This window comes from Carcharodon carcharias, chromosome 14, assembly GCF_017639515.1.
Source record: "Carcharodon carcharias isolate sCarCar2 chromosome 14, sCarCar2.pri, whole genome shotgun sequence".
Classification (NCBI taxonomy): domain Eukaryota; kingdom Metazoa; phylum Chordata; class Chondrichthyes; order Lamniformes; family Lamnidae; genus Carcharodon; species Carcharodon carcharias.
In genome coordinates, this window is record NC_054480.1 from 61064896 (window position 1) to 61353253 (window position 288358).

General features: G+C 40.8%; 1 protein-coding gene and 1 non-coding gene across 5 annotated transcripts; both read right to left on the minus strand.

Moving 5' to 3' along the window:
- Window positions 1–19989: 19989 nt before the first annotated feature.
- On the minus strand, window positions 19990–221602 carry ctnnbl1 (catenin, beta like 1). 4 transcript variants are annotated; one of them, XM_041204703.1, is made up of 17 exons: window positions 221465–221602; window positions 192991–193167; window positions 173182–173288; window positions 171038–171177; window positions 170366–170463; window positions 146007–146100; window positions 131006–131097; window positions 127715–127787; window positions 121235–121293; window positions 102465–102613; window positions 96571–96752; window positions 73741–73838; window positions 66974–67054; window positions 64294–64431; window positions 57789–57861; window positions 29385–29514; window positions 19990–21458 (listed from the first exon to the last, which is right to left on the minus strand). In XM_041204703.1, the coding sequence occupies exons 1-17, from the start codon at window positions 221492–221494 to the stop codon at window positions 21449–21451; spliced, it is 1731 nt and encodes a 576-aa protein (XP_041060637.1). In that variant the 5' UTR covers window positions 221495–221602; the 3' UTR covers window positions 19990–21448. The 4 variants fall into 4 exon arrangements, with proteins under 4 accessions (XP_041060637.1, XP_041060638.1, XP_041060640.1 ...); XM_041204704.1 differs by lacking the exon at window positions 29385–29514; XM_041204706.1 differs by lacking the exon at window positions 221465–221602 and having other exon boundaries at window positions 173182–173284; window positions 192991–193118.
- Window positions 221603–235236: 13634 nt separating this feature from the next.
- On the minus strand, window positions 235237–235343 carry LOC121287691. The gene has a single exon (XR_005945223.1). It is a non-coding gene; the product is annotated as a U6 spliceosomal RNA (small nuclear RNA).
- Between the last annotated feature and the right edge of the window lie 53015 nt (window positions 235344–288358).

The window sequence follows — 288358 nt, forward strand, 5'->3', positions numbered from 1 at the left end:
CACAGCAGGTCATTAAACTTTTGCAACACAGGACCCAGGTGCGCCGCACAATGCCATGGCTGCTGACCAGCGCTGCCACCTCCTCCCAAGCTCTTTTTGTGAGATGCGGTGGCTGCCTCCTTCTATCCCTGGAGAAAAGGGTGTCCTTCCTGGCAGCCACCTCCTCCAGGAGGACGGCAAGGCACCCATGTGAAAATCTGGGGGCTGAGTGCCCAAGCAACCTCACTTCCTGCCTGGCATCTGCGTTTGGGGCCATTTCCTTGCAGCAACTCTGTGTCCAAAGCAGGCAGCCTCCCTGGGGTTGCCTGTGGTGTTTTTGAGCTGGCCCCCAGGTCGCCACTGGACCCAACGGCCGACAGGCCCCCATCCCCACCTGCCCCTTCTCGAACATTCAGTAGCCACCGTTCACAATAGGCGGGCCTTGATTGGCCCTCCAGCGTGAAACTGCGGTTGCGGCCTGATCGCGGGTGGCAGACTGTTTCACAGCCAGGCCCGCCTGATGACCGGAAAATCCTAGCCTTAGATTATACTGCCAAAAGCAGAGCTCTAATAGGTACAATTAAACCATGCTTGTATCAGTGACTTACTCTGATTAAACAGAGGCCTCCCAGTTGCACTTTAAGGAAGTGTGCCATGGAATGATTTGTAAAAAGAAATGAGAAAGACAGCTACTTTATCCTGCTTATCATACGAGTCAGACAACAAACTCATGATTGAATTTCAGTATATCTAGGCTGCCAGAAAAATGGTCCAACAGCCAATTTTTGCTGTAGATAAGAGATAAATAAATTATACAACAGCAGTTGGACACAATAGGCTATATATACTGCAATCTGGCAGCTCATGTTGCTGGGAATCTGAAACATATTATTTAAATATCTGTGTGATTTTCATTTTGGAAAACCATACAGACTGGAATCATCCTTTCTTTCTCTCAGTGTTGATCCTCAAAATAAAAAGCACTGAGGAAGGATACCAAGAAGTACATCAGATCCTAACACCTGACTCCAATGATGGAATTTGGGAAGAGAGGAATCCTGGCCTTATCTTCACCTTTCCTCATGCTAACTATTGGGTTGTCATATTCATGGACTGGCATATAAATCCGACTGCTGTACTAAAATCTAATTCTGATACTGGGCTAGCTCATACTATGCTAAAACTTATACCAATCAACCTGGTTTACCATCATTACCTGAGGAGGATGTGGGGTGGCGAGGAGGCTGGGGTGATGTGGAGCCAAGTGCCAGAATTCTCTATATATCACTACCCTGGAAGCCCATAACAAGTTTCCCACATTTTGGCTTTTGATAGAATCATAAAAATATTTATTTATTGACTCAGGACAACTAAGGATGGATAATAAATGTGACCTTGTCAGCATCACCCACATCCAGAGCTAGAAATGAAAAGCTGCTATTGTAATTTATTGCTGCATTCAGTAGTTGACTGGCAGATACTAAATACACTTGTATGATGCTGTTCCATTGTATAGATTTTGTTGAAAATAATCAAATAAATCCATAACTTTTCTTGATGGAAGTTTTCAGTTTACTCTAAGTGACATGCCTTGTTGGCAGTACAACAGAATTAGATTTCACAATGCTTATTTTCAAATCGTTCCCAACTGCTTGGGTTGATTGACTGAGCAGTTTTACTGACAGCCCTACCTTGGTGGAGTGGGTGATGGGAGAGTGGCTGCTTGAGGGTTTGGAAGAATACAATACATTGGTTTTCATGCGGTTTAAAACTTTGTGCTGAACTTTATAACTCAGAGCATTGTCACTGTAACAGAGGATGTGAAAATATATAACTTACCAGTTTAATTGCTGTTAAAATTTAAAGTGGTTAAAAATCTACATTGTAAGGCCTGGTTTAAACAGGGGTATTGAAGATAAATTAATCAACTGGAGAATTAATTTCTTCAGTTGTTTGTATCATGTCACAGATAAATACTATAACTGCTGATGTAACTAAGAACCAAATCTTTGCTGGGTCAAATTTTCATGTCCTAAATTAATGTTTTTCCACTTGTCAGACTGGAATGCTTTTGATACAATACATTTAAAAAAATCCCTAATCTAAATGATTGTTAAACTTAATAAAAAAAAATCAACTCAGATCAAAAATGTGCACTGACATTTCTCCCACTGGTCTTAAACCAACTGGCTTTTGTAGGCAGCCAAAACCCCTTTATATTCATTGGCTGGAACTTGAATTGCCCTGTTTGGGAGAGAATTCCATGATCAAGGCAGGGTCAAAGCTGCCTGCCAAAAGTTAGAATTTTAAATATTTGGAGAACTGAGTTGACAGAAACTCTGCTTTCTGGAAATTTGTCCATTGCAAACAAAATGTTGACACCACACTGGATTTACACTCCATCAAGCTTCACACTAGAGCAATGTGCAATTACATCCTCCTAAGGAATCTCAGTCTGCTTCCTTACAGAATTTAGATAGACTCTGACTCTGGAATTATGCAGCTAAGTTTACCATCAGTACAAATCTAAGTCATTTCACACTGACAGTAAGCAGAGTATATACAACCAAATTTCTCTCATATACTGGAAATTTTCGTAAGGTGTTTTTCACCTTGTAATATAATCACAATATTATGGAAGAATGAAACCATTTACAACACATCAGTCATTAGCATCCATCAGGTCAGTGGAAATCTCAATGTTACAATTTAACATAATTTTTTAAAGTGTATAATATTTTCCATTTTGATTCCAGTTTCTGCTCAGTTGATCACTCTCCCCTCTGAATGTGAAGGTTATGGGTTCAAACCAAGTTCAGGATATAATGCTGGATTATAGGTCAACCCTCCAGAGCAGTACTGAGGGACTGCTATATGTTCGATGTACCTTTATCCAAATGTGATGTTAACAGAAACCCTGTTTAGATGTTCCTCTGGCCCAAGTCGGCATTGAATGTCCCATTTCATCTTTTAAAGAAGAGGTCTCCTGCATTTCTGATTCATGGTTCTCCCTCAGCCTAAGACACTTTCACTGGTCATTCACCTCAAAACAATTTGCGGGATTTTGCTCAAATTGAATGCCATATGCTATGTAACAAAAGTAACTGCATTTCAAAATCATTCACTGCCACGCACCATGAGAGAATGTGATAGAGAACGATATAGATATATCAACTTTTATTCTGCCCTGTAGTTGTTTTCAGTGACGTTTATATTCATATTACAGCATTGCTACTGAAGCCTGAGTTGCCGTTGAGAGCAGTTCTGAAATATAAAGCAGCATTGACCAACAGTATCAAGTACTGTGAAGTCTTTTAGCAATAAAAGCCTTGCCACATAAATCAGCAGCTATTTTCAGGAAAAAAACCACCACCTTGAATTCTGAAGATTTTTTTTATTTCTTCACAGTATGTTAGCGTCATTGGCAAAGGCCAATACTTATTGTCTATCTCTAATAGGAGTTGGTGGTGAGCCACCTTTTTGAACCACTGCAGTCTATCTGGTGCAGATATACCCACAGTGCTGTTAGGGAGGGCGTTCCAGGATTTTGACCCAAGTGACAGTGAAGAAATGGCAACATATTTCCAAGTCAGGATGATGAGTGACTTGGAGGGCAACTTGAAGGTGGTGGTGTTTCCAAGCATCTGCTGCCCTTGCTCTTCTAGGTGGTAAAGGTCACGGGTTTGGAAGGTGCTGTTGAAGAAGCCTTGGTGAATTGCTCCAATGCTTCGTGTAGAAGATACATGCTGCTGCCACTGTGCATCTGTGTTGGCGAGAATGAATGTTTAAGGAGGTGGATGGGTGCCAATTAAGTGGGATGATTTGAACTGGATGGTATCAAGCTTTTTGAGTGCTGTTGGATCTGCACTCATCCAGGCAAGAGGGGAGCATTCCATCACATTCCTGACTTGTGAATTGTAGATAGTGGACAGGCTTTGGTGAATCAGCTGGTAAGTTACTCACCACAGAATTCCTAGGCTCTGACCTGCTCTTGTAGCCACAGTATTTATATGGCTGGTCCAGTTAAATTTCCCGTCAATGGTAACTCCCAAGTTGTTGATAGTGGGAGATTGATTCAGCAATGGTAATGCCTTTGAATATCAAGGAGAGATGGTTAGATATTCTCTTGTTGGAGTGGTCATTGTCTGGTCCTTGTGCAGCACAAATGTTACTTGCCACTTATCAGCCCAAACCTGAACATTGTCCTGGTCTTGTTGCATGTGGGCACAAACTTCTTCAGTGCCTAAGGAATTAAGAATAGTACTGAACATTGTACAATCAGGTGCAGCCAGACTCTTTCTATTCCTCCCACCTTTACTATTATTTCCCCTTCACTCCTATGCATCTTTACCTCTTTGCTTTCCAGTGATTCCCTCCACATTTCACCACCCCCTCATTCAAATCATTTCCCCTATCTCTTCATCTTGGGACTGCTCATGATGCCCTGCATTTTCCCCTTTTTGCCTTATTACATACATCCATTCACTTCTTACACCCTATTGACTCCTTTTAAGGGTGGGAGAGTGGGGACTGGGCAGTAAAAAGTTGCCCTCCTTGCGGACTTTACGCCACTGCTTATGTATCTAATTTCCCTGTTGCCCCCGTGCCATTCACCCACTGTGCTTTGCTGCCCTGTGTCCTCTATCCCCCTCATTGTCCCTCACCATATGTAGTCCCCATCTACTCCTCATAGAAACTCTCATTTCTGACTTGAATATTGTGAATCCAACAGGGAAAAGGCAGAGGTCAAAGTTGGGAGGGAAGGGAAAATGCGTAGAGGGGCAGGAGAAGGAGAGGAAAGGAGGAGGGGCAAGTAGAGGATGAAAAATGTAGGAGCAAGGGAATGGGGAAAAGAGGGAAGAGAAAGAGGAGGAGAGAAGGGAAAAGGAGGAGAAAGGGAAAAAGGATCAAAGAGATGGGAAAGGGAAGGTGGGGAGAGAGGAAGTATGGTAGAAGGATGGAGAAGAGGATGGAAGGGAGATGGATGGGGGGTAGGGATTAAAGCTGGTCAGAACATTATTGCAAGGTCAGGAAGAGACAACCTCCATTTGCCAGGGAGAAGCAACGTGATGAAAATGGAAATAGGGGTGGGGGTGGTAGAGGTGGAGGAAGAGGAGGAGTGGTAACCCTCTGCATCATCAGACATTATAATTACTCCAGTAAGGGTGTGGGGAGAAACTTTGTTTTCCATCAGCCTCCAGTTTTCTTTCCTTTCTGCCTACACAATGGGTCCAGAATTCCTTTAATGGGAATGGGGGGAGGTTGAGAGATTGTTCTAGGACAACATTTACTGAATGAGGGTGGGATGAGGAAGGGTTTGAACCCTAAAAGAGATATTTGTTTTGGGAGTCTATTTCACTGTAGACTATAACTCCGTTACACATTTAAATTGAATTTGTGAAGTGAGGAGCTAATGGTCAGGCAGATTATGTGTTTCATGCTAAAATTGTTTGAACTTCTCTTTTCAGTTTTTACTACCTAACAACTTTGTTTTAAGAAACGTTGGAGTCACTGATTCAATGGTCAAATCAAAATTTGGGTTCTGGGTGGATAGGTTTGCAGTCAGGGTTGGGTTGCTGGCAACTTGAGAATTAAAAAAGAATGGTATAAGTTGACTAAACTTTAACTAGCCTAATAACTCACCTTTATAAGATGGCTACAGGGGAAACCAGGGCCAGAATTTTTCGCTGGTTAGGCGCGCGTGCATCCAACCCGAACGAGCGTAAAATGATGTGCGATGACATTGGACGATATGCTCACGCGATATTTCAGTCAGCGGGCCCACACATGAGTCAGCAGCCGATCCATCGACAATTAACAGGCCTGTCAAGGCCATTAAAGATCTAATTAAATTACATTTTTCACTGCCCATCCAACATTACGGTTGGTGGGCAGGTGGAAAGACTAAGCGGCCTTTGGATTTTTTAGGAAGCCTCATCCATGGGCAGGATGAGGTTTCCAACAGCAAATGAAAATTAAATACAAATTTTAACATTTCATTCATAACATGTCCCTGCTCATATCAGAGAGTCACATGAGGGAGCATGTTTTTTAACATTTTAAAATTCTTTATTTTTAATTTTCATAAATCTTCATCCGAGCTTTTCCTTTGCACACCAGCGCACATGCGCAAACTTACGCACTCGCCCTCCTCCCCAGACCACACACAGGCAGCACTGAACGCTGCAGAACATGTTTCACACTGGGAGTACCTTAATTGACCACCAGCGTGAAATCGCTGTCGTGGCCCAATCGTGGGCGGCAGTCGACTTCCCAACTGCTCCCACTTGCCCCGCCAAACCCGCCTGACAAGGGCAAAATCCTGGCCTAGGAATAGCAGTGCAGAGCCTGCTCACAGAGCCACCCAGTGCCCACAGCATCTAACTGTAGCATCACAGGCTGTCACATAGGTGGGAAGGTAGATTTTAAAACTTGTGGACACAGCATGGAGATACTGTTAACATTGATTGAAAGGAAACATGATGGGCCATGTGATCTTTAGTGTTAGAATCATATTTCTCAAGACTGGATTTTTCTTTTACAAAGTGGCATTATCTGTACATTTGGATGCTAACCTAATATTTAAAAAAAATAAGGGCAGGCCTCTTCCAAGAAATCACCTGACCTTTATGGCACTTGAGGAAGATCTAGTTGTTTGTTTTGAACAGCAATCACTTTAATTGATGGGGAAAAACTGAAAAGCCAAATGTTGATAACTTGCTGGAAACCACATGGGAAAGAAAAATAACTTAAGTTGTGAACCTGCTGGTTTTGAAGGCAGTCTTATTGGGGAACAAGCTGAGGAAGAAAGGCTACCCTAACTAACTCGCTCTCCCTCTACCTTGCCTACAATTGTGCGTGGCTATCAACCTGTAGCCAGAGAACCCTCACTTGAGTGGAACTGGTCTGCATTTGGACCTGCAAAGCTGAAACCAGTTGGTGAGACTTTCCAGAGACCACCAGGACCAGCAGCTCACCTTCACATGAGGGAACTCCAGGTCAACATTGTCAAGGCCTTGTGAACTAAATCCTTTATTTCATAACGTTCATCATCTAAAGCCCATAACTGCAGAGAGATTCTAACTGTTTGTCCTTTGTTTGTCTGTGTGTATGCTGGGGGAATTCCTAAGAAAGGGATAGATAGTTATACTTCCCAATTACAATTGTGTGTTAACCAGTACTTGCAATTTGTTAAAAGAAGATTTGTTTTGTAATAAACAATCATTTTTGAATTTATTGAAAGGAGCCTGGTTGAAGATGATTTTATCCTGGGCACTAGTAGGGGAAATAGATGATTGGCTATTTTGGTGAGAAAAATAAACTTTTAAATTAATGGTACAGCCTGCCGTTTAATGGGACTAGATCATACGTGTACTCCTCCCATCCCGGTTGTAACATTAGCACCATGATGGATAGGTGGAGCTAGTTTCTCTCTGAGGTACATTGAGACAATGGCAAAAACCAACACAAGTTGCAATTTCCTGGGTGACAGGCAGACTGAACACATCATCTGGCTATAGGAATAACAACATGACTTTTCCCAGAACTGGAGAAGGCCCATCATAAGGAACTCCAAGGTTGCAATGTGAACGTTTACACTAGTGTATGGTGTAAGCCTGTGCATGTGGATTTGTTCAGTTGTTGCCAGAAATGCTTCAAATTCCATCCCGTAAACAGGTCAGATTCTAAAGCTCTGGGCACCTATAATATAAAATAGCATTAGTTACAGAAATATAAATATCAGTCAGATTTTAAAAAATTATTGTTCCATAAAAACAGGGTTTTGTTGGTAATTGAAAGTTAATTGTTTATTTATGCAAAACCTAAGTGTTTCACAGCTTAAAGATAACTGGACACTCACTCATTGTTTGATATTGAGGGATAGGTGGCAGAAAGAATTTGAGAACAGTAATGTATTGGGAGAGATCAAACTCATGGCAATTTAGGTACATATGTTGGATGAGGAATAACAGTGCCAAATAATAATAATGAATTACTTAAGAGCTTAAAAACCAATTGGCTGATGTGTCTTAGTAAATTCAAGAATTCAACTGTTTTAGGTGTAAAGGTGAACATATACTGAAACTACAGTAAGATAGCCAGGCCAAATTGCCTTTATTTTGCTTGGCTTCTGTCTCTCTGAATCTTTACCCACCCTCTCAGAAGAGACCTTTGTGCAAAGCTAGGTACAAGCATGCAGAGCTTTCTCTGGACAGTTAGAAATGTAAATGTTTAGAGAGTAGATAAGGTAGATAATGCTCTCAGCATTTAAATTGAGGGCAGCTAGACTTGCAACATACCCAGATAGCACTAAGCATCTTTTGAACCTGTTGTGGGGTCACACTAGATTTAAAGTCCATGTGGTGTCAAACCAAAGCTGTGTGAGGATACTATATCCAAGGTCTCTTGCTACACAGGGCCCTCGAGTCAGGTCAGTTCAGGTCCTGATTCTGGATTTACACTGCCAGATTAGAGGTGTCAAAGAGAAGAATCACTTTACACTAACTCTACACTTAGAGCGTGAATGCATCCTAATAAGTTTAAATCCATAAGAAGATACAAGCTGAAAGAAAACATACATAAATTCATGGATAAAAATGATTAATAGTGCCTTAATGCTGCACAAAGTAATTTGCAAGCAGACAATCTTTGAGCGTGCAGTGGTTTCACAAACCAGAATTAGATTTGAGTCCTTGAGTATTTTATTGATATGTGATCTGTGAGGGTAACTGCAATCAAACAGGGAGGGCGGAGTGGTGTGCTGGTTATAGTGGCCATAATATCCTTACATCATGGGCCATAGATATCCTTCAGTGAAGACATACTGAGAAACTGGAGTTACACTGTAGCCTGCAATTTGGAGTTTGGATTTGAAACCCCCTCACTATGAAATGAACTGCTTCCAGGGTTTAATGATGAATACCTGTAATGACATAGCAGGTGTGAAAAACAATGAGTTATAGGAAATAAATCATTCAAAAGTATATTCTGTAGTTTACTGCCTGAAAATGCAATGTTTCCTAATTTATTATCAGTATTTTATTATCTAATATTATATAACTATCAGTCTTGATGAAGAATATGCCATTTTTGTAGCAATGATTTTTGAACCCCGATTGCTTCCATCTATCATTAGGTGCAGTTTTGTGTGGTAGCAAATATTAGATTCAAAGGCTGAAAAAACGCTTTTAAAAATATGTTGAACTAGGTACATTTTTCACCCCTCCATTGTGTTCTAAACATTTGCAATGTAGCTGCACAACTAATATATTGGGAGCCTGGGGCTAGTGTGAATTTCTGTCTCCTTACAGGAGGCAGGTGAAAGGCATCTGTATTCCAGAATCAAACCCACGTTAGTTGAGTGCACTAAACAGAATGAGACATTGACTGTAATTGAGGACTGCTCCATCCAGTTATAGATTTGGTCCTGATTTTGAAAGAATGAGACCCAGACTTCAATAGGTCATTTTTAAGTAAGGCAGAAAAATGTGAAGTCCTTAATTTCCTGTGAATATTTTCAATGAGGTTTGTGAAATTCATAGCGGTAACACCTTAAAAAACAAAACTATAAAGATATTTCACTTGAATGCCATATTGCCATGGTAACTTTCAAAATCTGTATGCAGGCTGATATTCTGGAAGTGTTGAATAGAGCAGGAAGGAAACATAATGATTCCAAGTAAAATTTCTATACTCAAGCTACTCTACACAAAATCAGAAACAGGAGACTGGTTAGTTTTTATATTACCATTGATTCTCAGCATTCATAAGATTGTAAAACTAAGCATTCATAAATATAGTAAGGAAATGGAGTAGGCAGTATAGATGTGAGCAGGAAAGTTATGGAAATATGGCTAGCTGATGAGGGATTAAAAATTAACTGAGCAGTCAGTCATGTCCATGAGATGATGTATTAACAGAGCTAACAAAATGATATATGACCTGGATATAAAAGGGGATGTTTAATCTTTAGAATGGACACTTTAAAATCAGGTTACATCAAAATAAAGGTTTTTTAACTAAGAAATACTGTAAGACACTAATCTGAAACTATTACTACAGGAAATGGAGTAAAATTATATAAGATCCATAGGGCAGGGAATCTATCTTATTTTACATAAAGCTGTTCTAGAAATACATATTTCTTACTGTTCCTACTTAATGGAGAAAACGTATAAAACTCTTCCTTTAGAATCCCATATGTGGCCTGTTTTTTGTATAGTTTCCAGAGATATTTAAATACCTTCAGAATGAAAACATTGCTACATTTAAAGCAGCTCTCATCAGCTCTTTTCTAGAGAGCTGTTCCTACTCTAAATGTGCACTGCAATTCCTTGGGGGGTGCGCTTTTCTTTGCCCGAGTTGGCACATTGTGACTAATGTGAGCTCCAATCTGGAGGATGAGCAAGTGGAGAACTAAAAAGACAAAGCTTTACTGAAATGCAGAGAATGGAAAACCAATAATAAGCCGTCTTTCTTTCCAAAGCTAATTTACTAAATCCCAACTGCAGCCAGTTCAGTTAAGAAAATGGTTGCTGATTGGTGCCTAAGAAGTGAGTATAAAAAAATCTCCATTCATTCTATTTAACTCATCCATGCAGAGGCTGCTTGGGGAGGTCTTTTATCTTTTTCCTGCCATGATTCCCAGCCTGTATCTGTCTACCCTCTGCGGATTCAAGGTTCTGTCCGATTGTTTTAGAAACTTCAACTGGGTCTGACTCACAACAGTAGGTGGCAGTCTGCCCCATAATTTAACATGAAGAGCAATGTGGTTAAAAATCACCTTATACCTTCGATGCAATTATGTCCGCTAATATTTTTTCTCAGGTCACTGTAGGGAGTTTCCACAAATCCACCCCAGTGATGACCTGTATGATTTTAAAACCTTGTATCATGTTTCACATTGCATGACTACCTCACATCACTTTTTCTATTGAGAGATTATTTAAATCAATTCAAGAGTTAAATCTTTTGTTCTCATTCATTGTGACCACTATGCACGGGTGCAAGAGGCAACTCAATGTCAGAAGAGGAGAAATCGGACCATATGTTAAGGAGACAGGTAAGATGAGTTTCGAACCACTGAGAGAGGAGATGGAAGGAAGGAAGGAAGGTCTGACCTGTTCCTTAAAATTTTACTTAAAGTTTGCTTTCCAACTATCTTCCATCTCATTGATATGCAATATGTTGGTGCCATGTCTAATGTTCTTAATGAAACCCTTTCCACTACTTCTTTTCATCCAAACAGTGGTCAAAGCTGCAAACAAGGCAAAGTATGTAATCTCAGCTGTCTTTTGTTGAGGACGATTACAGCTTTGTACTAATGTAATCTAACAATCTAATGGTTGCTGAACAGCACCTTCAGGTACATGGTGGCATTTGATTTCTTGGTTAACGTGATATCTTTGCTCTGCTCACAGCTATCCTTACTCCAGAGTTCAATAGTTTATAACTTGTACATTGCTGAAATAAAGCAACAAAGCTAAGAAAATGCTTAGAAATACACATTTATAGAAAATAATTTCTTCAGATGTGCATTATGAAACAAACTAGTAATCATTCATAGATTCCTTAAATATCTTGTGCTGCCCTTGCAAGCATAAGTCTACAATGTGTTTATTGTGATCAGGAGATAACTTTTTGATTCTACGATAAGATTAGAACTTGGACTTCATTTAGAAAGCAGTTGATAATAGGGATATGGCACTTGCCAGGATACTGACCCCACCCCCTCACCCCACCTCCACACACCCTGGGCTGATGAGGTTTAATTACAATCTGTCAAGTGGCTCATTCATTGCCAGAATAAATATCAGACACAGACATGGAAGGGGAAAAAGGCATTTGGTAGGAAAGCAAAATTTATGGACATAGGGTGAATATGAATTTTCAATTTTTAGCAGATAAGGAAATGAACTTAAATAAATAAGTTTTTAAAAATGGTCCAGTTTTCAGCTGGATCATTGATAGGGAAAAGTACAGGTGGATATTTCTTGTGAGAGTTGCAGAGACATACCCTCCATTTTAATTGAGGGAGCAGCACCAGCACAGTCTTCTGTACTGAGAAGGAATAAATAGTTTTGTTTGTAGCGGGAGGCAAATATTAGAAAATGCAGAATGTCAGGAGGGAAAGAAACTGCTTGGTGGCTGAGTAATTAGAGCAACACTTCACAGATTTCTGTGGTAAAGAATTTGAGTCCTAAAATGTATGCCATTAAACTCGGCATTTTTAACTTGTCAGGCTCTAAGTTGCTTGTGGATAGTTTCAGGAGAAGGGGAAGGGGGAAGGCAAACAGGTCAATGTTAAAAGACATCAAAGTGCCTTTTTTCCTGTTGTAATTAGTTATGATAGGTTTCATGAAATACATGATACGATTCCACTGTAATTTAAAAAGTCGCTCATAATCAGGCACTGATAACTCGAATATTTTATGTGCACATTTCTCTTGTTCAAATCTCAATCAAATACCCAAATTATCATGCCATAAAGTATAATTGCTCATAGAGAATGTTGCAAACTGAATGCAAATTAACCTTTCTTATGTAAAGTAGGGGAATGAGGCAATAATGTGGTCCACTGATCCCTTTCCTTCTAACAGACAGGCTACAATCTGATATATAATGTACTTAATTTAGTCTATTTGAGAAATTAATAACAACCAAATTTAAAAAATCTCTTAAATTTCTGCTCAACTTCACAAATAATGAAACAAAATTCTCAAGCAGCTAATCGCCCACTTGTATCGTTGTTAGTCAGCTTTGATCAGTTGCATCTCAAATTTGAGAGTTCCCTAGTTCCGACAGTATGGAAGTGGTCATGTTACACAGAGCATTTGATAATTATTTTCTTTACTTAAGAGGTGTTTAGTTCCAGAATCATTCTCCTCACTTCTTTCTGAGCTCTCTTTAATCCTAATTTTTTAAAGGTAGTGTGCCAAAAATTGCACAAAAAGCACCAAATTTTGCTGCAGTAGGGCATTTAGTGGCATTGGCCGTTCATTAGATTTGTCCTTGCACATTTAAGCTTTAAAAATGTTTGTATGGTACACTGTTGAAAGTGCAAGCTGATAACATCACACTGAGAGAAACAGGGTGAACAGGTCAATCACCTGAAGGATTGTGAAATACTAACACAAGGACTGAAAAGGAAGTGCAAGTTCGAATGGGTGAATTCTATGTCAAATCAGGTAAAGAAAGTGAAATAAACAGTGAAAGAAGATTGGATTAAGAAAGAGAGTGAAGAGAAAAATTTTAAAAGAGTTTTGATTTAAAATTTTACATTTCTAAAATCTCTAACAATTAAAAATATGAAGAAATTAGACTCCATTCTTGTAATAGTTAATTTTCAGTGCCAGAGTGGTTGAATGGCAGTGATTAGCACTTATCAAACCTTTAAAAAGGGTACTTAGACTTGATTTAACTCACTGCAGTAGGTTTAGTTTGTATCTAGCATCTAAGTATAACAATTTCATGCCATTCAATGTTTTTCAGTGGTGAAAGAGACAACAAGATGCCACATACACACAAAGATGAGATACACTTGAAGAAGAAAACAATATAAATTAATTTGTCTCTTTTTTAGCAGACCTGTAGTTTCTAAGTCGAATTGATGCTTCGGTTAGAGTGGAGGTCTTGAAAAGCAGAGGACTCTCAGTAAGCTGCAATGTTTCTTATAGCGGAATTCTCAGGAAGCTAGTTCTCAGGTGAACTTGAAGTCAGAACAAGTTGGGGGAGATTCCTTCTTCCTGTTTCAAGCTATAGCTGTTTTATATTGGCTGCATTTTCTTGCAGCTGGTCCAGTAATGTTTCTCATTTGAACAGCTCTGCTGTTATTTTTTTTAAAAGTGCAGGTAACAAATATTTCTTCCTTAAACCATGTGACCAATTATGATTTCAAAGTCCTTCTTCCAAAAAAGGATAGTGGGTTGTTTTTCTTCACATCCTGTGTGTGCCTTTCACACATTGAGAGCTATTGAGACGGCCAAGGTCATCTTAATTGATTGACCTGTTCAATTCAAATTACTCTTTGAATGCCTTTCACGAATAGGACAATGTATTCCGATGGCTATATTGGCCAGCAGAACGAGTTGGCTGATAATGTGATAGTCTTGTTCTGTTTACAGTTCATCCTTAACAAAATGACTTCTGAATTTCACAAGCGTTTCACAAATGTTCACATTTTTAGTGAGGTATTTACTTGAGTTTCTGTTCTGTTTGAAGTCAATTATGCCAGTCACATGACGTTGTCAGCCATCTTAAAAACTGTTGTGTCCATTAAAAAAAATATAGTTTAAAATTTATATCTTTGTGCCTGTATTGGGCATGAAATAGTGTGCATTCAACCACAAGACCACCCTGCTGGCCGGATCCCATCAAATATAATCGGATGGTTTCATTATTATCTTAATTTGACATTTCAAAAACAAAAAAACATTTGTTTATTTTGTACATGCAAACCTGAAAAAATGTTTGAGGAAAATATCTCATCTAGAGTGCAAAATACCGCATGAGACAAATTTATATCTTTTAATCATTCATTTCCAAATCTCTTCACTGGTCAATTGTACACTCTGAAATCTTATTACAGTAGCCCTACAAGGTTTGTTCATTTTTAATGACCATAAGAATGAGATTGGTTTCATGCATGCACCCTGCTTGATTCAGGAAATGCTGTCAAGATATGAGAGTGGTCGTCCAAGCAGCAAGGCAGCAATGTGAAGTACAGAAAGCCTATCTGAACTTGTATTGTAAAGCACTATACCCTGTCAGATGACTTTAAGTTTAGTGCAAATTTACCATGACAGCGTTCTGATGTTTCAGACAGTAGTACCTGCCATGGGCTTGTGCAGCTCACTGAGTTTCTATTACAATACAGACTATAACCAATCACCACATGAAGATCAGGCCATAGCCTGCAATCAGAGCTGTCTCCATCTATGGGGGAAATATAACTCAAAGTCAAGTAGCTAGAATTCAAAATTAAACCACTTCTCTCTGAACAAGAACATCTTTGAGCAGCCTCAGTTTTGTCTTTGATGAATAGTTTCATTACTTTGAATTGCCAATAATTTGGATCGAAATAACAGTCTCAGAGGAGCGATGACTACTGCAATAGGATGTGTTTTTGTGGTTGTTGTGTAGAAAAAAAATTAATTCTCTATATGTAATTTGTGTTATAACCCCTGGCCAGGCAAATGCAATTACAAAATACATAAAAATTTTCATTTGCTCCATGGAAAAATGTTATAACAAGACACAACCATGGAAACTGAAACAGCACGTTTTGTTTTAATCTTTTATGGGATATAGGCATTGTTAGCTAGACCAGCATTTATTGTCCATTCTTAATAGCCCTTAAGATGCTAGTGGTGAGCTGCCTTCTCGAACTACAGTCCATGTGGTGTAGGTACACCTACAGAGCTGTTAGGAAACAGTTCCAGGATTTTGAACCAGAGAGTGTAAGAACAGTATAGTTCCAAGTCAGGATAGTGTGTGACTTGGAGGGGAACTTGCAGATGGTGGTTACCATATGCCTACTGCCTTTGTGCTTCTAGGTGGTAGAGGTTGCAGATATGTTGTTGAAAAAGCCTTAGCGGGTTGCTGCAATGTATCTTCTAGATGGTACTCACTGCTGCCACTGTGTATTGGTGGTGACAGAGGGTTGAATGTTTAAGTGATGGATGGGATACCAGTTAAGTGGGCTGCTTTGTCTTGGATTGTGTTGAACTTCTTGAGTTTCGTTGGAGCTGGACTCATCCAGGCAACTAGGTAGTACTACATCACATCTCTGACTTTACCTTGTAAATGGTGGGCAGGCTTTGGGGCATTAGGAGGTGATTTACTCACCCAGAATTCCCAGTCTCGTAGCCACAGTATTTATATGGCTGGTGCAGTTCAGCTTTTGGTCAACGATAAGCTCCAGGATGTTGACAGTGGGGATTCAGTGATGGTCATACCATTAAACATCAAGGGGGTTGGTTAGATTCATTGCCTGACATTTGTGTGGTGTGAATGCACTTACCACTATCGGCTGAATGTTGCACGCACGCAGCATGGACTGAGGAGTTGCGAATGCAGCTAAGCAGCAATCTTACATTAATTAATTTGCATTAATCAGTGAACATCCCCACTCTTGACTTTATAATGATGGAGGGAAACAGCTGAAGATGGTTGAACTTAGGACATTACCCTGAGGAACTCCTGCAATGATGCCGTGGGCTGAGATGATTGACTTTAAACAACCACAACCATCTTCCTTTGTGCTAGGTATAACTCCAACTAGTGGAGATTCTTCTCGATTCCCATTGACTTCAGATTTGCTGGGACTTCTTAATGCCACACACTGTCAAATGTTGCTGCTGATGACTGACAGCACCTCATAGATGCTCAGTTTTAAACTGTTAACTCTGTTCTAAATCTATCCCATTCAGTATGGTGATAGTGCCACACAACACGATAGACGGTCATCTAACGATGGTGCAGTGGTTACTCCTACTAATATAATAAGACCATAAGGCGTGGGAGCAGAAGTAGGCCATTTGGCCCATCAAGTCTGCTCTGCCATTCAATGAGTTCATGGCTGATCTGATAATCCTCAGCTCCACTTTCCTGCCTCTTCCCCATAACCCTTACTAATTAAAGATGTCAATCTCAATCTTGAATATCCTTAACGACCCAGCTTCTACAGCCCTCTGTGGTAAAGAATTCCACAGGTTAACTATCCTCTGAGGGCAAAAATTCCTCCCCATCTGTGTTTTAAATGGGCAACCTCTTACTCTGAGATTATGCCCTCTGGTCTTAGACTCTCCCACAAGGGGAAACAACCTCTCAACATCTATCCTGTCAAGCCCCCTAAGAATCTTATATAATTTCAATAAGGTCACTTTTCATTCTTCTAAACTCCAATGAGTACAGGTCCAACCTACTCAACCTGTATTCATAGGAAAATCCCTCCATACCCAGGATCAATCTAGTGAAAATTCTCTGGACTGCCTCCAATGCCAGTATATCTTTCCTTAGGGAAGTCTTGCTAAAACTCAAGGCACTAGTTAGACCACACCTAGAATACTGTGAAGAGTTTTGGTCTCCTTACCTATACTCCATTCCCTTTGAAATAAAGGTCAACATTACATTTGCCTTCCCTAACATGCTGGCTTTTTGGGATTCATGCGCATGGACCCCCAAATCCCTCTGTGCTGCAGCTTTCTTCAGTCTTTCTCCATTTAAATAATATTCAGCTTCTCTATTCTTCCTGAAGTGCATAACCTCACATTTTCCCAAATTATATTCCATCTGCCAAGTTTTTGCCCACTCACTTAATCTGTCTATATCCCTCTGTAGACTCTGTCATTTTCACCCCTTGCTTTCAAGGACAGATGCATCTGCAACAGGGACAGGTAAATCAGTAAGAATTAAGTAGGTTATTCTCTTGTGTTGGTTCTCTCAGCAGTTGACACAGGCAAAATATGACAGGTAGGTCAAGTAATGCTGCTATTGAGACACAGTTGGCAATGGACATTGAAATCCCCATCATTGTCCACAGCTGTCCAAAGATCAAGAAGAACATGGGATTTTAAAAAAAGGAAACTGTGCTTTTCCCTAACAATAGCATCACAGGAAGGTATCTTTGAGGTAGTGCTCTTGTTTTTGATCTCTCCTCCCCCTATCATTTACTTGCTCACTTGAAAAAAGAGACTGTCACAATTGCAGCACTGATGAACATCAATTGTCAACTTCCCCACACGTCCAGCAAGATGTTCAAAGTGTGAGTGAAGTTACTTTGATGTAGTCATTATTGAAAATAGTTTTGAAAATAGGTGCTTTAAAGATGGCATATTTACTCAAAGTAGACTGTCAAGATGACTCAGGGCTTTAAAAAGTCTTGCAACAATTTGCAGCACAGGCCACACAAAGACAGACTGTATGTCATTGGCTCTAGATATTACAAATATTAAAATTGTAATGTTCCATTAAGGCCAAAATTAAGATACAGGTAGTAGTTTTGATAAATGAATCAGTGAATATACTATTTTATATGGGACTATGAATACTGTGACAAAAAAATGTAACAGGCAAGTAAATGTGACAATGCAAAATGTTTAACATTTGTATTGATGGTCTCAACTCTTCTGAAAATATGTAGCAGCAAGGAGACCAAAACAATTTAAAAAAACATGTTCCCCAAGAGCTCATGGTTGTTGGGGTTGCTATATAAGCATGGAATGAGAATTGGCTAACAGGGAACAGAGAATCAGGATAGTAACTGGTAGAGAGCCACAGGGATCTGTGCTGGGCCTCAATTATTTATGATTTCTATTAATGACTTGGAAGAAGGGACCAACTGCATTGTAGCCAAATTTACAGAAATGGGTAGGAAATTAAGTTGTAAGGAACATACAGAGTCTGCAGAGCGAAATAGATAGGTCAAGTGAATGGGCAAAAAAATTGACAGGTGCAGTATAATGTGGGAAAATAAGAGGTTGAGTTAAGGACACAATGAATTAGCCATGATCTTATTGAATGGTGTAAAAGATTTGAGGGGCCTGTTCCTATTTCTTATGATTTTTTGATTAAACATACAAATAAATGCCGCCAAGTGCACACAATGTTAGAGATGCAGCCAAAGGGCAAGTTTAGAGTGTGTGTTAGATCTAAATTTTGAATGGAATATGCAAGATTGATCAACAATGGGTCCATAAGTGAAGGAATTGTAATATGAATCAAGAGGTATTAGATTTACCTTTGATGTCCAGGGTTCCTAAAATGCTAAATTAGCTTAAATTTGGATAACCTTGTATGACCTAGTCCAAACTGTATTAGCAGTTAACAAGCTGAAACCAAGCACAACCAGAGTGTGGTAAAACGCTAAGAGCAGCATTATTTGCCTGGTATCCTAAATGAAGTTAAGGAATGTGTGAACTAATGTTTTTAAAAATCAAATATAATAGTGAATAAGATTGAACATGAGAAATATACCAAGTACCTTGTTCTTAAATGTATCACAATATCTCCATCTTGGCTAGATATTTGGTTAGTGGTAGTAGTATATTGCTAATATTCAATATGCAAGATTGCACTGTGCTGTTGCCAGATTAATGTTTCATGTTGAATGTAATATGGACAAATTCAGCAATCAACTATTTCTCTGAAACAGGAACATAAAACATAAATCTCTTCTTTTCTGGAGGGCTGGCTGCTGTAGGACTACCTTTCTTTGCAATGCTCATCCTCTCCTCTGGAAGTGCCCTTAAGGAGTCACTGTGGTCATTAGCCACCTTCTTCAATGGGCTTCTCATCCTAATCAACCTCGCACATATTTTATTTCTCCGCATATTACAGTTACATTATTTTAACTAAAAGCTCTGACACACTTTCCAAGTTTTATGTGCGTTCAATTAACCATGTAATTTCTGGGTTTTTTTTGCAGAGCTGTCTTCCTTTTTGACCTTCAGTCCTTAAAAGACCGCTTTCACTTTCTTGGAATCAATTTCTGTTTTTCTTTCTTTCAAAGAGATGGGTGGGGAAGAGTTTTATACTTTCAATTCGAGTTAAAATTTTAGTGGTAAATTAAGATGATTAATATTATCACATGGATCCTTTCCAAGGTGTCATTCAACTAGACTGGTACATATCAGGAGTTGAACATCAGATGTCAATTAGTTTGATGGAGACCTGATGTTACACTTATTTTTTTCTAATGCTACTTCATGGCAAACACTGAGGTTATGGCCACAAGATTCCTCCTGCTCATTTGTCATTCCATCATAGGATGCAGTACAACTTTGCTAGTTCTTAGTTGCTTGATTCCTAACACTGACGCCTTGTCCAGTTTCAAGCTCCATCTCAGCAATATTAGGATGTAAAGGTACTTTGCTTTATATATCTATTTGCTGCTTCAACATGGCCTCCACAACACAATTTGGCAAGATTATAATTAAAATTTTCCCCAAAACCCTGAACAGTTTTTCTTTGTAAACTATCTGTACACATTAAAAAACAGAAACCGATGACTGGAGTTTCAAATATTTTTATTTGTAGAAATGCAGGTCCACAAGATTTTGTTTCAAAGTAACAATGAAATATATTTCAGAATTTATTGCAATTAAAACTCTGTTCCCTCTGAAGATCCATTAACGTTAACACCTACTCAAACTTACCGCAAGCGATGCATAAAACAGATCAAGGATGTGGGTTTAGTCTGCAGTCAATGTAGAAACCTGCAATAGTTCAGCAAGGAACAGACAGCCCCTTCCAATGTAAAACTGAATACTTATGTTTCTTGTTGCAGGCAAGTTTATCCTGCTTTAGCTCCAGCATGTTCAACAGCTGAGGAGTAATGTCAGCTTTCAACCCTTTTTGTTGGTGCCCAGTGATGTTTGTAATGTTAGCAATTTGGTGACTGAACTTTATAGATCACCACAAAAGTCACTGGTGGCAGAGATAGAGAGAAAAGCTGTGAATGACAGAAATTCAAAATAAAAGTGGAAAATGTAGAATTACCTCTGGGGTTATTCAGCATCTGGAAAGAGAAAAAAAAAGTGAATGGTTTGGATGAAGATCCTTCACCATAAAGTTTCTCCTTTCAGTTGCTGACAGATCTGTTACATTGTTACAGTAAATAAAACCAGAAACAAATTGGAAAAACGTAAGATTTCAGGGAAACATTCATGTCAAACCTAAGGTTAGAAAGTATACACACTTCAAAGTTTCTTATTGGGGGGGGTGGGGGGGTTGAGAGGAAGCAGAAGAAAATTGCAGTCTTAAAAAGTACATTTGGTACAAAATACAAAGCAACATTTATATTCACACATTAATATGTACTTCACTGAAGCACAAAGTGGAACTGCAGCTTTCAGAATATGGTTCACCTTTACAAATATTAGAGGTGTGCAATTTGCAACAAGTAGATTTATATCAGGGCAAATACATTTTTCTTCAGATACAATGCAAGTCAGATACTTCTTTTCAAATAGTACACTGGTTTGTGTGCAAAATACTAATTACTTTGTTTCTACAGATTACATTTGTCTTGTAATGCATTATGCAACATTGTGTAAAGCTTGGAGAAAATAAGTTCGGTTCTGACAGAGACAAATCATTAAAACAGATCATGGCTCATTTTTTTAAATTGTAAAGATCTCTACTGCAGGAGTGGCAATTTTTAGTCAATTGAATGTTATGGTGCTCCATCTGCATTGCAGTTCTTGCTATTAGGGAGGCACATTCCTCAAGTATGTTGCACAATAGGTTAAAATCAACTCCACTGTTAAGTGTTCCCAGTCCACTAAAAATCAGAGAATAATGTGCCGGACCACATCAAACTGTAAGCTTGCCATTGTATTTCTTAAAACTTCTCTAATATTAACAGACCCTAAATAACATTCTGCTTTCTTAGAAATTTTCAAGCAGGGCCAAGATTCTTTTCTGTTCACTTTCTTTAAATTCGTCATTCTTCCCATCACCAATATTTTCAGCGTACTCTGTAAAACAAGATTTCACAGAATAAAGGGGATAGAGACAATCATATTTCAGGTCAAATACCTTAATCATTTCATGACAAACACACTTTCTCTGCAAATCATATACATTTTAACACGAAGAATACTCAATCTTTAATCGACCATGCAAAATCACAGTGCTGTAATGAAGAAATGTATTTAGTGCACTATTCAAATAGAGATATATTTTCCTGGATGATTAACTTGCTGATACTAAATTCCTCAGTCTTCTTGAATTCAAGTGTTAAACTCTTGAAAGAAAATAATGTGTGTTTAAAAAAGCAGACTCAAGGACTTCCTACAAGCCATTAAGCGGTTCTGATAAAATGTTATCGAGCTAAGATATTTACTCGGTTTCTTTCTTCACAGATAGTATCCGACCTGAGTATTTCCAGTATTGTCCATTTTATTTCAGATTTCCAGCATCTGTAGTATTTTGATTTTGTGGCAAACCATTACGTGTTCGTCCAGTTTTGGCACCATGATGTTTCTAATGCTCCCATTTCAGTTTTTTAAAATAATGTTGTTGCTGCATATAGTGCTTGAGGTTTGATTTTTTCCAACACTGCGTAAATGTTAAATGCTCTAACTGGCTATCTTTCCTACCAATATTAAATCTTTTGAAAGCACTGCTAAAACAGGAAGCAGCAAATCAGACGTTTGACATAAATAGGCTTTTCAGAATGAAAGCAGCACTTTTATTTTAAACCAAAAGTCTTAATTTTTTTGAACTTCTCTTTCTTACTCTGAAAAAAGTCAATTCTTTAAATGTAATTTTATGGTTTTACTTTAACAAATAAAAAAAGCTTTACAAATATAATTAGACAAAAATTCAAAGATCCCATCTTATATTAAAGTCGCCCGTGCCAATCTCTTGCTAGAGTAACCAGCACTATAGTTTTAAACGTGATCTATAGTAAACCTGTACAATTTCTTGTGCTCTGTTGCAATCCGGCCTCCAGCCAGATTATCTTGTGAGATAGTATCCTGTATCGATGTGTTCACTACCTTTATCTCCCAGTTAACTCAACATGTAGAACTGTTCTATATGCTTTTCAGTCTAGTCTGTGCTTTCTGAACACTTCAAACTCCCTGTATGCTGTCCTTATCTCCATTTCTAGGTTAACCAGCTTTCTCAGATCCATACTCTATCAGTACGTTTCCTTCTATTGACAGCCTTCCATCTCGTGAAATGATAGTTTGTGCCTTGGTGGTTAACTCTGAAACATCATCTGGTGTGGCTCAGGAACTCAACTCTAGCATGGTAGTCTCTGCTGCATTTGCTACAGATGAAGACAGTGGGCCGAGAAGGTGCACGATTCATTGGCCCGTTTTCTCTGCGCCCTCTTCTTTGCCAGCTGTGCTTTTGAGTTCTCCCTGCTGCTTCCTATGCCCTTCCAGTCAGCTTCCAGAGATCATGGCTGTTGGCGACTATCTTCCAGTTCTCTGTGTCAATGTCTGCCATCTTCCTTTGTTGTTTGCAGGTGCCCTTGTAATGTAGCTATGGACTTCCAGGAGGCCATCACTGTGGCCAGTTCACCATACAGAATATCTTTGGGTATGTAACTGTCATCCATCCGATGAACATGGCAGAGCCAGTGCAGATGTCGGTGGCTTAGTAATGAGCGTGTGCTGATGGAATGTGCACACTCTATGATCTCTGAGGTGGTGACCTTGTCCTGCTAAGAGATGTCTGGGACAGTGAAGGTGGAAACCGTTCAGCTCTATCTCCTGCCTAGCATATGTCGTCCAATTCAACAATGCTTTAGGGGAAAAAACTTTCAAACTTCAACCAAGAACAGAAGAACTGTCCACAGTGCTTGAGATGTTCTTAAGTCCAATATCATCAATGCTTGCAAAGAGACACTTGAATTTTCTGTCAGGAAATATCAGGAATGGTTTGATGGAAATGATCAGGATATTAATTAACTGATTGATTGCAAGTGCAAGACTTTCTGAACCTGGCAGAATAACTCAAACTCAAAGCAAAAGAAACTGGCTTCTCAACAAGGTACAAAAGGTGTATATATGACATGATGAACAAATGGTAGGCAGATAAGGCAAAGGAAATTCAACATCTCGCTGACTTCTTCACTGCCACAAACACTATTTATGGCAAAAGTACCCAATGCAGCTCCTCTGAGGCCTAAGGGCGGGGGAGATCTGATCAAGGAATGGGAAGGGAAGCTGTCAATGACTATTGGAGGGAGCATTTTGAAGAGTTTTTCAATCACGAATCAATTGTTGATGATTTCAGCTCCGTCCCACAACACCCAGTTAGAGAGAAGCTCGTAACGCCTCTAACATCTATGAAGATGAAGAAAGCCATCATACAAACGAACAACAACAAAGCAGCAGCTGATGGAATCTGTGCTAAAATCTTTAAGCATGGAGGAGAGGGAAAAACATTACAGCTCCATGCCCTTATCCTACGGATCTGGAATGTAGAGCAAGTCCCAAATGATTTCAAGGACAAGATGATTGTGATAATCTTCAAGAAAGGGGTAAAATCCAACTGTGAAAATTACAGAGGCATCTCCCTGCCTTCCAATGCAGGAAAGATCATTGTAAGAGTTACTCCCTGAATCTCAATGTGAGTTCCAGCCATCAAGAGGTATGGCTGACATGATTTTTACAGCTTACCAAGAAAAATGTCACAAACAACATCAAGCTCTCTACGTAACTTTCTTTGACTTGACAAAGGCCTTTGACTCTAAATTGTGAGGCGCTCTGGAAGATTTTGCTTAAATATGATGTCCTTCAAAATTCGTTACCATCCTTTGCCTGCTTCATGATGATATGCGAGCGGTGATCCTTAACAACGGATCCATTACAGCCCCTTTTGAGGTTAAGACAGGAGTCAAACAAGCTTGTGTTCTCACTCCAACTCTTTTCTTGATCTTCCTTGCTGCCAAGCTCCATCTGACTAGACACAAGCTGCCTGGAATGAAGCCTATTTATCGAATGGATGGTAAAACATTTAATCTAAGACGACTCCAATCAAAAACTAAGACCGCTCTGACCTGTCATTGAGCTCCAATATGCTGATGATGCTGCAGTAAATGCTGTGTTGGAAATGGATCTCTAGAGAATCGTCAATGTACTTACTGAGGCATATGAGAAGATGGGACTTACACTCAACATTCAGAAGACCAAAGCCCTCCATCAGCAAGCTCCAAATGCTCATACCCCAGCCCTACTGATTAGGATTCATGATAAGTGCCTGGAATATATGTGGAACAGTTCCAGTACCTTGGAAGTCATCTTCCAAGATAACTCTTGTCAGATGGCTAACATTGATGGAGAAATCCAGCATAGGTTCAATTATGCTACTGTAGCCTTTGGCCACTTGAGGAAGCAAGTGTTTGAAGATCGCAACATTAAAACTAAAACAAAGCTCACGGTCTTCCATGCAGCTGTGATCCCTACGTTACTGTACGGAGCTGAAACATGGATAACTTACAGGAGGCACCTTAAGACACTGGAGTCATACCATCAACTCTGCCTGCAGAAGATCATACAAATGAAATGTGGGGACAGACACACCAACATCAGTGTCCTCTCACAAGCAGGCACCACAAGCACCGAGGCTATGATCGTCCGCTATCAGCTTTGTTGGATGGTTCACATAGTTTGGATGTCAGATATCAGGCTTCCGAAGCAGCTCTTCTTCTCCCAGCTCAGTCAGGGCAGACGTACCAGAGAAGGATAGAAGAAACACTTCAAGGGTGTGCTGAAAGCCAACATGAAGAAATTGACATCAACTCCTAGAAGACCACCAAACTGGATCGAAGCAGATGGCAGCAGAATCTGTGGGAAGATTCCCAGCATTTGAGACCCAACGAAGACAAAATGAAGGGGAAAATGAAAGCAGCAAAATGAATATGCCATTGCTCGAACTAATAATACAGGACCAGACATGCCGCGTGACAACAAATGCCTTATGTGCCATAAAGTCTGTAGATCCCGAATCAGCCATCTTCAGACTCATAGAAGGCAATCATCCTCGCTAGCGAGGGATAGCCAATACTGTAGAGGAGTGCATCAAGGACATAGGTTTAGCAAACTCACAGTTTGGTGTTCTTGGTCAGGTTGCTGTTGTCATACTCTCTTATTCAGTTTTGACATGACAAAGCTGCAGCTTTTGCAATGAAAGCATTGATTTTTAGTGTCAAGTGATAAGATGGCTGGCGATTGTGGAGCCTAGGAATGTGAAGCTGGTGCTTGTGGAGCCTAGGAATGTGAAGCTATCAATAAAGAGCATCACATTGTGAATGCTAATTGATAGCAATATGACAACATCCTGGATCATGACATTCATTTTCCTGATGCTGATGGCCAAACCAAACTCTTTACAAGCATGGAAGAGTCTGTCTCTTTGCTGCTGAAGGTATTCCTCGGTGTGTAATGTTAGTGTGGCATCATCAGCGTAGAGCAACTTTGAGGACTTGGCACACTTTTGTCTTGGATCTCAGGTGGATAAGCCTGAATGGCATTCCGTCAGTTCTGGTAGATATCCTCTGCAGATAAACTGAAGGCAAATAACAGCAGCAAAGAGAAGAAAGTGCCAGAGAGTGTTGGCAACAGAATGCAACTGTTTGTCCTCACTGCAGATTATAAAGGGTTCCAATGTTACCCTGTCACAGCTGACCTTAACACTTCACATCGCCATGGAAGAGATCACACTGAGCAGCTCTGATGGGCAACCACTGCTCGTTAGCAGCTTAAATTGGCTGCTTTTGCTAACATGGTTAAATGTCTTGGTGAGATTGATGAAGGCATTGTATAGTGGTGTCGTTTGTTCATGGCATTTCTCTTGCAGTTTCTGGACTGAGGAGATCATGTCGACTTTGGATCTTTCAGTTCTGAAATTGCACGGAGAATTGGGATAGATGTTTTCAGCCAAATTTCTGCAGTCAAGTGCTTCTAGTATTTAACTAAATGCGTATTGATAGGTTAATCTTACCAGTTACAAAAAAATGTCTAATCGCCTTTTTGGTGGCGCAAAAACAATCAAGTAATATATTGTTGGAGCATTAGTGAGGACACCATAGGCCCCTAACATGTTGTCACCTTCCACTCTGTGACTTCTGTATTGAATGCAGATGTAACGTACAAACTGTCAGGACAGGTCAAATGGAGTTTTAGTTTCACTTTGCTTCCATTTCTAATGAGATTTTTTTACGACTGTTGCAGCTAAGTTAAACAAACAAGGGTAGAAGAATTGAACTGTTGCCTAGCAACAGGGCACTATAGAAGCAGGTCCCTCCCACAGACACACACACAAAGAAACAGCAGTTTTGATTTGGAAGTCGTGGAGTTCAGTTGGATTTTTTGGAAGTTGCTGCCAGGTGAGACTGGAGCAAAGGGGCTAGATACCCAGTCCCAAGCTAAGGAAAACCCCAAAAATCCAGGGGAGCAGAAGAAGGGGAAGTCCAAAGAAGACCTTCTAGTCAAAGGATGGACAGGAGCCTGGAAAAGCTCCTGTTAAGTGAAGCGAAGAGTGAGGGGCAGAGGGAAAGGGTCCAAGCCTCAGATTTAAAGCGACAAAAGCTGCAGAAAGCAGATTTAAAGCGAAAATGGTTTGCAAGAGGCAAGAAAGCCTAAAGAGTTGGCTGAAGGTCTGTAACTCTCTGCAATGGGCATGTGAAACAGTGGTGTACTGTTGGCAGCTGAGTTGGTGAGGGAGAGTGCATGGAAGACAGCTTGATTGTATGTGGTGACCTGGGAAAGAGGAACATTGGAAGGAGAGTTTAAAACCCGGGAGGCGAACCCTCGCGGAAGGCATCTGAGCGAAAGCGTTGGTTTGGGGGAAGATTCCAAGGTGAGTTCTTGGAGAGTGGAGATTGGAAACATTTGTGTGAAACAGTTCAGTGAGACAGGTTGGCTCAAGGTGTGACAAGTGTCCTGGGGCGGGGTTGGTGGGTTTGAGGAGAGATCCATAGCATCTGGTTGAAGTGGTATCTATCACTTAGCTTAAGAGTGTGTTGTATCTGACCAGAGTGCCTATTGGTTTACATGGACTCTGTACTTACTGTGGACATTTGAGTTAGCTTTTGTAACTTGTGTTATCCTTACAAATCTGTATATATCTGTAAAGGTATAGGTGTGGGAAAAAGAGTATTATAATATGGTTCATCTTTTCTTGTTGAATAAATGTTTTATTCTTTTGTTAAAAGTTCATCAGCTGACTCTCTTCTGTAGCTATTCTCCATGTATTTAAACAAACAAATAAAAGTTAGGCTCTAACAAGCTGAGTTCCACTCTGGGATCAGGCTTGTCCAGGGGTAACAGGGATTGTAACAACCATGATGGTGGCTCAGTGGGGCATCACGGGTGAGTTTGATCTTGTCCTCGGTTACTGCCCACACACACACACAAAGAATAAAAGACATAGAAGCAGCAATAGACCATATGCCCCCTCAAGCCTGCTCCACTAATCAACATAATCATGGTTAATCTTGGTTTCAACTCTGCCTTCCCACCGCTCCCCATATCCCTAAATTCTCTGAGACACCAAAAATGTGTCTATTCCAGCCTTAAGTATTTTCAACAAAGCAGCATCCATAACCCTCTGAGGTACAGTATTCCAAAAAAGTTTACAACCCTCTCAGTGAAAAAAGTTTTCCTCACCGCAGTCGTAAATGATCAACCCCTTTTCCTGAGACAGTGCTAGCAGAAATAAACTCCGTGTCTACCCTGTCAAACCAGTCACTAAGATGATTAAAGTCCCTTACAATTATTACAGTGCCCATTGTTACACACTTCAATAATTTCTTGTTTAATGCTCTGTCCAACAGTATAACCACTGTTAGGGAACCTATAAAATACTCCAACCAGCCATTTTCTGGTTCTTGCTATTCCTAACCTCCACCCATATGGATTCTACTTCATGATCTTCCGAGTCAAGATCCTTCCTCACTAATATCCTTATGTCATCCTTTGTTATCAGGGCTAGCCCTCTTCCACTGCTACTTTCAAAATATTGTGTACCCTGGATTATTTATTTCCCAACCCTGGTCACCATGTAACCAAGTCCCTGCAATGATGATTAGATCTAAACCATCAAAAAAAATTTCCTGCCCAACATCAATGATGGCTCTAACTTCTTGCTGTTTCTGCTGCTCTAGGAGATTGAACATTGCTGCAGGTGGTGAGCAGGATTTCCCAGCCATGTCAGAATTCCTACCCACAGCATCTAGTAATGTTCAATCACTAAGAATCAGCAGCAGGTTAAGAGTTACACACCAAGAAGGTAAGTGGGAAGAGTAAAAGCATGAAACTAGACAGGGGGAACTGGGGACATAGGGAGAAGCATGTCAATGTAAGTTTGGGGGAGGGAGTGGTGAGGGGGGAATGGGGAGGTGAGAAGAGGAAGAAAAGTAGCAGAGTAAACTGGGGATGAGATAGTATATTTAAATGGGAGGGGGAGATTACTGCCAACATGAACTGGTGAGCGGGAGTGGAAATGAAAAAATACCAACTTTAACCAGAGGGGGAACAAAAAAAGTGCCACCTTGAAGGGAGGGTATAGAGCTGGAGTCCCTGAATGAACTGGGCTGAAATGAGAAGTATGCAATCTTGAACTGGGGGCAAGTGGAAGAATTCTAGTTTAATCAAAGGAAAGGGGAAGATGGAAGATAAAAGAAAGCAACAGCTTAGGAGTCATACAGTTCTTTTCAGGACTTCTGAAACTGCTTTACAAACAACGAATTACTTATGAAGTGTAGTCACTGTTATAATGTAGAAAAGTGAAACTTAAATAAGGGACAGGGCAATCTCAGCCTGCATTGGAGGGTAGAGGAATATCAGATTAAATTTTGGAGAGCAGGAGAAAAATGTTTTAGTCTGTTTCACCACAAGGGTGGAAGCAAAGATGAGGGGACTGAGGTGGCTGGGCGGGCTTACCCAGGGCTGCTGCAGTCACCTCCCAAGCTATTAGTTGTGGAAAGGCACAATGCAGGCTTTAGAATCAGCTGTTTTTCCATGTACTGGGCAGGCAGGATCAAAATGGTGGCTGTGATTTCACTGCATGTCCCTGAAAGACAAAGCACAATGTCCTTTGGAACTGCTTCCAAGTTCAATTTGACAAAAATATAAGCAAGGCCAGGTCTTTTTTTTAAACAATCAAGTGAGAAATTCAACCTGTGCCAAAGCTGTTGACTCATAGGATAAAGTAAAGGATCCAGAAACGGATTGAAACAAGCAGTAAATCCACATCAAACATTAGGACGGCAATATTTGTGGAAGAGAATGTATGAAACATATCCATTTGCATCAGAACTAATACTATTGGGCAAGTCAAAGATCTGGGAGCTTTAAATAAAAACTGAGTACAATTTAACTTGGCCACAACTAACTATTATAAAGGTCCAATACATTCAAAGATAAAATCCATGGATTGGTGTTATAGTGTAAAGTAGTTTAATGCAATTAAACCCAGCAAAATATTTGAGGTACAAATACCAATAAATGGCCATTTCAGTGTTTTTTTTTTAAAAGTCAGAGGATGCTATGACCTCACTTTAGCCAGCACCTTCCAAACCCATGACCACTACCTTCTAGAGGAACAGGGGCAGCAGACACCTGGGAACACCACAACCTAGAAGCTCCCTTCAAGCCACTCACCATCCTGACTTGGAACTATATCGCTTTCCCTTCATTGTCACTGAATCAAAATCCTGGAACTCCCACCCTAACTGTGGGTGTACCTACATCATATGGATTGTAGCAGTTCAAGGCAGCAGCTCATCACCACCATTTCAAGGACAATTATGGATGGATAATAAATGCTGGCCTAGCCAGTGACACCCACATCCCATGAATGAATTAAAAAAGCACTTTAATCTTGACAACTTAATACTGTTATTAACTATTGGGTAAATGATGAACAAAATCTATCAAAACCATAACCTTTTAACATTTAAACAGCAGGAAAAAATTAAGTTGCACAAGAACTACACAAGGACGCCATGGTCCTGATATTTACTTGGGATGATGAAGAGCACAGTTGAGATTGGGAGTGGGTAGGTGTTGGTGATAGACAGGATTTCCTAACAGGAGGCTAAGCATGGGTTTCCCATAAGTATTTCAGAAGTTAACTGCATAACATCTTTTAAATTCTCTTATTAGGTTTCTCAACCAAAGGTTAGACAGACTGAGGGGCTGGATACCTGGTGGGCAGACAAGCAACCAGAGGCAGATGATAGGTAATCATAAGATCACAGAAGACAGGATGGAGATGGACATCAGGGGTCCAATCGCTGGCTTTATAAAAAGAGGTCAGATTGTTGGACCTCCAGGAAACCCTCCTCACACAGGATCAAAAATAATGCTGTAAATGCATTTACGTCATGGATTTGGTCCTTCTTGCCTCCTTACCTGATGGAATTCCCAACTGTTGGGAAACATGGCCTCCATACAATAAAAATAAAAATGCATTAACATGACCTGAGGGAGGATTGGCTGCCCTCATTTGCCTCAGTTCAGAATTTAATTTTTCTGCCTCCCACATACCCCCATTCCACATGTCCTTGGGCAAATAAAAGTGCTCCTCATATGTTCAATTTGGTGGTTCACATTTTGCCTTACACCAGCCAGGACGGCTAAAATTTGGGTTAAGATATTGGTGCCTGTTAGGGTCCACAATGTTACAGAAAGCCAAGCAAACAATACTGACAGAAGTCCGACAAGCAACCATAAATTTTGGCTATCCATTTCAATCCTTTTAAGTCTTAAATCTTTATTGTGTGGCATTCACATTTCTCAGAAACATGTAATATATATGCAGCAGCAAAAAGTATTGCTACTGAACAGTTCATTGTTATTCGAGGTAATTATGAATGGTAGGACATGATGTGTATAACAGTGCTACATCTCATTTGCGCTGTATGCAAAGGGTTGTGCTTTATTATCTCTCTAAGTTGGTTTCACAAAAATAATAGCCAGATGTTGCAATGTTTTGTAGTCTTTAAACTTGTATTAGATAGAGGTAAGGGCATATGGCAATATCCTATAATACCTCCAGATAAGGGGAATGGGGAATTCTGACAAATATATTCAATAGTGCTTGCTTAGTTTCCTTTAACAGATTTCCCTAGTCAGTCAGCCACTATTTTTCACAGGGGAAATTTACAAACTAACATTTTTTCAGCTTTAGTGGAGAGCAAATTCCGAATGCTTGATCAGTGACAGGGTGGCTGAAAGATTGACAGGAAAGCAGCACAGAACTGAAACTATGGATTAAGATTCGGTTCAGCAACCTTTCAACATGATTAACTCCAAAAGAAACCAATTTAAGCTGGGAAGTTGCCTTTATTTTGCAGATTAAGATTGTTTTGAACAGTGGATAAAACAGGTAGATAGGCAGCTTTAAATAAGACACTGTCTCAAGTGTATGAAATGTTTTTGAATTCACTTCTAAGGCACAAATGAACTCATGGGAAAAAATTAGACAAGCAAAATCAACAAATCTACCACATTCTTCTTGAAACTTGCATGAACATAAACTGTTTACTTCTCAGGTCTGGCTGCCTTCATCTGAATGAGCCCAAAAATTCATTAAAAACAACAGGGTAGAGGGAATCCAAGGAGATCAAACTGACTTCATTAATAGCAGGAATTCTCTTAAAATGGCTGAAAGACTGACAATGTTTCACTGGTGACTTGAGTTACTGCTGTTCCTACAAAAGTGTGAAAGATCCATAAAGTCCAGAATACTGAAGGTATAAATAAGTTATGATGGTTTTTACACGAGAGAGAACATAAAAAACTCCATATTCACCAACAGGATATTCACTTGACTCTGTAGGTACGTTTACATACTTACACAATATTGAGCATTTAAAGAAAAACATACTGCACTGGTACCCATTTTTAATATTTCACAACTGCAATTGATCCAATCATGTCAAAATCCATCTGGTTTAAATATTGTAATGAAGTTGTAAGGAGATAAATTTGTAAGGAGTGGCAATTTTAAGTGTTACATTGGGGGCAAAAAGAGCTCATTGGTAAAGTCAATAGAAAAGTGTTGGGATAAATATCACTGAGGGTCAAATAAATAGCCACAATATAATAAGTAATAAGTCCAATTTAGAAAAATACTGGATCAGTTTTAGGAACTTGTACAGGGAAGAAGATACAATGCTTCTGTGTTAGTATATGATGGATTACAGAAACAGGGCAAGTTTAAAATACTGAATGCATGATTAAGATTGAGTCATTAAACTAATCATAATACATAAAACAAAGGTCTCAGTATTTGATGGTATTTTAAAAATAGATAAAATATTTATATATTATCTATTTTTAAAATCACCATTATATATATATATTATTATATGGTATGGTGTTAATCTATAAGATTTACAGAAATAAAATCAGATATCACTGCAATTCAAGTCATTGGTGCAGCAGAACTTCAGTACAGACCATGTGATTCAATTACTGAAACTGGCCATCCATCACTGCCCACGTGTTGCCCAGTGCTGCCAGGAAGAAACAGAATAAAGTCACTTCCCACACCTGCATAAACCTGTAGAGAACAGCAGCTGGAATAATTTCAAGGGCATATATTTCGAAGCATCCACAGCCCTTGATTTATGACTGTCTCACATTATAGATTATCTTTTTACACTTGATTTTCAAAGTATCAGATACTATTAAGGATGTTAATTTAAAGGGAAGACCTATAAACAGCACTTGGGAAGACACAGGAAAAGTGAAAAAATCTAAACCAGCAATTGATCAGATGGCCACATAAGTTTATTGATAATTCAACATAATATAGAATTTTCCTGAGTGATGGAAGAGGAGTCAGTGACTCAAAACATTAAAAAGCTCACATTGTATCCTATAAATTACTGTTTGCAATATTAAGCAATTTAACTTAAACTGTGTTAACTCTTCTGTCAAAATGGTGAAGGACAGTCATACAGCATATTGAGCTTCGGTATTCTAAACTTGCTAACCAGTAAGGCTCTGCAACTGAAAAAAGAGGTAAGGGAACCAAGAATGCAATTCAACTGAAAATATGGTATTGGAGCACAGCAAATTTAATGGTCTGCAATAATCCTGTATTCATGGGTTACAAAAGACAAAATAAACTATGTTTCAGACCAGTATCATTAATGTTATAAGGTTTAAGCAAAATTCCTTCTAATATTCATAACGTAATTCATAAATTTGGAAAAAAGAACAGGATTTTGATTGTCCACGTAAAATACAATGGAATACCTTGGTGTCATTTTGCGTTTTTTTTACAGGTTCATATGCTTTGGCATGCCTCACTAAAAGTATGTGGTAATTTCTCATGTCTAAATTATTTAAGTGCTGCATCAAGTGACATCACATGAACTAGAACTTTGCTCAAGGGGATCAAATGTGTCCAACAAATGTTTGAGAATGAACTGTAATTATTCCTACCACTGCTATCATTGTGAATATGTCATCCTCTCCAGCTCAAAAGTAGCTGATAAGCAGACAGAAGCATTAGTTCTCGACTGCAATTTAAAAGGACATGTGGGATGTAAAAAGAGAATCCAAGTGGTGCACACACTCCAGGGAGTTCTGCTTCTAAATTTTAATTCAACATCAAAATGAGCTGGGATGTGGGTAGACTGAAGAAGAAAGGAAACATTTTAAAAACTGAACAGACAGTATCAAGTATGCCTACTCATGATGCCTACTCATCAGTAAAGTGATGGAAGGGGTCATCAACAATGCTATTAAGTGGCACTTGCTTAGCAATAACCTGCTCAGGTTCTGCCACAGCCTCTCAGCTCCTGACCTCATTAGCAGCCTTGGTTCAAGCATGGACAAAAGAGCTGAAACTCCAGAGGCATGGTGAGATTGACTGCCCCTGACATCAAGGCAGTATTTGACCAAGTGTGGCCTAGCAAAACTTGAGTCAATGGGAATCGGGGGAAAACATTCCGCTGGTTGAAGTCATACCTAGCACAAAGGAAGATGGTTGTGGTTGTTGGGGGTCAATCATCTCAGTTCCAGGACATCACTGTAGGAGTTCATCAGGGTAGTGTCCTGGGCCCACCGTCTTCAGCTGCTCCATCATAAGGTCAGGAGTGGGGGTGTTCGCTGGGAATGTTCGGTGATGATTGCACAATGTTCAGCACCATTTGCCACTCCTCAGATATTGAAGCAGTCCATGTCCAAATGCAGCAAGACCTGGACAATATCCAGGCTTGGGCTGACAAGTGGCAAGTAATATTCATGCCACATAAATGCTAGGCCATGATCATCTCCAATTAGAGAGAATCTAACCATCGACCCTTGACATTCAACTGAATTACCATTGCTGAATCCCCATTATCAACATCCTAAGGGTTACAATTGACCAGAAACTGAAGTGGACTAGCCATATAAATGCTGTGGCTACAAGAGCAGATCAGAGGCTAGGAATCTTGCGGTGAGTAGCTTGCCACCCGCCTCCCCAAAGCCTGCCCGCCACAAGGCACAAGTCCGGAGTGTGATTGAATACTCTCCACTTGCCTGGATGAGTGCAGCTCCAATGACATTCAAGAAGCTTGACACCATCCAGGACAAAGCAGCCCACTTGATTGGTACCACATGCAGAAACATTCCTCCCTCCACCACCGATGCATAGTGGCAGCAGTGTACATCATCTACAAGATGCACTGCAGGAAGTCACCAAGCCTCCACAGACAGCACCTTCCAAATGCACGACCACTACCATCTAGAAGGACAAGGGGAGCAGATAGATGGAAACACCACCACCTGGAAGTTCCCCTCCAAGCCACTCACCATCCTGACTTGGAAATATATTGCCGTTCCTTCACTGTCGCTGGGTCAAAATCCCAGAACCTCCCTTCCTAACAGCACTATGGATGCACCTACACCACAGGGATGGCAGTGGTTCAAGAAGGCCACTCACAGCGCCTCATCAAGGGCAATTAGGGGTGGGCAATAAATGCTGGCCTAGACAGCGATGCCCACATCGCATGAATGAATTTTAAAGAACTGAACAGCTACACTCTGCAGGCCAGCCTCTTCTTTTTATGGAAATCTTTATTTCTGAAACTACAGTATGATTTAACTCAATTACGATTAGTTTCCTCCATGTTGTTTGTGCAGCTTTAACCTTTTAAGATTTCTTTGAAGGCAGGCCTTTGATGATGCTGTGCATGAAAACTTTACAGTAAAGTTCCATTATATGCAATAGGCTATGTTTGTCAGCCCAGCAAAATTTTATAAGAAAGAATTTATAAGAAATAAGAGGAGTAGCCTGCTCCATCACATGTAGGCCAGACTAGGTAAGGCAGCAGATTTCCTTCCCTAAAGAACATTAGACCATGCCTGACCTTCTGTCTCAGCTCCACTTTTCTGCCCGCTCCCCATATCTTTTAATTGAGAAAACAAAAATCTGTCTACCCTAGCCTTAAATATACTCAATGTTGGAGCATCCACAATCCTCTCAGGTAGACAATTCCAAAGATTCACAATCCTCCGAGTGAAGACATTTCTCCTCATCTCAGAGTCCTAATGATTGAACTCTGTGTTCTAGATTCCCCAACCAGGGAAAACAACTTCTCAGCATCTACCCTATCAAGACCTTTCAGAACTTTCTATATTTCAATGAGATATAATGAGACCTCTCATTCTTTTAAACTCCAAGGCCCAATTTACTCAGCCTCCCATTATAGGCAACCCTCTTATGCTGAAGAATCCAGGAAATTTTGGAAAAATCATAACTAGCAGCTATCTGTTTTAGAAACTTAGGAAGTAGGCCATCAAGCATTGGGGGTTTGTTTGCTTTTAGTTCCTTAAGTTTCTCCAATACTTTTTCCCTGCTGATATCTCAAGACCCTCACTCTTTCAGCCTCTTAGTTACTCTCTACTTCTAGCAGATATTTTGTATCTTCTACTGTGAAGACAAACACAAAATATTTGTTTAACATCTTTGCCATTTACTTGTTCCCAGCTTCTTTCCTTTCTATATACATGTAAAAGTTATTAAAAATATATTTTTAGATTCCTGGCTAGTTTTTTTTGTTCATTCATGGGATGTGGATGTCACTGGCTAGGCTAGCATTTATTGCCCATCCCTAATTGCCCTTGTTCAGAGGGCATTCAAGAGTCAACCACATTGCTGTCACATGTAGGCCAGACCAGGTAAGGACAGCAAGTTTCCTTCCCTAAAGGACATTCGTGAACGAGATGGGTTTTTACAACAATAGACAATGGTTTCATGGCAATCGTTAGGCTTCTAATTCCAGATTTAAAAAAAAATTAAATTCAAATTCCACCATCTGCAGTGGTGGGGCTCGAAACGGCAGACCGGTCGCCACAGCATTAACCTGGGTCTCTGGATTACTAGTCCAGCAACAACACCAGTACGCCATCACCTCCCCTCTGAGTTTACTCGTATTCTATTATTTCCCTGTTTTAAGTCAGCTTTCTGGTTGCCCTGAGTTGGTTTCTAAAACACTTGCAACCCTCAGGCTTACTACTATTCTTTGCAACATTATAAGTTTCTTCTTTTAATCTAATACTATCCTTAACCTCCCTATTTAGTGACCTAGGGATTTTCTAGCTCAGTTATTAGTTTGATAATGTAATATATTTTTGTTGAACTCTTTGCATTATTTCTTTAAATGTTTTCCACTATTTATTTACTGGCCATACATTTTATATATTTATCCAATCAACCTGAACCATCTTTCCCCTTTCACCTATCTAATTGAAAATATTTAAATTTAAGATTCAATTTTGGGATGGAATATGTCACTTTCAAGCTTAACCGAGGGTCCTTTATTATATTAATTAAACTGCCTCATTGCACAATATTAGATCTAAAATAGCTTTACCGTGTATTGTTCCAGGAAGCTAACATGAAAGCATTCAACAAACTCATCTCCAGACTACCTTTGCCAATTTGATATAATTAGTGTATAAGATGATTAAAGCCCGCTACAATTATTACATTACCTTTGTTACAAGCTCTAATTATTTCTTACTTAATGCTCTGTCCAACCTGTTAGGGAGCCTGTAAATTAACACCCACCAGCCTTTTCTGACCCCCGTCATTCCTGACCTCCATCTACACTGATTCAACTTTCTGAATAGAAAGGATCTTTTGAGCCAAGATTCTTTCTCATGTCATCCTTAATTATCAGCTCTACTTCTCCTCCTTTACCATTCTGCCTGTCTTTAGAAATGTTGTGTACTCTGGAATATTTACTTCCCAAATTTGTTCACCTCATAACCATGCCTGTGTTAGGATATAGGGATAGGTTAACTTACATTTGTATTTGTGGGTGTTAGGAATGAGTTTTAGCTTTGAAGTTTAAGCTTGATTTGTATTTCTGTATCTCTGGGTTAAGAAAGGTCAAATTTGAGTTTTAGTTTCTCTTCAAAAGGCTGCTTACAACCCCTATTAAGTAAAAGTAAACACACAAAAGTAGAAAGAATAGTGCTGTTGCCTAGCAACAGGGGGGTAAGACAGGCAGGTTCCTCCCACAGACATACAGACAGAACTAAAGAAACAGCAGTTTTAAGTTCAGTTGAAGCCAGGACCCCAAAGAAACTGGACACTGGGAGAGGGAACTACAGATTTCCCAAAAGAACAAAAACGTCCCAAGCAAAGAAAAACCCCAAAAATCCAGGAGAGTGGAAGAAGGGAAAGTCCAAAGAGACCTTGCAGTCAAAGGAAGGACAGCAACCTGGGACAAGGTCCTGTTAAGTGAAGTTAAGGATGAGGGGCAGAAAGAAAGGCTCCAAGCTTCAGCTTGCAAGAAGCAAGGACGTTCAAAGAGACAACAGAAGGGTAGTAATTTTTTTGCTACGGGCATGTGAAGCAGTGGTGTACTGTTAAGGCTGAGTTGATGAGAGTGAGTGCATGGAAGTCAGCTTGAATGCTTGTGGTGACCCAGGGAAGAGGAACATCAGAAGAAGAGCTCGAAACCCTGGAGGTGAATCCTTGTGGAAGGTGTCTGTGAGTAAGCGTCAATTTGGGAGAAGATTCCAAAGTGAAGTCTTGGAGAGTGGAGATTAGAAACCCTCGTGGGAAGGTCTGAATTCAGTGAAACTGGTTGGTTCACGGTGTGACAAGCATCTGGGGGAGTTGAGGAGAGATCCATAGCATCTGGTTGCGGTGGCGTGTGTCTCTTGGGTTAGAGTGTAGTTGATGTGACCACAGGGTGCCATAGGTTTACATGGAATGGGTACTTACAGTGTTCATTAAAGTGTAAGGTAGCTTTTGTGACTTGTGTTATTCTTACAAATTTATATTTATATTATATATATCTGTAAAGTTATGTTTGTGGGTGAAGGGGTATTGTAATATCGTTAATCTTGTTGAATAAATATTGTACTGTTTTGTTAGAAGTTCATCAGCTGTCTCCTGTGACACTGTTCAGTAGATACTTTCCACATATCTAAACAAATAAATAAAAGCTAGGATCTATCAAGCTGGGTCCCACCCTGGGATCAGGTTTGTCCAGGGGTAATCTCAGCTGGGGATCATAACGCTCTGTAAAGATGATTAGATCTAAAGTGTTTGTCTCCATTTATGCTGTGTTCATCTATCTTACTATTAATGCTTTGTGCATTCAGATTAAGAGCCTTTAATTATTTTCAATACTATTCTTTACATGGATCTTTTTCGCTGATGCATTATTTCCACCAACCTCTGTCTCATTCTGCTTGCCTTTACCCAAATCACAATATTTTATTACTTTGACTTCCCTCTTTACATTGCCCTTCATCTGACTCCTCCTCACTCACCTTTTAGTTTAAAGCACTATCCACAATCAGGCTTATACAATAAGCCCTTCTATCAAGGTTAAACACCTTGCTGATCCTCTGATTGGCAACTGCTCGACGGTGGTCCGCCATCCTTAATAGGCCCTGGCAGTGGACACTTGTTTGGTTGCTACTGCAAAATATAGCCTGGGTCCCGCTGCCCAGTGGGTGAGGCTGCCCTTCACCTCCTACCTCACCCCAGCTTTTGGCCCCAGTCCACAAAATTCAAGTCATAGTTACTGCTGTAATGTAAACCAACACAACAGCAAATTTGTGTCCAACAAGGTCCCACAAATGACAGAGATAGAAGCATAATAATCTGTTTTAAGTGATGCAGGCTGAAGGATAAAATTTGGCCAGGATAGTGGGAGAACTCCCATGTGCTTTGAATATTACCAAAGGATCTTTTATGTCCACTTTAAGAGGCTTTTGGGCTTTGTTTTAACATTTCACCTGAATATTTCAACAGTGCAGCACTCACTTAGTACTGCACTGAAATGCCAGTTAGATTATGCACCCAAATCTCTGGGTTGTCGTTAGACTCAGAGTGCATTGTACCAAGATCAACACCAAGAACTTCAAGCTAGTTCCCAGGTCATAGCCAAGAAATTGACAAGTGCGCTTTTCTGGTAATGTGAACACAATGACACAAAGCATTCTTGGCCCCAATTTGGGCATGGGTCCTTAATTGTTTAAAAAAAAATATGTATTCATATAGTCAGCAAATATAATACAAGCACTCCAGGGACCAAAATTGAGCTTAAAGCTCAGTGCTAGGATACTATTGCACGAAAGAAATATTATAACCTCCATTGGCTTGCAACCCTTTCCCCAAAAACTGCCAAAATCCACTCAATGCTTCAGAACGTCCAAATCCCTTGGACCACCAGTCAATGACTCCAGATGACAGCACCCTGTACATTGCTCTGCAATATCATTGTTTGCTTCTATTTTTTCCCCCAGATTTCATGACATCCTCTCATATTTCCAGACAAGAGTCCACTGGCATCCCTCTAAGGTTTCCAGACTTCAAATGCACTGCTCCCAAACCCAAGGATATCTAAGACTCTGCTCCTCCTCACCCACTGGCTCCCAGATCTGGAGCACATGATCAACACTACCAAACCACATGGCACTCCCCTCACTCCTCAATGCTGTTATACACCTCCTAGCAGGGCCTCTTTCTGCACATACTAGGCTGTAAAAATGGCAACATATAAAATAAAATGCATAACAAGAGAAACAATCTAGGCCACCTATTTTACAACTTAAACAATAAGAATGTGATCACATTCAAACACAAGAGCTCTGCTCTAATTCCCACAATATTGAGCAGTAAAACCACAACTTGATTTATTCAGTCACCCTAATTAAATATCATGCTATATGACATAGAACAGCATATCTTTTGACTCACTGTGAGCAATACTACAGGAGATTAGCCAGCATATATAAATTATATCCAATCTATTTCAAAGTTTTAATTCAAAACCAGGTTTTTTCTGCAAGTCAACAGTTCCTTGTTGAAGGAACTTCCTGACAGACATTTTACAAGTACCACTGTCACTATATCTGTACATATTTCAGTATCGCAGTAGATTCAATGCAAATCTCGCATAATCAAATCAGCCAACCAGTCACAGAATCTCACAATGCTCAGAATGAGATGCAGTTATTCATTACTGGCTCAGATGCATCTCAAACGGGGTGTGAAATCTCTCTGGCTTTTGCAGCACTGTGACCACTTTGCTTTGTAAATCTTGCTGAGTTGTGCCCAGGATGAGTTGCACTTTTTGCATACTATTATCAAAGGCACTCAAACTAAAGCTGCTTTGCAGGTACTGATGTTTTTACAGCATGATATTCAACCAGAATACCCAAATTTTGCTGTTGAATGCACCTTGCTTTGAGCTCAGTGACAACACAGCCCACTTAAGTGAGAGATTATACAAGAGGATCCCACTATACTGAAGAGCCAAAAATCACTTTGTAAAGTTCCAGTGAAGTTGTCATGAGCAATTTTAAAATTAGGCCTCACAGTAGGATGGAGTTGCAATTTGTCTGACCTCAAATAACAGAATACAATCTCACTTCAGAGTTACACAAACATGCCACTTTTCAGAAACACAGAACTGGCAGCGTTACTGCAGCAATAGCTATAGTATAACGGGGTTAATAGCTATTATGCTAATTGTTAGAATGCACCATGAGTGATGTCAGATGATGTAAGATCACATGTAACTGGAACCTGAGGGAAAAAGGTTCTAATGAAGTCCTGCTAAAGTTTGTCTCAGTAAATAGTGTAAATAGTCTATAAATGTTCAGCTCTCTTCTATCCAAGGCACCCTGAGCCTGGTCGTGACATTAATACATGGTGACAGCAGTCTGCAAACCAATTTTTAAGGAACCCCATTGATGCTGTGAAAGGCAGGAAAGTGGAAAAGCAGTCAGCTCGGCAGAGCACACTCGTGAAACGCCCACAGCAGTAATCGGAGCAACTAATCGCTACCTGAGTCCCAACGACAGCCGAAAATTGGTGCACAGATACATAGAAAAAGCCTTACTCCTTCCCGAGCCCCTGGACCACACAGAGGGCATCAACCAGGCCATGCACCAGAAAAAATGACATCACCACTTCCACCACTACCTTATGCCTCTTGATATACAGAGAAATAGATAAGGATCAGGTCAGTGCGGCAACAGGCAGCACAGCTGAAGACATTTTAATATGGCGGTGGGTCGGTGAAGAACCCATGGATGTGAAGTTCTTACTGACTTTGACTCCTACTTTAGTTTGAAACGAGATACTGGTACAGACCAGGAAAAGTTCAACAGAGCCACCCAACACTGTGCATCAAGTATTGATTCCTTTCGAAATGATTGCTATCCGCTGTCAGCTCACAGGGGATTTGACAGGGCACCCAGGACGCTCACCTACGAGCAGAGCGGGAAGGGACAGGGTATGGTCATAGCCGCTGTCAGATGTTTCTTTTGTGGTGGGAACGATCACATCGCCACCACACCTGTCCAGTCATTAATGCAGAGTGCCACTCCTGCCACCGGAGGGGGCATTTCCATACAGTCAGTTGTGACAAAGCTTTCAGCTCCAAGTCAAAAATTTTAACATGCACAACTCCCATCAGCTTCTAAAACACAAAAAATTATGGATAACAACCACTTTTTTTTAAAGCAGAGGTCACAGAGTCCAAAGCACATTTTTTTGACCTTGGGAACAATGGTTAATGGCTACAAGCAACTTTTTAATTGGATACAGGAGTGGGAATGTCTATTCTCTCTAATAACACACCCTGGCTGAAACCTGGGTTCTTCTAGCTGTCCGCTACCTGACTCCATTGCCCAGAGAGCACTCTGCTGAAGATACAATGCCAGATGACTGCCACTCTTTGTTATAAAGGATGAAAAATTACTGAAGGCCTTTACATCATCCACAATCAGGAGTCCTCCCTACTGAGCTGCACAGCTTGCACTTACTTATTTACAAGATAGATGAACTGGTCAATCAAGATAGACCTGATAAGTTCAAGAGAAAATTCCCTAAACTGTTCACTGGATGGGGAACCTACAATAACATACCACATCACCTTGAAACCAACTGAAGCTGATGTGCTTATTTACTCCACAGAAGGTTCCGCACCCTCTCTTACAAAAAGGTCAGCAGGAGGATAAATGTTATGCTATACCAGGAGGTGATATCACCTGTCACCCAGCCCACTCCTTGGTGCTCCAACTTGGTGCCTGTACTGTACCTAATGGTTCTTTGCGCATTTGTGTCGACCTTATGCAATTGAATAAGGCGGTAGAAAGAGAAATTCGTCCAATGGCATCCGTTGCTGAGAGCTTGGCGAAGGTCATAGGGAGCTGAGTCTTAATGAAATTAGATGCCAATCGTGGCTTTTGGCAGCTCCCACTAGACGAAAATTCCAAACACTTAACTACATTTATCACTCCCTTTGGAAGATACTGGTTTAATTGCAACAGTTGGAAGAAATCTGTACAGTTCAGAAAGCTGATACTGAACGCGCGCAAATTCAGGAGTACTGCATCACAGAAACATCAAACATTCTCACTAATTGCATTTTAAAGCAATACTTCGAACAACGCTGTATTTGTAGCTCTATGGATGACCTGCTAGTCCATAATGACTGCAGTGTTATTCCAGGGTCCTCAGGCTGGATATTCTCCAACATTTACACCAGGGACACCTAGAAATTACCAAACGTTGGGTATGAGCCTGGTGGCCTAGTTTATCGAAGCCATTGAAGGCATGGGCTGCGGTTTTTGGGACAAATCATTGCAGGACCCGTCGCGGGAGATTTGGCGGCCCAGCCAAAAGTGCATTGACTTTCAGTGGACCATCCTGGCATTGGGCAGCGTTGTAAAATCCCACCCATGGTCTCCAATTGCGCAATGTGTGTTATTCATAGGCAAGACTACAAGGAACCCTTGATGGCCTCATCTTTCCTACCTCGCCCTTGGGAGCAGTTTGGGATGGATCTATTCATCTTCAAAGATAAAACCTTTCTTATTGTCGTTGATTACTAGTCCCAATGGGTCATGACAGTGGTTTTCATTATACTGAAGAGATTTTCACGACACATGGGATTCCCGTTTATGGTCATTTTGGATAATGGCCTGCAGTTTGCAAATGACTGCTTCAAATACTTCACTGAATCGTATGGTTTTGTACTTGTCACCAGCTCACCTAGATACCCACAGGCCAATGATGAAGCCGAACGGTCAAGGGCCTGTTACAGCAGAACGATGACATCGACCTGGCCTTGCTTAGTTACTGGCCCACACCCTTATACAATGGTCCGGCTCCTCTGGAGCTTCTGATGGGTAGGAGGTCATGCATTTAGCTCCCGAGTCTCTCACATAAACTATCTCTATTTCCTAACAAAGCGTAAGTAAGTTATGTTTATATTTGTGGGTGTTAGGAATGAGTTTTAGCCTTAATGTTTAAGTTTGATTTGTATTTCTGCATGTGTGTGTTAAGAAAAGGTCAAGTTGAGTTTTAGTTTCACTTTAAAAGGTGCCTGCACTTCTGATCAGAGTTTATGGCTGTAAGAGAAGTTAAGCAAACTCAAGAGTAGAAAAACTGGGCTGTTGCCTAGCAACAGGGGCCCAGAGGGGTAGGTCCCTCCCACAGACATACACAGAAGAAAATAGAAACAGCAGTTTTTGAGTTCAGCTTTGAAGACTGCTGCCAGGCAGAAGCAGCCTAGAAGGTTCAGATAGCCAGTTCCAAGTTAAATTTGGTTTAAAGTAGCTGCCAGGGAGAGACTGGGGCAAAGGGAACAGATAGCCAGTCCAAAGCTAACGAAGAAAGTCAGTTTGGGGGGAGATTCCGAGGCAAGTTCTTGGAGAGTGGAAGTTGGAAACCCTCGTGTGAAAGACTTGAGTTCAGTGAGACCAGTTGGCTCACTATGTGACAAGCATCTGGGAGGTGGGGGAGTTGAGGAGATCCATTGCATCTGGTTGGGTGGCATCTGTCACTTGGTTTCAGAGTGTGGTTGGTCTGACCACAGTTTGCCTATTGGTTTACATGGACTGTGTACTTACTGTGAACATGGAGTATAAGATAGCTTTTGTAACTTGTGTTATCCTTACAAATCTGTATATATCTGTAAAAGTACAGTTGTGGGCGAAGGAGTATTGTAATATAGTATATCTGTTCTTGTTTAATTAATGTTTTATGCTTTTGTTAAAAGTTCATTAGCTGACAAATGTGACTGTTCAATAGCCCCTCTCCACATCTCTAAACAAACAAATAAAAGTTGGGATCTACCAAGCTAGGTTCCACCCTGGGGTCAGGCTTGTCCAGGGGTAACCTCAGCCGGGGATCATAAAATGGGGTCTCGTCCAAGGTTTTGAAATGCAGACAGTGGGTAATTGGACGTGGAATAATAATTAGTCCAGGATTATAAAGTGGGATTGGAAATCCTTGAACTTTGGTGGGATCTGTGAATCTTTAAAACATGGAGGTAAAGAGGTACGGGACATAGGAATTGGTGTTGAAATTCGAAATGGCTTTGGAAGTTGCGAAGGCATTTTTACAGATGGAAAATGTAACCATGACTGGTTTACAGAAGCAAACCAAGAGTAAGCTAATGGAATTGGTGGATAAACTGGAGTTAGAATTACCTGACGGGGCGAGGAAAGCAGACATAGTTGAGTGAATAGTGTGGCATTTGAAATTGGAAAGGATGCCTGAAACTAGTGCGTCACAGCTGGAGGTAGTGAGACTTCAGTTACAAATGAAGAAGTCTGAACTTGAACAAGCAAAGGAACTGAAAAAGATTAAACTAGAGGCAAAAGAAAAGGAAAAAGAGGAAAAAAAAAGGAAAGAGAAGGAGAGTTTAGGAAGCTGGAACTGGAATTTCCATAAGGGAGAAGGAACGAGAACCGAGATACCAGCTTAGATGGCCACAAGTTAAAATCTCAGATGTTGAGGAAAGTTCTGATGATGAAAAAACCTTAAACCCAAAACCTAGTGGGGAGAGGTTTAAGTTTGTGCAAGCTCTTCCAAAGTTTGAGGAAAGGGACGTAGAGGCAATCTTTATTTCGTTTGAGAAGGTGGCTAAGGAAATGAAGTGGCTGAAAGAAATCTGGACATTACTTTTACAGAGTAGGTTAGTAGGTAGAGCTCGAAGTTTATGCATCGCTGTCAGAAGAGGTATCGATGGATTATGATGCAGTAAAAAAGGCTATTCTGAGTGCATATGAGTTAGTCCCTGAGGCATATAGGCAGAAATTTCAAAATATAAGGAAACAGCCTGGGCAGACCTATATTGAGTTTGAGAAGGTAAAGCAAAGTAATTTTGACCTTTGGATAAGTGCAATAAAGGCAGAGGTGACATATGAAGCTCTGAGGGAAATAATCCTCTTGAAGAAATTAAAGATTCACTTCTTCCTGTAGTTAGAACCCATGTTGAAGATCAGAAGGTTAAAGGAGCTAGACAGGCAGTGGAGATAGAAGACAATTATGAACTGGTCCATAAATCTAAACAACTTATTTCGCCATCCCCATAAACCCAAGAAGGATAGAAGATGGAGAGGTGAAAGGAAGGTTAGTAGCCAGGGAAGAGAAGGGATAGTTGGGAATTCTCAGGAAATTTTTCCTCAGACCAAAAAAGACGGTGGAAGTGACATTTGAAAGCCAAGTGCTTCCATTGAAACAAGGTGCGGCATGTTAGGGCAGATTGCTGGTGATTAAATGGTTGACCTGTTGCAGTAGTAGGAACACCTAAGGAATCCTCAGGAAAGGTAGCATCAGAAAAGGAAATGGTTGTTAAAACTGTAGCTGTAGTCCAGGTGAAACATGCTCCTTCAGAACATATGAGAAGGGAGGATATTGTTCAGGATAGTCCAGGGAATTCTTCTTTGATTACTCATGAAGTAAGTTAGACTATTAGAGGTTCTGGATGTTTTGTTTCGAAGGGAGAAGTGTTCACTTACTCTTCCAACAAAATAAGTAAATAGATTACAATTTTAAGAGATACAGGGACAGATCAATCATTGTATCATCAGCCACAATCAATCTGTGTTCCAGGTAGTTTCATGAAAGAAAAAGTATTGATAAGAGGTTTTAATGAAATTTATGAATCTGTTTCTTTGTGTAAAGTTAACTTACAAAGTCACTTTGTAAATGGAATTGTTACGGTGGGAATTATTCCTAAATCACCTATTGAAGGGGTGGATTTTATTCTTGATAATGATTTGGCTAGTAGAGACAGTAAAGTGGCAATGACTGTATTGCAGCAGGAGGTTGATCATGCTGATCTTAATCAACTTCAGAAAACTACTGTGGCCAAAAATAAAACACTTATTGCCGATAACAAGCAATCGAAGGAAAACCTGACTAACATAGAAAACCAATTTTTATGTACGAAAGGAGTTTGCTAATGAAAGAAGGGAATTGGTGAGAACAACTAAGAAGCAGTTACAGAAAGCAGAACACTTGACTGAGGACTTAATGTCTGAATGATAAACTTGTAGAAGCAAACTTTACAAAGGTCAATCTTCAATTAAAACTTATGAGCGTCAAGCATCAGAATTTGCTTTGAAATATCAGGGAAAATGTCTTGAACAAGAAAAGGAATTGTTGGTAAAACAGAATAATTGGTTGAATGCAGAATTAAAAACCAAAACTAATAAACAGTTAGAACTTTGTCATGGAAAGAGGAATGAGATTCTCGAACTTCAATACAAACTGGGGAAAATGAAGGGGGAGATGTGTGGTCTGGTGCATAAAAATTCTTGCTAAATTGTGGTCCAGTTTGAGCAGTGAACTGATCCAAATAACATTACTGATATATCAACCTCATTAATGGATATTATTAAAACAACTAAAGGGCATGCAGAATTGGAAATCAAGAATTGCTAACAAAAAGGACTGAAAACACAAAATGGCCTGGAAAAGTCAATGACCAGAGACACTGATTTGCAAGTGCCTGATGGTGCTAAAATATGAAATACAGCAGTTGGAATCCAGGCATGTGGACAGTTTGCAAAAGACCATCCAAAACCTGGAAAGGAATGAAATGATAGATTGTGGATTATGTAAAAGAATTGAAGGGTTGGAATGAACTATGAAATTCCACAAGGAGAATATAATTGATGCTACTCAAAAAGAAGTGAGAAAGATCTGTTCAAAATGGGGTTGAGAGAAACAACAATATCACAAAAAGTTTAAAGATCAAACCAAGCAGGCATACAAAACTCTTTTTTGTGAACGTAAAAAGCATGTCAATAACATCCTTGAAACAGCAAAAAGAGATTTTGACCAGAGAAGAAGTGAGATGTTAATGCACAAAAATGCCATTTTGACTTTGTTAAATCAAAATTAGAATTTACCACATTTGAGTTCGCAAAATCAGCTTGGGGATGTAGTTATGCCTACAGCTAACAAAAAGGATGATTGGGCTGTACACTTAAATGAAACAGTCTTTTCCGAGTTGAAGGTTGGGAATAAGAGGAAAAAGAAATATAAGGGTTGAGTTATGATAATACTATGATGTACAAATTCTGCTAATCTTATTGCATTGATTGACTTTATTTTGCTTAAATCTGTGTAATTGTACACTATAAAAATAGTTGTGATGAAATGGAAAATTTATTTTGTATAGTATGTAATAAGCTATTATTGGATGATTTGGTGTTAAATTTGTGAGAGGCAGATGTAAGGTCATTGTAAAGAAACCTTCACTGTTGTGAACCTTTCTTTCCTCCAAAGGAGTGTGTCAGAAAAGAGAGATAGTTTAACTAAGTTATATTTGTATTTGTGTGTGTTAGGAATGAGTTTTAGCTTTAATGTTTAAGTTTGATTTGTATTTATGTATCTGTGTATTAAGAAAAGGTCAGGTTCTAGTTTCACTTTAAAAGGTGCCTGCATTTCCAATGAAAGTTTACAACTGAAAGAGAAGTTAAGCAAACACAAGTGCAGAAAAACTGGGCTGTTGCCTAGCAATAGGGGTCCAGAGAGGCAGGTCCCTCCCACCAAACACACACACAAGTAACTAGAAACAGCAATTTTTGAGTTCAGTTTTGAAGATAGCTGCTGGGCAGAAGCAGCCTAGAAGGCTCAGAAAGCCAGTTCCAAACTAAAGTTGGCTGAAAATAGCTACCAGGGAGAGAATGGAGCAAAGGGGACAGATAACCAATCCCAAGTTAAGAAGAAAGTCCCCAAGAGTCCAGGGGAGTGGAACAGGAGAAAGTCCCAAGCAGACCTTCTCGTCAAAGGAAGGACAGGAACCTGGAAAAGGTCCTGATAAGAGATGTTAAGTGTGAGAAGGCTCCAGCCTTCAAGCTTAAAGAGACGATCGCTATCAGAAGCCGAATCCAAGCGATATAAAGGCCTGTGAGAAGTCAGAAGGTCCAAAAAGACAAGTGAAGGTCTGTAACTCTTTGCAATGGGCATATGATACAGTGGTGTACTGTTGACGACTGAGTTGGTGAGAGAGAGTTCATGGAAGACAACTTGAATGCATGTGGTGACCTGGAGAAGGAGAACATCGGAAGGAGAGTTTGAAACCCTGGAGGTAAACCCTTGTGGAAGGCTTCTGAGAGAAAGCGTTGATTTGGGGGAAGATGCCAAGAAGGCGAGTTCTTGGAGAGTGGAGATTGGAAACCCTCATGTGAAAGATGGTGTTTGGTGAGACCAGTTGGCTCACGGTGTGACTAGCATCTGGGCGGGGCAGTTGAGGAGAGATCCTTAGCATCTGGTTGAGGTGGCATCTATCACTTGGTTTCAGACTGTGATGTGTCTGACCACAGGTTGCCTATTGGTTTACATGGACTGTATCTACTGTGAACATTAGAGTATAAGATAGTTTTTAACTTGTGTTATCCTTACAAATCTGTATATATCAGTAAAGGTATAGTTGTGGGAGAAGGAGTATTGTAATATAGTTTATCTTTTCTTGTTTAATAAATGTTTTATGCTTTTGTTCGAAGTTCATTAGCTGATTCCAGTGACTTTGTTCAGTAGCTACTCTCCAAGTATCTAAACAAACAAATAAAAGTTAGGGTCTATCAAGCTGGATTCCACCCTGGGATCAGGCTTGTCCAGTGGTAACCTCAGCTGGGGATCATAACATCTTCGACCAGGTATAACAGAGGTGTTTTGGATAAGGTCTGGCAGAAGGAGGATTGCTATTCTGCAAATCAGGCTGTTGCCTTCAACCGCTGCCATATGGTGCAAGAACTGCCAGCACTCTGCCCTGGGGAGTCTGTCTATATCTGGAACCAGAACCAACCTGGCCGAGTTTTGAGAACCTGGGTTCATTACTGTTCTTACTTAGTCAATACTGGCCATGGTAGTCTCAGGTTGGCACTGCTGTCTACCAGCGAGTGGTCTTTGCAGGCCTGGACTGACTGCACAGACGAAAGGGAAGATGCCCCGACTATCTCAGTGGACTGTTCACATCCTCCTCCATAGGGTGCCCGTGTTCTTAGCCCTCCTCCAAAAGAAACGAGAACACTGTCAGGCTGATTAGTTAAGGCGTTCCCTCTGACTTGGAGGATCTGACAGTGACTTTTCAGTGATGGTAGTCTTTTTTTGGCGGGGGGGGAGAGGTGGAGGGTGAAAATGCAATTAGTTTATGGGTAGACTGAAAGACTTGGGGGCGGGGTTAATAGCTATTATGCTAAATGTTAGAATGCATCACCAGTAATGTCAGATCACATGTAATAGGACCCGAGGGGGGAAGTGTAATGGGGTCCTCCTAAAGCCAATAAATGTTCACTAGTTTGCAACAACATAGTTTCCACCTCTCTTCTATCCAAGGCACCCTGAGCCCAGCCGTGATATTAATACATTAGCCAGGTGAAAAAAAATGCAATAGTCGTAATCTGTACCCCTTCCTCCCTTCAGAACATGTCCTTTGTTTCCATTCATAAACTCACCACCATGATGGGGCTAAGATCAGGTCATATTTGGATGGGGGAAATAGAACCTCTCTTACTACTGTGGTGTCAGGCACTGGTTTGACAATATACTACTGCTATGAGACCAAAGAATGATACACAAATGCAACTCAATAGTTTCTTGCAAATAAATTGCAAAACCCAAACTGAAATTATTTGCAGTTCATATTTTATATTTGTTACTTTGGAGAAGAACTTAAAATTTGCATTTTACACTCAGCAAAGATAAACATACTCAATCATGAAAACTACTTGCAATTTAGTTACTGCACACTTCTGTGTGCATGAAGAATTTTTTCAAACATAAGAGATGCACTGAATTTACTGGAAAAATATATAACCACTCGGGTGTCTATAATGCTGTATTAGCTTATGTCCCAAAACATGAACTGGTATATTTGCATAATTCAATATTAGAATACCTAGTGTACAAATATGCACATAGTTTAGAAACTAAAGCACCTCAAAACTCGCAGTTTAATTATTTTAGAACAGTCTTGTGTTGATCTCCTACACACTGCAAGAAATGGATAATGGTAATTACTAGTCATTCTTTTTTTCTTTGCTCCACTCCATAATTTGCTTCTCTTTGCTCACATCTTCTCTTAGAAACACTGACCCTTCAAAGATCATGTTTGTATGATCGCAGGAGCCCTCCAGAACCTTGGCCAATGGCTATTTTTCTCATATGGGTCAGTTGTTGGCAAGCTATTTTGACTGATGCACACTATGGCCAAAGCTGATTCTGGTTCTTCTCCAGCCTTCCTACATGCCCTCTCATGGAGAAATCAGTTCTATTGTACAGAAACAGCCTTTTGATCTAAGATAAAAGCAAAATGCTGCAAATGCTGGAAACCTGAAACAAAAACAGAAAATGCTGGAAAAACTCAGCAGGTCTGACAGCATCTGTGAAAAGAGAAAAACAAAGTTAATGTTTTGAGTCCGTATGACCCTTCTTCAGAGCTCCAGCATTTTCTGTTTTTGTTTCAACCTTTTGATCTGTCTGGATGTTTCCCATTTAAGGATTTTCCTGATATTTCAAAGTTGGATTTGTTTTTCTGAAAGTCTGTGTGAAACTGTGTGGCATCTCAAAGAATATTATGGCCACTTGCTGAACCGCCACCTGCCAATATTGACTGTATGTGTTGAAATGTATTAAATTTGATTTCTAAAAGTACGATGTTGCAGATCATTTTGTTTTATAGGGTGCTCTGAAATAGTTTTTGCCTGGCTAATTTTATTACAAACAATTAGAAGTAAATGCATTTTCAGAGTATGCCTGCATAATTAAAGGTTATTTTTATATAGAGAATTTCCAATTAACTAAAACTTGAACAACAGATCGCTAGATTTAATTAAATTCTTGTAAGTTGAGCAGTGCAGTGTTAAGTTTGACCAATTCAAGGAAATGCACAAAAAAAAACTTAGGGTGATTTTAGATGAAGGTTTGTCCTAAAAAGAACATTAAAGCCTTGACCTGATTTACATCCTTATTTTTCCCACCGTGCCTGAGGCAGGAAAAAAATAATTTGGGTCTCTATTTCCCTAATGACCCTTAGGCAACTGCTAAATCACAAATGCTCCCAGGTTCACATAACTATCTGTTCCTCTCAGCCTTTTCTTCATTAGTACATTGAAAGGAAATTAAAACCTATGTTTGTGGTAACCAGTGGCTATATTTTTTTAACTTAGTATGGTGCAAAGAAAAGCCCAAGATTTAGATACAGCAACTTTTAACAAGCCAATAGGTCTGTTCAAAGACAGGACCTAATTGAAACAGGCTTCATGGAAGCACACCAGTCTTTGTTCATATTATATACGAACATAGGAATTAGGAGCAGTAGGCCAATGGGCCCCTCGAGCCTGCTTTGCCATTTGATAAGATCATGGCTGATCTGATAGTGGCCTCAACTCCACTTTCCTGTCTCCTCCCAATATCTTTTGAGTCCCTTTTCAATCAAGAATCTATCTAACACAGCCTTAAAAAATATTCAATGACCCTGCATCCATTATTACCTGGGGAAGGGAATTCCACAGACTGATAACCCTCAAGGGAAAAACATTCTCATCTGAGTCTTAAATGGGAAACCCTATTTTTAAACTGTGTTCCCTAGTTCTTGCCTCTCTCATAAGGTGAAAACGTTGGATGGAATTTTACGGCCCCTCCTGCTGGCGGGATCTTTCAGTCCCTCTGGTATCAATGGAATTTTGAATGGCTTGCCGCATTTTCCAGCCCGGCCCCTGCCATGATGGGGCCATAGAATTCTGCCCATCCTCTCAGCACCCACCCTGTTAAGACCCCTCAAGAACTTATATGTTTCAATAAGATCATCTCTAATTTATCTAAACTCCAATGGATACAAGGCCAACCCGCCCAACCTTTCCTCATGAGACAATCCCTTCACCCAGGAATTGATCAAGTGAACCTTCTCTAAATGCTGAAGTAAAGAATTAAGACAGAATTTTTTTTTTAAATTGCTAGCACAAAATGGTATCTTATCTTAATTGGGATATGTTCTTCTCATGGAAGTAACTGGAAGTGGCCATCAAAGATACAAACAAAATTGTAATATTGAAACAGGAAGAAAATTGGGACCATTTTCACATACATTTCAGAACTGTAAGCATTTCTGGTCTGTTCACATATACTCCATGCTGTTTTAAGTAGTTTTCTCAATTTTCATTGCCACTTTCATCAATATTCCAGATCTGGAGTTCATTTGCTCCTCTCATTTTTTCAGTTCCTTCATTGCAACATTGTTTCTTCCTTTCTCATTCAGTTGACACAGTGAGTCAGCTGGATGATGCACTTGTTACAACTGTCAGCAATTTTCTCAGTAAGACAGCAAGACGGCTGGCCACCTTTGTTGGCAAGAGACTGAGCCAGTTAGAGATTTCTCTTCATGCTGAGAGGGAGAACTTAATTACCGAGACATACTTTAGTTATCAATTCAGCTAAGAAACAGCAAAAGCCTGCCAATGAAGTCTGCCAAGATCAATGACAGCCAAATTTAGCTGCAATGGAATTGACAACCTTCTGAGGAATGTCAATGACAATTATCCTTTCGCTTTATCATATTTTCTTATATTCTACAGGCTAATTGCCAATGTATATTATCCACAATTGAGAGCCTGCAGTAGCATTGGGTGTAATTTTCTCCTTTTCAGGACTTGAGCACAAATCTAGGCTGATACTTCACTGCATGATTGAGAGATATATTGTCTGAAGTGCTACTTTTCAGATAAAATGTTAAAACAAGGGAAGCCCCGTCAGATGGAAATAAAAGACTCCACTGCACAATTTGACGAAAAGCAGGGAGTTTTCCAGCTGTCCTCATCAACATATTTATCCTTCAACCACCAGCATGAAAAAATGAATTAATCATTTAGCTTATTACTGAAGCTGAGAATCTGATATTAGCTGTATTTGCCTACATAACCACAGTGACTACCCTTCAAAAAGTAACTCATTTTCAGCAAAGCATTTTCCTTTCCCTTCAACAGTGCCCATGGTCCATTACCACTGAATTACAGGAGTGTTATTTCATGAAGGATGGAATTCTCTTCCTTGTGGTATTCCTTCGATTGGATTGGACTGGCGAGCAGAACTCAGTGACGTGCTCAGTTTACATTAGGCAAAAGGAAATAATGTTCAGAGATTTCTGAACTGGTAGTTTATAATCTGTAGCATTACCTGGATGATCTCACACCAGTGACACTTTGAGACAGCTGTATAAACTGGCAATAAGAAACTTTCCTCCTCTTTCTGTGACTTTGCCTCAAAATGAGCATGGGACCAGTTAATTTTTGTGCATGGATTAAAGTTATAGGTCCAAACATAAGCAAAGCAACAAAATATCACTTTAAAATTCGAGAACTCTTTTTAAGAGGGCAATTGGGGAGAGTGTGGCATAGTGGCAATGTCACTGGACTAGTAAGGCAAAGGCTCTGGCAAATGCTCTGGGGACATGGGTTCAAATCCCACCACGGCAGCTGGTGGAATTTAAATTCAATGAATCCATCTGGAATTGAAAGCTATCTCAAAAATGGTGACCATGAAAACTATCATCAATTGTTGTAAAAATCCATCTGGCTCACTAATGTCTTTAAAGGAAAGGAAATCTGCCATCCTTAACTGGTCTGGCCTACATGTGACACCAGGCCACAGCAACATGGTTGACTTTTAACTGCCCTGTGAAATAATTTAGCAAGCCAATCAGATCAAGGGAAATTAGGGATGGGCAATAAATGTTGACATTGCAGCGATGTCCACATCCCAAGAAAGAATTTTTAAAAATTCTATTGTTTTGATGGCAGATTATATAGATTTCAAAAGCTTTATAAAACTTTGATATTCACTGCTCTTCCATGAACCCACAGAGAAATCTTTAAAAGCTAGCGCACAGAACAAAAACCTTTTGTAAAAAATTTAGCATACAGCCTAAGCTGGCCTTTAAAAAGCCACTATTAAGCAACCATTTTCTGAGCTGACATTCAGAAATCCTTGGCTTCCTATAAATATGGTGCACTAATGTGCACTTGCTCCTTGGAGAGCAGAGCTTCTACTAAAAATGAACCACTTTTGTAGTCTAAGAGCTGAATTGGGTCTGCTTTACAGCTGATTTCAACACATTTGTCATGGGAGTGCATTTCACACATAGCTGGGGGACGTAATAAAACAAACACAAACTTATTAGGCTGTGAATGTGCAGTTAATGAACCCACAATCTATTATTCTTCAGCTACATCTCAAGCATTATGTACTCCCTCTGGGCCCAACGACTGTCACAGTCACAGGCAAATTAGCCCAAATGTGTGTAATATAAAACCACAAGTATCTATTTGCATGCAATAATAGTACAAATATTCCAGTAAATAAGTTTACAGAATAGTATACTGTCCCACTGCGGGTTGTTTATGCATGAATTTTGCTGTGTTTGACAAACCAAAAGTGGCCTTTTCTGAAAGACAATGTTGTGTAAGGGGAAGAAGTCATTTCTGTTTTAATAATCCAATATTAAGGACTTCTTAGAATCGCTTAAATGAGGGATAAATAATATAGAACATGCATTTATTGAAAAATTAACTACTGTCCCTCCATGTCATTGCGGCAACAGAATTCTGCAATATTCTGAAGAGAAAGGGTACAATTCAGTTCCATTAAACAGGTTTTTTTTTCCCAGAAACACCTTTCAGAAACAGAAATATTGCATTCTGTTTCATCTGTGCAGCTCAGCTAAGAGGTTATAGTACAGTGACCATAGTTGGTTGGGAACAGTTTCTAAGAGAAAAATAAAATCATTTAAAAAAATCTAATACACGCTGAGGAGATATCATATATAATGTTGTAATTAAAGGTAATTTATATTCTAGTCAACTCAATTTGCTCAATGTCAGATTATGCCAAAATAGAAATTCCACCCATTTTACTTACAAACTAGATGTACCACTTGCCAATATCAAAATGCAATAATAGGTTTCTGATTACATGGTACCATAACACAAATGAATAACAATACACTGCAGTTCTCGACTAAGCAATCTATATCAATCAATATTCACAAGTTTGCATAGGTTATATGGATTCCATGACAGAAAAGGAAATATATTGCTACTGTTGCTAAATTATCAGATTGCTCATCCTATATCCAGTACTGGATGAGCAGACATTTCCTCCAATTAAGGATCAGGAAGACTGAAGCCATTGTTTTTCGGTCCCCTTTCCAAACTCCATTCTGTAACTACCAACTTCATCCACCTGCCTGGCAACAGTTTGAAACTGAGCCAAACTGTTCACAAATTTCATGTCACATTTGAACTCAAGATGAGCTTTTGACCTCATAACAATGCCATCACTAAGGCCACCTATTTCCACCTCCAGCCAATCAACTGTTGCTGAAACCTTCATCCAAACCTTCCTTACCTCTAGATTTGACTATTCTCTATTGACTCTCACAGCTGGTCTCACATTCTAGCTTCTGTCAACTTGAGGTCATCCTGCTATCATCTGCTATCTCAGTATTAAATCACAGCAAGTCCTGTTCACCTATCACCCCTGTGCTCACTGACTTACATTAGTTCTGGGTCAAGCAATGTCTAGGTTTTAAAATTCTCATCTTTGTTTTCAAATCCCTCTGTGGTCTCATCCCTCCCAATCTCTAATCTCCTCTAGTCATCTGACTGTAAAATCCTGCAAATGAAAACTTCACAGAAGATGGGGTCAGCTGAATTTAGATTGAAGACTGAGTGTGCATGCCTTAAACTGCCTGGATTGTTATGCAACTGTATTCACAGAACAAACTGATCTCTTGAAAAAACAGTGATAAGCAAACTTGGTATGATTCTCATCTACACCGCACTTACAATTAACTCATTCTTGAAAGTACCATTTTCCACACGCATCCACAAGTACAATTAATTAGAAAAGATGTTTCTCCCAAATGGAAAAAAATATTTTAGTTCCTAGAGTTAATTAATATATTCTGCTTGTTTAATATTAGTGCATGCAACAAGGCTGCATTCTGGAATTTCATAGTTGAGACAGCTAAGTGAAATACGTTTGCACCACTGTAGAGTCCTATAGGATTAATATAAGGTTGCAAAGAACAGGTGTGTAATCAGAACATCTAGATAGAGAGAGATATAAATCAACAACAATGCACACTGACACACGGCTTCAATGTATGCTGCCATTGAATAATTTGCCATTAACAGTTGTCAATTAACCTGGCATCTGCACTGCTATTCAAACAATATTGGAACCTTAAGGTTTCAAAGTGAACTGACAAAGCTAATGCAGACAACTCAGGTGAAACATTCAAACATAAGGAGTTAATTAAGTTAGGAACAATGAAAGTCAAGTTGAACATTTTGACGCAATGGATAATAATAAATACGTGAATATTATCAGAGAATGCTACCGAAATAGATAGCATAGATGAGTTCAGGGGACAATGGGGGCATTTCTGGACAAGGAAGGCTTTATTTGTTGAAAAACATGTAGTTGAGTTCAGAGTTGACCAAAAAGAAGGAACGTATTTACAATTAATGGACTTTTCTGTTCTCAAGACATTTTATTCATACCTCTCATGATATGTCTAACCACCTTGGTTGAACCACCTCGCATATTCAGGATCTGGTGCACACGTTGTCGTATCTGAAAATAAATACAAATATAGTCTCAACACAACATCCCATCAAACCAAAACCGGAATTTACCTCATATTTGAAGCACTTTTCTCTCAGTTTTCTTCATACTTGCTTACCGAAGAACTGTCATACAGAATGAGCACCCAAATGAAACTTTAAAGAGATGGAGGAGAGGGATGGCAGGTGGAGTGTGGTGGAGTGGGTAATGAAAGAAAACAAGGCAGGACAGTCTGGGGGTAAGGGGAGAAGACAGAGTGTTTGGAGTTTGGGGGGGGTGGCGGGTGTAGAGAGCACAGGATATGGGTGGGGAGGGGAAAGAGAGGGTACAACTTCAAGCGCAGTTTGAATTAAGCCAAAGACTACAGCTTGAAAAAGATACTAATTTAAAAGATTGAGATACCTGCTGGCAAGCTAGTTATGGCACGTACAGACTAGTACTTTTCATGGTTTCTAGGAGCAATGTAGGGCACTGCTAATAACTATGAAGTTTTTTTCCACTTAAAGGTAGCATTTTCATGCTGATGTACTAATCTTTCTCCATGGCTTAAGCCCACAGGCAGATAATATGCAATACCATAAAAGATCTTATTCCTAAACAACTGCACATTCATCCAGTGTTTTGCTGCTGTTTTTCCTGCCTGCATTAGTTCCTTCTGACTATTATGGAAGTGAAATAAATTAAAGAAACAATGCATTGATATATTCACATTCTCTTCCAAAGGCTGATATGATGTGGGCTTGAGATTGTAAACTCAAAAATCTAATTGTGATGGCCCATGTGCCTTTCAGAAGAAAAAGACCTATGTTTTTGTGGGGTGAAGGCCCCTTTAAGAATTAGGATCTGTTTTCTGGTTAAAAAAAGCTGGTTCCAGTAAATGATCATGTGATCAGGTTGCCTGGGAGATAAACAATAGGAAAAGAAAGGGCCAACAAGTTATTTATGGGCTGAGTAGGTTCTTAGGGGCTTAGTTTGAATTTAGAACAAGCTGGAGCGAAGGAGAGATGTGTCAGCAGAATTCAGTTGAAATTCTGGGTGTTGGCTCAAAAAGTTAAAACTCTCGTTAGCTGGACTTAACTCACTCCCAACAATGAGTTGAATTTCTGGTATCGCCAAGCTGAGGAGAAAGAGGGATGGAGAGTTTCAGATACAAAATTCCATAGTTAAAGAATATTAGAAGCAGAAGAATTCTGACCCGAGGTAGCTATGCTTAGGACGCCAGAGATGCCTATTTTGAATGGGGAATTTGCAACCACAGGACAGCTGGAGATCATCTGAAGAAACAACCTTGCCAGAAGTAAATGGAAGGCCCAAGAAATCCCAGCTTATACATGAATTGTTGACAGTAGCCACACTAAGTGGTTAATCTCCCAAGTTTTAATAAGTGTCTGACTTTTCGAGTTTTGAGATGCAAGTCTAATGTGTATAAAAACAAATTGGAGTTAAGATATTCGATTGGAGTATAAGTAATTGCGTTCATTGTATTTTTATTATCTTTAATATAACTGACTTTTTTAAGATAGAGTGTAGTTACCATAGTTCACGTTCTTTGATCTTTGTGGAGTAAAATTACTTTGTTTTAAACCATGAACTTGTGGCTTCATTCTTTTAGTAAATACCTGGGTTTTCAGATTCTTTAAAAAAATTACTGGTTTCTATTGAGATCATAACATAATAATCATAATCTTGCTTGGACTTAGCATTAAGTCACTGACAGACAGACATACAATGCTAGCTTTCGTCTTGCTTTGACCTGTTCCTCTTCCTGTTGCCCCACTATCTATAACAGAGAACAAGAAAGTAGTAATTATTTACCATTCAATAACTCTACTGCCTTAGGCGCCAATCTACTTGCATCTATTCCTCTAATTACCTCTCCTGCCACTGCTCCAAGACACCATCTTGAATCGGTCCTTAGCCTCCATGTACTCTACTCTAGGCATCCTCCACTGCACCCACACCAACTCTTGCTACTGAATCTTCAAAAGGACTAATCCACACTACCTTAGCCTTCTGCCTCAGCTCAAAGGTCACCACAGCCCTCAAGTATTGCGATACCTACAAACTTGCGATTCTACTTGAGAATAAAGCCATCTAATTTCCCCAATCTTCTCTCCTGTGCCTCCTTCCCACAAACATCTGGGGATGGACTACTACCAACCTATTCTATAACACTCTTCAAAATGTCTATTCTCTTGTAAATAAGGCAACCTCATCCCATTCTCACAATCTCATCCCAAATTAATGCATGAACATCCTGTTCCTTATCCAACTTTGGCTCACAGAGGCCACTCTATCCAGGTGTACATTCCACCATATATCTAAACACCTGTTGAAAGAAAATTTTACCCCCTCTCTTTCCAACAGCATCTCAAAGTCACAAGTTCTTGTCCTCTGGCACTATATTCACCTTCAAGCAACTGCTGCACTCAACTACTCAATAATTGATCCCTCTGATTTGATGCACTCATTTCTTCCAATTTCTTTGCTGTCTGGCATTTCCATCATTCTCCAAGTACAATTGTAATATCTATCAAGCTGTCAAGAAGATATAATGTCCATAATGTTATTGGAAATTATTTTAAAATGGAGTTTAGTGGTGTGTGTGTTTTAATTGGATTAAAGCCAGCTGGTCTACATGCTTTGATGTATAGAAGAGAAGTAGGTTTGAAATGGTAATTAAATAAACTTAGGGAAATAGAAAGTGAGGTGTAAAGGGGTCAATGTGTATTTTTAAATAAACCATTCAAAAGAACGGGTGAAATATTACACCTAACCAGGTGAATCTCAGAAACAATATGTTTTTTTTTTAAAAGCTTACTAGTAAAAGTGGATTTTTATGAAAAGGTTTTCTTGTTATAAGATTTAAAGTTAAAAAAAACGTAGTGACAATGAGAATTTGCATTCAAAGAGGAAAATATGTGGAAAGGAAGAGAAGGCAGTTGGTAAAAGGAGGAGGGATTCTAAGATCTATAGCCTCCATGCTGTAAGCCTTACGCCTGTCTGCAAGGACCTAGAGCTGAAAGAAACTCATTTTGGGTGTGACTGTCCAGGGGTCTGTTTAAATCTATGTGCTTTACTGTTGCCTTACTGGGGGCTTTGACGAAGAGTCAGGTTAATTAGGAGATTTTTGTAATTATTATAATAGTAATTTTGTAGACATATGTATGTGTTTACAATCGCATATTAATAAATGTTTAATTTATAAAACTTATTGAGGCTCAGTGGACTTATTACTACTGAATTCAAAGCCTACATCTCAAAATACAAACTGCAAAAATGGGGTTATAACAGTTGTTTCAAGTTTCCCTCTGGGATTTGAACAACTCAGGCTTTACCATCGGCTGTGTCATAATAATGGCAGACAGCAACAAGTTGGAATGCATCTGTAAAATGACTGGTCAGATTAAAGCAGATCTAGCATTGAACAATCATCTAGATACTGGAATTTCACCATATTGTAAACTTCCTACTATCTAGGATTATCCTGGATGGTAAGGGAAACTCCAACATCCTCACTGATGAAAAACTTCATATTGTCTCCTTCTTCTGCTCTCTTAATTTTCACCCAACATTAATTGTGAAGAGTTGATAGATTTATTTGCCTCAAAAATTGGGACAATCTGCTCAGCTGCCTTCTCCCATATCATGGACTATCCCCAGCACAATCCCCTCATACTTTTTCTGATCCTTACCACTCAACAGCTTCTCATCTATCACAGCAGAACTCAGTGTATCTACCCTCTCTACAACCAGCACTGGAGAGTGCTCCATCTTGGTTCCATTCTATTTGTCTTCACAAAGGTCTGGCAAATGGGGTAGAATGTGGGAAAACATGAGGTTGTCCATTCTGGCAGGACAAATAAAAAAGAGGCATATTATCTAAATGGTGAGAGAATGCAGAGCTCTGAGGTGCAGAGGGATATGGGTGTCTGAGTGCATGAATCGTAAAACATTAGTATACAGGTGCAGCAAATAATTAGCAAAACTAACAGAATGTTATTGTTTATTGCAAGGGGAATTGAATATAAGAGTAGGGAGGTTATGCTTCAGTTTTAGAGCATTGGTGAGACCACATCTGGAGTACTGTGTACAGTACTAGTCTCCTTATTTAAGGAAAGATATAAGTGCATTGGAAGCAGTTCAGTGGAGGTTTACTTGATTAATGCCTGGAATGGGTGGGCTATCTTATGAGGGAAGGCTGGACAGGCTAGATTTGTATCCGCTGGGAGTTTAGCAGAGTAAGAAGCGACTTGATTGAAACATATAAGGTTCTGAGGGGACTTGACAGGGTGGATGTGGAAAGGATGGTTCCTCTTGTGGGTGAATCTAGAACTTGGGGTCACTATTTCAAAATAAGGGGTCGCCCATTTAGGGCAGAGATAAGGAAAAATGTTTTCTCTCAGAGTTGAGAACATTTGGAATTCTCCTCCTCAAAAGGTGGTTTAAGCCAAGTCCTTGAATATCTTTATGGCAGAGGTAGATAGATGTTTCAGAATTCCAGCATCCGACAGTATTTTGCTTATATTGTAGATAGATTCTTATTGGGGGTAGGCAGGAATGTGTAGTTGAGGTTAAAATCAGATCAGCCATGATATTATTGCATGGTGGAGCAGTCTCGAGGGGTTGAGAGGCCTACTCCTGCTCCTAATTCGTATGTATGTTCGTAAAACCTCTCTTTCAACACTACTTCCTCCAACTTCAGAATATTCATGTTGGGTGTATCACAAGGCTCCACGCCCCCACCTCCACTGCTTTTCCTTCTCTACATGTTGACAATTATTTGTAAACATTAGACATCTTTGACATTGATACTGATGACACCCAGTTGTATCTCCCTGTTACTATCTTTACTTCTTGGCCACTACTGTGCTGTTTGACTGATTGGCTGACATCAACTGAATCAGTAAGAATTTTATTCAACTCAACAATGCAAAACTAAAGTCATCTCAGTTCATCTCCCAACAAAACTCTATATCTTACCCATGGCTCCATCCCTCTTTCCAACCATCTGAAGGTTGGGTATTTAACACAATGTATGATAGCTGATTAAATGAATGAATCGTGACATTAGCATGCGCAATTCTCATTCACTTAGCGAATGTGTCTTGCCCTTATTTAATATAATTGACATATTCTAGCTCCAGAGTTTGAAGCAACTGGATTAATGGAGGACCTTTCCTTTAATCTAGTTGTTTCCAACTCTGAACCCAAAATATTTGTGGTTGTGCATTTTGACAGATGCTGACAGGAGAAAAATGGAAAGTGGGGAGACAAGTGCACTTGAAATGGGGTGAGTGCCTGAGAAGTTGTAAAACTTTATAAATCTCACTTATTATCGGAGAAGTGAATGAATAGCCACATTTATCCTTTATAAGGCTCAGTCTTCAAACAGACAAACTCATTATAATATGCAAACCATGGGCGTTAGCCACAAAGCAAGCTATTTTAGGATATTAATTTCACAGTCTGAAGAACAATTTCAATTCTGGAAAAACTAAATATGGTTGTTTTGTGCCTAGTAGGTATCTACAAAGTTCACCCGATAGCTTTTTCATTTTCACTCAACATAGCTCACTTCAGCTGGCGCTACCATTGGGCAATCTAAGCACTTGCCCAGGACGGCATTATGTGGGGTGCGGCAAAAAAAGCTGCCAGTTTTTAAGTAAAAAAGATCAGAACTGAAACAAATCAGTCCCATAATTCTCATCAGCAACCAAGGGGAAAGAAACTCCGATTCCCATCACCATGACACATTGCCACAAAGTGACATCACATCCAGTGCAGCACTGCCCAAATTAAACCACCTTAAGCCAAAAGAAGTCAGGAGGACTCTGATTGGCTGGGATTTTGGTGGGCTGCGATGAGATTGTTGGGGGTTGAATTTCATTGTTGGATCAGGTGAACGCAGCAATTGTTAGTCCGACTGCGATGGGTGCAAGTGGGGGTTCCAATCGGGTCAGTGATTTGTTTTTAAGATTTACTGCAAATGTTCTTGCATTATTTCTACTAATGACTGTGAGTGGAAGTTAAACAGCAGAGATTGAACTCACAGCCCACTTGTTGTTTAGGTGTATTCACACAGTTGGGTATTTTGAATTCCCAATGTGGAGATGGTGAATGCCCATGTTAACCTGCTCCCTAAGCCCACCCCTGGGCTTCTGTGACTTGCTTACCCTTAGAATCCCCTCGCACCTTGTTGCTGGCTTTTCATTATGCCAGTTCTGACTATGTCTCCTGGAACATGGGGAGGATGTCAGGCTGAAGATTCAACTAGGGCAGCAAATACCCTTGCCATCCCTGCTCACTTGTGAAACAATGATCACAATTGATTATTACTATCAGTCTGATAGAAAATATTTAAAACTAAAGAATGCACACATCACACAGATGGATGTATTTGAACAAGAAGAATTCATAATGAGTGGATTCTTAAATCACCTGAGGGATATTAGCATTGCAGCTCTCCACCATAATGTAGCAAACCAGCTGAAGGACAAAGAGGCCGGCATCCAAGCGCCTCAGATAAAATTCATCTTCCATATCATCATCAATTATTTCCCCTTGACGGACCATATCCTAAAAGGAACATACATTGCAAGTTTTTAGGGAAAATACTGTTAAACATTTTCAATTGCATCAAATATAAATGCATTATTCACCGCTTAAGATGGTGAAAAACCAGGAAGGCAAAATTCAAAATAAATGATTTATGGCATGTAGACTATTTCAAGGTTCAAGTAAAAAAGCATCAGTTCTCAATACAAACTGTATTCAACAATACACGGGGTGCTGCAAAAAACAGAACGAGTTACGAGCACTTTCACAGTCTGCAATTTGTGAAATGGAAGGTGCCCTCTTTCGATTTAAAAAAATATTATCTGTAATCCAGCATAGTTAAATTGCATGACCTTAGTTAGCTTGGTTCCACAGTAATAATTAATGCACTTCAAAAGTAATTATTGGTTGTGAAACACTTTGGGATTTTGACAGAATACCATAATACCCTAATTAAATGCAACAACTTCTTTACGTTTGACAATTTTACAGCTAATAAGGCATTCAAGAATTTAGAAAAATTGCACACTTTTTAAGTGAATAGTGAGTTAAGTTACTCCAAATTGTTCATTTTAACAGATATACATGCATTTATTAATCTCCATGTATTTATCATATGATTTGATTAAAAATTGACATGGTAGAAGCACCTTAAAATTAACTTGGGGAAAAAGTTGTCAAAACTTCTAAAATTTAAATTTTTCTCCATGAGCATCTAAATGAAGTAGATTGTGTGATGATGTCATGCTGCACTTGCATATTCTTCCCTGTAAGAAAACTGGTTAATTATTGTGATCAGTAGATTCCTTTCCACTTAATAAAAAGGTCTGTGGTGTTGCATCTAGTATAGAACTGAATCATAAGGTCATAAACTTGGTGGGCAATTTCAAATGGATTAAAAGCAATTAAATAGTTCACCAATTTAACAGAAAATACTTAAAATTGAATAATAGAACGCTTTTTGTTTTCAATGTAATTTCTGAATCACATCCATCACGTTCTAAGTGAAACTACTGATGGTCCACATGGAGCCCACAGGAACTTATGTTGAAATGTGTGTTTCAAACTGTCCTGAGAGAGATCAACAAGGTGGTGGGACCATTCGAAACAGACATTACCTTTAAGAAGAACTACCCTCATGACTGAAATTTGCTCAAGACTTTTAATTGATGTTGTAATTCTAATACAATATATTTAGTGAATTGAAGTTTATAATCTTATCTTTAGGTGACATGGTTATCAGTGGAACTGTCTTGTAAGAAATTCCATGAAAGCAATCTGCAGATTCCCACATCCAAAAAAGCTCTGGGCACATCTGACACCATCATGTGGTCCATTACCGAACCACACAGACCAGAAAGATTCCAAGCTTTGAACGTTGACCAATTAGCTGTTTGCAGCTTAGCTATGATAGTACAGTTTAGGATTTTAGACCACTAATAAACTCTAACCTTGTAATTTGCTCCACGATATCTATTATTTGATCTTGATTGTATTTTAATTTTGTCTAATGGAAGAAGTTCAGAACAGTTTATATTTATGACAGATCTGATTTGCAACTTACTCCAAGCCTCACATTGGGAATTTCCTGGCCAATTTCAAGAAACTAGTGCTAAAGTAGATTTGCAGTCCTCTCTTTTAAAAAACTAAAATATTTATTACATCACGGAAGATGACAAAGGACAGGCCAAGTGACTGTGAAAGCACAGTTGGGAGGGGTGCTCTCTCTCACACACAATATCTTCCCCCCCCAAAAAATAAACACCCATTTGCACCTAATACCAGTTATCTTCAATTTATTAATTTTGCTCCCCTTGCAGATCTTCTCCCTTGGGTCTTCAGTTACACTCCGAGTTGCTCTTCTAATGTGGTTTTATGATGTTGAGGAGCTTTAGTCACTAGTTTGTAAGTTAAAATCCACACCAGCCTGAGTTTTAAACCAGAGATATCTTGAAAGTTTACTGCCAGCTAGATTATTGGTATTCTTTAACAGCACTTATGTTCCCTAGTTTGGTGCCTACAGATTAGCAATCAGGCTTGTTCAAATTATTGTGCTTCATATTTGCAAAGGGAGGCCAGTGTAGTTATGTACCTCAGCAATTTGTTGGTTAGACAGTCCAAAAGGCACATGTTTGACAGAGTACTAGGTGTGTTCTCCAGAGGCTTTCCTTCTCCTGTAGACTTTCCTTTGCAACTTACTTCATTTGATTCCATGCTCACATTCATTAAGAAGACAAGAACTGCAGCTCCTGTCACACACAATGAATATTCAATTCTCTCTTCAGTAATATAATTCAGGATTGAATAGGTATCCCTGAATATTAGTTATGAATAATTTTGTACAATTCCTTCTCACAGTTCTATACATTCAATTATGAAAAAAAATCAATATTAAGTGAAATGCCATCTTCAATCCCCAAATCTCCCCCTAAAGTGTAAATCTCATTTCATAAGGTTGTGTGTTCACAGAGCCAAATTCAATCAGCAAGCCACTATGCCAGATGTTAACATGAGAGTTTGCAAGAAACAAAGCAAGACTGTCGGCTGACTAACTGATACATACATGTTTTTCTCCTTCAATCTTCTTGTCAGCCACCTGCACAGCTTCCAGGTACTTAAAATGCAGCTCCATCAGTCGGTCGACCTGTAAGAAACACAAATAGCTATCAACTGAGGACCACATAAAGCCTGCAATTTGCAAGAAACCTATCAACTAGGTTCTTCTGAGCACTCACGGCTAAATGAAGCCTATATTCTAGAAAACAATCACACCTTAAGGCTTGGAATTTATTGCAGCAGTGTAGGCAGTGGTAGTATCACTCACTAGCAGGAATACTATATAGCAGTGTTCAAATCACAGGTCGTTTTTAGTTTTACTTACTAAACAGCGCAACATAATGCAATAACAGCAAGTGGTGTAATAAAAGTTAATCAGGAACCTAGCACAGTCCTACAAACCATATACAATCACCTAGGAAGCTTTGTAGTCATGGCATCAGTTACTAGCAAATCACTAAATTTATCAAAACCAGGACAGTAGCTGATCAGTCAGGTATTCTCGATGGTTTTACTAATCAGCAGCCTTTTAGTGAATGGTTGGGAGAAGGGAAGAGAATACAGGGGCACTGGGGGGTTTCTTGACAACGGAGTCAATGAACTTCTTGCAGCATGACAGTCGGTTTCATCTTTATGACTGATTCAATACCAGTGTGCATATATTTGAAATAACACATGAATATTCAATTGATTACATGAATCTGCATTTGTCATATAAATCACATTTGTTTCTGTGACTCCCCATAGAGTATTGCACTGCACAGAGATGATGCAAAACCAACACATAAATTTAGAAATGAAAGGTTCTCTGGCAAGAACATGCCCAAGTTATTACACATTTTTGAAAAAAGAACTAGCAGCATAAAAATGACAGTCATTACTAGAATTAAATACTTTTTAAAAACATTAGACAGTAATGTTGCATTAGTAGTGGGACTGGGCGCTGAATCAATTAAGTATAAATATTTTCTATAACACAATGTAAATTTTGTATACCTGTGCAACTACACTTTCAACAATGCACTGTTATATCAGCATAAATAATATTTTCAAAATATTTCAAAATGTAGTGCAACTGCCTTGCATATGAACCTAACAAAGGCAGTTAAAGGTTTTTTTCCCTTTGGTTTCCACATAATTCACAATTTGCTCAATTTATCTTTCATTTCTTTTTGTAATATGCTGCATGAATTTTCTTTTTTAAGGAATCAAATCTTTCAAGGATGAAAAGCAGAAGGTTAATGAGGGAGAGACCCATTTCAATGTAGAAGTCTTCTTCAATAAGCAGTATTTATAAATATAGGAAAAAGGCATAAACAAAGAAGTCATAAAAGCATTGCAGTTGAAATAAATATTCCTCAATGGCAGTCAAAGGGGCAAACACCTTCCTTGCTTTCACTTAGTGTCTACAGATTTTGCCACTTAGGATATAACTGCAGTAAATTCATTAATAACATAGCAAGAGTATGCTGATTGGAATGGTCAAAATGGTTGCCCTTATCTAACATTAATTACATGGATTAAAACTGAGATAGGCAACCATCAGATACAAATTGAAATTAAATCCAATTTTTAAATGGAAGCAATGAGGTAAAATACAGGCGTTAAGTTTTCTTGCAATTCATCAAAATCAAAACCTTCTTGTTTATGAGAAAACTTTTTTTTTGTTGAAGTACGCAAGAGGGGCCTGGGGAATAAAATCACGCATTTAACTTCTTTAATAAGCAGTAGACATCTGTTTTCCACAAATACACATTTTTCAACATCTGAAAGGTGGATGAGGTCAATTCTCAACCTACTGAGAGTATCTGTGGAGATGAGCCAAGTATTCCTTTTACTTTTTAATTGAACATCCCCCCCGCCACCACTAACATTGATCCTTATTCATCCAACACTGAAGGTACCTTAAAATACCCTTTTCCATTTGATTTCATTAAGGTGACCTATTTTTAAGACAGCAAGGATTTGCCAATCTCAACCAAAATAGCCAACGTGCTGTACTGCTTTGAATAGCACAAGTTGTTCATACTCCATTACCTGAGTTGCAGTCGACAGATTATAACCTAGTTTTAAGTACAAGTAGAAATAGCACTGTAGAAAAACAAACTTTTTATAACAGACTCACTTACAAACCACATAGGAGAACATTTTTCATGCAGCAGAAGCAGTATATCGTTGGGATGGCACTATATATTGAAAACGTAGTTGCCTAGACTCAGTACATGTTTTGCTATAAAATGTCACTATCATAAGATTCTAGCGTGTCATTGAATCATTGTCCAGCCAAGTCATTGATACATAACAAAAACAGAACCAGGTAATTCTGTTTTTGTTTTGGATTTCCAGCATCCGCAGTTTTTTTGTTTTTATCATTGATACATTTAGTGGCATTTATCCACCACACGAGCAGTAGCCCTAGCCTCATGTTGCCGACCTACACCCATACCTCTACTTCCTTTTTCTTTCAATACCAATCTAAGTTTCTTAAATGATAGCATGGTCACCACGTCAATCACAACCCTCCCTAACAAGGTTTCTCCTGCTCTATCCCAAATCTGTGTCCCCTCATTCTAGACTACCTAATCACTGGAAATAGTCTGCTTTTAACTACTTTATCCTACCCTTTCCTAGTTTTACATACCTCCATCAAACTATCTAGTAATCTGCTCTGTTCTAACAAAAACAGCCCAAATATTTCAAGTTGTTCTTCATATTCAGGTTCAAATTCTGGAAAGATCCCATCAGATTGGAAAATAGCAAGTATAACTCCTCTATTCAAGAAAGGAGGAGACAGAAAGCAGGAAACTACAGGCCAGTTAACCTCACTTCTGTCATAGGAAAAGTGCTCAAATCTATTATTAAAGAGGTTACAGTAGGGCACTTAGAAAATCTTAACGCAATCAAGCAGTGTCAACATGCTTTGGGAAATTTATTAGAGACCTTTAAGGAGGTAACAAGCAATGTGAACCTGTGGATGTGCTGTACTTGGATTTCCAAAGCCATTTGACAAGGTGCCACATCAAAGGTTACAACATAAAATGAGAGCTCATGGTGTAGGGGGTAACATAGTAGCATGGATAAAGGATTGGTTAACTACCAGGAAACTGAGTAGGGATAAATGGGTCATTTTCGGATTGGCAGGATGTGACCACTGGAGTGCAACAGGGTCTCAACCATTTACAATCTATATCAATAACTTGGAAGAAAGACCAAAGGTATGGTTGCTAATTTGCTGATGACACAAAGATGGGTAGGGAAAAGTAGGTTGTGAAGAGAACATAAGGAATCTGCAATGGGAAATAGATAAGGTAAGTGAGTGGGCAAAAATTTGGCAGATGGCACGTAATGTGGGAAAATGCAAACTTGTCCACTTTGGCAGGGAGAATAGAAAACCAGTCTACTATTTAAATGGAGAGACACTGCAAAATTCTGTGGTACAAAGGGATCTGGATCCTAGCACATGAATCACAAAAAGTTAGTATGCAGGTACAACAAGTGATTGGAAGGCAAATGGAATGTTGTCATGTTTGGCAAGGGGAATTAAATATAAAAGTAGGGAAGTTTTGCCACAGTTGTGTACAGGGCATTGGTGAGACCAGATCTGAGTACTATATACAGTTTATGGTCTCCTTACTTAAGAAAGGATATACTTACATTAGACGCAAGTGCAGAGAAGGCTCACTCAAATGATTAATGGGATGAAGGGGTTGTCTTATGAGGAAAAGTTGGGTAGGATGGATCTAATCCATTGGAGTTTAGAAGAACAAGAGATGATCTTATTGATCGGCTCCACCAAGGTGCAAGCTGCAGTATGAGCTTCATTATACCGTCACTTAGCTGCAGTCTGTGGCCGCTGCACGGGTGTCATCAGCCACAGTCTCTGCAGGTAGCCCTTGTCCCCAAGGAACCATCCTTGCTGCTTTTGTGGACCCTGGAAGACTCCAGGGATCTGTGCTGACTGAGGATGTAGGCGTCGTGCACACTCCCTGGAAAGCGTGCGCACACCTGCAGGATGCATTTCTGGTGGTTGCACACTATCTGGACATTCAGTGAATGGAAGCCCTTGCGGTTGATGTAGTTTACCGTGTGTTGCGACAGAGATCTGAGCACCACATCAGTAATCAGCAATAAATCACACCCTGCACCTGTGGGAAACCCGAGATCTGGGAAAATCAATGGCTCTTGCGTCCTGGCCCTGAGCAAAATGCACAAAGTTATGTGCCCTCGAGAAGATGGCATCTGTGACCTCATGAATTCATTTGTGGGTGGAGGCTTGAGATATCCCACAAAGGTCACATGTGGAGCCCTGAAAGGAGCCATTAGCATAGAAATTGAGCACTGTGGTCACTTTCACAGCCACTGACACTCAATTTCAATGTCAGTCCCCATGGCACCAAATCCTGTAGTAACTGGCAGATAGATGTGAGCAACCAGTTTCCTAGACATTTGCAGTCTTTTGTGACACTGGTTCTCGGTCATCTGCAGTGTGAAAAGCGGCGTCTACAGACCCTGGGTGTCGCTAAGCGCTGGCCTGCGATGGCTCGCTGTGGCTCTTAAGCAGCTTCTCCCTGAGGCTGATGCCCACGTCTCTGCACAGCCAGGAGCCTCAGTCACTCTCTCTTCCACCTTCTTCGCGCTCTGTAGGCCATCAGGCAAACAGCTACTTCACCATGTTTCTTGAGGGTAATAATCTCGGTTATTGCTAAGCCACGTGAAAATTGGCATAGAAGCGGACAGATTAGGACAATTAACACAAAGCAAAAGGGTTTGTGTGGGAAAGAGGAGTTCATTTTCATGGGACACACGCGAGTTTTGGGTCAGGAAGGAGCAGTACAGAGGGGCCGGGCTTCAAGTGAACGGGGATGAGGCCTGTGCCCTCGTGGAAAGGGCAATATGGAACTGGCAAAGGCTTTAAAGTAGCAAAGCTAGTAACAAATAACAAGAATCTAAAAAAAAGAAAATTAAATAAATTGAAAGGAAATCTTATTTAAAATGAATTAAAACATCTGTACAGCAATGCACACAGTGTGCTAATAAAACATGTGAAATGGAGGTGTTGGGAGGAACCAGACATAGTGGGGATCATTGAGACATAGCTACAGAGAAATCAGGAATCGGAATTAAGCACTGTAGGGTATAACATATTTAGTAAAGAGAGTGAAAAGGGGGAGGTGGAGTAGCTGTACTTATTTGGAATAACATATTGGCAGGAGAAAAAAAGAATACAGCTATCACGAAAACAAAAGTAGAATCCGTACGGATAAGAGACTGAAGATACAAGATCAATCACACTATTAGGTGGAGTCCACAGCTCAGGAAGGGAAATGGAGGAAGAAACATGCAGGCAAATCAGCGAATTGAGGAAAAGACGGGGGATTTCAGCTACCCTGATATTAATTAGGCAGAAGAGGCAGGGAATTGCAGAAGGGGATGGAGTTCATACAATATGCACAGGTCTTTTTTCTAACCCAATATGCAAAATGTCCAACAACAATTTCACTTTTGGATCTAGCGATGGAGAATGAATCAAAGCAGAAAAGAGAAGTAAAAGTAGGGAACATTTAGGCAATAGTGACCATAACATAATGTGCTTTAAGATGATTAATAGAGAAAGTTATAAAGCTGATTTTAAGCGTCTGAGAATAGAACTTGGGAAAATAAAATGGGCAACAATATTGGCAAATAATGATGTAGAACAACAATGGGAAACATATAAAATGGCGTTCGGAGTGCAGGGAAATCATATTACACTAAAAGGAAACAAACTAAATACACCAGTGGGATTCCATGGATAAATAAAGACAATGTTCTTAACCCTCAGTTGTTTCTTTAAGTACACAGACTGCAGAGGAGCGTAAGCTAAGGGAGAAAATGAAGAGATTAGGAGAGAAATCAGAAAAACAAATTAGGAAGACAAAGAGGAACTCTGCAGCTAAATTATCAGGAAACATTAAATAAAATAGTAAAATGTTTTACAGGCACATCAATAAAAAAGGTCAATGAAAACAGGACCATTAAGAGAAAAGCAGGAAACTACCACAGCTAATGATAGAAAGATGGCAAAAATATTAAATATTTATTTCACTTTGGTATTTACTAGTGAGACAGAACCACTAGACATGACATTGAATGATATGATGAGTAATTAGCTAAGTCTAAATAAACTAAAAAAGGGGTGTATTGAATAAACTTTAGCACTAGAAGGGTCAATTCTATCCAGTGGATAATATATAAGCTTTTAAAAAAATTATTTCATGGGATATGGGCATCGCTAGCAAGGTCAGCATTTGTTGCGCATTCCTAACTGCCCTTGTACTGAGTGGCCTGCAATGCCATTTCAGAGGGCAGTTAAGAGGCCACACGGCTGTTTTCTTTCCCTAAAGGATATTAGTGAACCAGGTGAATTTTTATGACAATTGTTGATAATTCCTTGGCCCCCAAAGAGACTAGCTTTCAATTACAGATTTTATTTGAAGTATATTAGCTTGTACAGTTCCCCCTTCATGCCTTGTAGCACGGACAATAACTGGACACAATTAGCCTCTTCAGACACTTGAGTCTGTGGATGTTTGTGGGCATGAACATAATAGCAATTTGATGTAGTTCAGTGTGGCCTCAAAGCAAATATAACCAAGATTGCAGTCTATAGCTTACAATTAACAGGGACAAGAAAAAATTGCACAATTTCAAATCTAACTATTAGATACAGGCAGAGTCATTGTAAATTCTATCCAGCTATTACTAACGAGGAAGTAACAGAAAAGACAGGATTACCTTTTCACAATCATTTTCAGTGAATTTGTTAAGTAGCCGGGTTCGCTGCTGACCCTTCAAATTTCGCAGCATGGAAGACAGAATTGAACAAACGTGCTCTACAGAACAAAACAAATGCAGCTAGTTACTCTTAAGTATTATAAAATTGGAAAACTACTTATACTTAGGCTTATAAACAATAGGAAAATTCCAAATACAACTGAGGAGTGTACTTTATTGAAGCACAACTGATGGCACTTCCTCTGTTGCTTTTGCTAGATTACAAGTGTTGTAAATAAAACAAATTAGGAATATGCCCCATGTAGCAAATCTGAATAAAGGTGTTTAGAAACAACTCTCAAGTTTCCCTCAACATCAGCTGGTTAGGTCAGATGTTTAGAGCATGTTATTAATAATGTCCAACTTGCGGGATTATGCCCTGTCCTGGCAAATGTGGCAGTTCACCCTGGAAGCCAGTGAATGCTTTATGATTGTGCAAGGATTAGGTGACACAGCTTTAAGATTTTCAGCAAGAGATACAGTGTGGATTGTATAAGTAGCAACGACCCGGAGCTCACTACCTTCAAGGATGTTGGTAATGCAGACGATTAATGATTTCCAAGGGAGAGGAAGGGTACTTAGAGGTTTACGGAGATAGGGTAGGGGAATGGGACTGACAGGATTGCTCTACAGAGAGCCAGCATGGACTTGGGCCAAATAGTCTCCTTTTGTACCTTTATGGCCATACAACGCCATTGTTTATTACCTATGGATTGTGATGTAAATCACAATGGTCTTTGAAATGATTGTGTGTATTTATTTTTGGTTTTCTTTTACTGGGAAATGCTTGAAGCAGTTCATTCATATTTACTTTAAAAATATGTAAAATCACATCCTCACACAGACAAGTTTGTTTTAGATAGTGAAGATCTCTGGGATGGATCAAACTATTTGCAAAGACTTTGCAAAATGTTTGTTCCAACAAGGGCTTAGCCAATTTCACACAACCGTATGCATTTACTTTCCGTATCCATTGCTTCAGCATTGGTTTCTTGCTTGAGGGTGACAATCTAGTTAAATAGAACATGGGATTTCCCTTCAAACCGCCTGGATGATGAGCAGCAATTTCCTGGTGACACATTTTGTGGTGTTCGCTAATGCTTCCCATTGAGAATGGCACTGAGAAGAACAACGAAATGGGTGGAAATATTCAAGCCATCCCATAGGATTTAAGACAGAAAACCTCAAGAACCTAGCTTCAATTTGTCTGAACTTCATTAACGATGATTAATTATGTATGAAAAGACTAGCATCAGACTTCAGGATATTTCAAAGTTGTTTTTCAGCCAATTAAATACTTTTGAGTCACTACTGTAATTCAGCCAATATGGAAGCCAATTTGCATGTAGCAAGCTTCCACAAACAGCAATCTGAAGTGATTAGATAAGTTGTTTGAATGTGGAATAAATATTGGCCATGGAGAAATGGAAGAACTTGGCCACTCTTTTTCAAATTATGGCATGGGATCGTTTACGTCCACTTGAGAGGGCAACAGAGTCTGTTTTAACTATGATCCGCACCAAAAATCTCTCATTCCTGGTAATTGGCGATAACTGCCAATAAATGTTATTCTTTAATGCACTGGGCTACCTCATAAATTCACTATGAAATTTACAAATTCAGGTCACCAAATTTTTTTAGATGATTGTCTGTATTTTAGCTTTAAATATTTAATAATTCCATTAAAATGCATGATGCTCACACACTTTATTTTAAATGGATTACCTCAAATACACATTGTTAATATAATACTTCTTGGCAAGGAACAAATTGAACCTGAACCATTATCCTGGATTTTGTATTTTTTAAAAATTGAGAGTCATGTTAATAACAGTCAACTCAAAGCCATAATGCAGCAATTGTTCCATTAATAATTAAAATAAATTAAAATTTGATGCTTCATGCACCCAGTGAACCCCCTCATTGTTAAAATGTCCAGGACTGTGTGGCAGCCTTTTATCCAGAAGCAGTAACAGTAAGGAAAATTCATAATTACTTTAAAATATTTGGGAAATCTGTAATTATTTTTAAAAAATGTATGTAAAAGGTTTTTAAGAGCCTGTATTGCTCGTAAAGGGATCAATGATAATTTTTGGATAAGAAATATCCGTTCATGTGATCTGGCAACCCTTGACAGTATCAACAGGAAGGAAGATAAAACAAGGAGGCCATGTGACAGAGAGAGCTGAAGAGAAGCGGTGGTCAGCAAGTTGAGTCAGAGATCTGTATTTGGGTTGGGAAGCACGTTTAGTGACTGCTGCTATTTCTTTTACTTCTGAATGCTTGAACACCCAGAATTGCCTATCCATACAAAGGTAAAGGGGGTTCTGGTAGATCCATGCTACAACAACTGACAGGAGCTCAGAGTTGCAACAATGCCAGAAAGGAGTGCGTCATTGTGTTCTTCAATTCAACACTGTAGAAGATTGCATTGGGGGACCCCTGATTACACGGAAGCTGCTGTCTGCAAAGAATCAGCTAATCCTCGAAGGAAATGGACTGCTATTCTGCCAGAGGAATACCCGAGCTGGGAAGAACTTTGTGGCTGAAACTGGCACCACACAAGTGGAGTGGGCTGCCTGGAAAATCCGTGTGGTCTATCTTTGCTGCATCAGCTATTCCATGGGTAGGATTTTCGGGTCGTCAGGCAGGTGGGCTCGGGAGCAGCCGGGAAGCAGACCGCCACCTGTGATTGGCCACCGACCGCAATTTCACGCTGGCTGGCCAAGTAACAGCCAGCCAGCATGAAAGGTGTGCAGAGAAGCTCAGCGCTGCCGGATTGGAGGTGGGTGGAGTTTGAGTACAAAAGTCTACACATGCAAAGGGGAGCACGCACTGAAAGCTCCCTGAAGGCAGGGAGCTGCCTCAGGGAGTTGAAGAATTTTAAAATCTGAAAAAAATGTCCCGACACACGACTCACTCACAACAACATAAATAGAATAAAAATTCTGCCCAAAAATTTATATTTATTTTTTATTTAATTGTGGAAACCTCATCCCATCTGTGGGAGAATAAAATACATATACAGGATAACAAAGGGTTAAGTGGTTAAACTATATAATGGAATATTACAACAAAGTGTCCTTGAAACTAGGCCCATCTGTTTTCTCACTAGCACATAAAATAATAGACTAGTCACGCTATCAGCTACCTTCCCAGACTATTGGGCGCAAGATGGGTTGTGCAAGTGTCAGATGTGGTTGTAAACTAAAAGAACTATTGTGTGCATGCCAAAAGATATGTACTTTTTTGCTATAACTATGTGTGTACTCTAACGCTTCTCAGAGTGTCGGCTAGCTCCGCTGTATGCTGCTGGGCTCTCTGTGATATCACGATTCAATAAAGGCTTCCGAGACAAACCTCCTGGGTCTGAGTGTTCTCTCCGTTTTCCGCGACAAATTGGCGATGAGGATGGGATCTGACTGAAGTCCAGCAGCCTCTTAAGTTGGAGAGGTTAAAATTTTGGGCCGTCGGATCTCTAAAATAAGAACCCTCACAAAGAAAGGGAGGAACAACTCTCCTAAGTTAGGGAGAGTTCAAACTGCATCCTAGCTGAGAGGGGGATTGCAGTGAATTAGCATCCCAGCTGAAAGGGGGACTGTGAGTAAAAGGATAGCTACCGACCAAGGAGACTTAAGTGACCCAAAGAATCGGAGGACTTGTTAAGGAACTCTTAAACACCAGTGAGCACGTAGGGTAGGAAACGCGCCGCGCTGTTAATTGTGTTTTCTTTTCAGAAAAATGGGAGGTCGCAACAGCAGAGTGGACTCTGCCACTCCCCCCGTTTCTCAAAGTACTAAGAACAAACTGAAACCGGCGAAACCGGAGCTTAAATCAGGAACTTTGAAGATGGGTAAGAAAACGAAAGAAAAGTAGTAGTAGTATACCCAGGGGTTCGAGTCCCCTGGAGGTGAAAAGTAATTTCTGTGTTTTCTTTTGTGTATAATATTAAGTAAAATGGGAAATATGACATCAAAGAAACCCCTGGTACCCCCTTTGAAGGGAACCCCAAATGCTTATATGTATGTCCATTACGGTCCTGAAATTGTCCAATATGTTTCTGATTGGGTTAAATGGACTCAAAGTGAAGGAGAGAGCTTCCCACCAGCTGGAACTTTTAATCGGGACAGATTTGAGCGCTTATAATATGTTTTAAGGGAAGTAGATAGTCCGCTACTGAATTTTCTGTAACTTAAAAAAAAAATGAATTGATCTAAGTTACAAGAGCTGTTTGTGCTGAAGAGAGAGAGAGAGAAAGGGTACCCCTAAGGGGTTAATGAGCAATTGACAAGCAGCAGCAGAGAATGTGAACTTTCGTCAGTTTGAAGGTCCCTATAGGTGGAGCCTTCAAGATCCCTTTATTTCCCCCCACTGCTACCCGAAGCTTCGTTTAGAGTTAAGTTCAATATTATAGGAGTATCGATACATACCTTTATATATGTGTTTGTTTGTGTGCAATGAAGCATTTGTATGCGAGCTTTAATGTGTTTTCTTCCCTGAATTGTCTTTTGTGTGTGTAGTTGAGCACTTTAGAGTCAAAAGCCCCACATTAGAGTAAAGGAAAAGTTTATTCAAACATTCCAAAGTTTTGAGTATAAGGTTTGAGTTGAGATTTCTGGCAAAAATCATAATTTGAAGGTAGTGCAAAGATAAAACAGGGCTTGCCTTTGTTTGAGATGAACCAACCTTTGTACCACCCCCTTGTAGACTAGTGGGGAATAACCCTCATCATCAGCTTCCAAGCTGATTGGGATTAATACATACGAGTTAGTATTCTAAAATTCTGAGAAAAAGAAATTACTTGAAATTCAGAAGGATTCTAGGAAAACGAAAAGACATAAACACAAGGTCTAGGTGGTTCCAATGGATAAAAAGGGGTTTCTTATGAAGAGATGAATTAAATATTAAAGGAAATCTGCTTTCCAAAAGCACTGGAATTTGCATTGGGGACAATCTTGAGATGTAAAGTGCAGTTTAATTTAACAGGTTACTTTTGAATCACTAGGATGCTATCTAAGATAAATAATGTGTCGATAAACATACAGAAATTATAACTTGGATACAAATCATTACACATGAAAAAGAGGTTGTTTTAATTTTGATAGTCTAAATTACAGTTCTTACAAAGTTTAAAAATTCGAGGTTTGGTTCTTGATAAAGTTCTCAAAAAGGGAATTTTCATTTTAAAAGGTCTGACAACAATTGGCACTTCAAATGCTGCAAGCTTTTGAGTTTGTAAGTCTGTTCTCAAAATATGAAGCTAAGCTCAAGACCTTGAAAAAGTTTGCAGAAATCCAATTTATGGCTGAGTTAATGAATCTGGGATAATGCTAAAAGAAAAGGGTCAGACACAGTGGGTTACTTTTAAGACAATAAAATCTTTGAGAAGAAGAAAAGGAAGCAAAACATGTCAATACCTGATTTCTGTTTTTAAAACTGTTATGCAGGGTGTCATATTATGTTTTTATAATTCTCCTGTTATATTGAAGGAGCTATAAAAATCCAAGTTGCTGTTGGAACTGGAAGTTATACAATACAGGTAAGGTAGCTTTGAATCTGATCAAATGTGCATTTATAGTTTTTTCCACAGCTCTTTTTAAAATTGTGGAAAAAAATAGATAAGCACTTGGACTGAGCATGATACATCACTCTTTTCAGTCAGTTGGAATGTTTACATGTGCAGGTTCTTTCACTGTTCTGAACTTAAGTTCAAGCAAATCTTGCAGCTGTTCCTTGAGAGGCTGATCAATATTCCTTAATCTTCCCACCTCCTCAAATAAACCAAAGTATCTTCACAAGCTAGTTGAAAACTGGAACTGCTCCTTTAAGTCAGTTATTAATACATCACATTAAAGCTATAATCTGAAGTTTGTAGGATGTTTTGTAATGGATGAGGTCATTTTTATGCTTACAGTGGGTAAAGCAGATAATATAACTGGGGTGCGAGATCATTGAAATTGTTGGCATTTTGAATAGCATAATAATAGGTTATTTTGACTCTTTTTTTCTTCTGTTCTAAAGCAGATTATGAAAGAGGTACCTATGGAGATAGTAGATGCACTGGTGATCATTTTCCAAAATTCTATAGATTCTGGAACAGTCCCCTGAAGATTGGAAGGTAGCAAATGTCACCCCACTATTTAAGGAGGGAGGGAGAGAGAAAAGAGGGAACTACAGACCTGTTAGCCGTACATCAGCAGTAAGGAAAATGCTGGAATCTGCTATAAAGGATGTGCTAAATGGATACTTAGATAATAGTGATCTGATTAGACATGGTCAACAGGGATTTATGAACGGGAAATCATGTTTAACAAACCTGTTGAAGTTTTTGAGGATGTTACTAACAAAATAGATAAAGGGAGTCAGTGGGCACAAGTGTACTTTGATAAGGCTTTTGATAAAATCCCCCACAGGAGGTTGGTTAGCAAAATTAAAGCACATGGGATAGGAGGTAATATACTGGCATGGATTAAGGATGGTTAACAGGCAGAAAACAGAGTAAGAATAAATGGGTCATTCTTACATTGGTAGACTGTGACTAGTGGGATACCACAAGGATCAGTACTTGGACCCAGCTGTTCGCAATATCAGTGATTTGGATGTGGGGACCAAATGTACTAGGGGACACAATTTCAAAATAGGTCTGAGATGAGAATTTTTTTTTTACTCAGAGGATTGTGAATCTTTGGAATTCTCTACCCCAGAGACTGTGGAAGCTCATCGAGTATGTTTAAAGCAGAGATTGACAAACTTCTAAATACCAATGACATAAAGGGATACAGGGATTGTGTGAGAAAAAGGCACTGAAGTGGATGGTCAGCCATGATGTTGAATGAAAGAGCAGGCTCAAAGGGCTGAATGGCCTTCTCCAGCTCCTATGTTCCTATCTGCTTCAATTATGCTAACTTCATTCTGATATATGGGATGTTTGGCACCTTTCACCACATAAACTAACACACTTTGTCAACAATCTATAACATTATAAAACAGGTACTTTTATATTGTGTTACACAAATTTTCAACTTGAGCCTTATGGAGTGAGAAGGAAGCAGAGGCTCCCATGGAAGGAAAAGAAAAAAATTCTCCCAATTTCCTGTCACTCCGAAACATGGAGCATATATTGTGGGTGGAACAGAATTTATTCAGAAAATCTCAGATTTATAAGTTTGTCCCTGATATAGTATCAAAACTGATACCTCTCAAGAACTAAGGAAAACATTTCCCAAAAGCACACAGGGTTCTGTTGGCTGAGATTTTCCGGTCCTGCCCAGGCAGGAATCATCGCGGGTGGGACAGAAAATTTGAGGAACCAGCCAAAGGTCCGTTGACTTCAGGCAGGAATTTCAGTCTTGCGTTGGGTGGGACCAGAAAATCCTGGCCAATATTTCTGAAATTACAGAAATATTTATAACTGGCCATGAATTCCTGGTGGAGCATGATTACCATTATGTTCTTTCTAAAGTAGGACGCTGGATACGCCAAGGATACATATCGTTGCTAAGTTTCTAAAACTCAATTTCAAAAGCCTAGTTTTTCCAAATCACATGCTATATTCCAGGATCCCAGTCATCTTGTCATCCCTTGACAAATTACCATGCTTCCAACCACAATGTCCCTTCTCCCATTAATAACCACTGCAAAGAAAACCATACAATATTTGAGCACAGAAATTCAGTTTGAAACCTGAATATGTTGGTTTTTAGACCAAAATCTCAACTTTTCCTTACAACTGTCAACAAAAGTATCTTTTCATTTTTAAATAACCTCATAAATGCAAGGACATTTCAATATTCACCAAGGTATAAAAATACAAAAAGAAATTGGAAGTGGAATTTTCTGTGCTATTTTACTTCATATAAATGCAAATTATATGAACTTCCACAAAAAAAATTCAATACCAGTTCCTACTTGCAAATGGCATTTCCCCAAGAAAGGGGGAATAACGAAGTTTTTGTGCCACACATTGCCTTGAACCAATGAAAGCTTGTCAGGTCAAAAAGAACACCAAAAAATTAATTGCAAAAATGTGTTTTATTAGCCAATCTAGAGAACATTGATATTGTTATGCAGTATCTATTTAAAAAATTAGAGTTTTCTTTTCAATCCCAAACGTTGTTCAAGTTTCCTTTAATATAACTGCTGGTATTAAGAAAGTGTTGAATTAATTTATAATATTCATTCAAAATAATAATGAAACTTTTCTGATGAAGGGTCATTGACCTGAAATGTCAACTCTGTTTCTCTCCACAGATGCTACCTGGCCTAAGTATTTTCGGTAATATTTTTATTGCACATTGTTAATATGATTTGCCTGCACAATGTGCACTCCCTGTAGACAGATTAATGAATCAGATGAGTTTTCTAGACAACTTGCTTGCCAGATTGCTTTGAGTAGCAGCAAATGTTTTCTGTTCTAGGAGTATCTATTCAGACTCCCTAGTAGGAATATGAAGATCTTGTTTGCTGAGGTGCAGAGTTGTGGCCAAAATGACCACCTTCTACTTTCAGGGTATCACTCCTTCAATGGATAAAATCCTACAAACTAGCTTTTCTTAAATATAGCAGCAAATGAAAACTTCTTTGAAGTTTTTTTTTCCCTTCAGATGCATATATTTTGAACAACAGCCAAAATCACTATATGACTTATGGGTGAAATACACTCTTCATAACCTCCACTGTGATTCCCATCAGAGTCAGTATCAATCCTGTTAGTGCAAAATCACCTGAGAAAAGCACACTGCACATGTATTGTATCTGTTACATAGGATACATCACTTAACTGCTCAAAATGACAGTAATAATGGTTCATTACTAAACTTGAAGAAAACTAGTGTTTGTAGATAATAGAGGATTAAAATGGATACCAATTTAACTTTCTTCAAAAACATTGGTCTTAGATCACTGGTTCTCAAACATTTTGGGATGGAAAAAAAAAATAAAGGACATGGTCTCCATCAACATGCAAGGAGGATATGAAATATTTGTATAACTAGCATGGTCCAATCAGAATATTTGGAAGGGTGGAGAAAAGAGCTGTGACTGTTGCCTGAAGCAAACATCATTGAAGTTCTGGATGGTGTTCTCTAACTGGGATCAAATGATGAAAGTTAGAGGAGTTCTAGAATCAGAACTGACAATGATTTTGGTGGAGATTGTTCAGGCCTCTATTCAAGGATGAAGTAGAGAGCCCTCAGACCATCCTGGTGGGGGATGGAGGTGTAGAGGAATTGGATGTCCATGGTGCAGAGGAAGCAGTTACGGCCAGGGAACTGAAAACTGTTGATATGACGTAGGCCATCAGAAGAATCATGGATGTAGGTGGGAAAAGACTGGACAAGGGAAGAGAGAACAGAGTCAAGGTAGGAAGAAATAGGTTCTGTGGGGCAGGAAGAAGGGGGGTGTCATACGGACTTGAAACATTAACTCTGTTTCTCTCTCCACAGATGCTACTAGACCTGCTGAGTTTTTCCAGCATTTTCTGTTTTTGTTTCAGATTTCTAGTATCCACAGTATTTTGCCTTTATCTGACAATAATGTTAAACTGCCCTCCTCTTTCAGGTTTAGCACATTCTAGTGTTGCTTACGTTGATAGCTAGATGGTTTATTGTTCCACTAGTATCTAAAATTAATTATGGTTGTAATTAGGAAAGTACCATTGTAAATAAGTATTTGTGCATTATAGCAGGTAATTGCATTAAGAATTGATTGCTGTATATGATTCAGTAAAAAATCTGGCTTTGAACAAGTGTAAAAAATCAATGCTGCCATAGTAATCCGTCAGTAAGTGTTGCTGGTGGTTTCTTGCCAATGCAGTTTATAGGCTGATTTTTTTTTAAGTTTTATTATAGCCAAATTGAATTTCTTGTTTTCTATTTCCAATCACTGAACACTGTAGTTGAATTATTCCAGATTAGACTTGGTGATACAGAAGAGCATCAGTCAAAGAACAAAATGAGGATCAAGCAATTTTTTTTCTGGGCTTGCTATAGTCTGGTGATGTTTTAAAATTGAAAATTCATGAATTGCTGTTACAGGCAGTGTTGAGTTGAGGAACAGTTATAGACCATGATTTTTTGGGAAAATATTAGATTGCTTTCCAAGCTCATTAAAAATTACAAATAAAGAAATATTCTAAAGTTTGGTTGCAGTATGAAATTACAAAAGAAATCTGCAAAATATATAGACAATTTCTAAGTCCAGCACTGTCTTAGTTTGGTCTTGGCAGAAAATAGCAACTTTGGTTTTGATCTCATTCCCACTATATACTCTGAAAACGGTCCTTGAGCAAATCACTGCTTGAAATTGTGGTCCCATGACTAAAATTAGCCAGTATATTCCTCTTATACCATGATATGACAACATCAATTATTTGATAATCGGTGCTTAGCTTTTGCAAATATTTTTCATTGCTGAACATAATATTTGCATTTGCCAGTATTACTTGTTTCTAGTTGTTTGGACAGCAAGAAGAATTAACGTACTTTTACTTCAATGTCTGTACCTCCACCAAACTAGATCTTCAAATCCAGTTAATATTTAGAAATGCAGTTTGCAGTAGAGCAACTACCTACTCAGCTGGGTAGAACTAAATGTTTGTGACTGCTCAGTCTCATTTGGCAATATTTAATTTTTGAGACCTTTACATATAGTCATGGGAGCATATTTAGTCCAGTCCCAGGTGTGAAGGCACAATTATGTTCTTGTTTGACTAGTTCAATGTCTCCCTAATCTGAACAATGTGATGCAAGGTAAAAGTATGCATGGCACATAGAACTATGTTCAGCAACAATTTTCACCACTCCTTTGGACTGATGCATAATGTATCAATATACTCAGCATGATCACATTTTTTTTAAAAAAAAGGATATTCTTCATACCTTAAATCACGACATAAAGTCAACTTGGCATATAAGATGACTGCATTTTGTCAGTGCCAAAAATTATGCTTTTGCATATACTCCATGCCTGAACTGACCACCTCCTTTTCAACTACGAAATGCTATACTATTAGTCATCGGCCTCAATTTTTCACCCCAGAGATGCAATTTTTACTTCCCTTATGCTGTAAGTCAGCGAATGGGATCAAGCAGATGATGTGGGCGGTCTTGCAAAAATGAAGAGTAGGAGTTTAAGGCATGCTAACACAGAACAGACCACAATGGCATGGCGAGTAACCAACAGAAATGGATTCTCCAGCAAAACGAATAAGTTCAAAGCTGATTTCATGCTAAAAGTTCTAATGTGCTAACTCGTCAAATAATTGTGCGCACTGAGGTATTTTGGTTGCAGTGAAAAATTGGTGTGAGAATGGAAGGAGGGCAAATCCACCCTAAAGAAGATGCCCAAGACTAAATGCATCATCAGAACAGGGACAAGCCAATGGCCTGATCTTGAGAAGCATGAATGGGCCCTCAAATATCATCAGAATGGTTACATTGTCACCAGAAATGCAATGCATATAAGTGAGCCAAATCAAACTCTGAGCCAGCAAAGATTTCAGGCCAACATCTAATTGGTATAGCCACTTTAATGGAATGAAACAGTCTTGTGTTATGGCAGATAACCAAGATTGCTCAGAGACTACCAAAAAAGCTTCCCTGTCAAAATTACTAGTTTCCAGTGATTCATCATCAGGCAGCAACAAAGACACAAGTACCCATTAAGTCACATTAGCAACATGGATGAAACGTGCATGAGTTTCGATATGCTCAGTGGCCAAACTGTGGAGTGCAAATGTTCAAAAACACAGTTCTGGTGAAAATGACAGAAGGTGAGAAGATAAGTTTCACGGTGGTTAAAACCTTTTGGGCCTTGTCTCCAGGGAGCAGATTAGGAGGGAGGAGCACCGGAGCGGTGAGTATAAATCAAGCTTACCTCGGGGATTCGCGGCCTTTTCTCCAGGGAGCAGACTCAGAGGGAGGAGCACCAGAGCGGTGACCTCGGGGCACAAAGTAACTGGAGCCAAAACTGAAAAAAGTGACCTCACAAGAAAGCTGTGACCCGATTGGTTGGTAGGAAATCTGCAAATTTGAAAAAAAAACACTGCAAAGCTAATTAATAAATGAATTAACTAAGTAGAGATGGCTAGGCAGGTGATGTACTATAGCTGCATGATGTGGGAGCTGGCAGATCCCATTGCGAGCCGCAGTGACTACATCTGCAGCACGTGTTGGTTGCTGGAGGAACTCTGGCTCAGAATTGATGAGCTAGAGTCCGAGCTTCGGATGCTGCAGCACATCCGGGAGGGGGAGAGTTACCTGGATGCTTTGTTTCAGGAGGCAGTCACATCTGGTAGATTAAGTACTTCAAATTCGGTCAGTGGTCAGGGTCAGCAGGATGTGACTGCAAGTGAGGCAGTTAGAGGAATCCCTGAGGTAAGCTTGATTTATACTCACCGCTCCGGTGCTCCTCCCTCAGAGTCTGCTCCCTGGAGACAAGGTCCAAAAGGTCTTAACCACCGTGAAACTTATCTTCTCACCTCCTGTCATTTTCACCAGAACTGTGTTTTTGAACCTTGGCACTCCACAGTTTGGCTGCCGAGCATATCGAAATTCATGCACGTTTCATCCATGTTGCTAATGTGACTTAATGGGTACTCATGTTTTTGTTGCTGCCTGATGATGAATCGCGGGAAACTCGTAACTTTGAACAGAGGAGCCTCAGCTCTTGACCTTGTCCAACAGGTACGAGGTACTTGCTCCCTGTGTGGATGAGGAAGAGGGCTGTAGGGAGGGTGAGCCAGCTGACCAAGGCACCGTGGTACAGGAGGCCATTCAAGAGGGGGGAGCAAAACGACAAGTGGTAGTTGTAGGGGATTCTATAATTAGGGAAATCGATAGCTTCCTCTGTAAGCAGGATCAAGAGTCCCGCATGGTATGTTGCCTGCCCGGTGCCAGGGTGAGGGACATCTCTGACCAGCTTGAAAGGAGATTGGAGAGGGAGGGGGAGGATCCAGTTGTTGTGGACCACATTGGGACAAATAACATAGGTAAGACTAGGAAAGAGGACCTGTTTGGGGATTATCAGGAACTAGGAACTAAATTAAAGAACAGATCCTCAAGGGTTATAATCTCCGGATGACTACCGAAGCCACATGCAAATTGGCATAGGGACGTGAGAATAAGGGAAGTAAACACATGGCTAAAGGAGTGGTGCGGGACAGAGAGGGGTTCCATTTCATGGGGCATTGGCATCAGTATTGGTACAGAAGGGATCTGTACCGTTGGGACGGTCTCCACCTGAACCGATCTGGGACCAATGTTCTAGCAAAAAGGGTAAATAGGATGGTCAACAGGACTTTAAACTAGAAAGTGGGGGAGGGGGGGGGGGTAAAACTCCAAGAAGTATGACTAATGGGAAACAAAGCAGCAGGTTAGCGTGTCAGGGTGTGGATTCAACTTCATGGAAAATTATGAAAAAACTGAAAAGAAAGGAGAGCCCAGGAGAGGCTATTAAAGTCTCCAGAACACAAAATAGGACAGAGTATTTGGAAAGGGCTAGGAATCTATCTACAAGCACATCAGAAAAAGGGACGACAATGAGAAGGGGGATGGGAAATACAGGACTGAAGGTGTTGTATCTGAATGCACGCAGTATACGAAATAAGGTAAACGAGCTTGTGGCGCAGATTGAAATCGGCAGGTATAATGTGGTAGGCATCATAGAGACATGGCTGCAAGGGGATCAGGACTGGGAGCTAAATATCCAAGGATATACAACCTATCGAAAAGATAGGCAGGTTGGCTTTGTTAGTAAGAAATGAAATTAAATCGATAGCAAGAAATGATGTAGGGTCAGATGATGTAGAATCTGTGTGGGTAGAGTTGAGGAACCGCAAAGGTAAAAAAACCATAATGGGAGTTATGTACAAGCCTCCGAACAGTAGTCAGGATGTGGGACACAAGATACACCAAGAGATAGAAAAGGTGTGTAAGAAAGGCAAGGTTACAGTGATCACGGGGGATTTCAATATGCACCTAGACTGGGAAAATCAGGTTGGTAGTGGATCCCAAGAAAAGGAATTTGTGGAATGTCTACAAGATGGCTTTTTGGAGCAGCTTGTGGTGGAGCCCACTAGGGAACAGGCAATTCTAGATTTAGTGAAGTGTAATGAGGCAGATTTGATAAGGGAGCTTAAGGTGAAGGAACCCTTAGGAGGAAGTGACCATAATATGATAGAATTTACCCTGCAATTTGAGAGGAAAAAGCTGGAATCAGATGTTACGGTATTACAGTTGAGTAAAGGCAACTACAGAGGCATGAGGGAGGAGCTGGCCAGAACTGACTGGGAGATGAACCTAGCAGGAAAGACAGTGGAACAGCAATGGCAGGAGTTTCTTGGAGTAATTTGGGAGACACAGCAAAAATTCATCCCTAGGAAGAAGCAGCATAGGACGAGGCAACCATGGCTGACATGGGTAGTCAGGGACAGCATAAAAGCTAAAGAGAAAGCATACAATGCAGCGAAGAGCAGTGGGAAGCCAGGGGACTGGGAAGCCTACCAAGAACAACAGAGGACAACTAAAAAAAATTATGGAGGGAGAAGATTAAATGAGGGTAAACTAGCCAGTAATATAAAAGAAGATTGCAAGAGTTTATTTAGATATATAAAGGGTAAGAGAGAGGGAAAAGCAGATATTGGGTTGCAGGAAAATGACGCTGGAGAAGTAGTAGTGGGGAACAAAGAAATGGCGGAGGAACTGAATAGGTACTTTGCGTCAGTCTTCACGGTGGAAGACACGAGTAACATCCCCAAAGTTCAAGAGAGTCGGGGGGCAGAGGTGAGTACGGTGGTCATTACCAAGGAGAAGGTGCTAGGAAAACTGAAAGGTCTGAACTTGGATAAATCACCTGGACCAGATGGATTACACCCCAGAGTTCTGAAGGAGATAGCTGAAGAGATAATGGAAGCGTTAGTGATAATCTTTCAGGAATCACTGGAGTCAGGGAGGGTCCCAGAGGACTGGAAAATTGCCAATGTAACCCCTCTGTTTAAGAAGGGAGTGAGGCAAAAGACAGGAAATTACAGGCCGATTAGCCTGTCCTTGGTCGTTGGTAACATTTGAGAGTCCACTATTAAGGATGAGATTTCAGAATACTTGGAAGTGCATGGTAAAATAGGGCAAAGTCAGCATGGTTTCATCAAGGGGAGGTCATGCCTGACAAATCTGTTAGAATTCTTTGAGGAGATAACAAGTAGGTTAGACAAAGGAGAGCCAATGAATGTTATCTACTTGGACTTCCAGAAGGCCTTTGACAAGGTGCCGCACAGGAGGCTGCTCAGTAAGATCCCATGGTGTTAGAGGCAAGGTACTAGCATGGATAGAAGATTGGCTGTCTGGCAGGAGACGGAGAGTGGGGATAAGGGGGTCCTTCTCGGGATGGCAGTCGGTGACTAGTGGAGTTCCGCAGGGGTCACAATTTTTCACTTTATACATTAATGATCTAGATGAAGGGACTGAGGGCATCGTGGCTAAGTTTTCAGGTGATACAAAGATAGGTGGAGGGACAGGTAGTATTGAGGAGGTGGGGAGGCTGCAGAAGGATTTGGACAGGTTAGGAGAATGGGCAAAGAAGTGGCAGATGGAATACAACATGGGCAAGTGTGAGGTCATGCACTTTGGTAGGAAGAATAGAGGCATAGGCTATTTTCTAAATGGGGAGAGAATTCAGAAATCTGGAGTGCAAAGGGACTTGGGAGTCCTAGTCCAGGAATCTCTTAAGGTTAGCTTGCAGGTTGAGTTGGTAGTTAGGAAGGCAAATGCAATGTTGGCATTTATTTCGAGAGGACTAGAATATAAAAGCAGGGATGTGCTGCTGAGGCTTTATAAGGCTCTGGTCAGACCACATTTAGAACATTGTGAACAATTTTGGGCCCCGTATCTCAGGAAGGATGTGCTGGCCCTGGAGAGGGTCGAAAGGAGGTTCACGAGAATGATCCCAGGAATGAAAGGCTTAACATATGAGGAACGTTTGAGGACTCTGGGTCTATACTTGATGGAGTTTAGAAGGATGAGGGAGGATCTGATTGAAACTTACAGAATACTGAAAAGCCTGGATAGACTGGACGTGGGGAAGATGTTTCCATTAGTAGGAGAGACTAGGACCCGAGGGCACAACCTCAGAGTAAAGGGAAGACCTTTTAGAACAGAGATGAGGAGAAATTTCTTTAGCCAGAGAGTGGTGAATCTATGGAATTCATTGCCACAGAAGGCTGTGGAGGCCAGGTCATTGAGTGTATTTAAGATCGAGATAGATAGATTCTTGATTGGTAAGGGAATCAAAGGTTACGGGGAGAAGGCGGGTGAATGGGGTTAAGAAACCTATCAGCCATGATTGAATGGCGGAGCAGACTCGATGGGCTGAATGACCTAATTTCTGCTCCTATGTCTTATGGTCTTCAGAGAGTGAAAATATGCATGCTGGCCCGCTTTTTGTTTTGTGCAGTTTTATTGTCAAATCATGAGGTGCCATTAGTGCACTAAGTATCATCAGATAGTTTTTAAAAAAATGCAACATATCCAATTCAATGGGTAGAGATGGTGATGATGATGATTTGTTGTGGAGGGCTGATTCTGAAAGCGAAAGTTCCACATCTCATCCAGAGTGGGATCCTTACGACGATGCCATAGTCAAATTGACTCAATGAATTCAAGGAACGCTTTGCATCAAATACCAGATACAGTGAATTTGAACGTTTTTAAAAATGCTTTGATTGTGGTTAAAGGTATTTTTGAACAATAAACTGCGCCACATTAATTTAACATGAATTACCAGTGCTGTTTTTTTTTTAACATTTCAAAATGGCAACCACTCACATCTACTCCAGCAGTTCACATTCAGCATATAAGTCAACACTTGTTTTTGCAAGGAATTTTAGAGGCTTCAAAGGTCAACCTGTACACTGTAATCTACGGTAATTATTTTAGATAAGTCAAATTTATGCCACTGTCATGTTTAATCTTGACTCAAGTATAAATTGCACTGTGACTGCTTTAAATATAGGTACAATCAATATCAATAGGAAGTCTGCCATTTTAAAGAAAAAGTACCTGAGAAAATTCAGTAAATAGTGGTGTCTGGTTTATTATTTGCTGTAGGGTGATCAGAAAAATACATCTTTGGCTTTAATGGTTGGTTTGAGGCATCGAATAAAAAAAAGAGATACTGGCATTCGTGTACAGCTTGACAAGATATACTACAGAAACAACACCTTTTCAGATGGGATACGTTTCATCTGAACCAGTTGGGTACAAAGAATTGTCCCTTACTGTAAAAGTAGAAGATACTTAATCTAATTACATCTCAAATTAATATAATTATTGAATACGGTAGTACAGTGGTAATGCTAGTGGACTGTGATCTGATTGTTAATGTATTACTGAGATAGATGTCAGTTAGTAGCTATGGTAGAAGGGCATGTCACTAATAGTTCAATCTGTACAAGAATGCACTGATCAGCAGTGTTTAAATATAACTTAACTTTTAAATAAGCTTGGAAACGTTCTGAAAGACAACAGCCGTTTATGCCCACTGTTAACCTGGAAGGCTCATAAACAAAATTAAATTGCCAAGCAGTCTGAAATTGTGCTCCACTTTTGACTCCACAGCATGATAGGAGAAGAGATGAAATATTTAATTGGGGACATGAACCCTGTTGCTCTCAGGGAGCAATGCATCTCCTAAAACAAATAATGATTACAAAAAAGATGAGAGAAGCCAAAAAAAATGTGGAATTTAGCCCCAAAGTGCAAATGGGCAGGATATTCTTTTATTTCTAAAATTAATACTTAGGTGAAGTGAGTATGTGGAGTTTAATTCTTGAGAGTTTGATGCTAGTAGGAATTGAAGCTAATGCAACCTACACTTTTTAAAGGAGTCACAAAAAGGATGGTAATACAGTGGACTTTCATGCTGTATGCAGAGGGTAAACAGAATCGTGGTAGAGGATTTAATTTCACATATCGAGAGAATGGGGAAAGCCTAGGTTTGAAACTAGAGGGGAAAAAAAAGCAGGATTAATAAAGTATTTGGAACACATGCAAAGGCTCCGCTAAAATAAATGAGAACATCACAGCACACAACCTATGCTGACATTTCAGTGCAATACTGAGGAAGCTGTAAAAGTTGAGAACAACCAAACAATTTTGTGAAGAATAAGAGGGGTCAGATAGGGGTGTGTTTTCTCCCGAGATTTATTCAATTTGTATAGTGAAAATATTTTTAGAGAGACTGAAGACCTTCCTGTATTATTAGTTGGCAGTTACACCTTTAATAATATATAATACGTCGATGATACCTTTCTTATTACCGACTTTGAAGAAAAACTAGAAAAGATTTTGGATAGAGTAGTGAGTGCAAGTGAGAAGAAAGGGCTGAACAGAAGTTGTCAGAAAATAAAATGTTTAGCAGTGTCCAAAAAGAGAATCATATCAGAACATAAGACCACAGTGAAAAACGAAAAGATCACACAGGTAGACAAATGTCATTACCCAGGGGTATGTAAACGTCAAACGGAAAGTGCAAATAAGAAATAAGCTGAAGGACTGGAATGGCCATAGATGCATTTCAAAAAATAAAAAAGATTATGATCAACTGTAAAGGAAAGATTTTTTTCCCCAATATTACTGTGGGATATTTTAAAGTAGGCTTGTGGAGGCTGTGTTGATTGTGTGTGTGTATATGTGTGTCTAGTTTAATTAAATTGCAGTTAGACTGCAAGGTTTGAATCATTAAAAGGAGTTAGGTATAAAATAGACATTTGAAATGGAGATGGGTAAGCCAGAATTAAGTCTCAGCAGATAGTGTGAATGGAATTTGCATTTTTAGATTAGTTGAGAGGTTGTTTGGTTTGCAAAGGGACGTGATAAGATGTTTACAACTGGCAAGATAAATAAGGTAAGGTTATTAAGTTACTTTTCCCAAAAGTGCTTACCATAATGACATAATGAAAGATTTTTATATTCTGGGAAAAGTAACTTCCAAAGCAAGGCTGAAACAATGGGATTTACAGATCAAAAAGGGAGAAAATATATTTAAAGAATGATGGAAAGCTGAATGAGGAGTGGTTGTGTGAGATCTTGAAAGGTGCACTGTGTGAAACAGACTTGTGGAAAAAGCCTCTAGCCAGCCTGGAGAAGTTTGCTGTTCCAGAAAGCAAGGTTTGTTAAAAAGCTTTGGAATTCTATTGTCTAGTGAGAAGGAGAAAGAAGCTGTGAAATACCTCCCTTACAGCAACAGTGGGTGCTTGTGGCAATATTGCTGGATGTTTTATAGATTAAGGATCTCTTTGAACTGTTGCCTGAAAGGGATATGTATGTAGTTAGGAGTCTAGTTAAGTAGAAACCCTGTGAGAACTGTTCTAAAACTAAATATAACTGTGTAACTGTAATTTTGTGTGTTTTAAGTTTTCTTTTATTTTGTTAATAAATGTTTTAATTTACTCTTTAAAATCTCTAAAGGTGGTAGTGCAGTCATTACTTCTGACTTCAGTGCATACACCTTCTCGTAATAAAGGCAAATTGTGAAATTGTTGTGATAGCGTGGCCAAGTTTCCTTTTGGGATTTGGTCAGCCTGACAAATACCAACTGCCACATCATAACACAACTCAAAATTAGCCCCAAAAACAAAGCTGAGAATCCTGGAATGCTACAAACCAATTTGGGCACATGGAAGTGAGTGTTAGATCATCAGTGAAGCAAAGCAGAGAATAACTGAAGCTGCAGAGTTGTAGTTTTTGAGGCAAATAATGAAGTTATCTCGACAAGCCACACCAGCAATTAAGAGGTCTTATTAAAATCTGAGACCAAAAGAACTCTGCTGACCAAGATCAGGAAGAGACAGTTGGAATTTCTTGGGCATGTAATAAGAAATTCTGAATTAGAAAATCTGATGCTGCTGGAAAATATCGTTGGTAAAAAGAGATTGAGGTAGACAAAGAGCACTTCTAAAGAGTCTCGCAAACTGGATGAGTGTACCAACAATGAAGATGATCCACGCCTCCAGAGTAAGATTAACATGAGGTCCATGGTCCCCAATGCCCACTTAGGGCATGGTACATGAAGAGAGAGAAATTGAGGGAGCACTGCACACTTGGAAGTACTATCTTTTGGATAAGATATTAAACTAAAATTCTACTTGCACGGGATGAGATTGCACTATTCGAAGAGAGGATGAGAGTTTCTCTTGGTGTCCTGACTGTTAAACCTCCAGCAGCCATTTGGTAAAGGACACTATCAGAAGTCAATCTTGACTCAGTTTAAATTTATGCACAAAGTGAAATGTTACAAGTATATAACTCCTCACCCAACTCATCACCTGTGTCCACAAGTGTCTCTTCATATGTTTTCAAATAATGAATGGCCCCCACCTGTTTATCCTTACCCTTAATTTATGCAATTAACACTGACCAATATTTATCCTTCAACCAATACTAAAACGGATAATCTAGTCAGTTTTCTCTTTCTTTTTCTGTAGCCTCTGTTATTAAATTGTCATGTTCACCTATATAACAGTAACTGTAATTGAAAAGTAATTCATTGGCTGTGTATTGCTTGGGATATAGAGGTTGTGAAAGGCATTAATGTGGACATGTGTTTTCTCCTATGGGGAGTGAACAGATGGTAAAATTAGTTTTGAATTGCTCTAGCAAAAACCTAGCATATACCCAAACGGGCAACGGGGGAGGTGTTGGCGTGGTGGTATTGTCGCTGGAGTAGTAATCGAGAGACCCAGGGTAATGCTCTGAGGACCCGTGTTTGAATCCCGCCACAGCAGATGGTGGAATTTGAATTCAAATAAAAATCTGGAATTAATGAAGCAGATGGTGGAATTTGAATTCAAATGAAAATCTGGAATTAATGAAGCCATTGTCGATTGTTGTAAAAACTCATCTGGTTCACTAATGTCCTTTAGGGAAGGAAAATCTGCTGTCCTTACCTAGCCTCATGTGAATCCAGGCCTACAGCAATGTGGTTGATTCTTAAATGCTCTCTGAACTAGGTGGCAACTAAGGATCAGTAATAAATGTTGACCTGGCCAGTGAACGAATATATTAACAAAAACATAGGGCTAAATAGCTTTCTTCTGCGTGGTTAGCTTCTATACTGCTCATAGCCCCTTACATTCCTATTTTCATCTTCAATGTTCACTTCTGATAAGTGCAAGCATCATTATATTTAGAACTGTAGAAAAATTCAAGAAATCTGAATGGCAGTCAAACTTCAATCCAAGTGACTACTGCGTATGCAGCATGAACTAGGCTTTGATCAGAATTGAGGTAAATATAGAGTTAACTTGTTTTTTTCTCACATTTCCAACTAAAGGGGGAAGCAGAATTTAAGACAGAAAAGAAGGATAGTCTGATAAAATTCAATGTTGGGATTGTGGGGGGAAAATGAGGAGTGAGATATTTCTTGTCCATCATTTACAACAGAATACGGAGTTGTGTAGCAAAAATGTAATGTTACAAACTCACAACTTCATTGGACAACTACTGGATTTATTTGTTAAATAGTTTTAAGTGATAGGCTTTTTAAAGGTGGCTAATTAAACCGTAATGGGATGTATACTTGAGCATTCTGCTCATAAGTTTTTCTGATTAGAGCTGTGCATATTCTTTAAAACCAAAAAAGGATTATTTGAAAACATCTTTCTTTATCCTGTGGTAAAAGTCTGATCGATTTGCAGCTCTGTTTAACAAACTCTAATTAGATTTATCTCAACTTCTCAAGCCAGATCTTTAAGAATACAGATTTATCTGCTGCTTGCATGACAGCAAGAAAGCCTGAGGAGCATACACCAGAACTTTACACTGCACAGATTCTCACTCTCATTTTAATAAGTAGAAGCACACCAGGACATTAAATGCATGTGCTTAATTTAAAATAGTAAACCTGAAAGCTAACTCAAAGTTAGGCTGAAGCAAAACTCTCCTATTTTCAGTTTCAAAAATTCTTCATGAATATCCCAAGCTATGACTTAAATAAGTCAATTTTTGTGGTGCGAGAAACAGAAAGAAGAGTGAAAGGCAAGGGTATTTTTTAATGCAATTAATCTGTGACAATTCTGAACGGTGCTTGTATTGAAAGGAAGCTAGACCTGTGTAACAGTAATTGTCAGTAACTGACTATTCTGGGATTATCCTCATGTCTCATTTTATTTTGCATTGGGATATATGCGGCTCCAATGCTACTCAGGAAACTTATCATCCAGGACAAAGCAGCCCATTTGATCAGCACCCCAACAACCGCTTTAAACATTCACTGCCTCACCACCAGCTCACTATACAGCAGTGTGCACCATTTACATGATACACTGCAGCAACACACAAAACCTCCTTTTAGAACAATAAAAACAAAAAATGAAGGAAATACTCAGGTCAGGTAGCATTTGTGGAGAGAAACCGAGTCAAACCACGTCAACGTTTGAGGTCAATGACCTTTCATCAGCTCTTTTTACAGTACCGTCCAAAGCCATGGCCTCTACCCCCTAGAAGAAAAAGGGCAACAGATGCAGTGCAATACCACCACCTACAATTTCCCCTCCAAATCACATACCATTCCGACTTGGAAATATATCGCCGTTCCTTCACTGTCGCTGGGTCAAAATCCTGGTACTCCCTCCCTAACAGCATTGTGGTTGTAACTACACCAGCTGGAATGTAGTAGTACAAGAAGTTCACCACCATCTTCTCAATTAGAGTTGGCAGCAAATGCTGGTCCACATCCTGTGAAAGAACAAAATCAACTCGAGCTTTTGGAAGTTTAAGGTACTATGACCTCACAGCTCACCTTCATGTTCCTTTTCTGTCATTCCAGCTTTCTTCATTTTCTTTGGCGTTTTCATGAAAAGAGGGAATATTGTCCTTAGTCCAAGGATGTCAACAAACTTGTGACAGTTATCAGACCCTTCAGGACCAATCACAGCATGATCCAACACCTTTAGAGCACTGGCTCGTGACATTTTCTTTTCTCTATAAAAACATTAATTACACAGAACTGATCAAAACAATTGAGCACTCATTACATGCAATCCTTTAAATATTTCTTTAATATATTAAAATTTGCTACAAATTTTAATTAAGAATTGAGGAATACAAGGATAATTTCTTTACTAACTATATATCTTCTTTGAAAATAACTCCAATACTGAAATATCATTGTGTAGAATTACCACTGCAGTCCCTGAGTAAATACAAAACATTTCTGGATTAAATCTGAATTGGAAGAACCATCTCAGCATTTCAAGTACCGGTTCTAAAACTAAAAGGTAAAATTTACTATGAGGAATCTTATCAGCGAGAGTGAATCCCAAAAGTGCAGCTGGTAAACAGGTCAAAAACAGAATTACCTGGAAAAACTCAGCAGGTCTGGCAGCATCGGCGGAGAAGAAAAGAGTTGACGTTTCGAGTCCTCATGACCCTTCGACAGAACTCGTAAACAGGTCATTGGGTGTAAAAAAAAAATGGCTCACCAGTGGCAAGCTTCATTGTATTACTAATGAGGCATGGATCACCCATGTACAGCATAATACAATGATATAAGAAAGTAGTTAGTGAGGAAAGCAGTAAGCATAAGATATGGGTATTTGAACATTTTGGGATATGAACAGGCTTAATATTTGCATCCTTCACCAAACAGCAAAACCCTCTACATCAAGCATGACGATTTTCTTTTTGAGAGACTATGCTCTAACTCAAGCCCTTTTTGAACAAAATACCTCCTGACACAAAGGCAGCAGTCCTGCTTTCAAGCCTTCATAATTGACAATCAACAGTAGATGAGTTCTCCCTCTAACTTTTTCCACTGATAAAGCACCAAAGTTCAACTCAAGCTCTTCTCCATACAGTGAACATACTAACAGCATGGATGGTATTGAATGCTAGTACATCATGCTTTCATAGAGGTCCATATGCCCTCTAAAAGATCCAATAGCTCTATTTCAAAGAAGAGCTGAGGAGGTCTTCTAGTGCCCTGGCCAATATTTATCCCTGAACCAACATCTCCAAAAACAGATTACCTGGTCATTATTTCTTTGCTGGTTTTAGGACCCTGCTATGAGCAAATTTGCTGCCATGCTTCACTGCATTTAAACAGTGACCACACTTCAAAATTGCTTCATTAGTTGTAATGCACTTCAGGACATTCCAAGGTCGTGCTAAGTTATATACAAATACAAGTTCTTTCGTTCTGCAAATAGGCACTACAGTAAATTCGTGATGAGTCAAATTTCGATGACACAAAATTCCAGTTATGTCAAAGTCATCAATCATTCCCACCAGCAGAATAGCAAATCCCATAGGACAATGCCCGTGATAAGCTGAAATTCTGCACCGGTAGCTCCAGATTAGCAGAACCTGTCCAAGCTTGTCAGAGTACACCACACGCGAGCACAAAACCATGGAGGTATCCCTATGAAAGAGCATGGAAAGCCTGTAAGTATGGCCAAACCTGTGATGAATGTCCGCCTGCTTGCCTGCCTGTTCCTCCAGCCGATGCCACAAAGGCCGTAGAGATGCACCAAGATCAGACTGCAGCATGAAAACACGTTTAACTGCACAGACAACATAGTGGACTGTAAATCGCACTTCCAAAGACAGCATGCTAAGCAGCTAACTCCCGACATTTTTCAATGGAAAGCTCCGGCTTTTCACAAGGTCAGGCCCTTATTGGGTGTGAACAAATTAAATAAAGGCTTTTTCACACATTTACTGCTTTATGGTTTTCAATTGGCATTTGAATTTTTTTTTTGACATGGACCACGTTTGTAGACATATCAAGTTACACAGAGTGGGAATTCATGTGGGAATGGGACCTCCACGGCTATCATGAAGCTCTGCTCAACACAAATTTGTGGCTGGCTCCCTGAAATTTGACTGATCGGGATTTTACTCGACTGATGTTTACAATTTACAGATATGGCTAGCTTTTTTTAAACAATCCCCAGAAATCAAAAAATAAGCACTTTTACATCAGGTTAAGGGATTTGTTTGGCAGAGTGACTCCTATGTGCCACTCTCCTGTTTTTGCATTGGATGTTTTAACTGTGTGAGACTCTGCTGCAAATAGAGGCACAAAGTGCAACACGCCGAACTCTCTCTCTATGTTTGCTTAGACAGACAGCCTGACCCCAAACACAGATTTGCAGACCCACATTATCAAGTACACACATTGCCCTTGGTTCCCTGAACATTAGCTCATTTAAATGGCAAGAAGATATATGTCTGTCTTCTTCCAGAATAAAAATGCCTTTTGGCGAGTTGACACCAAAGTTAAATTAAATTAAGCCAGACTTTCAAATATTCCTCGCCAAAGTTAGAGTAGAATGACTGAATAGAATGAAACTGAGTGAGAATAGACTAAGGAGACTAATCTTGAGCTGATGCATTTAAAAAAAATTGCCTTCAGGTATGTGAGACGAAAAATAAATATATTAGATGTGTACTGGGATTGTGGTCTTCAACAGCACATTACTGAATAATTGCAAAAACTGCCATGTGAACTTTAAGATTAAATACAAGGAGCATGCTCAGTCTCAGACATTAGTCTTTAATTTTCCCTAGAAATATCCGAAGCTATTTATGAAATTCTGCACAAGTAACTGAACTGAACCAGCCAGGTAAATACTGTGGCTACAAGAGCAGGTCAGAGGCTAGGAATCTTGCAGGGAGTAACTCACTTCCTGACTCCACAAAACCTGCCCACCACCTACAAGGCACAAGTCAGGAGTGTGATGGAACGTTCTCCACTTGCCTGGATAAGTGCAGCTCCAACAACACTCAAAAAGCTCGACACCATCCAGGACAAAAGTAGCCCGCTTGACTGGCACCACATCCACAAACATTCACTCCTTCCACCACTGACGCAAGGGGGCAGCAGTGTGCACTATCTACAAGATGCACTGCAGCAACTCACCAGACTCCTCAGACAGCACCTTCCAAACCCATGACCACTACCATCTAGAAGGACAAGGGCAGCAGACACATGGGAACACCACCACATGGAAGTTCCCTTCCAAGCCACTCACCATCTTGCCTTGGCAATATCGTCGCTCTTGCACTGTCACTGGGTCAAAATCCTGGAGCTCCCTCCCTAACAGCACTGTGGATATAACCACGCCACATGGACTGCAGCGGTTCAAGGAGGCAACTCACCACCATCTTCTCAAGGACAATTAGGGATGGGCAATAAATGTTGGCCTAACCAGCAATGCCCACATCCTATGAATGAATTTTTAAAAATGCAAAGTTTTGCAATAGAAGGTAGCAGAGGCATCTCTAGATTAAGAGATAGGGCCCAGCTTTAGATTTGGAACACAAAAACTTGAGACAAACCTATACTTTAATTAAAATGGTTCCCAAGCCTCCACACCAACAAAATGTCCGTACTTAGATCTGCCTCTGGAAAAAAAATTGGTTTTTCATCACACAAAGGAGCAGCAAGAAGAAAGAAATAGATGGAAGATCGTGAAATTTTAGTTTCATTCGTAAGGCACAGGTAAAAAGGAAATTATTGATGTGGTTCTAATCTTAGGATGCACATTCTGAAATAATCGGAAGATAAGGAGTAATCAAGTGTATTTAAAATCTACAGGAGTATTTTTAACGTTCGGATACCACTGTTCAAGTGAAGCAAGTGTGCAAAGGCTCAATCTTATTTCTAACGAGCATGAATACAAATCACAAAATGTAATGCAATATAATTTTGCAAAATTGGTAGCAAGACTATGACAAAAACCTCTATGAGAAATGGAAACATCACACCCGGACATTAAGAGATGCTTTTTGAAGGATGTAGTGTCATGGAACTTCATCCTGCATTTAATCTGTGCTAACCCAATCTTGGATTATTTGTTATCATCTCTGGCTGAGGAAGGTAGCAATCTTCACTACGAATATCTTGCTCCTTTGACACGCAAAGATTAATCCCCCAAGTTTTTAAGAAACCTTTTTAAATAAATTACTCTTAATTGCGAGGTCAGTTAATGCTCTACATATTATAAAAAATCAAAAGAGACAAATATAATCTGCATAAAAAGAACTTGCATTTGTATAAGGCCTTTCAGAAACTCAAGATGTTCTAAAAGAGGTTATTTATGAAGTGTAGTCACTGTTTTAATGGAGAGAATGCAGCAAAATTGCACACAGCAAGGTCCAAAAAGTAGTAATGTAATAATAGCCACATAATCTGTTTTCGTGATGTTTGGTCAAGAGATAAATATCAGCTTTTATAAAGGGGATAACTTCGTTGCTCTCCTTCCAGGCCATGGGATCTTTACATCCACCTGAGGGCAGGTGGGGCCTCAGTTTAACATCTGACCTGTAATGATGACATCCCAAACAGTGCAGTACTCCCTCAGTGCTGCACTGAAGTATTAAACCTAGATTTTTGTGCTCAACTCCTGGAATGGAACTTGAAACACTTATCAAAGTAGACCATAGTGAAAATCATTCAATATCTGTTCTAAATCACAAAAAATGCACTATATGAGTGCTTTTTCAGCCATCCTAATTTTATTAAAACAAAATGGTACAGAACCTATTCATTTGTTAAATTATGAGTCATGAAAACAGCAACAATGTATGTGACTTCATAATCTTTACAAATAAAGGCTGTACAGGTAATCCATGTTTACACAAAAATCTCATTAAAACACTGTTGGATCAGTAAATGATGTTACAAATCTGTAATTTATTAAAATCCTCGAGTTGCTAGCACTCTAATGTCTCCGGTATACTAAAATCAATGGGTAATGCATTAACAGTGATGACTAATGCCAGTTAATTTGTTTGCTGCAGAATTGTCTTTGCAACACCCAGCCCATTACATCAAATACAACTGAAAGGCATTCCATTTCCACTAAGTATCTTTGAACATGAGAGATTCATCAGTATATGTAAATGGTTGAGGACTTAATTTCTTATACTAGATTATTTTCAGTTGAACATAATTGACATTTGTTCTGAATTTTACAAGTTGTAGTTATTAAATAAAGATTAGGTTCAGGAATCAATGAAAAAAAGAAAATTGATGTTTTTGCTGTTGCAAAATTATTTATTTTATTATCTTCAATCTACCTTCAAGTTGTTTCCAGTTGTGGGCCCACTTCTCATTGATAGTAAATTCATTAATTCAGCCAGCCTTTATTCTTTTGGAAATCAATGCATTGATTACATGATTTTAGATATATTTATTTTAATTTCAAACAAAATCCCACATTTCTGCAGTTTATTAAATTGTTTGTCACTAACTTCCAGGGAAATGAAGAAGCCATGTCAAATAAGTCAAAGTTGTGGCAGTCCAATTTTGTCCTATTTTCAACAATGCACAGCCTGAGATATTAATTGAATTCCTCAAATAATCAATTAATTACAATTCTAAATGTCGAAACACACGTGCCTAATTCTCTTCCACCTGAAGCAGCAACTAACAGAACCCAAACAAAAATGAGCTGTGATGGACAGATATTTCATTCAATTCCATATTTTGCTTCTTACAGCATTCTAGCATTACTTAGCAATGCTGTCTGAATGAAACTGAGCATAAGCAGTTCCAAGATCGACCAGCATCTATTTTATGGTTTTAGCTGAACCACGGATCAAACCTCAGCAAGTATAAAGATGCTAAAAGATCAATTCTGTAAACCCATTTTGCTTTCAGAGGGACATATGATAAAGTTTCTTTACCTGAGCATAAGGTTCATGAGTTGCAGTCCCTCCCCCTTCAGAAATCGATCCCTATTTGAGCTCAACATCAGGCATGAGCAAAGACTATCAAACAGGTTCTCCATCATTTCAAGCTCCTCATTTGTACCGGGGTTATGACGTTTGAACAACTAAAAACAAATGATTTGAGAGAAAACATATTCACCATGTCAGAATTAGGCCAACATTAAAAGACAACAGGCAAGATTTTAAATAATGTCACAGATGTTTAATTGAAAAACTGCTAGTTTGAAAACCGCAGTTGTACATTAAATAAAGAAAAAGCTTGTATTTATATAGCCGCTTTCATATCTTCAGAAAGTTCCAAAGCACGTTACAACCAGCTGATTACTTCTAAATTGCACTCATTTTGTAGCCAATTTGTAAATAGTAAGATCCCACAAATAGCTAAACAAAAAGACTAATCACAGTGAGTGGCCGTTAGGCTCTGAAATAACACTCTGTTCTTCAAGTAGTGCCATAGGATCTTTTACATCCATCTGGGTTGGATACCTCATCCGAAAGACCGACGATGCAGTGCTCCTTCAGTACTGTAATGGTATAGACCAAGTGTTGAAGTCCTGCAATGGAGTTCCACTTATGATTTTCTGACTCAAACTAGAGAGTTCTACCACTGAGAAAATGTTAAAACTACAAATGCGTTGCATGTTACAGAAATAGTACAGCAAGGAAAAATGTATTCTGAGGTTATATTTAAGCCAAACAAACCTGAAAGGCAGAAATCTCAGATTTGCTGCCGACAGTTCATCAAATTTTCAAGTGGAACTTGGTCAGATATGTGTCCCAACGTCACCTCGCATCATTCAGATCTTCTGTTCAGCAGGCGCGCACCGGAGGCAGTTGTGCGCACGCCAAACTGTCAAAGGCCTGTTAAAGCATTAATAAACTAAATTCAGCTAATTCTCAATGCTGTCCATCCAAACTTAAGGTTGGTGGACAGACAAAGAGCCCAAGCGGCCTTCGTGTTTTTCGTGAAACCTCATCCACGGACGGGATGAAATTTCATGAAGGTTTTATTAAATCAATAAATATTTTATACACATTTCATAAACATGTCCTAGCTCATGTGACATGCCTAAATAATTTCAATCTTTCTTTATTTTAAACTTTCAATTTGAACTTAATCTCCCTGAGGCAGCTCCATGCCTACCTTAATTGGCCCGCCCACGTAAAATGGCGGCATGCAGCCGATCGCGGATGGCAATCGGCTCCGTGCCCGCCCTCAACCAGCCCACTCGACAGGCAGAAGATTCTGCCCCAGGTGTAGTACATTTAACATCCTTGTTCTAATCTGTAATTTCAGCATGGCCTTTTCCTATCTATTTCTGCAAGCTCATCTAGTCCTACAGTTTCTCCCAAGTGCTGTGCTCCTTTATCTATTCTCCCTCCCCTTGCCCCATTATGGTGGGATGGTTGTGAGGGAGAGGAGAGGACGACACAGCCTTCAGTCACTGCTCAGCAATCATTCCTAATCATGATCTATAAAGCACTTTGGGGCGATTAGCTGTTATAGGCATAATATAAATTGATCTGATGGATACAACGCTACTTGCGTGAGTAGCTTATCCCTCAACCAACTACTATTTGCTAAGAAAAGCTTGAAAGTTTGGCACTGTATTAACATAAAAGATCCTAAAAAAAATACCCCACATCATTCTACAATGAATCTATTGAGGCAATTGCAATAGTGGAATAATGTAATTAATACTAAATATTTCAGCTTTTAAGAAAGGAAAATTGATCAATTAAGGCAGCACCTTCATTTTCCATTCATTCTGGTTTACCGGACAATGAGGTATTGAAGTATTCCAACACTGCAATATTCTTATGAAAGCAAAAAACTGTGGATGCTGGAAATCTGAAATAAAAATAGAAAAAGCTGGACAGAGTCAGCAGGCCTGACAGCATGTGTGGAGATAGAATCAGAATTAATATTTCAGATTGAATTCCTTCATCAAAACTGCAAAAAGTTAGAGACATAGCTCTAGGTGAATATTTCTAATATTGCCCGGAAATGTTAACTCCACTTCTCTCACCACAGATGCTGCCAGACCTGTTTCCAGTATTTTGTATTTATTTTACTGCAACCTTCTTGCTGCTCACTTTAATCAATAGAATGCCTGCTGGTCAAACACCTAAAGTACAGAGATGTTGATGAGACAAAGAATGGAAAACAGAAGCTTGGATCATGAAGTCAATCAAATTGATCAGTAAAATTATTAATAGGGAATTGCTGTTAATTACCTATGATCTTCTGAATAAGGGTGGATTGGAAAGGCTGACACGCTGTCTCAGAATCGTAACATATAGCTTTGTCCTGATGCTACATTGAGAGCTATCAGTCATCAGGATGGAGTCCAACAAATGTTTAGTCCCCACTGTTCCTTGAAAGTGATAACATCTCATCAGCTTCTCCTTGCACCTTAAATTTTGCATTTTAACTAGAATGAAATATCCACTGCTAACACACACAGTGAGAGATGTCGGAGTTCTTGGTTCTAAGTGGTCGCAGTCAAGGCCCAATGATCTATACCAACTGTGACTTTTACAAAAAATGCATCCAAATATGCATTTGTTTCTTGTTTATTAAACCAAGTGAAGGCTGGAAATGTGGCTAAATTACAGTGAACGTGAGCTTCAAGTTTATTATATAGTCACTTAGAAATTCAAGGGAATATCACCAACTGAAGTGTTCAGTTTAAGCTTCTTTGCTACAGCAATATGAATGTGTTCTGTGTTGTCTACTACGGACTTGAAAAATCATTATTTAATTTCCCTATTGATTAAATGTATTGCAATTTCTTTAGATATTTGCAGAATGGTACAGTAAGAAAGTCATCATGCTTCTTAAATAGCTGAAACAAATGCTTATTTTCCAAATTCCCTTACATGCCATACATTCAATGTTATTTAATTTAGCAGTAGTGGACATAAGAAAAATTGTCTATTTACATATGTAATTATAATGACAGGCACTGAAGCAACACCACTAATAGCTCAAAGGGTTAAAGAGTGCAATTAACATCATAGAAATTGATGCATCTTTAATCTAAATGACAGGTTGTTTTTGGATTCAAATAGAAACATCAAAGCTCTCAACATTACCTTCTCCATCTTCTAATTTTTAAGCACTGTGAAAATAAACAATTAACTGAAAATGAACAAAAGTACCAATAAGCTTCGAAACTGCCAAGTGAAAATTTTACATTCCTGGAGAATCACTTTTTTAAAATCTTATATTTATATATACACACACACATAGAACATATTAACTTTGCTAGGTTACAACAAGCTGTTGTCATGTATAAGGGAAGTTGATGTCTCTTAATCAGTCAATGTAACTGTGATTCATGCAATGCACTTTAATCTTTCCATCCAGAGTCATTTTTACATATCCAGCAAGGTAACAGAAAACTAGAAGAGGTTCAGTTCTTATTTTCTTTCCGCAAAGATAAATGTGGGGTGGTTGGAGGTATGGAGGGGCAGGGGTGTTGTACAGCAAAATGCAAATGTTTGGCCTTGAATGTCTTCAATGCAGAACACAAACTTGTATACTTTCATTTATCTCCAGAGTATGGGCTACCACATTTTAACAAAGGCTATTCTTTTCATTAAATATCTGTAAAGAGAGTCACTTCAGTTTTCCATTTTTAAATCCAAGTGTATTCTTCTAAATTAAGTCACCTAAATAAAAAGTGGCTACGTCAACTGAATTTCTTTTCCCAAAAGACTCCAGGCAATAAGCAATTCATTAGTTTGTCTCAGTAATCAGAAAATATCTCAACATTGTGATCGAAAGTTTTTGATCCCTTCCATGAACTGAGGGAGTTAGAAGGCAGGAACTAAAGCACAGGCAGTCAGGTTTTGAAAACAGAAAGCCACAAGGGCTTTTGTCAAGACTAGGTTATAACTGTTGAAAGACAGTTAGAAGTCATTTTGGCTGAAGCAAATAAGATGACCCACTGATATGGGGAAGCACAATATGTTCTTTAGTTTGTATTATCATGAAAATATGTGCAAATTGAATCAAGCGACTCTAAATCAAAACTGCAGTTGTGATGTTCACCTTAACATGAAATAAAACAGCTTATCAACTCGTATCAAGCATTGCCTCAAGAAGTGCGTGGCCTGTTCATCTGCAGTGAGATTGAAGACCAGGTGTGAAACACACAAATATAAGGTTGAAGTCACAGGGGCACTGTTACAATGCAAAAGTAAATATAGGCAATTAATGCCCATAAACTGAGACTGCTCAGGGTACAAGGACTATGGAACATTGATTTAGGTTTTGGGAAATAGACACAGAGGGAGTATGAGGAAGAACTTTTTTTACGCAGTGAGTGATAATGAATGTAACTCACTGACTACGAGGGTGGTAGGAGCAGAGATGATCAATGATTTCAAAAGGAGTTTGGTGAGGAGACACTGAAGGGAAATGAAATTGCAAGGCTATGCAGATAGAGCGGGGGCATGAGATTGACTGATTTGCTCTCCAAAGGGCAGACATGGACTTGACAGGCCGAATGCCTCCTTCTGTACCATTATGATTCTATGACTACATGATTGATGCCATTTAACTCAGGAACGTATCTACAGTAAACTGCATTTGTAACACAAGGCCTACCGTCGGCTGTTGCTGAGAATAAGGCTAAGAAATGTTCACTAGCTTAAGACTACTGTCAAACAATTATGCATCCTGATGGAATAAGCAACCCTTCATTATTTTCATGGGAGGGTTCAAACGTCACTTTCAATTAAAGTTGTCTGTTATTCAAGCATAGTACTGCACCAGACATGTCCTGTTTGGTTTTTTTTTCTTTTAAATACCAAAATAATTTAACTGAGGAAAACAGGTTGAAATATAGGAATTTTTCCCCAAAATTATAAGAAACTTTCAAATTATTAACCTTCAATGCATTAAGTAGTTTCAGAGTTGTTTGCAAGTTAGTTGAACATATTATGAATAAGCTATTGGGGGAAAATACAAAAAGGCAGGCTCATTTCAAGATCTGCAGTGTTGCAGATACTAACCCAAAATGATAATATTGATTATGTTCATTTAAGGTTTATTCTTGTAAATAGTTGCTCAACTTTCTCAATAGAGTTTAATATTGCCATGAAACATGGTTTGTAATTACATACAAAAACAAAAACAGAATTACCTGGAAAAACTCAGCAGGTCTGGCAGCATCGGCGGAGAAGAAAAGAGTTGACGTTTCGAGTCCTCATGACCCTTCGACAGAACTTGAGTTCGAGTCCAAGAAAGAGTTGAAATATAAGGATAATTACATTATGTAATTACATTATGCTTCTCAGGGTATAGCCCTTTGTGCTTTGGAGTTCCTATAACAATCTGATGATACTTATTTGTAGGAATTTGCACTTAAAAGTGGCTCCTCCAGGATGCATAAAAAACCAGGCCTGCCATCATGGCATGGTAGTTCAGGGAACAGCACTCAATTACTATCTTTGAAACCCTCTCTGAGAACCACTGGAGGACAACACAAACCTGTTCAGCTCCCCCATGGCCCTCTCAAATGCTGATCTGTAGGATACATATTGCATCTCTCCTCTATTTTGGTCTGTGGAATATGAAAAGGTACCATCAGCCACTGCAAGCCCTCTGCCTTTGCCTCACCGCAGACATTCCGAATGTGATGAAAACCCCACACCTACGTCAGTTATTTGTCAGGTGCAGGACCTAAGCAAAAGACGATCATAAACTATCAAAGTGATGTGGGTGTATTGTACTTACATCCAAAATTCCACAATCTTTAAGATCCCATATTTGCTTTGCAGCCTGATTGCATGTGACTTTGCATGTGACTCTGGGTGTAAATTCCAGGCCAGGATTTGAAAGAAATTTGCAGGCTAAAAAGCTACAAAATAAATTTTAAAGAAATTCTTAGGCTATTAAAGGAAGTAACTACAGAGATAATGGATGCGTTGGTTGTAATCTTCCAAGAATCCTTAGATTCTGGAAAATTCCCAGAGGATTGGAGAACAGCCAATGCAACACCCTTATTCAAAAAGGGAGAGAGACAAAAAACAGATAACTATAGGCCAGTTAGCTTAACATTTGTCATTGGGAAAATGTTGAAGTCTATTATGAAGGGATAAAAACAAAAAAACTGCGGATGCTGGAAATCCAAAACAAAAACAGAATTACCTGGAAAAACTCAGCAGGTCTGGCAGCATCGGCGGAGAAGAAAAGAGTTGACGTTTCGAGTCCTCATGACCCTTCGACAGAACTAGTTCTGTCGAAGGGTCATGAGGACTCGAAACGTCAACTCTTTTCTTCTCCGCCGATGCTGCCAGACCTGCTGAGTTTTTCCAGGTAATTCTGTTTTTGTTTTCTATTATGAAGGGCCTACTAGCAGAGCATTTAGAAATACATAATCTAATCAAGCAGAGTCAGCATGGCTTCATGAAGGTGAAATCATGCCTAACAAATTGATTAGAATTCTTTGAAGAGGTAACAAACAGGATAGATAAAGGAGAACCAGCAGATGTAATATATTTGGATTTCCAAAAGGCGTTCGATCAGGTACTGCACATAAGGCTGTTTAATAAGATAAGATCCCATGGTGTTTGGGGTAATATATTAGCATGGATAGAGGATTGGCTAACTAATAGAAGACAGAGTTGGGATAAGGGGTGCATTTTCAGGATGGCAAACTGAAACTAGTGGAGTGCCAAAGGGATCAGTGCTGGGGCCTCAGTTATTTACAATATATAAATGACTTAGATGAGGGAAGTGAATGTACTATCACCAAGTTTGCGGTGGGAAATATAGGTGGGAAGGCAAGTGGTGAGGATGACAAGGAGTGTAGAGGGATATAGACAGGTTAAATGAATGGGCAAAGACTTGGCAGATGGAATATAATGTGGGAAAATGTGAAGTTATGTACTTTGGTAGGAAGAATAGAGGTGCTGAATATTAGAGTCATAGAGGTCTGCAGCACAGGAAATGGCCCTTCGGCCCATTGAGTCTGCACCAAACAAGTTCCTAACTATTCTAATCCCATTTTTCAGCACTAGGCCCATAGCCTTGTATGCCATGGCATCGCAACTGCACATCCAAATACTTCTTAAATGTTGTGAGGGCTTCTGCCTCTACCACCCTTTCAGGCAGCGAGTTCCAGATTCCCACCACCCTCCTCTCTGGGTCAAAAAAATTCTTCCTCACATCCCCTCTAAACCTCCTGCCCCTTACCTTAAATTTATGCCTCCTGGCTATTGATCCCTCCACCAAGGGGAAAAGTTCCTTCCTGTCTACCCTATCTATGCCCCTCATAATTTCATATACCTCAATCATGTTCCCGCTCAATCTCTTCTGCTCCAGGGAAAATAACCCCAATCTCTCCTCATAACTAAAACTCTCCAGCCCAGGCAACATCCTGGTAAATCTCTTCTGCACTCTCCAGTGCAATCACATCCTTCCTATAATGCGGATTCCAGAACTGCACGCAATAGTCTAGGTGTGGCCTAACAAGCGTTTTATACAGTTCCAGCATAACCTCCCTGCTCTTATATTCTATGCCTCAGCTAATAAAGGCAATTATCATTTCAACACTCCACTCTGCTCTCATGCCCACATGTCTGTCCTTGGCTTGCTGCATTGTTCCAGTGAAGCTCAACGCAAACTGGAGGAACAGCACCTCATCTTCCGACTAGGCACTTTACAGCCTTTTGGACTGAATATTGAGTTCAACAATTTTAGATCATGAACTCCCTCCTCCATCCCCACCCCCTTTCTGATTCCCCTCCACCCCCCCACCCACTTTTTGTTTTTTCCAATAATTTATATAGATTTTTCTTTGCCCACCTATTTCCATTATTTTTAAATGTATTTCCATCCATTGTTTTATCTCTACCTTATAGCCTTTTGCGATTCCTTCACCCCACCCCCACTAGAGCTATCTGTACCTTGCTTGTCCTGCTTTCTACCCTTAATTAGCACATTCCTTTAGATAATATCACCAGCTTCAACATCTCTTTGTCCTTTTGTCTGTGACATCTTTTGGTTATCTCCACCTATCATTGGCCCTCTATCCAGCTCTCTTGTCCCACCACCCACCAACCCCCTCCTTAAACCAGCTTTATATTTCACCCCTTTTCTATTTTTCCTTAGTTCTATTGAAGAGTCATGCGGACTCTAAATGTTAACTGTGCTCTCTTCCACAGATGCTGCCAGATCTGCTGAGTTTTTCCAGTTATTTTAGTTTTTGTTTTCACGTATCCCATATGCCTTCCTAACCGTCTTATCTACCTGTCCCGCTAACTTAAGGGACCTATTAAAGGGAGAAAGATTGCAGAAGGCTGCAGCACAGAGGGCTTTGGGAGTCCTTGTGCATGAATCCCAAAATCCTAACATACAAGTTCAACAGGCAATAGGGAAGGCAAATGCTTTATAAAGTGCCTTTATTTCAAAAGGAAATGGAGTATAAAATTAGGGAAGTCTTGCCAAAACTATACAAGGCACTAGTTAGACCACACCTCAAATACTGTGAACAGTTTTGGTCACCTCATCTAAGGAAAGATATACTGACATTGGAGGCAGTCCAGAGAAGGTGGCATTGGCAGCAGTCCACAGAAGGTTCACTAGGTTGATCCGGAAGGCTTTTATGAGGAGAGACTGAGTAGGTTGGGCCTGTACTCTTTGGAGTTTAGAAGAATGAGACACCACCTTATTGAAACATAACATTCTTAGGGGGTTTAACAGGATAGATGCTGAGAGGTTGTTTCCCCTTGTGGGAGAGTCTAGGACAAGAGGGCATAATCTCAGAGTAAGGGGGTGCCAATTTAAAACAGATGAGGAGGAATTTCTTTTCTCAGAGGGTAGTCAATCTGCAGAATTCTTTTCTGCAGAGGGCTGGGTCATTAAGTATATTCAAGGCTGAGATAGACAGATTTTTAATCAGTAAGGGAATCAAGAGTTATGGGGAAAAGGCAGGAAAGTGGAGTTGAGGATCATCAGATCAGCCATATCATTGAATGGCAGAGCAAACTCGATGAGCCGAATGGCCTACTTTTGCTCCTATGTCTCATGGTCTTACTAGAAGTCAAAAACTAGGGTAGGCTCCAAACTTCTGTCAGTAAACTAATAACAGCAAATAAACCTTTCTGGTACAGGAAGAAAGAATCTGCTAACAAGGGAAAAGAATTAAGGCTTACTCCAGTATGAGGCCACTTTTAAAGCAAAATAGATGATCACCTAGCCATGCTGGATGTGAATTTCTTAGAAGGATAGTGCCCAAGGTAATGTTAAATCATGGGGTAACGATTTGGTTTTGGATGTGGAAGTGGAACCATGTGGTGAAATGTTCGACACTTGTCGATTTGCTTTTATCTAGCAGCACAAATTTATCTATTTCAATTCAAAGGTTTAATTACTTAAAAATCCACTTCCATCCCGACCAAGGGCCGAAGTGAGGTAAGTTACTATCAATCATTCCAAGCAGAGAAAATACAAAAAATGATAGAAAGAGCAGACTAGAATATCACGCTGATCATCAGGTTGGATCTTGATAACATAAAGACGTTAAGTCTACCAGTCATTAGAGTTGACCTCTCTGTCTCAATCTCTGGTGATAGACTGTCCACCAATATCCATTACAAGCCTACCGACTTCCACAGCTACCTCGACTACAGCTCCTTACACTTTGCTTCCTGTAAGGACTCCATCCCATTCTCTCAGTTCCTTCGTCTCTGTCGCATCTGTTCTGATGATGCTACCTTCAAAAACAGTTCCTCTGACATGTCCTCCTTCTTCCTTAATCGAGGTTTTCCACCCACGGTCGTTGACAGGGCCCTCAACCACGTCCGGCCCATCTCCCGCGCATCCGCCCTCACGTCTTCTCCTCCCTCCCAGAAACATGATAGGGTCCCCCTTGTCCTCACTTATCACCCCACCAGCCTCCGCATTCAAAGGATCATCCTCTGCCATTTCCGCCAACTCCAGCATGATGCCACTACCAAACACATCTTCCCTTCACCCCCCCCTATCGGTATTCCGTAGGGATCATTCCCTCTGGGACACACTGGTCCACTCCTCCATCACCTCCTACTCCTTAACCCCCACCTATGGCACCACCCCATGCCCACGCAAAAGATGCAACACCTGCCCCTTCACTTCCTCTCTCCTCACCGTCCAAGGGCCCAAACACTCCTTTCAAGTGAAACAGCATTTCAATTGCATTTCCCCCAACTTAGTCTACTGCATTCGTTGCTCCCAATGCGGTCTCCTCTACATTGGAGAGACCAAACGTAAACTGGGCGACCGCTTTGCAGAACACCTGCGGTCTGTCCACAAGAATAACCCAAACCTCCCTGTCGCTTGCCATTTTAACACTCCACCCTGCTCTACTGCCCACATGTCTGTCCTTGGCTTGCTGCATTGTTCCAGTGAAGCCCAACGCATACTGGAGGAACAGCACCTCATCTTCCGACTGGGCACTTTATAGCCGTGAATATTGAATTCAACAACTTTAAATCTTGAACTCCCTCCTCCATCCCCACCCCCTTTCTGTTTCTTCCCCCTTCCTTTTGTTTTTTCCAATAATTTATATAGATTTTTTTTCCCCACCTATTTCCATTATTTTTAAATCTTTTATGCCCCCCACCCCCACTAGAGCTATACCTTGAGTGCCCTACCATCCATTCTTAATTAGCACATTCGTTTAGATAATATCACCAACTTCAACACCTCTGTGTTCTTTAGTTCTTTTGTCTGTGACATCTTTTGATTATCTGGTCCTATCACTGCTTGCTTGTCCCTACAATCACACCACCCCCCTCCACTCCTCTCCCCCCACCCAACACCCCGCTGCACACACACACACCCCCCCCCCCCCCCCCCCCCCACCTTAAAACAGCTTATATTTCACCTCTCTCCTTGGATTCACCCAGTTCAGTTGAAGGGTCATGAGGACTCGAAATGTCAACTCTTTTCTTCTCCGCCGATGCTACCATACCTGCTGAGTTTTTCCAGGTAATTCTGTTTTTGTTTTGGATTTCCAGCATCCGCGATTTTTTTGTTTTTAGTCATTAGAGTTTGTTCAGTGTGCAGATTGTGCAAATAGTACAGAATAATGAAAAGTTTGGAGTGCTTTAAAGTCAGAAATTCAATGTTTTGACACCAACATAAAATACATCAAATGAAGCTCGAGTGCTTAATGGCAGCTGAATGAACTCAAGGTAAGATTGCAGCCTTGCTTCCTTTAAATGTTGGCTGTAGAAGCCAGTGCTCATCAAAGCAGCCAGAATAATTGGTTACTGATGCACACTGATCTTCACATTGGATAGCAGTATCAATCGTTCATTGTGGTAATTTGTAGATAGCTAATATAAATTGAAAAAAAAAAATGCTCAGTTTTTGCCCAGACAACCATGATCTGTTGCACCAATTACAGCACTACATTTTTTTTTAAAGCCCTGATATTTTCAAAAATTTGTTAAACAACAGGCTCCTCTGGCAGGTAAAATTAAGGTACCACAGAATCCAGAGTACTTGTCACACCCAATTTTACAGTTGCCATTTCAATAATGTACTATGGTTATATTTTTATACTTAGGAGCATAAAAAGCTTGTGCAAGAGACATGATTTTCATACAACTCTGCTCTAGTTACAGCTTGCATCTCAGTGCCAGGACAAATCCCCATCTTCCCATTATCTGCAATTCATGTTTAATTCTCCCCTAAAGAATAATTTTTGGCTTATCTTGCAGAGTGCTTCATCACATTCATGTTTGCAGACTGAACTGGATGCAAATTAAACTAGAATGCACTGTTCCAGGATAACCAGAATCAGCACTGCATCATTTCAGTCTTATTATCAGGCAAACCCTTCTAATTAATAAGTAACACTTGTGGGCTGCTGCCCAAAATAGCAAGAGAAACCTCATCCTGAAGAAGACTCTACACAAACACCAATCATTACGCAGCATAAGTAAATCATTTTCAAAATTAGCGAAGAGCATCTGCTTACAATTAATCAATGAAAAACCAATTGCTGCTCCAATAAAATGAAAACCAAGGTCACACTGGAGGCTTTCCAGCCAAACAACACAAAAATAAAATTGGGATTGAATGGATTTTGCATTATAATTTAAACTAACTATATAGCTGACAGCTGTCTCTAAACCATTTCCAAACACAAGATTAGGTGACTTGCTCCCAAGACTTCACATAAGCTGCTCACAGTTTTATTCTGCAGTGGTTTCATTCTCATAGTTTTCTGTTTATGTTTTTGACTTTTTTTGCCACTATACAGAGGATACTTAAATAATTGCAAATACCATGGTCAACTCCAGATGCATGCATCTCTAGGGTAAAATATGAAACATGTTCACACTTAAATCTAGAAGCTGGTAAGGCAAGTTGAAATAAAAACAGAAAATGCAGGAAAAGCTCAGCAGGTCTGGCAGCATCTTTGAAGAGAGAAACAGAGTTAATGTTTCCAGTCTGTATGACTCTTCTTCAGAGCCATACGGACTCAAAACGTTAACTCTGTTTCTCTCTCCACAGATACTGCCAGGTCTGCTGTGCTTTTCCAGCATTTTGTATTTTTATTTCACATTTCCAGCACCTATAGTATTTTGCTTTTATTTTAAGACAAGTTGACAGGTTGCTAAAAATGCATCTGAGATTCATTTTAAATTAGTGGTATAGAGCACAAAAACAAGGAAATTATGCTAAACGTTTATAAATCTTAAGGGAGGATGTTGATATTTGGCACTATAGCTCATATTTTCTATATGTGCAGACATGGAATCTTTTAATCATGAGATTCACAACTTTAGACATGTAGTAGATCTTAAATTCCCGGTGGATTTTTTGAGTTATTAAGTGAAGTAAATAAGATGATCGATGTGGGTCGTATAATTGATGCTGTGTATATAGAGTTTTAAATGGCTTTTGATCAAGTATCACATAATAGACTTGTAGACAAAATTAAAGCCTATGGGATTAAATGGACAGTGACTGAAAGGGTACAAAATTGGCCATGGGTCAAAAAGCAGAGAAGTGGTTAACAATTATTTTTCAGACTTGAGGGAAATATATAGTTTTGTTCCCCGGAAGTTGGTATTTGATATATACGATTGACCTAGATAAAGCATATAGGGAAGTTGCCTGATGAATAGTGTTTAGATAATTTGCATTTAGTTTGTTTTAGTAAAAGTCTTAAAACTTGAAATATTGCTGTGTGATTCTTTTAGTCAGTCAAAGGCCTTTGTAAAAAGTTCAGTCCCTACAGGGATCATAACTATACAAAACTTAATGTACTAAACAATGAAATATATTTCACGATGACAGACTGGTGAAATAGACAGACTGGATGAAATTTAATGCAGAAGAGTGTATATTAATCAATATGGCAGGAAGAATGAAGAGAAATATGAACTAGATGGTACAATTATAGATCAAGTGATGGAACAGAGATGCTTAGGGGTTCCCTCATGATACCACCACTGTGTGTCCTCCTTCTATGCCAACTACATAAAGAGCCTTGAGCAGCAGGAAAAGATCATCACCCAGAAATGGCAGCACGTTAGATAAAGTTACTCATTGTCCAGTTGCCTCTAGAGTCAACTGGCAGCTTGCGTCCCTCAACAGTCAAGCCCCTGTTCAACAGTGCAAACACCACCCACCAAGTTTGCTGGAAGACAATTGCCATCCCATACATTCTTGAAGCTGTAACTATAGCAGAGCAAGTAACAACCTCAGTCATGGTAGACTGGATGCAGGACTTCATTGGTTTCTTTGTCAGCAGCCAGAATAGCTCCAGGAGAGTGGTGGCAGCTGCGGGGGTAGCAATTACCTTTGCGTAATGCCAACTTAAACCCTGAATTCTCAAAACAGAATGAAGCTGTGTATATCTCAATGACTAAAAGTGGAGCCCATGGTATGACAAAATCATTATGGCTGATGAAGAATTTAGAAACAAGGTTGAGCATTCTATTCATTTAAGGTAATTAACTCAGAGGAGAGCAGAGAAATGTACCACAAGCAATTAAGTAAGACAAAAATAGCCATAAAATTGGCCAAGGTTCTTTGGAAAATACGATGCACAATTGTATCAATAATAGCGATAGCTTTTGTTAAGCTATGTCAGAGGCCATATGGCATATAGGCAACTAAAAGGTAGTATATGGCACTCAGCTTATGGCAGAGCTGCTAAATGACTATTTCACATCAGTCTATACTCCTGTGGATGATGCTTTTGTTCCAGCTGAGGGGTGCTCAGTATTGAATAGTATTATGAATATTAAAAGATAGTATCATCTTGGATAGATTAGGATCTCTCACAACAAATATTGGTTCCAGGTAATATGCATGTAAGGGTGAATAAAAGGTTGGACAGTCTTCTGTGATCTACTCTTCAAGGGTAATAGCCTCAGTTTCTCCAATCTGTCCACATAGCTGAAGCTCCTCATCCTTGGAACCTTTCTCATGAACCTTTTCTGCACCCTCTCTGAAGCCTTCACATCCTTCCTAAAGTGTGGTCCCCAGAGCAGACACAATATTCCAGTGAAGCTGAACCAGCTCTTTGTATTAGCTCATCATAACATTCTTACTTTTGAACGCACTGCCTCAAACCCAGGATCCCATTTTATCAACTGCTTTCCCAACCTGCCCAGCCACCTTCAACAATTTGTGAACATATACCTCTAGGTCCCTCTGTTCCTGCATCCCCTTTAGAATTGTAACCATTATTTTCTAATGCTACCCCTCATTCTTTCCACCAAAATGAATCACTTCACACTTTTCTGCATTAAATTTCATCTGCCACTTGTTCACCTATTCCTTAGAAAACTACAAGCCAATTAGCTTAACATCTGTCAAAGGGAAAATGTTAGAAGCTATTATTAAAAATGTTATAGCAGGGCACTTAAAGTTTAAGACAATTAGGCAGAGTCAGCATGGTTTGTTAAAAGGAAATCATGTTTAACCAATTTATGGGAGTTCTTTGAAGGAGTCACATGTGCTGTGGATAAAGGGGAACCGGTGGATGGACTGTATTTGGATTTCCAGAAGGCATTTGATAAGGTGCCACATCGAAGGTTATTGCGGAAAATAAAAGCTCATGGTGTAGGGGGTAATATATTGGCACGGACAGAAGCTTGGTTGGCCAATAGGAAACAGCGGGTAGCCATAAGTGGAGTTTTTTTCTGGTTGGCAGGATGTAACAAGTGGTGTGCCACAGGGATCAGTGCTGGGGCCTCAGCTTTTTACAATTTATATAAATGACTTGGATGAAGGGACAGATGGTATGGTTGCTAAGTTTGCTGATGATACAATGATAGATAGGACAGTAAGTTGTGTGGAGGATGTAAGGAGTGACTTGGTAAGCTAAGTGAGTGGGCAAAGACCTGGCAAACAGAGTATAATGTGAGCAAATGCGAAACTGTCCATTCTGGCAGGAAGAATAAAAAAAGCATATTATCTAAATGAAGAGAGATTTCAGAGCTCTGTGATGCAGAGAGATCTGGGTGTCCTAGTGCATGAATCACAAGAGGCTAGTATGCAGATACAGCAAGTAATTAGGAAAGCTAACAGAATGTTATCATTTTTTGCAAGGGGATTGAATACAAAAGTAGGGAGGTTATGCTTCAGTTGTATAGGACACTGGTGAGACCACGTCTGTATACAATATTGGTTTCCTTATTTGAGGAAAGATGTAAATGCATTAGCAGTTCAGAGGAGGTTTACTTGGATACCAGTAACTAGGGGCCACAGTTTAAAAATAAGAGGTCACTCATTTAAGACAGAGATGAGGAGAAATTTTCTCTCTCAGGGTTGAGTGCCTTTGGAACTGTCCCTCAAAAGGCAGTGGAAGCAGGGTCTTTGAATGTTTTTAAAGCAGAGCTAGATTGATTCTTGATTAACTAGCAGGTGAAAGGTTATCAGGGTAGGTGGAAGATTACAATCAGATCAGCCATGATTTTATTGATTGGTGGAGCAGGCTTGAAGGGTTGAGTGGCCTACTCCTGCTCTTAGTTTGTACGTTCCAACCTATTTCCTTTTTAAGTTCTATACTATTCTCCTCATAGTTCATAATACTTTCAAGTTTTTGTCCTGAAAGTGTGTCCTGTATATCCAAGCCTAGGTCATTAATATAAGTCAAGAAAAACAGAGGTCCTAACTCTGGCCCATGGGGGACCCTATTCTATACTTTCCTCCAGTACAGTTTTGTACAAATCATGTGTAACAAAAGATTTAAAGGTTGTAACACTATCATTAATGACAGAGATTTTACAAGATTGCAAACAAACCATTAATGAAGTTAGACTGGATAGTTTTCTTTTTTAGCAACTGATCCAATTTAACCATCACTGCCAGAATTCTGTGTTTGAAAATTGTTAAGGCGAATAATTGTTCAGCAGTTTGCTATTGCACCCACATTAGTAAAAGCAAGGCTAACTGTATGGAAATCTGTTTAATACTTCATTGTCAACATTTAAAAAGTTTCTGTTCAATTAAATAATATCTTCATACTACTAAATAAATTTTGTTGGCTTATTTCATTCCTTCCAAACAAATGATAAAACTTGCATTTTTTATTTTGAAATGCACACAATTCTCCAGAGGACAATGCAGCAAGAACAAAGAGCTTAATAAATGTCCATTCTATATATGCCTGCATTGATCTTGGGTGGTTCTCCTGATGTCCCGGCAAAATTAGAATTTGTAGCACATTATAAATCATTGAATAAAGGCTAGTTCAAACTTCCTGGTATTCAGAATGAGAAATTCACAGAAATCATTCCTGAGTGTGTTTTATGACAGATAACAGATTCCTTTTTGAAAAGTGTCGCCGGCATTCAATACTTAAAAATTGAGCCACAGACTTTTATTCTTATCTGTGTTTAACAGCAGACTATTAGCACACAAACAGAACCAATGACCATTGTATCATTTGAGGTAACATAGCAAGTGTAATGTCAAACTCAAATTTTTGTTCAAAATCAATTTTGATTTGGAATTTCAGACAAATATGAGAAAGAGCAACTAAAAAGGATGCTACCAAAAAATGTAAATCCCACATTTGAGCAGAAACAACTTCAGGACCTTTAATGCTGTAATATGTTGTGCACTCTATTGGGCTGTAACTTATCGCAGCTGTTATATGTCAGAATTTTGAGCCTCTGAGCTGCTTGTGTAGTCAATGTTTGTATAGCTGGTCAAGTTTCTGATCAATGGTAACCATATGCCACTGCAACCCCCCCCCACTCTCTCTCAAGGTGTGGATGGGGATTCACGATAGTGCCACTGAATGTTAAGTGGGGTGGTTAGATTCTTTCTTGTTGGAGATGGCCATTGCCTGGTGCAAATGGTGGTTACAAATCATAAGTTCAAGTCTGAATGCTGTCCAGGTCTTGCTGCATGCAGATATGGACTACTTTATGATATGAGGAGTTGCAAATGAAACTAACACTGCCATCATCAACGAACATCCCGACCTCTGACCTTATGATGGAGGGAAGGATGAAGCAACTGATGATGGTTAGGCCTAGCACCTTTGCTGGGGTGGGATTCTGCAGCATGACATAGAACATTATTCTCTTTTAATGGTATATCCAGCCTGTATTTCATTGTTTTACTAAATATTCTTTACTCTCACCTATTTGTCATGCTACAGATCATATAGCACACAACTGTTTATTTCAAAAAACAGTTAACAGACCATCTGGGCAAGGCAGTGATCCCTTTTGCCAGTCTAGAACTTTTGATTTAATAGTCAAAAGAAACTTTAAACTTTCACTTCTAATATTGGGAAGCAAAACACTTGGAAGTTTCATTTTTGTGCCATTCCTGAAGTGCTCAGCTACAATCATTTGCAATTTAACAACTTGTTAATAAGGGGAACAAATGTCTGAAATGGATCTGTGAAATAATGTAAAATTCAGTTAACATTAATGCCATATTTTTCAGGATTGCAGCTTTGATTAAGCCTATGTCAGGTAGATCAGACAATGCTTTCTTGTAGCTGGAATTAATGGTTGCTGAAGCATCAAAACTTTAGAATGTGGAATGTTCACCACAAGTTGTTTTGTCCCTTAAAAGTAAGTCTTAATACATTTCAAGCCTGATATAAAATCAATTGCAGCCTACTTGTGGTACATTTATTATATAAAAATACAAGTCAGCTTGGCTTAGTTGACAGCACACCCACCTCTGAGACAGAAAGCTGTGGGTGCAAGCTCAATTTACTACTTAGGCACATAAGCTAGGCAGCCTGCTCACTGCAGTACTGCAGAAGTAATATATTACTGAAAATGTGGTTCTGGCAAACATAAAATCCTATTACATGATTAGAAGTTCTACAAGCATCCTCCCTCAACCAATACCACCATCACTGGTCATTCTTCTGAATGCTGTTTGTGGAAATCAGATGTGCGCAAAATGGCTCCCAAATGTGCCTACATAACGAGTGACCTCATTAAAAAAAAAGTTATTTATTAGATGTGCAGCACTTTGGGACATCGTAAGTGATATGAAGCAGCATTATATACAGGCTTTTCCTTTATTGGTTTTATAATTCATCCATGTCTTATTAAAAAAATGTATTCTAGCGTTCACTTCTATATGAAAAATGCAGTTTGAATTACTGAGAATTTAGGTATAATTTACGTCTGATTGATAAAGGGGAGAAGAGCACTGTAGCATTACAATGAGTTAAGAATACCAATCTAGTCAGGAGCTAGAAGCAATAACAGATACTCACTGACAGCTGCTGCAGCAACACATCGATCCCTTCCTGGTCACCAAGTAATTCCCTATTGACTGAAAACAGTGGAACCACTTGTCAGATATTACAGTGTCAAACATGGATACACTGTGCATAATCAATACTGCACAATATTTTATAAAACCAACAAGAGAGTCAATGCATCAAGAAGGTTGCAAACACTCCGCCAGAATAATACTTAGCCACAATATTTAAATATTATCTAAATATTAGAATTGCTTGTAAATAGAAGTTTTTTTTTAAATAATCAAGGTGCCTGCTGGGCAAGATATTCAATAATGAGTACAATAGACATTAAACCCAAGGCAGTCCTCAAGTTTTCACAGAAATACTAAACAAGCCCCAATTAAGTGATGACAATTCTTTTGTGTTTACTTTCTGCCTTCATAATTTTATGGGAGAAGGCTTTGTCAAGAAGATAATAATGTTATTGAAAATTATTTTAAAATAGGGTTCTAGTGGGGTGTGTCTATGTGTGTCTTAACTGGATTAAAGCCAGATAGTCTGGGTGCTTTGATGTATAGTAGTTTTGATAAACGTAAGGAGGGTAGAAGGTAAAGTGTAAATTTGCATTTGTTAAAAGGAGCTGTTCAAGACTGCATGTGAAACCTTACAACTAGCAAGAAGATGCCAAGCAATGTTCTGTTTTCAGCTTACTAATAAAATTGGTGGGATGAAAGAATGTTATTGTTAGAAGAGGAGAAGTTAAAAGCCTAGTGATACAATGGAAAATTTATATTCAAAGAGGAAGATATATATAAAGAAGAAAGGAGATTGTGTGTAAAATAGAAGCATTTTAAGATCCAACAAGTGTGAGAAGCCTCTAGCCTTTAAGCCTCAAGTCTGTCTGCAAAGGCCCAGAGCTGAAAGCGACTGGCCAGGGTGTGCTTTGCCAGAGGTCTGTTACACCTGTGAGTTTTACTGTTGCCTTAACCAGGGGTGTAACTGAGAGATTAATTAGAGGGTTTTGTAGTTATTAAAGTAGTAATTTTATAGACATATATATGTGTTTACAATCTTTGTATTAATAAATGTTTAGTTTTATAAAAACATCTTGAGACTCAGTGGTCTTATTACTACTGAATTCAAAGCCTGCATCTCGAAACATGCAAATTGCAAAAATGGGTTATGACAGTTATTTCAAGTTTCCTTCTGGGATTTGAGCAACTCAGCCTTCATAATTTATTTTATTCATCAAGGAAAGGTTTGTTAAGGCACCACAGAGTGGCAATAAATAATACAACAGACAATATTCCAGGTTCAAGTTCCACTATCCAAGCAACTTGCTGAAATTTAAAGAAATGCACTTGCTTTCTCTCTCAAAGCTGAAACAGTCTCTCAAAGTTAAAACATGTATTGCTTAATCATGACTAAATAACAATAGATAACTAATTGAATAGCTCTTTCAATGAGCTAGCCACAACAGGTTGAATGGCCTCCTTCTGCACCATAATGTTCTATAACCTCCTCTCTATACTATAGAAAGGAAATGAGTAAAGGTGGCTTGATTAAAGAAGTCAGCCAATGGTCTCTGGTCTCATTTATCAAGGAAACTAAATTCCCTGTTACAGTAAGCTAGACCATTCAATGGTTAAATGTAACTTATCATTTTGTTTAGTTCAATTACCTGACAAGCAACATGCCAAAAAAACATTTAGACAATCATACTTGCTTCTCTAATACTCCAAAATGTCATCAAAACGTCATTTACTTATTGGCGATATAATATTGTGAAAAATCAAGTGGGATTTTATTGTACAACACTGTTGAATTCGCTCAGTTAAGTTACCAAAGGAGTAGAGAGATGGATAGTAAGAGTTTTTTTTGATACTTAAAAAAATTTAACAAAGTAAGCATTGATCCTGTAGAAAGTGAGTCTGGGGAATTAATAATGGAAAATAAGGAGGTGGCAGGTGAATTGAACAGGTATTTTGCATTCGCTTGCACTATAGAGGATAGGGGTAACATCGCAGAAATCAGGAAGCGGAAGGAGGGAGCTCAGGAAAATTACAATCACCAGTGAAGTGGTATTGAGCAAATTGTTGGAGCTGCAGACTGACAAATTCCCAGGTCCTGATGGACTTCATCCGATTGTCTTGAAAGAAGTGGCTAATGAGATTGCTGATGCATTGGTTTTAACTTTTCAAAACTCCCTAGATTCCAGAAAGGTTCCATTAGATTGGAAAATAGCAAATGTAACTCCTTTACTCAAAAAGGGAGGGAGACAGAAAGCAGGAATTACAGGCCAATTAGTTTAACATCTGTCAAAGGGAAAATGTTTGAAGCTATTATTAAAGATGTTATAACGGGGCACTTAGAAAAGTTTAAGGTAGGGTCAACATGGTTTTGTGAAAGGGAAATCATGTTTAACCAATTGATTGGAGTTCTTTGAAGGAGTCACATGTGCTGTGGATAAAGGGGAACCGGTGGATGGACTGTGTTTGGATTTCCAGCAGGCAATTGATAAGGTGCCACATCAAAGGTTATGTGGAAAATAAAAGCTCATGGTGTAGGGGGTAATATATTGGCATGAACAGAAGATTGGATAGCTTACAAGAAACAGAGGGTAGCCATAAATGGGTCTTTTTCTGGTTGGCAGGATGTAATGAGTGGTGTGTCACAGGGATCAGTGCTGGGGCCTCAACTTTTTACAATTTATATAAATGACTTTGATGAAGGGACAGATGGTATGGTTGCTAAATTTGCTGACAACACAGAGATAGGTAGGAAAGTAAGTTGTGAGGAGGATGTAAGGAAGCTACAAAGTGACATGGATAGGTTAAGTGAGTGGGCAAAGACCTGGCAAATGAAGTATAATGTGAGCAAATGAGAAACTGTCCATTTTAGCAAGAAGAAAAAAGCATATTATCTAAATGATGAGAGATTGCAGAGCTATGAGATTCAAAGATATGAGGATGTCCCAGTGCATGAATCACAAAAAGTTAGTATGCAGGTATAGCAAGTAATTAGGAAAGCCAACAATGTTATCATTTATTGTGAGGGGAATTCAATTCAAAGGTAGGGAGGTTATGCTTCAGTTATACAGAGCACTGGTATGACCACATCTGGAGTACTGTGCACAGTACTTGTCTCCTTATTTGAGGAAAGATGTAAATGTGTTTGCAGTTCAGAGAAGATCTACTAGACTAACACCAGGAATAGGTGGGTTGTCTTAGGAGGAATGGTTGGACAGGTTAGGCTTGTATCCACTGGAGTTTAGAAGAGTATGAGGTGACTTGATTAAAATCTTTAAGATCCTGAGGGATCTTGACAGAGTGGATGTGGAGAGAATGTTTCCTCTTGTGGGAGAACCTAGAACTAGAGGTCACTGTCTAAAAATAAGGGTCGCTCATTTAAGATGGAGATGAGAAGGAATTTTTTTCTTTCAGAGCGTCATAAGTCTTTGGAACATTCTGCCTCAAAAGGCAGTGGAAGCAGGGTCATTGAATAATTTTAAGGCAGAGCTAGATAGATTCTTCATTAACAAGGGGGTGAAAGGTTATTGGGAGGAAGCTGGAGGTGACAATCAGATCAGTCATAATCTTATTGACTGGCAGATCAGGCTTGAAAGGCTGAATGGGCTACTCCTGTTCCTAGTTTGTATGTTCGTATGAAAGAAGGGAGAACCGGTGGATGGGCCAATTCTGATGCTTCTGCCTCAAGAGGGTCACTGATCTGACAGAAGCTTTAACATAAAGTGTGGCTGGAAAATGAGTAGTTTCTAAATTAAAAATGTGGTCCAGTATCTTTTTTCTTGATCCCAATTTCCATAACTGAGGCTATTCCTCTCTGAAGTCTAATAGCATTGAATGACATTGATTAGTTGATAATAAAGAGCCCAAAGATCAAATATAGGCTGAAACAAATCTGCCTCAGAGCATTTCACCAATTTTCCCCCAATTTAAATGTTCAATTCTTAACAAATAGTTTTTAAGAAGCTTCTAATATAATATATCTAACCCAATATCCAATCATCCAACAGACAGAAACGTTGCCCAACAGAGACAATGCTATCTAAGCAACTGTAGCAAATGATGGATAAATCACTTCAAAGTTAGTAATTTAGTAAATAATTCCTCTTCTTTTCAGGTAAAATATTAACCAACCATATGAAAAATTATAGGTCAGTTATGTGTCAGTTACTGCAACTGGGAAAAAATATTACACAACCAAGAATTTGAATTTGTAAAGGACTAGCTTAATGTATACTGACATCAGATTATTATACCGATATCAATCCATTTAGGGTGGGGCGAATCCAACTGAAAATCAGTTTAAATAAGAAATGCATAAGTTCAGAATATCCATACAATTCTAAATATCATATTACAAAATTAGGCTTAATATTAGTCTTAATATTTGCTTTGGCATTAACCTAGGATCAACAATTTGTGTAGAAGTCTTGGATTTAGTTCCTCCATCACAATTGGGACAATGGGCAGCAAGATTCCACCATTGACCCCAGTCCATCACAATTCCTTTTGCTCCAGCCCAGGTGATGTCCTGCTCTTGAAGGTCCTCCTTAAATGCCAAGTCTTCTTTTGCCTGGTTTTCTTCATCTGGTGGTGCCCATTCTACTGCCGCTTGGAAGTATGTCCAGGAGGTAAAATACATGTCCTGCTTGCCTCAGTTATCTGTCTGTCATGTGTGGACATTGATCTCTACATAGCCTTCCCTGGAGATGTTGCTCCCTAGGCAGGGGAAATAGTCGGTCCTTGATGTTCTGTTGCCCAACGGTGATGGAAGGGCCTTGTTGCCATCCAGTCATCATTGTCTTTGTTTTCTCGCAGCTGATGCGTAGGTCAACCTATGTGCTGCTACTCTCAAGGTTGGTGGTCATGTCTTGGAGCTTGTGTAACACTTTGGCCAGCAAAGCGATATCATCTGCAAAATCCAGGTCTGTCAACTGACATCCTGTGGCAACACCACCAAATTCTCCACCCACCACTACCTTCCTCATAGTGAGAACAACAACCAAGAAGAAAAGGAATGGGGAGTGTATGCAGCCTAGCCATACCCCTGTGATGATGATGTTGAAGAAGTCCATGATGCCCAGCTAGTGTTCATGCAGCAGTTGGAGTCATGGCGTAAGGCTTTGAAGATGTTAATATACCATTCTGGGATGCTGCACTGTCTTGTTATGTACCAGAGCAACTGCCAAAGGACACTATCAAAAACCATTTTGAAATCAATGAAGTCGATGTGGTTTCTGATACTTTAGGCTCTGCCCTATGATGTTCCTGACTGTAAGGATCTGCTTGCAACATGATCTGCCACCCTGGAAGGTGGCTTGTTCTTCATGATGGGTATTGTTTACTTCTACTTTCAATCTGTTGTGTGGAACAGTGGTCATGAATTGATTGCTGCTCGCAATATCCTATTCTGTTTTTATGATTTCACTGAAGGGTGATGGCAGGGTTCAAGACTGTGAGAGAACTCTCGTCTTGCTTACCTGTTGGGTCCTAGCTAATGCGTCATTAGTGAAAAGGAGGCTGATCTCAGATCCAAGTCCTTTCTGTATCCACTGCCTCTCATTTTAAGACCTATCCACTCCTTCGCATGGTGAAACCTGTTAAACCTCTATCTCATGATGGAGGGAAAAGTGTTGGAAGGGCAAAACAAAGTTCACTGTGGCATCAAAGATGAGACCTTTTTTGTGGTGCTGTCAACAGATATAGCACAACGGTAATGCAGTGCGCAGTGCGGCAAAAGACAAAAGCAGAGAACATCCTGTACCGGCCATCCAATGCAGCTACCAACCTACTGAGATGTCTTGGATCCTCCTTACCTCTGGGATCATGCAAAAGCAGACAAGTCCTATGGCATTGGGAAGGGAGGAAAGTGACAAGTACAGTCACACTGGAAGTCATAGTCATGAACCTGCACATGGTGGTCCTTAGATGATGGTAGGTCGCTAGATATATCTGGAAGTAGCATCAGCGTTTGGCAGCACTATACGATGACCTAGCTGCCCTATTTAAGGATGCACAGCTGACTAGTTTTTATCTGAGGGGCCGAAAGGTAGTGACAATTTGAAACTTTGTTATCAGCAAGACAGCTCCATAATTATTAAGGCATAAAACAATGAGAAACAGAACAATATCAGTCTGCCATCAAGCAGAAGAAATCGCCTTTTAACAATACTCCTCGTTGGTTCTGATGGATATCTCGAAGCACAGATCCATAAAAAAAAGTCAGTCTGAATTGACACTAGGGCTCCTACAATACACATTATTTAAAAGTAACCTAAAGCTAGATGATGTCCCAACTTATCAAGTAGCATTAAATGAAAGCTTGTGTTTGAGAAGAACTGACAGCAGAATGGCAAATAGGTGAACAGATGTACAGATAACGCTACCAGATGGACAGAACCATTATGGGGTTCAGATGAGGAAATTATTTACCATCTGTTCATTTACACTATTTTCACATTTCAATTCCCAAAAATAAACTTACCATCATTATTCTGGAGCAAAATGGCAAGAATTTCACTACAGTAAAGCTTGTTGGCGTCAAAAGGTATCTTGGCCTGTTTTGAAATAGAATCCAACTGATTATAATATCAGCACACTGCAAGATTTATTATATTTAACTGAGAAATCTACCATTAGAAATGGCTTGTTCTTTATTATGTATATAGACATTTTGGTTGTCAGATGCCAATTTCAACCCAAATAATTGGAGGGCGATAGTTGTTTTTTTTTTGGAAAGCATCAAATACCCAAACATTTCTTCAGGCTAATGTTCTAGAATCAGTGCAGCAACAAGCTCCAAATCAAATTGCATGAAATTAAGAACATCGCAGTTCTAGTTGGGATCAGTTCTAGTTGGAGAGCAGTTGGAAATCCAAGAGCTCAGCAGCTTATGCCGTATTTAGCTTGTGTAATAGTAATAAGAACCTGACAATATTCACTGCTCCTTGGGATATGTTTCATACCACCTACAGATCAACTTGTGTCAATTTTTGTTTCAACAGAAATAGGAATCCATATTAAATCATATTATTATCCTTTAGCAGAAATCTGTACAATGTGGGGTTGGGAATAGCTTTAGGATATATCTGTAGGGATTTATCAAAACATAACAGAAAACGTCCATCCGTAAGAAAAATAGAATTTACATTAGTAGACAATGTAAATATTTATTTTATACCAGATAAGACTGAATAAGAAATGGCCACTTCAAAGGGTTTGCTCATTTTAAGTATTTGTAGAATCAGGCTACAGAGATTACAGGGATTTCTGTCGTCTGAAAAAGAATTACTTTTAGAAGGTAGTGCCTACTAGATAAGACGTTCCACCCAAATCCTTTTCTCTCCTAATGTTTAAATAGATGGCCATAAAAATAGCTATAACTTACCAATTTATTTAATGACTCAAGGTGCTTTTATACTGGCTATAACAGTGTAATGATAATTTCTAACTTCTTTTGCCTAGTTTAAGTTATGAGTTATCTATCATTTCCTGATAGGTACAGGACCAACTCCTGTCTTTGGAACTATGGCACAAGTTGACATGCTTTCAGAATTGCTCTCCCTCCCTCCAAGGAAATGTTCATTGGTATGACTAGAGAAAAGAACCCAAAATGTATCATTCAAAAGCACCAATGCATTTGATTCAAATCTGCATTAAAACTGTTGACCCATATTAAATAACCTTACAAACCAAAGAACAAGGAAACAAATAAAGCTCAACATCAAAACAACTTCCATTCTGCAGTTTAAAATAAAACAAACTAGAAGCAGCACAATTAGGAGAATAAACTGTTAAATTTTGCAAGAAGGGTGTAATGTGGACATCAACATGGAACTTCTACTGATACTAATGCAATTAAATCCAGCGCACAAAGCTATAATTTATCTGCAAGCTAACTGTAGTTGAGATAAAGTTGCAATTTCTTTCTGTCGCAACTTTATTCTGGAGCAAAAGAGAAAATAAAATTCTAAACAGCCTGAAAATTACATGTTGTGATATATTTGTGCAAATACCCAGCACAATTGTACCAAATTCCTTTGGCTATGATTGTAACTGAACGACTAATTTCTTTATTTTATTATCCTGCACAGTGCAAAGTCTTGGTTGAACTTTAGAACAATGATAAGCTTACCTATGCTTTATTCAGCATGTTCTTCGTCACAATTATATTTCATACCTGCCATATCCACCAAGGCTAGTGTGGACTAAAGGTATTTTTCAATTGGGCTTTTTAAATTGGAGAGTAAAAAGCAATTTTATAAGGATCATTTTATAACACAAGACAATAAGAATTAGGAACACCCACCCTCAAGCCTGCTCTGCCATTCGATAGGATCATGGCTGATCTGACTGTGGCCTCAACTCCATTTGCCTGTCTGCCCCCCGATCACTATTGGTTCCCTTGTTGATCAAAAATTTAACTCAGCCTTGAATGCATTCAACTGCTCTCTGGGAAAAGAATCCACAAATGAATGACCCTTCCAAGTTAGCAAGCACGGGGGTGATAGAGGAAGGGGACTTGGTGCAAGTTAAGGCATGGGAGCAGAGTTTTGGATGGCGTCAAGGATGTGGGAGATCAGTCAGCAGTGCATTGAAATAATCGAGTCAGAAGGTAACAAAAGCATGATCGTATCAGCAGCAGATGAGCTGAGAGGGGATGAAGTTGAGCTTTGTTAGAGAGTCGAAAATAGGCAATCTTAGTGGTGGCACGAAGAGGAGGTCAGAAGCTCATCTCAGGGTGAAATGTGACATCAAGATTCTGAACAGACTTGCTTAATGTCTGAGATAAAAACAAAAAACTGCGGATGCTGGAAACCCAAAACAAAAACAGAATTACCTGGAAAAACTTAGCAGGTCTGGCAGCATCAAGGGTCATGAGGACTCGAAACGTCAACTCTTTTCTTCTCCGCCGATGCTGCCAGACCTGCTGAATTTTTCCAGGTAATTCTGTTTTTGCTTAATGTCTGACTGAGCTAGGGCACAGAGTTAGGAGTGGGGACCAAAAACAAAGGCTTACGTCTTCCTGATATTTAATTGGAGGAATTTCTTGTTCATCCAGTACTGAATGCTGGATAAGTAGTCTGACACTTTAGCGACAGTGGAGTAACCGAGCAAGGTGGTGGTGAGCTGTTGTCGGTGTACATGTGAAAACTAACACTGTGCTTTCGGATGATGTCATTGAAGAGCAGCTTATGAATAGGAAATAAGAGGGGGCCAAGGATAGATCCTTCAGGGGCACCAGAGATATAACCAAGCAAGAACAGGAAAGGAAGCTATTACAAGTGCTTCCCTGGCTATAATTAGATAGGTAAGAATAGGATCAGCTGAGAGCATCCCATCCACCTGGACGACTGTGGAGCGGTGTTGGAGGAGGATGGTTAGTCCCATGTGTCAAATGATGCAGACAGGTTGAGAGAGACTAGAAGGGAAAGTTTACTTTTGTCACAGTCACATTAGATGTCATTTCTGACTTTGAAATGTGCTGTATTGGTACCATGGAAATCTGATTGGTGGGATTCAAACATGAAGTTATGTGAAAGAGGATAACAGATTTATGAGGTGACAACATATTCAAGGATTTTGAAAAGGAAAGGGAAATTGGCGATGGGATAGTAGTTTGCAAGGACAGTGGGGTCAAGGGTTTTTTTTTGAGGAGAGGGTGATGATGGTAGATTTAAAAGAGAGGGGAACAGCACCTGAAGAGAGAGATCACTTAACAATATCCGTTAACATGGGGACCAGGAAGGGAAGTTTGGTTCTAATCAAGTATTACCTTTATTCGCTTCAACATCCACTGTAGAAGACCTTGCTGAGCTGCTTCAGTGCACATTTCAGGGCGAAATTCAGCTAAGTTCTCTATAATAGCTAGTGTGAAAAAGAGAAGAATACACAATTCAGAAGCAAATTATAAAGAGACAATAAACCTTTTGCTGGCCTTCTGCATGTAGCTGAGCTCTTGGGGAAGCATGTGCCTGCTTCTTTCAAGCAGAACATTTAAATGAGGCTTCCCTCCACTCTCCTTTACATATTAGTTTGAAGTTTGCCATTTCAGTCAATTTTATTTTTTATACACATCTATTTTAAAACATTATTTTACAAAGTTGAATAATCGCTTTGCACTTTCTCATAGCAAATCCAGAAACCTTTCAAAGGTGTGGACAGCTATGTGACAATTTCTTCTCAAACCCAAGGATTTGCTTGAAGCTGAAAAAAGTGTACATCACTGCTCAAAATTGCAAGGAGAGATTGCTCAGGCTTCCTGAAGTCTCAATTAATCAAAATTCCTCTGACGAAAGTTAATTTTCAAGCTTCCCATCCAGTAGAAACATAGCAGTAACATTCCAAAACAGTAGGCAGTGACCTACCACCCCATTGCTAACACCATTTGAGGATGAAGCAAGTTTCCCCAAGCCTTCTGCTGATTCAACAGAGTGGCCCCCTAATTTCTCTTCGAGGTCCAGGGGAAGTCCACTCTCTGGTGTCTCTCACATAAGGGCACATAGTTGTCAATTGAAGTGAGTCAGTGAAAGACAGAAAGAAGAATTAGTGCATCTTTAATAATTAATAGAAATGTGAAATCTGCAAGCAAGGATTTGATTTGAGAGGTAGTGGTTAGCTGCAGTTTGCTTCGAACAATTGATATCAATGATGATTTCTTCAGTTAAGAGACAATTCACTTTAACTATGCAAATACTTTGTCACCTGGCTCTAGGTTACTAAAAGCAATACTATGTGGCCAGGCCAAATTGACTAAGTTATTGCAAAAAAGACAACAAAAATTTTTTCTTGAGTGAAGATATTATGCTGCTGTAGTCTCCAAATACAATGATGCGTACTTGAACAATGACATGTACTTGAACCAATGAAATGCTAATTCTGGATTTAAGCCCTTTGACAAATATAATTCTGTCCTTGGCTAGAACATAAATCTAAAGCATATGTACAACTGCCCAACTCTCACATCCGTGGTGGCAGAACTGAACTTTGTCAATAAAGGGAATTAGCGAAGGTATATGTAGCCAGTTATGGATGGAATGCCAAAACCAATGATAATTTATTTTACTGGTGTGGGAGGAAAGATGGGAAAAAGAGCAAAGTAGCAATAAGGCAGAATTATACACATGACCCCAATCATGTTGCATCTGGATTTTACATGTTCTACACATGACTGATGAAATTCAAAAAGATCTACACAAATTTTTGGCTCCAAAGGGGCAGATTTATACTGCAGTAAAAAAAATGAATTGGAAATTTCTTGTCGAGGATCAACTGTCAAGTTTCCCTGCAATTGATAAGAGTAGCAGTAACTGCAAATTTCCCTAAAGCTCAAAATTGGGTGTACAGAAGGGAAATCTCAGTCATGTCCATATGAACAGCTATCACAAGACAAAGACCAAGGTTCACATCCATTAAATACAATAGAATCCAAAATTCTACGAACCTGAATCTTGTGACTAAAGTGGTGTCAGGAAGGTATAATTGTCATAATGTTATTGGGATTTATTGTAAAGTATAGTAATAGTGGGGGCTGTGTCTGTGTGTTCGTGTGTGGGACTTAATTGAATTAAAGGCAGCTGGTCTGAAGGCTTCGATGTGCCAGAAGATAAGCTAGGTTTGAAATGTTAAGTAGGTAAACATAGGTGTAAAGGGAACTGTTGCATTTTTAAATAAACCAGTCTACGTTGATTTCAAAGGAAGGGGTGAAATGTTTCACTCAGCCAGGAGATGTTAAGAAACAGTGTGTTTACTTTTCTCAAAGATTACTGGTAAAATTAGTATGATGAGGGATTTTTATTATTAGAAAGGTGAGGTCCAAAGACATAGTGAAACAATGGGAATTTGCATTCAAAGGGGAAAATATGGATAACGGTGAAGGTTGTGTGCAAGGAAAGGCATTCTAAGATTAACAAGTGTGAAAAGCCTTCAGCATCTACTCTCAAGCTGCTATCTACAAAGAACAGAAGTTAAGAAAACCCACTCTGAATTGGATTGTTCAGGGTACCTTGAGCTATGAAGAAGAATCATGTGGACTCAAAATGTTAACTCTGTCTTTCTCTCCACAGATGCTTTCAGACCTGCTGTGTTCCTCCAGCATTTTTTGTTTCATTGCCTAGGTCTTTTAAAATCTATATGCCTTAGTGAAAGTGTAACTGGGAGTTAGATTAACTAAGGGATTTAGGAGTTATGTTAACAATTTGTAGACCTACGTGTGTACTTTAAATCATTATTTCTAATAATAAAGATTTAATTTAGTTTTGTAGGAAGCCTATAAGACTCGGTGGTCTTATTACTACTGAATTCAAGGCACGCATCTCAAAATTTATACAAATTGCAAAACAGTTGAGGTAGTTGTTTCAATTTTCCCTTTGGGATTTGAGCAGCTCAGCATTTACCATCAGCTGTGCCATAACAGTGGACTTGAATTGGTAGCTTTCTTCTCAACCCCAAACTAAACATTACTGAGTTTCACCAATCACGTAGATTGGCAAAGTAAGAGGTGTTGTACCCTGTTTAGGATTGAGCTCTGTAATGCAATTTTGGAACCATAAATGTTTAGACCACAAAAGGGGACTATTCAACTTGTGTTTGTGCTGACTCTATGTTTAGAGAAATCTCAAATGAATCCCATTGCTGTGTACCTTCCTCTGTTCAAAATGTTTATCAATATTTTTCTTAAAAAGGTGCAATGGGCTCTGCCCCAACTACTTACTGTGGCAAAAAACCCATGTTGAATTGTTGAGTGGTAAAACATTTCTCCAAACCTTCATCTTCACTGACTCCCTAATCAAAGGAAGTAGTCTTGTTCAAACAGCCTATCACCACCTGTCATGTTTTTAAGGACATCTATTAATTATCCTGTTGGCCTTTTGGCTCATGTGGAAGAAGTCCCAATATCTCAAGTCTTTCTTTATGGCTATATTTTCTCATCCCTGGTGAATCTAAAGACAGATATAAACACTGGTTCGGCCTCAACTGGATTACTGTGTTCAGTTCTGAAGGTATTAGAGAGATTGCAGAAAAGATTCACGAGAATCTGGTTCCAGGAATGAAGAAATTCAGTTAACGTAGATAGATTGGAGAAGTTGGGATTGTTTTCCTTGGAGGAGAGAAGGTTGAGAGGAGGTTTGATAGAGGCAATCAATACCATGTGGGGTCTGAACAGAGTAGATAAGAAGAAACTGTTCCCACTGGTGGAACAATTGAGAACAAGAGAGCACAGTTTTAAGGTAAATTAGCAAAAGAAGCAATGGAGACATAAGGAGAAACTGCGTAATGCAGTGAGTGGTTAAGATCTGAAATGCATTGCTTGAGTGTGTGGTGAAAGCAGGTTCAATCATGGCATTTAAGAGGGAATTTGATTATTATCTGAAAAGGTAGAATGTGCAAGGAATGGGGAGAATTCAGGGAAATGTCACTAGGTGAACTGGAGAGTTGGCATAGACATGACAGCCAAATGGCCTTCTTCTGTACTGTAACAATTCTGGGATTCTGTGACAGCAAGCATATAGAATGTCCTTTCTGTAATGGGGTATCCAAAAATGTGCATTGTCTGGTTAAAATTTATAATCCTCTCTTTCCTCTTGGACACATGGTGCTTCCATAACTTCCCACATTCCACTTGGCCAAGCTGCCCTGCCATACCTTAACTTTTACAAACTATTATAAGTAGAATGACTCACCGGTTACTCACCAAGCAGCTTCTTCCCCTCCACCACAGTTAAAACCAAATACTGGAGGCTGAAAAAGGTAGATCCAGGTGCTGCTGACTGCTTCTGGGTCCTCTTTTCACCTGCTCTTCTACGTGCTGCCGACTGTGTCCTCCTCCTCCTTACATCCACTCTTCCAGGTGGTGGTTACTGCCTCTGGGTCCTCTTTCCACCCACTCTGACAGCTATTCACATCTTCAAGAAATGTTTGGTTCTCAACCTCCTCTAATAAGCCTACACTCTTATTTCCACCATCGGTAAAAACTGCTGCAGTATTTAATATTTCTGCCATACTAATAAGCTAGCACAATTAAATTGTTCCCTTTATCCGTGAGCAGTTTTATCCCTCTCTACAATTTTACTTTCAGCATACTTTCAAAAGCCCTTAGCATTCTCTTTTATATTATCTGTAACCTTTTTCTCAAACACACAAATTGTTAATTGTTCATCTTGAAAGCAAACACCACCACCCCCACACACCATAATAACAAGCTTTGAAAAACTCAAGATTCAACCATCACAAACAATCAGGCCAAACTATTTGGATCAACCTGATGTGTTATAAAACAGTGTGTCAAATAGAATCCACGCTTCATTCCCTGTGCTAAATGTGTACACAGATGGGTTTGCATCTATGCAGACTGACAGGACAGACTGGCACATAAGAAATTATTTTAATTAGGCAATTTTTAGGCTATTGATTTTTCATTAATGTGCTATACACTTATGACAGGAATCTGGCAAAATGTAAAGAATGATCCAGTCCTGCCAGCTGTGTAAAGAAAGAAATTAATTTTAGCACTGAACTACGGGGATCAAATTTAAACACTGGTGACTAGCAGAATTCCATCAAATATGAATGTCTCAAGCAGTTATACGTTTTTAAAGCAATCTCAATTGGAGAGGTGTATTCTATACTTTCTTCTCAACTCTGTCCCCAAAAATAAATCAATTAGGATATTTTTGTTTTCCAAACTTTTAAAAATCCTGGTATCTTAAATAGATTGTGAAAGTTAAAACAGTATTAATCTACTGCAACTTTTCATCTACACAATTAATACAGATTGTGCAACCTGATATCAATCACACTGAGTGAAGCAGAACTGTAAAGAAATTTGTTCTTAGTTTTTCCTGCAGAAAATTGGCAATATTCTTCTCTCAAAATAAGAGATTTGTGATTCCTGCCTACCATTTATTTGCTGAGCGCTGACATATGTATTTAGTAAATAATGAACATGAATAAGCTCTTTAAATCTACTGTTAACACATTATTCTGCAAGTAACTGAACACAAATCACCAGTAAGCCATACAATATTCATCAATCTTCTCAATATTAAGCTATAAATGATAAAAAAATAAGTATAATAATCTAATGACAGTACAGCAGACTCCCATGAAAAAGTCTTACAATTCTTAAATGGTATAAAAACAATAAGACAGTTACCATGCAAAATAAACCTCAGTAACATTATGCAGAATGAAAAAAAAAAAGATACACTATTCATTAATATATTATATATAATTCACTGCACTTCACAATGTACTGATACTTCATACACTCCCCCTTGGGTTCCTGAATATCAGCTTGGCTAACTGAAAAAGTCAATGAACAGAGAAAATACATGCGAGGACAAATCAATTTGCACCATTCTCAAACACCTCCTAGTGTGTGTCACAACTATCTGTAGTTGGCATAGTGAAAGGTTTTTTAAATGTTCACAGTGTCACACAGTGCAACACACAATTGCTGCTATTTTAATCTTAAATCTTACAACCTGCTCACTGGATTCACAAAGCTCCCAAATGCATTCTAATTTTTTGTTTTCATCTTTTTCTCAGACATTGTTGTCTTTAAAATAAAGGTTTAAGCAAGTGAATAAAAATCAAAAACATTACGTATTTTGCAGTACCATGGTTAAACTTATCCATTCAATTGTCCTTTAATGACTTGATTAAATTATTTACTTGAAAGCTTCAACCTCTTCCAAAAGTCTGGACTTGGACTTGATGTTTTTCCCAGAGCTCTGATTCAGATCAGTTGTGCAGTCTAAGCATGTGCAGTGTACCTAATTTCCTAGAATGCATCAGTGCTATCCAGTCAATTGTATTGATGGAATATTTTTGTTTACTTCAATTAACTTTCAAAAAGAGTGAAAGAACGAGGGACACTAAGGGTTGAGGGCCTCTAACCCCTCAACACCCACTCTTGCAGGTAGCGAGGAGAGTGGATAGATATTTTGGGATGAGATGAGTGACCATGGAGCAAGGGTGAGGGAGTGATTTATTCAAAGGAGGGGATGCGGGCAGTCAAAACAGTGAGGGAGTAGTAGAAAGAAGCATGGAAAGTGGAAGGTTTGGAGGGGGTGGGCATGTCCCATGTGGTGTTTAAAATGGTTTCTGCCCAAAGTCTTTGTCTCACCAAAGATGACCTCAGAGGTCAGGTGCACTGTGGCTTGTCATAGTCATAAGGGGCAGCAGTACACAAAAGGCATTTCTCCAAACATCTCCCTTTTCAGAAGAAAAAAAACCACATTGCATGTACTATCAGTTGCAGTTGCATGTTACCCACATGCACAGTCTATAAAGAAAGTCATCACGCGTAGACAAAGAGCTGTTCAATCTAGTCTGTCTCTACACACACATTCTACACAATCTTTAGAGCACCTAGGTTTTCAAATGGTACACTTGCGGGTTGTTGTTAGTTGTTCATTTGTTGTCTGCTGGCTCCTGCAGTGACGTTGCCTCTCCAGGGAATGTCATTGTAGCAAGTGTTGCACCTCTGATCCGTTCCATATGTTGGGGATGCAGTTGGTCTCAAACTGATGGTCATTTCATTTCTTGTTCAATTGGCAAAATCAAATATTCCTCTTCACCAGTTTGCTGCGAAGGAGCAGCTTCTCCAGTTGCACGTATGCACTTGCAGTTGCAACAATATGTCTGGCCTTCACTTTCACCGTATATGATCAAGGTTCCAAGATGCCAAAAGGGGTGACTTTTGTTGAATGCGATGATTATTTGCTCTGACTGGCTCTCCCAACTCTCAACTCTGACAATGATTTGGCAGCTTTTTCAAAGTGAAATGTGGCTGACGTTTCACTTTGATTTTCTCACTCACTTGTGTTACTACTTCTGGCTTCTGTTGTTTTTTTTAAGCCATTGGAAGAGTAGTTTGGGTGTGATATTAGTCGCTGAACAAGATGACAGTCCATGCCTTCAGTGGCTGTGTTTCTCCACTCTAAGGTTGTCTTGTCCACATCTATACAAGATGTATTCAATTTTTTGATGATCCCTTTGGCGATTTTCACTGCTGCCTCAGCCTTTCCATTTGATTGGGGATAGTGTGGAGATGATGTGTATTGCTGAATTTCATGAAGTGCCTGAATTCTTGACTCATGAACTGAGGGCCATTGACACTCATCATAATGTCAGGAATTTCATAACAACTGAAGTGTGCTTTCAGGCATTCTACAATCTCGCTGGTAGTCATTGACGTTAGCTTGTTTAACTCCCCCTGGTCTGAATAGTAGTTGGTGACGAGAGACAGTTCTGGAGTGAAGAGGTCTACCTCAAGCCATGAGCAGCTCTTTAGCTTGCTTAGCTTGATGCCCATTACAAGCACTGCACTGGCTAATGTGGTCCTCAGACAACTCAATTCTTTGATGGCTTGCATGAATGTGCTTCAGCATATATTTTCTCATCTCTTTAGGAATGACGACTCTAGCTCCTTTGTACAAGATGCCATCTTAGACAATCACTTCATCCCAGTATGCACAATAGTCTCTCATATAACAGATGTGTCCTTGATTGTTTCAGGACATCCTTTCATCACTGCTTCCTGCAGCACTTGGAACTCATTGCGTAGTTTATGTGATGTGAGCACGACGTTTGTCTGCCAGATTCCATGTCTCTGCTGGATTGATGACTTCCACAGCATGTTGTGCTGTTGCTTCTTGTTGAACCCGGAAGATTTCACTTTCTGCACTAGAGCCATCAATTTCCTTCAAAAGGGTGATGTACATCCGCTTCCCTTGCTGTATTGCACTTCCAAGTGATATCTCTGCCAACAAAATAACGTATTTTGCAGGCGCTTCAGAACAAATAGAAGCGGTTTGAGAAAGGTTCTTTGAAGTGGATCTTTCTCAGAAAAACTCAGGCCTGGCAGCAACTGTGGAGAGAAAAACAGTTAACATTTCATGTCCATATAACTCTTCTTCCTAACTCTGTTTCTCTCTCCACAGATGCTGCCAGGCTTGCTGAGTTTTTCCAACATTTTCTGTTTTTATTTTAGGTTTCCAGCATCCAGTATTTTGCTTGTGGTCAGCCTCTACCATCAATTCCTCTCCACTAAACAGATGTCGATTAAAATACTCACAGACAGAGGCAATAGCCAGGCACTCTCTTAATCTATGTGTAGCGTCATTCAGTTTGAGTTAATGCTTTGGATGAGAACGCAACTATATGTCCTTGCATGAGGGTTGCTCCAAGTCCTGTTTCAGTGGCATCACACTGCAGAGTGACTTCATCATTGACATCATAGTACCTCAGCACAGGCATTGTTGTCACTAGCTGTTTGATGTGGAGTGAAAGCTGCTTATGTGCCTACTGAACATCCTTTGCAGTGCGCTTGTGAAGAGGTTCACATTCTGATGACAAATTGGGCAAGAACTTTGCTAGATAATTCACAAACCCAACAAATCATTGCACCACCTTCAAATCTGTTGGTTCCTTCATCTCTGCTACAGCATGCACCTTATCAGGAGCAGGGCAAAGTCCTTTTACTGTCAGTACATGATCTGTGTGGTTGACTTCAGTCATCTTTAGTTGAAGGTTTTCCTTGCTTAGCTTCAAGTTCATCAGGCAAGCTCTCTTTAGAAGTCTCATTAGATTCTGACCATGGTCAGCGATGGCTTCTTCCACCTTATCTCCATATCCATAGACTAGCAGATCATCCATGATATCTTCCACTTTTGGAAGATCATTGATTATCTCATGCTGTTTGCGTTGATATTCTTCTGGAGCAGTAGAAATGCCAAACGGCAAGCTCAACCATCTGTACTTCCCAAATGGCAGCCAGAACATAGTCAAAAACTGCTGTTTTCATCCCACATCACTTGCCAGGATCCATCCTTCGCATCTACGGTGATAAAGACCATTGCTTTGGCAAGTTGCGGCAAACTATCTTCAATGGTTGGCATGGGGTGGCAGGATCTCTTCAAAGCTTTAGTGAGGTCCTTCAGATCGTTGTGCACACTCTTCTATCCAGGTTTTTCACTGCTATGCTGCTAATCCAGTCTGTAGGAGTTGTCACTTTCTTGATTATTCCCCATCCTTTCAAATTCCTCTATCTTACCTTTCAGGCTGGATCGAGGGCAGCTGGAACTCCCCTCAGAAGATGCTGAGTTTAGCTCACATTCTCATCTATTTCAATATGATATTCACCAGGTAGACATCCAAGACCTTGAAAGCACCTTTGAAATTTGTCAGGATCTGTTCAGCAATCAATGGCTTGGTGCCATGCGAAACACTGCAAATCACTTTGGTACATGGAGTTACCAGCCCAAACTTTTGACTTGTTTCAGCTGAGATGAGGGGATTTTGCTTAGCTTGTCCTCTTGGGGTGAGCACGACATGATAGCTTCATTTTCAGGTCACTATCTTGAACAACTTCACACAGGTCTGCAAAGCTCATGATGTTGCATTGGTGTCTATCTGGCACTTCACATTAACTTGATGCTCTCCTTCTGCAGTCATCAATCCAATAGTCAAAAATCAATTTTTTCCTCGAAACTTGATAGTGCTAACCAGTGCTAGGATGTAAAATGACTCATCAGAATCATCATCCGACATCGCTCCAGCAACCATCTTTACATATTTGTTTTGGATTTCCAGCATCCGCAGTTTTTTTGTTTTTACCATCTTTACATGCTTGCTTTTCTTCTTTCCAACAAAACACTTGATTGCAAAGTGATTCAGCATCATGCAGTTGGAGCACTGCTTTCCCCATGATGGACATACTTCCTTTTGTTTTGTGTGGTATCCTCTACAATATTTACATCCAGTACTCCAGCCTTGATCTTTTTTCTGGTCTTTTTATAAACAGTTCTTCCTTTTCTCCATCATTTTGTGCTTGGAAGGCCTGGACTGCCCCTCAGCGTAGTACACAGCCTCGTCAGCTCGCCCATTAATACTCTTCAGTTGATGATTAACAACCTCAGAACTTTTGCATATGTCAATAACTTTCTTGAGTGTAAGTTTCTCTTCTGTCAGCAGATGCACTCTCAGTATAGGATCTCTTGCTCCTAAGACAATGCTATCTCTGATGAGATCATCCTTTAGTTGCCCAAACTCCCAAGATTCAGCTTGACGTCTCAATACAGTTACTTACTGATCAATATTCTTCCTCCCTTCCTTAGCTCTGGTGTTGAACACAGTGTTCATAAATAACATTAGTAGAGGATTCAAAGTGGATCTTCAAGACCTTCAAAATTTTACAAGACTAGCTTTTCTGCTCCTCAGTGAGGTCTAGGGTGCAATACAGCTTGTAGCACTCCTTCCCCAGCATGCATAAAAGAGTTGCTATTCTTACTTATTCAGGTTTCTTGTTTAACTCCGTGGCAACTTCATAGTTCTGCCAGAGACTGGAAGAATTTCCAATTCATTTTCAAACCTCTCTTCATCTCTATACGAGCAGGTACTGGAATATTAAAAGCCACACTGATGACATCCTGTACAAAGTTGCAAAGTGATGTTTTAATTACTCTGCTATTTCTTACAGCTCTCTTCCAGCTATCAAAATTCATTCAAATTCAGCTACACACACCTGACACCATGTTCCAGTGGTTGGTAAAAAAGGCGTCTGCCAAAATCCTGTTTTACCCCAAATGACGAAGTCACATGACTATGGAAAGCCACAGTATACAAGAGGCAGCAGTGCACAAAGGCATTTCTCCAAACAGGGCACAGCTGGAAACGGGCCACATTTTCCCTACATTCCAAATACAGCCTGCAGCTGATGGTAGTTCTTTTCCCCATTATGCTATGCTATACCGCCCAGCATGAGAGAAATGGTTGAGAACAGAGAAAGTAGTAAAAGGACGTCAAAGTGAATAAAACGACAAAGAAAAATGAGAAGCAGGAATATGAAGACTTGAGGGACAGGCAAGAGAGTGACAATATTCTCTAACTTAACTGCAAACAAAGCACAAAAGATCAGCTAACAAGCACAAAAGATCAGCTAATGATAAATAATATACAGGTTCAAAAACTCTTTTAGAAAGCATTTTGTAATATTTCATTTCAAATAGGCCGATTGCATCGTTCAGCCTGAAATGTTTTCATTACAAATGCTGCAAAGTCAGGGTAGGTTTCTCAACACTTCACTGAAATGAGGCCAAAGAAGGTGAAGCATTTTGATGCAGAGTATTGAGAGTGAAATAAATTAAAAAAATAATAGAAGTGTGCAAAAAGCCGAACTGGTGTCACAGACAATTAGCATCCCCAGGTAGTATCCACATTAGTATTCACACTGGTGGGTTCATTTTATAATACAACTAGGCCTTCCATCCTAAAAGATTAACTGGGCTTGACAACCACATTGCTTTGCTTCTTTCCTGATATAAGGCAAGGCAACATAAAACAAGTAAACATACTGGGTAGCACATTTCCGATTGAAGGTAATAGGATTTGGAAAAACCAATTAAATCCGCAGATTGACTAGTTCCTCCTGATTGGTTCGTGCTTTCACTGGCAGTGATTTTGCTCGGGCTTCTTGAGCACCAACTGAATGGAGCAGTCATGGTCAAAATCTTATAAAATTATCAGCTGCAGAGGGTCCACGATTTCCAATCATTACTTGGTCAGTGCTAAGCTTGTGAATTATTGGCTTGAGAACTGAAAAATCATTAATGTAATGAAGGATTTTAAAGTTGCAGCATTGCCAGAATTAGGAATGAAATTACACTATGGTCAGACCATCTGTTAAGTATTTTTACAACTTTCAAGTAGCACCTTCAACAAAGTAAAATGTCCCAAGGGTTTCATAGAAGCATTATAAAACAAAGCTTGACATGGTGCCGCCTATGGAGGTATTAGGGTAGAAGACCCTGTTAAAGGAGGAATAAGAGGTAGACAGTCAGAGTAGGTTAGGGAGGGAATTCCAGAGTTAAAGATAAGCCTTAATTTGCCTTAACTACAAAAAGGAGAAGATTAATGAAATGTATATATTTTTTAAAAAACTGATTAATTCTACAATACTGAAATTGCAATCAATGTAAGATAGTGTACACCTCCAGGGCAAAGCATAGAAATGTCCTTCTGTGATCCTCCCAAATTAGAATTGCACTTGTAGCAATGTGGCACTGCTACTCCCTTATCATTGGCATCTTAATTTCCTCTGTTTAGCGTCTCTTCTGCTCCTTCCCCGAACTAGCCTAATTCAACTCTCTCAAAATTAAATCTGTCCAGAGTACCCTAGTTTATCTTTTCAAAGCAGTTGTATGAGTACCCTAAGCATGATAGCTCCAGCTCATGCTCCTGCCACTCACCCTTGCCTTTCACTCTGTTCCCTAGCCTTCAGCTACTGCCTCATTAGTTATGTGTGAGCCAGTGAAGTAATGTAAAAATGAAAATCCCCACCTGCTTCTGTTGCAGGCTTGCTATTAAGACATCATGATTTTCCCAGTGGGTGTCTACTATCAAATCAACTCAATTTCTTCCCAGCATCAACGTTCCTAGTTTTTAAATCTCTCCCAATCCCAGCCTCAACCCCTTACCAGAAACCTGAGCTCTCCACTCACTCATGCCTGACACCTCTCCAGTTTCTCTAACACACATGTTAATGTGGCTATATATTGTGATAACAGAAATCTGGAGTGCATATGCAGTCTATTAGGGAGCATTAGATATTAAAGGGTGCTGATTGCTTGCACATCCTCTACCTTGATTTAAAACTTCAGCCTGGCTAGACCACAACATGGCTACACAAGCCACTTCTCAGCCTCACATGGAGCCCAGCGCCCCTCTTCTAGCCCCAGTCTTCCTCTCACTCACATTTCATTATTCTTTAACGGGATGCGGATATCACAGGCTAGGCCAGCATTATTGCCCATCCCTAACTGCCCTCGAGAAAGTGGTGGTGAGCCACCTTCTTGAACCGCTGCAGTCTGTGTAGTGTAAGTACACACATGGTGCTGTCAGAAAGGAAATTCCAGGATTTTGAGCTAGCAGTAGTGAAGAAACGGTGATATAGTTGCATGACAGGATGGTGTGGGGCTTAGAGGGGAACTTGCAGGTGGTAATGTTCCATCTTGGTGATAGAGGTTGGGGTTGGAAAGGTGCTGTCAAAGGAACCTTGATGAATATCTGAGGAGCCATGAATGGTGCTAAACATTGTGCAATCCGCAGCAAACATCCCCACCTCTGAACTTTTGATGAAGGGAAGGTCACAAATGAAGCAGCTGAAGATGGTTGGGCCGAGGCCACTACTCCTGCAGTGGTGTCCTGGGCTGAGATGACTGACCTCCAACAACCACAACCATCTTCCTCTGTGCTACAGCAGAGAGTTTTCCCTCTGGTTCCCACTGACTCCAATCGCTCTGACCTCACCTATGGAGTTCAGCTCTTTTGTCCATGATTGAATCAAGGCTGTAATAAGGTTAGGAGCTGAGTAGCCCTGGCAGAACCCAAACTGAGCATCAGTGAACAGGTTATTTCTGAGTATGTGCCACTCGATACCACTAACAATAATCCCGTCCATCATTTTGCTGATGATCATGGGTAGACTAATGAGTCGGTCATTGGCCAGGTTGGATTTGTCCTACTTTTTGTGTACAGGACGTACCTGGACAATGTTCTACATTGTCAGATAGATTCCCGTGTTGTAGCTGTACTGGAACAGCATTGCTTGGAGCACGGCTAGTTCTAGAGCACAAATATTCAGTACTAATGCAGGAATACTGTCACGGCCCACAGCTTTTGCAGTATTCAGTGCCATCAGCTGTTTCTTGATATCACATGGAGTGAATTGAATTGGCAGAGGACTTGCATCTGTGATGCTGGGAACCTCAGGAGAAAGCCAAGATGGATCATCCACTCGGCATTTCTGGCTGAAGATGGTTGCAAATATTTCAGCCTTCTCTTATATCTAACATATCAAAGCTGTCTTTAGGATGGCCTGTACCCAACTGCTGCCAGTATCAAACTCATGTTAGCTGTCATGATAATGCACAAGCTTAAAATATTGAGCAAATTAACAAAGCAATGTATGACATCAGGTGACTGCACAGAAAAGAGTGTGAAACAGACTTAGAGAGTGAAAACGTGGGAAGATAGAGATTACAAAGTGTTTGAGAACCATAGAGTCACACACAGACAAGAAATAGATGATAAGAACTAAGAGAGTGGGAAAGAAGCAGAGAGACCATTACCAGAGAAAGGTCCCATCTGTATTGTGCTTCAATAAACACCAAAAAGAATTAGTAGCAATGCTTAATAAGCCGGCCTGCTAAACATTTCATACAAACAAACTGAATTTCTTTCCCAGTTATGACAGTTTTTTTAAGGGTTTCAGCTAGAGATGATTCATATGCATGTTTGTGAGCGGTTAGAAAAAAAAACTGTTGAGTAAAGCACAAAATGCAACTTTTTGCTCTTTCACATTTACATATTATTGTCAATGACCCACAACGTAGGATCCAACGTAAAAGGAAATACTTTAGAAAGGATGGTCAGTAGCTTTATAGTTGAGAAAGCATTTTAATATAATTTTCTAAATATTGGCTGCACTTTATACACTCAAAAGATAAAAGGCATGGCCATTTTTCACATGAAATTACATGCTTCAGATTGCTGGATACTTCAACTGTAGAACTGGCGTGCAATTTTCCCTAGAATTATATTCTACTTGCTTGCTAGATGTGCTTTCCTTTTGAGTTAAATAAGGTAAAGCACACAATTATAATCTAACTTCAGGAACATCAGAAATAAGGCCCAACACATTGCCTCTTAGTCATGTATCACCTTACAAGAGGCTTTGCAAATGAAAATATATTTCAGGCAAAACAACTTACCTAGCGTGTTGTGAACACCATCTGCTTCTTCTTTCACTGTCTCATCTAATCGTTCCAGGTTTTGAACTAGCAGTGCTACCACTTGTCCTTCCAACTAAATTAAGGCAAAAACAGATAACATTACAACAAACCACTTCAGCATAAATTTTTAATATTGAATGAATGACACATCACAAATCTCACACATTTTTGCTAATAGACATGATTTACTTGCAAAAATAATCAAAGGCCAGGCCAATATATACATTTTCTGGTTGACCAGCATTCTACTGACTTGTGAATAGTTTGTCAGATCACACAGAAATGGGAGCAATGGAACAATTTATATCTGTGTGCTGGTTACAAAGAACCCACAGACAGCGGACAAAGCAGCAGCCATTGTTGCCTCTCCAGTGGGGAAGGGCCAAAGTACAGGCACTCTATCATCAATCTGTCCTGCAGAGACAATCCTCTTTCTCTCAGTTCACCAGAATCAAGTTTTTTCTCATTAAATTACTACAATAAAGCACAAAATAAGGTCCAAGCTCCTATGGAGTTTCAAACTGTTAAGTGAAGTCACAGACAAAACAAAGTCATATTTTCCTGTCCAACCACCCCTGTGTCAAAAGTAAAACTTAAGAATTGAAAAAGCAAAGCTTCCCTTACCTCCCATGCTGGGTGCCAGGCAGGCACATGATCCACTACACTTACTGACTCCTCCTTACCTATCCTATTAAATATATCCTCAAAAAACACAAAAGAAAAAGATTTGTCAAATACAATTTCTCTTTCATAAATCAGTGCTGACTCTGTAGTCATATTATGATTTTCTAATTGCACTGTTGCCACATCCCAAATAATAGGTTCCAGCATTTAGACTTCTACTCATGTTAGGCTAATTGGCCTATTGTTCCCTCTTTTCCTTCTTCCTCCATTTTTAAATAGCCGGACTATGTTCCTAGAATCTAAGGAATGCAGGAAGATCAAAGCCAATGCATCTATTGCTGCTGCAGCTTCCTCTTAAAACCTTAGGATGCAGGTCATCAGGTCCAGGGGATTTGTCACCATTTATTCCAATTCATTTTTCCATTGCGATTTCTTTTAAAAAAAATCCATCTAAGTTCCTTATTCACACCAGACCTCCAGTTCCCCATTATTTCTGAAATGTTTTTTTTCTTCCACCTCTAGGGGTTCAGCCACATGTCTTTTTGTCTATAGGTTGAAAAGACTGTTTGCTTCATTCAGCCTTGATCTCATAACAAGCAACCAAACATAAGACTATCACATTTAGTGTGTCAACAGTACAGTCCATCTTGGTGTGATCCACGCGAATGAAGTAAACTCCATTAACCTGCATAATCTGCATAAAGGTAATAATCAGTTTTTCACCGAGGAACATGGGTTATTTCTTTGAAAAATAGTTAATTTCAAGTTTATCTGATTAATTCTTTGTGAACTGCTGGCAGACTTCTAGCATTGTTGTAGCAAATGAGATATTGCTAAAATTGAATTCTTATGAAACACAATGGCCTGGATTATACTTTCAGTATTGAAGGGAGAGAATTCCTCTGCATGAGCTCCTCAGCGTAGTGTCTTTGGCCCAGCCATCTTCAGTTGCTTCATCAATGACTTCCCACCATCATGAGGTCAGAAGTGCAGATGCTCGCTGATGTTTGCACAATGTTCAGCACCATTTGCAACTCCTCAGATACTAAAGCTGTCCATGTCCATATGCAGCAAGATTTGGACAACATTCAGGGTGGAGCTAATAAGTTGCAAGTAATATTTGTGCCACACAAATGCCAGGCAATTACCATCTCCCACAAGGGAGAATCGAACCATCTTCCCTTGACATTCAATGGCATTACCATCTGGTTCCCCCACTATCAATATCCTAGAGGTTACCACTGACCAGAAACTGAACTGAACCAGCCATATAAATACCATGGCTACAAGAGCAGGTCAGAGAGTGGGAATTCAGCAATGGGTAACTCACCTCCTAAATCCAAAGCTTGTTTACCATCTACAAGGCATAAGTCAGGAGTGTGACAGAATACTCTCCAGTTGCTTGGGTGAGTGCAGCTCCAACATCATTCAAGAAACTTGATACCATCCAGGACAAAGAAGCCCACGTGACTGGCACCCCATCTACTACCTGAACATTCACTCACTCCACCACTGATGCACAATGCATTGCAGCAACTCATCAAGGCTCCTTCGAGAGCACATTCCAAACTTGAAAAATCTATCACTCAGAAGGGCAGTAGATGCATGGGAACACCACCACCAGAAATTACCCTCCAAGCCACACACCATCGTAACTTGGAACTATAGCACTATTCCTTCACTGTCGCTAGGTCAAAATCCTAGAACTCTCTTCCTATAACAGCACTGTGGATGTACCTACACCACATGGACTGCAGTAGTTCAAGGTGGCAGCTCATTACCACCTTCTCAAAGGCAACTATGGATGGGCAATAAATGTTGGCCTAGTCAGCAATGCTCACATCTGTGAAAGAATTTTAAAAAAGCTTACCACTGACCGTGTAAAAAGCTGTCCAGGAACACTTAGCAGGCTCTAGAGCATGGACTTTCTCTATTACAACCTGACTTTGAATTTGGTATCGATAGTGGATCTGTGGCATCCAGCACAGTGCACACATCAGTCAGTCAGACTGAAGAATTCTTACAGACAGCAAAACAGGAAGTAAAAATCAATTTAAATCAATTACAGAAAGCAAAATAAAGATTGGGCATACACATGGGATTAAGAGAGAAGCTGAAATATTGAACAAACTTAAAATAAAAATTATTTTTATAGTTGTAAAACTCATGCTTTAAATGCACTTCTGGGGAAATGAAACTGCATACTTGCAAAATCAGTTTCTTTTCAGGGCCAAAGAGATCCCCCAGTAGTAATTGTGACTTAGTATACCATTAAAAGCTTGATTACTACTGATCGAACAAGGCTCAACATATTTGCACACGACTAGTGTGTATAAAAAGTTGAGATCACATCAAATCACTGATTATGTTGATTACATCTGCAAAGACTGCAATGCCACTCTGTAGGGGCCGGGGGGTGGGGGGGGAGGGGTATCATTTAATGCGACTTCCAGATTTCTATGTTTAACTACGTAATGTGGAAACCAGTTTATTAGAAACACTAATTCCAGGACAACATTTCCCTGCTTTTAGATTCAGCAATTGTTCTAAAAAAAAAACAATCTTAAAATCAGGTCAATGACTTTCTCTGCACCACCACTTCCACAACCAAATTAAAATCTAACTTCATTTAACATCTTTATTTATATTTTCACAGTCTACAGCTCAGTAGCCATCTCTATGTACTTATCCTTATAGACTCAATACCATTCTGAATCAAACCTTCAATCAATTTTCTTTCCCCACAAAGAGTGTGTAAATCAAGGAAATATTAACTATTTATTTAAAAATCTATTCCACATATTCACAATTTCAAAGGGAATCCTCAGGCATCATCTTAGGTTTGCTGATTGCAAGCAGGTGAAGGGAAAGGCCCATACTTTGCACTAGGTAGTTGCTTCATTTAGCAGCTCATGCATTGTAATCTTGAAATAAACACTATTATAATAAATAGCATCAGATAGTTCCAAGTTTAAATCTAACTCCAAGTTTATTATATAGGCTAGCATTTATATGCTCTGGTCCAATAAGATTTTGATGCTCACCAAACCTGTGGCAATCAGGTCACCATATTTGCCACACGATACAAATTATATGCAATATTAATAAAACAAATGTTCAATCTTTTGGAAAATAGTTTAAAACTTCAAACCTGTCAGCAATCAATAACAATACACTCACTGCCAGAGCCAGGACAGCTTCAAAAAGAGTTTTGCAATCTAACTGTTCCAAAAAAACAAGTTTGCTACATGCACTCTCAAAAGGTGGTGACAATATATTAATTGAAGTGTTCTTTTTGCGACAGTATGTTCCAATTTGTTTAAAAAATAGATTTCTTCAAGGGTAAACTGTCTCTATTTTATCAGAATTGATATATTAGGAGACTCAGGGAGAGAAAAGAATCAACACATCTCCATGTATAGAAATCTGCAATGACTCTTGCCTTGTTTATGTTGTCACCTGTCATTTAAAACAGTGTCTGGGCATTTAATAGACCTTTGGCTCAGGGTCAACCTCCTGTAATCTCTCTACTTGCATCAATAACACCCAATTCTTTTCAATCACTAGTTTCAACAGATCTATTAAGATGAAGGCTGAACACATGTTGATGTTGGTGTACCGCCCTGGCTTGCCAAAATTGCACATTTCAACCTTCATTGGCAGTCATGAAGCACTGTCCATTGCTCACACACTTCAACTGCGAAAACCAACTACCAGCTAAACAAAACTGAAGTTCTTCAGTTCACTCCTCCATATCACTAGATTCTGCAAGAAAATTGGGAGTAATCAACTGAGACCTTCCGTAGGCCAGTCCTGCTTTCAAAGCTCTCCAGTCCTGCAGCTCTAAATGTATAGTCATTTAGAGGCACCCAGAGAGAACAGGAAGAGAGAAGCTAACAAATGGCAGATTATTTTTCTCGTTTTGTTGAGCAAGGGACCCTTCAGCTTCCAGACGACTAGAAACCTGACTACTGAACCATATTATGATAAACGTAGTCAGAGTTTGACCAATAAGTGCTTCCTGTCTAACAGCAACATGGCTGGTTCTTCTTTGTTCAATTAGGGATGGACAACAAATAGTGGTCTCACGAGTGACACCAATATACATACCTACCGCTGCAACTTTAACACAACTCAGTTATTGCATAGCTCTATAAATTATCAATTCATGACATGCTTGTGGCCAATTCTCCACACATGGTGAGCGTCAAGTGTATTGGACAACACTGCTCTAAAGCGAGAATGCTACACTGCCAGTGCTGCCATCTCTCTAATGAGATGCTAAATTGAGACCCTGTCTGATTGTTCACATGGACGTCAAAATTCTCATATGTCTGAAGTAGTAAGAGTTCCCCAAATATTATCCTGGACAATATTTAACATTCATGATTAACTGATCAATAAGCTCATTGTTTTTTGTGGAAACTTGCTATGGACAAATTGATTGAAGCAATAATACTTAAAAAGTAATTTATTAGCAGCGAAGGACTTTGCGATGTCCAGAGATGCAACACAAATTCAAATTGCTGTTGCTAAAGCTACCCATGTTACAATTTACTTCATAATTGGAATATTAACCATAAGCTACTAAAACATCTAAAACTTAAACCTACATGCTTCATTCAAATCCATTCACCCAGTTTGCTGATTTAGTGGAACTAATCCTGGAGCATTGAAACTTCTGTTTACATTCAAGGTCCAAAAGGTCATCACTAAAACTCAAAGCCACTGCTTTCCATTTTCCTTGCCAACCCAACTAGAAATTCCTATTTTCAAACTGCTTTCAGCCAAAGCTTTCAAGTTTGGCAGCCTTCATATCAGAAGCTTTGATGAATAATAGAGAAATGCAGGGCTTGTTGTCACTGACTTAATCCAACTTGCAAATCTTTTTTTCTGAACAAAAACCTCATTTTAAAAAATGTTTATTAAGGCTGTGCTGATTAAAATCAACTCTCAATAATCAATTAAGTATTATCGCTAAGATAAAAGCAAAATACTGCAGATGCTGGAAATCTGAAACAAAAACAGAAAATGCTAGAAAAACTCAGGTGGTCTAACAGCATCTGTGGAGATAAAGACAGAGTTAACGTTTCGAGTCCACATGACTCTTCACTTAAACAGTATAAAAAAAACTTTCTCCACCCCCTTAAAACAGTATAAAAATGGCCTGTTATCCAGCTTCACCTGCTCCATCTCTCCCTTAAACAGTATAAAAATCTGTTCCGATGCTGCCACTTTCCAAAATGGCGCTTCTGACATGTCTTCCTTCTTCCTTAACCAAGGTTTCCCAAACACTGTGGTTGACAGGGCCCTCAACCATGTCTAACCCATCTCCCGTGCCTCTGTCCTCACACCTTTCTCTCCCTCCCAGAACCAAGATAGGGTCCCGGTTGTTCTCACTTTTCACCCCAACAGGCTCTACATTCAAAGGATCATCCTCCACCAACTCCAGCATGATGCCAGCACCAAACACATCTTCCCTTCACCCCACACCTCCTGCCGACATTCCGTAGGGACCCATTCCCTCTGGGGCAGCCTGGTCTACTCCTCCATCAACACATCCCCTTTCTACAGCACCTTCCCATGCAATCGCAGAAGGTGCAACATCTGCCCCTTTACCTCCTCCCTCCTCACTGTGCAAGGGCCCAAACATTCCTTTCAGGTGAAGCAGCGCTTCACTTGCACCTCCTTCAATTTGATCTACTGCATTCGCTGCTCCCAATGCGGTCTCCTCTACATTGGAGAGACCAAACACAGACTTGGTGACTGCTTTGCGGAACGCCTTTGGTCTGTCTGCCAGCGTGACCCAGACCTTCCTGTCGCTTGCCATTTCAACACACCATCCTGCTCTCATGCCCACATGTCTGTCCTTGGCCTGCTGCAATGTTCTAGTGAAGCCCAATGCAAACTGGAAAAACAGCACCTCATCTTTCGATTAGACACTTTACAGCCTTCCGGACTTAATATTGAGTTCAACAACTTCAGACCATGAACACTCTCCTCCATCCTCACCCCTTTTTTCAATATTCATTTTTATTTTATGTTCATTTTCATTCATAGTTTATCCTCACCTTTTATCCTATTTTCATTCTTTCTTTTCCTCCACCTCCCGCCCACTAGGGCCATCTGTCTCTTGTTCATGTTGTTCTTTGCCTTGTCCTGTTATTACCACATTCCGCTTTCTGACCTTAATGCCACCGTCAGCACCTCCTTTAGCCAGTACCACTACCATTAACACCCCTTTGTCCTTTTGTTCATGACATCTTTGTCAATCTCTTTGCCTACACCTAAAGCTGGCCTTCTACCCAGCTTCACCTGCTCCACCACCCTTAAACAGTATAAATTTCATCACATTTTTATGTCTCTTTGGTTCTGAAGAAGAGTCATAAAGATTTGAAAGGTTAACTCTGTCTTTCTCTCCACAGATGCTGTTAGACTTGAAGTTTTTTATCACTGTTTTCTCAGTAATCAATTTGTCCTTAGCAAGTTTCCACAAACAATGAGCTAACTGATCAGTTAATCATAAACATTAAACATTTTCCAGGAATTCCAGCTGCAACACTTTTGGATTATTATTCTTGCCATGTGGTTAGGTGCCTGGAGCATGAACCATGTCACAAGAAAGCTCTGGGCTTACGCGCAGAACTGGATGAGAATTTTTCCGGTTTAGTTTCAATCTCAGCAACCACCAAGAACAGTCTGACTCCAGCTGCTTCCATACTCCAAAAAATATGTATACTAATCAACCGTCATTGAACCACGTGACACACTATTGTAGTACTAGTCACATCTTATCCTATAGAGGATGGTTACTAATATTACAACCTTAATGGATATTTGACCATCAGTTTATTAGCTTCTCAGTTAAACTGAGGTCATTAAACTGGGTGCTAGCATGTTCCAATTTACCTTGACAACCATTAGGAACAGCTTCAAGATAGAAGAGCTTTAGCTGAATTCATCATTAACAGGACCTTATTAAGTGTCTAAAAAAATGCTAAGAGATGCAGAATAGATTCTCAGCTACAATGTGGTAGACTTCCTCTGTAGACTCATGCAAGAGCCAACTAAATTCAATACCAAGAAAAAGTTGGACTGGTTTTCTGAAAGAATTACCTTTTTAAAAAAATTATCTAAACGTCATCCTGTGATCAGAAATCATTCACAGTAAAGTCTTATTTCTCAAGTGCCTGCCCACCAGACATTTTACAAGCAAGAGTTCATGTATGTATTATTTTTACCGTCAGCCTAGGATATCTGCAATATACCCAAAATCTCAGAAGGATGCATCAACTCTGGATTATTTAGTACCGCTCAATGACAAGTTGCATTTAGAAAAGCACCTTTCATATACCAAAATTTTATAAAGTAATCAAATACTCCATCCATTATCCTTCTTCTATCTCTAGTGTTCCAGTAACCATGGCCAGAAGATAAGCAGCACCATCTCCATTGTTTCCCACCCTCTCCAGAAAGCAGACTTCAATTGCTTAGGATGCCAGTGCCCTCAGGCACATTGACGAATTTTTAATTATTGCAACAGTTCTGTTTCTATAGTTCCTTCTTTTAGATTTCCTCTGGGATTGGTTCTTCAGTCTGCAGAAATAGTTCTCAGCCTCCGATGTTGTCCTTACTGTCCAATTGTTGTTTTTTGCAAACTCCTCTAGTCTGGCAAACCTCCAAGAACAGTGTTCCTCATACTCTGGTTTTTTTGTGCATTCCCCCACTCCTGTCACCCCTACCAATTGAACCTATACAGTAAGTTGTCCAGGCCCCATTCACCAGAATTACCTCAGTAAATCTCTATTCTTCAAAGGCCTTCCTAAAACTCACCTCTTTGACCAAGGCCAACATTCCAATATCTCCTCTTTGACCTGGCATCGATTTTTGTCAGATTACACTTCTGCCCTTAGCTGCTTTTCTATACCGAATGTGTTACCTAAATGCAAGTTAATTTTAAACAGCAAGACAGTAGAACCAGAGAAGACTCCCTCAATCTTTTTAAAAGATATACATGCATTTTGTGGTTGACATCTCAACCTCCAGTTCCTTCATATTCCTCTTGGTTTTAATGATAAGCATGCACAAAAGAAAAATTACATTCATGGGGAAACTGGTGACATTGTAACTTTTCCTATCTACAAAAAGCTAAATACAATCTGATTAAAGTTTTCTTTTTATTTATTCATTCACGGGATGTGTCACTGGCTAGGACAGCATTTCTTGCCCACCCCAAATGGCCTTTGAGAAGGTCCTGGTCAAAATCTTTTATAAAGCATAAGACAAGTAACATTTTGAGGTACAGTTTTGGTGGTAAGTAAAATCACAAAGTAGACAGTGGCTTCGTAGAGTTCAAACATGGCTGTATGTCATCACAACAGTGTGCAAATCAAACAAATTCAGTTTCCTAAGTACCAAGATAACATCATAGATACAAAAATATCACCAAGATGTTGTCTCCAAGCTGATGGCATAACCAAGATGGGTAAGTATGTGGTTGTCCCATTGCAGTGCTTGGAAACCTCCAGAAAACAAACATTTTTCTTGAAAGTTTGACAAAACAAAAGTTTAGTGCCAGCACTAGACCAGTTCAGAAAGTAACAGAGATAAAAACAAAAAAACTGCGGATGCTGTAAATTCAAAACAAAAACAAAAACAGAATTACCTGGAAAAACTCAGCAGGTCTGGCAGCATCGGCGGAGAAGAAGAGTTGACGTTTCGAGTCCTCATGACCCTTCGACAGAACTTGAGTTTGAGTCCAAGAAAGAGTTGAAATATAAGCTGGTTTAAGGTGTGTGTGTGGGGGGCGGAGAGAGAGAGAGAGAGAGAAGTGGAGTGGGGGTGTGGTTGTAGGGACAAACAAGCAGTGATAGAAGCAGATCATCAAAAGATGTCAACAACAATAGAACAAAAGAACACATAGGTGTTAAAGTTAAAGTTGGTGATATTATCTAAACGAATGTGCTAATTAAGAATGGATGGTAGGGCACTAGTGGGGGTGGGGAGAGCATAAAAGATTTTTAAAAATTTAAAAAAAAAAAATTTTTTTTTTAAAATAATGGAAATAGGTGGGAAAAGAAAATCTATATAATTTATTGGAAAAAAAAGGAAGGGGGAAACAGAAAGTGGGTGGGGATGGGGGAGGGAGCTCACGACCTAAAGTTGTTGAATTCAATATTCAGTCCGGAAGGCTGTAAAGTGCCTACTCGGAAGATGAGGTGTTGTTCCTCCAGTTTGCGTTGGGCTTCACTGGAACAATGCAGCAAGCCAAGGACAGACATGTGGGCAAGAGAGCAGGGTGGAGTGTTAAAATGGCAAGCGACAGGGAGGTTTGGGTCATTCTTGCGGACAGACCGCAGGTGTTCTGCAAAGCGGTCGCCCAGTTTACGTTTGGTCTCTCCAATGTAGAGGAGACCACATTGGGAGCAACGAATGCAGTAGACTAAGTTGGGGGAAATGCAAATGAAATGCTGCTTCACTTGAAAGGAGTGCTTAGGTCCTTGGACGGTGAGGAAAGAGGAAGTGAAGAGGCAGGTATTGCATCTTTTGCGTGGGCATGGGGTGGTGCCATAGGAGGGGGTTGAGGAGTAGGGGGTGATGGAGGAGTGGACCAGGGTGTCCCGGAGGGAGCGATCCCTACGGAATGCCGATAAGGGGGGGTGAAGGGAAGATGTGTTTGGTGGTGGCATCATGCTGGAGTTGGTGGAAATGGCGGAGGATGATCCTTTGAATGCGGAGGCTGGTGGGGTGATAAGTGAGGACAAGGGGGACCCTATCATGTTTCTGGGAGGGAGGAGAGGGCGTGAGGGCGGATGCGCGGGAGATGGGCCGAACATGGTTGAGGGCCCTGTCAACGACCGTGGGTGGAAAACCTCGGTTAAGGAAGAAGGAGGACATGTCAGAGGAACTGTTTTTGAAGGTAGCATCATCGGAACAGATGCGACGGAGGCGAAGGAACTGAGAGAATGGGATGGAGTCCTTACAGGAAGCGGGGTGTGAGGAGCTGTAGTCGAGGTACCTGTGGGAGTCGGTGGGTTTGTAATGGATATTGGTGGACAGTCTATCACCAGAGATTGAGACAGAGAGGTCAAGGAAGGGAAGGAAGTGTCAGAGATGGACCACGTGAAAATGATGGAGGGGTGGAGATTGGAAGCAAAATTAATAAATTTTTCCAAGTCCTGACGAGAGCGTGAAGCGGCACCGAAGTAATCATCGATGTACCGGAGAAAGAGTTGTGGAAGGGGGCCGGAGTAGGACTGCAACAAGGAATGTTCCACATACCCCATAAAGAGACACGCATAGCTGGGGCCCATGCGGGTACCCATAGCCACATCTTTTATTTGGAGGAAGTGAGAGGAGTTGAAGGAGAAATTGTTCAGCGTGAGAACAAGTTCAGCCAGACGGAGGAGAGTAGTGGTGGATGGGGATTGTTCGGGCCTCTGTTCGAGGAAGAAGCTAAGGGCCCTCAGACCATCCTGGTGGGGGATGGAGGTGTAGAGGGATTGGACGTCCATGGTGAAGAGGAAGCGGTTGGGGCCAGGGAACTGGAAATTGTTGATGTGACGTAAGGTGTCAGAGGAATCACGGATGTAGGTGGGAAGGGACTGGATAAGGAGAGAGAGAAGGGAGTCAAGATAACGAGAAATGAGTTCTGTGGGGCAGTAGCAAGCTGAGACGATCGGTCTACCGGGGCAGTTCTGTTTGTGGATTTTGGGTAGGAGATAGAAGCGGGCCATCCGAGATTGGGCGACTATCAGGTTGGAAGCTGTGGGAGGGAGATCCCCAGAGGAGATGAGGTCAGTGACAGTCCTGGAAACAATGGCTTGATGTTCAGTGGTGGGGTCATGGTCCAGGGAGAGGTAGGAGGAAGTGTCTGCGTGTTGACGCTCAGCCTCCGCGAGGTAGAGGTCAGTGCGCCAGACAACAACAGCACCACCCTTGTCAGCGGGTTTGATGACAATGTCAGGGTTGGACCTGAGAGAATGGAGTGCAGTAAGTTCAGAGAGAGACAGGTTAGAATGGGTGAGAGGAGCAGAGAAATTGAGACGACTAATGTCGCGCCGACAGTTCTCAATGAAAAGATCAAGAGAAGGTAAGAATCCAGAGGGAGGGGTCCAGGTGGAGAGAGAATATTGGAAATGGGTAAAAGGATCCGTTGAACTGGGAGAGGACTCCTGCCCAAAGAAGTGAGCCCGGAGACTAAGACGGCGGAAGAAGAGTTCAGCATCATGCCGAGCCCGAAATTCATTGAGGTGAGGGCGTAAGGGTATGAAACCAAGTCCTTTGCTGAGAACTGAACGTTCAGCATCGGAGAGGGGAAGGTCAGGGGGTATAGTGAATACACAGCTGGGGTTGGGATTGGAAGATGGAGTGGGGACAGAGGGACAGGCAGGGGTGGAGGGTCCTAGATGGGTGTTGGTGTCGATGAGTTGTTGGAGCTTGCGTTCCTTAGCACTTGAGAGAAAGAGAAAAAGTTTCTTGTGAGGCGTCGGATCAGCCGAAGGATAAAATGAAACTGGGGGCATTTTTAAAAATCTTTTATGCTCTCCCCACCCCCACTAGAGCTATACCTTGAGTGCCCTACCACCCATTCTTAATTAGCACATTCGTTTAGATAATATCACCAACTTTAACTTTAACACCTATGTGTTCTTTTGTTCTATTGTTGTTGACATCTTTTGAAGATCTGCTTCTATCACTGCTTGTTTGTCCCTACAACCACAACCCCCTCCACTTCTCTCTCTCTCTCTCCACCCCCCATACACACACCTTAAACCAGCTTATATTTCAACTCTTTCTTGGACTCGAACTCAAGTTCTGTTGAAGGGTCATGAGGACTCGAAACGTCAACTCTTTTCTTCTCCGCCGATGCTGCCAGACCTGCTGAGTTTTTTCAGAAAGTAACATGTTAGGCTAGAGCTTACACTTCTGCAGGGGTTATTGCATGTAGAAAAGGACCAGAGTAAGAACATACTAAAAATTCCACATATTTAGCATTTCAGGCTTATAATGTATTCAAGTTTTTATATAACACACACACAGATTCAGTTACATTTTTGAGTGCTTTTATTCTATGTATGTATTTCACTGTTGTGTCTCATTATACTGTCAGAAGTAATTTCTTGTTCCTCATAGCTTCAAAAATAACTGAACAATTTATAGTAGGTATTATATTATGTTAGCACTTAATATTAAGAAACATTGTATGTGATTCACAAATTTTAAACTGAATATTTTGCAATTAAGTTTTATGGATAACAGCTCTTTCTTCTCGTTAAACACAGATGTATCGGGCAAGCTGCTTTTGATTACGAGCTTCTGTTCCAACAATCCCTCCAGAGACTTCAGGTCAAACTCAATCATTATCTAAAAGTTCCGAACTAATAAAAAAACTATTGAAACAATTACAGGGGTGGCAGAATCGGCATAACTATTTCCTAAATTCAAAAGTACTTGCCAAACATGCATTTGAACTAATCCCACAGCATCTTTGATAAAATGTGAAATGTATGGCTTGGTTTCTCTCCAATGCAGACTTAAGGGAAATGGCCCTTAAAACATCTCAGAGTGCAGCTGTCTCCTTAACATAGCTGAATTAAGCAAGTCAATACTGATTTAAAACTAGACAAGAACATGTTGTTTTTGTCATGTATTCATTTTCACTGAAATACATTTGAATAAGTGAACCAAATACTTTAGCACTTGAAAACGATGAAATAGCATTATCCTGCTGTAAACAACTTTGTAGTAACATTGTGAAATTCTTAAGAACATATGGCTGGACTGAAGGTCTTCTTTCTCCCCCCCAATTACTTTTTGCTTTGTCATCCTAACAGGCACCCAGTAAAGGTCATACTTGTGTTTTGTCTTGCCTCTATTTAATGGTTTTGGGATACTGGTAGGGATACTGAAGCAATCCATGTGCAAATGCAGCAAGACCTGGACAATATCCAGGCTTGGGCTGACAAGTAGCAAGTAACATTTGCACCACACAAGCACCAGGCAATGACCATCTCCAACAAGAAAGAATCTAACCATCGCCTCATGATATTCAATGGCGTTATCATTGCTGAATCCCCCACTATCGACATCCTACGAGTTACCATTGACCAGAAACTGAACTGGGCTAGCTATAAAAATACTGCAGCTACAAGAGCAGGGCAGAGGCTAGAAATCCTGCAGCAAGTAACTCACCTCCTGATTCTCCAAAGCCTGTCCAACATCTACAAGATACAAGTCAGGGGTGTGATGGAATACACTGCCCTTGCCTGGATGAGTGCAACTCCAACAACACTCCAGATGCTTGACACCATCCAGGACAAAGCAGCCTGCTTGGTTGGCACCCCATCCACAAACATTCACTCCCTCCACCACTGATGAACAGTCGCAGCAGTATGTATCACATACAAGATGTGCTGTAGAAACTCACACCAAGGCTCCTTAGGCAGCACCCTCCAAACATACGACTGCCACCATCTAGAAGGGCAAGGGCTGCAGAAACATGGGAACACCACCACCTGGAAGTTCCCCTCTAACCACTCACCATCCTGACCTGGAATTATATCGCTGTTCCTTCACTGTCACTGGTTCAAAACCCTGGAACTCCCTCCCTAACAACATTGTGGATCCACCTACACCACATGGACTGGAACAGTTAAAGAAGGCAGCTCACCACCACCTTCACAAGGGCAACTAGGGATGGGCAATAAATGCTGGCCCAGCTAATGGTGCCCACATTCTGTAAATGAATAAAAAAATAAGGAACTGTAAAAAAGCTGTACTGAGAATCAGTAACTTAGAGGAGGGGGAAAGAGTACTAATCATATTTTGTTTAAATAAAACTAACATCCACAATTGTTCATAAAAGAAGTAGCACATCTTGAAAAGACAAACTCTGGTATAATTTGAGATCAACTTGAGTTAGATAGTGCAATTAAGCATACTTCATGCTTTCCCACACCATGTCGTAATGGAAACAGCAAATATATTTACCTTTAGGGGTTGTTTCCAATACCACTAGCCTTTTAGTTTGGCTGGCCTATTGCTTGCTACTTTTGTTAATTATACATAACTTCATCAGTTTCAGGCCTGAATGACTTCCCTCTTCTTTAATCTGCCTAGTTGTCAACATAAGGTGTGACCCATGTGCCATTGGGAAAGAGTTAATGCAAGTGAAAAAGGATATTTCAATTTGCTCAACTGGCTTCCCACCTCATCCATGGCGGTTTCCAACTTCACTGCCAACCCACCCCTGCGAAAGTTTGAAGGAGACAGAAACACATCAGGTTACCGGCCCAACAATATTTTCTGCAGCTTTCCCAATTGACTCTGTTCTAAACCCATCTTCCCTGGCCTGAGAAAATTCCAACCAATATTCTACCCGAGGACTAACCAGTGTTTTACAAAGGCTTTTGTACTCAATTCCTTTATTAATAAAGCAAAGCATCCCATATGCTTTAAAAGCCTATTCAACTTTTTCTACTACCTTCAAAGGTCTGTTTTCATACACATATCCTAGCATAACTGACGAAATAAAAATCACCAGCAAGAAAAACCAAATACCGTCTAACAAAACAAATGCTGTAGACCAAGCTAAAAGAGATGAAAAACCTATGGCAGGAGAACAAGGCTGAAGGAGCTTCAGGAAGCTGCCGATAAGCATGACCTGCAGGCTTTCCATGAAGGTCTCTGATTTGACTACGGTCGCAAAGCCAAAAGTACAACACCCGTCCTCTCAGCAAATGGCAATCAGGTCCTAACATACAGGCAATAGATTTTCTCTCATTGGGCAGAGCACTTCATCTGAATGAAAAGTCCACAGTGTGAGACGATGTCATTGAATCATTTCCATGGCATCAGATTCTGGATGAGCTCACCCTCAATCCAGCTTAAGTCTACATTACCAAGGCCATAAAAAACTGTGTGCCAAGTCTGCAAAGTATTGCATTCCACTTGAAGCATTCAAGTATGGAGGAGCTCACATAAGTAGGAAACTTACTAGCCTCTACTGCTTAATCTGGAACCAGGGCAGTGTGCCCCAAGGTTACAAAGATGCCTCCATAATTCGCCTGTACAAATAAAAGGGGAGAAAGTCCATCTGTGACAATCAATCATTGTGGTATTTCACTTCTCTCCACAGCAGGAAAAATTCTTGCAAGGATTATTCTCAACAGGATTTCCACTCATTTTACACACCCTGCGTACCCACATTGTGGTTTTTGTGCTGGATGAGGAACAGTCAACATGATCATTCCAGTGCATCAAATTCAACAAAAGTGCCGCAAACAGAACAAGGACCTCTACATGATGTTCACTGACCTGACCAAAGCCTTCAACATAGTAAACTCTGAAGGCCTGTGGAAGGCGCAGTACAAATGTGGCTGCCTTAAAAAGATGACCAGGGTCATCCTTTGATGGCCAGAATGGCATCTGATCAGATGCTTTTCCTGTCACCTTTGGCACAAAGCAAGGCTGCCATTTACCTTTTCAGACATGCTCTTGTATGCACTGAAAGATTTTAAACATAGGATTATATATTCAGTTCAGGATAACTGACAATATTTTCAATCTGCAAAGGCTGAAAGCTTGCACAAAGATCACAAAACAGCTCAGTGAACTCTTGCTTGCTGATGATTGCGATCGCATAGCAGGCACTCTGGAGCACATCTAGCTGCTTGTTGATCCACTTTGCCCAAGCCTCAGAACTCTTAAGACAGATCTTGTACCAACCTGCCCTTGACCACAAACTCCAAGACCACAGTCACAATCAACAAAACACCCCTTAACTCAGTTCAGAAGTTCTGCTATCTTGAGAGTTGCCTCTCTAACACCATGTTGGATGATGAAATCACAAAAGCAAGCTGAGCATTCAACAGATTCACGCACAGGCTTTGGAGAAAACATGGAGCTTGTCTCAAAATAAAGAACAAAATCTACCAGGCAGTGGTTCTCACATCACTTCTCTATAGCTGTGAGACATTGCCAACTTTCCGGTATGGCACAAAGCAACTAGATGCATTCTATTTTTGCTCCTTAAGATCTATCTGCAACACCAAGTGGAAGGACAAAATTCCTAACACCCCAGTTTTCACAAGGTCCCACATACCTGATATGAAGAACATGCTCATCGAAGCTCAGATTCACTGGGTCGGCCTTGTGGTTCACATGAAGGATTCCCACATACCAGGTGCAGCATTCTACAGCTAGCTGAGCATAGGAACTTGCACCATAGGGTACCCCAAATTCAGATACAAAGATATTTTGAAAGCCAATCTTGGGGCCTGCAGGTTGCACCCCACAACTCTGGTCAGATCTAAATGGAGAAGTCTCTTTCATCAAGCAATATCAACATTTGAGAAGAGAGTCAGGTCCATACCAGAAAAGTGAGGACCCTGCAAAGCCAGTGCCTTCATCCATTCCAACAACAGTGACTTCATACCCAAGATTTGCAATGGGTTATGTAAGTCAAGATTTGGTTTACCATCATATGAGCTGACACCAAGAAATTGAACAATTGCTCACCTTGCTGGACATTCATCGGTCAAAAGAACAGGAAAATCCATTAAAAACTTGTCCTGCCGAAGGTCTCTGTACATACATCCCTAGGGTCCCTCTGTGCCAGCACCATCTTTAAAATTGTTCATTTAGTTCATATTGCCTTTCCTCATTCTTGTTCTAAAAGGTATCCCTTCATACTTCTCTGCGTTAAATTTCATCTGCACTATGGTTGTCCATTTCACCAGTCTACCTACATCCTCCTGAAATCTGTTGCTACCTTCATCATTGTTTACTTTATTTCTTCATGATTTGCAAAATTTGAAATTATGGCTGTTTATCCAAGGCCAAGTCTTAATATACAATATAACAAAGAGCAGTGGTCCTTAATAATGACCCCGGGGAACACCACCGTATACCTTCTTTCTGTCTGATAACAACTGCTCACCACTACTGATTGCTACCCCTCATCTAAATAAGGATCCATGCTGTCAATGTCCCTTTAATTCCATGGGCATTAATTTTTCTAACAAGCCTATTATGTGGTTCTCCTTCAAACGTCTTTTGAAAGTTCGCATTCACATCAACTGCACTACCCTCTTCAAGCTTCTCCATTACTTCATCAAGGAACTTGATCAAGTTAGTCAAACATAATCTGTGCTGACTTCCATTCCGTAGCCCATACTTTTCCAAATGCCGACTAAGTTTGTCCCGGATTGCGCTCTCAAAGTTTTCCCACCACCAGCGTTAGGTTGACTGGCTTGTAGTTTCCAGGTTTATTCCTCTTTTTTTTTGTAATCCGGTTGGAATTGTTCTGATGTAAGGTCACAGGTTTGAAATGTTAACTGTTTCTCTTCCCAGAACCACCAGGCCTGCTGAGTATTTCCAGCACTTTCTGTTTTTATTTCGGATTTCCAGCATCTACAATATTTTGCTTTTATACCATCACTATGCTGGCTAACTTGCCAGGTTTATCCCTACAGCTTTTTTTGAAAAGTGGTGTAACACTTACGATCTTCTGGAATCATTCCTCCATCCAAGCAGGATTGGAAGATTGTAACCAGAGCCTCTGAATTTCCATAAAAGCAAAAAACTGCAGATGCTGGAAATCCAAAACAAAAACAAAAATACCTGGAAAAACTCTGCAGGTCTGGCAGCATCTGCGGAGAGGAACACAGTTAATGTTTCGAGTCTGAATGACCCTTCAACAGAACAGTTCTGTTGTAGGGTCATTCGGACTCGAAACATTAACTGTGTTCCTCTCCGCAGATGCTGCCAGACCTGCAGAGTTTTTCCAGTTATTTTTGTTTTTGTTTTGGATTTCCATCCTTACTTCCCACAGTAAACTAAGGTACATCCAATCTGGATTGGCTAACTTTTCTACTTTGAGAATTGCCAACCTTTTAAGTACCTCCAGTTTATATATTATCTCATTCAGGATTAGTACTGCCTTCTCTTTTCCTGTTAAATTTGCAGCATTCTCTAGTGAAGACAGAAGCAAACTATTTATTTCGTACCTTAGCCATGCCCTCTGCCTCCACAAGAGGATTCCCTTTTTTTTGGGCATTAATGAAGCCCACCCTACACTGACTAAATTTCACTACAAGTGTTTCTAAAAGACTTTTCGGTTCCCTTTTATGTTATACGCTAACCTATTCTCATACTTTATATTCAGCTTGCTTCTCCACTATATTTAAGCCATAATATTTTAAGCCTCTTTTTTCTGTACAATTCAGGGGAGCTCTGGCTTTGAATTCTCTCCGCTTTCTCATGAGAAATATCTATACTTGAACCAGCTCTTTAATGGTACTCCATTGCTCAATTTCTGGTTACAATCTACTTGGACCAGAACCCTTTACAACTCACTGAAATTAACCTTCCACCAACTAAAACAAAAATAGAATACAATGGATGCTGGAAATCTGAAATGGAAGCAGAAAATGCTGGAAATGCTCAGGTCCGGTAACAACTTTGCAGAGACAAACAGTGTTAACATTTCATGATCTTTCATCAGAGCTGGGAAAAGTTAGAGTTGTAACAGATATTAAGCAAGTACAGATGCAGGGAAAGTGGAGAGGGAAAGAATGAAAGTGAAGGTCTGTCTGTCATAAGGTGGTATACAGGATGGTTAAATGACAAAAGGGATGATGATGCAAGGCAAAAGATGATAGTGCGAGGTAAAATTATCATCTTTTGCCTTGCATCATCATCCCTTTTGTCACTTAATCACTCCTGCATCCCTTATGGTAGACCTTCCCCTTTAGTTTTTTGCCCACCCCCACTACCTTCCCCACTTACCGTGCCTCAGTTCTTGCTTAATATCCATTACATCTCTAACTTTTTCCAGTTATAATGAAAAGTCATCCAACCTGAAATATTCTCTCTCCACAGAAGCTGCCACACCTGCTGAGTATTTCCAGCATTTTCTGTTTTTATTCCTCCAATTAAGTAATGTTATGTTTTATCAACAAATGATCACTAGTAATTCACCGTTAGAAGAAATATTGCTTTAATGAGTTTATCCATTTTCTCTATTCAGAAAACTTATTTAAATTCATAATTCATTTTGCTCCCCCCTTCCTAATAAATCTAAATAATTAATTGTCAACCATCTGCGAATTGCCATTTGCCTTTATAAAGAATTCAGGTTCTGTGCTGTTGCACTGAGCAAACGCATGATTATACAGCACAGAATTTGCTGACAGACCAATAAAACAAAGACATTATCTGAATCCCATAATGGGGTTTTCTGTTACTTCACACATCAATAATGGAGTTTACTCTGATTTTATATTTCTCTAACTGGGCACATGCATCACACTCAATTTGCTATTTCCTGCATTCTAAGTTAACTTTATACTTAATCTGATGGTACAAATTAATCATTAATTTTAAAAATATAATAGTGTAAAATGTTAAAATTATTATATCAATAGTTTATTACGAAAGCTCAAAGGATTCTGAATTCTGTTTGCAATCATTTTGCAAATACCATTACACCTACGAAATCCTGGTTCACATAACTCAATATTTAGAACTTCACATTCTTCTATCAGGTTTTACAACATTACATCTGACTCCCATGACACCACACAATTAGCTCTAGTCAATGGAATTACTCCAGTCCAAATAAAAAAAAGTAGTACTTCATCCAAAATTCTAGTATCTATTTCAACCTAGCTACTTTATAAAATTATTTTTATTTTAAAAATGGCCAAGGCTTTACCCTGACTAGCCATGACTCATACCAGAGAATTTCTAACCATCAGAAACCAGCAGGGACCTCGCTATCTTCAGAGAGGTGCTAATGCCCTCTGTGATAGTCGACAAACAAATTCTAAAGAAATGCACCAACTCCCTTTGCATTTCTAAGGCAGAGCTCCAGCCAATAGAAACGGTATGTCTGCAAGGGACAAAAGGGACCCTGGCTCCTTTATTAAACACCTCAAGATTCCAGGGAGGAAGTGCAAGATATGTCATATGACTTCCCCCAAGCTACTAGAATCTGTAATATTGCCATGTGGAACTAAACTCATTTTACCATCCAACAGGTAGCAGCAGAAAGAGCTCTGTCCAGATTAAGTGCCTGGTCGACATCTACAGTGTGAACTACTAGAATTACTCTATCTGTGCTTTCAAGACTAATTCATCTCTATGTACCTACGCCCATCTTGGAAGTCCTCATCTCTGGAAAGTTGAATCACCCTGTAACAGTTTCAGCCTGTTAACCTCTGAAGGAATACGCCACTGGACCATAACTCTTATTTTTATCGTGGTCTTTCCCTGTACCCCTTTCTTTCCCTTATCTCTCTTTTATTCTAAAGGGGCAAAAGTTGAAAACCCCTTTCTTATTTTACCTAATCGCAAGTTCGCTATGGGGTTATTAATAGAGGATTGGATCACTCCTCTTGTTTGTGGAAAGCAGGCCACCATTTATAAAGGGTGAAATCAAAATCAAAAACACCTTTCTGTTTACAGACAAGTAGAGAGGGGAAAAATCAGGGCTGTTTAAATTAATCCCCCTCTGGCCTGTAACAACATAGTGTGCAATATGCTAGAACCAACTTGGCTTTATGCAAGAACGAACTTTACTACAAAGTGTGCGGGGCCCTAAGGGCTAGCACATTAATGATTTTTAACACCAAGTAGGGATGGCCACAAGTTTAAGATCTGCTTCCAAGTAAGCTGCACTAAGCTCCAAAACTCAGCCAAATCCATGTAAGAAGCAAATTTAAATATCAGAATTACTAAAGTAGTTTTAATGACTGAAAAGATAACTCTTAAAGCAAATTATTTGAAATGAAATATTTTAACAATTTAAAATATGACGTTTGAGATTTTATTCTTGGAGGTTAAGAAATTCAATATGTGAAATGTAATGCTCTAATTATAAACATCAGTGTTCATATGGAAAATTTTCTACTGCATTCCTGTTACAGGATATTGGCTATGCCCTGTGTGATAAAGTATGACAACTCCTTTTAAGCTAAAGAGAGATTTGAAACAACAAACACACTGGGAAAAAAAACTACCATTCTTTCATTACCTTCTGCACCATATCCAACCCTTGGACAGACTATGGACTCCAAAGTACTTTGGGATTCTGAGCATTTGTAACTTGATCCTTCATTCAGGCCCTGCATTCTGGAATTTCCTGCTAAGTTGCCCCACCCCTCCATTTTCACGGCTGATCTAGTGAAACAGTTAATTAAATGCTGGATCGGTATTTTCTCCAACCAGTCCTTCTGACTTCACTTGTGAGGCCACCAAACACTACCAGGTCCCAAATTCCATTTCAGAGCTCCCCTGGTAAATGATATTTGGCAGGTAATTCACTGATTGTAACATATGCTCCATTCCATTTTGAAGAAATCCAGACTTCAAAACAACAATCTTCTAATCATTACTGATTGATGTTGCTTATCAAAAAAGCTTACAATACGAATGAATGACATACACCACCTCCCTCCTAGTTCCCACATAATTTGCTTTTCCTTCCCTTCATGTTCCCACAACTGCCCTTCACCCCAACACCTCCCAACCTTACCTTTAAGTTAGAATGAATCCCAAAGTACCCCCCCACCTCCCCAACAAACAATGCCAGGTTTCCAGCCCCTCCCCAAATGCTCCCATATTCTAACTGAGTGTAACCAGGCTCCAAAAACAGACTCCCCTCTCCTCTTCCCCCTTTGCTGCTTATCGTATCATGGTCCTGTAACCTAAACCTCTCCTAGGTCCCGTCTACCTGCTCAGGTTGATGTTGATGAGCTCATGGCACTTATTGAAAAATAAGAAGTTCCCTTGATGTTCTAAACAACATCCCTCAACTAAAACCACCAAACAAAATAGAATAATTTTTACTAATGTTAGGAGGGCCTTACTGTGAGCAAAATTACAGAAACACAAACACATACACCCGTTCATCAGGGAAATATGCCAGAAAATGTTTCATTTTTTATTACTAACTAAACACTTCCTCCCTCACCCACGACAAACCACAATGATCAGTGCTTTAAGATATCCACCAGAAAGTATAAAAAATTATTTTGCATCTTCAAATACTATTGCAATTGCTAATCTCACATATAAGTGATCCAGATTCTGAAGATCCACCCTAGTGTAAATTCACCAGTGTCACAGCTAAATAAATAGGAGAAACAAGATTCAATCAGAGGATCAGACATAAAACAGCTCACTCACTGGACTTCTATGAAGAAAATTGGGAAACTGCATGCTAAGGACATTGGGAAGCTTCACCTTGTTGACTTATCAGTGTAGAGGAATGCCAAAAATGGCACCAACCAAAACTCTCCCACATCTGCATGCAACTCCATGAGGTAGAATAAAACTCATTTCAAAATTGCTGGATGAACTTAAGATACTCAGATCAAGTTCTGGTTACTAGCAGTACGTTTAAAGTGTGATCTTGCCGTTACTAAAAAAATGAACGATAATCTTCACATATTTCTACATTTCTCGTTAGAGAAAGGATTTAGTGTAGAAAATCTATTGTTCTTTATTTATATAGTTTGGCTGAATAAGAAAATGAGCTCTCAACATTTTTGGAACATTCTCAAGCTGGTACTGAACTACATTCAAATTAGGTCAAAATGTTCCAAAGTTAATCTTATATTTATGGTTGTTTATACAAATAATTAAAATAATAGATTATCTCTGTCTACAAACATGTATGCATGGTACAGTATTGAGTCAGTATTGGTATTAATGTTTCTGTTGACTTTAGAGATAAGAACTGCATTTGTTGCAATTTATTAATAAAATCTCAAGTGAAAATCTGAAAGTTAGGTTGATGGTGTCTGATTTAGTAAAGGAGAAAGGATAAATGATCAAACACTGCACAAAAACTATTGCTTCACTTAATGTAATAATTGTTATATAGTCACCTTCAATTTTTAAATATTCACTTCAGGACTTGATGCTGCATTTAAGTAACTGATAAATACAGTCATGTCACCATAACAAAGATTGACATTAGATGTCAGGTGGGCTCTTTCAGAATCTTTAACATTATGGACTATCAAAATGCAATTGCACACTTTGATCTAGTTTTATAATGTGGGAATCAGCTATAAATTTGTACTTATTTTGAATGCAAGCTGACTCCTAAGTATTGACTCTCACCTTGGTTGCAAAAAATTATAAATCACAGCAGACATTAAAAAAATGTCTAAAATTACTTACACAGGGCAAATCTCCTGTAATTTTCTGCAGAGAAGGAGAAGTAACAATTGCGGCTGACAATTCAGTACCACTAGGGTAAGAAGTAAACTTACCACAACCATAAATATAAACTCCGGGAAATCACATTTAATGCAGCTCATGCTGATCGAGACTGTATGGATAAATAGTGCCTGTTCTTTCTTGCATATGTCTGCCTTGAAAAGTCATACTCCTAACCATTTCATATTAAAGCCAAAATGTTCTGATGTGAGCTTTGTAAGCTAGGTGAAAATTAATCCTCTCAAATCATCCTACAGTTCATAACAGAGGCACAGATGTAATTTTAACAGTAATGGAGATCACAATACCGTAGGGAACTATGGAATAGTTTCAAAATTTTGTAATGCTATTACATGGAGCTCCAAGAAGCTAAAATACTTAGTAAGAGAAAAAAAAATCAGAACAGCAGCCAAAATCTTGTGCAATCATTAGACTACAGTTAAGTCAAACCTAAGGAGCAAAGAAAGCATTGCACTCACTAAAGCATCAATAAGGACCTCTGCTCCTTCTTCACTCTCATGCAGGGTGTCTATATCCGTCAGCTCTTGCAGCAGGTCCACCACCGCAATGGATACATGTAGCAGTTCGTTAAAGGTCATATAACACATATTTTAAAAATCTGCATGCAAACAATACTATTGAATGTTGATAACTTTTTTAGTAACATATAATCTGCTTAAATACAGAAGAAAATGTTTAACCTATAGCCCTCATTAGTCTGATAATAAAAACCCTTGAACTTATGATAGGAGTTTCAGAGTTAAAATTGTGCATGATTAATGGGTGTGGACCAAAACAAAAACTCCTGAGGCAAGTCACTATAATTTGGACCAACAAAAAGAATACAAGTGTTTTTTTATTTGTAAAAGGGCCACAAAACTTGTCCATATCATTGATGTGCTTGTGACATACCTCTAATACCTCGAAAATAGATCCATTACAGGATACATTCAAATATACTGATGCTCAGTTGGAATGGCTATGTGCAACTGATGCCTTGAATGTTATGTTAAAAACGAACTCAAGTAAGCCAGTGTTGCATCATTATGATAAAACACTCCGCATTCTATGTAAAGATTTTGGATAACTGCTGCATATCATTAGGTCGTCAAGAGACTTTACTTAACAGCTTCCCAACATCAAAAGGATATCAGTGTTTTCATGACCAAGTAGGCCAATCAGGGACTGCACAGCATTGAGCTCCACAAGCAAGTGATACAGATCAGGCATGGTCGCAATCACATGCATTTCCTGTACAATATCGTTTAAATCCAATTCTGACTCCATGAATCTGCAAGTCAAGCAGGACAGAATTAAAATGTTTGGGTAACGTTACGGAATGAATAGCAGGCTGAATTTATTTTATTGAAATGTAATTTTGCAAAACTAAACTATTGATATGCTATTTATTCCCATTAAAAAGTTCAAAGGTAAAGATAGATAAGGATGACATGAGACTTGGTTTTTGATAGAAATTTGCTTATATGCAAAACAAATGCACAAGGCATATTAAAAAATATGCAGTTCATAAGGAACTATAGGCAGTGATATTCGTAAGGTTCACATTATCTATATAAATTGCTCAATTTCTAAGATCATTGCACCCTTTTAATAGTATTTCTACCTTGCACTTCATTTTAAATCAACACTTGCAAACTTCAGGAGAAATAGCAATACAAAATGTTGATATCCATTGTAATGCAATTGTACAAAATATGAAACAAAAAATATTTGTGGAAAATTAAACAAGTTGGAATAACAATTCTATATGGATTTTGTGCAGAGTACATTTTTCATTGCAATATCAAAAATTATAGGAATTCCACAGCTTAGGGTCTAGATGGTTGAAGCCACAGCCCACCAATGATGGAACTAAAGAAGGTGGCGGGTGCACAAGAGGACAAAGTTGCAGGAATACAGAGTTCTCAGCAGGTTGTAAGACTGGAGGAGATTACAAAGATATAGATTTCAATTCTCTTCCCTGTTTGGTGAATTTCCCAGCTCACTGCCTTCTGGGGGTCCTTTTCCATTGAGGAAGGACGTCCCAATTTTGGGATCTGCCTATTGTTGCATGTAAAGGTACCAAAAACAAGGAGGCCACCAGTGAGCAAGTAGAGAGAGATCATCAAAAAAATCATAGTTCTAGAAGATTATAACCTCAGGCACTCTCTCCTGGAACTCCCAGGGCCTTTGATGTTTCTCTTTCAGATATTTATCCCCTTCCCTTTCATATTAAAGAAAAGTCTTTCTCCAAGATAACCAAATGTGGTGAAGGATCCCACATTTTTACAGCCTTTAGTTTAAAAACCTTGTTCCATCCTTGGTTTTTCCACTTTACTAGCTGCTCCTTTGTGCTGCTCCCATTCCATGCTCCTGGACCTGCAGAGAATGAGGTTCCCCCCACTCCCCTCCTAAACCATTCAAGCCCCAATCTCCCAACTCCTAGTCCACGTTTCTCGTCCATTGGTTCTGCCATGTTAATACCTGCTCATCTCTCAATGCTGCTCCCACTGCATCTCTTTGTTGCTGCTCCTGGCTCTGCAGATAATGACGGTGTGCTCCCCCCACCACCTCACTTGAGCTCCAATCTCCAAACTGCCTACTTGCTCCCTGAGCCCCTACTCCTTTTTCCTTTGTAATTTGTAATTTCAAGAATCAGCTTGTATCTATTATGATGTAAGGTACTTGCAAGTGCCTCTATTTTTGGGTGTGTCTGTTTGTACTTGTCTTAAGGTATGTAGTTACTTGTAAAATTTTTAATATAACAAAAGATCTGCAATGCACTGCTGCTCATTGATAGCTGGAACTCAGAATGAGAACCACCAAATGGTATAGATAAGGGCAGCTCTCATTTATACCAGTGGTGACTCAAAATAAAGAGATCGATGAGTTGGCATCTCCCCTCCGACACTCTTTAAAAGAAACCTGCCAGCAATCCAATTATGCTGGTACTATTAAATGAAAAATGGAATTAGCTGCCTTGGTTAATTCTATTCCTCATTATCACCAACAGGAAAATTTCACACAATGAATTTCTTTTGCTAGTGCTCCATCAAAGACTAATAAGGCAATTAAAACCATTGTATCACTTGGGTGATATACAACTCAAGCCATGAATAATCACGGACAGTAATGATCAATACTGACAACCAAGAAATTATTCACAAGTACTGTACTTTTCCTGAAATAGCAAGAAGCAAGAAATAATTTTGAATACTGTCTTAAAATATATATATATTTTTAATAAAACAAGCGCAAGTTGTGAGAGTTGATAAACACAGACGGAAGTGCTCACTTCTCTGGATTCTCTGGGAATTTGATGCGCAATTCCTGGTTTTTATAGGCCCTTTTTTCAAATGTTAGGATCATCTTCTTCACTGAGCTTTCATCCAAAGGTTCTGCCTGAAACAAAGGAAACAATTTTACTCATTAAAGTTTCATACATGTTTCTTCTTTGCATCCTCTATATAAATCAGATTCATCACAATCAAGCTGATTCTTTCAGTATTCTTACACTCCTAAACTTCACAAAAATACAATAAACAGGTGCATGTATTACAGTTCTCTTAGTCAATACTGAAAAAGAATAGACACAAAATACTTGCATCATCCTTGCTATTCAATGCATTAGAAACTTCCAGTCTTAGCTGGGGGCCAAGGAATGTATTTTTTGCTTCTCCTTTTCTTATTAACTGAGGACAAGTGGGGAGGCTTATTCCAACAAATCAAACATTCCAAAAACATACATAAGGCTAACTCAACTCCATTTTCTTAAACTTCTTAAGCCACTGTCTAAATGACTGGTACTGCCTGAGGTACCGGTGATTGTTTTTATTCATTCTGACTACATGCACTAAATGATGGGTCAGGTGTTCCAATATCCAGGTCATCGATGACCAGACCTGCCCCACAAGATGCACTAAGGGACACCTTGGAAATTTGCAAGATCTGGCTCAGTGTGAACTGCCCGGGAAGTTTGACCTTTTGATAGGCAATTTCCCTGCGAAAACGTCTCCGATTCCAAGTTAGAGTCAAAGACTTCAGACAGTTTTGACATCCTTACCCAAAGGAAATGTTAGGCAGAAAAATCCTAGTCTAACTCCTGGGTAACTATACAACTGACACCCCCAACTCTGACTAGCCCCCACCACCTAACTCCCTCCTCTAACACAACCTGACTGGCCCCCACCACCTGACTACCCACCCCCCCCAATCGCCCAACCAGCCTCCACCACCTGATTTCTCCCCCCAACCGACCCAATCTGACCAGCCTCCCTAGCTGCCATCTGACTCCTTTAGCTTGCTCACCCAACCCCCATAAATACTGACCTCACCCATCCTACAATACGCATTCATTAGCACATTGAAAAGCTGGTTAAATGTCCCAAAGCTTTTCAGTGCATTAGTGAACTCACCAGATTACGGCAGCTGGTGCTATAAAAAAGGGGTGTGGCCTGTGTGCGGATTGTCCCCTCGCTGATGTCTCCAAGATTTCCTGTGCTGACTCAGTTCTGCAGGGTCCTCCATTGGAAGAACAGCCACACAACTTGATGAAAGATAAGTGGGTACTTTTTAAATCTGATCAGAATTGGAAAAAGGGATTCTGACCCTGATCATAAGATTTGGGCCAATATGCCTGTTAGTTTCCCATAATGCAGTTATGGCCAAAGCTCAACACTGCTGAGTTGACACCAGCTACATAAACTTTTGAGATAGTTCTGCGCACTCATCTACTATGCGCAAGGTTGTTTGTCCCCTTTTTGTTTAGCAGCCTAAAAAGCCTGGGAGGGTTTGAATTTGGTCAGTCTGAACTTTGTCAGTCTGGTGGTGAATTGAAAAGCAGAACTCAGGAGATAAAAGAGACCTTCTAAAATACTGTCACCTAATGCTGTTCTGATAGTTTAGACAGAATTATGATAGCAATTTGTGAATCAAAGTCTCCTGGGATAGTAGACAAATAAGTCAAATTTTAGAGTTATAAACACAGTTAAAAGATTTTCTGTGGTGTGGGGGCAGAGGTGAAAGGGGACAAGTTTATACTCAAGGAAAGATGCTCATGTTGAAAACTAGATTCAAAGGGTGAGAATGAAGTTGCAATTAGCAACCATAGATTTTCCAATTAGCGATATCATTGTTATGCAAATTGCATGCAGGGAAGATCATAAGCAGTATTCTAAATTGATTTCCAGAGGAAAAAATAAAACAAACAATGACAAAGTTCAGAAATATAAACTTTTAATTAAATTCTATATGCTGAGTACATATTAACCCATATTGCTTTTAAATAAAAAGAAATTTTAACTAACAATCATGCTAAAAAGGTGTTTTATGACAATGCCATCAAGTCTAAAGCATTACTGCTTAGCACTAGTGCCCATGTTTCATATGAAGCTACCCATTTAATAAATAAAAAACATTGGTTCCAGTTACAAATTTACCAAAGACACTTTCATTTGGTCCAGTCATTCCCCAGTCTGAAAGTTTTTATGAAAAATGTACATCAACCCTTATGATTTGGACCGGTTTCTTGTGTCTTCCACAAGTGAACAGCTTCAATTACTCTGAAGGCAGGCGAAGTTTACACTAAATGGACAGAGCAACATTCATCAACAGATTCATCTGGTTCAATTATGAATTATCAGTGTTACAGTACAAAAAGCGTGTCATGCTTTCCCACATCAGTGCGTCATCTTGCGCGACTTAAACAAAAGATCACCTGTCCTCCAGAGTTCTAAAACTCTGCCTGAGTGAAGACCTTCACTCAATTAAACGAAGACTGCTTTTACAGCCTACTTCATTCTCCAAAATCTTGTCACTCTCTTTAAAATGAATCCACCATCCCAATTTGGCAATGACTCCTGTTGAGTTGAAATTAACGGAATTATTGCACTTGCATTCAGATTGTCAAAATGTCAAATTGTGTTTGTTTCCAAGATGTTGGTTCAGGCACTGCGCTGAATTGAAAGTTAAGTTGAGCTCAATAATAGCATTCTCAACATAGATTACACCAAGGACTCACAAGATGTGGGTTCTGAATTTTGGTCTCAGGATTTCCTGCAGAAACTGGCACAGCGCTCAACCATCTGTGATGCACATTCGTCACATGCAGAGCTCCTCACAATGTCCATTTCATTGAAGGCAGTGGGGGGAGATATCCCAGTGGCCCCAGGCAGTCAGGGGCATGGTCAGGTCTGTACAGGTTACACTCAAAAAAATCTCACCTCGAACTCAAACAACTTTTCAAAGCCATTCCAGGTTGCAAAGTAAAATGCGTTTATAAGATGCATACCTCTTCTCATTCGTAAGTGGCCCAACATAACCACCTCTCTGCTGCAGGAATTATTCAGGGTAAACTCTTATGTGCTACTACTTTTAGCTACTTCAGTGACCTTACCTCCAACATAAGGTCAGAAGAGGAGATGTTGTTCACTGATGATTGTAGTGTGCAGCCCTACTCGCAATTCCTCAGTTAATGAAGCAGACCTTGCCATACCCAACAAGGTGTGAACAACATCCAGGTTGAAATGATAAGTGGCAGGTAGCCTTCTTGTCACACAAGTGCCAGACAAGGACCATTACCAAAAAGTGAAAGTCTAACTACCTCCGCAACCTCCCCCCCACTGCCCCCAACCCCTCGTCTCAGGAAGTATTACATTTGTGGTTTTCCAATCCACTGGGACCTTTCCAAGATCCAAGGAATTTTGGAAGAATACAAACAATGCATCCACGATCCCTGCAGCCACTTCTTTCAAGGCCCTTGCAGGCCATCAGCTCCAGAAGATATGTTAGTCCTTGGACCCATTAATTTTCTTGGCAATTTTTTGCTAGTGATCGTGACTGTTTTAAGTTTCTGCCTCCCTTCTTTTCTACTATTCTTGGGATACTTATGTCTTCTACAGAGAAGGCATCAACCAACTGTTCCATTTCACTTTAGCCGACAAAATACTTTTTCAAGTCTCTGCCATTTCATTTCCCATTAATTCCCCAGCATCACCCACTCAAGGGCCAACACTCACTTTAGCTCTTTTTACCTTTCTATATATGTGAAAAAGCTTTAATTGTTTTTAATTTCTTGCTAGTTTTCTCTCACATTCTAATTTCTCCCTCTTATAGTTTTTTTCATCCTTTGCTGGTTTCTAAAATTTTCTCAATCCTCTGTATAGAACCTTGGTTAGGCCATACTTGGAATATTGCGTGCAATTCTGGTCGTCACATTATCAGAAGGATATGGAGGTGTTGGAGAGGGTGCAGAGGAGGTTTACCAGGAGGCTGCCTGGCGTGGAGGTTATTAGCTATGAGGAGAGGTTGGAGAATGTCGGATTGTTCTCACTAGAGTGACGGAGATTGAGGGGTGACTTGATAGAAATTTACAAAATTATGAGTGGCATGTACAGAGTAGATAGTCAGAAGCTTTTTCCCCAGGGTGGAAGATTCAATTACTAGGGGACACAGATTTAAGGTGAGAGGAGAAAACTATAGAGGAGGAGATGTGCGGGGCAAGTTTTTTTTACGCAGAGGGTAGTGAGTGTCTGGAATCCGTTGCCAGAGGAGGTGGTGGAAGCAGGTACGATAGTGGTGTTTAAGAGGCAGCTTGACAAATACATGAATAGGATGGGAATAGAGGGATACGGACCCCGGAAGTGCAAAATGTTTTAGTTGATGGGCAATATGATCGGCGCAGGCTCGGAGGGCCGAAGGGCCTGTTCCTGTGCTGTACTTTTCTTTGTTCTGGGCTACCACTAATTTTTGCAACATTGTACATTTTTCTTTCAGTTTGACAACATCTTTAACTTCCTTAGTTAGCCACAGATGCCCCATCATTCTCGTAGCATCTTTCCTTTTCAATGAAATGTATTTTTGTTGAGAGTGATGAAATATACCCTTAACTGTCTGCCATTGCTTCCCTATCATTTTACCTTTTAATCTATTGTCCCGTTTCACTTTAGCCAACTTTGACATACACCTTTGTAATTGCCTTTATTTAAGACTTTAGTACCATACCCAGATTTGTCACCCTCAAACTGAATGCGAAATTCTACCATGTATCGACCACTCTTACCTAGAGGATCCTTTGCTATGAGGTCATTAATTAAACCTGTCTCATTGCACATTACCAGGTTATTACGGGCAGAGGCAAGATGTGGGATAATGCTTCCCTTTTCCATCTCTTGACCGAATGCAACAAGATATATTTTAAGGGAGTGTTTTAAGCCCTTGAGAACTGTGACTTTTAGGAACAGACACAAAACAGGCTTTCCTGAAACAAAAGGGAAGGATAAATATTTATTTTTCCACATCACCCAAAATATAATCGCAACAAACACCCACTCCTCATACACACAAGATTCTCACAAATGCACACACACCACACACATGAAAACATTTCTAAAGATGTAACATGCACTTAGAATAAAGGGTCAAAAAAAAAAAGGTCAGTCTATTCTATCGTCAATCTTCAAGATGGGTGGTTGAAATGTTGCAGGCTTGAAGGATTCTCTCTTGGTTCACTGAAGACAATGGGGATTGGAAGTTTCTGGTTTTTCCAGAGTTGTGGTCGACTTCCAGTAGCAAAGATATATTTCTGCCCCACTTCTCTGCCTGTGGATCAGTGTTCCAGACAAGGTTCTTCCTTTTCCTGGGCCTCCACCTGTGGTCTCTGTCCAAACTGTCTTCTGTGGGCTGTTCTCAGAATATAATTTCTATCTCAAGCTTGTCATGTGACCACAGAATCAATATTCCCATTACCTACACAAATGATTTAAAAGCATAAGCCATCGTTACACAATGGGGAATGAATGACATATCGCAAAGTGCGGACGTAAGGTTGATTCCGTCACATCCATCTTTGTGGGATTTCAAGCTTACAGACATCAAGTTAAAAAACCAAGTCAAACCATTCTACTTCAGTTTCTGTAAACATCCAGACAATATGAACTATTAACTCTACAAGTGATCTGTTGCATTCTGGTGTTTCTTTAATGAAAGGTGCTCCAGAAGTTCATTTGCATTTTAATAACTTTCCAGAGATATGACCAGGCATGAGTTAGTCCTCGTCAATAACGAAACCACAAAAGTCATCTGACTCCCAGACTCTATTTCCTCAAAGTAAATTGTCCATATTCCATTCTCATTTAAAAAGTATAAATCATCTTCATTCACGGGGAATATGATGCGAGCATTACAAAGTCTAAAAAAGGCTGTTCCCATGTATCACATAGGTGTTCACCAGCAGCCACATGCTATAGCTGCAACACATCACCTGCCCTGCCACTGTTATTACGTTTTATTAACTAATTTGGTTTCAAGTTTGGAAATATCACTCATCTGTAGTTATATTATCTCTTTAACTAGTTAAGCTGTAAATTCAGTACAATACTTATATCTCCCCAGTACTAGTTTAAATTACTGCAAAAGATTAGGACAGCACCTCCTCACTCACTTACCAAATTCCCAGAGTTAAATACTTAGTCTCAATGCATTCAGACTCCAGCCACCAACTTTGTGCGACTAACTTTCTGCTAAATCACCTGTATTTATTCTAGCTAAAATTTTAGTCAGCCACTGCTGACTAGGAAACCAGTTCAAACTAGCTACCCAATTAACTAACTGCAGCTGCCTCTAGCAGATCACTTGTTTATCACTGACTACAGCTAAAGGAAACTACAATTTAATGTTACAGTAGAGGTTAATGCTAAATGCAAACTTGGTTGGATTTTACAAAAAACTCGACCTTTAAAACTCCCTCACTTACCAAATTCCTTGGGTTAAGCACTTGGTCTCACTGCACTCAGTCTCCAGCTGCATGTGATAGTTTTTTTGATACTTTGTCAAGTGATATGGAGCAATAGTAGATAAATAGATTTGAGGCACAGATTGGCTATTATCCAATAAAATATTGGAATAGGCTCAAGGAGATGAATGACATACACCTATTACTATGATAACTAAGCTTTGGTGTATAATAAGGAAATAAAAGTAAAAAGAGGTTAATCACAGTCAAATAGTAAAGAAGTTCGTAAGATGCCTGAGGAAAATAGCTGGGAAACCAGCAAGTTTAACCTTAAAATGCATATAAGTATGGAGTAAAAAATTTGGGAACTAAAGTAGTGAATAAATAAAGAATTATACCCTAACAATAATTAAATGAAATATGCAGCAGCAGGGTTATGACTGGCAAAGTAGATAAACCTGGATATAAAACTTTCAGAGGGGCAGGGAAAGGGGAAAATGTTAAAAAAACAATATTAATGCACTACAGTGAAAGGTTTAAATAGATACATGGTCCATGGTGGGAAGTATGAAATAGGTTGCTGAATAGCAAAGAAATTGAGTCCAGGTCTGGGTGCCATTCGTTATCTGGTAGTTAGCTTGGTGTTGCAGCATTAATGTGCCTGTTTTCTCCATGTTGCACAGTTGGACTGCTGGAAACCAGCATCCCAACGTGTTCTTCAGCGCTCACCTCTAAACAGAAGTATTGAGCAGAAAGAAACTTTAAACTGAGAACGAAACAAGAATGCTGGACAGCGCTAATTGCTTGTAATTATTATTTTTAAAAGGGTCTGCAGATGTGAGACTGATTCCCAATAAGCTACTTTGTGCCAAACAGTTCGTCTTTTCATTGTATGTGGATGGAAGATTTATTCATAATAAATTAACAAAAAACATCTTATTTATTCAGATAAGTTTTTAGTATACACACACCTCTTATTACAGAAGATAATGTGTGACTACATCAACTAACAGAGGAGTTAATGAGAATGAGAACAGGAGCCCTGAAAACCTGAAATGATGACATTTGCGCTTTCAAGTATTCAATCCCAATTGGACTATGGAGGGGACCCAATGCAAAGTAATATATAAGGGGGCAACTTTTTTCTCCTTTATTGCCCCCGTCTTTGATTTTACAAAGACTCTTTTGGGGCTTTGAAGAACAAATCTGCCCACCATCCCTGTGTTTCTTGAACCCTGTAGCACAGCAAAATTAAAACAAGGTTGAGGTAGGGTCATTAAGAGCTGACATTGGCAAACTTTTCGAAACAGAGTAGCAAAGCTATTAAGAATATTACATGGGTATTGCCGAAAATAAGATGTCAAAGGTCAAGTTCTGTACTACCAAACAACTATAAGCACATTCCTTTTCACGAGGAAAACACAATGGCATGTTAAATGTAGAAGTTTGTGGAGATCACTATTCAAAGAGAAATACAAAGTTACTCAAGTTTAAGGCATGCGTATCATTGTGCCTTACATTTGAGGATTCTGAAAGAAACCAGAGAAAAAATACGAAGGTACTGACTATATTTTTCCAAAATTCTGTTATAAGTAATGTGGTGCCACAAGATAGAGGGCAGCAAATCAGATTCCCTCTTCAAAGAAAAGGAGACAGGAATGTCAGGAAATGACAAATCGGTTAGATTTACTGTATTTGTTGGCAACTATTAGAAACTATTAAATTAAACTATAAAAATGACTAAACATTTGGAGAAGCACATACCAATGAGAGCAAGCCAACAAAGATTTCTAAGAGACATGCAATGCTCAGCCAGCTTTACAGAAATAAATAAGAAATGACAGGTGTAGCAAATATACAAGCTATGGTTTATATGTATTTTCAAAACACTGCATTTGATAAGCTGTACCTATAGGGTCTCGAGACAAGGAAAATGGTATATGGAATTAATAGATATGCAGCTCAACATGTTCTATATATGTCTTAGAATTGACTCAGTTGAGGAATAAATTTGCTGATGACATCAAACTAATAGTTATGGGCAATTATGACAAAAATTGTGAGACAGCAAAAGAACATAGATAAGACTAGTAGGACAGATAAGTGGAATTTAGTGTAGAAAACACGCGAAGTAACATTTTACAAGCTTTACATGTAAATACTAAGGTCCTTAAAAAGGTATCAATGCAAGTCAAAAATGCTATAAAATGGCAAACAATTATTGTTTTAGTGATCTATGCCTCCACATACAGAACCAAAAAGATATTACTTAACTCATATAAACTTTATTTTGGCTGAAATGGAACTACTGTGTACAGATTTAGGCAACCCACTACAGAAAGGCTTTAGAGGCAATGTAAAAGTGTAATGTAGATTTATTAGGATACTACCAGGAACTAGAAGCTATAGTTTGAAGAAATACTTGAGAAGCTAAGGCTTTCTTTCACTGGAGCTAACTGCAGGATTATAGTGCAAAAAAACTTTTCCACTATTGGCTTGATAGGACAATATCCTGTTAAAAAAAAAATCATAGAATGTGACATTAAGAAACTGCTCATTAAGATTCAGCAAACAGCTACCAGTAAACCAGCAAAGGAGGAGAACCATGACGGCTCAGAGTGCTTTCAGACACCAGGTTACTTGCTAAGTAACCAGAGCACACAAAACTAAAAAATTAATTTCTGGCATGTGTTTTATCTGTAATTCTTTGTTTCACAGTGAGCTTCACTTCTGCATTCGTGGAGGCATTAAATTTGGCAACTGCACTGCTTCACAACAATCTGACAGTTGACAAGGCAATTTGAAAATCAAGACACTTTCAGAGATTTCTCTGTGTTTTCTATTTGCAAGATGTATGTTTTTTCTTATTATTAACCCAAACACAGCTTTAAAATCAGTAATAAGAAAACACCGGTGTTCCCAAAAGTATTAAGCTAGGAGCCAAGTTCGTGCAGGTTAAAAATATTGTGTTCATGATTTCTCCCAGTTTTCTGCAGAAATATTAAAGCATTTGAGCTTTTGCTGGTGGAATGTTCATGTTGAGCAGCTCTGAAGAGTCATACGGACTCGAAACGTTAACTCTGTTTCTCTCTCCACAGATGCTGCCTGACCTGCTGAATTTTTCTAGCATTTTCTATTTTTAATTTCAGGTTTCCAGCATTCACAGTACTTTGCTTTCATTCTACTGGAAACATGGCATAACTTGGCTTTGTTACAATCCTCAGAGACCGATAACTTTTTCAAAGAGATGAATTTCCCAGTGGCCAACTCAAATGATTACACAAGATTGTATGGTTTAAGATGTTTACTGCAGCAAAGGAACAAAAATCAACATTGACTAAACATTACCTAGTAGGCAACAAATACACTAAACTGCAGAACAGGTATCTTCTCTAAGTTCTTAATAACAGAAAACCCCATGGCACATTTATACATTATACCAGACTCTCTGTACACATGCAGTCTTAAATTTTAAAGTCCAATTCCTCCCAGCATTAACAAGATCCCTTCTCCCTGCTTCGCTAAGGTGAATCTTCTAGTGTCCTTTTAAACAAAGTCCTCTTCATTCAGCCCTTTGAGCATAATCAAATGGAGACTCCATTGTAAAGTTCCCTCTTGTGATTCTGTGGTCTCTAACTTTTCATAATCCTGGTTTCCTCAAACATGGGATTTGTTCTCACCAACCCTCCGCTTGGTGGTTAACCCAAAAGCTTTTTCTTCTGCCTGGCACAATAACATCTGTTGTGGGTCTACATTCCCCAAATCCTTTGGTCTCATTCACTCAGAGTCTATGAGCCTACAGCAGAAAGGTCAGTGGCCTCCCTCTTTGTGTCCAGGTGTTAAAGCTCCCACCCAGCTTTGAATAAGTTTTGACCTGGGTCCCCTCTTCCCATGGCAACCAGGTCACAGGGGCTTATTGCCAGGCAGAGTACAGTACAACTTCACATCACCTCCCATTCCAGGGCTTTTTGCTTTATCTTAAAATTAAAAGACAGTTTAAAACATAACTGTCTTATAAAGTCCAATGGTCATAGCAGCTTCATGATGAGAAAGCAGAGGACAGCTTTGCTTCAATTTGTCATATGGCCCATAAGGCATGTTTCTTTTTAACAAAAGCCTTGAAAGCCTCTATTAGATCACCCCTTAACCTCCTCTGTTCCAAGGGGAACAGTCCTTACTTTTCCAACTGCTCCTCATAACTTAAGTCCCTCATTTTTCATAACATCCTGGTAAACCTCCTTTGTACCCTAAGGTCTTTACATCTTTGATATGTGGTGCCCAAATTTGTCCACCCATACCCAGGCTGAGACCCAACCAACGAATACTTTTGAAGAATAATTTTTTTTAAAAAAGCTGATCTCGACAGTCTAAAGAAAAGATAGTTAAAAAGGCACCATGTTGAAGTACATAAAATATTAAGTGGCTAAGATATTAATAAAATAAGTAAAGGTAATAGGTAATTTTGAACAGATATTAAAAGGACTATTTGAATATTTTCTTCAAAGAAAAAAGTGATAAAGGTTTCGATTAATGCGAAGTCAGGTACTTAAGGTGTAGAATTTAAGACACTTGAAACACAGTTGGACGTTAGGTTGCAAAATTGGAATACTGAATAGACAGGAATTACTGAGCCAAACAGCCTTCTTTTGTCCCTCATCTCTGTTATGTTTCTTCTAGGACACCAAAAAGAAATTTGGTTGTGGAGTGGTGGAGAGACAAGAAATTATTGCATCATTACCTTGAAATATTTCCCTTTCCAAGAAGGTGATACAGTGACATTGGATAAGATGATGCTAATCTTCCTGTTCTCTTAAGTGCCACCTCAGTTTTATTGGGGATCATGTGACATTTTTACACAGGGGATGAAAAGTAGCCCTTCCAATGCAGCCACAATAGCTCAAAAAAAGAAAACACACAGCTATGTGAAAGTAAACTGCATTAAGATTCTGCTGACTCTGAAAGACAAAAACCGACCGGGTCTTTCATCCCTTTGCAGCACCTCCTGGGCTCCCTATCAGAGTGCCCTAGCTAATGATGGGATCAGTGTCCTGGCGAATTGTATAACTATGCCTATGGATAGGGCTTTAAACTAAGAGGGGGGAATTCAGGTGAGGGAGCTTTAAAATCTAAAGAAAAAAGTCAAGACAATAGAACAGTGTAGTGATTTGGGTAAAGACAAGCAGAGTGGGACAGGAAGGAAGTGAGTCTAAAGATAATATGCATCAGTGAACAAGGTCCATGCAAAGAAAAGTAATAAAAAAAAATTAAAGGCTCTATGTTCAAATGCGCAAAGACATGTTTACCAGCTGACCAGAGGTTGGGAAACAACTATTCCAGAATACAGAACATATCAAAAAGACAGGAGGAGTCGCCTTGACAGTAAAGAGTGACATAAGGGCAGTTGTGAGAAAGTTCAGGAGATCAGGAAGTAGAATCAGTATTGGTGAAGATTAGGAATAACAAGAATCAGAAATGGTGGGAGTAGTCCATAGGTCCCCAAACAGTACTTATAATGTTGGACAAAGCATTAAGCAAGAAATAATTGGGAGTTTTTAACAAAGACAATGTGATTGTGAGGGACTTTAATCTTCATATAGGCTGGACCAAATCAAATTGACAAAGTGGCCTGGAAGAAGAGCTTGTAGATGCTCTTGTGACAGTTTTCTGAAACAATACATAATGGAACCAACTAGGGACAAAGCTATTCTAGCACTAGTGTTGTGTAATGAGGTAGATTTAATTAGTAATCTCATAGTAAAAAGATCCTCTGAGGAAAAAAAAAGTGATCGTAATACAACTGAATTCCATATTAAGTTTGAAAGTGACAAACTCCAGTCTTACACAAGAACCTTAAACTTAAAACTAAAACGAAAACCAATTACATTGCTTTGAGGAGAGAGCTGGCTAAGGTTGATTGGGTAAATAGACTAAAAGGTTAATCCACTGGTTAAACTATTGTCTGGAGCTCACTGACCTTCAAGCAAATCTGCCAACGTTACCTGTGAAAGTACGGCATTTCTACCAGAAATGCTTGGAACAGAAATTCCAAATGTCCATTTAACAAACTATTAATGAGTGGACCATGTTTCAATTTACTTTCAAGGCAGGTAGGCTCAGTAAATCTCTCACTTAATGTCAGACTAAAGCTGAAACTGAGATGCATCAATTTGATACTTGTCAGAGACTCACCTGAAAAAGTTGGCCATGCACTGAAAGTACAGTAGGCCAGCTACAAAATAAATAAAGATCTTCCACAATACACTTTTTAAACCCTGAATTTTAGAAACATTCAGGCAATTCACTAAGCCACCATTTAATTTCTAATGATTGAAATGGAACGAGCCAATTGGATCCTTTTTGATATCATTATTAATTTTACCAGCAGAGTTATGCATGGGTTTTAAGTACACAGAGCTTTGCCTTCCCCCTCAAAAATGATGCAAGGAAGAACCATAATCATGGTTCCCATGTGTCACTGATAAAAAAAAATTATCGGGTTGTATGTGTCAGAACTATGGCATATCTTCGGTTCTGCACACCATGCTTTATTGCACAATGTTACATCTTTATGCTATGCGCCCACTGGCTCCTTCCACAAAATATAGTTTTTTGAGTTTCAGAACAATTTTCCTTTAATTGCTCCCCAAACTTCGAAAGCAACTACTGAAATCAATATTGGATGACAAGCATGTTCTGTTGGGAGTCTCCATCTGACATCAAAATATTTGACTTTCCACAGGGGAAAAATCCTTCAAATTGCAATTTGCGGATCAGATATATTCCTCTAAATCTATTGCCTCGAAAAACATAAAACATAATTTCATTCTGTCTTTAAAATTACATTCTCTCAGCATCATCAAAACGAGGAGTTGGCTCCTCAATATTGTACCGGAAGTCCCCAGCATCACAGATGCCAGTTTTCAGCCAATTCGATTCACTCCACATGATATCAAGGAACAGCTGAAGGCACTGATTCTGCAAAGGCTACGGGGCCTGACAATATTCCGGCAATAGTACTGAAGACTTGTGCTCCAGAACTTGCCGCACCCCTAGCCAAGCTGTTCCTGTACAGCTATAACACTGGCATCTACCTGGCTATGTGGAAAATTGCCCAGGTTATGTCCTGTAGACAAAAAGCAGGACAAATCCAACCTAACCAATTACCCGCCCCATCAGTCTACTCTTCATCATCAGTAATGGAAAGGGTTATCAGTGTTATCAAATGGCACTTGCTTTGCAATAACCTGCTCACTGACACCCAGTTTGGATTCCGCCAGGGTCACTCGGATCCTGACATCATTACAGCCTTGGTTCAAACATGGACAAAAGAGCTAAACTCCCAAGGTGAGGCAACAGTGAGCTAGGCCACCTTTGAGTTAATGTGGCATCAAGGAGCCCTAGCAAAACTGGAGTCAATGGGAATCGGGGGAAAACTCTCCACTGGTTGGAGTCATACCTAGCACAAAGGAAGATGGTTGTGGTTGTTGGAGGTCAGTCATCTCAGCTCCAGGACATCACTGTAGGAGTTCCTCAGGGTAGTGTCCTCGGCCCAACCATCTTCAGCTGCTTCATTAATGACCTTCCTTCCATCATAAGGTCAGGAGTGGGGATGTTCGCTGATGATTGCACAATGTTCAGCACCATTCACAATTCCTCAGATACTGAAGCATGTCCAAATGCAGCAAGACCTGCACAATATCCAGGCTTGGGCTGCCCAGTGGCAAGTACATTAGCGCTAGACAAGTGCCAGGAAGTGACCATCTTCAACTAGAGAGAATCTTACCTTCATCCCTTGACGTTCAATGACATTACCATCACTGAATTCCCCACTATCAACATCCTGGGGGTTACCATTGACCAGAAACTGAACTGGACTAGCCATATAAATACCACGGCTACAACAGTAGGTCAGAAGCTAGGAATCATGCGGCGAGTAACTCATCTCTTGATTCCCCAAAGCCTGCCCGCCATCTAAAAGGCACAAATCAGGAGTATGATGGAACACTCCCCACTTGATTGGATGAGTGCAGCTTTTACAACACTCAAGAAGCTTGACACTGCCCAGGACAAAGCAGCCCACTTGATTGGCACCACATCCACAGACATTCATTCCCTCCACCATGGAAGCACAGTAGCAGCAGCATGTACCACCTACAAAATGCACTGCAGGAATTCACCAAGGCTCCTTAGACAGCACCTTCCAAACCCACGACCACTACCATCTAGAAGGACAAGGGCAGCAGATGCATGGGAACACCACCACCTGGAAGTTCCCCTCCAAGTCACTCACCATCATGACTTGGAAATATATCACCGTTCCTTCACTGTCGCTGGGTTAAAATTCTGGAACTCCCTTCCTAACAACCCTATGGGTGTGCCTACACCACATGGACTGCAGTGTTTCAAGAAGGCAGCTCACCATCACATTCTCAAGGACATCTAGGGATGAGCAATAAATGCTGGCCCAGCCAGCGAAGCCCAGAGCCCATAAATGAATTTTTAAAAAAGACCAAGAATTATTTAAGAACCAGCTGGTGCAATATGGGGACTTTACAGTCAAAAAGCAAAATACTGTAAATGCTGGAAACCCAAAATAAAAACAGAAAATGCTGAAAATACCAGCAGGCCAAGCAGCATCTGTGGAAAGGCAAGTAAGAGTTAATGCTTTAGGATGATGACCTTTCTTCAGAACTTTAAGGTCATTTGGATGGATTGACCAACAAACACAAAATGGCCTTCCTCATCTGAAAAAATCTTTGTGATCTCCTGCCCCATCTCATGTGCATCCAATGCCCATGCAACTACTCCTCAGCTAATCACTGAATACATTTATTGAGCCCTCAAGGCAACTCATCTGAACCTCTGGAACATTTTAAGCTCCTATTTTCTGTACTGAGTATATTACATAAATAGATAAGAGACTAGTTAGATAGTTTTGTAAGAGGCTTATTTAATCCAAATTTTGGTTCAAACGAGTTTAAAAACCAGAAACATATATTCATAAATATTGTTGAAATATAAAACTTGAAAGTCGAGCAAATGCATACGAACATATGAACAAGAAGCAGTAGCCCAGCTTTAAACAAAAATGTAAATTCTGAATGACGTTACTGAAAGTTTTCCTTCTGTGTACATGTACAATCATTCATTCTCTGCTCACTGAAATAGACAATCTAATTAACTTTATAGTCCACACCATAAAAAGGCATGATTAATGTATATTAATGCAATCAACAATCCAGTATAAACAGTGAATAAGATATGCTACATAAAAGTTTCCATTCAAAAATTAACAAAAGATGTATTTTATATATATTTGCAAACATTCCATAGGGCAATTTATGGTAATTTAGATATTGCACCATTTTATAAAGTCAAGAATATTCCACCATCTAATGCACAGTGAATGATTTTCCTACTAAGTAGCAATTCTTTAAAGACCAAAATCTAATTGCTGGCAAGTTTACATTAGCAGGTAATCTTTGAATGATTTCAGCCAATCAGGCTGGAGATCAAAACCATGACTTTGTTGGAAGGACAATTTGGAGCCTACAGATATTCTGGTTCTGGTATTGCAACGCTCCTGAAGCTGAAAGAGAGCTCAAGTATAGCTGGGAAAAAAAAGAGACATGGCTAAGCTTTTCATCTTGCACTCATCAGGACACTTGCAAGAATATCAATATAAGGGAGAAAACAACAATTTATACCACATGTGAAGAGTGTGCCGATTGGTTGGCAAGCAATGTTGCCACGGAAAATGCATCACTGATGGTGACTGACAATTAACTGCCAAGCATAGTTTGAAATTTAAACCAGGCAGGTTGACCCTGATTGGTCAAGGTATTGCCCTGAGGAATGAGTCAGCAAATGGCTGTCACATACTTTGTTTAGCTGGAGCACACACAAGATATGTACATCTTATTTCTGTCTACAAAGAACAGGACCCGGTGTATTAATATTTGTAGCTTCCAGTACATGCAAATGCACTGCATTGTGAGCCCGTCTAACAATCTTGAATTGGCTGTCAGCATAATTCTGAGCACAATGAGGATTATTTAGCAAATGTTGTCCAATCACGGAATCACATTTAATGTTGGATATAGTGTGTGGAGTTTTGTAAGCATGGGCTGGTTGGGTACAGGCTGTTCCCTGCCTGTTGTGAACATTGGCTCTACATGCTGTTTGATATGATCCATCAGTCTTAGGGATGTATGGCCTACATACCTAGCATCACACTGGCACTGAAAGTCATAAACCACATTACTCATTTGTGAGATAGGCCTTTTAGTTTGACAGCAGCATTCTGTTAGTGGTGAATACCATTCATGTTACTTCTGAATAGTAGCAGCCAAACAGCTAGGTCACCTGTTACTCAAATTTTCGAGATACCTTGTCTTTCCACGGTAATCTGAGGTAGACTGGGCACTTTTCAGGGCCGTCACAACTATGCAGCAGCAACACGAGTGGTATAAAAGGATCAAAACAACGTTCTGCCTATCACACAAATGAGTAGAGTAATGTGGTATATGAATTTCAGTGCCAGTGTGATGCTAGGTATGTGGGCCGTACATCCCAAAAATTGGCAGATCATATCAAACAGCATGTCCCAGCTGCTGTTCGCAACGGGCAGCGTAAAGACCATACCTAAACAGCCCGTGCTTGCAAAACTCAAAACAGTGTCCAACATTAGATGTGATTCAGCGATTGGGCAACATTTGCTAAATAATCCTCAATGTCCTAAGGATTACGCTGACAACTGATTTAAGATGGTCAGTCAGGCTCTCGGTGTGGTGCATTTGCGTGTAGTAAAAGCTACATATATTAATGCACAGGGCCCTTTTTTTGCAGACAGAAAGAACATGTACACACATTGTGCCTGTTTCAGCTAAACAAAATAAGTGACAGCCATTCGCTGGCTCATTCCTCAGGGCAATGCCTTTACCAAATTAGAGTCAAGCTGCCTGGTTTAAATTTGAAACAATTAAATGTTAACTGCCAAGCAGTTTCAAAGTCAGTCACCATCAGTGGTACATTTTCCATGGCAACGCCACTTGCCAACCTTACAGTATAAATTGTTGCTTTCCTCCTTAGTTTGGTATTCTTGAGGGTCCTGATGAGTGCAAGATGAAAAGATTAAACATGTCTTTTTTTTTCAACAATAGAAAACTAGCAAACAAATAGTGTGACAGGAGATGTGGCACACATACACTCTTACTGAAGCAAATCCGAACAAAACAAGAATTTTGGTAGCCTGAATCATACAATCATGGAAAGGCACATTCAAGTCTTCCATGCTCCTTGGCTATAACCAAAGCCATCTCAACATTGTTATAGTTTATTATACTTTAATCACTTGGAGACCAAAGCAGGCAGACTCTTTCTACTGTCCGCCCCACTTTAAGGTCCATTGCAAGTTCTAAGTCAGCTATAAGGGGATAAAAAAGATTGATCGATTTTCTATTCACTTATTTTCCAAGAGATCTTGACGGAGTACATTGATGAAATAAAATAAATTAAGGAAGGCATTTACTTTTCTTAGTGGGACAGCAGAAAGTTCTGCAAGTAATATATTTGAGCCAAGAATACGAGACTCTACAACAGGATCAATTACTGAAGATCTGCTCAAATGTTCTATAGCAGAAAAGCTTCAGAGAAGCAAGAACTTAGTTGAGAAGTGTATTTGGTAAGATTGGCATCCTGGGGGATAGTGAGCAAGGAATGAGATAAGACGCGAGAAACTCAGCCTCAATTGGTAGCACTCTCACCTCAAAGTCAGAAGATTATAGCTTCAAGCCCAACCCAGAGACTTAAGCACAAATATCTAGGTTGACACACCAAAAATGTACTGGGCGAGTGTTCCACATTTTTTTGGGGCCATCTTTTGGATGATAAGTTAGAGACCTATCTGTTCTCTCGACAGGTCAAAGATCCCATGGCACTATTTTGTAGCAAAGGGGAATTATCTCCAGTATCCTGGCCAATACTTAAACTTTCAATCAATGTCACAAAAACAGATTACATAGTCAATATCACTGAGGTGCTTGCGGAAGTTTGCTGTGCACAAATTGGCTGCCACGTTTCCCACATTATAGCAGTAACTATACTTCAAAAAGTTTATCATTGGCTGCAGAGCGCTCTGGGACATCTTGAACTTGCAAAAGATGGTGTATAAATGCAATGGCTTCTTTTCCTACAACAAACCACAGACAGTGGTTTAGGTTTGGCTTAAGTTAAAAGGCAAACTAATCAGAAAAGTAAGAGGTTGAAAGCAGATAAATTGAAACTAGACAGGCTAAAAACAGAAAAAAAGAAATCCAACTAAGGGACTTAGAACAGGTATGAAACAAAATAGCAAACTTGTAATAGAGACCACAGAACACTGGCTTCAATGTATATTCCTTGCATCTCTTTATTAGTGACAACAGTGGTTCTCCAAGTGTAGTCTTTGGACTACTGGTGGGCTGTGAGGGTTCTCAAGATGGTCTTTGCACTGGTCAAAAATGCAAGTCACTGACCCACAATGTCACAGCTAAGGCCATAGGAGACAATAGGTCAGAACCCTTTTCCTCACTACTCACATGACATGACATCATACAACTAGACCAGCACTCATATGCACAGCACAAGTCGTCAAAAGCGCAAGTGACAACCATATAGCTTTATGAATATTTATGTTATTATTGATTTTATTTGATTAATATAAGTGCAAGTATTAGTTTCTCAGAAGATGATTGTGGAACAAAGTTTCAAATAAACATGTTCTCCTGTAGTAATAATGTTTATCATATGAAAATGTCTATACTTTTGTTTCTGGCATGAACTAATAACTTATGATAATTATGAAAGATTAATGCACATATTTATTGCATTTAGAGCAAAAAAGCAATATGTCTATAGTTCCACAAGTTCCTATTAATTCTGATGAGCGTTTTTGTGGTGGCAAGTGGAAGCAGGTGGGGTAGGACTGATAAGACACTCCATGGATGAAAAAATTTGAGAACCACAAAACTACAAGAGCATACCCCAGAAGGAAGCATTCTAAATGCTAACAATTAAGGTGGTTAAGATCTTTACATTAAAAGAAGAAATATCTCTCGCATCACACACATAGGATTTTATTTGTGTTACCAGAATAGTAAACAGAAAACCTGGTGAAACTATTATTCCAGGTTACAAAAGACCAGAGAGTGTAAATTTCTGCCCCATATTTGCAAGTCACAGAAAAAAGATTAAAAACCAATCATTTGTACACCACATGCTACAGCAACCAAGGTGAATCATCAGAATTTGCAAGTTTACGAAACAGAATTACAAAATACAAATTATTGCTTTTGAGGGAAAAAGGATAAAAGAAATTTTTTTTAGATATGTTACCTCATCATTTTCCATTAATTCAAGGATTTTCTTCTTGCCTGCTTCTTCTTCATCTTCATTAACCATGATTCCACTCTCTTCATAGTAACTCCTTCTGGCTGAACCATACTTATGCGATACTTTTAAATCATCTTCATCTTCATCCACACCACGAGGACGTTTTGCACCCCTGTCAGGCTTTAAAATATACACAATTACCAACAGACCTTTTACCCTGTGCCAAAGACAGCTATAGTTTTGCTATTATTTACGATCTTGAAGACTTAACCTTTTAAAATGTCACACAAGTTCAGTCTGCCAAAGAATTACTGCCCCATAACAGACAATACTGCAATTACAAGAAAAACACAAATGATAGTCCATGTATAAAAGTCCCATCCATTCAATTAGGCAATAACTCAGATTTGTCAGGAGCATACTTGTTAAGAGACACTATCCCTGATGATTAAAGACCAAAGCTACAGGGCAGGAAGTTTAATCAAAGTACAAGGACCACTTATCAAAGATAAAGGTGCAATAACATTGATTGGTGTTGTATGTAGACCACCAACTAGTGGAAAGGATGTGGAGAAACAAATTTGCAAAGAAATTATGGAGCGGGGCAAGAGTTATCAAGTAATCATAATGAGGGACTTCAATTATCCAAATGTAGGCTACGATAGGAATAGTAGAAAAGGCAAGAGGTGCGAGAGTTCCTGGAATGTGTTCAAGATAATTTTCTACAGCAGTATGTTTCCAGTCCAACAAGAGGACATGCACTTTTGGACCTGGTTCTGGGGAAAGAGTTGGCCCAAGTGGATCAAATATCAGTGGGAGAGCCTCTAGGGGACAGTGACCATTCTATCATAAGGTTTAGGTTAATCATGGAAAAGGTCAGGGAACAATCCAGAGCTGGGATAATCAATTGGAGGAAAGCCAACTTCGATGGGATGAGAACACATCTAGGTTGAGTGATTTGGAACCAAATGTTAGCAGAGAAGACGGTGGCTGAACTATGGACCACCTTCAAAGAAAAAGCATTGCAGGTAATGTCAAGGTATGTTCCCTTGAAGGGGGAAGGTAGGACAAATAAATCAAGAGTGCCCTTGATGACGACAGAGATAGAGGTAAAGATGAAAAGGGAGAAGTTTGCGTAAGACAGATGTCAGGTAGAAAATACAATGGAGTATCAGGCTGAATATAGAAGAACCAGAGGGGAAGTGAAGAAACTAATAAGAAAAGCAAGGAGAGTGCATGAAAAGAGGCTGGTAGCAAACATAAAAGGGAATCCCAAGGTCTTCCATAAGCACAAGGGTAGGACCGATTAGAGACAAAATCGGGGACTTGCATGTGGAGGCTGAAGAAATAGCATAGGTGTTGAATGAGTACTTTGCATCTGCTTTTACAAAGGAAGAACTTGCTACGCAGCCGGAGGAGAGGGGAGATAACTGGTATACTAGAGGAACTTACAATTGAGGGGATGGAGGTGTTGGAAAGGCCATCTTTACTTAAAATAGGTAAGGCACCAGGACCGGATGAGATGCATCCAAGGGTACTGAGGGAAGTGAGCACGGAAATTGCAGAGGCACTTGTGATAATCTTCCAGTCTTCCTTAGATGCAGGGGAGGTGCCAGGGGTCTGGAGGACTGCAAATATTACAGCTTTGTTCAAAAAGGGGTGCAAGGATAAAGCTGGCAACTACAGGCCAGTCAGTTTGACTTCAGTGGCAGGGAAACTTCAAGTAACTATTGTACGGGATAAAATCAATAATCACTTAGACAAGTGCAGGATAATTAAGGAAATCCAGCATGGATTCATCAAGGGAAAATCATGTTTAACTAACTAGGACTTTTGAGGTGGTAACAGAGAAGGTTGACAAATGAAGCGCTGTTGATGCGGTGTATATGGATTTTCAAAAGGCATTTGACACAGTGCCACACAACAAACTTGTGAGCAAAATTCTAGGTCATGGAATAAAAGGAAAAGTAGGCACTTGGATAAGAAATTGGCTGAGTGACAGGAAACAGAGAGTAGTGATAAATGGTTGTTTTTCAGATTGGAGTAAGGTTTGTAATGGAGTTCCTCAGGGTTCAGTGTTGGAACCCTTGCTCTTCCCGATATTTATTAATGACCTAGACTGTGGTGTGTAGGGCATGATTTCAAAATTTGCAGATGATACAAAGTTTGGAAGTGTTGTCAAATGTGATGGGGATAGTCTTCAAAAAGGACAGAGACATGTTGGTGGATCGGGCAGACAAGTGGCAGGTTAAGTTCGATGCAAAGAAGTGTGAGGTGATTTGTTTTGACAGGAAAGTTATGGCGAGACAGTATAAAATAAAGGGAGAGCCTCTAAAAGAGGTGCAGGAACACAGGGACCTCAGTGTATATGTACCTAGGCCATTGAAGATGGCAGAGCATGTTGAGAGAGCAGTTAATAAAGCATATAGTATCTTAGGCTTTATTAATAGGGGCATTGAGTACAAGAGTAAGGAGGTCATGTTAAACTTGTACAAGGCACTAGTTAGGCCTCATCTGGAGTGCTGCATCCAGTTCCGGGTGCCATACTTGAGGAAGGATGTGAAGACATTGGAGAGAGTACAGAGGAGATTCACAAGAATGATTTTCGAGATGAAGAACTGTAGCTATGAGGATGCACTGGAGAGGTTGGGACTGTTTGCCCTCGGAGAAAAGGAGGCTGGGAGGAGACTTGATAGAGGTATTCAAGATCCTGAGGGGGATGGACAGGATAAATAGTGAGAAACTGTTCCCACTCAAGAGAACTTCAAGAACTAGAGGGCACAGATTCAAAATAATTGGCAAAAGGATGTGATGGAGGAAAAATTTTTTCACCCACAAGGTGGTTGAAGTCTGGAACAAACTTCCTGAAAGGGTGTTGGAGGCAGCTTTTATCCAGGTATTCAAAAGGGAATTGGATTGCTACCTGAAAAGAGAGAATGTGCAAGGTTACAGGGATAAGGCATGGGATGGGGACTAGGTGGAATGCTCTTTCAGAGAGCCAGTGCAGACTCGATGGGCCGAATGGCCTCCAGCTGCACTGTAAAGATACTGATATTTTAACACAAAGAGGTCTTTCTTGCAGTTTCAGTCACCCATGCAGTTTTACCATCATATCAAGGTTTCTGGATTCATGAGCTACAATATAACAATATTGCTACTGTTCTACAATATGCAAGTCTCAATCATATCTTCTCTTGATCAAACAACAGACTGAAAACGTACTACTTTTTAATTAATTATTTCTTGCGATATGGGCACCAATGGCAAGTCAGCATTCATTGCCCATGTCTAGTTGCCCTGAGAGGGTGATGCCTGGCTGCCTGTAGCAGTCCACATGGTAATTTTATTATCTAGTTTTTTTTATTTACTTATTTATTTTCTTTAGGTTGATACAAATGTGTAGTTTGCCAGCCCATTTTAGAGGACAGTTAAGAGTCAGTAAAAGTCAAACCTAGGCAAGGACTGCATGCTTCCTTCCTAAGGAACATTGGTAACCTGCTGCGTTCTTGCAATAACTGAATAACTTCATGGTAATTTTCCTGATACCAGATTTTTACATGCCCATTTTTAAACTGAATTCAAATTGTCAAATTGCCTTGGAGCAATTTCAACTTGTGCTCTCTAAATTATTAGTCCAAGCCTCTGGATTATCAGCTTTGTGACATAAGCACTATACAACTGAACCATCAAGTCTGCACTGGCTCTCTGAACGAGCATTCCACCTAGTCCCCATGCCTTATCCATGTAACCTTGCACATTCTCTCTTTTCAGGTAGCAATCTAATTCCCTTTTGCATACCTGGATGAAACCTGTCTCCACCACCCTTTCAGGAAGTTTGTTCCAGGCTTCAGCCACCTTGTGGGTGAAAAAAATCAAGTTACCATCTTGGTCTGGCCTATATGTGACTCCAGACCTACATTAACTGCTCTCTGAAATGGCCTAGCAAGCCACTCAAATGTACTTAACAGCCAAGAAAAAATACAATAGAATCAGATGAACCACCAAATAATGACTAGGCATTGAATTAACAAAGACACATCCATGAAGAATCCAACAAATGAGACCTAACTACCGTCGAGCACCTACCATTAACACCCTGGGAGTCAGCATTGACTAGAAACTTAATTGGACCAGCCACATTGTTGCCAGAAGAGAAAGTCAGAGACTGGATATTCCACAGCAGGTGACTCACCTCCCAATTCCCCAAATTCTTTCCAACATCTACAAGGATCGTGATAGAATACTCTCCATTTGTCTTGATACTCATAGCTCGAAAAACATCAAAAAGCACCCAATCATCTAGGACAAAGCAGCCCACTTGACTGGCATCCAATCTTCCATTAACTTATACATCCACTCCTTCTACAACCGGTGCAGTCGTTACAATGTGTACTATCTAAAAGATGCAATGAGCAATTGTGGAGATGGCTTAGTGGTATTGTCTGGACTCTAGCGGTAATCCAAAGATCCAGGGCAATGCTCTGGGGACTCGGGTTCAAATCCCATCACTGCAGATGGTGGAATTTGAACTCAATAAAAATTTGGAGTTAAAAGTCTAATCACCTTGAAACGGCCTAGCAAACCGCTAGGAATGAAACTGGACAGACCACCCAACATCGACCTAAGCACCGGAAAAGTGCACCTACGCATGCTCCTCCATGTTGAGCACCACTTGGAGGAAGCACTGTGGGTGGCAAGGGCGCAGAATGTACTCTGGATGGGGGACTTCACTGTCCATCGCCAAGAGTGGCTCGGTAGCATCACTACTGACCGAGGCTGGCCAATTCCTAAATGACATAGGGTCTGCAGCAGCTAGTGATGGAACCAAAAGAGGGAAAAACATGCTTGACCTCACCAACCTGCCTGCCACAGATACATCTGACACCATGACAGTATCAGTGGGAATGACCACCGCACAGTCGTGGAGACGAAGTCCTGCTTCTACCTTGAGGGATAGCTCCATTGCATTGTGTGGCACTATCACTGTGCTAAATGGGATAGATTTCAAATCTAGCAACTCAAGTCTGGGCATCCATGAGGTGTCATCAACAGCAGCAGAACTGCACTCAACCACAATCTATAACCTCATGGCCCAGCATATCCCCCCTCTACCATTACCATCAAGCCATGGGATCAACCCTGATTCAAAGAAGAGTGCAGGAGCAGCACCAGGCATACCTAAAAATGAGGTGTCAACCTGGTAAAGCTATAAAGGATTACTTGCAAACCAAAAAGCATAAGCAGCAAGCGATAGACACAACCAACAGATCAGATCTAAGCTCTGCAGTCCTGCCACACCCAGTTGTGAATAATGGAGGACAATTAACAACCCACTGGAGGAGGAGGCCCCACAAATATCCTCATCCTCAACAATGGGGGAGGCCAGCATATCAGTGCAAAAGATAAGGCTTGTATTAGCTACAATCTTCAGCCAGAAGTGCCAAGTGGATGATCCACCTTGACCTCCCCCAGCATCACAGATGCCAGTCTTCAGCCAATTCAATTCACTCCACATGATATCAAGGAACGGCTGAAGGCACTGGATATTACAAAGGCTATGGGGCCTGACAATATTCCAGCAATAATACTAAAGACTTGTACTCCAGAACTTGCCAAGCCCACAGCTAAGCTGTTCCAATATACTGGCATCTACCCGGCTATGTGGAAAATGGCCCAGATATGTCCTGTACACAAAAAGGACAAATCCAACCTGGCCCATTACTGCCCCATCAGTCTACTCTCAATTATCAGTAAAGTAATGGAAGGGGTCATCAACAGTGCTATCAAGTGGCACTTGCTTAGCAACAACCTGCTCACTGATGTCCAGTTTGGGTTCTGCCAGGGCCACTCAGCTCCTGACCTCATTACAGCCTTGGTTCAACATGGGCAAAAGAGCTGTACTCCAGAGGCGAGGTGCAAGTGACTGCCCTTGACATCAAGGCTGCATTTGATCAAGTGTGGCATCAAGGAGCCCTAACAAAACTGGAGTCAATGGGAATCATTGGGAAAACTCTCCGCTGGTTGGATTCATACCAAACACAAAGGAAGATGGTTGTGGTTGTTGGAGGTCAGTCATCTCAGTTCCAGGACATCACTGTAGGAGTTCCTCAGGGTTAGTGTTGTCAGACCAACCATCTTCAGCTGCTTCATCAATGACCTTCCTTCCATCATAAGGTCAGAACTGGGGATGTTCGCTGATGATTGCACAATGTTCAGCACCATTCGCGACTCCTCAGATACTGAAGCAGTCCATGTCCAAATGCAGCAAGACCTGGACAATATCCAGGCTTGGGCTGACAAGTGTCAAGTAACATTTGTGCCACAGGCAGTGGCGAGTAACCCACCTCCTAATTCCCCAAAGCCTGTCCACCATCTACAAGGCACAAGTCAGGAGTGTAATGGAATATTCCCCATTTGCCTGGATGAGTGCAGCTTCCTCAACAATCAAGAAGTTTGACACCATCCAGGACAAAACAGCCCGCTTGATTGGCACCACATCCAGAAATATTCACTCTCTTCACCACTGACACACAGTAGCAACAGTGTGTACCATCTACAAGATGCACTGCAGGAATTCACCAAGGCTACTTAGACAGCACCTTCCAAACCCACGACCACTACCACCTAAGACAAGGGCAGCAGATACATGGGAACATCACCACTTGGAAGTTCCCCTCCAAGCTACTCACATCCTGTCTTGGAAATATATAGCTATTCCTTCACTGTTGCTAGATGAATATCCTGGAACTCCCTCCCTAACAGCATGGTGAGTGTACCCACACCACATGGACATAGGGGTTCGAGAAGGCAGCCCACCACCATCTTCTCAAGGGTAACTAGGAATGGGCAATAAATGCGACCCCAGCCCGTGAATGAATAAAAAAATTACCTAGTCTTCTTCCCAAAACAAGTGACCTCTATCACCAAGAAGAATAAGAATAGTAGGGACACTGGCACACCACAACCTGCAAATTTCTCTCCAGCCTGAGTTGGAAATACATTTCTTCATCTTGCTGGGTCGAAATCCTGGAACTCCTTCCCCAAGACTTTGAGAGCACCTTCACCACTTGGTCTACAGCGGTTCAAGAAATGACTCACCACCTTGTGAAGGAATGGCCAATAAATTCTGGCTTTGTCTGTGATGCCCATTTTCTTTGAACAATTAAAAAATAACCTCCTATATATTACAACTAATGAAAGATCAGTTACATTTAAAACTTCCTTTAAAACAATTTTTTCTTTGGTTCTTTTAAATCTCTCTTGCTAATCCCTAGGTGCCACAGTCCAGATTGTAAATTCACCCCATGCAGAATTCTTCCTACAATGTATTTCACTGTAATATCAACAGTATTTACAGTTAATTCATAACATATCTTTCATTAGCTTGTCACATTAAACTGAATAGAACTGGAAAATTGACAGTAGAAAATAATACATTTCTAACCCCCTGTAATTACATCTTCAAAATATGCTTTACACTGATATTAATACTAGCTCAGTTAAGTATTTCAGATACAATTTTAGTTAAGTATTATGATGAATATTTTAAAGCACGAGCTCAATTTTTATTCAGCAACTTTCCAAGCTCACTTTCATACCTAGGGTAGCATTAGATGCATCATTTTATTTAAATCATCCTTATCTGCAATGCTATATCAATATGCTGATATATAATCCATCTAGTTAAAGTTAAAAAAAATTCAGAATTAGATCAAAAATGCACTTTCCAATTTCAATAGCAGTGATGGATCGAAGATTGTTACATTCTGTGAAACACAACTTTTGAAAGCCAATCATGCCACTATTTCAACTCAATGCTACATAATCAGCTATGCTCATCCACTAATATATTAGAATTTTAGATTTTACATGGACTCTTAATTGTGCTCCCCAAGAATCAAACATTTACGCAATTTGAATATAGTAATGTTTTGTCTGAACTGAAAAAAGCTAATTCCATTTGATAAAACTGTACTATTTATGCATACAAATTATGCAATATTCCAAAAACCTTTCTTTTTAAGCATACAGGTAGCAGTAAGCTTTAGGATACATCAGGCACTATTTTCTCAAAAATTCACTTCATCTTCTCTCAAAGACATCAACTCTTTACTGGGTACAAATCCATATACGTTTTACATTCTCCAGTGCTCTGTCCAAGCGCATCTAATCACAGGTGGCATGTGTCAGCTAACTGCTTGGTCATAAGTACAACACAGATAAAATTAATTGTCCTTACTGTTGCCTATATCTCCACTCCTGACGAAGAATCACTGGATATCAACAACCTTGGCCAATTTCCACCTGCCTGCAACACCTGTACTGAGGCAAACTTTAGCATCCCTACTACTGGCCGTAAATCAAATAATTTATCTCAGCACAAACATTCCAAGTTTGTACAGCTCTAGTCAGTGGATAAACTTACAGATACACATCAAAGATCACACTTAGGCCAATATATTTTACCAACTATACTTGTACAATGGTCTTAATTTATTGCCTCAATATTTTCCTATCATAACTGAAAATAGCGAAAAATCTGGAACTACTGTTGCATGGATACTTGAAAATGATTTACCCAGACATCGCTCAAATTTGAAAATTGTACCTCCATTTTCACTTGTCCATGTGGATACAGCATAAACCTTCTGCAAACCTACTGATTGAAAATCTAGTTTAAAAAAATCAATGTTACAATAATATTCCGTATTATCACCAGAACAGGATGACAAAATGAGTTTTGTATGAAGTGAAACTCTCACACACTTGTTTGAACTACAAAAATCTTCTTGCAAAACCACAGGTCTTCAACAGGGTCAACTGTCTTCTCCTGAGAGGGAATTTCTTTTTAATTCTACATGTGAAAAAAAAAGTTCGATTTTGATTATGGGCTAACAAAGTTGGATTCAGGGGAACTACTAAGTTAGAATAAGCGGATCATCAAACTAAGAATGGATGCATACTAGTGTTTGTAGTGTTAAGTGATAACGTGGTTAAAATGGCCATGGTAGGATTCAAACCTGCATCGTTTTAATATTCATGACAGTGCACACAATCAGATACTTTATCCTTTAAGAAGAATTAGCATGCTTCTTATACTACCAAATTACAGACTCGATAGTAACTCAAGGATGTCTATTTTCAAATCAGGCTACATCAGCAAAAGGTTGGAGCTTTTGCTATTCCATGATTACCACCTATAATGCAGCTATTTACAGAAAAAATATTATACTCATATTTAATTAAACTATACCACACAAGAACAGGAGCATATTATTGGAGGGAAAAATAAACGTAAATAACTAAGTCACTACAGAGAAAGGGGAGGTTAAAGAGCTGCATATTCAGCACCACACCACTACTCACTGGCCTTGTCACAACAAGGTTGCACTTACAGATAGATCATGCACATCACTGCCTGAACAATTGGTCACACTGTAAATGCTCTGATACTGCAGTTAGTATAAATTTAGCAGCAAAATGCTAGTTTCTCACTACATCTTATTCTCTATATTATGACTGCAAAAATGGCAGGTCTGCCTGAACCTGGTTACACGTGTGTTTCAGCTTCAAAACACTGTCGGCTTAGTACTATCATTAGGACTTCAGTAAAATGCAACAGCTTTATACCATACCCATGTTTAAAACAACCAACACAATTTCATATTTTGTCTTTTTAAGCTAGCTGTATGTGGAAAGAGCATGATAATAACATGAGGCGAAAGAGTTGGCAGTCACTAACAGGTCATTGATGGAAGGAAGGAGCAATCTGAAGTGATGAATTAAAAGCATGACAAGTCACTTGCACATTACTGTCAGTGGAGTTACAGTAAAGTATAATGGCGGGTGTGAAATATTGATAATATATCACTTGAGCAGTTAAAAATACCCAAAAGCTTTTTTCCTTCTAAACAGTGGTTTTGGCTATTGACATAACACAAGACCGGTGGGTAGTACTGGGAGAAATTTGATATGATGTATTAAAGAACAAAGAAACACTGTACACTACACAATTATTAAACATATTGGCTTTAGCTGGATTTCTCCTCTAATAGATTGATAATATACCAAAGAGCAAAGCTGTGGGGTGTATTTCGCTTAAGTGTTATTATATTATTCCTTATCATGTCTGTGCCATTATACAAAATATGCCTAGTGACAACATTCTTGCATGTCTGATTAACTTAATTGCATGCTTTCTATTCACCATATAATTTACACAGCATCAAACACTTCAAAATGTTACAAACACACTTCTATCACTCGATTGAGAATTGCATTGTGCTCCAGGACTGTTTCAATAAAAATGTGCCTTCATAGATCACCTGGTAAAAAGACAGAAATATCTCATGGCACTTCACGTATATGCATAAGGAAAAGGCATACTAAGCCAAGAAGAGAAGAATTAGGAGTGGGCAGCAGGAATGTTAAAGAAATTAGTTTTGAGGAAGTTCTTTTAAAACAGTGACTTTTACAAAGAGAGTTCAAAAGAATAGTACTAAGTTAGCTAAAGGCTCTGGTACCGTTGATAGGAATGCACAAAAGATTGATGTCAGGAGTTGGAGGTTTGGGGAGAGGATATAGCACTGGATGGGACTGCAGCTATAGGATGGGGAAATGTTATGAATGGAAGGATTTAAAGACTAGGAACAAAGAGTTTGAATTTAATCTGGTGGAGAAACAAAAACAGAATAGATCAGTAAGGACAATGGCATTGGGAATGTTGCACCAAGTCCCACTTACATGTGGTGGAGTTTTGGACATAGGGAGTTTATGAAGGGGTGAGGATGGGAGCCCAGCCAAAAAAGCATTAGATTCAGCAGCAGAGGATCTAAGGTAAGCAGGTGATGATACAGAGATGGAAGTAATCACAAAATTAACAAAAGGAAGGTTAGAAAAATGTTGTCACAAAGAGGATCGGTAGAATGTGGAATTTCATGAACTGACATTGGAGCAGAGTTTGTTCATTCTTTCAAAAAAGGAATTTTACAGTAGGTTGCAAAAAGCATTGAACACAATGGCAAGCAATGAGAATTATACTATTTGATACATGTGGAAAAAGGCATTGACACAAACATGGAAGGGCAAAATCACCAGCTATGATTTTATGGTTCCTGAATGTTTCAAAAATTTGGTGACTTATATCTTTCTTTTCTGCTTCATTTCCAAATCCTATTTCAAGCTGCTCTCTTTGTAACGCTCTAGTTTCTGGTTCATTTGTAATTATTTCTTCCACATTGCTGAGTCATCTGGGACACGGGTAAGCACAAATTAAAACACCTGCTGACAAAGCCCAATTTAAGCCTCTCTCCTCCCAGTAAAGGACATGCAAAGAATAACCACAGTATTTATCTACATATTTAAAAATTCTTGCATTTGCCATGTGTTTCCTATTCTTACAATTTTTGAGTCATAGTTTTTATGTTAACAATTGCAACAGAAACTCCCAATGGTAGTCAATATTTCAGAATGCAAAGAGTTTCCTCCAATATCTTAAACCAGAATCTGATTTATCTTGCACTCTGTAGTGTCAGATCTCGATCTTGCGGATAGTGGTTTGGCACAAATTACCCAAGCCTGCACATCATTTTGTTTCTTCACCCGATTATCAGGTGTGTTCATTTTTGCCATGATCCACTAAAATAACCAAATCAAATACAGCACATTCCTCACTTAACAGACAGTATCATGGATCTTGAACAGAAACATATGCTCACTGAACATCATGAACCTTTAATTCAAGAATTTGCTTTCTTCAGTTATAGTACATCACATGGAAATGTACAATTAAAACTGGCTTGTGGATAATGCTGACAGCTGGCTCTGGTACATAGTAATGAAATGTCTTGCACTGGTGCTATTGCTCACATCACTACTGATTCTCTCCACACTGAACTTGGTGATTTTGTTACATTGTCAAGAAATATCCTAGGGAGATCAATGTGTTTGAATGACACTAACACCAAATCCATTCAGAAGCTCGCTTGTTGATGAATCAAAGGAAATAATCAAAAAGCCTTCTCTCTCCTACTCCACAATCATTCCAACAGGTAAGAATAAGGATTTTCCTTTAGCTGACACCTTTAATCTTGTCAATATCCCAGGATACAGTGGAAAGTTAACAGATGTTAAGCAGAAGAGGAGGTAGGGAGGGTGACGGGGACAGAGTGTCAGAGTGTAGGAACAAGCGGATGGGAGCTTTTCGACTATTGTTGGAGAAAAATAAAAAACATACAAGATCATCTTTAAAAGACCAGAGTGCACAGAGTGAACAAACGACTGGGTAATCCTAGACTCGTTTCTCAATCCATTTACTTTAACTTCCATTTTCATTGAACGTCAGTTTGAAGGGCCTTACGGATTTCAACATCTCCAAAATTGAGCTCACTCGCTCAACCTGTTTCGACCCTGACCCCAAAATAATCATCTCTCCCATTTCAAACCCCTCCTGTTGTGTTTTTGGATCTTTTACACTTTCCTTATTCTACATTTTTCAGTTTCCAGATTTTAGATTACACTCAAGGGCAAGTTCTAACTGCTTATGATCTTGCGTATTTTCACTGTCCACATATCTAACAAGCATGAACAGCAACACGCACAAGAATGAATGATGGGCTGAATGGCCTCCCTCCACCTCTGTAGCACCTCAATTTTTAAATGAATTAAGCTCTTACTTCAACCCAAATTTAACTGGACAATGTTGTCTCCAAAAAATACAGTGCAATTTATGATCGATTAGCAGGTAGTCAGCTTACAATCACTTACATAATAGCCAAGTGGTTATGGTACTGGGCTTGTAACCCCAAGATCAAGAGTTCAAATCTCACAATGGCAAACTATGAAACAATGTAACTTCATCTGAAACAGATGGAAACGGGTTTGTACTCGAAAGAGTTATCAAGAGTTCAAATCTCACAATAGCAAACTATGATACAATGTAACTTCATCTGAATAGGAACAAATGGAAACATGTTTGTACTCGAAAGAGTTACATAATCATTGTGAGTCAGTGTATCGAATTACTGCCGACTCGGTCCCACTGTATAGAATTGAAATAGGTCAAAGCTCTTATTTTTGATGCAGTCATGTTGTAGGATAAATGTAACACATGGATATAGTGCCAGATTTGATGGTTCAAGTAATCTTCAGTTACATACATTTCCACTGCTCCGTGCACAAAGTGTACTCCAAAAGGTGATACCTTTCCGGTCAGTATTCAATGCCTTGGGCACTCAACCATATTAAAGTGCACATCTCCTGGAGGAGGTGCCTTACTGAGGAGTCAGTAACCAGACAGCAAAATTTAAAACAAAAACAGAATTACCCGGAAAAACTCAGCAGGTCTGGCAGCATCGGCGGAGAAGAAAAGAGTTAAAAACAAAAAAGCTGCGGATGCTGGAAATCCAAAACAAAAACAGAATTACCTGGAAAAACTCAGCAGGTCTAGCAGCATCGGCGGAGAAGAAAAGAGTTGACGTTTCGAATCCTCATGACCCTTCGACAGAACTTGAGTTCGAGTCCAGGAAAGAGCTGAAATATAAGCTGGTTTAAGGTGTGTGTGTGGGGGGCGGAGAGATAGAGAGACAGAGAGGTGGAGGCGGTTGGTGTGGTTGTAGGGACAAACAAGCAGTGATAGAAGCAGATCATCAAAAGATGTCAATGACAATAGTACAATAGAACACATAGGTGTTAAAGTTAAAGTTGGTGATATTATCTAAATGAATGTGCTAATTAAGAATGGATGGTAGGGCACTCAAGGTATAGCTCTAGTGGGTTTTTTTTTTAATAATGGAAATAGGTGGGAAAAGGAAAATCTTTATAATTTATTGGAAAAAAAAGAAGGGGGAAACAGAAAGGGGGTGGGGATGGGGGAGGGAGCTCACGACCTAAAGTTGTTGAATTCAATATTCAGTCCGGAAGGCTGTAAAGTTCCTAGTCGGAAGATGAGGTGTTGTTCCTCCAGTTTGCGTTGGGCTTCACTGGAACAATGCAGCAAGCCAAGGACAGACATGTGGGCAAGAGAGCAGGGTGGAGTGTTAAAATGGCAAGCGACAGGGAGGTTTGGGTCATTCTTGCGGACAGACCGCAGGTGTTCTGCAAAGCGGTCGCCCAGCTTACGTTTGGTCTCTCCAATGTAGAGGAGACCACATTGGGAGCAACGAATGCAGTAGACTAAGTTGGGGGAAATGCAAGTGAAATGCTGCTTCACTTGAAAGGAGTGTTTGGGTCCTTGGACGGTGAGGAGAGAGGAAGTGAAGGGGCAGGTGTTGCATCTTTTGCGTGGGCATGGGGTTGTGCCATAGGAGGGGGTTGAGGAGTAGGGGGTGATGGAGGAGTGGACCAGGGTGTCCCGGAGGGAGCGATCCCTACGGAATTCCGATAAGGGGGGTGAAGGGAAGATGTGTTTGGTGGTGGCATCATGCTGGAGTTGGCGGAAATGGCGGAGGATGATCCTTTGAATGCGGAGGCTGGTGGGGTGATAAGTGAGGACAAGGGGGACCCTATCATGTTTCTGGAAGGGAGGAGAAGGAGTGAGGGCGGATGCGCGGGAGATGGGCCGGACACGGTTGAGGGCCCTGTCAACGACCGTGGGTGGAAAACCTCGGTTAAGGAAGAAGGTGGACATGTCAGAGGAACTGTTTTTGAATGTAGCATCATCGGAACAGATGCGACGGAGGCGAAGGAACTGAGAGAATGGGATGGAGTCCTTACAGGAAGTGGGGTGTGAGGAGCTGTAGTCGAGATAGCTGTGGGAGTCGGTGGGTTTGTAATGGATATTGGTGGACAGTCTATCACCAGAGATTGAGACAGAGAGGTCAAGGAAGGGAAGGGAAGTGTCAGAGATGGACCACGTGAAAATGATGGAGGGGTGGAGATTGGAAGCAAAATTAATAAATTTTTCCAAGTCCTGACGAGAGCATGAAGCGGCACCGAAATAATCATCGATGTACCGGAGAAAGAGTTGTGGAAGGGGGCCGGAGTAGGACTGCAACAAGGAATGTTCCACATACCCCATAAAGAGACATGCATAGCTGGGGCCCATGCGGGTACCCATCGCCACACCTTTTAGTTGGAGGAAGTGAGAGGAGTTGAAGGAGAAATTGTCCAGCGTGAGAACAAGTTCAGCCAGACGGAGGAGAGTAGTGGTGGATGGGGATTGTTCGGGCCTCTGTTCGAGGAAGAAGCTAAGGGCCCTCAGACCATCCTGGTGGGGGATGGAGGTGTAGAGGGATTGGATGTCCATGGTGAAGAGGAAGCGGTAGGGGCCAGGGAACTGGAAATTGTTGATGTGACGTAAGGTGTCAGAGGAATCACGGATGTAGGTGGGAAGGGACTGGACAAGGGGAGAGAGAAGGGAGTCAAGATAACGAGAAATGAGTTCTGTGGGGCAGGAGCAAGCTGAGACGATCGGTCTACCGGGGCAGTTCTGTTTGTGGATTTTGGGTAGGAGATAGAAGCGGGCCGTCCGAGGTTGGGCGACTATCAGGTTGGAAGCTGTGGGAGGGAGATCCCCAGACGAGATGAGGTCAGTGACAGTCCTGGAAACAGTGGCCTGATGTTCAGTGGTGGGGTCATGGTCCAGGGAGAGGTAGGAGGAAGTGTCTGCGAGTTGACGCTCAGCCTCCGCGAGGTAGAGGTCAGTGCGCCAGACAACAACAGCACCACCCTTGTCAGCGGGTTTGATGACAATGTCAGGGTTGGACCTGAGAGAATGGAGTGCAGTAAGTTCAGAGAGAGACAGGTTAGAATGGGTGAGAGGAGCAGAGAAATTGAGACGACTAATGTCGCGCCGACAGTTCTCAATGAAAAGATCGAGAGAAGGTAAGAATCCAGAGGGAGGGGTCCAGGTGGAGGGAGAATATTGGAGATGGGTAAAAGGATCCGTTGAACTGGGAGAGGACTCCTGCCCAAAGAAGTGAGCCCGGAGACGAAGACGGCGGAAGAAGAGTTCAGTATCATGCCGAGCCCGAAATTCATTGAGGTGAGGGCGTAAGGGTATGAAACTAAGTCCTTTGCTGAGCACTGAATGTTCAGCATCGGAGAGGGGAAGGTCAGGGGGTATAGTGAATACACGGCTGGGGTTGGGACTGGAAGAAAGGGTGGGGACGGAGGGACAGGCAGGGGTGGAGGGTCCTAGATGGGTGTTGGTGTCGGTGAGTTGTTGGAGCTTGCGTTCCTTAGCACTTGAGAGAAAGAGAAAAAGTTTCTTGTTGAGGCGTCGGATGAGCCGAAGGATAAAATGAAACTGGGGGCATGCGCAGCTTTGAAAAAGGGTACGGCGGTGCTGCTGGAGGGAGAGGTCGAGTGTGTTCATATGGCGGCGCATGGCACTGAGTGTGGATTTCAGAATGTGACGGGAACAGCAGTCCGAGAAACGTTTTATGTCCCGGAGATACCTGTAATCCTAGTTGGGTTCGAAACATGAGGGGTGGAATTTCAGTTGAAATCCACGTGGGGTAAGTCGGAGACGGAGACAGTCACTGAGAAAGGAGATATGGCTGTGAAAGCGGGTTTTAGTAAACACCTTGTCAAACACTAGGAGAGAAATGGAAAGCAATGAAGGTGAACAAGGCAACAGAGAGATCCGGAAATCTTGTCGCAGAGAGGAACAGAACTTCTTCAAGGAGGTAGGCATTTCTTGAAGAGCAGTGGCAGTCAATTAAACACAGAGATAAAAACAAAAAAACTGCGGATGCTGGAAATCCAAAACAAAAACAGAATTACCTGGAAAAACTCAGCAGGTCTGGCAGCATCGGCGGAGAAGAAAAGAGTTGACGTTTTGAGTCCTCATGACCCTTCGACAGAACTTGAGTTCGAGTCCAGGAAAGAGCTGAAATATAAGCTGGTTTAAGGTGTGTGTGTGGGGGGCGGAGAGATAGAGAGACAGAGAGGTGGAGGCGGTTGGTGTGGTTGTAGGGACAAACAAGCAGTGATAGAAGCAGATCATCAAAAGATGTCAACGACAATAGTACAATAGAACACATAGGTGTTAAAGTTAAAGTTGGTGATATTATCTAAACGAATGTGCTAATTAAGAATGGATGGTAGGGCACTCAAGGTATAGCTCTGGTGGGTTTTTTTTTTAATAATGGAAATAGGTGGGAAAAGGAAAATCTTTATAATTTATTGGAAAAAAAAGAAGGGGGAAACAGAAAGGGGGTGGGGATGGGGGAGGGAGCTCACGACCTAAAGTTGTTGAATTCAATATTCAGTCCGGAAGGCTGTAAAGTTCCTAGTCGGAAGATGAGGTGTTGTTCCTCCAGTTTGCGTTGGGCTTCACTGGAACAATGCAGCAAGCCAAGGACAGACATGTGGGCAAGAGAGCAGGGTGGAGTGTTAAAATGGCAAGCGACAGGGAGGTTTGGGTCATTCTTGCGGACAGACCGCAGGTGTTCTGCAAAGCGGTCGCCCAGCTTACGTTTGGTCTCTCCAATGTAGAGGAGACCACATTGGGAGCAACGAATGCAGTAGACTAAGTTGGGGGAAATGCAAGTGAAATGCTGCTTCACTTGAAAGGAGTGTTTGGGTCCTTGGACGGTGAGGAGAGAGGAAGTGAAGGGGCAGGTGTTGCATCTTTTGCGTGGGCATGGGGTGGTGCCATAGGAGGGGGTTGAGGAGTAGGGGGTGATGGAGGAGTGGACCAGGGTGTCCCGGAGGGAGCGATCCCTACGGAATGCCGATAAGGGGGGTGAAGGGAAGATGTGATTGGTGGTGGCATCATGCTGGAGTTGGCGGAAATGGAGGAGGATGATCCTTTGAATGCGGAGGCTGGTGGGGTGATAAGTGAGGACAAGGGGGACCCTATCATGTTTCTGGGAGGGAGGAGAAGGAGTGAGGGCGGATGCGCGGGAGATGGGCCGGACACGGTTGAGGGCCCTGTCAACGACCGTGGGTGGAAAACCTCGGTTAAGGAAGAAGGTGGACATGTCAGAGGAACTGTTTTTGAATGTAGCATCATCGGAACAGATGCGACGGAGGCGAAGGAACTGAGAGAATGGGATGGAGTCCTTACAGGAAGTGGGGTGTGAGGAACTGTAGTCGAGATAGCTGTGGGAGTCGGTGGGTTTGTAATGGATATTGGTGGACAGTCTATCACCAGAGATTGAGACAGAGAGGTCAAGGAAGGGAAGGGAAGTGTCAGAGATGGACCACGTGAAAATGATGGAGGGGTGGAGATTGGAAGCAAAATTAATAAATTTTTCCAAGTGCTGACGAGAGCATGAAGCGTTGACGTTTCGAGTCCTCATGACCCTTCGACAGAACTTGAGTTCGAGTCCAAGAAAGAGTTGAAATATGAGCTGGTTTAAGGTGTGTGTGTGGGGGGCAGAGAGATAGAGAGAGAGAGGTGGAGGGGGGGGTGTGGTTGTAGGGACAAACAAGCAGTGATAGAAGCAGATCATCAAAAGATGTCAACGACAATAGTACAATAGAACACATAGGTGTTAAAGTTGGTGATATTATCTAAACGAATGTGCTAATTAAGAATGGATGGTAGGGCACTCAAGGTATAGCTCTAGTGGGGTTTTTTTTTAAATAATGGAAATAGGTGGGAAAAGGAAAATCTGTATAATTTATTGGAAAAAAAAAGGAAGGGGGAAACAGAAAGGGGGTGGGGATGGGGGAGGGAGCTCACGACCTAAAGTTGTTGAATTCAATATTCAGTCCGGAAGGCTGTAAAGTGCCTAGTCGGAAGATGAGGTGTTGTTCTGCCAGTTTGCGTTGGGCTTCACTGGAACAATGCAGCAAGCCAAGGACAGACATGTGGGCAAGAGAGCAGGGTGGAGTGTTAAAATGGCAAGCGACACCCTGTCGCTGAGTTTTTCCAGGTAATTCTGTTTTTGTTTTGGATTTCCAGCATTCGCAGTTTTTTTGTTTTTATAGCAAAATTTAAGGTAGGATTGGAAAAAGAGTGAGAGGCAACAACCTTTAGGCTTCTAAGATCAAATGAAATGAGGTAAGGAGTAGGCCATTGAGCCTCCACCACCTCCCCCCCCCCCCCCCCACCAAATTCTATGACTCCCTTTTGGATCAAAAATCTGTCTAACTCAGCCCTGAATATATAAATTTTTGCTCTTTCACTTAACCCATCTACACCCATTTGCAGACTCTTTAAATCCTCCTCAGAACTTGCTCTCCTACCTATTGTATTTTTGTATCATCAACAAATTTAGCTACAACACCGTCAGTCCCTTCATCCAATTCATCAAATATTGATGTGAATAGTTGAGGCTGATCCCTGTGGTACTCCACTCATTACAGTCTGCTAATCTGAAAATGATTAATTTATCCCGACTCTCTTTCCTGTTAGTTAGCCAATCCTCTTTCCATCTTAAAAACCACCTCCAACACCATAACCTCTTATCTTATCTTATGCAGTAACCTTTCACAGCACCTTGTCAAATGCCTTTTGGAAATCCAAATACATCTACTAGTGCCCCTTTATCCACCCTGCTTGTTATATCCTCAAAGAGATCCAATAAATTTGTCAAACACAGCTTCCCTCTCGCAAAATCATGTTGGCTCTGCCCGATTGCACTACGATTTTCTAAATGTCCTGCTACTACTTCCTTAATAATGGATTCTAGCATTTTCACAATAGCAGATTTAGGCTAACTGACCTGTAGTTTCCTGCTGCTTCCCTTCTTTCTTGAATAGAGGTGTTACATTTGCAGTTTTCAAATCTGCTGGGACTTTTCTAGAATCTAGGAGGTTTTCAAACATTACAAACCATGCATCCACTATCCCTTCAGCCACTTCTTTTAAGACCCTAGGAAGTGGGCCATCAGGTCCAGAGGACTTGTCAGTCTTTAGTCCTATTTGTTTTCCAGTTTTCCTTGTATTTTTTTGATCATAATTGTTTTAAGTTCCTGCCTCCCTTTTGTCTCATGATTTTCTACTATACTTGGGATGCTTTGTGTCTTCTACTGTGAAGACAGACACAGAATACTTGATCAAGGCCTCTGCCATTTCCTTGTTTCCCATTATTAATTCCCCAGTCTCACTCACTATGGGGCCAACAGCCCTTTTAGCTACTCTTTTTACAAACTGGTAGATGTTTTACTATTTTTGTATTTCTTGCTAGTTTTCTCTCAGTCTAATTTCTATTATTTTTTAGTCATCCTTTACTGGTCTCTAAAACGTTCCCAATCTTCTAGGCTAACACTAATCTTTGCAGCATTGTACATCTTTTCTTTCAATTTGATAACATGCTTAACTGACTTAGTTAGCCACAGATGGTGGATTTTTCTTTCTCAAATGGAATATATCTTTGATGAGAATTGATGAAAAAAAGAGACATGTCTAAGCTTTTCGTCTTACACTCATCAGGACACTCACAAGAATACCAATATAAAAGAGGAAAAACAACAATTTATACTGTATGTGAAGAGATTGATGATTGGTTGGCAAGTGGTGCTGCTATGGAGAATGCATCGCTGATCAGGGCCGTCATTTTCGGCCCTGAAAATTACCCAGCCTACCTCAGATTACCCTAGAAGAGCAAGGTATCTCAAAAATTTGAGCAACAGGTGAAGCTAGCTGTTTCACGCTGTTACTATGCAGTAGCACTTCTGCCTATCACACAAATGAGCAATGCAGTATATGCATTTCAGCGCCAGTGTGATGCCAGGTATGTAGGCCATGCATCCCAAAGACTGGCAGATCGTATCAAACAGCATGTCCCAACTGCTGTTCACAATGGGCAAGGTACAGACCCTACCCAACCAAAACTCAAAACCGTGTCCAACATTAAATGTGATTCAGCGATTGGACATAATTTGTTAAATAATCCTCAATGTGCTCAGAATTATGCTGACAACTAATTTAAGATTGCCAGTCGAGCTCACAATATGGTGCATTTGTGTGTACTGGAAGCTACATATATTAATACACAGGGCCCTGTTCGTTGCAGACAGAACGAACACGTACATACGTTGCACTTGTTTCAGCTAAACAAAATAAGTGACAGCCATTCGCTGACTCATTCCTCAGGGCAATATCTTGACCAATTAGGGTCAAGCTGCCTGGTTTAAATTTCAAACAATGCTTTGCAGTTAACTGTCAGTCACCATCAGTGGTGCATTCTCCATGGCAGCACCACTTGCCAACCAATCAGCACTCTCTTCACATACAGTATAAACTGTTGTTTTCCTATTCATATTGGCATTCTTGCGAGTGTCCTGATGAGTGCAAGAGCAAAAGCTTAGACATGTCTCTTTTTCCAGCAATACTCAGGTTCTGTACTACCAAACAACTCTTTGATGAGAGCTTTGGCGAATGTTATCAAATATCTCCTTAAATGTCTGCCACTTCTTCTCTATCGTCTTACCTTTTAACCTATATTCCCATTCCACTTTAGCCAACTCTGTCTACATACCTTTATAATATTTATTTAAGTTTACAACTCTTGTTTCGGACCCACATTTCTCACTCTCAAAATGAATGTGAAATTGTATTATGCTATGATCACTCTTATCTAGAAGATCTTTCACTACGAGGTCATTAATTAATCCCGTCTTATTAAACATTACCAGATTTAAAATAGCCTATTCTCTGGTTGGCTCCAGAATGTATTCTAAGAAATACACACTACGAGCTCATCCTCAAGGTTACCTTTGTCAAATTGATTCATCAAATCTAAAAGAAGAATAAAATCGCCCATAATTATTGCAGTACCTTTCTTGCTTTATACTCTGTCCTACAATGTGGCTATTGTCACAAGGCCTATACATACTCACACCAGTGAGTTCTTTCCTTTGACATTTCTTATCTTCACCCAGAATGACTCTACATTTTGATTCTCCGAAACAAGAGCATTTCTCACCACTGTAGTGATCTCATCCTTCATGAGCAGAACTACCTTACCTTTTTCCTTTCTTTCTGCCCTTCGAAAATATTCAAATATTCTTGGGTATTCACATGTCAGCTATGATCACTTTGCAACAATGTTTCTGTAATGGCCATATCATATCATACTCATTTGTTACTAATTATGCTAATTTTTTTTCTTATTCTTTCACAGGATGTGGGTGTCACAGGCTGGGCCAGCATTTATTGCCCATCCCTAATTGCCTTTGAGAAGCTGCTGTTGAACTGCGTTCTTGTACCGCCACATTTCATGTAGTGTTGGTGCAGTGACAAGACTTAGGAAGGGAATTCCAGAATTTGGACCCAATGACAGTGAAGAAACGGCATTATAGTTCCAAGTCAGGATTGTGCGCGGCTTGGAGAAGAACTTCCAGGTGGTGGTGTTCTCATGCATCCAATGCCCTTGTCCTTATTGGCGGTAGAGGTCACGAGTTTAGAAGATGCTGTCGAAGGAGCCTTGGTAAGTTGCTGCAGTGGATCTTGTATATGGTACACACTGCTGCCACTACGCATCAGTGGTGGAGGGAGTAAATGTTTAAGGTCGTGAATGTGGTGCCAATCAAGCAGGCTGCTTTTTCCTGGATGGTATCAAGCTTGAGTATTATTGGAGCTGTACTCAATGAGGCAAGTGGAGAGTATTCCATCACACTCCTGACTTGTGCTTTGTAAATGGTGGAAAGACTTTGGGGAGTCAGGAGCTGAGCTACTCACCACAGAATACCCAGCCTTTGACTTGCTCTTGTAGCCACAGTATTTATATGGCTAGTCCTGGTCAATGCTAGTCTACAGGATGCTGATAATGGGGGATTCAACAATGTAACGCCATTGAATGTCAAGAGATAGATAGATTTTCTCTTATTGGAGATGGTCATTGTCTAGCATTTGTGTGGCACAAATGGTACTTGCCACTTATCAGCCCAAGCCTGAATATTATCCAGGTCTTGCTGCATTTGGATATGGACTGCTTTGGTATCTGAGTCATCGCGAATGGTGCTGAACATTGTACAATCATTAGCAGACATCCCCACTTCCAACCTTATAATGGAGGGAAGGTCATTGATGAGGCAGCTGAAGATTGTTGGGCCTTGGACACTGCCCTGAGGAACTCTTGCAATGATGTCCTGAGACTGAGATGATTGACCTCCAACCATCTTTTTTGTGCTAGGTATGACTAACTGGTAGAGAGTTTCTCCTCCCCCACCCCTCCCCCGATTCCCATTAACTGTAATTTTGCTGGAGCTTCTCGATGCCACATTCAGTCAAATACTGCCTTGATGTCAAAAGCAGTCACTCTCACCTCATTTCTGGAGCTCAGCTCTTTTGACCATATTTGTATGAGGTCACCAGCTGAGTAACCTTGGCAGAACCCAAACTGAGCAGTGAGCAGGTTCTTGACATGCAAATGTCGCTTGATCACACTGTCAATTACACTTTACATTACTTTGCTGATGATCGAGACTGAAGTGGCGCTAATTGGCAGGGTTGAAATGGGTCCTTTTTATAGGCAATACATACTTGGGCAATTTTTCACATTGATGGGTAGATGCCAGTGTTGTAGCTGTACTGTAACAGCTTGGCTAGGGGCGCAACAGGTTCTGGAGCACAAATTGTCAGCACTACAGCTGGCATATTGTCAGGACCCATAGTTTTGCAGCATCCAGTGGCTTCAGCCTTCTCTTGATAACACATGAAGTGAATCGATTTGGCTGAAATCTGGCCTCTGTGATGCTGGGAACCTCATGGAAGCCAAAATGGATCATCCAATTGGCACTTCTGGCTGAAAATAATTGCAAATGTTTCAGCCTTTTCTTTTGCACTGATGTGCTGGGCTCCCCCATCATTGAGGATGGGGATATATGTGCAGCCTTCTCATCTTCCAGTTAGTTGTTTTATTCTCCACCACCGTTCACGACTCCATGTGACAGTACTGCAGAGTTTTGATCTGATCCATAGATTATTGGATCATTTAGTTCACTGGTATGCAATTCATCTGTCTTGTGACAAATGCTACATGCATTCAGAAAAAGTGCCTTTAATTCCATCTTTTTATCATTTTCTCCTACTCTTCGACCTTAATTGCTGATGCACTCTTATGTTTGTATGCTCTGTTCTGCCAATTCTCATTACCAGTATTGATACCCTGCACTATTGTCTCATCCTCTCTCTTCAACTTTCCAAATCCCCCCTCACAAGAGCTACCTTGTTCCCCCTCCTCCCAGTGTAGGTTATGCCCTCACTAGAGTTATATAATTCGCTAGGACACTGGTTTCAGAAGACTGGAATACGATGATGGTTATAGATTCAATAGTAACTTTCCAATGGAAACTGGATAAATATTTGAAGCAGAAAATATTTTACAGATATGGGGAAGGGGCCAAGGAGTAGGGCTAACTGGAATGCTCTTTTGAAGAGCTAGTGCAGACCCACTGGGCTTTATGGCCTTCTGTGCTGCACTACTCTATTGTCTAGTTATTTACTGTAATTATATCTAACCTTTCAAAAGTAAAACAAATGCCATGAATCTCTATTACAATACCTATGAAAGTTAACTTTACAAAATATTATTTCTTATTTTTCTCATCATAAATCAAGCCAGTGTAGTTGGCCCAATTTAACTCAAAGATTGCAAACTAATTTTCTGGACTAATTCAAGCACTGAAAATACCCCTGCTACTGACCCCCAAGGTTACTTGGATTTAATTAACTGAGGTTTCAATGTAAACCTTCCCATTCATCTGCTTAAATGCCTACAGGCAGACATTCAAGACTTTCCACATCCATTGTACTTTGTGTCAAAAGTGCAGTCATTTAAAATAACATCAAAAAAAATTTTAAACATTCATGGGAGGTGGGCTTCACTGGGAAGGCCAGCATTTAATGCCCATCCCTAACTGCCCTTGAGAAGGTGGTGGTGAGCTGCCTCCTTGAACCGCTGCAGTCCATGTGGTATAGGTACACCCAAAATGCTGTTATGAAGGGAGTTCCAGGGTTTTGACACAGCAACAGTGAAGGAACGGCGATATATTTCCAAGAGACAGTGGCTTAGAGAGGAACTTCCAGGTGGTGGTGTTCCCATATGCCTGCTGCCCTTGTCCTTCTAGATAGTAGTGGTCGTGGGTTTAGAAGGCACAAAGGAGCCTCGGTGAGTTCCTGCAGTGCATTTTGTTCATAGTACACACTACTGCCACCATAAGTTGCTGGTGGAGGGAGTGAATGTTTGTGGATGGTATGCCAATCAAGTGGGCTGCTTTATCCTGGATGGTGTCAAGATTCTTGTGCTGTTGGAACTGCACTCATCCAGACAAGTGGAGAGTATTCCATCGCACTCCTGACTTGTGCCTTGTAGATAATGGGCAGGCTTTGGGGAATCAGGAGGTATGTTACTTGCCACAGGATTCCTAGCCTCTGACTTGCTGTTGTAGACACAGTATTTATATGGTTATTCCAGTTCAGTTTCTGGTCAATGGTAACCCCCAGGATGTTGATAGTGGGGGCTTCAGCAATGTTAATGCCATTGAATGTCAAGGGGTGATGGTTAGATTATCTTGTTGGAGATTGACTGGCATGAATGTTACTTGCCACTTGTCAGCTCAAACTTGAATATTGTACATGTCTTGCTGCATGTTGGCACAGACTGCTTCAGGATGAGGTGTCACAAATGGTGCTGAACATTGTTCGCTGATGATTGCACATCACCACTTCTGACCTTATGATGCAGGGAAGGTCTGAGGACACTACTCTGAGCAATTCCTGCAGTGATGACCTGGAATTGAGATGATTGGCCTCCAACAACCACAACCATGTTCCTTTGTGCTAGGTATGACTCCAACCAGTGGAGGGCTTTCCCTGATTCCCATTTCGGTATGTCTGGTGCTGCCTTTGGCATGCCCTCCTACACTCATCACTGAACACGGTTGATCACCTGGCTTGGTGGTAATGGTCAAGTGGGGGATATGCCAGGCCTTGAGGTTACAGATTGTGTTCGAGTACAATTCTGCTGCTGTTGATGGCCCACAGTGTCTCATGGTTCCCCAGTCTTGAGTTGCTACATCTGTTCAAAGTCTATCCCATTTAGCCCAGTGGCAGTGCCACACAACATGATGAAGGGTATTCTCAATGTGAAGACAGGACTTCATCCCCACAAGGGCTGTGCTGTGGTCACTCCTAACAATACTGTCATGGATAGATGCATCTGCAGCAGGCATGTTGGTGAGGATGAGGTCAAGGATGTTTTTGCCCACACCAGCTGCTGCAGACCCACTCTAGCAGCCACGTCGGTCAGTAGTGGTGCTACCGAGCCACTCTTGGTGATGGACATTAAAGTCCCCCACATAGACTACATCTGCACCCTTGCCACCCTCAGTGTTTCTTCCAAGCAGTGTTCAACATGGAGGAATACTGATTCAACAGCTGATGGGGGACAGTACATGGTAGTCAGCAGGAGGTTTCCTTGCCCATGTTTTATCAGATGCCATAAACTTCATGGGTTCCGGAGTTGATGTTGAGGACTCCTAGGGCAACTCTGTCCCAACTGCACACCACTGTGTCGTCACCTCTTCTGCTCTGTCCTGCCAGTGGGACAGGACATACCCAAGAATGGCAAGAGAGGTTTGAGGGACATTATCTGGAAGCTATGATTCCATGAATATGACTATGTTAGGCTGTCGCTTGATTGACTGTGAGACAGCTCCCCTAATTTTGGCACAAGCCTCCTGATGTTAGTAAGGAGGACTTTGCAGGACTGACAGGCTGGAGTTTGTGATTGTCGTTTCTGGTGCCTAGGTTGGTGCCGGGTGGTCCATCCCATTTCATTCCCTATTGACTTTCTAGAGGTTTGATACAACCGAGTAGCTTGCTAGGCCATTTCAGAGGGCATTCAAGAGTCAACCACATTATTACAGATCAAAAGTGGACATCTAGCCACACAGTGAGCTATTAGGCCAGAAGACCAAAAACTTGGTCAGAGATAGGTTTTAAGGAGCAACCTAAAGGAGGAAAGAGAGAGTAGATAGTCGGAGATTTAGGGAAGTTCCAGAGGCAAGGCAACTGAAGGCATGGTCGCCTATTTGGCAACAACCAAAATTGGGCATGCTCAAGAGGCCAGAATCGGCAGAGCACAGAGAACTATTAGACTCTAAATCCTAACCACTCATTGTGTAAAACCACTTTCCCTCATGTCACCTCTGATGTTTTTGTCACCTTCTCAAGGGCAATTAGGGATGGGCAACAAATGCTGGCCTGGCCAGCAACATACATCTTGTGAAAATTTTTTAAAAAGTCACCTTAAATCTGTGCCTCTGGTTAGCAATCTTTTGACATTCTCTAATTATTTTTTTCTAAACCTTTCATGGTGTCAAACATCTTCCTCAAATCTTCTCTTAGCCGTCTCTTCTCAAAGGAGAAGATGACCAGCTTCACCACTCTGCCCACTAACTGTAGTCACTCTTCGCTGGAACCATTGTTATGAATCACTTCAGTGCCCTCTCCAAAGCCTTTACATTCTTCCTGACGTGTGGTGCCCAGAATTGGACAAATACTGTGCTGTCTTATTGCCTGCCCTTCATCAAGTCACAGTTGAGCCAGAACTACCCAAAACACTAAGTTTAAAGCCATCCCATTCAGTTTTACCATGAAGCTACACACCCTATTTAATTCCATCCTCTCCTCAAACTTAAATAAGATGAGCCCAACAGTTTTCAAATTCAATATCATCCTCAACCCTGAACTGAGTTTCAAACCCATACAGAGCTTAACAAGGTCACCTTTTCCTACATCTAAACCATCAGCCACCTAGATTCCTACCTCATCCTTCTTGAAATCCTCATCCATACCTGTACCATCTCAAATACCCTCCTCACAGAGTTCCATACTACACAAAAGCTAACTTGACCAAAACTAACTCACCCACACGTCAGCCCATTCTAAGCCTTGTTCACACAACACCCCTGTCCTCACCAATCCCAAGTCTAATGACTTCAAACTCCTCATTTACAAATCCCTTCATGATCTTCCTCTACCCTACATCATGTCAGGGTTACTGTGCGTTCTCCGCTCCCTGCGTTCAACCAACAATGTCAAAGCTTTTGGTTACTACCAACTTGCTTTCCGAAATTCTCTTATTAATCTCCCACTTTGGCTCACCTCATCCCAATTTCAAAGGTCTCTGACCTTTCCCATCGCCTTCCTTAACCTTTTCAATCCCCGTTTAGTCGTGAAAAGCACCTTGACACATGGCTGATTGCAAGTTGTTTCAGGAAACTTTATATTCTCAAATGAGATTAAAAGCACGTTCTGCAAGAGTCAGCTTAAAGCACTTCAGTTCGAAGGGGAATGTCCTAAAACTGTGACTGATGGATATAATGTTGTTGCTGTGGGAGCTGGTTTATGCCGAATGATCATCTATGGAATAAACCGCAGGTATGACCCTGAATTAGCACGCGAGCGAGGGAGTGTGTCGGCCTCCTCCTCCGCTGGTATTGCAGCCTCCACTCGAGCCCCAGGCTCTGCGGCCTAGCCCGCCCCACTCACAGGGAGCAAGGGTTGGGGGAACCAGGCGGCCCGAACCGAACCGGTTGACACGGAAACTGAGGAGGAGCCGCCGCTGCCTCACCTGGTAATTGAGTAACTCCCCCACGTCCATCTCGCCGCCGTTACCAGGAGAAGCAGAAACTCTCACGCCGATCGGACCCTGGCCAACACTGCCGTAAAATAGGGAAAGCACCGGCCACACTGCCGTATATGTGAAACTGGCGCAAATGAAGAACGTCCAACTGTCGCAAAAGCCCTGGGTGCATTGGGGATTCATCGCCCAGAAAAGGGCAAAGGCTGAAATCATGGCATGGTTTCCTAGTACCTTCTTTTGCTGAAGAAAGTTCATTGATGTCTCCTTGAAAAGGCAACTTTAGGATTGATTTCAGTGACTTACTCAAACAAATAATAATCCATGATTGTGAAGTGATACACTTTGGAAGGAGTAATTTGACAAGAAGGTATTCAATGAATGGCATGACACTAGGAAGTTCTGAGGCACAAAGGGACCTTGGTGTGTGTGTCCATAGATCTCTGAAGGCGGAGGGGCATGTTAGTGGGGTGGTGAAAAAGACATATGGGACACTTGCCTTTATCAATTGAAGCATAGTTTACAAAAGTAGGGAGGTGATCTTGGAGTTGTATGGAACCTTGGTGAGGCCGCAGCTGGAGTACTGTGTGCAGTTCTGGTCGCCACATTATAGGAAGGATGTGATTGCACTGGAGGGGGTACAGAGGAGATTCACCAGGATGTTGCCTGGGATGAAATATTTAAGTTATTAAGAGAGGTTGGATAGACAGGTTGTTTTCGTTGGAGCAGAGAAGTCTGAGGGGCGACCTGATCGCAGTGTACAAGATAATGAGGGGCATGGACAGGGTGGATAGGGAGCAGATGTTCCCCTGAGTTGAAGGGTCAGTCACAAGGGGACATAAGTTCAAGGTGGGGGGATGTGAGGAAAAACCTTTTTACCGAGAGCGTGATGATGGTCTAGAATGCACTGCCTGGCAGGGTGGTGGAGGCGGGTTGCCTCACATCCTTTAAAAAGTACCTGAATGAGCACTTGGCATGTCATAACATTCTAGGCTATGGGCCAAGTGCTGGTAAATGGGGTTAAGTAGGTAGGTCAGGTGTTTCTCACATGTCGGTGCAGACTCGATGGGCTGAAGGGCCTCTTCTGCACTGTGTGATTCTGTGATAAAACAGGAAATGTTGGACTAGATCAGGCAACATTTGTGGAGAAAAACAGTTAACATTTCAGGCTGATGACCTTTTACCACCATTTTAAGGGGAGATGGTGGTGTACTGGTAATGTTGCTGGACTGGTGATCCAGCCTAATGCTCTGGGGATGTGGGTTCAAATCCCACCATGACGGCTGATAGAATTTGAATTCAGTTAATAAATCTGGAATATAAAGCTAGTCTCAGTAATATGGTGACCATGAAACTATCATGATTGTCGTAAAAACTCATTTGGTCACTAAAATCCTTTAGGGAGGGAAATCTGCAATCTTTACCTGGTCTGGCTTACATGTGATGCCAGACCCACAGAAATGTGGTTAACTCTTAACTGCCGTCCGAAATTACTCAGCAAGCCACTCAGTTCAAGGATGTGTTGGAATTATAAGGAATGGACAACAAATGCTGGTCTTGCCATGGCACCCACATCCCATGAAATAATTTAAAAAATACTGGAAAAGCTAGAGATTTGACAGATTTTAAGTAACTACAGAGGCAGGGAAGGAAGGAAAGAAAAATAGAAGGTTCTGATAGGGTGAAAGGCAGGAGAGATTTAATGGCAAAAGGGATGATGGTAAAAGGCAAAAGGAGATGGTTGTAGGACAAGAAACAAAACAGTCTAGAGGCGATGTAAATAGAAATAGCTGAAGTATTGCCGACAGCTTAGTTTTGAGAAGCCCATGTTGAGTTTGAAAGGATGTAAAGTGACTAATGGAAAGATTGCTCTTTCTCGAGCTACATTGGAACAGTGCAGCAGGCCAACGGCAGTGAAGTCAGAATTGGTGTGGAAATGGAGGTGTTCAGTAAAGTGATTACCCAATCTGCATTTGGTTTTCCAAAAGTAGAGGAAACCATATCATGGACAGTGAACACAGCGTACAAAATTGAAAGAAGTACAAGTACTCTTTCAGCTGGAAGAAGTGTTTTGGGCCTTGATCAAGAGAAAGAAAGAAATAAAAGGGCTGGTGTTGCATCTCCTACTCTTGCGTGGTAAAGTGCTGTTTGGAGTGATGCAAGAATGGACCAAAACAAGGAAACAATCCTTTTAGAACACAAAGGGGAGATGAGGGGAAGATGTGTTTGTAGATGGCATTACATTGGAGGTAGCAGAAATGGCAGAGGATGCTCATTAAATTGAGGCTGGTGGGTTGGAGGTGAAGACAAAGCTAGACCTCAGAGTGGTTCATCATCACCCCCTTTTCCCCTACCAATACACTGTTTTTATCTGCCTGTGCTGTTTATTGTCGCTGGACTACTAATCTGGAGACCCAGGGTAATGCTGTAGGGACCCAGGTTTGAATAATGATCACGAAACATTGCCGACTGTCATATAAACCTATCAGGTTCACTAGTGTCCTTTAGGGAAGGAAATCTGCTGTCCTCACCTGGTCTGGCCTACATGTGACTCCAGTCACATGTGGCCTCTGTTCTGGTGAAAAGTCATTGACCTGAAATGTTAACTTTGTTTTGCTTTCCACAGATGCTGCCTAACCTCCTCAGCATTTTAGCTTTCCAGCATCTGCAATGACTTGGTGACAGGACCAAATGTTTTCTAGCTAAATTTGCCAATGAAACCAAGATAGATAGAAAAGGAAAGTTGTCAAGAAGAGGTAAAAGAGTCTAAAAAGGGATTATTGATAGGGTAAGAGAGTAGCAGATGGAGTATAATGTGGGAAAATGTGAACTTGTGCACTTTGGCAGGAAGAATAGAAAAGCAGTATACTATTTAAATGGAGAAGGATTGCAGAACTCAGTGGTACAGAGTGTGTCCTGGTACATATATCACAAAAAATCAGTTTGCAGGTCCAGCAAGTGACTAGGAAGGCAAGTGGAATGTTGCAGTTTATTGCAAGGGGAATGGAATATAAAAACAAGGAACTTTCACCGCAGCTGTACAGGACCTCGGTGAGACCAACCGTGTATAAAGTTTTGGTCTCCTTATTTGAAAAAGGATATAATTGCATTCAAAGCAGTTGAGAGAAGGTTCATTGAACTCATTCCTGGGATGAAAGATTTATGTTATGAAAAAAGGTTGAACAGTTTGGGCCTTTTACACGTTGGAGTTTAGAAGAATGAGAGGTGATCTTATTGAATTATATATAAGACTGTGAGGGGACTTGATAGAGTGGATACCAGGAAGATGTTTCCTGGTGTCAAGATGACTAGAACTGGGGGATACAGTTTAACAATAAGAGGTTTCTCTTTAAAGATGGAGATGAGGATTTTTTTTTCTCTGAAGGCCATTAGTGTTTGGAATTCTCTTCTCTAGAAAGCAGTAGGGGCTGGATCATTGAATTTATTCAAGGCTGAGTTACATAGATTTTTGATAGACAAGGAGTCAAAGGTTATGGGGGGCAGACAGAAAAGTGGAAGTAAGACCTCAGTCAGATCAGCCATGATCTTATCAAATGGCGGAGCAGGCTCAAAGGGCTGAATTACATTCTTCTGATCCTATGTTCCTATGCCCTCTCCAAACGGTCCCTTAACACCCGATGATCATCATTGTTCAATACATTGAGTAGTCTGAGGGCCCTTCTGTTAGGGGGATAGGTACAGAAATTTCTCTTGCTACCATTCGCTCTACATAGTACTGCATTATGACAAATCCTTCCCAGATACTGGCGTTGTAGATACCATCGGACTCCATTACGACTTCTGTCATCTGTCTTGGGTTCTCTGAGATGATCCTCAGTGCGATATTCATGCAACATTTTTTAGAGCAGGGCCCCAGAGATCTGACTGTACAGATTTGGGAGCCAGAGACTTGATTTCAATAGAGCCTCTGATCCCACGATTACACATTTACTTTTGACTCCTCTGGCATTCTGATGAAGGACTGCTTTCATACAAAGAGGCTACAAGGAAGATTAAGGGAGATGAGTGGACTTACCTTGGCTATAGTATTGAGGTTGTGAAACTGTTTCCTCCTGTACAGAGGAGTTCCAGGGTTCGACAGCTACCACTTTCTACAAAGTGCGCACCATATTCTTGTTTGTCACCTGATTTTGAATAGTCCTCCTGCTCTGTAAATCCATAACAATATGCTCCATGGTGTGCTGCTCATATCTATCATCTGGCAGCTATCCTCATTCCTAGGTTACCTGCTTCCTCCAGTTCTGTTATTGCCTTTTAAGCAGTAGTCAGTTGTATAACCTGCTGTTGAACCAAGTTTTGGCTCCCTTCCAAAATACTTTCCAGCTCTGGTTCTGAGGCAGGGAAGCAACAGGAAACAGTCGGGGAATGGATGACAGTGAGGCATAAACAGATAAGCATGAAGGAAATGGAAGGCATATTATATAGGATTTATGACAAAAAAGGAGGCCATTCAGCCCAACCAGTCTGTGCCTGTATTTATGCTCCACTTGAGCTGCTTCACATCTTTCCTCATCTAAATCTTTCATTATAACTCTCTATTTCATTCTCCCGCCTGTGTGTCTAGCTTCCCTTTAAATGCATTTATACTATTCTCTTCAAACTGAGATTGAGAGTTCCACATTCTCACCACTCTGAATACAGAAGTTTCCTCTGAATTCCCTATTGGATTTATTGGTGACTATCTTATATTGATGGCCTCTCGTTATGCTCTTCCCCACAAGATGAAACATTCTCTCTGTATCCACCCTATTAAAACCTTTCATAATTTTATATAACTCTATTAATTCACCTCTCAGCTTTCTTTTTTCAAGAGAGAAGAGATCCAGCCTTCATTCATTCATTCTCGATATGTATACCCATGCATTCCTGATATCATTCTTAGAAATCTTCTCTGAAACTTTTCCAGTATCTCCATGTCCTTTTTATAATATGGCAAACAGAATTGCACACAGTACACTAAGTGTGGTCTGACCAAGGTTTGATACAGGTTTAGCATAACTTCATTACTGTTCAATTCTAATCCTCTAGAAATGAAGCCTAGTGCTTGGTTTTTTTTATGGTTTTGCCATTCTGTGGCACAATTTTTAATGATTGCTGTATTGTTTTTTTTATGTTCATTCACGGAATGTGGGCTGTGCTGGCTTTGCCAGCATTTATTGCCCATCCCTAGTTGCCCTTGAGAAGGTGGTGGTGAGCTGCCTTCTTAAACCGTGACAGTCCATGTGGTGTAGGTACACCCACAGTGCTGTTAGGAAGGGAGTTCCGGGATGTTGACCCGGCCACAGTGAAGGAACGGTGATATATTTTCAATTCAGGATGGTGAGTGACTTGGAGGGGAACTTCTAGGTGGTGGTGTTCCCATCTATCTGCTGGCCTTTTCCTTCTAGATGTTAGTGGTCATGGGTTTGGAAAGCGCTGTCGAAGGAGCCTTGGTGAATTATTGCAGTGCGTCTTTTAGATGGTACACACTGCTGCTACTGTGTCAGTGGTAGAGGGAATGAATGTCTGTGGATGTGGTGCCAATCAAGCGGGCTGCTTTGTCCTGGATGTCAAGCTTCTTGAGCATTGCGGGAGCTGCACTCATCCAGGTAAGTGGGTAGTATTCCATCACGCTCCTAACTTGTGCCTTGTAGATGGTGGACAGGCTTTGAGGAGTCAGGAGGTGAGTTATTCGTCGCACAATTCCTAGCCTGTGACCTGCTCTTATAGCCACAGTATTTATATGGCTCGTCGAGTTCAGTTTCTGGTCAATGGTAACGCCCAGGATGTTGATAGTCGGGGGATTCAGTGATGGTAATGCTATTGAACATAAAGGGGGGATGGTCATTGCCTGGCACTTGTGTGGTGCGAATGTTATTTGCCACTTGTCAGCCCAAGCCTGGATATTGTCCAGGTCTTGCTGCATTTGGACGTGGACTGCTTCAGTATTTGAGTCGTCGCGAATGGTGCTGAAGATTGTGCTATCGTCAGCGAACATCCCCACTTCTGATCTTATGATGGAAGGAGGTCATCGATGAAGCAGTTGAAGATGGTTGGGCCAAGGACACTACCCTGAGAAACTCCTGCAGTGATGTCCTGGAACTGAGATGACTGACCTCCAACAACCACAACCATCTTTGTTTGTGATAGATATGACTCCGACCAGCAGAGAGCTCCCCCCCCCATCCAAGATTCCCAGTTTTGCTAGGGCTCTTTGATGCCACACTCAGTCAAATGCTGCATGGACTTCAAGGGCAGTCATTCTCACCTCATCTCGGGAATTCAGCTCTTTTGTCCATATTTGAACCAAGGCTGTAATGAGGTCAGGAGCTGAGTGGCCCTGGCGGAACCCAAGCTGGATGTAAGTGAGCAGGTTATTGCTAAGCAAGTGCCACTTGATAGCATAGTTGATGACCCCTTCCATTATTTTACTGATGGAGTAGACTGATGGGGCCGTAATTGGCTGGGTTAGATTTGTTCTGCTTTGTGTGTGCAGGACATACCTGGGCAATTTTCCATAATGTTAGGTAGTTGACAGTGTTGTAACTGTACTGGAACAGCTTGGCCAGGGGCACGGCAAGTTCTGGAGCACAAGTCTTCAGTACTATTGCCGGAATGTTGTCAGGGCCCCTAGCCTTTGCCTATAGCCGTTTCTTGATATCACATGGAGTGAATCGAATTGGCTGAAGACTGGTATCTGTGATGCTGCCGATCTCCGGAGGAGGCCGAGATGGATCACCCACTCGGCACTTCTGGCTGAAGATTGTAACAAATGCTTCAGCTTTATCTTTTGCACTGATGTGCTGGGCACCTCCATCATTGAGGATGGGGATATTTGTGGAGCCTCCTCCTCCAGTGAGTTGTTTCATTGTCCACCACCCTTCATGACTGGATATGGCAGAACTGCAGAGCTTAGATCTGATCTGTTGACTGTGGGATCACTTAACCCTATCTATTACTTGCTGCTTATGCTGTTTGGCATGCAAGTAGTCCTGTCTTATAGCTTCACCAGGTTGACACCTCATTTTTACATGTGCTTGGTGTTGCTCCTGGCATGCCCTCCTGCACTCTTCATTGAACCAGGGTTGATCCCCTGGCTTGATGGGAATGGTAGAGTGGGGGATATGCCGGGCCATAAGGTTACAGATTGTGTTTGAATACAATTCTGCTGCTGATGATGGCCCACAGTTTGGTAGTCACTCCTACCATTACTGTCATGGACAGATGCGCCTGTGGCAGGCAGGTTGTGAGGATGAGGTCATGTATGATTTTCCCTCTTGTTGGTTCCTTCACCACCTGCTGCAGACCCAGTCTAGCAGCTATGTCCTTTAGGACTCAGCCAGTTCAATCAGTAGTGGTGCTACCGAGCCACTCTTGATGATGTACATTGAAGTCCCCCACCTAGAGTACATTCTGCACCCTTGTCACTCTCAGTGCTTCTTCCAAGTGGTATTCAGCACGGAGGAGTATTGATTCATCAGCTGAGGGAGGACTCCTTGCTCATGTTTGATCTGCTGCCATGAGACTTCATGGGGTCTGGAGCCTATGTTGAGGACTCCCAGGGTAACTCCCTCCCGACTGTATCCCTCTATGCTGCCACCTCTGCTGGGCCTGTCCTGCCAGTGGGACAGGACATACCCAAGGACGGTGATTCCATGAGGATGACTGTGTCAGGCAGTTGCTTGACTAGGCTGTGCGACAGCTCTCCCAATTTTGGTACTAGCCCCCAGATATTAGTATGGATGACTTTGCAGGGTCGACAGGGCTGATATTGCCATTGTTGTTTCCGGTGCCTAGATCGATGCTGGGTGATCCGTCTGGCTTCATTCCTTTTTTGAGACGGTTTGTTATAACTGAGTGGCATTTAAGAGTCAACAACAGGAGTCACCAGGTAAAGATGACAGATTTCCTTCCCTAAAGGGTATTAGTGAATCAGATAGGTTTTTTTTTTACAATAATCTGGTTCCATGGTCATCATTACACTTTTAATTGAATTCAAGTTCCACCACCCGCCGTGGTGGGATTCAAACCTGGGTCCCCAGAGCATCACCCTGGGTCTCTGGGTTACTAGTCTAGCGACAATACCACATCATCTCCCCTATTTGAACTCAGATACTTTTGTTCTTCTAACCCACCTAAACTTGCACCTTCCAAATAATAAATGACCTCCCTAATCTTTCTACCAAAATGTATTCCTCACATATCTCTGTTGAACTTAATTTTATCAATTATTTGCCCATTCTGCAAGTTTATTCATGTCCTCCCGTGATTGGTTGCAGATTCCTCAGTGTTAACTGCCCTCTCCATTTTGGTGTCATCTGCAAAATTAGAAATTGTGTTCTTGACTCCAAAGTCCAAATCATTAATTTAAATTGTGAATAGCAGTGGTTCAAACACTGATCCTTGTTGAACAACACTTCCTACCTCCTGCCACTCTAAATAGCTACACTTTACTCCCACACTCTCCTTTTTGTTTTGAAGCCAGCTAGTAATCCATTCTGTCACTTGTCCCCTGACTCCACATTTTATTATGGGGCATTATCATTGTCTACCCTGTTATCTCCCCAAAATAAATCAATTAAGCTGGTCAAACAAGATGTTCCCTTTGAAATCTGTACTAACTATATAATAATATATTTATCATCACTCAATGTTCCTCCATTTTCTCCTTTGGTAGGGATTCCATTATTTTTCCTACAACTGTTGCTCAGCTGATTGGTCTATAATTCCCTGGACATGCTCTGTTCCTCTTTTAAAATCCAGGAATTACATGAGCTATCCACCAGTCCTCTGGTACTACACCTTTCCCAACAAATTATTAAATATATGTCGTAATGCCTCGGCTAACTTTTCCCTAGATTCTTTTAAAATGCTTGGATGCAATCAGACCAGGTGCTTTATCCTTTGAGTTTTATTACTTTATTCAATACATCCCGTTTTTTTTTTGTAAATGCACATAAAATTACAGAAACACAGAATTGTTGCAGTGCAGAAGGAGACCATTTGGCCCATCATGTCTGCACCAGCTCTCCAACTGAGCATTATGATTTAGTGCCATTCTCCTGCTTTTTCCCCTTATCCTTGCACATTATTTGAATAGAAACAATCATCTAATGCCCTCTTGAATGCTTCGATTGAACCTGCCTCCACCACACTTCCAAGCAGTGCATTCCAGACTCGAACCACAGTGTGAACAAGTTTCTTCTCACATACCCCTTTGCTTCTTTTGAAAATCACTATAAATCTCTCATTTACTCTCGTGCACTCTTGTTCTTGATCCTTTCACAAACAGGAACAGTTTCTCGCTATCTACTCTACCCAGCCCCCTCACGATTTTGAACGCCTCTATCAAATCTCCTCTTAGCATTCTCCTCTCCAATCTTTCCTCATAACTGAAGTTTCTCATCCCAGGAACCATTCTTGTAAACCTCTTCTGCACTCTCTCCAATGCGTTCACACCCTTCCTAAAGTAGGACACCCAGAACTGTACACAATACTCCAGATGACGTCTAACAGATGAGTGTCTTATACAAGCTCTTGTACTCTATGCCCCTGTTAATAAATCCTAGGGTACTGTATGCTTTATTAACTGCTCTCTCCACCTGTCCTGCCACCTTCAATGATCTATGGACATATACACCCAGGTCCCTCTGCTCCTGCAGCCCCTTAAGAATTGTACCCTTTATTTTATATTGTCTCTCCATGTTCTTCCTACCAAAATGCATCACCTCACACTTCTCAGCTTTGAACTTCATCTGCCACCTATCTGTTGACTCCAACAACTTGTCTATGTCCTTTTGAAGTTCGACACTGTCTTCACAGCTTACAATGCCTCCAAGATTTGTATCATCTGCAAACTTTTAAATTATCCCTTGCACATCAAGATCATTAATATATACCAGGAAAAGCAAGGGTTCCAATATCAACCCCTGGGGAACTAGACTACAAACCTTCCTGTAGCCCAAAAATTACTCATTGACCATTATCCTCTGTTTTCTATTACTTAGCCAATTTTGTACCCATGTTGCTACTGCCCCTCTTATTCCATGAGCTATAACCTTTCTCACAAGTCTGTCATGTAGCACTGTATCGAATGCTTTTTGAAAGTCCATGCATACCACATCAACAGCATTACCATCATCTACCCTCTTACCTCTTCAACAAACTCCAGCAAGTTAGTTAAACACAATTTCACCTTTAGAAATCTATGCTGGCTCATCCTAATCAACCCACATTTTTCCATGTGACTACTAATTCTCTCCCAAATAATTGTTTCTAGAAGCTTCCCCACCAATCAAGTTAATCTGACTGGTCTGTAATTGCTGGGCTTATCTTTACAATTCCTGGCAAATATCCAAGCAAAATAATTATTTCATATTTCTGCCATCTCTCTATCATTACCTGTGATATTTTCCAGTCTATCCCTTAATGGTCCTATTCCCATCATAGTCTTCCATTTTTATTGATCTGCCTGTAAAATATTTTACTATTTTATTTTATGCTTCTTGATAATTGAATTTCATACTTTCTCTTTGACTTCCTAATTTTTTTTTGACTTCCCTCCTAATCACTTTGTATTTTATTTTATCATACACTCCCCTAATGTCCATCTACTTTATGTATGCCTCTTCCTAACCTTCAATTGTTCCCTTATGTCTTTATTCATCCAGAGTCCCACTAATTTTAGTTTGTTCTTTCCTTTTAGTGGGTTGTATTTTTGCTGCACCCTGTTGAACACCATTTTAAATGTTACCCATTGTTGCTTTACAGGGTTGTTTGCCAACATAGTTCCCCATTTAATTTTCCTAAGTAATTTTCTATTCTCAACCTCAAAACCAGCTGTTCTCCAATCTATTAACATGATTAGCCTGATTTTCATAATACATCTGCCCTCTATCATCCTAAAGTGTAGATATATCTGGATGTTCAATTACTTTTATTTCTGTTATCTGCTGTGGTTCAAGATGCAAATCTTTCTTTGTTGGGCATTTTACATATTGAGTTAGAAAGGAGTCCTGTACATTTTGTCAGAAGTCCATTATCTTATCCCCTTTATCTATCTCATCTGCAGAATTAATATCAGGGTAGTTGAAATCCCCCAAGATTATTATTCTTGTGTTTCATTTTACTCAATTTTCCAATTTGTCTGCATATTTCTTCCTCCACTCTCTTCCTGATCTGTAGACATCACATATTAGTGAGATTGATACTTCATTATCTTTAATCTCTATCCATATGGATTCTACTTCTGTCTTGCTGATAGCTGTATCACTTTTTTCTATTGCCAATATATTATCCCAAATAAGTATAGCTACTCTACCTCCCCCTTTTCACTCTCTATCTTTTCTAAATATGTTATACCCTGCATTTGTTTAATTCTCAGTCTTGATTTTCTGTGGCCATGTCTAAGTTATTCCTGTTATGTCTGGTTCCTCCCTGACACATGATTGGTCCCTCAATTTTATGTGTACAACGTGTCTATTACTGTGCAGACATGTTGGGCTGAAGTTTCCATTCGTCGGGTGGGCGGGCCTGACCAGTTGCGGGCGGGCACCAAGCCGATCGCCGCCAGCGATCGGGGCCACACCGCCATTTTACGTGGGCGGACCAATTAAGGCGGGCGGGGGAATCCCTAAAATCGAGATTGTGCTCTTTCGCGCATGTGCATGAAAGAGCACATGTCTCCTTGAGGCTAAGTGCAGCCTCAGGGAGATCGCCTGGACTTTTAAAAATATTAAAAATAGAGAAAAGAAAAATCCCTTACATGTCCCCTCATGTGGCAATGTCACATGAGTTGGGACATGTTCATAATTTACATAACAACTTCATTACAATTTTTAAAACCCTACATGAAACCTCATCCCGCCGCTGGATGAGGTTTCATGTTTTTTCTAGTTGCTGCCGGGACTCTTGGCCTGCCTGCCAACCTTAAGGTTGGATGGGCAGGTCCTTTAATTGCTTAATTGATCCTGTCAATGGCCTCAAGAGGCCATTGACAGGTCGGTGGGCCCGCAGCTGATTTTGATGTGCCCCCCGCCTTCCTGAAAATTTAAATGGGGTGGGGTGACGTCGGGGGTTCAACCTGACGTCACCCCGCGTCATTTTACACATCAGCGAGCTGGCCCCGCCCCCGCTCACCAACAGTACAATTCTGCCCATTAATTCATTTCAATAGGATTTCCTCTCACTTTATGTTGAACCTATTCTATACTACTATTCTGTAACCATTATTATTCCCCTGCCATCAATGCCCTCCATTACCTTTAATCTTTGCTAATCTCTTCTGCCTTATTTGTTTACAGTTAGGCTACCTACGTTTTTTGTAGACCTCTCCCGCCACTTCTAGTTTAAATCTATTGCCAACCCCCTCTTTATCCTTGGAACTCATCCCATTGGTACAGCTCCTTCTAATCCCAGAACTGGTGCTCTTGCCCCACGAAAAGGAATCCCTCTTTTGCATACCAGCCCTTTAGCCACATGTTATTTCTCCTGATGTGTTTACTCCTATTCCAATGTGCATGTGACTCAGGCAATAATATGGAAACTATTACCTTTGAGGTCCTACTTTTAAATTTGGAGTTCAAGGACAGAATTTTATGGCCCCAGCGTGGCAGAGCTGGGTTGTAAAATGCGGCAAACCATTCAAAAGTCCATTGACTTTGGCAGGACCAGAAAATCCTGCCGGCGGGAGGGGCTATAAAATTACACCCTAACTCTTGATACTCATTCATCACACCTCCTCTCTGTTCCAACCTATGTCATTTGTTCCAACATTGTCCACGACAACTGGATTTATTCTCCCCCCCTTTCCAAGTTCCCCTACAGTCACCATGCGATATCCCTTACTCTGAAACTAGACAGGCAACACATCCTTCAGTATTCTCATTCTTGCCTGCAGAGGATACTATCTATTCCCTAATTATAATGTCCCCTATTACTACCACATTTATATTCTGCCCTTTCTCCACCCCCAGACAACCATAGTGCCTTGGTCTGCATTGTGGCTATCCTCCCTGCAGCCTTTCTCCTTGTTCTCACAGGTGGCAATTACTGCATACCTGTTGGATAGGACCTGTCTGTGGGATCTCCATTTCAACCTCTCCTAAATCCCCACTACCTGGCTCCCTATCAGTCACACCCTTCCTTTTGTGAACCTATGTTTTCCTCTGGGGTGTGACTATGTTCTGGATAAAACTGTCCAGAAATTCCTCCCTCTCCCATAGGTCAGAGTTTCTCCAACTCAAGATCAATGACTGTGAGCTGGAGAAATTTGAGGCAGATATACCTCATGTAGACATGTTTGTCTGGGACAGTCTTGGCATCCATAAACTCCCACATTCCTCAGTTCTGCTCTGCCATAATTTAGACTGGCCTTATTTTGTTTAATTAATTTATAAAAATCTTTATTCAATGATTATCTGTTGTTCTATCAACTAGTTTAGTTAGGTAAGCTATACATTTAATACAGTACTTACATTTTTCCAGTCCTGGTTAAACTACTGCCCCAACTAGAGAAAAAAAACATTAAAACTCACCAACAAATCACCTACTGCTTATCTAATTAATGCCTCAGGACTTCAGCTCTTGGGTTTCCTGCTTCGTCTCTTGGACCAAACCTAATTTTTTTCATATAAGGCCAGAACAGCACCTCTTCCCTCACTGTAACAAATTCCCCAAGTCAAGTAAATACTCTGTCAAGCTGAACTTTGTGCTGCTTACTTTGTGTGTAAGCAAAAGCACCCTGTATTTATAAATTTATTTTTAAAAATATGGAACGCTTCACGAATTTGCGTGTCATCCTCGCGCAGGGGCCATGCTAATCTTCTCTGTATCGTTCCAATTTTAGTATATGTGCTGCCGAAGCGAGCACAAACCCCAAAGATCGAATAAGCCTCTGTTGACCAGATAACCAGTTCTAACTAGCCAACTAATTAACTAACTGTGTGGCTGCCACTAACAGGAAGCTGCACAGTTAAGGACTAAGATTGAAGAAACCCTACAAGTTAAGCTTAAAGGTAAGTTAAATGGTGAATGCAAAACATGACTAGATTTTAGAAAGAGATCAACCTTTAAAATGCCCTTACACACCAAATTTACTTTGGTAGCTAAGTAAGTCTAAGCTGTATTCCATGAAGCTGGACTTATTTGTAAGGAAAAACCCATAGTATTTCAATATATAGAGGGATTGAAAAACTGGAACTAAAAAGTAACAAATGGAGACTGATGTTATGGATCACACACAGTTACAAACATCAAGTTAGAACACAAGGCTTAAAAAAATATCTTCAAAGAACATCAAAAGATGGAGGCACAGACAGAAAGATTGAGAGAGTGAAAGAGTAATTAGTAAAGGGATGCATTTAACTCAAATAAATGGCTTTATAAACAACACAGGGTAGAAGAAATATGGCAGCTGAGGACATCCTGTGAACACAAGTCACATACTATCCTCACTTGGAATTAGATCATTGCTTCTTCACTGTCACTAGGTCATTTCCGAGAGCTCCCTTCTTAACAGCAGCGTGCAGCTACACCACAGGAACTGCAGCAGTCCAAAAAGACAGCTCGTCACTCCCTTTTCAAGAGCAATTAGTGATGGACAATAAATGCAGGCCTTTCCAGCAATGCTCACATCCCACAAAAGAACAAAAAATATATCGGCAAAAATTCTAATGGGAAGCAGAGGTGGCCTGGGAGTTGGTGACAGCTTAAGCAAAAGTTACAGTGTGAAGGAGCAGGCAATCTGAAATCAGAACCATAATATAAAAACCTATCTGAGAGAAAAGAGGAATTAATAGTTCAACTAAAGTGAAGGTATACAGACCAGTTGTCCTCCCCACTCTTTTGTATGCTTCGGAGAGGTGCACAGTTTACTCCAGACACACAAACAAGCTACACCACTTTCACATGAGTTTGTGACCTGGGGCTGACTGCACCATCCCCCCCGCCCCTTTCCCACCAGCCCCCCCACCACCTCGACCCTTCCCCCTCCACCCCCACTGGAAGAAAATTGACATGGAGCCAACTCACTCCACACCACCCACCCCACAGCCATAATGCACTGCAGGCGGGCTAAATAGCCTGCCAGTGTGATTTCCGCCCCTCACTGGGGAGGAAGTCCCACCCTTGAGAGCTGCCAGCCACTCCGATTGGCCAGCAGTCCTAGTTGTGGCAAGAGCGCATTAGTGGGCACTGCTGGAACAGCAACCAATTCCAAGAAGAAGGCCCAATGGATCCCAGAGCCAGGAAAGTCCAGGGTATTGGGTGGGGAGGGTTTGTGCAGCTTGCAAAGCGGGGCAGAGAGATGGGTGTGGTTGGTTTTAGAAAGTAGGTGAGTAGGAAGAAAGGGGGAGGGTACTATCAAAGGGGGACTTCCCCCTGATGTGCAAAGGACAGCCCCCAAAGATATCACCCCCACTTCCTCTTGACACTTTTAAATAACTTTAAAAAAAGATGACCTTCTCAATCCCACCCGACTGCCCACGCCAATTGCATTATGCCGTGGACAGCATATCATTGGGGTCTATTGGCTTTTTAACAAGCTCAATTGACCCTTGGTTATTTATTTAAATGTGGTCTGACTGCTGCTGATTTCACTTACCATGTTTGGGGATGATCTTGGGTTTGGGCAGGAAGGTGATGGGTGTGCCCCTGTTCTGTTTTACATGCCCTCACCCCCCACAGCAAACACACCTAGCAGGGGCACCTAAAATTTGGCCCCTTCCTGTAGAGAGTGATCAGATGGCAAGCCAATGTTCCCAATACTAAGATTCTTTCCATGCTTGACATGTGTACCATCCACTGTGCTGAAAATAGTTTAGATAAGATGGTCAGGACATGTTGCCAGACTGCCTGATGTGTGTTTGCCAAAAAGTTCTTCTACAACAAGCTCATTGAAGAAAAATGTTCATATGGGGGCACTAAAAGCATTAAGGAGACTCTGAAGGTCTCATTGAAGAATTTGAACATTGCTCCTGAGACATGGAGAACCTCGCACAGGATCACTCCATATTGCACAGTCTCACCAGCAAAAATTTCACCTCCTTTGAACAGAACAGTTGCACTAGTCACCAGGAAAGACGATCTTTGCATGTCCAGAGCCTCAAACATCTCTCTGTACCAAAAAAGCACATATGTCCAATATGCAACAGATCTTTTTGTGCTTGAATTGAACTACTGAGACATCTTTGAACATATTATACCTGAAACTTGACAATGACATCAGTAGAATTCATTGAGTTATCTTCGGCTACAAAGGATGAACTCATATCTACTGTTGTCAGGGTGGAGGGGAGGGGGTATAAACTACTCCCAGCAGCATTTTCTGACTCTCATTGTTCCTAATATCCACCACATTAATTCTACCTCCTGATCCTCTGAATTAAGCTCTTTTCTTACTACTGCTCTTGCCATTTCTTATTATCAAGGCTCTTCTCATTTTTCAATTCTGTCTGTCTTTTCAAAATGTTAAGCTCTCTGGGATATTTATTTCACAACCTTGGTCACCTTACAATCATATCTCTGTAATTGTGAATAGATCAAATTAATTTATCGCTCTTTTGCCACTAGTTCATCTATCTTTTTAATGTTTTAATATAAATAGAGATATTTTAAGTAAGTTATATTGGTATTTGTAGGTGCCAGGAATGTGTTTTAGCTTTAATGTTTAAGGTTGATTTGTATTTCTTTATCTGTATGTTAAGAAAAGGTCAAATTGAATTTATTTTCACTTTAAAAAGGTGCCTGCATTTCTAATGAGAGTTTTACTACTGTGACAGCTAAGTTAAACAAACAAGAGTAGAAGAACTGGGCTGTTGCCTAGCAACAGGGGTCCAGAGGTGCAGGTCTCTTCCACAGTCACACAAGAAAAATAAAGAAACAACAGTTTTGAGTTCACTTCGAAGCCAGGACTCCAGAGAGACTGGACACTGAGAGATGGAACTGTAGAGTGAGAGCAGATTTCCCAAAAGAATCAAAAGGTCCTAAGGCCAAAGGAGTGAGTCAGAAACAGGGGAAAGTCCCAAGCAGACCTTCTAGTCAAAGGGAAGGACAGGTACCTGGAAAAGGCCCTGTTAAGTGAAGTTAAGAGTGAGGAGCAGAGAGAAAGACCCCAAGCTTCAGATTTAAAGAGACAAAAGCTGCAGAAAGCAGATTTAGAGCAAGAATAGCTTGCAAGAGGCAAGATAGTCCAAAGAGATGGCTGGAGGTCTGTAACACTACTATGGGCACGTGAAGCTGTGGTGTACTGTTGACAGCTGAGTCAGTGAATGAGAGGGCATGGAAGACAACTTGAATGCATATGGTGGCCCAGGGAAGAGGTACATCAGAAGAAGAGTTTGAAACCCTGGAGCTGAATCCTTGTGGAAGTCGGCTGAGAGAAAGCATCAGTTTGGGAGAGGGTTCTAAAATGAGTTCTTGAAGAGTGGAGATTGGAAACCCTCATGTGAAAGATGGAGTTCAGTGATACCGGGTGGCTCATAGTGGGACAAGGGTCTGGGGAAGACTTGATTAGAGATCCACAGCATCTGACTGGGGTGGCATCCGTCACTTGGTTTCAGAGTGTGGTGTGTCTGATCGTAGGGTGTCTACTGGTTGACATGGACTGTGTACTTACTATGAACATTAGATTATAAGGTAGCTTTTGTCGCTTGTGCTATCCTTACAAATCTGTGTATATCTGTAAAAAGGTATAGTTGTGGGTAAAGGGGTATTGTAAAATATTCATCTTTTCTTGTTTAATATATGTTTTACGCTTTTGTTAAATGTTAATTAGCTGACTCCGGTGACTCTGTTCAGTAGCTCCTCTCCACTTATCTAAACAAACAAAAATAAAAGTTAGGATCTATGAAGCTGGGTTCCACCCTGGGATCAGGCTTGTCCAGTGGTAACCTCAGCTGGGGATCATAACATTATGAATGCTTTGCGCTTCAGATAAATAGCCTTTAACTTTTATCAATATTTTTTGCATGGAGCTTATTTGCTGATGCACTATTGCCTTTAAATTCTTGGCCCTTTACTGTCTTACTCTGCTTGTCTTTACCCAAATCATTACATTTCCTGATTGTGCTGACTTTTTTTTCTTCAGATTTCTAAATTTTCCTTTACAGCATCATGGCTGCCAGATTATCTGTGGATGCGGATGCTGGAGATCAAAAATCAAAACAGAAGGTGTTGGAAAAACTCAGCAGGTCTGGCAGCATCTGTGGAGAAAGAAACAGAGTTAGCATTTCGAGTCCAATATGACTCTTCATCGGAACTGAAGAGAGGTAGGAATGTGATGAGTTTTATGCTGTAATAAAAAGGGGAGAGGGGCAGGTGGAGCAAAAGAGAAGGTCAGGAATAGGTTAAAGATGGGGGGAGATAAAATGACAACGATGTCATGGAACACAGGCAAAAAGAATGGTAATGATACTATTAAAGACACAAAGCTTGGTCAGGGTAGGTGTTAACAGCAGAATAATGGTGAGCGCTGTCTGTAAGTAAACTATCAGAATGTGTTAATGTTGTTTACCAAAAATCACTTTCACAGCCACATTTCCTTCCTTAGTGACTGTCTCTGGCTCCTACTTACCCCGTGTGAATTCCAACTAAAGTTCCATCCTTCATGTTTCAAATCCACCCAGGGTTACAGGTATCTCCAAGACAAATAATGTTCCTTGGATTACTGTTCCCACTGCATCCTGAGGTCCATACTCAATGCCATGCACCTCTATATGTACTCACTCAAACTCTTGAAAGGTTCTCAAAATTCCCACATTTTTCATATCATCAACAAGGATATGACTTTTGGACTTTTAAACTGCTGAGTTAAGTGTAAAACTCTGCAGACAGGAGGCTGGGCCCATGAAGGCCTGGGGCTGCACATACCCGGGCTTATTGAGTGCACTGTGGATTGTTTTGCCTGAAACCAGACAATGAGAGGAGACAGAATATGCATTCTTCCCTTTAATACAATCAACCCAGAGGAGGACTTCACCTCACACGGAACTGAAGCCCATCAAAAATCTTGCATAAATAATTGCTACTAACTACTAAGGCAGGAAGGCACAATTAATTCAATTATGTGAATCCATCAATACTCCACACATACATTGGCTTTCATTACAAAACTAGTTACTAGGCAGGAAGACAATGATAAACAACATGCGAGCCCATTAAAAACAACGAGACATCAATCACCTGGGGAAGCCCACCAAAATCAAACAAAAAACTAACCTTGATTTGGATTGAGATAAGAAATTCGAAAGACATTATAACTGGCCAGGTCAGTTGTGAAAGAAAGAGGGAGAAACCAGCTAGCAGAAGGGTAAGCAGTTTTGAAAGCTGACACAGGGCAGTGAGCAGTTGGGAGCGGTTGAAACAGAGTTTAAGCAAGAAGATCTGGAGGTTTGCAGGCCCGCAGGCAATATCATGGCGAGGGGCACGGGGTGGCAGGCTCAACCGAAGACAACAAGGCCGCAACCACAGCCCTTTACGACGATCGACCACCCACAACCACGCCCTCCACCCACAGACAAGGACCATGTGGGGACGGCAGGCCTCAGAGGACACAAAGAGCGTACCCCAAAACTACAACCGGCTTACCTGGCTGAATTTCAAACTGTCAAGGAACCATGGGTTGATGAGCATGATCCCTGACCTCTCCTAGTTCAATTTAGTTAGGTTTTGGGGGTGGGACAAGGGTAAGGGGATTAGTAGCGTGATTTTTCCCTCATTATGCCGTGTGTTCCCTATTCTTAACTAACTGTACTTTGTAAGTCTGTATAATCTCAGTGTAATCCTAATGTTATAAATTCATTTGTGACTTCAATAAACTCAGTTTTTCTTGCACCAAAACCACTTGTCTGCTGCACTTTGTCACAACCCCCAAATAAGTCCAAGCCCTACAGGGAGTGGGAGAGATTCAGACCGCTCAGAAGTCAGAGGTGAAACTGACACACACCACCACCCCCTACAATCTCTTTCCAGTAGCACCGACTGACCCTACCTCAAAGCTGTCCTTGCCCCCAGTTCCATTTCATTCTTTCTCTCATCTGACATCTTAACAAGAAACTTTTTCTCTTTCTTTCAGGTGTGAAGAACTGCAAGCTCCAACAAAGTATTGGTACCGATGCCTCTCCAGATCCTTCCTCCCCTTTCCTTCCTTTTGACCCCATCCCTTCTTCTAATCCCAACTCTTGCCATGTATTCACTATACACTCTGATTTTTCCTTCTCAGATGAGCTCTCCTCAGCAAGGGACTCATTTTTATACCATTATGCCCCCACCTTAGTGAATTTTGAGCTCAGCATGATGTTGAACTCTTTTTCTGTTGCCTTCATGTCCAAACTCACTTCTTTTGTCAGGAGTCCTACCCTGTTAAACGGACCCTTTCACCTGCTTCCAGTATTCTCCCTTTACCTGGACCCCTCCCTCTGGCCTTTTACCCACTCTTGATCTTTTCATTGAGGACTGTCAGCATGACATAGGCTGTCTTAATTTCTCTGCTCCCCTCACAACTCCAACCTGTCTCCTTCTGAACTTGCTGCACTCCTTTACCTCAGGTCCAACCGTGACTTGGTTATCAAACCTGCTGACAAGGATGGCACTGTTGTTGTCTGGCAAACAGACCTCTACCTTGTGGAAGCTGAGTGCCAAGGCTCATACCTTTCTTCCGACCTTCCACTGAACCATGACCACACCACTGAACATGAAGCCATTGGTTCCAGGTCTGCCACTGACCTCCACACCTGTGAAGATCTTCCCTCTACAGCCTCCAACCTCATAGTCCTACAACTCTGTACAGCCCACTTCTACCCTCTTTGCAAAATCCACAAACAAGACTGACCTGCTAGGCCCATTGTTTCAGCCTATTTCTGTCCCACTGAACTTATTTCTTTCTATTTTGATTTTTTTTTCTCCGCTTGTCCAGTCTCTTCCCACCTGCACATGTGATTCTTCTGATGCCCCATGTCATTTCAATAATTTCCAATTTCCTAGCCCTAACCACCTTCTCTTCACCATGGAGGTCCAGTCCCTCTACACGTCCATCTCCCACCAAAGGCCCGAACAATCCCCATCCACTACCACTCTCCTCCACCTGGCTGAACTAGTTCTCTCATTGTTTAATTTCTCCTTTAACTTGTCTCACTTCCTCGAAATAAAAAGTTTAGCTATGGGTACCTGCATGGAGCTTGGTTATGCCTGTCTTTTTGTGCGCTATTTAGAACATTCCTTGTTCCAGTCCTACTGAGGCCCCCTCCCACAACTCTTGTTCTGGTACACTGACGCCTGTGTCAGTGCTGCTTCATGCTCTTCCTTGGAGCTGTGAAAATTCATCAGTTTTGCTTTCAATTTCCACTCTTCTCTCACCTTCACATGGACCATCTCCGATACTTCCCTTCCTTGACTTCTCTGTCGCCATTTCTATGGATAGACTCTCACTCACTTTTCTAGAACTGCTTCATCCAATTCAGTGTCATGGGGAGTTGGAGCCTACCCTGACATGCAATGGGCACGGTACAACCAAGGTGGCACACAAGTCCATCACAGGGCACACGCTGACACACACTAGTGGACAATTTACCATAGCCAATCCACCTAACCAGCATGCCATCGGATGGTGGGAGGAAACCAGAGCACCCGGCAGAAACCCACCCAGACACGGGGAGAATGTACAAATTCTACATAAGACCATAAAAAATAGGAGCAGAAATTAGGCCATTTGGCCTATCGAGCCTGCTCCGCCATTCAATCATGGCTGATAAGTTTCTCAACCCCATTCTCCCGCCTTCTCCCCGTAACCTTTGATCCCCTTACCAATCAAGAACCTATCTATCTCAGTCTTAAATACACTCAATGACCTGGCCTACTCAGCTTTCTGTGGCAATGAATTCCATAGATTCACCACTCTGGCTAAAGAAGTTATTCCTCATCTCTGTCTAAAAGGTCTTCCCTTTACTCTGAGGCTGTGCACTCGGGTCCTAGTCTCTCCTACTAATGGAAACATCTTCCTCACATCCACTCTATCCAGGCCTTTCAGTATTCTGTAAGTTTCAATCAGATCCCCCTCATCCTTCTAAATTCCATTGAGTATAGACCCAGAGTCCTCAAACGTTTCTCATATGTTAAGCCTTTCATTCCTGGGATCATTCTCGTGAACCTCCTCTGGATCCTCTCCAGGGCCAGCACATCCTTCCTGCGGGGCCCAAAATTGCTCACAATATTCTAAATGTGGTCTGACCAGAGCCTTATAAAGCCTCAGCAGCACATCCCTGCTTTTATATTCTAGTCCTCTCAAAATAAATGCCAACATTGCATTTGCATTCCTAATTACGCGTCAACCTGCAAGTTAACCTTAAGAGAATCCTGGACTAGAACTCCCAAGTCTTTTTGCACTCCAGATTTCTGAATTCTCTCCCCATTTAGAAAATAGTCTCTATTCTTCCTACCAAAGTGCATGACCTCACACTTGCCCATGTTGTATTCCATCTGCCACTTCTTTGCCCTTTCTCCTAACCTGTCCAAATCCTTCTGCAGCCTCCCTGCCTCCTCAATACTACCTCTCCCTCCATCTATCTTTGTATCATATGCAAACTTAGCCACAATGCCCTCAGTCCCTTCATCTAGATCATTAATGTATAAAGTGAAAAGTTGTAGTCTCAACAATGACCCATGCAGAACTCCACTAGTCACCAGCTGCCATCCTGAGGAGGACCCCCTTATCCCCACTCTCTGCCTCCTGCCAGACAGCCCATATTCTATCCATGCTAGTACCTTGCCTCTAACACCATGGGCTCTTAACTTACTGAGCAGCCTCCTGTGCGGCACCTTGTCAAAGGCCTTCTGGAAGTCCAAGTAGATAACATCCATTGGCTCTCCTTTGTTTAACCAACTCATTACCTCAAAAAATTCTAAAAGATTTGTCAGGTATGACTTCCCCTTGATGAAACCATGCTGACTTTGTCCTATTTTACCATGCACTTCCAAGTATTCTGAAATCTCATCCTTAATAACGGACTCTAAAATCTTACCAACGACTGAGGTCAGGCTAATCGGCCTGTAATTTCCCATCTTTTGCCTCACTCCCTTCTTAAACAGGGGGGTTACATTAGTGATTTTCCAGTCCTCTGGGACCCTCCCTGACTCCAGTGATTTCTGAAAGATCACCACTAACGCCTCCACTATCTCTTCAGCTATCTCCTTCAGAACTCTGGGGTGTAATCCATCTGGTCCAGGTGATTTCAGACCTTTCAGTTTTCCCAGCACCTTCTCCTTGGTAATGGCCACCATACTCACCTCTGCTCCCCCGACTCTCTTGAACTTTGGGGATGTCACTTGTGTCTTCCACTGTGAAGACTGACACAAAGTACCTGTTCAGTTCCTCTGCCATTTCTTTGTTCCCCACTACTACTTCTTCAGCGTCATTTTCCAGCGGCCCAATGTCCACTTTTGCCTCTCTCTTACCCCTTATATATCTAAAAAAAACTCTTGCAATCTTCTTTTATATTACTGGCTTCTTTACCCCCGTATTTAATCTTCTCCCTCCTTATTTCTTTTTTAGTTGTCCTCTGTTGGTCTTTGTAAGCTTCCCAATCCCCTGATTTCCCACCGCTCTTCGCCGCATTGTATGCTTTCTCTTTAGCTTTTATGCTGTCCCTGACTTACCTTGTCAGCCATGGTTGCCTCGTCCTCCCTTTAGTATGCTTCTTCTTCCTAGGGATGAATTTTTGCTGTGTCTCCCAAATTACTCCCAGAAACTCCTGCCATTGCTGTTCCACTGTCTTTCCTGCTAGGCTTATCTCCCAGTCAATTCTGGCCAGCTCCTCCCTCATGCCTCTGTAGTTGCCTTTATTCAACTGTAATACCGTAACATCTGATTCCAGCTTTTTCTCTCAAATTGCAGGGTAAATTCTATCATATTATGGTCACTTCCTCCTAAGGGTTCCTTCACCTTAAGCTCCCTTACCAAATCTGCCTCATTACACATCACTAAACCTAGAATTGCTTGTTCCCTAGTGGGCTTCACCACAAGCTGCTCCAAAAAGCCATCTTGCAGACATTCCACAAATTCCTTTTCTTGGGATCCACTACCAACTTGATTTTCCCAGTCTACCTGCATATTGAAATCCCCCATGATCACTGTAACCATGCCTTTCTTACACATCTTTTCTATCTCCGGGTGTATCTTGTGTCCCACATCCTGACTACTGTTCGGAGGCTTGTACATAACTCCCATTTTGGTTTTTTCACCTTTGCGGTTCCTCAGCTCTACCCACACAAATTCTACATCATCTGACCCTACATCATTTCTTGCTATCGATTTGATTTCATTTCTTACTAACAAAGCAACCCCACCCCCTCTGCCAACCTGCCTATCTTTTTGATAGGTTGTATATCCTTGGATATTTCGTTCCCAGTCCTGATCCCCTTGCAGCCATGTCTCCGTAATGCCCACCACATCATACCTGCCAATTTCAATCTGTGCCACAAGCTCATTTACCGTATTTCATATACTGCATGCATTCAGATACAACACCTTCAGTCCTGTATTTCCTGTCTCCTTTCTCATTGTTGTCCCTTTATCTGATGTGCTTGTAGATAGATTCCTAGCCCTTTCCAAACACTCTGTCCTATTTTGTGTTCTGGAGAGTTTAATAGCCGCTCCTTGGCTCTCCTTTCTTTTCAGTTTTTTCATAATTTTCCATGAAGTTGAACCCATCCCCCCACACCCTAACCTGCTGCTTTGTTTCCCATTAGTCATACTTCTTGGAGTTTTACCCTTCCCTTCCCTCCCACTTTCTAGTTTAAAGTCCTGTTGACCACCCTATTTACCCTTTTCGCTAGAACATTGGTCCCAGATCGGTTCAGGTGGAGACCGTCCCAACGGTACAGATCCCTCCTGTACCAATACTGATGCCAGTGCCCCATGAAATGGAACCCCTCTTTCCCGCACCACTCCTTTAGTCACGTGTTTACTTCCCTTATTCTCGCGTCCCTATGCCAATTTGCACGTGGCTCGGGTAGTAATCTGGAGTTTATAACCCTTGAGGACCTGTTCTTTAATTTAGTTCCTAGTTCCTGATAATCCCCAAACAGGTCCTCTTTTCTAGTCTTACCTTTGTTATTTGTCCCAATGTGGTCCACAACAACTGGATCCTTCCCCTCCCTCTCCAATATCCTTTCAAGCCGGTCAGAGATGTCCCTCACCCTGGCACCGGGCAGGCAACGTACCATGCGGGACTCTCGATCCTGCTTACAAAGGAAGCTATCAATTCCCCTGATTATAGAATCCCCTACAACTACCACTTGTCTTTTTGCTCCCTCCTCTTGAATGGTCTCCTGTGTCACGGTGCCGTGGTCAGCTGGCTCATCCTCCCTACAGCCCTGTTCCTCATCTACACAGGGAGCAAGTACCTCGTACCTGTTGGACAAGGTCAAGAGCTGAGGCTTCTCTGTTCCTGAACACAGGATCACTCTACCTGCTTCACCTGCAGTCACACCCTGCTGACCCTGACCACTGACCGGACTTGAGGTACTTAATCTACTGGGTGTGACCGCCTACTGATACAAAGCGTCCAGGTAACTCTTCCCCTCTTGGATGTGCTGCAGCATCCGGAGCTCAGACTCCAGCTCACCAATTCTGAGCCAGAGTTCCTCCAGCAACCAACACTTGCTGCAGTTGTGGTCACTGCGGCTCGCAATGGGATCTCCCAGCTCCCACATCATGCAGCTACAGCACATCACCTGCCCAGCCATCTCTACTTAGATACTTAATTTATTAATTAGCTTTGCAGTGTTTTTTTTTCAAATTTGGTGCAGATTTCCTACCAACCAATCAGGTCACAGCTTTCCTGTGACGTCACTTTTTCAGTTTTGACTTCAGTTACTCTATGCCCCGAGGTCACCGCTCCGGTGCTCCTCCCTCCAAGTCTGCTCCCTAGAGACAAGGCCGCGAATCCCCGAGGTAAGCTAGATTTATACTCACCGCTCCGGTGCTCCTCCCTCTGAGTATGCTCCCAGGATTTACTCACCAATCAGCTGCTTTTCCTTTAAATCCACTTTCAGAAGAATGTCCCTCGCAGGTCTGATGCACTCCTGAAGGCACTGCCTCTTCCTCTCTTTTTTTATAGGTTTGAGGAGGGGGGAGGGATGGAAACACTGCAGCAATGTAATGTTTTGGGCTATTCTGTTCTTTGACAGTGGGTCCTCCTCAATTCTCTCCTGAGTCATAGTGTTTGCAATGACTTCTCCCAGAATGCTTCAGTCACTTCTCACCAGTGCCCTCTGTTGGATGCCCTTCCTTCTGTTGAGTGCAAGAGTCCTTCTTCTCGATTACCTCTTGAGTCGCGGTGGCTGTGATGACTTGTCCCAGAATGCTTCAGTCACTTCTCACCAGCGCCCTCTGTTGAATGGACAGACACCCGAGGTCAGGATCGAACCCAGGGCACTGGAGCTGTGAGGTAGCAGCACTAACCACTGCAACCCCGTGCCGCCCCCTGGGGATAGACTGCCAATGTTCATTACAAGCCCACTGACTCCCACAGCTACCTTGACTACACTTCCTCACTCCCTGCTTCCTGCAAGTACTGCACTACATTCTCCCAGTTTCTCCAGCTTCGTCGCATCTGTTCCGATGATGTTACCTTGCACAACAGCACTTCTGGCATGTCTTCCTTTCTCTCAACCAAGGATTCCCCCCACCCCCCACCCCCCAGCCTGCACTGTAGTTGATAGGGCCCTCAACAGTGTCCAACCCATTTCCCACACTTCTGCCCTCGTCCCTTCCCCCCACTCCCAGAATCACGATAAGGTTCCCCTTGTTCTCACTTTCCACCCCACCAGCCTCAATATTCAAAGGATTATCCTCCACCATTTCTGTCAACTCTAGATAATACCACCACCAAACACATCTTCTGTTCCCCTCCCCTGTCAGCATTCTGAAGGGACCATTCCCTCTGCCAAACATTGGTTCACTCCTCTATCACCACCAACACCTCATTTAATTTATTCTACGGTTTTCGCTGCTCACAGTGCAGTCTCCTCTATATAGGGGGGACCAAATGGAGACTGGGTGACTGCTTTGCAGTTCACAAGCATGACTCCAACCTCCCTGCCGCTTGTCATTCCAAATCACCTTCTTGCTCTCATGCTCGCACTTCTATCCTTGGCCTGCTGCAATGTTCCAATGAACAATGCAAGCTGGAGGAACAGCACCTCATCTTCTGATTAGGCACTTTACAGCCTTCTAGACTCAACATTGAGTCAAACAAATTCAGACCGTGAACTCTGTCTTCCTTTTTGAATTTTTCCCCCAGTGTCAGTCTGTACCTTGTTCTTATGTTTTTGCTTTCAGATTGTTCTGACCTTTATTCTGCTATTAACATATTTTGGTATTTTGCTTTCAGACAACACTCACATTTATCCTGCTATTAGTACCCAGCCTGACCAAGCTTTGTGCCTTTAATACTATTATTACCACTTCTTTTGCCTGTGTGCCATGACATCTTTGTCATTTTACCTCCCCGCTTTATAACCTGTCTCTGACCTTTTTTGTTCTACCTTCCTCTTTCCTCCCTTTTCAACAGCATAAAGCCCATCACATTCCTACCTCTCTCCAGTTCCAAAAAAAAGTTATATTGGACTAGAAATGTTAATTCTGTTTCTCTTTCTACAGGTGCTGCCAGACCTGCTGCGTTTTTCAATCACTTTCTGTTTTCATATCATAAAAATTAATTGATTCACTGATGTCTTTCAGGGAAAGGAAGGGGCCTGCCATCTATACCGTGCCTTGACTGTGTGGCCTAGCAAGTCACTCACTATATAGACAATCACTATTTGAGAAGATCCGCCTAGATATAGGTAATCACAGGATTGAATGAAGTTTTCCCACCACTGTCCACATGCCAAGAACCATATATAAAAACTTCCTGCTTTTCGTTCTTATATCTTGTGTTACGCCTGCTGGAACTTTGTTTGTTGGCCATTGCTATGTACACTTACCATTATGCTTACCTTTCAGTCCCCCAATCAAATGGTGCTTCCATTCTTATAAAATATGTTTCCCAAGACCACACCTCTAAGTTAGTTTATGTTGTTCCCTAAAAGTAAGCTTTTTAAAAAATCTTTGGTTCTCCTTCCCGGAACAGCAAATCATTCCCACCACTTAGCAGTCTCTCCCACTGCTCTGTTCAAGCTCTGCCCAATTCTTACCACCCTTCCCACACTTAGAGCATATTTTTCCCTATCAGATGCAAGTGTATGCAGAGTGGAAAAACCCTACAAATTGATGTTGGGTTGGGAATCTAACATCATCCCATGCTCTTCCGGATTTTCCTTGGGCAGCTTCCAAATCCTGCAGTGAATCCACATTGGTCTGGTGGGAAAGCAGTTAGGGGCCTTTTGAACCATAGAATCCTTTATTCCCAACAATACACATTTTTCACACTGTATCTGCAACTCGCTGGGGGCACTGAGGTGAATGCACAGGAGCAAGGATTTGTTCAGTGAAGCTGACAAGCTGGGAAAGCTTTGATCAGTGCAACTGAAGAGTTTCTGCCATGGCCACTGAGAGACGACTGCTCAAAACATTTCTTCTCTCAGAAAGTGCTTTCACTTCTTAACAGGTGATTACCAACTTCTTGGAAGGCATCTCACCTGTCCCTCACTTCACTCACCCTCAGTTGCACTTTCCTGCTGCCAGCCTTCAACATGGCATGGGAGTAGTTTATGCAGCTCCACCTTCCACCTCTGCTGAGGGTCAAGAGCAGGAGCCACCACCACCGCCAACAGAACCAGCAGCAGCAGAAGCAACAGCAGCAACAGCACCAGCTGCCTTCCCCTCAGTCAAATGCCCCTCCATAGGGCAGTGGGGATGAGCACAGAGATCCAATTGAAAAGCAGGGAGCCCCTTAATCTAAGGTCTACAGAGTTCAGCTGTTGTGACATGTCTGAGCATCAGTGCCTCAGAGGTTCAGGTCTCATGAGAGATTACTGCTGACATCTGCAGCCTCCTGGAACAAGACACCCTTCTAAGTGGAACGGATGGATGCACATTGCCAATTGCCAGCAATGTGCCTGTCACTGAAGGGCCTCTGCCCACACAGGGTCTTGGCCTCTTGCCAAGTTGTGTGTGCTCTCTTCTCTTCCAAGGAGAAAAAACATACAGATGACAGTGTTCATAGAGCTATAGAGGTCTACAGTACAGAAAAAGGCCCTTCAGCCCATCGAGTCTGCGCCGGTCAAACAAGTACCTAACTATTCTAATCCTATTTTCCAGCACTAGGCCCATGGCCTTGTACGCCATGGCATCGTAAGTGCACATCCAAATACCTCTTCAATGTTATGAGGGTTTCTGCCTCTACCACCCTTTCAGGCAGTGAGTTCCAGATTCCCACCACCCTCTAGGTGAAAAAACTGTTCCACACATCCCCTCTAAACCTCCTGCCCCTTACCTTAAATCTATGCCCCCAGGTTATTGATCCCTCCACCAAGGGAAAAAGTTCCTTCCTGTCTACCCTATCCATGCCCCTCATAATTTTATACACACCAATCATGTCACCCCTCAATTTCCTCTGCTCCAAGGAAAATAACTCCAGTCTATCCAATCTCTCCTTATAATTAAAACTGTCCATCCCAGACAACATCCTGGTAAGTCTCCTTTGCACTCTCTCTAATGCAATCACACCCTTCATGTAATGTGGATTCCAGAACTGCATGCAATACTCTAGCTGTGGCCTAACCAGAGTTTTATACAGTACCAGCATAACCTCTCTGCTCTTATATTCTATGCCTCAGCTAATAAAGGCAAGTATTCCATATGCCTTCTTAACCACATTATCTACCTGTCCCACTACCTTAAGGAACCGGTGGACATGCACACCAAGGTCCCTCTGATCCTCGGTACTTTCCAGGGTCCTACCATCCATCGTGTATTCCCGTGCCTTGTTTGTCCTGCCCAAGTGCATCAACTCACACTTATCTGGATTAAATTCCATTTGCCACTGATCAGCCCATCTGACCAGCCCGTCTACACCCCCCTGTAATCTAAGGCTACCCTCCTCACTATTTACCATCCCACCAATTTTCGTGTCATCCACAAACTTACTGATCAACTCTCCTACATTCAAGCCTAAATTGTTTATATATACCACAAACAGCAAGGGACCCAACACCGATCCCTGGGGAACCCCACTGGACACAGGCATCCAGTCACAAAAACACTCCTTGACATTCACCCTCTGCTTCCTGCCACTCGGCCAATTCTGGATCCAATTTGCCAAAATGCCTTGGATCCCATGGGCTCTTACCTTCATTATCAGTCTCCCATGCGGCACCTTATCAAAAGCCTTGCTGAAGTCCAAGTAGACTACGTCAAATGCATTGCCCTCATCTACACACTTGGTCACCTCTTTGAAAAATTCAATCAAATTGGTCAGACATGACCTCCCCTTAACAAAACCATGCTGACTGTCCTTGATTAATCCCTGCTTCTCCAAGTGTAGATTAATTCTGTCCCTCAGAATTGCTTTCAATAGTTTCTCCACCACTGAGGTTAGACTGACTGGCCTGAGTTCCCTGGTTTATCCCTTCCTCCCTTCTTGAATAATGGTACCATATTGGCTGTCCTCCAATACCTCTGGCACTTCTCCTCTGGTCGGAGAGGTATCAAAAATTATTGCCAGTGCCCCTGCTATTTCTTCCCTTGCCTCACTCAAAAGCCTGGGATACATTTAATCTGGGCCTGGAGATTTATCTACTTTTAAGCCTGCCAGACCCCATAGAACCTCCTCTCTTACTATGCTAATTTCTTGTGTTATATCACAGTCCTTCTGCCTGATTTCCATACCCACGCCATCCCTCTCACTTATGAACACCGACACAAAGTATTCATTTAGAACCCCACCTACGTCTTCCGGCTCCACACACAAATGACCACTATAGTCCTTAATGGGCCCTACTCTTTCCCTAGTTATCCTCCTACTCTTAACGTACTTGTAAAATAACTTTGGATTGTCTTTTATTTTACCTGCCAATGTTCCTTCAAGCTGCATTTTTGTTCTCCTAATTTCTTTTTTAAGTTCCCCCCTATACATTCTATATTCCTCTAGGCCTTCCGCTGTTTTGAACCCTCAGTGTCTGCCATAAGCCTCCCTTTTTTCTCTTTATCCAATCCTGTATATCCCTTGACATTCAGGGTTCCCTGGATTTGCTGGTCCCATCCTTTATCTCTAATGGAATATGTTGGCCCTGTACTCTCCCTATTTCCTCCTTGAATAAGTCCCACTGCTCTGATGCAGATTTACCTAAAAGTAGCTGCTCCAGTCCAATCCAGCCAAATCATATTTGATCTTATTAAAATCGACCTTCCCCCAATTTAGAACTCTGATTTTTGGCCTATCCTTGTCTTTTTCCAGAATGACCTTGAATCCAACAGAGTTATGATCATTATCTGCAAAATACGTCCCCACTGATACCTCTACCACTTGCCCGGCTTCATTCCCTAAAATTAAGTAGGCTTACAAGGCTCTCCTGGATGCATTTTAAGAATTCCGCTCCCTCTAAACCTATCACACTATGACTAACCCAGTTAATGTTGGGGTAGTTGAAATCCCCCATTATTACTACCCTATTATTTTTACACTTTTCTGAAATTTGCCTACATATCTGCTCTCCTATTTCTCTCTGACTGGGGGCCAATAGTACACTCCCAGCAATGTGATTGCTCCTTTTTTGTTTTTCTGTCCTACCCATATGGCTTCATTTGAGGAGCCTTCTAAGATGTCATCCCTCCTTACTGCTGTAATTGATTCCTTGATCAATATTGCGATATTCCCTCCTCTTTTACCTCCTTCCCGGTCTTGCCTGAAGATCCTATATCCTGGAATATTGAGCTGCCTGGAATATCTTGGAATATTAATGCCTTGTATAGACAATGTTTGTGAAAGAGTGCAGAGCTTGGCACCTGAAAGTGTTATGACACTCACTTACCATGTTTTTGTGAGGTCCTAGATCCTCTTGGTGCACTGTCTTCAGGTTGGAGGGTCCACATGACCACATTCCTGCTGCTGACTTTCTCAGTTGCTTCAATCCACTCTTGCTTTGTTGTCGAAGTTATCCTCTTCTTCCTGTCCTTGGGAGAACTCACCTCATTGTTGCTCCTCACATTCCACAGTAAGACCTCCTTATGAGAGATAAGGAGCAGCAGCCTTCTCAGGTCTCCTCTGCATTCCTGTGTTTCATGCAGCCTTAGAATTCCAAGTGACAATAAGTCCTTGTAACACTTGCCATGATTCCTTTAATTGAAAATTCTTCCTTGGACAGAAAAGATGCATCGTGCCACCTGACTTCATTAATTGTTTGGGGAGCACACAGGCAGGAGACTTATGTTATTCTGTGAAAGAACCTCTGCAAAGCCCACCCATTAGAAGTTTAGTTTTTCAACCCAAAAATAGACCCGCTGTTGTGATGGGATTAAGTGGAGGTGATTCCATTCCTCCTGACCGCTATTTGCTGCTCCAGCCATGAATGCCCACCCCTCCTGAGTGCTGCTAGAAACCAGGATGACCTGACCACTGTCACCTGGCAATGGCCACCTAAACCATCAATCTCACTCCTGAAAGGCATAAGTTTTGGTGGATCATGCTTTCACCTAGCAAAAATAACAAAATGTACAACTTTCCTATCATTCTGGGCAAAATGCACTTTCAAGCGAACTTTCCCAAGCCAACAGGCCATGGCTTCCTCTGTTAGAGGTAACGCAGGTTTATAATTCACTCTGGAGTCTCTTGCTCTCACACTGATACCCCAGAGAAAAAAAAAAACAAAGACAGTCCTCTAAGTTCTCCCTCAACTCTGTCAAAGATAGGCTTGCTGAGCACCAAATCAAAGTTAAGACTTAAATAAAATGTTCTGTCCTCCTTTATGTGGGGGCTTGCTCCACTATGCCTTGTTCAGTCAAATCCCCTCACCAGGTACAATGAATAAAGCTCAGAATGGCAAGAAATACCAAAGAGCAGGCTTTAATAAAGCTCATTATCTCAAAGCAAATGCAATATGCAAAAGTAAACAGTCTATGGTGACAATCTGGCACCACCACATGGGAACCATCCTAATCAACATTCTAAATGGTTTGCTTAACTCTGCAAGTTAACGCTTTATAAGCTGGATCTAACCTTTATAGTAATATCACACCATGAATTAAAACAAAAATCGTTTCCTGGGATACACAGTCCCAAAATGAAGCAGAAGTCTCACAGCATACCATCCGACTGAGGCACGTATAATATAGGTTCTGGTTCTTAGGACTCTTCACCTTGGAAAATCCATGGTCAGCCTGGCAGATTTGCATCATAAGTCTACTAAAATTTTCTCAATGTTTTCAGAATGGCTTTGTAAGGACAATGGCTTTTTGCCCGTGTCTACAAGGCTTTTGATGCAGAGGGACAGGGCTAAGGATTGGGACTTCCTAAACCAAGAGCTTCCCATCTAGTTCCTCAGTTAGGCCTGGTATTTAACCTAGGCATGTTTGTCTGGCCTTAGTAGGCATATGTAATTGAAAATGGATGGAGAATTTTTTCTGCATTTTTGAGAAAAGATCCAGTGTGCAATGTGGAACTGTCTTAGCCAATGTAATAATGTGGATGCTTGAGTAATAGACCAAGTCCCTAAGTCAGATTGCTGAGAACGCTGATCATTTTGCAGCCTCATATAAGGTGAGGATCAGAAGAACATTTGGGAAAACAGAAGTCTCATACGGCAATTTGATGTTCTGGGGAGTTAGTTGACACCACAAAGACATTGGAGCCCAGCAGTCACAGAGAGGTGATCTTCAGAATATAATCAGAAAGGTTATGTAAGCACAGCAAGGTGGAATACAATGCAAATACTGATGGTCTAAGAAGGAGTCCGAGGGGCAGTCAGGAAGACCAAATGCTCCTTTAAACCTATGAGGCTGTCGGACTCCAAGTTCATTGAATTTGGCACAGTCTATATACAAATAACAAAAGACTTGCATTAATGTATAACCCATCCTTCCTTCCCTATTTCATTCTTGGAAAATTATGCTTGACTAACTTGGTTGAGCTCTTTGGTGAAGTAATAAAGAAGGATAATGAGGGTAATGTTCTGAGAGTGGGTCCTCCTGACTTGGATGCTAGGGGCGGAATTCTTCCATACCACTCGCAGCGGGTTTCATGGTGGATGGGGCGGAGAATCCAGTGGCAGGCAAAAAGTCAGAAAACTGCCGGTGTAAAAACAGTTTGCAATTCTCCCGATGGTGGGTTTATGGTGAATCTGTTATCCTGCCGACTAGTGGCATGAACGCCATTTGCATTCCTTAACATGTCATGAGTGCTCATTAAAACGGCTGCTCACCAGAATCTTATCAGTCCTCCCAATCTTGCATCAGTGGGAAATCATGTCAGCCTCAAACCCATTTGAACAGTGGTGGTGTGTACAAGTCAGACCTCAGTTTGCTGATAACTTTGAGGTGAATGGAACATACATAGTCTACCTGCCATCGGTCTTTTTGCGATGAATGCCACACTACTGTGGCTGTAGGGTTGGTCTGCTCCTCCTTTTTGCCTACATTGTCCCAGAGAACACCACTGTGCTATGGTACTCATGCAGGCCTCCACTTTCAGAGACTAGCACTTCAACTGGGGGTAGGCTGTGAGGAGAGGGTTGGGTTGATGAACACAGTGGGGGTAATGGGGAGGGAAGGCTGTGGAATGGCAGTGAGGGGGAAGGGTGAACATGAATGGGCCTTTCTAGGGTTGCCCTCTAATCTGTTGTTGATGCAGGAGTGAACAGGAGTTTTCTTAGAAGGAAATGAGGAAGACCTCCTTGAGATGAAAGCCACTGAAAGCCAATGGCTTCATTAGCACTGTTAAAGGGCTACTCAGTACTCAGCAGCTTCACTTCACAGTAGCTGAATCTCAAGAGAACACATAGGAATGTAGAATTTGGGAATGCAGGCAATATTGAAGGAGGCAAAGGTGTATCATGTATGGCATTCCATTAATGAAGGCCGGGCATGTGCTCACCAAATTTGACACTCAACAGGCCAAAGGGTATCCACTCATTGACCATGAACAACTGAGTGGTCATTAATATGCCACATCAGAGATTGGAGCACAGAGCTAGGTTGGGTTACTCATCTTAATTAAACTTTAGCGTGCCATCTTGGTTACCTCGATGTGTGCTCAAGTCTCAGGGACAAGGCGGCATCAGCCACTGTGCAAGTAGGCAAGAAAAACTATGGACCCTTACAGTTTCCAAACATGTAATCTTCTGAGCTTCACTTTCTTGTCTCTTGAATCATTAATGTCTTCAGTGTTTCCTTTCAGAGAGAAGGCCAAAGCAGATATGGATCCAGGGCTCAATGTTGCCTTTGTCAGGGTCCTAATGCAATGGAGGAGGTGAAGGAGGTAGAAGTGATGCAACGCGCAACTCCAGCAGGAGGGACATGGTCAAGAGGAGCCAGCACATGAACAGGAGGGTCAGGAAGAGAGGCCCAGATATGGGGGTGACTCACCAGGCCTAGGGTTTATCGTAGAACAGTCTCCCATTTACATATGAGTGAGAGGCAATATCGTGCATGTCTGCACTTGTCCCGAGCTCTGGTACATCACACATGCCACATTCTTCCTGAAGACCTAACACCACGTGGCGTTGAAGGTATCCCCTGCCAGTTGATTTGAAGGTGACTGCAGTGCTAAATTTCTTGGCCTCTGTTTCTTTCCAAGGATCAACAGGGGACCTATGCGGCATCTCTCAGTTTACAATGCATCGATGTATAAAGAAGGTCACAGGAGCCCTCTACAGGAAGGCCCATCATTATATTAGGTTTGCTCTGGATGAAGATAGCCAGGCTGCGACATTCATTGGCTTTGCCTCCATCTAATGATGCAAACACTGCTGTGACTGAGATGTGGACATGCCTAGGGATCTTCTCCTCCCGTGCATGTCTTTTCTTCTGCCACTACCACTGAGGAGACACAAATGCTGCTAGAATATCAATGCTGATGAGCTGCCCTCTCTGAATGGTGTTCCTTGAGGAAGAAGGGTTAGAAATGCTTACATCACATGCTTCAAATAAAGATTTAAACACATCTCCCTGACATCACACAAGGGTGCGGAGACTAGTTCAACTGAGGTTGACATCACAGGAATGTTAATCTCACAGTGGGACACTATCACTGAGTGGGAAGAAGGCTAAACCATGAAACAAGAGGATTCTAAAGTACAAATTCACAGTTCCTTCAGTTGCCAAAAACACTCATACATAACCCATCAAATGTATTCACAAAAGTGCAATTTCTTTACATGTATAGCAAACTTGTGACCCAAAAGTGACACCAATATTTCATACATTTCCTAACTCTACCGTTATGCCTAGGTGCAGGCCTGAAATCCGCAGCAGATGTGGAGGCAGCCTGCTGACTGCTACGTCCTGATGTCTGTGATGACCTTGGAGGATGTCCTCTGGTGGCCTGAGGCTTGGCCTGATAAAGGTCACCTGCTCAGGAACAGAAACGCCCTTGACAGCCTGAGAAGCTGGATTGGATGGGGTCACCAGCAGAGGGGGCTGTGAGCAGCTGTACACCCTTGGAGTGTCCTGAGAGGAGGCCCCCAGGGTATCCCGCTGATGCTCATCTGCCCTGTGGGTGTCCGGCCCCCTCCCTGACTCTTGCAGGGGACGGTATACCTGGAAGGAGGTCAAGATACCTCGTCCCCATTTTACCTACATCTTGATGGTGCTCACCAGGGTGTGTGGCCATGGAGTGCAGGTCCAAGTGCAAATCCAGCAAGAGATACTGAACCAATGTCGCCATGGTGGTCACCAGCCTTCTCATGTTGACCTCAAGGTGCTTGCATGTCGGAGCCACAACATCAGACAGAACATGGATAAACTCCTCCATTGTTTGCTCTTGTCTGCTGAGTGACTGCCGAATCTCTGCCTGATGTTCCGCCACCTGTCATTGCATTTCCAGAATTGAGTTGGCAGCTGCATCAAGAGGCTCATCTTCTGACTTGGACTCAGCGGGTGGCTGGTCTCCAGCAGCCCTCTGAGTGCCGGAGACCTGGGCTGTCCCGCCTCTGATTGCTGTGGTAATGTGTTAGTGAGGTGTTCTCCAGAAATTGAGCCTTGGCCTAATCTACAGCTGTGCCCCACTGATGTGTGTATCTCTGAGCTGGTGGATGGTGCGTGTGAGCATCGTTATGGTTCTTCTGGAGCTTCCTTTCTTGTCTGGGGGCTTGCACTGGTGCTTAGCTGGCTTGGGGATCTCTATCTGCTGGTGCCTAGAAAATAGCAAATAGAGTTTCAGCTAATAAGCATGAGCTAGATAAGACTGCATGTGACTCACTGTGATTGTTGAGATTTGATGAGGTGATGGAGCTGTGATCTGTATTAGGTTGCTGGGAGAAGCCGATCTCCCCTTTCCAACACAAGCGATCTGTGAACTCCCCAGCCAGTCCGGCTGCAGTCTCCTCAAACTCAATGAGGGCAATGATGGCAGCCTTCCCTCCTCCAGTCTGCCATCTCTCGTGCCTGTTGTGCGCCAGCTTGGCCTGTGTGAAGAAGAAAGAAAGGCATGTGATGAGAAGGGATGAAGCAGAGGTTGGGTGAGATGCATGTCCCCCTTGTGTGTGATGAGCCCTCCCGACAAGGGCCAGAGGGTTGAGTGTGAGCATCATGATAGATGGGATGCTGGTGATGTGAAAGTCTCAGTGAGAGAATGAGTGTTGATATGTATCCCCTGCTAATGGTTGTGTGAGATGCCTGAAGAGAGTAGCTGTTTGAGTGCATGATGCTATGATGAGAGTTTGATATTGGAGGGAGTTGAAGGATGGCTTACCCTCTTCCTGCACTGGATGGCATTTTGGATTCAGTTGCCAGTCTAGCTGACCTGCTCTGTGATGGCCTCCCATGCCGGAGAGGTGAGGCTGCTGCATTTCCTGCAGTCATCCCTGGGATTAAGCACTTGCCTGTGTGCCTGCACCCCTCTGATCAAAGCCTGGAGGGCCTAGTAGGTGAAGCCGGGTGCTGCCTTCTTCTTGAGGCTCTTGGCCTTCTTCTTTTGGCTGCAACAGATCTCTGGTGGGCTGGAGAGAGTGAGATTGTGTGTTGGACTGGCCTTTAAATATGGCACACAGACCTTCGAAACCCGCAGCTGACAGCAGACGGATGAATCAGCTCCTGACCCACCATGTGTTTTGGACCGATAAGCCCCTGTGAATGATTAATGACCCTCCAAGTGCGGAATCAGGCATGAGATCCCGCCATTCTGGCCAGTGGGGTAGGCACTGCAGAAACACTCCGCCACTGTACTTAGTCTCAATAATGGAAAATTTTGCTCCATGTGTGAGATTTGGTTCTTAGACAAACTGTAGACACACCTTGGTATCTGCTTAACATTTTTTTATTAGTACTACGGAGTAGGCACATATCTCTTAGGCATGATTCAAACCTCTCTCTTGAGAGTCTAACACATGATTGACTAGTGGTACATCATCATCTACATCATACATTAACATATCCCATCTGTTAACCCTTTATACTACACCTCCCCCCATCCAAGTAAGCTATCCTAATTTTTAACAACGACATTGTGACTCCCTTTTTACAACTACAGATTCTACTCAACTCCAGCTCCTACTCTTTCTCTCCTCAAGACAGTGTTGGGGGATTCAATCTTCCGCAGTATTCTTGACCCTTAGGGAAGACAGCTTGGAGACATGAGAGCTTTCTTTTGTATCTGGTAGGGCATTGTCACCTGCAGAACAGGACAACACTTTATCAGCATTGCTGTCAGCATAACTGGAAAGCTGAACATAGGTTTCAGAATGACTGAACTGCTAGGACAGCAAAGACTTTTCAATGAAATATAGATCCAAAACAGAAGACTGACGAGAATTGATCTTTGAAAGGTCCTCCAAGAAAATCATTGGGAAATCATCTCTTCTTCTTTTCCTGAGAGTCTTCCAAGAAGTTGGTAGTTTTTTCTTTCATCATTGAAGTTCATTGAAATCTCAAACCTTCAATGCCTTTTTAATTTTTGATGCAGCAGTTGATCCAGCTGTGACAGTCTTGGACAAAGCTGCGACTGAAGTATAGGTGCCAATTGACTTTCACCCTGGGGAGGTACTAGCTCTCTAACAGTGTTATCCTCTATGGACTCTAAATTAAACTCAGACAAAGCATTCTCTGTGGAAGTCCCTTGATGGACAACAGGGGATAAAGTAGGCAATATATCAATAGATTCAGTGGAACTAAGATCTGAATGCTGCTCATGCACTAAAAGCATAGCTGATTCTTTTAAAAAGACAACAGAGACTTCATAAGGTATATCCAACAATGGGAAAAATGAATCATTCCCTAAGACCTCTACCTCCAGGAGATCACTCAGTGCTGCAAGGGATTCTTCTTCATCACTCTCAGGAAGAGCCAATTCAGGTCTAGCAGGTCTTCATGGGGATGGTCTCCGTCTGCTCCATGCCTTCTGTTTTCTCTACCTCTGGCTGTACGTCGTGAAGAACTGAGAGATTCATAACTTCTATGTCTGCCTTGAATCTCATGGGTGGTGTCTCTGTGAAAGAAGAGAACTTACTGCTGAGTGTATGAACTTTCTCAGCTTCTGAAAGTTGAATTTCCACTGCTTCTAAATAAAAGCTTGAATATTGTTGCATGAAAGGCAATGAATCATTCAAATGATGAGCATCATCTGTTTTTTCTAAGATTCCTAGAAGTATGTCAACATCACTACTCAACAAGGATGTACATTGATTGTGAAGAACATAGAGAGAATCAACGAACTGTTGCCCCTTGTAACTAAGAGGAGCGATAATCCTACTGTTAACTGGAAGGACAATGCCTCCTGGAACATGTAACTTGATATCTGATGGATGAAGGGTCAAGGACTGAACCAGTGGAGGTCATCTGCTAATATGTTAACAGCAGCTCCAGTATCAATTTTAAAAGAAGTATCGAAGCCTTGAACTTGTACCATAACTGGCCAGTGGTCTGGATTAAGATTATCTAGCTCCCCTAGGAAGTCTGTAGGGTCGTCGTTTTTTGGACTTTTCATTTCTTGGAAGGAATGTGTTTCATAAATATTCTTTGACCTGCGACTTCGATTAAAATTGCTGGATTTGCAGAAATGCTTGAAATGTCCAGTTTTGCCACATTGGAAGCATTCTGTGTCCCCTGTTGGGAAATCTTGGCATCAATGCTGGGTTTTTGCCCCACAATGCAAGCATCTCAAGATGGCTGCCAGCATGGAATTTCCCACTCTTTTGGTTTGTTTGGCAACTTCCATATTGGTGGGGCTGCTGCCCATGGGCCTGCCCAGTCTGCAGATTCATGTAAAACCTTGGTGTCGCCATGAATTATAACCTGGTTAAATGTTCTAAGCTTGACTTGTCTCGCATACTGGACTACTTGATCCAACATAAGATCATTTTTGGTCTGCAGAAAGTCAAAGAGTTTCTCATTCCGAAAACCCATGACTATGTGATTACAGAGTAGCTTGTCCTTCAGTGCCCCTTATCTGCAAGAACTAGCTAGGCGATATATGTCAACTAGGAATAATTCAATTGATTCCCCAGGTCATTGCAGGCGCTGTTAAAACATGATCATTCAATTACTAAACTTTGCTTTGAGCTAAAATAGGTGTCAAAGACTTTAATAATGGAAATCAAAATCCATGGTGGACTCCTGCACACCCTGCCTTCGGAGACCGTCATTTGCTACTGGACCTTCTGCATAAAGAAACAAACTAATTTGGAGATTTGGCTTTTTTCGTGAAGACCTGATGTTGCTCAGTACCGGAAAAAATGGTGTTTCCATAACCCCTGCTGCTGGCCTCTCCATGGGCCTTCGAGGCAGTCAAAAGGGTGTGGAAAGGGTAGGAAATGCTCACTAGACCTGGTCATCATTACCTCTCTCCAGTGTGCCTCCTCCTACCACTGAAATTTCTCGAGCTGCTTTCAAAGGTTTCTTTGCTCTATAGTTCCTTCGATAACACCAATGGATCTTTTACATCAATATGTTGATTGCTGCCACCATGTTCTGAGATAGGATCCTTCTGCCTTGGACTCTAGGCGTGAGACTTGTTTCTTAGACAGACTGTAGACATACTCCTGGTGTCTGCTTAACATTTGTTTATTAGTACTACATCTAAACAGGCTTTGGAGTAGCCACGTAGTTCTTAGGCCTGATTCCAACCTCTCTCTTGAGAGTCTAATACATGACTAACTAGTGTCAGTGATACACCATCATCTACATCATACATTAGCATATCCCACCTGTTAACATTTATACTACAGGTAGTGCGGTTGTATTATGAATATGGATTTTCAAAAGCGTTTGGTAAAGTACCATATAATAGACTTGTTAGCAAAAAGCTCATGGGGTTAAAGAGGAAGAGGCAGCCTAAATACAAAATTGGATATGGACAGAATGCAGAGAGTAATGGAGAACTGTTCCTTTTCAGACTGCGGGGAAGTACACAGTGGTATCCTCTTTTTGATATATATTAGAGAATATGGGATTGGGGATAATATACTGGCATGGACTGAGGATTGGTTAATGGACAGAAAACAGAGAAGGAATAAATGGGTCATTCTCAGACCTAGCCAAAATACCTTGGGAACTATGTACACTGTGTACAATATTTCAAACTGCCACCCACTACCGAGATAGTTATTGCGAGAAATTTTTCAGCAGAGGAAACAGGCTGAAAGCTGAGCTCTCTCTCTTTTGGAATAAGTGTATTACCTGGTTCAGAATCCAACACTACAAGAAATCTATTAGCAAACCAAGATCTCATAATAATTGCAACATCTTCTACATCTGACTGTGCCCATGAAGCCAGCTAATCCAAATCAGCTGCGATGTTGAAAAATCTATGACTCAAAGATAATCAAAGGACATTTAACTGTGTATTCTTTTAACTTTTTTTATTGTTTCCCCTGGCTGGTGAGCCTAGAACCAGGGGCCACAGTCTCAGAATAAGGGGCAGGCCATTTAAGACTGAATTAAGGAGGAATTTCTTCACTCAGAGGGTAGTGAATTTTTGGAATTCTCTCCTCCAGAGGTCTGTGGAAGCTTAGTCATTGAGTATGTTCAAGACAAAGATCTATAGATTTCTAAATGACTAATGACATTCAGGGATGTGGGGATAGCACAGTAAAGTGGTGTTAAGATACATGATCAGCCATGATCTAGTTGAATGGCAGAAAAGGCTCGAGATACTAAATGGCCTACTGCTTCTCCTCTGTCTGCATGTTTCAATATTAATGACTAGGCTTCAGTGGACAGGCATCATTTCAAAGTCTGCAGCTGACATAAACCTCATAAAAACTAGGAAACAGTAAGGAAGTTAGTGGCAGATTTTAAGAGGACATAGAATGGTGAAATGGACAGGGACCTAGCAGATGAAATTGAATGAAGAGAAGTGTGAATTGATGGATTTTGGAAGGAAGAATCAGGAAAGGAATATAACCCGTAAAGTACAATTTTAAGAGGGATGCAGGAGCAGACGGACCTGTGACTTCAGGTATAGAAAACTCTAAAGGTGGCAGGACAAATTGAGGAGGCTGTTAAAACATGAAATGGGATCCTTGGCTTTATAAATAAAGACATGGAATACAAAAATCAGGAAGTCATGGTGAATTTTTAAAACCATTAGTTAGGCTGGGTTATTGTTCCCAATTCTGGACAGCACACATTTGGAGAGATGATTCACTAGAATAGTATGAAGGATGAGGGACTTCAGTTATGCAGAGAGACTAGAGAAGCTGGATTTGTTTTTAGAGCAGAGAAGGTTCTAAAAAAGCTGGGTTTGTTCTCCTTAAAGCAGAGAAGGTTAAGAGACGAAGTAGAGAAATTATTTTAGGCAATGAGTAATTATGATGTGAAATGCGTTTCCTGAAAGGATGGTGAAAGCAGATTCAATGGTACATTGCAAAAGGGAATTGGATAAGTAATTGAACAAAAGAAAATTGCATGGGACTGAAGTTGATTGAATAGCTCTTTCAAAGAATTGGTCCAGGCATGATGAGCTGAATGGCCTCCTTCTGTGCTATAAGATTCTTATTTTTATGAAGCTCCCTTGGTGTCCTGGTCAATCGTTATCCTTCAGTCAATAAATCTAAAACTCCTGATCATCTACCTAATTGCTGCATCTGGCATCTTACAGTTCATAAATTGTGTGCATGCATTTTCCTGCATTACACGAATGATTACATTTCATAAGTCCTTCATTGACTATCATTTGCTTTAGGATGCTCTGAGGTCATTAAAGGAGTAAGCATCCTTAGTTGCTGGGAAACATATCTGTCAGGGTAGCCTCACCAAAGTTGACAGCAGTATGCACCAATCTCCAATACTGGCATCCGAAAGGGAATATTTCTTTTGTGTAATAGATGTAACAAAATCTCATGCAAGGAAGGAATAGGGAAATAAGAAAAATGCAGGAAGCCAAAGAGGGATGAGGAAGAGAAAGAGGGTGGAAAGAAGAGACAAAAAAAAGCAATTGATTGCAGCAGGAAGTTATTTAATCACCCAAATGATTATTCCTTACATGACAGCTCAATTCTATCATAAAGAGTACATGAGAGTTTGGCCTCAACTCAGTTTTAATGGAAAGCATGCAGCTGTGACCCTTGACATGTAATTCAGTGATGTGATGTTTGGCATGTCAGGTTGTGAATCAGACTGAAATAAGGGAATATGTTAAAGAGAAATTCGGAGAACGCCACAATTTTTACGTAAACCATAAAAGTCTTCCAGTATCTAACAGGATCACTGATTAATTTTTATCACTCCATCTACACAGTAAAAACACGATTCAGATTGGTTGGTGAGAGTGCCATTGATTGCTGTGGAGAGAGGTCATTAGGAGCTTTTGTTGCCCTCTCATGATAACACACTGCTTGTTGCTGGATGAAATTATTTGAAATCTGGAGGATTTAGTGTTTTTATTTTCTGTCTGTTAAGAAGAATACAGAATTGTGGTGTATAGTAAATTTATCTGTTTAATTGCTATTCTAAGTGAATGTAAAAGGCAAGTTTGATAGATGCCTGAAAAGCCCTCTAATGCAATGCTGATATTGATATTTTTCCTGTGGATTTTAATAAGCAGGCAGCAAAGTGACATTGTCAGTTGATGACCAGAGGCCATTAACCATCCCTTCAAAGAAACAAATGACTGTTCCAAATAAGCGGGAAACATTCACTATGTTTTTGCAGAGTGATTACTTGCCAGGCATATCAGTCCTCTTGCCCATGTGCTCTGTAAAGGAAAAACTGCAGAAAACTAACTTAATTAGGTCATTCATGTGCCTAGACCCTATAAAGCCGATGCTGAGCAGGGAGCTCCTTGCTGCTTGCCCTTGGTGGGTGTTTGAGTTGGGCATGATGGTACCTGTGGAGAGGGTCACCTGACATGCAACACTGCTCAGCAGAAGCCCAGCAAAGAGTAAGAGAGAGAGACCACTTTCTATTCTCTGACTCGGCAGGCCTGTAGCCAATCATGTTTGTTCCACAATGGGACTTCTTTCCCGTGTACACACACTGGGGCTTGTGCAGGGCACCTGTCTGGGTAAAACCCATTCTGTTGCCTGGATAGTGGGAAGAATTGCCTCTCACCCTTGTGGAAGTGCTGGCAGCTGGTCAGGCTGTCATGGCGGTTGATGGAAAACCTTGCTACTTCTGCCACACCAGAAGGGCTATTTGCCTCCCTGGCTGTGTCCATGCTGCAGAAGGTTGTTAAATTTTAATTAACGTTTCTGCCTTAAAGTAGCCTTAACCTTCGTCTCTTCATTCTGAACTAATGAATCACTTCCAGTAGGAAAAAAGGCATTAACTTCAAAGAAATAACTAACTCACGAATTAAAATATAGAATCTTTTATTTTACCAGGCAAGGACAGCTCCAATTATAATTGCAGAACAGTAGATAAGAAGACCTACAGAAAGCTAGCTACAGCTAACTGTGTTCTACCATATCAATGTTCTTATATGATTTGTACCTTCCTCAGCCGTACTGTGAAATCACAGTAGCACTCTAAACTCTATATGCTGCCTGCCTCACACTAGATTGAATTACGCATTGCAGTGACATTGATAGGGATTTTACAGCGTTCTAGGGAGCATGTTGGAAGTGGGTGAGGCGGAAAGTTGGGTGGGAAGGTGAGGATGTGTGTCCGTCACCATCCCGCTAACGCAAGCATTTTACCAGAGGCAGGGAAGATGGCAGATGGCCTTCTTGCCCTTAGGCCACTTGAGGTCCTTAAGCAGCCAATTAAGAACCATTTAAGTACCTCTTTCTGTCTCCATTGGAGTTTTTACCCGTGGCAGATAGGCACCTTGCCACATGGGGAGACTGCCAGCCTGTCGCTGGACTCAAGATTTGTTCCACATGATTGGGCATCCTGTGGCCAATGGAAGGCCCTCAACAGCAAGGACCCCAGGTAGTGCCAGCCCTGCCCTTATGAACAATTCCCTACCTCCTCACCAGGACGTAAATAAATGGCCCTGGCAAACTCAACACCACTTACCTGAGTTCCACATCAAAGCTGGTGCTGCCTGGTAGGTGGCACTGCTGGATCTGAAGAGCTGACAGCCCTCTGATTCCCTGACAGTTTTCTGGGGAAGATCTCTTCCCTAAAGGGACAGGAGTCCTGACTGTGGGAAGTTAATTGGCTGCTGCATGTAAAATTGGGTCCGGTTTCGAAAAAGCAACTGAGGAGTGTTTGTCCCTGATTTTTTGGCCGGTGGACAGGGCAGCAAGGAGCTCCCTGCTCAGAATCAGCTTTATGGTGTCTAGGCACATGAATGACTTAATTAAGTGAGTTTCCTACAGTTTTCCCCTTACAGAGAACATGTGGACAGGGCCATTGCCACTCTGTAAAATCCCAGCCCTTCAATTACTTTACAGCAGACCAATCAATTTGCCATTCCAGGCAAACTATTAGGTGTGTCTTGTGCTCCAAGCTGACCAATCAGAAATCTGTTCCAACTCGCATCTGCTACAAATAAACACTACCATGATATTGTCTTTAATCAATAAGATAAATTCTTATAGGAACCTATGCGAAATAAAGAAAATTGCTGAAATAATGGAGTTTTCTTTTAAATTCAACTCAAACTTTCTATTTGAACAGCTTGAAAACATAAACTGATGTCAATCACAATGTGTACCTGACCATATTAGTAATTCATCGGTTCAAAATTATGGGAGGTAATAGCCTAACTTCTAACCATTGCAGACATAAATAGAAATTTATATGTTATACTAAAGAAAAATAATTCCTGGAACACTTCTAGAATTCATGGCTGCAATGTTCTTTTAGGTCAGGCCATATTAATAATGCAATTGCTAAAATAAAAAGGCGATAGCTTGTTAAAACAAAGGAGTCAATGATGAGAAACGGAAAAGTCCTCAAGTCGCTGTTAGCTTCAAACTCTCCCCAGTCAGGGACAACATAGCTGAAAGGAGCTGAAACACCATATTACTTTAAAAGAAGGGCTCTCACCTCTGGTGAAAATCAACAAAGCCAGCATTTTCACAGTAGTGCTTTTAACAAAATTCTTTATCAAGTTTATAAACATGATTCCGCAACTTTACTATTTTTAGTTTCAATAAAGATTTGAAGATGGTGTTATAAGAACTTACGCTGCTATACATACAGGGAGTGATATTCAACTGCTGGCTGTCCATTTCACACCTAATAAATGTAGTATAAGGGTCTGGAACATAAAGGGTTAACGTGGGACTGAGTACAGTACCGCCCACACAGTGATGAGAAGACATGACTTGCACCTAGCAGTTTGTATAGTGCTGGACAGAGCCATGTGTAGAAGCAAGCATGGAGACAGCTCCTAGCTCAGATCTTTACTGTACCTATGTATATAATTTCTAGTAGTTAATAAATACTTACTGTCGAACTACCTAAGACTACGAATACCTTAATAAAATCTACCGAACTGGGCCTAACAGCTTACAACAATAAATAGGTGACCATTAATTTAAAATCCAGGAAGGAACCTCAGCTGCTCCAGCAATGCCCAAGGCCCACCTTGTGAAATTTTCAGGCAGCCCTGTAAATAGGTGCACCTAGCCCCCATGTACCATGCAGGGATCTGATTAAATGTTCAAATCAGGAATTCTGTTCCAGTTTTAGGACCCTGATTACAATTTCCAGGTACAAATGGCAGAGCACATGATTCAGACTCTTCACTCATTAGTAGCAGGTGGTAAGCAGCCTATCCAGTGGTCCTGAAAAGGACCAGGTTATTCCTAAATTGGAAGGTCAATCACCCTCAAGCCGTTCTTATACACATATGCATACATATACATTTTCATATATAGGGCACTCAACAATATTAACATATTACTGCTAGTGAAACTCCTTCCTTCTATAGTTCATGATGGTGCTTAATGCTGGAATTTACAGAGAAGATTTTATTGATATCCAAGATAGGTGATGCTGTACTGCCTAAATGGAGTGGCTTTTAGTTTCTAGTTCTATGTTTCGAGTCCTCCAAAGAATAGTTGAAAACTGCTTCTTTATACACAATATTTTCCTGATGTCAGATGTACAATTCACAATTAAGACTTCATAATGTATTTGTTCCTGGATCCTTTGAAAATAGTGTACTTACATAAATATTTTTTGTTCTTTACTTCAAAGATAATTCTCTCAAGATTCCTAATTTAACTGTTATTGAATCCTTTGAGTAGCAGTTTTATTAATTGCTACCTTCTATACAATAGTTAATGAATCCCTCTTCCTATGTTTACTATGCTAGCCAACTATATTATGACTGAATCACTCGTGCTTGGTATCTTCCTAGTCACGTGTTTCCTTCCATAGGTATTTCTTGTATTCAGACATCAAAAGCAGAAGACAATTCATGCTTTCTCCTCATAGCTTTCTTGTTGAAATCAGATTGCTATTGTTTCAAGATACAAAGAAACTTGACTGTTAGCCTTTCATACTCCAAGTCATCCAACACACAACCCATCAGAATGCCTAACAAACACCAGATGTGATTGAGATCTGGAAAGACACTGGATGGGTAACTCTGGCTTTTCATTCTCGGCAGGTAGTCCTCCCCACCCTGGGGCAACTCTCAGAAATGTTTCTATGTACTGTGTACGATTTTGTGGCCATTCAAAAATGAATAGATAGAGAATTGTGTGTCATGCACCTGAATTTTTGAGCTGTGTCCCCTAATGGGTGCCCACCAAGAACACAAAAACAGAAAATGGAGCTCAATACACACCTCCTGAAAGAAATACTGTATTAAGCAGGAGACCTAACAAGATCAAACAAAACCAGTGAACTTGGAAATAGTGATTTTAGTATTGCATGCCTCTTTTTTCAACAACTCGGAAATAAGAGATTCATTTTTGCAGCTTTTCATTCAATAAACATGAGCAAAGTTGTGACCTTGTTAACCAAAAGAAAAGTTGTCCTTTTTCTATTATAATCTCAATTTGTGTGAAAAATGACCTTAATGTTCTCAATTAAATTCTCTACAAGTTTGTATCTGAATGAAACTGGGTACTAAGGTGTTAATAAAAAACTGGCCATGGAATAGAAGTGAAATAGAAGCTGATAGATCATTTTAAACTGTAGGTATGAGTCAGGCATGAGAGTTTTAAAAAATCTGATTAATTAACTCGTTGTGTAAATCTAACACTACTTTGACAGTCATACTGGAGAAAACGACTCATGCTCATTCTTTCAAAAATCAAAAAAAAAACCTGTACTCTTCAGCAGTAGTGAAATCATTCATCATATAAATGTACCTTATTCATGAGGTGATGATTATCATCCAAATATTGTACTCTATTTGATAAATTAACTTTTCAATCAGTGTAAAGATTGTACCTTGTCAATAACGCTGTCGCACTGAACTTGCTTGCATTCTGGACACTGTCTGGAATCTAAATGAGGTGGTATGTTCATCATTTAAGTCTAAGGAGAATATTATAACTGCCAAGGGGGGGGGGGCTTTGTGGGGGGTGCAGGCTTGGGTGCAGGCAGGGGGCTAAATCTCTGTAAATGTAGGTGGGTTGGAAACTCAACATGACCCTCACTTCCTGGCTTCACTGTAGTGTGTTCACAGGTGAGCAAGACCCTCATGGAGTTGTGATTTAAAGTCAGTGATTTAAAAGTGCAAATGAGCAAGTAACCGTGGCTTTAACACATAACTCTGGCTTTAATAGCGTATGATATGGCAGGTGGTATTTGCTGGGCTAATCAAATCCCAAAGGGAAACTTGGTCAGGCTAACACAGTGATTTTGCGATTTGTATTTATTACAAGAAGGTATGTGTGCTGAAGTCAGAAGTAAAGATTCCACTACCACTTTTGGAGATTTAATTATTACATTTTTAAAAATTATTAACAGAAGAAAAGAAAATTTAAACACACAAGATTGCAGTTACACAGTTAAATTTAGTCTTATAACATTACCCAAAAGATTTCTACTTAGTTAGACTCTCAGATAAACACACTTTTCCAGGCAGCTTCCCTATAGATTCTTAATTCTCAAAACATCCAGTCATATCACTGCAAGGCAGCCACTTAAACTATGGGGGAGGTATTTCAAAATCTTCTCTCTCCCTCTCACTCGACAATGGAAATCCAAGGCTTGTAACAAAACCTTTCTTTCTGGAACAACCAGGCACTTCCCTGGGGTAGCTAGAAGTTGCTTCCTTCACAGGACTGTGCTCGCACAGCACACTTGAAAAGATCACTGGCTACACACCCCATACAGCTTTCAATCTTTCCTTAAATATATTTTCCCCTTTCATCTTTAAACCCATTGCTATTAACTTTCTTTTGAAAGTTATCTTTCCCAGAATCTAAAATTCTTTCATGTTGTCTTTATGGCCACCACTTTTGGGGAAAAATAAACTTAATAACTTTGCTTTATTTTTTTATGATCTTTGTCAGTTGTAAAACTTCCTTTTCCCTCTCTTTGAAACTCAATAGCTAAAAAATCACTCCTCATTTATCTCCTAATGCAAATTCCTATTCATGCCATATCTACTGGTATCTTAGCTCGCTTATCTCCACTTCAAAAATGCCTGTTTTACACTTAACCATTTAATGATTTAAACCTTGCAGTCTGATTTGCCTTCAGTCTAATTAAATTATTCACACACACACACAACATCCCCAAGCTCCCACAAGCCTACTTGTATTCCACAGTAATATTGGAAAAAAATGATTTTTTTTTTTTACAACAGCCGGTCCACGGGCTTCCAGAGCTGTGTGGAACTTACAAGGGTCAACAAGGCAAGAGCACCAAGGAAACTCTTTGGTCAATGGAATAGATGGGCTGGAAAGCCTTTAAACAGTGAAATTGCATAGCCATTGGCCTGCCTATGAGTAAGGCTTATGCTCACAGCATTTATTCTGAGAGCCTGAACTTCTTGGAAATCATTGGACTTTACTTACCTTGAACATCCCTGCTCTCAGCCTTCACTGCAGCATGGGACCAAATTATGCAGCTATAACAAGATCACAGGCTCACAGGTTGAAACAAGAAGAACAGGAAGTTAAAAGGCAGGGAGAAGGCACAGTTTTTGATAACATTGTCCAGGAAAAAAGAACAAAGTACAATGCAGCTGAGGTGTTTAGCTCAAGGTAGTTGGTAGAGTTATGGAAAAAAGATAACAAATAAGACAGCTATATCAAAGAGCTTACTTAGAAACAGGGGTAGAATGTATTCCAGAAAGCTATTACCTTAAGGGTAACGTTTTAATGAGAAAAGGGCGGCATTATCATGTTTCAGCAAATGAAAGCTGGAGGGAAGTGCATCAGACTGTTATGCTATTTGGATATAGAAATGAGATTCTGAGAATTTAGGAATTAGAAAGACACAGGCGAAACACAAAAACATTTTTACTGGCCTGGATTGTATAGGGATGTAGTCAAATTCAGTAGAACATGTCACACATGTCAGATAATAGGGAAACCACAAGCAGTGATTAAGCTAGCACCTTTAATTCCAATTCCAGCATTTAAAAACCTTTTACTAGGACCATGATTGATTTTGTAGGGCCCCTCCCTAAGACTAAAAGTGGAAATCAGTATTTACTGATAATGCTGGATGTGTCTACAAAGTTTCCTGAAGTGATACCTTTAAGAAATATATAACAAGGAAAATTGTGGAAGAGTTGGCTACATTTTGTACAAGCTAAGGGGCTGAATTTTTAGCTCAGTGGGCAGGCATGTACCCGGCCCAACAGAATGTAAAATGATAGGCGATGACATCGAGTGAGCATCCCAATGTCATCGCACACTTGCGCGATATTTCGGTTGGCGGGCGCACGTTGGAGTTGGCCGCGTACCCGCTGACAATTAAAAGGCCTATTACGGCTATTCAAAGGGTAAGTGGTAGAAATTTTTCACTGCCTATCCAACCTTATGGTTGGCAGGCAGGTGAAAAGGCCAAGCGACCTTTGCATTTTTTTGGAAACCTCATCCACAGGTTATCAAATAAATTTGAAAATTTATTTAATAACATGTCCCTGCTCATGTGACAGGGTCACATGAGGGGACATGTTTTACAACATTTTTAACATCTTTATTTTTTATTTCAAAAACTGTTCATCTCTCTGAGGCAGCTCTATGCCTTAGGGAGATTTTCAAGCGCATACCCACGTGCATGCATGAAGTTCATGTTTGCCCTCCTCTCCCCCTACACAGGCAGCACTGAGCATTGCTGCTTGCATTTCATGCTGGGTGGGCCTTAAATGGCCCACCAGTATGAAATCGCAGTGCGGACTCGATTGCGGGCAGCAGCTGTCTTTCCACTGAGTCTGCCCGACGAAGGCAAAATTCTCACCGTGGTTTACCAAAAGAAGTACAATCGGATCAGGGTTCAAATTTCATGTCACAGCTGTTTAAGGAAATAATGAACAGTTTGGGGTTAAAACGGTTTAAGTCAACAGCTTACCATCCTGAATCACATGGGGCTTTGGAAAGATGGCATCAAACTTTAAAAACTATGATGAGGGTGTATAGTCAGGGCTATCAGGACTGGGATGGGGAATTCCATTTTATGCTATTTGCTATTAGGGATGCTCTTAATGCATCGACTGTCTTTAGTGCTTTTGAACTAGTTTGTGGTCATGAGGTTAGAGGACCACTGAAAAATTGGTGGATCAAAATTCAGAAACTACTCTCCCAGATTATGTATCAAACTCCAAAGAAAGATTGGACAGAGCATGTGACTTACCTAGGGAACATTTAAAGATATCACTAGAAATGAAGGCAGACAGGAAAACTACAGCTTGTAGTTTTGTAGCTGGGAAAAAAAAGTGCCAGTTCTGTTACCAGTACTAGGTGACTCATTAAAGGCAAGTTTTAGTGGGCTTTACAGAGTTGAAAATAAACTGACTGAAGTAAACTATTTATAAATATTCCAGATAGAAGAAGCAGAGTGTGTGTCATGTAAATATGCTTTAAAAGTACTTTGAGAGGGAAGAGGATCAAAAGGAGTTATTAGTGATTATAGATAAAGGGAAAGGTAGAAATGCAGGATTCTGAAATTGATTTTCCTATAATCAATTTGGGTAATGAGGGGGTACTTGAAAAATTAAATGTAATGTTGAAAAGTGACACTTCTAGAAAAGTGTCAAAGTGATTTGGAGAAGCTATTGCAACCACACAAAGCCATTTGTGGAAATAAACTGGGGAGAACCAATTTAGCTATGTAGGGTGTATGTGTAGAATTTCATCTTCAATATGGCAACATCCTTAAGGATTAAATCAGGCAAATCTAGCAAAATCTGGAAATTGAATTTATACTTCAAAATGATATCATTGAGTCTCATTGCAGTGTCATGAAGAGATATTAATGTATATAATGTTATTGGAAATTATTTTTTTAAAATAGAGGTTTAGTCTGTGTCTGTGTTTGTGATTGTGTGTGTGATAATTGGATTAAAGCCAGTTAGTCTGGGTGTTTTGATATATGGTAGTTCTGAGATGTTAAACAGCAAGGAAGATAAGGTAAAGAGTACATTTGCATTTTGTTGATTAGAGCATTCAAGAGTGGAAGTGAAATCTTGCACCTAATTAGGAGACATGAAGCAATGTTTATATTACTAATAAAACTGGTACTATGAAAGGAGTTCAAAAGGCTTGGTGGTACAGTGAGAATTTACATTCAGAGGGGAAGGCTGGGAATAACAGAAAGGAGAATTACCTGGAAAAACTCAGCAGGTCTGGCAGCATCGGTGGAGAAGAAAAGAGTTGACGTTTCGAGTCCTCATGACCCTTCGACAGAACTAGGCGAATTCCAGGAAGGGGTGAAATATAAGCTGGTTTAAGGTGGTGGTGGGGGGGGGGGTTGGGTGGGAGGAGAGAAGTGGAGGGGGGGTGGTGTGGTTGTAGGCAAAAGCAGTGATAAAAGCAGATCATCAAAAGATGTCACAGACAGCAGAACAAAAGAACACATAGGTGTCGAAGTTGGTGATATTATCCAAACAAATGTGCTAATTAAGAATGGATGGTAGGGCACTCAAGGTATAGCTCTAGTGGGGGTTTGGGGAGCATAGAAGATTTAAAAATATTTTAAAATAATGGAAATAGGTGGGAAAAAGAAAAATCTATATAATTTATTGGAAAAAAACAAAAGGAAGGGGGAAGAAACAGAAAGGGGGTGGGGATGGATGGGGGAGGTCAAGACCTAAAGTTGTTGAATTCAATATTCAGTCCAGAAGACTGTAAAGTGCCTACTCGGGAGATGAGGTGGTTGTTCCTCTAGTTTGCGTTGGGCTTCACTGGAACAATGCAGCAAGCCAAGGACAGACATGTGGGCAAGAAAGCAGGGTGGAGTGTTGAAATGGCAAGCGACAGGGAGGTTTGGGTCATTCTTGCGGACAGACCGCAGGAGTTCTGCAAAGCGGTCGCCCAGTTTACGTTTGGTCTCTCCAATGTAGAGGAGACCACATTGGGAGGAACGAATGCAGTAGATTAAGTTGGGGGAAATGCAAGTGAAATGTTGCTTCACTTGAAAGGAGTGTTTGGGCCCTTGAACGGTGAGGAGAGTGGAAGTGAAGGGGCAGGTGTCAACTCTTTTCTTGTCCGCCGACGCTGCCAGATCTGCTGAGTTTTTCCAGGTAATTCTGTTTTTGTTTTGGATTTCCAGAATCCGCAGTTTTTTGTTTTTATCTCTGTGTTTAATTTGACTCTGTGTTTAATCAAGAAATGCCTACGTCCTTGAAGAAGTTCTGTTCGTCTCTGCGACAAGAGTTCCGTATCTCTCTTTTGCCTTGTTCATCTTCATTGCTTTCCATTTCTCTCCTGGTGCTTGACAAGGTGTTTACTAAAACCCGCTTTCACAGCCATATCTCCTTTCTCAGTGATTATCTCTGTCTCTGAATTACCCCACGTGGATTTCAACTGAAATTCCACCCCTCATGTTTCGAACCCACCCAGGATTACAGGTATTTCCGGGACATAAAACTTTTCTCGGACTGCTGTTCCCGTCACATCCTGAGATCCACACTTAGTGCCATGCGCCACCATATGAACACACTCGACCTCTCCCTCCAGCAGCATTGGAGAGACCAAACCTAAACTGGGCGACCGCTTTGCAGAACACCTGCGGTCTGTCCGCAAGAATGACCCAAACCTCCCTGTCGCTTGCCATTTCAACACTCCACCCTGCTCTCTTGCCCACATGTCTGTCCTTGGCTTGCTGCATTGTTCCAGTGAAGCCCAACGCAAACTGGAGGAACAACACCTCATCTTCCGACTAGACACTTTACAGCCTTCCGGACTGAATATTGAATTCAACAACTTTAGGTCTTGACCTCCCCACTCCATCCCCACCCCCTTTCTGTTTCTTCCCCCTTCCTTTTGTTTTTTTCCAATAAATTATATAGATTTTTCTTTTTCCCACCTATTTCCATTATTTTAAAATATTTTTAAATCTTTTATGCTCCCCCCACCCCCACTAGAGCTATACCTTGAGTGCCCTACCATCCATTCTTAATTAGCACATTCGTTTAGATAATATCACCAACTTCGACACCTATGTGTTCTTTTGTTCTGCTGTCTGTGACATCTTTTGATGATCTGCTTCAATCACTGCTTTTGCCTACAACCACACCACCCCCCTCCACTTCTCTCCCCCCACCCAACCCCACCCTCCCCCCCCCACCACCTTAAACCAGCTTATATTTCACCCCTTCCTGGGATTCGCCTAGTTCTGTTGAAGGGTCATGAGGACTCGAAACGTCAAGTCTTTTCTTCTCCGCCGATGCTGCCAGACCTGCTGAGTTTTTCCAGGTAATTCTGTTTTTGTTTTGGATTTCCAGCATCGGCAGTTTTTTGTTTTTTGTTAATAACAGAAAGGAATTTGTGTGTGCAGATCAGGGGCATGTAAGATCTAAGACTGTAAACCTACCACTGTGTCTGCAAAGGAACCAAATTGAAAGGAACCTCATTTTGAATTTGTAAGGTGAAAATGCTTTGCCTGGTATCTATTTAAGTCTACTGGTTTTTGTTGCCTTTTGGAAATTAATTTGGGAATTTGTTAAAAGTTATGATAGTAGTAATTTGTAGCCATATGTATGTGTTTAATTTGTTGCAAATGAATAAATGTCTCATTCAGTTTGATATAAAAGCATCTCGAGAACTGGTGGAATTATTCCTGAATTTAGAGCTGCAACTCAAAAAATACCAATTGAAAATATAGGTTATGACAGCCGTTTAAAGATTCCTTCTGGGATTTTAAATAACTCAGCCTTTACAAATTGCAGTAAATGGAATTCGCCTATTGTACATGTACCAAAACTGAATGGAACACAAAGACTGTTTATGGACTATCGAAAGGTGAATGTGGTGACAAAAGCCTTTTCATATCCTATACAATGGTTGGAAGAAAGTATTTGAGAAAGTAGGACAATCAAAATTTATAACAAAGATTGACTTGCTAAGAGGATATTAGCAAGTACCATTATTGGAGAGAGCAAAGGAGGTATCAGCTTTTGTGACACCAGATGGATTATATCAGTTTAAAGTCATGTCATTTGGTACAAAAAAATGCACCTGCAACATTCAAAGAATGGCAAATAAAATAATTGCAGGATTGAGCAATTGTGCTGTTTATATTCACATCCTGATAGTTTTCAATCAAATGTGGGAGGAGCTTTTACAACACCTGGAAGAATTATTTAATCAATTACAAGAAGGTAATTTGGTGATGAACTTGGCTAAAAGTGAATTTGCAAAAGCGCAAGTTACATATCTAGGCCATACCATTGGATATGGTAAGGTGGCTCCGAGAGATGTGAAAGTCAAAGTTTTCGTGGATTTCCCCGTGCAGATGACAAAATGATAAGTTTTGAGATTTCTGGGCATGTCTGGGTTTTACCAGAAATTTGTACCAAATTTTAGCAATGTGGTTGCTCCATTGACTGAACTATTAAAAAAGAACACAATGTTTCAGTGGACACAGAAGTATCAGGAGGCACTTGATAGTTTGAAAACTGTGTTGACTATGGCACCAGTTTTGGCAGTATCCAATTATGCCAAGCAATTTAAGTTGGCCATTGACGTAACCATACCACCCCAATGCCTATATCGCTTGCATGTAGTGAAAAACCGATAGGGTATTTGTCACAGAAGTTGAATGTACCACAGAGAAGATATTCAACAATTGAAAAAGAGACTCTGGGTCCGTTATTAGCTTTGCAGCGTTTTGAGGTTTATGTGGCAAACAATTTGTCAGAAACAATTGTTTATACAGACCACAATCCTTTAAAGTTTCTGGACAAATTTTGAGACAAAAGTACAAGGTTATTCAGATATAGTTTATTACTGCAACCATTTAATCTATAGATTATTCATGTGGCTGGTCAAGAAAATCTGATTGCAGATGCATTGGCAAGAATTTGAAGCTGAAAAGGGAAAATTGGACATTTAAAAACCTGGATACTGGACTATTATGATTTCTGTTGATACCAAGGAGTAGTATATATATTGCTATGTTAGTGCATGCATCTGGTAATGTAAAAGCGTGAGTATATAGATAAGTATAAGAAGTAATGTAAAATGGGTTAAGAAAATGAAGCCATCTTTTTAAATTACGATGGTTCATTTTTCAGTAAGGAGGGCGGTGTTATGAAAATATAGTAATTACTATAATATTATGAAAATTTATTGTAAAGGTAGGTTATTAGTGGGGTTTGGATTAGTTTCTCTGTGTGTAGGTGTGTGTGTGGGTTTTAATTGAATTGCAGACAGCAAGTCTGGCTGCTTTGATGTATCAAAAGGGAAACTAGGTTTGAAATGCTAAACACATAAACATGATTCAAGGTTTAGAGTGGGAGGTGTGAAGGACATTTGCATTTTTAGATAAGCCCAAGTAGGGAATTTCAAAGAGATGGAAAGGTGTTACACCTAGCCAACAGAGGCTAAGCCAAACAGTGTGTTTATTTTTTCCCATAGATTATTGGTAATATTAGTGCTGTGAAAGATTTACATTTTGGAAAAAGTAAAGTTGCAAAGACATATTGGGACAATGGGATTTACATTAAAAAGGGAGAAACCTGTATAAGGGAGATGAGGTGATGTGTAAGAAGAGGGCATTCTAAGATCCAACAAATGTGAAAAGCCTCCAGCCTCGATGTACCAAGCTGCTGTCTCCAGGAACCGAATCTAACAGAATTCACTTTGAATATCACTGTCCAGGTTATTGTATTCTTTGCCTGGGTCTGCTGAAATCTATTTTTTTCTTGTTGCTTTAATGGGGGTATAACTGGGAGCTAGATTAATTAGCGGTTTACGAGTAATCATAGTAGTAATCTGTGAGATCTACGTATGTGTTTAAAATCATTTATTTTATTAATAACTGTTTAATTTAGTTTTATAAAAAACCTCTAAGGCTTAGTGGACTTATTACTACTGAATTCAAGGCATGCATTTTTAAATAAAAATACAAATTGCAAAAAAATTGTGGAAGCTGTTTCAAATTTCCCTCTGGGATTTGAGCAGCTCAGCATTTACCATCTGCTGTGCCATAAGAAGAGGGGAATGGAACTGCAGAAGGTACTAATTGGCATCTGAGGATGAGGAGGGAGCAGAGAAAGAAGAGGAGGAGATACCCATGGTGGACTTCCTTTGAGTTCTGGAGTCCGTGAGAGTCCCACCAAAGACTGCCTCACCTGCACCTGTGAGTTGCAGGCAACATGTAAGGTATTGACTGAGATGGAGGTGGAGGGGGGTGGGGGGTGCAAGGGATGAGAAGTGGGAGCACCTTGAAAAAAGTCCTTGTTTCCATGTGCCCTTTCTCTACCTTCCCTCTCTGGTGCTGGCCCACCTGCAATTCCCTGCTTGCCAAGAGCTGGGGAGCACTTTGCTGGATTTCAGAGGCGATGAATAGCCAAAGTGAGGCTTTCCCCCATTCTGTAAAGTGACAGACTGAGTATGCAGACCACTGATCTGAGCCAGCATGCATTTGGTGGCCTGCAACATCTGAGTCTCCATGCAGGCGGCTATTCTTACTATGGAAGTGGAAATCAGCACAAATGCCTGACATACCATGGCACTCAGGGTAGAGATGAACTCCTCCAATCTCTCTCCAAGGGCAGGCACTACCTCTGGAAATGCTGACTGAAGCACAAAATCTTCCCTTTGCTACTGAGAAAGTTCCCTTTTCATGGATGACCCCTGAGGCTCAGCATCTTCATTTAGCTGAACAAAACTTGGAGTATCCTCTGTCCTCCAACAGGAACTCCCCACTGCTGTGCCTGTCTCTAGCACCTGCTCCTGCTCACTTGTGATGTGCACCTCATCATCTGACCACCTAGCTATCTCTAACGCAGTACACACTGAGGTTTGTGCATTTGCACTGGTGGAAGGTACACATGAATAATCTGATGATGTATCCTCAGTGTGCTTACCCTCCTCTAAGAACTCCTGCTGCTGCTGCTCCCCTGTCACCCATGAAGGTTCTGTGGGAGATAAAACACAAGAATTATTGTTCACATGCATAAAGGGTTAAAACTCAACACTGTGCATATGACATTTCAATTAGTGTTAACATTCATTCAATCGGCTTTCATTAGATATGTGAGAGACAACCTCTCTCCATTGCCTACACCCATGTGCCCTGTAAATTTTTAAAGCTTGTGTGTCTGCAGCAGTCATTGTGACTGCAGGTCCACCCTTGGTTCTCTGCCTCTCCCTGAAGTTGTCCATGCTCTTCTCCTGCAGTGAGAGGAAGCAGAGAGTTATGAGTATTAGAGTGAACTTTGTGGAGATGATGGAACGACAGCACTTGTGGAGGACTGTAAGGTATGGATGCTAGATGTTCATAAGATGATAAGTTGGATGCTCATATGGTGATGTGAAAGAAAGAGGAATGAGTGGAGCTGGGAAGTATATTGATCTGAGGAGTGTTGTACAGGAGAATGCTGGGGAAGTCAGAGTGTGGGAGTTTGCACCTGTAAGTGTTTTGCCACTCACCATTCCTGACCTTATTCAGCAATTAAACCTCCTCTGGCAGTATATCCAGCTGCAAGGAATTACATACCTGCTGCTTACCACTTCTCATGCCTCCGTCCATGCCTGCTTAGTTTGGTTGTCTGGCCTCTTTCTACCTTTCTTAGGAAATAGGATTTCATTTCTGACCCTTATAGCCTCTAATATCACCTATGGAGAAGAGTCTGAGATTGGGGTGGGAAGGGGATGGGGAGACAGCCTTCCCATGTCTTCCTACCATCATTTTTCCTCCTGCTGCCTTCAGAAAGGATGCAGGTTGACCAGCAGACACTTCTTTGGTGGAAAACATTATGTTTACTTACAAAGGTACTCAACAGCAACTACATGTGTGCTTTCACTTCAAACCCTACCTCCATACGACTGACCACTATCTACAGCTACTGACTACAGTGGTGACCCGTGCTACTCTTCTATTGCTTACACAAGATCTTCCTTTATAACATTCTCCTTAAAGGTATACTACACATTTAGATAAAATCATAATTACCATCGAAATGGAGCACTTTTACATTTTCTGCACCTAATCACAACGCCCCTTATCAGATTGAATGCAGCTTGATGCAAAGAAAATCTCCCTCTGCTCCAGCAGAGTGTCTCCATTCTGAGAACAAGCTCGACTGCATCAGTAACTTTTTCTAGCATGCATATCCTTTTATCTCTAGTGCAACTGGAAATTTAATGCTAAGCTATGCTGAATTATAGACAATTTTCCTCAGTTAAAGCCAGATTGAACACTAATTGTTTATCAAACAATCTTGTTAGATTAGAAGCAGAGTTCTAGAAATGAATGTGCAGGTTTATAAGTGCATTTTAAGATAAATCCACTTTACAGCGGTGTTTTAAGCAGCTTCCACCATGATGTTCCATTAAATATATGCTAGCTATTAAAATTTTTATGCAAAGTTTGTTTTTCCTTTAGCATAAATATTGGCTTTCATGACTTCCTTGTTTATGTATTCGCTTACCCATGCTAAAATCATTGCACACCAGATCACCCATTGTGTGAGCAATTGTTCACTTATCCACATTTTCTTTCCCCTCTCTCATTAAAGACACTTTATTCTAAATGAAATTTATTCCATTAGCAATGACAGAGCAGAGAAGTCAGCACGTAAACAGATGATGTCAAATTCTCTGGAAGTGGATTCCTTTCATTAGTTTTGTCGTGGACATTGAGCAGCATGCAAGTCAGAGGAGTGTGTTCGCCTGCCCTCTGATGAAGTAATGCCCACATGTACACAATGGAGACCTCCATGGGAAGGATTCCGGATGCCGTGGAGACCCGAGTCCAGCAGAAAACAGCTACGCGTGAGGATCTGCACTCTATCGCGGTAGCCATGGGTGAGTTCTTGCAGTGGCAATGTGAAAAAGAAACAGGGCACTTTGACATCCCTCCAGGTGCTCCTTCCCCTCAAGGAATCAGGCCGGGGCCCTCAGGCACCCGAAAGGAGGAGTAGCAGCAGCTGGACACCCTTGGGTCATCCACTCAGGAATCTCAGAGGCTGTCCACTCCCTCTTAGTCCCCTTTGCCTGTGACCCATTAACCTCATCCTCAGTCAGCGCAGAGGGAGCAGCTGGCCCACAGGAGGACAGCCAAAGAAAGCCGGGGCCCCCAGAGCCTCGACTTTCTAGGGGATAGATGTCGAAGCTATCAGAGGTAACAGAGCCAACCATTGCACAGTCTGTCTCCACCCCTGCTGCGGATGTCAGGGCAGCACCTAGAAGAAGTGATAGGCCTAGAAAAGTCAATAAATTCTGATCACTAGTGGTTGCATGGGTGGACACATTTGTCACTTTATAATCTGCAAACAAATTTACTTTCATTGAATAATGTATAATGTTGTCATAGGCTTCAGGAGTCCTCCCACTGCATCCAACCCTGCCCACCTCCCCCCCACCGCACTCTCCCATGCACACAATGCCTTCAGCTATCACATTCATCTTAAGGTCTCAAGCATTTTCAACGCTGCCAGCTGGGGATGCTTTTTCAGTTGCCCATCTGAATTGACCTGCATCTCCTCCCACCCACTCCCAAGGATCACCTGTGCCTGTCCAACATGAGGCTCTGCTCGCTTTCAATTTCGACAACCATGGTCTTGGGCAAATATCTTATCAGCTTCCCCATCCTTTCCCCTCCCCCAGTCACCCATGTCCTTTCCCCCATCACTGTGGATGCCCCTGACATCACCTTCCACCTTCCCACCAACACTTCACCAACCTGCATGCTTGTCATTACAGGATGTCGAGGTGAACATGTATCTTCCCTACCTTCCAGAGAATCCCACCCCCATCAATATTGATCTTCCCGACCTCTTCTTTTGCACCCCCATGGATCCCTGCCTGCCTCCAAGTCCTCACCAACTACCTTCACCGTCACTTCTACAATTACTGATATACCCTCAGCCTCCCACCCTACCAACTCCCTGTGCTCCCGCTCACACTTACTCTTCTGTTCTACCATGCCCACCCTCATTTCACTCCCCAGGAGGCAGTCATTGACTCCACAGACCTCTCCCTTGCATGTTCCTCTTGGCATTGCTCCCCCTTACTCACTCTTCCATCTTTATTCCTTCACTCTTACTCCCTCCTCCACCCTTATTCCTCCACCCTTCCTCCTCTCCCTGGACAGCTTCCTTCCTCTGAACTCCCTCCCTTACACCTTCCTCCCCCATTACACCTACCTCCCACTTGCAGCATTCTCCTGCATTACCCCCTCCTCCCCCATTCTCCCTCCTCCTCCGGACACCCTCCTTCCCCTTCCCAGCCTCACCTGCCATGACACCTTCATCCCTCCCTTCCTAACTTAATCTGCCCAAGTCCTTCTTCTCCACCCCCTTACTAACCTCACATCCCTCTGGTACACCTTGCTCTTCCACTCTCAGCTAGATCTTCCACTCCCACACCCAACAATACACCTTCCTCTCCCATTCACAGCTAGACCTTCCTCTCCCCTCCCCCACCCATGCCACCACTCCGCCAATCATCTGTAGCAGCCCATAGCTAAGACCATAATGTCCTGAAACAGACCTGAAGCATCAAAGCAGACCTCCCACCTTCCAAAAATGGAGCCATGTCCATGAGGATCATGCAATGCAAGTGTTCCTCTGGTAACTGTAGGGTTCCAGCATTATCTTCTCCTCGGATGTCCATGATCTGATCAGGGCTGTAACTGTAAGTCTGACTCCTGCACGTCACACTTGTCCAGGTGTGTTCTGGGCTGGTGTTTTCCTGCCAGCGTAACGGTAAATTGGGAGGGATGCTTCTGGTCGAGCCTTACTTTGCATTAATGGGGTGCAAATCAGGCTCACACTGGCCTCGAGCAGGATTGGCGTTCTGCCATGGATGATTCCGCTGTGATTTCATGCTAGCGTGAAACCAATTTCTGCCCCTCACGCCCACTCCCTGACCACCCTGACGCCCACCGCCAACGGGACCGTTCGATTCCATCCTCTGTGTTTTTAAGCGCCTTTCCAACAGGAGTGAGAATCAATGCCTGGAATGGTTGCAGCTAAGTGCAACCCGAAAGGAGCAATTAACCTGGGAATGTCTGAATCTCTTGAGCCAGAGCTGCAATAATGGCTCTGTTCACTGATTTATTTGTCTTTTGCTGTAAAAATCTTGTCTGCCAGTTTTGAGGTGATTCGCATTTTTCTTAAACAAGGGCTGTCTCTTTTTAAAATTTTCAATCCATGTCTTGGATGTTAAAGGAGCAGATGAGTCTCTAGTTGAATTCTTTTATTACAACATTGAGCTGAGAGTCTCCGCCTGTCTGGCGCATACCACAATTTGCTGTACAGTAACTGGTCAAACCAATGCTGCCCTTGCATTGCTGGAACCTATCTAATAACTCCCATTGCAAAGCATGTTTGTCGTTCATGATTTCATCATTTGCGATGTTTTGCAGGAACGTAACCTCCACGAACGGTGGGACTTTACTGTAATGATGATGGATGGTCTCCTTCATGTTGGGTGGGATTTTTTTGTCCTGTATGTTGTGCAGCTCTTGATTTCAAAGGATGTGAGTTTCTTGCAATGTTACTAGTTTCATTTGGATTGCAAAATAAATTCAGCAGCTGGTGTACATTTTCATGGTACATTCATCTTATATGCAATAGAATACTTAAAATGCATGTCACCACACACCAAAGAGAAGGAAAATGCCTTCAATTTCAATATATATTGACAGTTCATGAATACTGCCACAACCTCAATTTATTTGGTAAGAGATGTAAAAAATACATGATGAATGCAATATTGATCTTATTGCTCTACTCTTGTTCAAGTCCACTGTCTGGTTCTGCTCTTTCTACTGCACAATGAATGACAGCCAGGAAGATTTAGGTGTGATGACAGTTCTACGCTATTCTGAAGGTTGAGACTCTGCATTCCACAAGGCTGAAGTGCATCATTTTATTCTCTCCTGTCCATTACAGCCATGATGCACAAGACAGCAGTATCTAATTTTAAATTACTTGCTGCCATTATTTTTACTTGAAATGCTCGACTGAATGAAAGAGTGAATGAAGCCAGTCATTAATGAATTCACAATTAAGTTCAGAAAATAAGCATATATTAAACTTCCCATCCTAAACATGAATCTATTTTTCCCTTTTTGGATGCTGAATGACCAATTGCGTGTTTTCCTCAATTCCTCATTTTTATTTTCAGACTTATTTACCCAAATGTGAAGCTAAGATTTCCAGGAGTACTTCTCCTCTTTCTGCATTAAACATCATTGTCTTGAATCAGACTGGAGCCTTATTAATTTATGCAAACTGGTGTCCTATGACATAGAGACTTCTCACAGTAAAACCTCGGTAAAGCACGAGAAGGTCAAAAAGATATGTGTTAAAACTACATTTTAAAATTACCGGCAAAGAGGAACAGTGTTCCTGCACAAGATTAACATGAGCCACTGATGCCATGATCACAGTTCCTCCCTGGACCTACCTTCATGATGGCTGGGCAACCTCCAATCTGCCTGTTATGGAGCAGCAGCAGGATGCCCAGTTTATGCCTAAAGCTCATTGGTAACACAGGGCAGAATTTTGCCCTTGGTGGGCGTGTGGGCCCCACCGGCTCAGCGGCGGGTGAACAACTGAACCACGCCACCTAAACAGGGCCTGCCGCCATTTTGAGTGGGCGGGCTAATTAAGGCTCGCCCAGCGGCCTGCTCGACAGGAAGCGCTATACGCTTCAACAAAAACAGAATTACCTGGAAAAACTCAGCAGGTCTGGCAGCATCGGCGGAGAAGAAAAGAGTTGACGTTTCGAGTCCTCATGACCCTTCGACAGAACTTGAGTTCGAGTCCAGGAAAGAGCTGAAATATAAGCTGGTTTAAGGTGTGTGTGTGGGGGGCGGAGAGATAGAGAGACAGAGAGGTGGAGGGGGTTGGTGTGGTTGTAGCGACAAACAAGCAGTGATAGAAGCAGATCATCAAAAGATGTCAACAACAATAGTACAATAGAACACATAGGTGTTAAAGTTAAAGTTGGTGATATTATCTAAACGAATGTGCTAATTAAGAATGGATGGTAGGGCACTCAAGGTATAGCTCTAGTGGGTTTTTTTTTATTTTATATAATGGAAATAGGTGGGAAAAGGAAAATCTTTATAATTTATTGGGAAAAAAAAAAGAAGGGGGAAACAGAAAGGGGGTGGGGATGGGGGAGGGGACTCACGACCTAAAGTTGTTGAATTCAATATTCAGTCCGGAAGGCTGTAAAGTCCCTAGTCGGAAGATGAGGTGTTGTTCCTCCAGTTTGCGTTGGGCTTCACTGGAACAATGCAGCAAGCCAAGGACAGACATGTGGGCAAGAGAGCAGGGTGGAGTGTTAAAATGGCAAGCGACAGGGAGGTTTGGGTCATTCTTGCGGACAGACCGCAGGTGTTCTGCAAAGCGGTCGCCCAGTTTACGTTTGGTCTCTCCAATGTAGAGGAGACCACATTGGGAGCAACGAATGCAGTAGACTAAGTTGGGGGAAATGCAAGTGAAATGCTGCTTCACTTGAAAGGAGTGTTTGGGTCCTTGGACGGTGAGGAGAGAGGAAGTGAAGGGGCAGGTGTTGCATCTTTTGCGTGGGCAAGGGGTTGTGCCATAGGAGGGGGTTGAGGAGTAGGGGGTGATGGAGGAGTGGACCAGGGTGTCCCGGAGGGAGCGATCCCTACGGAATGCCGATAAGGGGGGTGAAGGGAAGATGTGTTTGGTAGTGGCATCATGCTGGAGTTGGCGGAAATGGCGGAGGATGATCCTTTGAATGCGGAGGCTGGTGGGGTGATAAGTGAGGACAAGGGGGACCCTATCATGTTTCTGGGAGGGAGGAGAAGGAGTGAGGGCGGATGCGCGGGAGATGGGCCGGACACGGTTGAGGGCCCTGTCAACGACCGTGGGTGGAAAACCTCGGTTAAGGAAGAAGGAGGACATGTCAGAGGAACTGTTTTTGAATGTAGCATCATCGGAACAGATGCGACGGAGGCGAAGGAACTGAGAGAATGGGATGGAGTCCTTACAGGAAGTGGGGTGTGAGGAGCTGTAGTCGAGATAGCTGTGGGTGTCGGTGGGTTTGTAATGGATATTGGTGGACAGTCTATCACCAGAGATTGAGACAGAGAGGTCAAGGAAGGGAAGGGAAGTGTCAGAGATGGACCACGTGAAAATGATGGAGGGGTGGAGATTGGAAGCAAAATTAATAAATTTATCCAAGTCCTGACGAGAGCATGAAGCAGCACCGAAATAATCATCGATGTACCGGAGAAAGAGTTGTGGAAGGGGGCCGGAGTAGGACTGCAACAAGGAATGTTCCACATACCCCATAAAGAGACAGGCATAGCTGGGGCCCATGCGGGTACCCATAGCCACACCTTTTATTTGGAGGAAGTGAGAGGAGTTGAAGGAGAAATTGTTCAGCGTGAGAACAAGTTCAGCCAGACGGAGGAGAGTAGTGGTGGATGGGGATTGTTCGGGCCTCTGTTCGAGGAAGAAGCTAAGGGCCCTCAGACCCAGCTATGCTTGTCTCTTTATGGGGTATGTGGAACATTCCTTGTTGCAGTCCTACTCCGGCCCCCTTCCACAACTCTTTCTCCGGTACATCGATGATTATTTCGGTGCTGCTTCATGCTCTCGTCAGGACTTGGAAAAATTTATTAATTTTGCTTCCAATCTCCACCCCTCCATCATTTTCACGTGGTCCATCTCTGACACTTCCCTTCCCTTCCTTGACCTCTCTGTCTCAATCTCTGGTGATAGACTGTCCACCAATATCCATTACAAACCCACCGACACCCACAGCTATCTCGACTACAGCTCCTCACACCCCACTTCCTGTAAGGACTCCATCCCATTCTCTCAGTTCCTT

Coding starts and splice junctions, on each gene's coding strand:
- ctnnbl1 (XM_041204703.1), bottom strand. CDS start 221,494: ATGGACGTGGGGGAGTTACTCAATTACCAG. Junction 146,101..170,365: donor AGGTCCTTATTGATGCTTTA/GTGAGTGCAATG, acceptor GCCTTAATTTAG/TTGGAAGGACAAGTGGTAGC. Junction 121,294..127,714: donor TTTGCTCCAGAATAATGATG/GTAAGTTTATTT, acceptor CACTGTTTTCAG/TCAATAGGGAATTACTTGGT.